The sequence below is a fragment of the Pleurodeles waltl genome, chromosome 3_1 (assembly GCF_031143425.1).
Source record: "Pleurodeles waltl isolate 20211129_DDA chromosome 3_1, aPleWal1.hap1.20221129, whole genome shotgun sequence".
In the NCBI taxonomy this organism is placed as follows: Eukaryota; Metazoa; Chordata; class Amphibia; order Caudata; family Salamandridae; genus Pleurodeles; species Pleurodeles waltl.
The window spans coordinates 61,864,249-62,152,606 of NC_090440.1; positions in this window are offsets into that span (position 1 = coordinate 61,864,249).

A 288,358-nucleotide genomic window follows, 5' to 3' on the forward strand; every position below is an offset into this window, starting at 1 on the left:
CTTAAAATAACCTCTAACTGCACCTGATGCATGACAACATGGCCAACCCAGGAAAACAAACATAAATAAGCATTGGTATTTTAAATGCCATTGTAAATGGACCACAGATGCAGCTCTTTCTCTGGAAGAATTCCTCTAAGTGATGAACTATTATTTTGACAGTTTCATAATTTACAATCTCACACAGCCCTTAACTTTGAGGATATTTGAAGGTTCTGCCAACACACATCAGAGTCTGGACAGGGGATGTGGCAAGAAATATGTCATCGGCTGAATATTCCTACAATAGCTACACATGTTCCCTCTTGCCAAACATAAATGTCAATTTGAGATGGTGAGTTACTAGATGTATTTAAATTGACATGAGTTTTTTATTAAACTGTGCTGGCCGCTGCTTGCTCTATGATTTCGCCCCAGTGTATAAGGGTTTTTATTTAAGAAGAAGGAGAACACTGGAATTAAAAGGCTGCGTACGTCACAACGTTCAAAAACATATTTAATATAAAAAATGCACTATTCGATTCACAAAAAAATATTAAATCATTGTTTCATACGCTTACATTTGAGCTTCACACCAATTCATGTATTTTTGTTGATTTACACGAATGCAAATAAATATGCATGAAAAGATATAAATGCATGGATTTCCAGGCATATTATTAGCCTCCTATATGCCTTCCAGTGAATTGCACGCATAGAAACCTCTAGCATGTACAGTGCTGAAATGTGTAAAACCATAAACTTTTTTTTTACACCCCTCCCAAAAGGGGGTTCTCTTCCCCTAAACTCTATTGTAGCATGGGGTGAATCTTTCATAGGCATGGGAAAAATGTTACTTACCCTGAAGACATATGTTAATTTTGTGTTACGCCAAATATTGCATGGAGAGAAATTTCTTTATGTGCCTGCTGGAGACTGGATTGTGCAGATAATACCTCACGTGGGATATGTTCTCCAGAAATATGTATTTTGTCAATATTTGGATTGCCTTTGGAAACGGAAAGTCTGTTGCTGTATTCAGTTGTGAAATATCAGGAAATGAATTTTTCAAATTGTCAAATTTATGCAGTTTTTGAATAATTTCACAAAAGTTAAAGAAACAAATTTCGTAATTCCCTACAGTTTCCTTTGCCCACTATAAAAGGTAGCTGTGGGGCTTATTTACAAGCCCCTTTGTGCTGCCGGCATGTCATTTTTTATGATGGTCCGGTGGTGCACACTGCAGATCCATATTTACAAGGCCACGCAAAGCCACCCTGCGAGGCTTTTAATGGCCTTTTCAATATGAGTGAGACAACGCAGTGCAAGTCACTGCGTTGCCTCACATTGCGATAGGGAGGCATGTCATGGTTGTTACGGGTGGGTGTTCTCACTTTACACCCATGGCATTTGACACATTCCCAGATTTACAAGATTTCTTGAACCTGGGAATGCGTCAACAGCTTATGCATCCCCACGTGTGGCGTACGGAACACACATCAAGGAGAAATAACATTATTCCTTAATTTTTCCTCTTTCTATGTGTGTTGCCTTCTGCAGCACACATAGAAAGAGGAAAAATCCTCTGATGTTTTTTGTGCAGGAAAGTGTCCCTCCCTACAAAAAAACATAATCTCTACCATGCAGACACCCTTGCACCATGGTGCAAGGGTGCCTGCATTGGCGCATGGCAGCCCATTGTGCGCCAGTGTGGGGGAACAGAAAGAAATGCACCATATCTCATACCTACAATGCATTCCTGACCTTTTGCTTTGAAACAGGGAGGAGCATCATGATTCCTCGAGGCACTGCCCTGTAACAAAACTTTGGAAATTAGGTCCTTAGACCTCCTGTGCATAGTTCCATTCAGAACTATGCACAGGAGGGCTACAACGGTGAAAAAAGGTGTAAAAATGTTTGTGTAGACCTAATGAGATGTTAAATATAATTTTCATGGTCACTTCACAACCAACACCCACTTTTTCTCCCCAGTACCTAAACTTACGACTGGCAACAACAATATACAATACTGCCATAAACCTCCATAGTAGTAAATCTAGTGTGTTGGTGCAAACATCTACAGATCCTTTTTCTGTGGATCAGAATCAAGGCGCTTCTATTTGCAGACACATTGTTTTCACAGATCCCATACTATTGGACGTACATGTAAATACTGAGACCCATATTTATGGGGTTTGTGGCGCAGGGCAGTGCAGCAAGTCACCTTGCTGCACTGCCCTGTGTCCCAGGGAAAGGGTAAGGATGCGCTGTATTTAAAAGACTGATGTTCCTGTCCTTTCCCCGCGCTGGCACCATTTAGGTATCCTAGCACCAACGCAGGCACCAATGCACCATAATGCAAGGGTGCCTGTGTTTCAAAGCACGACTGCTTTTCTGCAGGATGGGGCACCTTTACGTGCACTTTATCCACTGGCTCCTGCCGAGTTTGCGCCACTCACCTTGGTCGCTATGGTGGACTCAGGGGCGTGATTAATGTCTAAACTGTATGTAACTTGTATTAAGGCTCTTCTCATTTTGGATGCTCAGCTCAGTGAATTCTGGGAAAGGGATCTGGGTTGAATGCTATCCCAAAACGTTTGGGAGGCATGCTGTGCACAGAGCTGGTTTGTTTCACTCAATCAGCGACACAAAGTATTCCACCAAGGGATAGGGCCCTCATAGAACCAAGCTGTTCCCCCGTATGCCCCAAATGTTGTGAACCCACTGCTGACTTTTCACACATGACTTGGACATGTCCCAGTGTTAGTCGCTTTTGGTGTGAGGTGTAGAATCGGTTATCATTGTTGTTAGTTGGACTATGTGTACTGCCCACTTATGGCCCTTCTCTGCCGAAGTCCATTAGATGCCTTACTGCAATTTTGCTCCTGCTTGCTAAACGGGAGATGGGGCTCCAAAAATGCACCAAACTGCACTTCCTGGCTATTATTTCCTTATCTATTGTGACACTAATAGCGAGCTTTATGCTTCACTACAGCCTGTGACATCTAGACCTAAAGCTATCTGGCAACGGCTGCAGGATTATTTGAATACACTTACCACATCTCCGCCAAGATCACAGTCTTCTAACGACACAAGTTCATGTTGAATCCACCCTGTCCATGTCATTATATCTGTTCCAGTCTAAATGTTGATTGCCCGGATGCTCCTTGTCTGACAACAATAATAACACATATGATTTTTATTGACGGTCTACTAGCTGCATGTCATAGCGTTTCTCTGATTGTATTGCATTGCCTTTTGTTTGTTCTTTGTTATGCTTGAAAATGGTAAATACAATAAAAAAAAATAGGACAACTCAATCAGTCAAAGTTTATAGTGGGGGCCTATGAAAGCGTTGTCTGTCTTGCTGCTGCTTGGTGTTGATTCCAGTGCAGTCCTTTACGTTCAGACTCAGAAACTTTTCTGGAAGTCAAGACCCTTTCAGTGGGGCAAACTAGCAAGTCTGACCGGCGGTTCGATGTCAGTGGCTGTGGCTTTTGAGGGAAGTCCCATGATAGCGTCTGGTTCTTTCGCCATAAGTTTTAGAAAAGGTTTCCAAGTTTTGAGTTTTGCAATTTTGAAGGGAGAAAGAATACACTCTAATTCCAACCATGGGTTCAGGAACTTTTGGGCACCATTTGGAGGTTTAATTGCAAACTCTCAGAAGCCACCAGCTGGGTTTTGGGCAAAAACAGTTGGCACCGCTCAGCTGGGCCCAGTAGATTTGGGCTTCTTACATCTTTTGTGTTTCTGGAGCTGAACAGGAGACTAGCCAACTATCCGTGGAGACCAGTCATGTGAGCAGGTCCAGCCCTTATGGTTTCTCTCCACAGGTTTAACAACAGGTACAGTTCTTCTTATGCCTATTATGTACCCAGAGGTGTTCTAAAGAAAGTACCCCAGGAGGTTACATCTATCCCTGTCATCAGCTTGTGGGTGGGGGCAACTCCCTGATTAAGGGGTACAAAGCTCCCAGATTCAACCGTACCCATTTTGACTTCTCTTCCTAGGTGTTTGGTCATAACAATCCCAAAGTGCACAGTTTTGCCACAATCCAACAAGGCAGAACCTTCCTTCCCCTACGCAGGGCTTTGGTTACATCCCTGAGATGTGCCTAGGGGAATGAGAAACTCCTCCTGAAACAGGTTCCCCCCTGTTGTGACTGGTACCACTCTAGCTACTGTTACAATGTAAGGGGAAGGCTTAGGAGTGAGTCACATCTGCCCATAACAGGGGATGCCCCTTTGATGCTTGTGCAGTTGGTAGGCACACCTCTTTCCACCCAAGGCCCTATTTCACTTTTCTGGAAGCCATTCACCACTTCCTCCAGGGGCCCAGCAGGCTGCCAGGTGAAAGTTGGGGATTCAGTCTGAATAGGCTACAAGAGACTTTAAGCAGGAAAATGTAAAAGTTTCAAAAGTAGCATTTTCAAAATAGTATTTTTAAAACCCAACTTGACCATTAGATGAAATAAATATAATTGTCAGTCATTGTTCTAGCTATTGCCAAACTGAAATTATGCATTACAAAGTGTCATATTGTAACCCAGGGCTTTTGCAGGGGAGAGCCAGTCTTGCCACAGTAAAAAATGATGGGGATTCTCCATTGCCAGACACTATGCACCCTGCCCTATTGGCATTTAGGGCCTGATTTAGGCGTGACTTATAAGTACTAAAAATAAAAGTATAGGACTAGCAAAATATGTATTTTGCTAAGGTGAATTTGCAGTTTTAAAACTTCATGCCCAGGCTGCATTGGCAGGCCTACAGATATTTATGCTTTGCATTTTCACTTTATTAGTGACACAATATGTGCTGCAGTTCACTAGTGAGATTGAGCTTCCAGGTCTTGGGCCCCTGGAGTATCATATACTAGGAAATTATAGGTGAGTTGAAGATGCCAATTAGGATTTTTTACAAAATCGGCATATGTTTAGGGACAGAGCACATGCACTGGTGCCAGGTTAGTAGGGTCCCATGTACAGAGTCAAAAAACTAATACCATTAGTTTAAAAAAAATGGAGGGTATTAATGCAAATAGAGACATTTCCTTATAATTCTAAAACAGACATAAACCTGTCTATGTGTGTACAGCCAATTTCATAATACTATGCTCACTGGCAGGGACAGCGTATGAGAGATTTTCAAGGACAGAGATTGGTTATAGATTTGTTTTTTAATTACTTTTACAGCAAACCAATTAACTAGATGTTTTCCCTGTGTTTTGCAAGCATTAGTCAAGCATACTAAGCCTCTGGCATTAACATAGACTGGTTATATCTTCCCCCACACGCATCTCATTTTTTAACCACATTTCCTCCACGTGCATCTCATTTTCAAACCACAATTCAAACTTGTGACATCACTAATATCATGCATTGCTCCTATTCTTAATTATGTAATATTTGAAATGTACTATTCACTCTGTCATGACTGTTTGTCAAGACAATTTGCTTAGAGAATATTTTGATGAACTAAATTACATCAAATTTACACAAATCCAATAAGGGGAACTGGAAATATGAATTTTGATTTACATTTTAGTGCCAAAAAGTGCAAAGCACCTACTGCAGATAACTGGGCCCACTAGACTGGGACAAGAGTATAGTTTGAGACCATAAGTAGTGGAGAACAGGTTGGATACGAGGCTCAGGTAGGCCCCGATGAAAGAGTTACCTTAACACTTAGACATTATTCTGGAGAAAAGGTGGTCATCAATGAGTGGAGCAAGCTGCTAGCTGATTCTAAGTCAGGGTTTAACAACAGTGGTTGCTGAAGAGTGAGATCTTGGTGCAGTCATTGATGAATGTGGGAAAGCTCTGAGCTGTACTTGTCCTTGCCCAGGAATATCTTGACACTGATCAACTTTGACTCTGCATCACACTTGGAAAATCCCTCCACATTCAGACTTATAAACTTTTGTGGAAGTCAGACTTAAGTCAGTGGGACAAACCAGAAAATTGGATGTGACTGGCAATTCAACATTGACGGCTTTGGCTCAACCGGGGTCTCAGTTTTCCACCAATTCTTCAGAAGAAAGTTTAAAAAAGTTTCAAAGTCCCAGTTTTTGCAGTTTGGGCAGTAGAAGTAATTCTCACACAAGACAATGGTAACATGACCTCAGGAACAGCACTGGAGGGCCAGGAGTCACCCCAAAGGGAGCCAACAGCCAGCAGAGTACAGGTCCAATTGAAACTGGTCAGCTGGGCACCACTCTGTAAAGTGGTCTTCTTACAGCTTTTGTGTCTCTGTAGTTTAATAGTAAGTCAGTCAACTGATCCTTGGTGGGAAAAGATCCAGCCCTTAGGGTTCTCTTCACAGATCACAAAAGCAGGTACAGTCTTTATTCTGTCTTCCACAGGTCCAGCAGTGTCCTGAGGAGGGTGCCTAGAGGTGCTACCTATATACTTGTGTTAGAAATGCGGTCTTTGATTGCCAGTCAGATTACCCCCTGTCCGAGCAAGGACCCTCACTCTAGTCGGGGTAAAGGAGATTCACCCTCAGTTAACCCCTGCTTACCCCCTTGGTAGCTTGCCACAAGCAGGCAGGCTTAACTTCAAAAGCAATGTGTAAAGTATGTGTACCAACACACACAGTAACTCAGTGAAAACAGTACAAAATGACACAACACAGGTTTAGAAAAATAGTTAATATTTTTCTAAACGAAACAAGACCAATACCATTAAAACCCGACATACACAAGTCAGGTTATGAATTTTATAAAGAATCAAAGTCTTAAAACCTTAGAAAAAAGTGAGAATGCTGCGCACAAAAGTACCTGGGTAACGTTACAATAAAGCCGCACGGGCGACTGTGCGTCAGAAAAGGCCAGCGAATGCTAGACTTCTCACTCACAAGCGAGACCGTGTGTACCTCCTAGGATCGGGTCGGCGTGTGCCGTTTCTTCTCTACTGCAAGAGAGCGATGCATTGATCCAGGCAGGCACGTCAGATCTGGGCAGACTTTTTGTTGATTTTCCGTGCCCAGCGATGTTGCGTTGAAATCCGGTAGCACGGTGTCAAGAAACTGTGCTGCCTGGGGGCTTGCATCATTACCCGCAGCCTCTGCGGGAGTTGCACATCGTATCTCCAGCCTCGTTGTGTCAATCTCCCAGCTGCGATGCAGTGGAGCATCGATTTTAGCTGTGAGGCACGTCATTTTTCAGCTGCGGGTGATGTGTCGAACATTTCCCCGCACAGCGGTCTTTGCGTGGATTCCTGTACTTTTCCACCAGCTGCACCTTTCAAGAGCCCAGAGACAGCTTAGGGCCCCACTTGGCAGGTAGGACTCTCAGCAGAAAGGCCAAGTGCTGGCAGAGCTAAATCTTTGTTGTCCCTGAGACTTCAACAAAAGGAGGCAAGCTCAGTTCAAGTCCTTAGAGATTCTTCACCAGGGGGAAGTCACACAAAAGTCAGTCTTTGTCCTCTCTCAGGTAGAAGCAGCTACTGCAGGCCAACCCAACAAAGCACAGTCACAGGCAAAGGGGCAGTACTCCTCCTCCAGCTTCCAGCTCTTCTTCTTGGCAGAGGTTCTTCTTGGTTCCAAAAGTAATCTAATTTTTAGGGGTTTTGGATACTCTTGTTATACCCCTTACTGCCTTTGAAGTAGCCCTCCTTCAAAGAGAAGTCTCTGTTGTTTTCAAAATCCTGCCTTGCCCAGCCCAGGCCCCAGACACACACCAGGGGATTGGAGACTACATTGTGTGAGGGCAGGCACAGCCCATTCAGTTGTAAGTGACCACTCCTCCTCTCAGCCCAGATGGCCCATCATGATATACAGGCTACACCTCAGCTCCCTTTGTGTCACTGTCTAGAGGAGAGGTGCAAACAGCCCAACTGTCAAACTCACCCAGACAGGAAATCCACAAACAAGCAGAGTCACAGAATGGTTTAGGCAAGAAACTGTCTACTTTCTAAAAGTGGCATTTTCAAAACACAATCTAAAAACCAGCTTCACTAAAAGATGTATTTTCAAATTGTGAGATCAGAGACCCCAAACTCCACATGTCTATCTGCTCCCAAAGGGAATCTGCGCTTTAATAGCGCTTTAATACTTTTTAAAGGCAGCCCCCATGTTAACCTATGAGAGAGATAGTCTTTGCAACAGTGAAAACCGAATTTGGCAGTATTTCACTGTCAAGACATGTAAAACACAAAAGTACATGTCCCACCTTTAACATACACTGCACCCTGCCCATGGGGCTACCTAGGGCCTACCTTAGGGTTGCCTTACATGTATAAAAAGTGAATGTTTAAGCCTGGCAAGTGGGTGTACTTGCCAAGTCAAATTGGTAGTTTAAAACTGCACTCACAGACACTGCAGTGGCAGATCCTGAGCCATGTTTACAGGGCTACTAAGGTGGGTGGCACAACCAGTGCTTCAGGCCCACTAGTTGCATTTGATTTACAGGCCCTGGGCACCTCTAGTGCACCTTACTAGGGACTTACTAGTAAATCAAATATGCCAATCAGTAAACAAAACAGCAAAAATAGAGTTCAGCACACAGAAACAACCTGGGAAGTAGAGGCACAAAGTTAGGGGAGACCATTCCAATGATGCCAAGTTGTAGGAAGTTGGCTCTGTATTTACTATTTCAAAGTAAGTGATAGCATGCACAGAGTCCAAGGGTTCCCCTTAGAGGTAAGATAGTGGCAAAAATAAATAATTCTAATGTTCTATTTTGTGGTAGTGTGGTCGAGCAGTAGGCTTATCAGAGGGTAGTGTTAAGCATTTGTTGTACACACACAGGCAATAAATGAGGAACACACACTCAAAGACAATTCCAGGCCAATAGGTTTTTATATAGAAAAATATATTTCCTTAATTTATTTTAAGAACCACAGGTTCAAGATTTACAAACAATACTTTAAATGAAAGGTATTTCACTTAGGAACTTTGAATGAGCTAAATAGCATATACAGTTTTCACACAAATGGCATATAGCTATTTTAAAACTAGACACTGTGCAATTTTCAACAGTTACTGGGGGAGGTAAGTGTTTGTTTGTTTTTGCAGGTAAGTAAACCACCTACAGGGTTCAAAATTGGGTCCAAGGTAGCCCACCGTTGGGGGTTAAGGGCAACCCCAAAGTTACCACACCAGCAGCGCAGGGCCGGTCAGGTGCAGAGGTCAAAGTGGTGCCCAAAACACATAGGCTTCAATTGAGAAGGGGGTGCCCCGGTTCCAGTCTGCCAGCAGGTAAGTACCCGCGCATTCGGAGGGCAGACCAGGGGGGTTTTGTAGGGCACCGGGGGGGACACAAGTCAGCACAAAAAGTACACCCTCAGCGGCACGGGGGCGGCCGGGTGCAGGGTGCAAACAGGCGTCGGGTTTGCAATGTAGTTCAATGGGAGACCAAGGGGTCACTTCAGCGATGCAGGCACGCAAGGGGGGGGGGCTCCTCGGGGTAGCCACCACCTGGGCAAGGGAGAGGGCCACCCGGGGGTCGCTCCTGCACTGGAGGTCGGATCCTTCAGGTCCTGGGGGCGAGCGGGTGCAGTGTCTTTACCAGGTGTCGGGTCTTTGAAGCAGGCAGTCACAGTCAGGGGGAGCCTCGGGATTCCCTCTGCAGGCGTCGCTGTGGGGGCTGAGTGGAGTCAACTCTGGCTACTCACGGTCTCGTAGTCGCCGGGGAGTCCACCCTGGGGTGTTTGTTCTTCACAAGTCGAGCCGGGGGAGTCGGGTGCAGAGTGCAAATTCTCACGCTTCCGGCGAGAAACGTGTGTTGTTACAAAGTTGCTTCTTTGTTGCAAAGTTGCAGTCTTTGTGGAACTGCAAGATGGAGGATTTCTAAAAGTCAGAGTCACCTCAGCTCAGGACACCTTAGGGGCTGTCCTGACTGGCCAGTGAGTCATCCTTGTTTTTCTCATTATCTCCTCCGGCCTTGCCACCAAAAGTGGGGCCGTGGCCGGCGGGGGCGGGCAACTCCACTAGCTGGAGTGCCCTGGGGCGCTGTAACAAAGGGGGTGAGCCTTTGAGGCTCTCCGCCAGGTGTTACAGTTCCTGCAGGGGGAGGTGAGAAGCACCTCCACCCAGTACAGGCTTTGTTACTAGCCACAGAGTGACAAAGGCACTCTCCCCATGTGGCCAGCAACATGTCTGGTGTGTGGCAGGCTGCTAAAACTAGTTAGCCCACACTGGTAGTCGGTTAAGGTTTCAGGAGGCACCTCTAAGGTGCCCTCTGGGGTGTATGTTACAATAAAATGTACACTGGCATCAGTGTGCATTTATTGTGCTGAGAAGTTTGATACCAAACTTCACAGTTTTCAGTGTAGCCATTATGGTGCTGTGGAGTTCGTGCATGACAGACTCCCAGACCATGTACTCTTATGGCTACCCTGCACTTACAATGTCTAAGGTTTTGCTTAGACACTGTAGGGGCATAGTGCTCATGCACTTATGCTCTCACCTATGGTATAGTGCACCCTGCCTTAGGGCTGTAAGGCCTGCTAGAGGGGTGACTGATCTATACCTATAGGCAGTGTGAGGTTGGCATGGCACCCTGAGAGGAGTGCCATGTTGACTTAGTCTTTTTATCCCCACTAGCACACAGAAGCTGGCAAGCAGTGTGTCTGTGCTGAGTGAGGGGTCCCCAGGGTGGCATAAGACATGCTGCAGCCCTTAGAGACCTTCCCTGGCATCAGGGCCCTTGGTACCAGAGGTATCAGTTACAAGGGACTTACCTGGATGCCAGGGTGTGCCAATTGTGGAAACAAAAGTACAGGTTAGGGAAAGAACACTGGCGATGGGGCTTGATTAGCAGGCCTCAGCACACTTTCAAATCATAACTTGGCATCAGCAAAGGCAAAAAGTCAGGGGGTAACCATGCCAAGGAGGCATTTCCTTACACAAGTCTAACAACTTGGCACCAGCTATGTGTTGGAGTGATTCATAGCCCTTCCCTGACCGCTACAGAAAAGGTTCCCAGGGTACCCCTACCCACTTTTGAAGCAGTTCCTGTGTGCCTCATTGCAAATGATCCCACAGTGCCCTCTCTACCTAAAACCAAAATCACTACACCGTCCTCTCTTGTTTGGAACTACTGTGCCCATCATACAGGTGTGGCCTGGGAAATGGGCAAACCCTCCACTGTGGTCACTCAAACCTGGTTCTGGGTGCAGCTTCTCTCCCACTGGCATTAGTGCCTGACTAGCAAGTAGGATAAAAAAGGGGGTGGGCCCAGGTGTGATTTACATTTACCTTTACAGGACAGGCTCCTTTGATGGTAATTCAGTTCCTGGACACTGCCCAATTGGTCATCCTGTCAGAGGCACATGTAACCTCATCTCCTCGGTGACAGTGGACACTGGCAGAAAGGCACATTTGAATCAGGCAGGAAAACTGGCAACTTTGTAAAAGTGTAATTTTCAAAATAGTAATAAAAAACTCTGACTTGACTATTAAGTTGGATTTTAAAATTACTGTTAACGTGATTCCTTTAATAATTTTATTAGCTACTCCCAAACTGAAGTTTGGCATTCTAAGATGTTATAATGTAACCCAGTGCTTCCCTATGTGGGGGCTAGCCTTGCCACAGCAAAAAATAAACACTTTGGAGGTTTCTCACTGCCAGAACATGAAAAAACATAAAAATATACGGTCCTATTTTTTAAATACCATGCACCTTCCCCTATTGGCATTTATGGCCTGCTACAAGGGTGGCTTAAAAGAATTAAAAAGGAAGGTTTAGGCCTGGCAAAATATTTATTTGCTGGGTTTCATTGGCAGTTTTAAAACTGCACACCTTGCCTGTAGAGTCAGGCCTGCAGACATTCTTTGCATTGCCACTTTGGCGGTGGCACCATATGTGCAGCAGTACACTAGTAACATTTCACTTACAGGCTACTGTTACACATTTGTGGTATCTACTAGGTATATTAAAGGTCAGTTAAATATGCCAATCAGGAGCATAGCGAATTTCAACAAGTATGAGGAGTCAAAGCACCTGCACTAGGGCCTAGGTAGAGGTGTCCCAGTGTACAGAGTCAAGAAACCTTCAGCATCATTTAAAAAAGAGGTATTTTCTTATAATTATATGTATATATTTTCACTATATAAATTGGGCAATTTGTATTATGTGAGGATACAACTTTCTTGAAGGATAGAAGTGCAGTCTGTTTAGTGCAAAACACAATTAACCTGTTTTGGTTTGATCATGCATGTTTTTAATCAACATTATACTTAGTTCTTCTCTAATTATCAAATGAGCTGCATGATTTAATTTGGCCTTACAAATAGTTCCTCTTCTTCTTCCTCACTTATCAAACATGTTTATTTTATTTTATAAAGAGTAAAGACCCCCATCATTCAAAAGTTTGAGTGCCAGTCATATTCTTTCAACTATTTCAAATAATCTTTCGAGAGTATGTATTTAAAACTGTTTAAACAGTTTGGCTTTATTTGCCTTTTCTACTTCTACAGACAAGTTACATAGGTAAACCTGTTTTTCAAAAAGGTCTCAATAACATATTGTTGAAAATAGTTTGCTTCTTTGGAGACTTTTCTAGAGTTTGTTCTGATGAAAACAAACAGTTGCAAATATTTATGTCCAGTTAGTTGGTCCAGTTTGGCCGAAGCACCTCTCCTCAAATTTGGTAGTGATTTTATCTTGCCTCATTATTTCAGCTAGCTATATATCCTATATAGTAAAACAAAAGTTACAATTTACAATCATACTTACTTTCTTGTACATTTGAATATCAATTTAAATTTGTGTACAACATATGGTTTTGCTGCAATTAAAAGAAACAGAGATGGGTCAAATGAATTATCATTATGAGCAGATTCAGTACGAATTACATCCTTTTCTCACATTTAGGCCTAGATTTAAGAGGGCCTTACGGCATTTCAATGCCACATTAGCATCCTTTTTTTTATGCTAATGTGGGGTTGGAAGGCCAAAACTGCTGTGACATATTTACAAAGTTGCGCAATGCTTGCATTGCGACACTCTGTAACCTCTTGCACCACATTATGGCTCTCATTACGACCTTGGCGGGGATCTCGGCCTCAACACAGGAGCCGGCTCCAAATGGAGCCAGCGGTGTTGCGCCCGTGCGACGGGTGCAGTTGCGCCCGTGCGACGGGTGCAGTTGCACCCGTCGCGCATTTCACTGTCTGCATAGCAGACAGTGAAAAGCTGCACGGGCCCTGTTCAAACCGCCAGGAAAAGGCTGGCGGTAGGGGGACTCGTAATCCCCTGGGCAGCGCTGCTAGCAGCACTGCCCTGGCGGATTACAACCGCCGGGGCCATTGTGGTCCGAGACCGCCGCGGTCGTAATGACCTGGGAAGCACCGCCAGCCTGTTGGCGGTGCTTCCGTCATAACAGCCCTGGTGGTCTTGGACCGCCAGGGTTGTAATGACCCCCTATGCCTGTGCCAGCCATAATGTATGTAAGGGGGTAATTCTGGTGCTAGGTGGGCCGAAAAACTGGCTCAAAGAAATCTCCCATTGTTATCATTGGGCCTCTGGGTGCTTTGTTGGATTAGCACCAGCATTTTTCATGCTAATCCTGCAAAGCGCCAGACTAGCATAAAAAATTATGATGCTAGTACCTCTGACTACCACAATGCTGCGCCGTATTTTAAATACAGTGCATACATGGTGGCATTAGGGGGGCGCAAGAAAAGTGGTGCTGCACTAAGTGCAGCACCACTTTTCATAAATCTGCCCCCTGGAAAACTAACTACCCCAATGATGTTTTTACTGAGAATATTCAACTTCTTAGTTTTTGTAACTAATACATTCAGAAATATTCCCAGTCATTCTAATAATTCTGCCCCTTAGTTCTTTCTTTGGGCTGATCATTGAACAGGCTGATCATTGAACAGCACATCTTCAAAAGTGAAAGCAGTAAAGCAACTGTGTTGGCACTATCTTTCTCCTTTTTATGCAATAGAAGACTGTTCTTTATATTTTCAATATATTGTGTAAGGATGGACATACATTATAGTAGGAGCTTAGCTGTGATGTTTATGTTTCACCTCTTTTGTGGGTCTGTGGACTTGAGGTATAACAACCACTTTGTGTCTGTTAGACATGTGTTCATTAGAGACAAATTCTGGGTTACTGTCTGATACAACCAGGTCCAATGGTCAGAATCAGTCTGGTTCTATAGTCCATTAGAAACAACCTTTCCCCTTAAGAAACAATGGGCCAGATTTACAAGGAACAGGCGCATCGCGGCGTTGCGCCAAAATCGGCAGTGCCGCACTAATCAGTTCTGAAATGCTGGGATGCACTGTATTTACAAAAATACGGAGCACCCTTGTGTTTTCCCTAACGCTGGCGATAAATTAGCTGCCTAGCACCAACACAGGCATCCGTGCACCAAAGTTCAAGGGTGCCTGCGTTGAAGGAAATGATTGTTTATGTGCAGGAAGGTGTCCCTTCCTTCACATAAACAATCTACAATGGCGATTTGGCACATTCTGCAGCACACATAGAAGTAGCAAATTGTCATTACTGAATGATTGTTTATGTGCACATAAACAAGCATTCATGGAGCTCTGCTCCTTCTATGCATACTGCAGAATGCAGCACACATGGAAAAGCAAATAACAAGGAGAAATAAAAGTATTTCTCCTTGTTGCACCATGCTAACGCCACCTCCGGGGTGGCGTTAGTTTTTTGCGCTGCCACAGATTTATGAATTCTTGTAAATCTGGGACAGTGTCAAAAGCAATGGGTGTGGTGGTGGTATGCCCACAGCAACACCCATCGCACGCCCCTCTGCTGCAGAAAACTACGCTAGAGGGGGCCATATTTACACAGCACCGTTAAGCCACAAAAAGTGGCTTAGCACAGCCTTGCAAATATGGTGAAGTGCACAGCGCCACTGGAGCATCACAAAAGTGACACTCTGGTGGTGCAAGGGACTTGTAAATGTCCCCCAATATCATTTTCTTCAAACTATCTCCTGAGTCCGAACTAAGAATGGTAATGATCCAGGGTACTTTTCAACCTACAGGCTCTGGTGTAGTTTTCGAACAAGTTCAGTACACTCAAGTCCACCGGTATAACCACAATACTCCACTAAACACTTGAGGGAAATACTTTCACAACTTGAATACGAGGGTGTAATAGAACCCTTTGTGTCTCCAATGCATAACTCTCTTTTTCCGGTCATTCCTATTGTATAGCTTTAGACTACAGACATTAAAACTGTCACTCATGCATCTTTGCAATTCAAAACTCACAAAGTACGGCTCTAATAAACAACATAGGTGGTCATTACCAACCCTGGCGGTCGGTGTTAAAGCGGCGGTAAAACCCGCAGCAGGCCGGTGGAAAGAAAAAAGGAATTACGACCGTGGCGGAAACCGCCAACATAGACAGCCACTTTAACACTCAGACCGCCAAGGCGGTACAAACAAACACCGCAGCGGTAACCGCCAACAGACAGGCGGAAGACAATGTACCGCCCACATTATTACAAGCCACCAATCTGCCACCTTTTCCAGGGCGGATACACCGCGAACAAAAACACAGCGGAAACAGGATTTGGAAGGGAAAAGGCTCACCTCTACACATCCCACAAGGAACCAGGACGCCATGGAACCGAACTTCAGATACTTCAAGCCCTTATCTTCCTGCTCCTCTACCAGGAGCACGAACGCTGGCCGTGGTGAGTACTGCACCTACGACACAGGGGAGGGGGGAGGGAAAAAACAGTGAAACACACACGCAACACTCCCACCCCCACTTTCACCCATGACAACACACACACTAATAGATCATGATACATCACAGTTACACCCCCCGAACTCCCATGGAAGAATGCAAGGACAAAAGGAAATGAGTCGAATGATTGTAATATATACGAAGACAGTAATTAAAACTATATACATATATTAAGATATTCACACTATAAACAAATATATACACCAAGAATACAAGTCCAAGGTATTCCACTATCATAGTCCGTGGACCACTTGTCAAAGCCCAGCTCACCTGAGTTCTTGTTCAGTTCTGATGGAGGTTGAAGACAATCCGACCCCACCCTGAAACTGCTTGTTCCAGCACACTAGTTTTTAAAACAGTGCACTAAGAACAGAAGCTCAAGGGAAGGGGGGAAGTGGATAAAATAAAAAAAAGAGACAACACCGTTCTTGCGTTTCCACTGTTGAAGTGCTGCACAAATCTGCGACCCTTTCTGACTTCTGTAGAAACTGGTGCCTAATGAAACATAAACAAAGAACAGATACGTGCAACCTATTCCTAAATGGGTTCCTGACTATCCCTTTATTTATTAAAAATTCTCTGCTAAAAGTACCTCTTGGATCCTGGTCTCTAGTTTCCAGGTTTGGAATGTGTTACTGCTCTGGGATGTGTTTTCTATTACTGTAAAGCTTCTAAAACATTAAACAAATACCGTTATCAGAATTACCAATATCAAACATTCATCATAATATAACTAAAGCCTAAATTCCCAATAGCAGACTCACTTTTCCCATATTTCCAGAATCTTTTATAAAACAAATACTGTACTTTTACATCAAAATACAGCATGTTATTTGTGCAAGTCCTTGATTTACTGTTTGCCTTGCTGTTAATGGTTTCCACTGTTCGATTCTTAAAAGTTCCATGAGAAAAAACAATGTTTGCTTCACAAAGTTCTGCAAAATATTCTTGTAACAAAGAGTTTGAATCACAATGTTAGTGGAAGGTATTTCGTTTCAAATTGTCTATACACGAATCCAGAAATTGTTGTCAAAGTTCTTTCAGGTAATAAAAGGTTTTGCACTTACTTGTTGCTGGCAAGAGATACTGATCAGTCTAACCTTGTCTTCTTTCTCTTTTGCAGGTTACTCATAGGAGAGAGGCTGAAGCAAGGAGGAACCGGAAACCAGAAGAAGGAAGAGCCAGAAGCTGCGCCCATTGAAGTCAATGAAAGTCTGTAAAGAGCAGGAGTGCCAGCACCGAGGGATCTGTTCTCAGGTAAGCGGGAGGTAGACGAGCACAAGCACTGGGTGAGGCTCGGGGATGCTGTGAGAAGGTAGCCTCTTTCTAGCCTTGTTACCCCCACTTTTGGCCTGTTTGTGAGTGTATGTCAGGGTGTTTGTCACTGTTTTCACTGTCTCACTGGGATCCTGATAGCCAGGCCTCAGTGCTCATAGTGAAAACACCATGTTTTCAGTATGGTTGTTATGTGTCACTGGGATCCTGCTAGTCAGGACCCCAGTGCTCATAGGTTTGTGGCCTATATGTATGTGTCACTGGGACCCTGTCACACAGGGCCCCAGTGCTCATAGGTGTGCATGTATATGTTCCCTGTGTGGTGCCTAACTGTCTCACTGAGGCTCTGCTAACCAGAACCTCAGTGGTTATGCTCTCTCATTACTTTCAAATTGTCACTAACAGGCTAGTGACCATTTTTACCAATTTACATTGGCTTACTGGAACACCCTTATAATTCCCTAGTATATGGTACTGAGGTACCCAGGGTATTGGGGTTCCAGGAGATCCCTATGGGCTGCAGCATTTCTTTTGCCACCCATAGGGAGCTCTGACAATTCTTACACAGGCCTGCCACTGCAGCCTGAGTGAAATAACGTCCACGTTATTTCACAGCCATTTTACACTGCACTTAAGTAACTTATAAGTCACCTATATGTCTAACCTTTACCTGGTAAAGGTTAGGTGCAAAGTTACTTAGTGTGAGGGCACCCTGGCACTAGCCAAGGTGCCCCCACATTGTTCAGAGCCAATTCACTGAACTTTGTGAGTGCGGGGACACCATTACACGCGTGCACTACATATAGGTCACTACCTATATGTAGCTTCACCATGGTAACTCCGAATATGGCCATGTAACATGTCTATGATCATGGAATTGCCCCCTCTATGCCATCCTGGCATTGTTGGTACAATTCCATGATCCCAGTGGTCTGTAGCACAGACCCTGGTACTGCCAGACTGCCCTTCCTGGGGTTTCACTGCAGCTGCTGCTGCTGCCAACCCCTCAGACAGGCAGCTGCCCTCCTGGGGTCCAGCCAGGCCTGGCCCAGGATGGCAGAACAAAGAACTTCCTCTGAGAGAGGGTGTGACACCCTCTCCCATTGGAAAATGGTGTGAAGGCAGGGGAGGAGTAGCCTCCCCCAGCCTCTGGAAATGCTTTGTTGGGCACAGATGTGCCCAATTCTGCATAAGCCAGTCTACACCGGTTCAGGGACCCCTTAGCCCCTGCTCTGGCGCGAAACTGGACAAAGGAAAGGGGAGTGACCACTCCCCTGACCTGCACCTCCCCTGGGAGGTGTCCAGAGCTCCTCCAGTGTGCTCCAGACCTCTGCCATCTTGGAAACAGAGGTGCTGCTGGCACACTGGACTGCTCTGAGTGGCCAGTGCCACCAGGTGACGTCAGAGACTCCTGCTGATAGGCTCCTTCAGGTGTTAGTAGCCTTTCCTCTCTCCTAGGTAGCCAAACCCTCTTTTCTGGCTATTTAGGGTCTCTGTCTCTGGGGAAACTTTAGATAACGAATGCATGAGCTCAGCCGAGTTCCTCTGCATCTCCCTCTTCACCTTCTGATAAGGAATCGACCGCTGACCGCGCTGGAAGCCTGCAAACCTGCAACATAGTAGCAAAGACGACTACTGCAACTCTGTAACGCTGATCCTGCCGCCTTCTCGACTGTTTTCCTGCTTGTGCATGCTGTGGGGGTAGTCTGCCTCCTCTCTGCACCAGAAGCTCCGAAGAAATCTCCCGTGGGTCGACGGAATCTTCCCCCTGCAACCGCAGGCACCAAAAAGCTGCATCTCCGGTCCCTTGGGTCTCCTCTCAGCACGACGAGCGAGGTCCCTCGAATCCAGCGACACCGTCCAAGTGACTCCCACAGTCCAGTGACTCTTCAGCCCGAGTTTGGTGGAGGTAAGTCCTTGCCTCACCTCGCTGGGCTGCATTGCTGGGAACCGCGACTTTGCAAGCTACTCCGGCCCCTGTGCACTTCCGGCGGAAATCCTTCGTGCACAGCCAAGCCTGGGTCCACGGCACTTTAACCTGCATTGCACGACTTTCTAAGTTGGTCTCCGGCGACGTGGGACTCCTTTGTGCAACTTCGGCGAGCACCGTTTCACGCATCCTCGTAGTGCCTGTTTCTGGCACTTCTCCGGGTGCTACCTGCTTCAGTGAGGGCTCTTTGTCTTGCTCGACGTCCCCTCTCTCTGCAGGTCCAATTTGCGACCTCCTGGTCCCTCCTGGGCCCCAGCAGCGTCCAAAAACGCCAAACGCACGATTTGCGTGTAGCAAGGCTTGTTGGCGTCCATCCGGCGGGAAAACACTTCTGCACGACTCTCCAAGGCGTGGGGGATCCATCCTCCAAAGGGGAAGTCTCTAGCCCTTGTCGTTCCTGCAGTATTCACAGTTCTTCAGCCTAGTAAGAGCTTCTTTGCACCAACCGCTGGCATTTCTTGGGCATCTGCCCATCTCCGAGCTGCTTGTGACTTTTGGACTTGGTCCCCTTGTTCCACAGGTACCCTCAGTCAGGAATCCATCGTTGTTGCATTGCTGATTTGTGTTTTCCTTGCATTTTCCCTCTAACACGACTATTTTGTCCTTAGGGGAACTTTGGTGCACTTTGCACTCACTTTTCAGGGTCTTGGGGAGGGTTATTTTTCTAACTCTCACTATTTTCTGATAGTCCCAGCGACCCTCTACAAGGTCACATAGGTTTGGGGTCCATTCGTGGTTCACATTCCACTTTTGGAGTATATGGTTTGTGTTGCCCCTATCCCTATGTTTCCCCATTGCATCCTATTGTAACTATACATTGTTTGCACTGTTTTCTAAGACTATACTGCATATTTTTGCTATTGTGTATATATATCTTGTGTATATTTCCTATCCTCTCACTGAGGGTACACTCTAAGATACTTTGGCATATTGTCATAAAAATAAAGTACCTTTATTTTTAGTATAACTGTGTATTGTGTTTTCTTATGATATTGTGCATATGACACTAAGTGGTACTGTAGTAGCTTCACATTGGTGAGAAAAACAGCACCATTTTAGTTAACATGGAGCATCCCTCCAACCCTCCCAGAGAAACTTTAGTGCAGAAACCCTGCACTACCTCACAACACTTAGGACAGCATCCCTGCCCTAGTGTGGAGCTCATAGGACAGCATCCCTGCCCTGCTCCAACTCAAGAGAAACAGCATCCCTGTTCTCTCTTCCAGCCAGATGGACAAAGTTTTTGCCCAGCTATGGCTTTTCTGAGACAGCATCCCTGTCTGGCATTTCCATCACTACAAATAGGTTCAGTGGACAATTCCCACTGCTCTAAACTAAAACTTACTGATAGAAACTCTGAAAATACATCTTCACATTGTTGCTTAGCTAAAAAACTTCAAACAGGGTGGTTTACATCCCCACAGGGAAGTAACCATATAGTGGATGATAAAGGGAGTAACCAGTCTATTGCAGAGCTACTCTCTACTTATCACCACTTAGACAATAAAGTCTCAACTGGCCAAGGTTAGCCTTATTGTCCTTCGTTTGGGGGGGGGTTGTGTGAGAAGGTAGCCTCTTTCTAGCCTTGTTACCCCCACTTTTGGCCTGTTTGTGAGTGTATGTCAGGGTGTTTGTCACTGTTTTCACTGTCTCACTGGGATCCTGATAGCCAGGCCTCAGTGCTCATAGTGAAAACACCATGTTTTCAGTATGGTTGTTATGTGTCACTGGGATCCTGCTAGTCAGGACCCCAGTGCTCATAGGTTTGTGGCCTATATGTATGTGTCACTGGGACCCTGTCACACAGGGCCCCAGTGCTCATAGGTGTGCATGTATATGTTCCCTGTGTGGTGCCTAACTGTCTCACTGAGGCTCTGCTAACCAGAACCTCAGTGGTTATGCTCTCTCATTACTTTCAAATTGTCACTAACAGGCTAGTGACCATTTTTACCAATTTACATTGGCTTACTGGAACACCCTTATAATTCCCTAGTATATGGTACTGAGGTACCCAGGGTATTGGGGTTCCAGGAGATCCCTATGGGCTGCAGCATTTCTTTTGCCACCCATAGGGAGCTCTGACAATTCTTACACAGGCCTGCCACTGCAGCCTGAGTGAAATAACGTCCACGTTATTTCACAGCCATTTTACACTGCACTTAAGTAACTTATAAGTCACCTATATGTCTAACCTTTACCTGGTAAAGGTTAGGTGCAAAGTTACTTAGTGTGAGGGCACCCTGGCACTAGCCAAGGTGCCCCCACATTGTTCAGAGCCAATTCACTGAACTTTGTGAGTGCGGGGACACCATTACACGCGTGCACTACATATAGGTCACTACCTATATGTAGCTTCACCATGGTAACTCCGAATATGGCCATGTAACATGTCTATGATCATGGAATTGCCCCCTCTATGCCATCCTGGCATTGTTGGTACAATTCCATGATCCCAGTGGTCTGTAGCACAGACCCTGGTACTGCCAGACTGCCCTTCCTGGGGTTTCACTGCAGCTGCTGCTGCTGCCAACCCCTCAGACAGGCAGCTGCCCTCCTGGGGTCCAGCCAGGCCTGGCCCAGGATGGCAGAACAAAGAACTTCCTCTGAGAGAGGGTGTGACACCCTCTCCCATTGGAAAATGGTGTGAAGGCAGGGGAGGAGTAGCCTCCCCCAGCCTCTGGAAATGCTTTGTTGGGCACAGATGTGCCCAATTCTGCATAAGCCAGTCTACACCGGTTCAGGGACCCCTTAGCCCCTGCTCTGGCGCGAAACTGGACAAAGGAAAGGGGAGTGACCACTCCCCTGACCTGCACCTCCCCTGGGAGGTGTCCAGAGCTCCTCCAGTGTGCTCCAGACCTCTGCCATCTTGGAAACAGAGGTGCTGCTGGCACACTGGACTGCTCTGAGTGGCCAGTGCCACCAGGTGACGTCAGAGACTCCTGCTGATAGGCTCCTTCAGGTGTTAGTAGCCTTTCCTCTCTCCTAGGTAGCCAAACCCTCTTTTCTGGCTATTTAGGGTCTCTGTCTCTGGGGAAACTTTAGATAACGAATGCATGAGCTCAGCCGAGTTCCTCTGCATCTCCCTCTTCACCTTCTGATAAGGAATCGACCGCTGACCGCGCTGGAAGCCTGCAAACCTGCAACATAGTAGCAAAGACGACTACTGCAACTCTGTAACGCTGATCCTGCCGCCTTCTCGACTGTTTTCCTGCTTGTGCATGCTGTGGGGGTAGTCTGCCTCCTCTCTGCACCAGAAGCTCCGAAGAAATCTCCCGTGGGTCGACGGAATCTTCCCCCTGCAACCGCAGGCACCAAAAAGCTGCATCTCCGGTCCCTTGGGTCTCCTCTCAGCACGACGAGCGAGGTCCCTCGAATCCAGCGACACCGTCCAAGTGACTCCCACAGTCCAGTGACTCTTCAGCCCGAGTTTGGTGGAGGTAAGTCCTTGCCTCACCTCGCTGGGCTGCATTGCTGGGAACCGCGACTTTGCAAGCTACTCCGGCCCCTGTGCACTTCCGGCGGAAATCCTTCGTGCACAGCCAAGCCTGGGTCCACGGCACTCTAACCTGCATTGCACGACTTTCTAAGTTGGTCTCCGGCGACGTGGGACTCCTTTGTGCAACTTCGGCGAGCACCGTTTCACGCATCCTCGTAGTGCCTGTTTCTGGCACTTCTCCGGGTGCTACCTGCTTCAGTGAGGGCTCTTTGTCTTGCTCGACGTCCCCTCTCTCTGCAGGTCCAATTTGCGACCTCCTGGTCCCTCCTGGGCCCCAGCAGCGTCCAAAAACGCCAAACGCACGATTTGCGTGTAGCAAGGCTTGTTGGCGTCCATCCGGCGGGAAAACACTTCTGCACGACTCTCCAAGGCGTGGGGGATCCATCCTCCAAAGGGGAAGTCTCTAGCCCTTGTCGTTCCTGCAGTATTCACAGTTCTTCAGCCTAGTAAGAGCTTCTTTGCACCAACCGCTGGCATTTCTTGGGCATCTGCCCATCTCCGAGCTGCTTGTGACTTTTGGACTTGGTCCCCTTGTTCCACAGGTACCCTCAGTCAGGAATCCATCGTTGTTGCATTGCTGATTTGTGTTTTCCTTGCATTTTCCCTCTAACACGACTATTTTGTCCTTAGGGGAACTTTGGTGCACTTTGCACTCACTTTTCAGGGTCTTGGGGAGGGTTATTTTTCTAACTCTCACTATTTTCTGATAGTCCCAGCGACCCTCTACAAGGTCACATAGGTTTGGGGTCCATTCGTGGTTCACATTCCACTTTTGGAGTATATGGTTTGTGTTGCCCCTATCCCTATGTTTCCCCATTGCATCCTATTGTAACTATACATTGTTTGCACTGTTTTCTAAGACTATACTGCATATTTTTGCTATTGTGTATATATATCTTGTGTATATTTCCTATCCTCTCACTGAGGGTACACTCTAAGATACTTTGGCATATTGTCATAAAAATAAAGTACCTTTATTTTTAGTATAACTGTGTATTGTGTTTTCTTATGATATTGTGCATATGACACTAAGTGGTACTGTAGTAGCTTCACATGTCTCCTAGTTCAGCCTGAGCTGCTTTGCTAAGCTACCATTATCTATCAGCCTAAGCTGCTAGACACCCTATACACTAATAAGGGATAACTGGGCCTGGTGCAAGGTGCAGGTACCCCTTGGTACTCACTACAAGCCAGTCCAGCCTCCTACAGATGCCTTTTATAGACAGGGCTGGGTGTGGTTTGAAGGGCTGGGTGTGGTCCTCACATGCTGCACATGTTCTTGGAAGGTGTGCAGAGCTGGGTGTGGTTTGAAGAGCTGGGTGGGGTCCTCACATGCTGCACATGTTCTTGAAAGGTGTGCAGAGTATCAGTTATTATGCAAATGAGTTGGATTAACACATGGCCTAGGGAGGAGTGTTTTAAAGAAGCCTTGGTAAAAGCAAGGCCCAATGTGTAAACAAAACAGCACATTAAAGAACATACACAGAAGCCTAGGGGGGGGAAGGTGAGATAACAAGAAAGGCTTTCAATAGTAAGTTTAAAAGGGAGCTATTACAGAACCCACTAGTGCAGTGAGAGGGGACATGCTCTTTGCTGTGTACAAACCCTAACAGTTGCTCCCCTCAAAGGCCCTCCTATAGGACGGGGTTTTCCTGGATTTTTTAAATAAAACCGTCTAATCAGCTGTGGGGCATGTACATATGATGCTGGTTCCCATGAATTCTCAGATTCATCATATCCTTTCCATTCTACTAAATAAAACAGACGTCCACTAATTCTTTTTGAGTCTTTTATGCTTTTCACTTCATATTACAGATTTCCCTTAATTGGTATGGGTGGAGGTGGTGGTTCAGGTCGGGTTTTTGAGTTGTATGGCTTAAGCATGGACACATGGAATGTAGTATGTACTGGATATTCTTTTGGTAAATCTAATTTTACTGTTACCGGGTTTACTATGGCAGTTATACTAAAGGGTCCAATGAAACGTGGTTGCAGCTTTCGGGATCCCTCTATGTTTAGGTTCTTTGTGGAGAGCCATACCTTGTCACCAATTTTATACATTGGGGCCTCAGACCTGTGTTTGTCTGCTTGTCTTTTCATGCTTTCCTTGTACTTTAATAAATGTTTCCTAGCTTTGTCTTGTATGTCACCTAACCTCGTTAGTCTATCCGTTACTGTAGGCAACAGGGAATCTTCTAGCAAAATGGGTATAGCTCTTGGATGATACCCCTGCAAGAAATAGAATGGTGAGCAAAGTAGAGCTGAATGCTCAGTATTATTATAAACAAACTCTGCTACAGGGAGAGCTTCCAACCATTCACTAGAATAATCAGCCAATAAACAACGTAGCGTTTGAAGTAAGGTTTGGTTCAGTCGTTCAGTCTGTCCATCTGTCTCTGGGTGGAAAGCAGTGGATAAGGCCACATCTATTTTCAGTTTTTCACATAATGTTTTCCAAAATCTGGAGTTGAACTGGCTCCCTCGGTCTGACACCACTTTGCTTGGCAAACCATGTAAACGCACAATTTCCCTTATAAAAATATCGGCAAATTCTGCCGCCGTGGGTAATTTCCGTAATGGTACAAAATGTGCCATTTTAGATAAAAAATCCACTATAACCAACACTGTTGTGAAGGATTTTACAGGTGGTAAACCTACAATAAAGTCTACGCTCACAGTGTGCCAAGGTTGTTTGGGTGTTGGCATTGGTATTAACAAGCCGTCAGGAGCCTTATGAGAAGATTTATGTCTTGCACAAATTGGACAAGTAGTGACAAATTGCTTAATGTCCTTTCTTATAGTGTCCCACCAAAAGTGTTTTTGCACATTTTCCAGGGTTTTTACCCAACCAGGATGACCTGCCAACGGTGAGGCGTGATGCCAAATTATCACCTGTGTTTGTAATTCAGAGGTGGGCACTAACAGCATGTTGTCGTGATACAATAAACCCCGTTGTATTGTGTTATGGGAATCCTTTAACCAATCCTGAGGTGCTATTTGCATGTGTGCATTATATAGATCTGTGATGAAATCCTTCTGTTGTACTGGTGTCAACAACTTTTGGGGAGGAATAATGGGTTCTCCTGTTTTATCTTGTTTCATGTCTGAGGTATGTCCGTATCTAGATAACACATCAGATTGAATTTGTTGTGCACCTGGTCTATAGTTTATAACAAAGTCAAATGTGCTAAAAAAAATTAACCAGCGCATCTGACGTGGTGTTAGTGCTTTAAGTGATCCAAAAAACTGTAGATTCTTATGGTCAGAAAAGATTGTAACTGGGTACTTGGCTCCCATTAAATGGTGCCTCCATTCTGAAAAGGCTACTTTGATAGCTAGTAGTTCCCTTTCAGCCACAGTGTAATTTTGTTCAGCTGGCAATAACTTTTTGGAATAGAAGGCTATAGGATGTAACTGGCCATCTACTGCATCTCGTTGAGAGAGAACTCCTCCTAAAGCTACTTGTGAAGCATCCGCTTCAACAAAAAAGGGCAAGTCAGGATCAGGATGTTTCAGAATTGGGGCTGAAGTGAACTTTTGTTTTAGGAGTTGAAAGGCGTGTGCCGCCTCATCAGTCCAAAGAAATTGTTGCCCTTTCCGCAACAAGGTAGTTATTGGGGCTGCAATGTCTGCAAAATGTGCAATAAACCTCCTATAAAAATTGGCGAAACCCAGAAATTTCTGAATATCTTTTACAGAGGATGGTTCTGGCCAATCAGCAATAGCACTGATTTTCTTTACATCCATAGTTATTCCTTGAGGTGACAGGCAGTATCCTAAAAAGTCCACCTTCTTAACATTAAAAGTACACTTTTCTAACTTAGCAAAAAGATGATTTTCTTTTAACTTTGATAATACTGCACGAACATGTTGGGTATGTTCTTCTGAGTTCTTAGAGTAAATGAGGATGTCGTCTATGTATACTATGACACAAACGTCCAGGAATTCGTGTAGGACCTCATTTATAAAGAACTGAAAGGCCGCAGGGGCATTACATAACCCAAAGGGCATTACTGTGTACTCAAATAAACCAAACTTTGTCTTGAAAGCTGTCTTCCACTCATCCCCCTCTTTTACTCGGACCAGGTGGTAAGCTCCCCGCAGATCTAGTTTAGTGTATACAGTAGAATGTCTTAATTGATCCAACAAGACAGGTATTAGAGGAAGAGGATATTTATTCTTTATTGTAGCCTTATTTAGTCCTCTATAATCGATACACGCGCGCAGGGATTTATCCGGCTTCGGGATAAAAAAGAGTGGAGATGACACCGGAGATGTGGAATGACGGATGAACCCAGACTGTAGTAGGTCATCTAGGTAGGTTCTTAAGTATTTGGTTTCTTCGTCAGTCAAAGCATATACTCTGTTATTAGGTAAAGGGGCCCCTGGGATAAGATCTATACGGCAGTCATAAGACCGATGTGGGGGCAGCACACTAGCCTTTACTGGATCAAAGACGTCTTTAAAGTCAGAATATTCAGGAGGTAGACTTGGTTCATCTTGTGTAACACTAGCACAGTGTAATACTGTGCTCTGTTCTGTACCTGCTTCTTGATAGCAATTGGTTCTACAGAAAGAGGAATCCAAAGTAACAGTTCTATTCACCCAATCAATTTTTGGGTTATGAGTTGTTAACCAGGGTACCCCGAGAATCAAACCAAAATTAGGAGTATCTATCAGATCAAAGCTAATCACCTCTGTGTGCCCGTTCTGACAGACCATAACAAGTGGACTTGTTTGTTTTGTGATTAATCCAGAGGTCAATTCTGACCCATCCACTGCACATACTGCTTCTGGACAAGGCTTTAGGCACATAGGAAGTCCTAAGATTTCAGCTAACTTATTATCCACAAAATTTCCTGTCGCGCCTGAGTCCAGTAGGACAGGGAGAGAATGCCTCACTTGGGTAGTAACAATTAAAACGACCTGAATTATGAAATGTCTAGGTATGTGCGGTACACTGAAGGCTGCAACATTAGAGGTTTGATTAAGATGTTTTCTCGAACAAGTAACCTCTCCCCTTGTCGAGCTTAATCGTTTCCCGATTCAGTTGAGGAGGTGGAGGAAACAGCACCCTTTCGTGGAGTTTTAGGCTTTACTGGACATTCTCTGGCAAAGTGACCTGCCCTGCCACAATATAAACATAATTGAAATGTTCTCCTTCTTTCTTTTTCCTCTGATGTGAGTGGACCTCTGAGTGTCCCTATTTGCATAGGCTCTGGTTCAGGGAGTTTATTATCTGTGTCTTTCTTCTCGTGTCTAATAAAAGTTAACCGTGATTCCAGTTTGTATTTATCTCCCTTTCTTTCTCCTAGTCTATGTTCTAATTTCACAACGAAATCTACAAAGTCCGAATAGTCTTTTGGCAAATCAACGATATGAGCCAGGGCGTCTTTTAACTCGTCTCTCAAACCTTTATAAAAAAGGGAGACACGCTTTTCTTCTGGCCACTGTGTCTCGGTGAGTAAACGATTAAAACTAGTGAGATAGGTCAATAAATCCTTGTTACCTTGTTTAAGATTTAAAAGCTCATTATCACTTCCCTGCATGAAAGTGTGTTTTGCAAAAAGGCTGGTCATGGTACGTTTAAATTGATTCCAATTATGGAGGATGGGATCATCTCTATCCACGAAAGGAATTGACCAATTGGCTGCTGTGCCACCCAAATAAGACAAGACGAATGCCACTTTCGTATCATCAGTACGGAACTGTTGTGGCTTACGAATGAAGTGTAATTGACATTGATTGATAAAAACATGGAATTTGTTACTATCTCCATGAAAACGTTCAGGTTCTGCTAAGGGCACAACATTAGGAACATTAACAGTAACCTCAACTGGGGAAGGCAAAGTTGTATGGTTTTATGGCGCCCCTGTCTCTGAGGAGGTTTTAAACAAAGGCGTAGAAGCTGTGTTCCACTGAGATCCCCTAAATTTATACCTGCTTAAATCCTGTTTTAAAGAGGTATTCTCCATCTTTAATCTCTCTATTTCCTCTTGCATATGTTGCAAGATGCCAGACACTGATTCATTATGAGCCAAGTCCTCATTTAGGGCCTGCGCCATATCCATGACGTCAATGCCCTCTATTTCTTCCCCGGTATTCATCGTCCACCAGAACTGAAATTTTTTAAGGCTTGTGCTTCTGTCAAAGCCCAGCTCACCTGAGTCCTTGTTCAGTTCTGATGGAGGTTGAAGACAATCTGACCCCACCCTGAAACTGCTTGTTCCAGCACACTAGTTTTTAAAAGAGTGCACTAAGAACAGAAGCTCAAGGGAAGGGGGGAAGTGGATAAAATAAAAAAAAGAGACAACACCGTTCTTGCGTTTCCACTGTTGAAGTGCTGCACAAATCTGCGACCCTTTCTGACTTCTGTAGAAACTGGTGCCTAATGAAACATAAACAAAGAACAGATAAGTGCAACCTATTCCTAAATGGGTTCCTGACTATCCCTTTATGTATTAGAAATTCTCTGCTAAAAGTACCTCTTGGATCCTGGTCTCTAGTTTCCAGGTTTGGAATGTGTTACTGCTCTGGGATGTGTTTTCTATTACTGTAAAGCTTCTAAAACATTAAACAAATACCGTTATCAGAATTACCAATATCAAACATTCATCATAATATAACTAAAGCCTAAATTCCCAATAGCAGACTCACTTTTCCCATATTTCCAGAATCTTTTATAAAACAAATACTGTACTTTTACATCAAAATACAGCATGTAATTTGTGCAAGTCCTTGATTTACTGTTTGCCTTGCTGTTAATGGTTTCCACTGTTCGATTCTTAAAAGTTCCATGAGAAAAAACAATGTTTGCTTCACAAAGTTCTGCAAAATATTCTTGTAACAAAGAGTTTGAATCACAATGTTCGTGGAAGGTATTTCGTTTCAAATTGTCTATACACGAATCCAGAAATTGTTGTCAAAGTTCTTTCAGGTAATAAAAGGTTTTGCACTTACTTGTTGCTGGCAAGAGATACTGATCAGTCTAACCTTGTCTTCTTTCTCTTTTGCAGGTTACTCATAGGAGAGAGGCTGAAGCAAGGAGGAACCGGAAACCAGAAGAAGGAAGAGCCAGAAGCTGCGCCCATTGAAGTCAATGAAAGTCTGTAAAGAGCAGGAGTGCCAGCGCCGAGGGATCTGTTCTCAGGTAAGCGGGAGGTAGACGAGCACAAGCACTGGGTGAGGCTCGGGTGATGCCTTTTATAGACAGGGCTGGGAGTGGTTTGAAGGGCTGGGTGTGGTCCTCACATGCTGCACATGTTCTTGGAAGGTGTGCAGAGCTGGGTGTGGTTTGAAGAGCTGGGTGTGGTCCTCACATGCTGCACATGTTCTTGAAAGGTGTGCAGAGTTTCAGTTATTATGCAAATGAGTTGGATTAACACATGGCCTAGGGAGGAGTGTTTTAAAGAAGCCTTGGTAAAAGCAAGGCCCAATGTGTAAACAAAACAGCACATTAAACAACATACACAGAGGCCTAGGGGGGGGAAGGTGAGATAACAAGAAAGGCTTTCAATAGTAAGTTTAAAAGGGAGCTATTACAGAACCCACTAGTGCAGTGAGAGGGGACATGCTCTTTGCTGTGTACAAACCCTAACACCACTAGGCCCAAAAGGCATGGGCGAGGCCCACACTCAATACCCGAACAAGACAGAGAGAACACTGCAGGGTCATCAGATAGAAATAAAACAGGCACCTCAGCGGGAAGGGAAGGGGGGGCACCTCAGCCAGATGAGTGCACGACGCCAGATCCAGGAGGGGGCTCCATGCCCACTGTTCAATCCTGGGGAGTGCAAAGCCACAGTCTCTCAAGTCTCTCCGGTGCGTGGTTTGCCCACTGCTGCATCCTGGGGAGTGCAAAGCCACAGTCTCTCAAGTCTCTACAGTGGGTGGTTTGCCCACTGTTCAATCCTGGGGAGGGCAAAGCCACAGTCTCTCAAGTCTCTCGAGTGGGTGGTTTGCCCACTGCTGCATCCTGGGGAGTGCAAAACCACAGTCTCTCAAGTCTCTACAGTGGGTGGTTTGCCCACTGCTTTATCCTGGGGAGTGCAAAGCCACAGTATCTCAAGTCTCTCCAGTGGGTGGTTTGCCCACTGCTGCATCCTGGGGAGTGCAAAGCCACAGTCTCTCAAGTCTCTCCAGTGGGTGATTTGCCCACTGCTTTATCCTGGGGAGTCCAACGCCACAGTCTCACAAGTCTCTCAAGTGGGTGGTTTGCCCACTGCTTTATCCTGGGGAGTGCAAAGCCACAGTCTCTCAAGTGGATAACAGTCTCCACTGGTTCTGGAGGGGGCTTTGGGCCCAGAATGCTTCATCCTGCCAAGGACTGAGGTAGTGGATGTATCTCTCCAATGGTTATGGAGGGAGCATGGTGCCCAGAGTGCTTCATCCTGCAAAGGACTGAGGTAGTGGATGTATCTCTCCACTGGTTCTGGAGGGGGCATGGTGCCAGGAGTGCTTCATCCTGCCCGTGGCGGTCTCAGTAGCGTTGGAAGCTATGGCGCTCATTGGCCTGCGGTGCTGCTGGCGGCGGTGTCCTGGGAAGCGGTGCTGCTGGCGGCGGTGTCCTGGGCAGCGGTGCTGCTGGCGGCGGTGACCTGGGCAGTGGGGATGTTGGCGGCGGTGTCCTGAGCAGCGGTGCTGCTGGCGGCGGTGTCCTGGGTAGCGGGGATGTGGCGGCGGTGTCCTGGGCAGCAGGGATGTTGGCGGCATTGTCCTGGGCAGCGGTGCTGCTGGCGGCGGTGTCCTGGGCAGCGGTGCTGCTGGCGGCGGAGTCCTGTGCAGCGGGGATGGTGGCGGCGGTGTCCTGGGCAGCAGTGCCGCTGGCAGCGGTGTCCCTGGTAGCGGTGCTGCTGGCGGTCTTGTCCGCCGGGCAGATCTTCCCAGACTTGCTGGTTTTACTGTGCCCCTTCCCCACCTTGGATGGTGGCGCAGCTGTCTCCACACCCCCAACTGTACCCCTGGGATGGGCTTTGGTGGCTGATTTCTTTCCCCTCTCCCGCCGGGCACTGGCCAACTTTTTATGCTTTACAGGTGGGGGACTGTCCGTGCTCTGGCTCCTTGCCACACTGGCTGCCCTGCTGCCTGGCGCACTCCAGAAGCTGGTTACTACTGGCACCACTGGTCCCGCAGATGTTGTGGCTGAGGTGCTGGGTTGGGACCTGGAGACTCGGGCCCTAGGAGACTGAAGGGGTGGGGGAGATGAGGGAAAGAGGGCAAGATTGGACAGGAAAAGTTTCTTAGGAACACTGGGACTGGTAGATGGAGGGGGTTTGGGAGTGGAGGAAGAGGTAGTGGTTGTAGGAGGTGTACGTTTGCTGACTTTGGGTGAAGGTGCATGGGCTGGAGGCTGTCGTGAGGTGAATGGCTGTTGGGTGGGTGTGTGGCTGCGTTTGTGTACTTTGGGAGGTGGCCTCACTGTTAGGGTTTGTGCACAGCAAAGAGCATGTCCCCTCTCACTGCACTAGTGGGTTCTGTAATAGCTCCCTTTTAAACTTACTATTGAAAGCCTTTCTTGTTATCTCACCTTCCCCCCCCCCTAGGCTTCTGTGTATGTTGTTTAATGTGCTGTTTTGTTTACACATTGGGCCTTGCTTTTACCAAGGCTTCTTTAAAACACTCCTCTCTAGGCCATGTGTTAATTTAACTCATTTGCATAATAACTGAAACTCTGCACACCTTTCAAGAACATGTGCAGCATGTGAGGACCACACCCAGCTCTTCAAACCACACCCAGCTCTGCACACCTTTCAAGAACATGTGCAGCATGTGAGGACCACACCCAGCCCTGTCTATAAAAGGCAGCCCCCGAGCCTCACCCAGTGCTTGTGCTCGTCTACCTCCCGCTTACCTGAGGAGAGATCCCTAGGCGCTGGCACTCCTGCTCTCTACAGACTTTCATTGGCTTCAATGGGCGCAGCTGCTGGCTCTTCCTTCTTCCGGTTTCCGGTTCCTCCTTGCCTCAGCCTCTCTCCTACAAGCAACCTGCAAAAGAGAAAGAAGACAAGGTTAGACTGATCAGTATCTCTTGCCAGCAACAAGTAAGTGCAAAACGTTTATTACCTGAAAGAACTTTGACAACAATTTCTGGATTCGTGTATAGACAATTTGAAACAAGATACCTTCCACGAACATTGTGATTCAAACTCTTTGTTACAAGAATACTTTGCGCAACTTTGTGAAGCAAACATTTTTTTTTTTATGGAACTTTTAAGAATCCAACCGTGGAAACCATTAACAGCAAGGCAAACAGTAAATCAAGGACTTGCACAAATTACATGCTGTATTTTGACGTAAAAGTACAGTATTTGTTTTATAACAGATTCTGGAAATATGGGAAAAGTGAGTCTGCTATTGGGAATTTAGGCTTTAGTTATATTAAGATGAATGTTTGATATTGGTAATTCTGATAACGGTATTTGTTTAATGTTTTAGAAGCTTTAGAGTATTAGAAAGCACATCCCAGAGCAGTAACACATTCCAAACCTGGAAACTAGAGACCAGGATCCAAGAGGTACTTTTAGAAGAAAATTTCTAATAAATAAAGGGATAGTCAGGAACCCAGTTAGGAATAGGTTGTACTTATCTGTTCTTTGTTTATGTTTCATTAGGCACCAGTTTCTACAGAAGTCAGAGAGGGCCGCATATTTGTGCAGCACTTCAACAGTGGAAACTCAAGAACGGTGTTGTCTCTTTATTTTATTTTATCCACTTCCCCCCTTCCCTTGAGCTTCTGTTCTTAGTGCACTGTTTTAAAAACTAGTGTGCTGGAACAAGCAGTTTCAGGGTGGGGTCGGATTGTCTTCAACCTCCATCAGAACTGAACAAGGACTCAGGTGAGCTGGGCTTTGACACTCACAGACACACTGGGAGAGGACACAGGGGATGTTTGAATGGTAGTGGGGGTGGTGAGTGCACATGAGCGGGGTGTGGTGGTGGGTGTGCTGGTGATGGACGTAGTGGCTGAGGATGTAGTGCATGCAGGTGTAAGTATAGACGAGACAGGGAGGGAGGAGGGAGACGAAGAGGAGGGGGACACAGTGGAGGCAGTGGATGTTGGTGTGTCTGCATGTGTGTGATGCTTGCGTGAGTGCCTGTGGGATGTGTGGTGCTTATGTTTGCCTGAGCTTCCCTTGTGTGTTGATGTGTGTGCATGGTGGTCTGATGGTGTGCTTGGGATAGGCTGAGGTACAGGGGTTTGGGTCTGGTTGGAGGAAGTTGGAGGGCAGAGGCTAGAGGCAGGGACAATGGCTACCATTAGTGCTGAGGCCAGAGTCTGAAAAGCTCGCTGATGGGCTGCCTGACCAGAGTGAATGCCCTCCAGGTGTACATTGGTTTGTTGCAACTGCCTCTCTACACCCTGGATGGCATTCAAAATGGTAGACTGCCCAACAGTGAGGGACCTGAGGAGGTCACTGGCCTCCTTACTGAGGGCAGCAGGGGTGACAGGGGCAGGGGCTGAGGTGCCTGGGGCGAAGGTGATGCCCACCCTCCTGGGTGAGCGGGCACGGGGGAAAGGCTGAGGGGCTGCAGGGAGGGCGGTGCTAGTAGGCGGGGTGGCGCTGTACCTGTAGATGCGGTGGGCACAGAGGGGCCCGCCACCGCAAGGGAGCTCCCATCAGAGGAGGAGTCCGTATCGCTGGTGTCAGCTCCTGTCCCCGCCGTGGAGCTCCCCTCGCCCTCCGTCCCACTGGTAAATTAAGACTCTGTTGTGTCGCCCTCCAGGGCCATGTGGGATGCAGCTCCCTCCTGCTCCGGTGCCACTGCTTCTCTGCCTGATGATGCTAATGCACACAAGAACAGGGAGACCACAAAAGGGGGGGAGACAGAAGAAAGACATGTTGAGTGCATGCAATACCGCTACCTTTGGCAGACACTACAGACACAGAAGCCCCCTGCACTACGCCGCGCACTTGGAGTTCCCTATTTAATCCCAGGGACATGGGTTACAAGGCTATGCCCGATTGCTGGAACATGGATGTCACAGGAGCCTGACTAGGTGTAGTTGGCACTGTACACAGGTGGGGTGGGGTGCCACAGGGCCTGCCTTAAGAAGGGTCCTTGCCTACTAAACTCGCCCTGGCTTAGGGGAACCCACAGCCCACCTCCCCCACCCAGACACCTACAATGCACGCTGAATCAGCAGAATGATGTTGTATTCACCCCCTTGTGTCTGCTGTGATGCCCTCAAGCACCCATCCAACTCCAGGTATGCCACCGCCAGGATCCTGATTATCAGGGGGGTCATGGTGCGACGGGAACCCCTCCCACTTTGGGAGGCCATCCCCAGTTGGGCCTCCACCATCTTCTTGCTCCAGCGGCGAATGTCCTCCCATCTTTTACGGCAGTGGGTGCTCTGTCTGTGGTATACCCCCAGGGTTCGGACTTCCTTGGCGATGGCACGCCAAATGTCTTTCTTCTGGTGGGCGTTGACCTACAGGAATAGTACAGGGGAAAAAGATAAGTTGTTACCCTCCGCACCATCACAGTCATTGGCCCGCATCCATACCCTTGCCATGATGCACATGCACTCACCGTCGTTTCATGCACGCCTCATTCTCACCCCCCCTATCTTTCATCCACACCACTACACACAGGCATTGCCCATACAGCATGCTCACAGTGTACTTACCTGTTTGTCTGGAGGACCGTAAAGTAGCGTGTACTGGGGAGGACCCCATCCACGAGTTTCCCCAACTCCTCCGTGCTGAAGGCAGGGGCCCTTTCCCCACACACGAGCCATTGTCTCTTCCAGACTGAGGTCACAGCAGTACTTGCAGTGTAGGTCCTCACCTGTCGAAGATCAGGTATCAAGTGATTGAACAGAGAGAAAATGGCGGTCACATCCGCGGCGGTGCGTACCGTCACCACCGGCGTACATGGTCATTGGCTCCTGGCACCCATAGGGTCCAATATTAACCAATGCAGGATTGCGCCACAGTCTTCGACCGCCTACTGCAATGGTGTACAACACCAGCACAGTTACCTCATATCCCCTCGTCCCACATTACAGGTCAGACAGCCGCCATTTCAGGGGGCCACATGGCATTCATTTTAAATGCGTCACACATATCTAGGCCTTGCCTAAACACTCATACAGGCATATGTCGATTTGCTAATATTTCTGAGTATGCTGTGTTTACGTACCTCAGAGTTGGTTGACTCTCTGCTCGCTGTTCTCCTCCATAGGCACCATCCGCTGGGGCATGTGAGGATATGGCGGCATCCTCCGGTGTACAGACCACCGGTGGACCTGTCGACAATGGAGGAGCGACATGTGATCATCACCTACAGACTTGATCGTGCCACAATCCAGGAACTGTGTGCCCAGTTGGAACCAGACCTGATGTCAGCTATCCGCCATTCCACAGGAATCCCCCCTCAAGTGCAGGTTCTGTCAGTACTCCATTTCCTAGCAAGTGGGTCATTTCAAACTACAGTGGCCATTGCATCAGTTTTCCAACGTGTTGTCCAGAGTGTTGTCTGCCCTGCTGAAATACATGCGGAGCTACATCGTTTTCCCTCAGGAAGAGGATTTGCCTACAGTGAAAGGTGTTTTCTATGCCCTGGGACATATCCCCAACATCATAGGTGCCATTGATGGGACACATGTGGCCTTGGTCCGCCCATGCAGGTGTGAACAGGTGTACAGAAACCAGAAGAGTTACCATTCGATGAATGTGCAGATGGTGTGTTTGGCAGACCAGTACATCTCCCATGTGAACGCCAAATTCCCAGGCTCAGTGCTTGACGCTTACATTTTGAGAAATAGCAGCATCCCTAATGGGATGGGGCAACTCCAGAGGCACCGTGTGTGGCTATTAGGTGAGGACATGGACCCAATACAGTGTGAATAGGTGTCTGGGTCTGGGATTGTCCCTAAGGGTTAGTCTGTGTCTAACAGTTGTCCCTCGACATTTGCAGGTGACTCTGGCTACCCCAACCTGTCATGGCTACTGACCCCAGTGAGGAATCCCAGGACAAGGGCAGAGGAACGCTACAATGAGGCCCATGGGCAAACTAGGAAGGTTATAGAGAGGACCTTCGGCCTCCTGAAGGCCAGGTTCTGGTGCCTCCATATGACAGGTGCCTTTTCTGCAGGAGGATGGTCCAGATGGAGGTCTTGTGGCAGCTGTGCAGCCTGTGGACAGTGAAGACGAGGAAGCTGAAGAAGAGGACACAGACAACAGGAACACGGTGATCCTGCAATACTTCCATTGAGACACAGGTAAGAAGACAACACAGCCTGCTACATCAGATTTATTTCTAATACCTCTCATCTGTCTATCATTTTCACCCAGTGTATGGTCACTGAGTTGTCACTTTCCCTTACGATTTCACAGATGTGGGTCCCACTGTGTGACATCTGCTTTGTTTCCGCATGGACTAGTGCTGTGTGACATAGGTATGTTGACATTACATTTAATATAGCATTTTGCCACTGTTATTGCAAATACACATTTTCGAAAGCACAGACTGACTCCAGATTGTTTTTTGATTTAAGGGTGTTTATTAAAGTGCTCAATAGTGGAGGGGGTTGTAAAATGGTCAGGGGTGATGGTGGAGGAATGTCCATGGCAGAGTCCAGTCTATTAGTCCCACAGGTGCATTGTCCAAAGGGGCATAGGAAGTGGAGCTGGGGCAGTTTAAGTATGGACAGGGTGACAAAGTGGGACAGAAGGATGACAATCAGGGTGGTCTCATTTCTTGGCGGGGGTCTTGGCATTGTTCTCTGTCTTTGTCCTGGATCTCAGGGACCGTTTGCGGGTGGTTCTCCATCTGCAGGGGGTGGGGTGCTGGTGTGGTGGTCCTATGGCGGTGCCTCCTGTCCACTTGCGCCGGCGGAGGTGGTGGGCAGTTCATCCTCCAGGCTAGTGTCAGGGGCCCCTTGTTGTGCCACAGTGTCCCTCCTGGTGTTGACGAGTTCCTTCAGCACCCCTACAATGGTGCCCAGGGTGGAATTGATGGATTTGAGTTCCTCCCTGATGCCCAAATACTGTTCCTCCTGCAGCCGCTGGGTCTCCTGAAACTTGTCCAGTACCATTGCCATCGGCTCCTGGGAATGGTGGTAGGCTCCCATGATGTTTGAGAGGGCCTCGTGGAGAGTGGGTTCCCTGGGCGTGTCCTCCCCCTGTCACACGGCAGCCCTCCCAGTTCCCCTGTGTTCCTGGGCCTCTGTCCCCTGAACCGTGTGCCCACTATCACTGCCCCCAGGTCCCTGGTGTTGTTGGGGTGGTGGGTTAGCCTGGGTTCCCTGTAGTGGTGGACACACTGCTGATTGACGTGTCCTGGGGACAGAGGTATGGGCCCGCTAGGTGGGTGCTTTGCTGGTGTTTCCAGAGCGGGCAAGCTCTGTAGTGGCCTGTACCTGTGTGAGGGGAACCGACTGTCCCGAGGTCCCAGAAGGGCCGGGCTGGTCATCTAGATCCAGTTGGAGAGAGCTGCTGTCATCACTGTGGGCCTCTTCTGTGGGTGGAGTGGACATATCTGGACCCTCCTGTCTGGTGACGTTGGGTAGAGGTCCTGCAGGGGTGTAAAGGCATGATTATTGCATCTGTGTGTGCCATGGTGTGCAATAGGTGGGTGACCGTGTACCCCAGTGCTTGCATTACTGTGTAGGACCTTGTGTGATAATGGTTTAGGGGGGTGTATGGGTATGTGTAGTGGCCATGCATTGGTGATGGGTGTCCATGCTTTGGTGTTACATGCAGGGCTTGTTGTTGGGATGGGTGGTTTGTGATATTGGGACATACGTGAGGAGTTGGAGTGATGGGGGTGCGGGCGAGGGTGGGGGTATGTGATAGCATGAAGGTGGGTGGGGGATATAATAGTTAAAATTTGACTTCCCAGAGTCCATTCCTCCAGCTACTCCTCCGATGCCCTCAGGATGCAGTATAGCCAAGACCTGGTCCTCCCATGTTAGTTGTGGGGGAGGAGATGGGGGTCCGCCGCCAGTCCTCTGTACCGCGATGTGGTGGCTTGAGACCACGGAACGCACCTTCCCCCATAGGTCGTTCCACCTCTTCGTGATGTCATACCTGTAAACCGAATAGCTGTGGTTCTACCTGGATGATTTCCTCCACCATGACCCTGAGCTCCTCCTCAGTGAACCTGGGGTGTCTTTGCAGTGCCATGGGGTGGTGTGGGTGATGTGTGGGGTGGTGTGTATTGTGATGTGTGGGGTGATATTTAGAGGTGTGTGGTGTTTTGTGCGTGGATGTTGTGTGAGTGATGGTGTTAAGTGCCTGTGGATGCTAGTTTGTAGATGGTGATGTCTCTCTCTGGCCCTCAGTCACAATTGTTGTTGTAAAGGTTTGAGGGTGATGTGGGTGGGTGTTTTATATTGTATTGGGTGTGTGGGAGGGGTGTGTGTATATGTATCAGGAGAGTGTATTTGGAATTGTCCAATGTGGTAGTGTTTTGTAAATGTGTGTGTATTTTGAGCGCGGCGGTGTGTACCGCCAATGGAATATCGCGGTTGAAAGACCGTCGCGTGGATTCATGGGTCGTGATAGTGTAGGCGTATTCCTGTTGGCGTGACGGAGGAGGTTTTTTTATCACCAGTTTATCACTGACCTTTGGTGTGGCGGACTTGTGTTGGTGTCTGGATTTTGGCGGATTACGAGCTGTGGGTCATAATGACTGTGGCGGAATTCCGCGGCCGTGGCGGTGTGTTGGCGGTCTTCTGCACGGCTGTAAGCGTCTTTTACCGCCAATGTTGTAATGACCCCCATAGTCTGTAAAAAATACAAGACAATCTTGCACATTTTCAATGTTTATTTCTGTCAAAACATATCACCTGAAAGCACAGATCTAACTGTGTTCTTCACCCCAGGCTCACAACATCGATTCTGCTGATTCCCTTGAGGGTATAAGAAAAGTCCTGGACTGCTTGCTGCACAAGTAACATCTATTTTACATGAAATTGACTCAGAAGTATTGTCTTATGTTGATGATATCTATCTGATGGATGATGACTTAAACAGACACACAATACATCTCATAGTGTTGGGACTTGCCCAATATGGCTAAAAGTTACATTTTCAAAAATTGTCTTTCTTAGTGTCCTACTTCTAGGGTACAAACTGTCCAATAAAGGCAAATGTCTTAGCCTGCACTTCCCAGTGAAATGTGCTCCTTTGCAGCCACCAAACAACATTCATAAACTACAGTCGGTGGTAGGTTTTGTAACTTTTATTAGAACATACATACCAGACTATGCATAATGGATTAAACTGCTGTATGACTTTATTTGCCAGATTTCTCCCACACACATTGAACATCTGAATACACATTACAGACTGGTATGCTCAAAATCCAGACATTTACACAGTTGTGTCAACCTAACAAATTTTGTCATATGCGTCATTGTAGGTTCCACTGGTTACACATATGTCACCTTCAATGAGGGTCAGACAGTGCCTATTGCATATAAATCACATCTCTATTCTACTGGTTAAATGTTTCTTGCCTCTGCAGATGAAACGTTGACTGTAGTTCAGATGGCAGTCATAAAGGAAAGACCATTGGCTCAGGGGAAATGCATCATTGTCCTAACTCCTGCCCCAGACTTAGAGGAGGTTATCAAGGCGAGTGTCCCAAACCTGAAAGCCTTACATCCAAGATGGATATAGTGAGCCACTTCCCAGATAGCTACCGATGTAGATTATGTCTTTGACCTAACTTTGTAGACTCAAGAATTTCTTCAATATGAACAAGAATACCCTATGATAAATGACATATAGCCAGTATGATTATGTGATCTATATTGATGGTTCTGCGCAACCTGTCTTTGGAACAAAACACATATAATCTGCTGCTTACATGGCGGTGTGTGGTGTTGAGGAGAATGGCAAATTCTAGCCAATAAAAACATCCACACGGTCCTTAGGGGAATCTACAGCCCAGCTGGCAGAACTAAAATCATTGATTATAGCACTAGACAATACGGATCTTGAATTCCTCACACTGATTGTGTGTGATTCATATGGCTGTGTTAAGTCTTATAATGCAAACTAGAATTATTGGCACCTGAATGGGTTCAGAGACTCCAAGGGGAATACTATCAAAAATAAGTTGCCTTGTGTTAAGAGGGCACACCTTAAAGATTGTTTGTCATAGGCTCATGTACGCGTTGCAGGGAATTCATTGGCCAATGAAGCCACAAAAGCTGCAGTTCAGACTGCTGCAGTAGCTCTGGTTACTCGTTCTCATACGAGGGTAGATGCTGACATCATGGCTGTGGTCACTGCTTCTCGCAGTGGCACTCCTTTGCCTAAAAAATATCTAGCAAAATACTCCTACCTGTTCAGTGCCCACAACATTTCCTCAATAATGGGGTGGGTGATTGAGTGATACCCAAAAGGACTTGAGGCTAGATTTCATAATTGCTGCACATTAGGGTTTGGCATTGCACATACTGGTGTTGTGGCAATAGTTTATTTATTTCAGAAGTGCTACTGGTGTTATGGTTTGTACTAACAGATGAAACAATATGTCCTTTGCTGTGACATTTGCCAACAAATTAAAAATTCCACCACTGCGCAGTCACCACAGACACCCCTCTTAATTTCCAATAAACTCCTCCAGGGGTATATTTAGATTATTGTGGGTCCTTCAATTCTGAGAGAGCTTTCAAATGTATTCTACTAGCTGTAGATTCATGTTCTAAGTTCCTATGGTTGGGGCGGACGCTTAAACTGTTAGTAAAGATTTGTGGGGACATATGCAGTAGTGGGTGTCCACTCTGACCAAGGTCCTGCATTTGCCTCCAAGGTTTACAGGGATTCAATGGGAACCCTGGGTGTTGCTGTGCATCACTCCTGTCCCTATCATTCTGAGAGAAAGTTGATAGTAGAGAGGAAAAACCATGACTTAAAACAATCCTTCAGAGTCGGAGGGTGTGGAAGCATGATGATGAGACAGCGTTGACTTGGCAGGTCATTGATAGGAGTCCAGGATGATGCCCAGATTGCGTGTGCGGTCTGTGGGGTTTGGGCGTTTCCCAGTGTGGTGGGTCACCAGGAGCCGTTCCAGGTGTAAGGTGTGGAGCGGATTATGATATCTCTGTCTTTTCCGAGTTGAGTTTGAGGCAGCTGGCTTCCATCCAGGCGGTGACTGCTCTCATCCCATTGTGGTAATTTCTCTTTGCCTCTTGGCCTTTGCAGAGTCCTCGGACAGGGAGAGTTGGGTTTTGTCAGAGTAGGAGACTATGTTTAGCCCGTGTTTGATGATCTTGGCAAGCAGGGCCTTGTAGATGTTAAAAAGTGTCGGGCTGAGTGAAGATCCTTGGGGGACTCTGCAGCATGTGTCTTTAGGTTCTGACGTGAACAGCAGTAGTCTGACACTCTGTGTTCTTCTAGTAAGGAATGACCTGATCCAATCCAAGGCTTTATCGCGGATGCTGGCGTCGTGTAGTCTGGTGCAAAGGATGGAGTGGGAGACGGTGTCAAATGCAGCGGAGAGGTCGAGGAGTATGAGTGCGGGCGTGCCTCCATGGTCTAGCATGATGCATATGTCATCGGTGGCTGCTAGGAGTGCGGTTTCAGGGCTGTGTTTGCTTCTGAATCCGGATTGGGATGTGTCTAGGACTTGGTGTGTCTTGAGGAATTCGGTGATTTGCTGGTTGACGACCTTTTCCGTTACTTTGGCTGGGAGAGGGAGCAGAGAGATGGGTCAGTAGTTTTTCAGCTCCCTTGGGTCGACGGTGGGTTTCTTGAGCAGTGGGTTGATCGCAGTGTGCTTCCAGTCTGATGGGAAGTTGGAGGTCTCAAAGGATCAGTTGATAGTTTGGCAGAGTTCCGGTGCTATGGTGGCACTGGCCAGGTTAAAGATATGATGAGGGCACGGATTCAAGGGTGCTCCTGAGTGGATGGTGTTAATGAATCTTTGGGTGTCCTCTTTGGTGATGGGGGTCTAGGAGTGTTGGATCTGGTGAGGTGCTGGGTCTGTGGTGGTGGGTGGTGGATGCAGATTTTGGTTCCTGAAGCCTTCATAAATGTCCTGGATTTTTCAGTAAAAGATGGTGGTGAGGTCATTGAAGAAGTCTTGGGAGAGGGGGATGGATGATGGCAAAGAGCTCTTTGCTGTTATGAGCACTGGTGCAGAGGCATTCTTGAATGGTGGCATTTTTGGAGGCTCTGATGTTCTGGTGGTGAGTGGTGGATTCTCCCTGCTCATCTGCATGAGCCATCTGAGAGGTCTGTGGTCAGTTTAAACCTGAAAGTGAGCACCAAACAAGTGTGGTCTCAGCTTTTTCAGGGACCAAACCACAACAAACACTTCCCCCTCAAATGGCACTCTATCATTGTACTCTGGGGAGTAGTCACTTGCTAATGAAGGCAACTGGCTGATCAAGGCTCTCTTTATTTACCTGTGCCAACACTGCCCCACATCCCATGTTCTGAAATTCCTTTGTGTAGTCAGGGGCCAGTAGCACTGGTGCTGAACACATGGCCTTTTTCAGAGTGCCAAAGGCCTTTTGACACTATGGGGTCCACATGGCTTTCTTTGGCCCCTTTTTAGAAGTGAGTTGTGTCACGGGAGCCACAACGGTCCCACAGTTCAGAACAAATCTTCTATAATAATCAGGCAGACCAAGGAAGGTCTGGGTTGTAGGAGTGCTCCAATCCAATATGGCTTGGATTTTGGCCTGGAGAGATTTAACATGGCCTCCATCTACAAGGTGGCCTAGGTACACAACTGTCGGCCTAATCCATTTCCAGTCAGCTAGCAGCGCCTCATCTCTGCCCAAGAGCAGGGACGATTTGTGGCAACGGGGCACATGACATTATGACTTCACAGGGAAATTTTGGTGGATCAGATCTCATCTTTGTCTCTCAGTTACATTAGTCTCACACATGCAAAGACAAATAGAGGCAGAAAATGGTTCAATAATATTTATTGAAACAGCGCAGCTGAGATAAAATGGCATGAAATACAATAATGAGAATGATGAATCATACTAGAAGTAAAATGGTGATGAAAAAAGTGAAACACAGGAAAAGTCCCACCATACTGTCACTATGCACAATATATGCAATTCCTACCTAAGCTATATTAGAGCACAGCAGGATAAGCCCTAATCTGCCCTTCAGGATTCCCCCCTGGGAAGACATCATCCCCGTGCCTGAGTATGACAGTAGTGAAGAGGTCTGTTATCTACAGAGACACCATCTACATGTGGGTCAGGGAACTTGGGGTCCCAGCAAGCAGCTGTAGCAAAGTCAGACAACATGCGGTCGTGGTCATCTGGCTGGAGCCTCCCTCTAATGTACATGGGACAGGGAAATGTTTTTATAATAAAACAACTGATGTTCTGAGAAAATGTCTCCACATAAAAATACGTATGTTTCCGTGAATGTTTGAGATGCAGTGTACCACTTCTGCTGACAATCCTATCTCGCTGTAGCCTTGAGGAAAGCACAGAGTGAAAGAATGTCATATTAGGAAATGTAATGCTTTCCTAGGTGAAAGGACTACTAGCTAAAGAAAATAAAACACCACCATGGATGTGGCTGATTCTAAAATAATAAAATGAAGTACAATTAAAGTTACTAGGCTAAGCAACAGGCCTAGCTGCTAAAATAACATGCCCAGAAACATCACTTACATGGCTCTACAAAAAAACCTACCCTATATCTCTCTTAGTGGCCTTAATAGTCAAGCCTACCTGCTGCAGGGCCTGAAGCACTTCCTTCAGGTGGTTTAAGTGATCCTGTCAGGTAGAACTGTACACAGCTATATCATTCAGATAGGCTGCACTGAACTGGCCCTGTTCAGCAACCTTTGGAATGTGATAGGGGCATTCTTTGAGCCTAAGGGCATTACTTCAAAGTGGTAGTGTTGCTCTGGTATGGTGGATACTGACCTCTCTTTTGCTCCTTCACTGAGGGCAATCTGCCAGTAGCCTGAGGTCAAATCAAATGTACTCAGGTACTTAGCAGCCCCTAACCTATTAATTAGCTCATCAGCTTTAGGTATAGAGTGAGCATCAGTCTTTCTGACTGCATTCAGTTCTCTGAAGTCTACACAGAACCTCAGCTCTTTCTTTCCCCCTTGGAGATTATGTTTGGGTACTAGCAGCACTAGGCTGTCCCATTGACTGTCAGAGGGCTCAATTGCCCCCAGATCTAGCATCTTAACTTATTAACTACCTCAGCTTTGATGCTGGCACTGACCTGGTCAGACAACCTGTTTGACTTGCTTTTGCTAGGTAGGCTGTCACCAGTGTCCCCATGCCAAGGTCACTGAACAGCCCAGAAAACTGCCCGAACACTTGTTTGCAGTCTTTTTGCTACTGGTCCGTCAGCTCGGGAGACAGTGCAACTCCCTCCACTGACCCATCTTGCACACTGTGGGAGAGGAGGTCTGGTAGTGGCTCAGTTTCCTCTTCTCCTCTTTCACCTGTCATCATCAGCATGGTCGTGGTGGGGTTTCAACCTATTGACAAGTAGGACCCTGTGAGGGCTCTAAGGGGTGTTAAAAGTCTACCAGATAGGTAAATTCACCGTGCCTCTCTAAGATTGGATCGGGCCCAGTCCACTTATCCTGGAGAGCCCTAGGAGCCACAGTCTCTAACACCCACATCAATTGTCCTGGTTTGTACTCAGGCATAGTAGCCTTCTGGTCATACCAGAGCTTTAAGGGCTCTTGGCTGGCCTCCATATCCCTGCTTGCTTTGTACATGTATTCCACCATGTGAGATCTCAGGCCTAGCACATAGTTCAGCACATTGTCCTTGGCTTCCTTGAGAGGCTTTTTCCAGGACTCTTTCACCAGACATAATGGGACTCTTAAAGGGTGGTGAAATATCTATTCAAAGGGGCTAAAGCCAATCCCTTTTTGTGGGACCTCCCTGTAGGCAAGCCGTAGGCATGGTTTGTCAGACAAACCATTGATCATGTCCTTTAGGGCCTTATTGAACATTTCCACCATACCATTGGTCTGGGGATAATATGGGGTGATGAACTTGTAGGTGACACCACATTCTTCCCACATCTCCTTCTGAAAGCTGGACACGAAATGTGTGCCCCTATCAGAAATAATCTTCTTTGAGAAACCCATTCTGGTGAACACACCAGGAAGGGCCCTAGCCACTGAAGGATCAGTGACTGTCCTGAGGGGATTTGCCTCCTGGTATCTTGTGGCATGGTCCACTACCACCAAGATATGTCTGTTCCCTGATGCAGTTGGTGAGTCTAGGGGAAGTCTTGCTTGTGGCTTAACAGATTACAAAGAAGCTACAGAACTCCTTTACTTTGGCAGACATGTTGGGCCAATAGAAATGGTTGACCAATTGGTTCTAAGTCTTATTCTGACCCAAATGACCGGCCAAGGGGTAGTCATGACTTAGGGTGAGGAAGACTTCTCTGTACTTTTGGGGGACCACCAGCCTCATGGTGGCTCCCTTTTTGAGGTCCGTGACTTCAGTATATAGAAGTCCATCCTCCACGTAGACTCTGGGGAATCCACTGACAGTACCCTTCTCATGCCTAGAAGTGGTCTGCCTCAGGCCCTTAAGAGTAGGGCACTCTCTCTGTCCCTAGCAAAATGTCTCTCAGGTGGGTCCACCAACTTCTATCAATTCTGCCAAGTCGGACAGATAGATCTTGCAGGGGTTGAGTTCCACTCTCAGATGTCAGATCCTCTGTCTCAGGGTTAGATCCCTCCAGCACCTCTGGAGGTCTCTGGGGTTGGCTCACCAGACCCAGTGCCCTTTCTTTCTTTTGTCATTGGAGGCTTGGCCCTTTATTCCAGAGTCCAAGTGTCCAGCCTCTCCCTGCTGAGCAATCTGTGACCTGGTCACAGCATATACCTTCTCAGGGAGCTCCAGCATCCTTGCTTGGGGCAATCACTCCACCCCTGACCAGACAGACGCTTCAAGATCATTTCACAGTAGGCAGTCCACTGGGAGTGTAAGAGACACAACTATTTAGGGTCTGTCAAACCTCCCCATTCTAAACTTACCATTGCCAGTGAATGGAGTTTGGTTTTGCTGTCTGCATAGGTTACCTGATGATACACACCAGGTATGATCTGCTCTGGAGAAACCAGCTTCTCTTTGACCATAGTCACACTTGCTCCTGTATCTCTCAGAGCCTCAACGTAGGTTCCATTGATTTGAGGCCTCTCCCTGTACCTCTCCTTGCTGGAAGGCAAGGGGGCCAGAGTTGCAATTTCCACCCCACCCAGGGACACCGAGGATGTCTCCTTTAATCCCTTCCCCATCTCTGGGACAATCTCCACCCCCACACCTACATTAGCAATCCCTTTGGACTGCCCACCAATGCGGGGCTTCTTTGAGCAGACAGCATCTCCTCTTTTGTGTTCTGTCTGATAACAGTCAAAACACTGGCCTGCCTTCATCAGGTCACATAATCTTGCTCCCTTTGTAGGATCAAAGTTCTTTCCTAGATACCCCTTCCTCTTGAAAATTGCATGGCTTGGGTCCCTCCCTCCTGTGTGCAGGTTTTTGTGGGCCTTGCAAAGACTCTTTCTGTTTTTGACCTTCTTTCCCCTGGACTTTCACCTGGGAGGGGACCTGTCCTCCTTTCTTTTGGCCACCTCCCTGGTGTTGATTAGAAACCCAGGTTCTCACCCGCTCATCAGCTGCCCCCCCTTTGGGACGAGACTACGTTGAGTCCAGTAGAAACTGGTGTAATTTCTCTTGTACACAATAAGTAAGTCTGTGCTCCTTAAGAATTAAACTATGCAGCTCCTCATAAGTATTCACTTGGTTACCCTGAATCCGGCCCACTAGTGCCTTCACAAAGATATCTACAAAGTCTACCCAAGACTGTGTGCTCACCTTCTGGGTGTCCCTGAACTTCACCCTGTGCTGTTCTGGAGTAAGACCAAATTTCTGGACTAAATATTGCTTCATGTGGGAGTAATATTTTACCTCATCCTTGTAGAGTCAAGAGTCTATCCCTCCCAGCTACTGGGATCAGTTCCCACTAGAGGAAACCCCAATACTTAGAGTGGACCTCTTCCATCTGCAGGGCCCTCTCAAATGCAGTCAGCCATTTGTCAATATCATCTCCCTCAGTGTACAAGGGCACTATTCCCTTGGGAAGCCTGGTATTAAAACCACCACCTCTGAGCATCTCAGTACTTTCTTTTTCGCTGTTGCTGCCGCCATTTCTTCTCGCTTCTTCCCTTGCCCACTTCTTCTTCTTCTTCTCCAGCTCTAGCTTCTTCTTCTCTATAGCTAGGGCTTCCAACTGAGCCTGAAGCTTTCTCTTTTCAAGGGACAGTTTTGGTTCCTCTATGGGGAAGTCTCTCCTCCCTCCATTAGCTGAAAGTGTGTATCTAGTTCTGGATGAAATAGATGAGGTGTCATCATCCACATCCAGGAGGTGGTTGGAGGGGTCACCATTCCCTTCTTTCTCCGGAGCTGTCTGTGTCCAGGCCTTAGGGTGCTAATCAACTCTGGTTTCCTGAACTTGTTGCTATTAGTTAGCCCCTTAGACCTGCACTGAACCCTAAGCTTAGCCTCTTTGAGGTTGTTCAGTTTAGCCAGATCCATCTCCAGGGTATCCATAGTTTTGGTCACACAATCTTTACAATCAGAAATAGAACACATTTGGAAAAGTCAAAAGAATGGATTAAAAATAACTTTTAGTCCAAATTCCAAAAATCTAAAATGTTGTTCTATGTGCGATTTAGTGGATTTTTAAAGATCTAACCTACTTTCCTCTATGGAGCAGCGGAATGATTCTTGTCGACGGTTTGGTCACTTTATGGAGATTTTTTGAAAAGTTGCTAAAAGTTTCTCCAAACCTCTGGAACCTCTTCCTGAAGTTGCTCTTGAGGGTTAAAAGTGTCCAAAACAGAAATCCAAGGGTATAGAAGCTCTGAGATAGTCCTTGGAAATTTAGACTACAATTCCCACAATGCACCTGGTCAATTCCTTAAAAGTCCACTGGATGTACTCCAGGTTGGGGACTGCTATTGGAACTTGGTGCAATGATGCTCTGTTAACCTGTTGCTTCAGGGGGTCCACTTCTTAGTCCTTTTAAAAGCAAGTCCTTAGATCTGTTGTTTCAGTGTGCAACAGAGGCAGTCCTTCACAGTGCAGTCCTTTGAGTTGCAGACCAGGGTTCCGGCAGGGCAGTCCTCCTTCTTCTTGTGGCTTCAGGCAGCAGATCTAAGTTGCAATGCAATATATTCATTTGTTCAGTGGTCTAGGGGGACAGGCAGGGGTGCACTCCTGTCCAATGATATGCAGGGGGGTACTGAAAAGCATGACAGCTTCCTCTAAAGTTTAGCATATTCTGGTCCCGCAAAGCACTGCACTTCAAAAATCCAAGATGGAGAACCCCCTCCAGCAGAGTAAGGCCAGGCTATACCAACCTACTGGCATGGCTCATTTCCATTAACACCCCCCCTCCAGGCCATCAACAAATATAATTCTTAAGCCTGCCATCTATCTGGTTGGTACAGAGTGAGGGGGTAAGCCTGACTGACATTCCTGTCTGTCATGTGCTATTTGAAGCCCAGTTTGATTTACCCAGCCCCCTTTCTGGCCTGTACTCTGCAGCTTTATTGCTTCCCTCACCAGATAAACGCCACTTTAAGCAGGCTACTTATCACCTCATAAAACCAGTCTGTTTAATCCTTTTAAGGCTGACCAATCTGGAAAGGTCACTAGCAGGCTGGATTCTGGCTCACAGAAAATAAAGTATTTTCTGTATTAGTTATGATAAACCCAACAGAGGCAAATTGTTAGATTTATCATTCCCAAACTCTTGAGTCCTTGAATGATACATTCAACTCCTTCCTAGCAATATTTATGCTTTATATGAAATATTCCAATGTTTTCCTATGGAGCTAAGTGTCTACAATGGGGAAGAATTAAACAGGTAGCCCCCAAGGCATATAAAACACCTTTTATAATGTCTCCGCTTATAGTTATATGGCACCACACCCCTAGGGGCACCTAGTCGAGACCTTAGGGGTGACCTATATGTAAGAATAAGGTAGATTATCACTTTGGAAGTACCCTTAATTCCAAAGTCGTATTTGCACACATTTTACTTTTTAAAGACAGTCTGCAAGGCAGGGCTGCCTTTATAAATGACAGAAGGTAAACCAACAGTCAACACACTCCAGTGCAGGATATCTGCTGGGTAGTTAAACCTCCCTGTCTTATTATATACTAGTGACTTATGGGCTATTTGAATCACCCTTGACCTATTATATTCTAAGAACTTACAGGAGTTTTTCTTTGCCAATTGTAACTGTACCACATTACAATATACCTTTTGATCTGAGCACTGGCCCTGAGCCTGGTTAGCAGAACCCAGGGCATAGTCAGTGCCAGTTACCACCAGTATCAGTCAGAAAAGTGGGGGTGAACATGCTAAAAGAATGCCTTTCTTACATATACTTTCTGTCAACCAAGTTTAAATTGTAATAATAGTCCAAGTTTGATTCCCACTCTACTTGATCTTCCAGAATATGTCTTTGAAACAAGAATGTCTCTCTGCAAAGTCTTATAATACAATATAGTTCATCCAACCACAAACCCCACAAAGTGAAGGTGCAGGCTGCAGCAGGAATAATAGCTTGATTGCATAGAAAAGATGCTGTGAAACACAAGGAAAATATTGCCTGTCAATCCAAGATGGTAACCTCCACCTCCAAGCCTCGTGAGAAATCAGAATAGTCCACTTGGCTGTTTCTTTAACCAAGTCCTTCCCTGAAGCATATTATACAATGCTTGCATTGTGACCAATCACTGCGCTCTGCCCATCTCTTCACCATGCTCTATCTGGGTGCACACTACTCTGTGCTCCACCGCAGCACATCACTATGCTATTCCATTTTGCACATAATCCAGTTGCCACATTGCACATCATTCTGTATTGAGACGCATCACCCTACACCCCATCTTGCACATCATCCTGCGCTCTCCTGAGACATAATCTCCTTGTGCACTAGCAGTGCATAGTAATGTGTTAGTGTTTGCATGGGTAACTGTTGGCCTGTTGTTTTGTGAGAGTAAGGTGCCTGTATATGTTATGGTCCCTGTGCAGACCTGTATGCCCCAGGTGCATAGGTATCCTAGCATTTTCCATTGTTTTGTTTGGAAGCACTGTGAAAAAGTCATATGTTTCTTTTTGGTCTCCCTTAACCCCATTTCCACATCTTAAATTGTTTGATAATGAAGACATGCCAAGATGGAGAGCAAGGGACATTGTGGGACCTGCACATCATCTAATTGTACAATAAGTAGATTTTTGCCTCTGTGCTTTGCTCCCTTCTATGATGCCACTCGGATACCCACGGTGAAAAACCTCTTCATGCCTCATATTTACTCGTACACAAGACCTTGTTGTCAAGAGTCTGCTTTATTATACATCAAAGCAAGGCAATGATATAAACAACAGAACTAAAGAGGCATTCACAGCAGGAGCATCACAGGCATTAGTCTCTATTGTATAATACATGAAAGGACAACCAAACACAGAGAGTCTGAATGAAACCTGTGGTATTTGAATCTGCCCCCGTTCACGTTATTTCAGGGTCTTCTCCAATTAATAATGCAATAGATCAAAGATGCTCTTGTTAAGCTTTAAACCTCTGAATGGAAGTCAAGAGATGACGCTAATGAATGACGCCGTTGAGTCCATCTGCTCCATCAAAGCAAGAACAATGTCAAAAGCATGGCGTGCTCCTTTCATCCACTTTTGTGCATGAACCACAGGTACATTTCTGTTGCAACGTTTTGAAGGGAAGTCACATGTTAAGGCTACATGTATGGATTAGCAAAATAGGCCTATGTGTGTGTGTGTGTGTGTGTGTGTGTGTGTGTGTGTGTGTATGTAGTACACATTCATTAAAGCAAACCGATGTACATAAAATAGAAATTAACAGTTTTAATAATGCACATTCATTCATTCAAGCAGATTTACACCCCCAGGGTCATATATTTATTAATTCCTTCATTCTTTTAATTGTTTTACTTGTTTTCTGCCAGGTAGTGCATATATGCTAAATCTAGATGCAGAGCCTAAATCAGAGCAGTCCAGCAATCCTCAGTACTACTCCTTGAGCGCTGGAGCATCACTCAGTGCTCGTCAGCTCAACCACCTCAAGGAGTCCTTAATAAACAAAAAAAGCGCTGAATCAGATGCATTCTGGTAAATGCAGTGTATGGTAACACTTAGGGCCAGATGTAGCAAAGCTTTAGCGAGTCGAAAACGGCGAAAATCGCCATTTGCGAGTCGCTAAAGCCACCTTGCTATGTAGAAATGCATTTTGCGAGTCAGAACCGACTCGCAAAATGCATTTCCGACTCGCAAATAGGAAGGGCTGTTCCCTTCCTATTTGCGACTCACAATGCGATGCAATTCCGCGGTCGCAAATGGACTCGCAGTTACCATCCACTTGAAGTGGATGGTAACCCAGTCGCAAACGGGAAGGGGTCCCCATGGGACCCCTCCCCCTTTGTGTCTGCTTCAAAAATAATTTTCCAGAGCAGGCAGTGGTCCAATGGACCACTACGTGCCCTGAAAAATACAGAAACTAAGGCCCATATTTATACTTTTTGACGCAAAACTGCGCTAACGCAGTTTTGCGTCAAAAAAATTAGCGCTGGCTAACGCCATTCTGAAGCGCCATGCGGGCGCCGTATTTAATCAATGACGTTAGCCGGCGTTAGCCGCCGGCGCTGCCTGGTGTGCGTGGAAAAAAACGACGTACACCAGGCAGCGCCGGCGTAGGGGGATATGGGGCTTGGGCGTCAAGAAATGGGGCAAGTCAGGTTGAGGCAAATTTTTCGCCTCAACCCGATTTGCGCCATTTTTTTTCACTCCCAACCCCCATAGAAATTACTCCTGTCTTAGCAAAGACAGGAGTCATGCCCCCTTGCCCAATGGCCATGCACAAATCAGGCCCCCCTATGCCACAAAAAAAAACAAAAAAAAACACTTACCTGTACTTACCTTAATGTCCCTGGGATGGGTCCCTCCAGCCTTGGGTGTCCTCCTGGGGTGGGCAAGGGTGACAGGGGGGGTCCCTGGGGGCATGGGAGGGCACCTCTGGGCTCCTTCAGAGCCCACAGGTCCCTTAACGCCTGCCTTTTGCAGGCGCTAAAAAACGGCTCAAAAGCGGGCGTACGTCATTTTTTTTGACCCGCCCACTCCCGGGCGTGAATTTTGCCGGGAGTATAAATCCGACGCACATGCCTCGGAGTCGATTTTTTAGACGCGAACGCCTACCTTGCATCTCATTAACGCAAAGTAGATGTCCACGCTAAAAAATTACGCAAACTCCATGGACTTTGGCGCTAGACGCGTCTAACGCCAAAGTATAAATATGGAGTTAGTTTTGCGTCGAAATTGCGTAAAAAAAAACCGACGCAATTCCGGCGCAAACGGAGTATAAATATGCCCCTAAAGGTTTCGGTTTATTTTTCAAAGTGCAGCTCGTTTTCCTTTAAGGAAAACGGGTTGCACTTTGAAAAAAAAAAACTGCTTTATTTAAAAGCAGTCACGGACATGGAGGTCTGCTGACTACAGCAGGCCACCATCTCCATGAGTGCCCTGAATCGTTATGGGGTCGCAAATTGCGACCCACCTCATTAATATTAATGAGGTGGGTCTTTGCGACCCCATAGCGACTCGCAGACGGTGTCTGAGACACCGTTCTGCATAGCAAATTGCGAATTGCAACTCGCAATTTGCCACCTACCTACATCTGGCCCTTACTTCGATTAAACAATCTTTTGTTTTCCCCATGGTTGGTGCAGCCAGTGCTGAGTATCTGTAGACATAAACTCCTATTTCAAGCTAGTTGTCCTTTACTAGTAGAGAATAAAACCTACAGTCGGAGCTAACTTTTGACATGGTCGAGCTGGGCCCAGGGAACCAATCATCAGAGGGGCAAAATGAACTGTCTGCATAAAGGTTCCTGCAAAGAGTGAAGCCCCTCCAGTGATTCTGTTTGAAGTGTTTTTAATAGTTGTTAACATGCTGCGGTCACTGTTTTTAGCCCTATCACCCCACTTCTGTGACCTCCCATTTGTCTCACCCCTGGCTGCCACACATCATCACCCCCACCCGTCCCCAACAAACAACTTAGAAACACTGTAAGGGAGCTAGTTTAGGTGAGCTGGGTGAGGTGTGGCTATGTGAATTCAGAGGCAAGTTGCTACCTTGATGTAGCCAGCCTTGGGCTGACCTGTAGAAACAGCCTGCTGCCTCATTGTATTCACCTACAGTAGCGCGGGTGGCACAGGGCGCTATTAGAGCAAGGGCCTGCTCTGCATACAGTGATGGTGATAAGTGGGAATATCTTTCACTCATTAACAAGGAAAAAGTAACTAAATGCAATACATCATTGATTTTGCACAAGCACCTGTTGAAAACTTTAGTAGATTTGGTATCTAGTGTTAAGCCTAAATTACAAGGATGGAATACTTAATGAGATCAAAATAGAGGTGGAGAAAGAAAACGTCTCTCGGCACTTAGGGCCTGATTTAGAGTTTAGCAGACTGGTTACTCCATCACAAATGTGACGGATATCTTGTCCACTGTATTGCAATTCCAATAGGATATAATGGATCGTAATAGGGTGGAAGGGATGTCCGCCACATTTGTGATGGAGTAATTCCATCAGCCAAACTCTAAATCAGGCCCTTCGGGCCAGATTTATAATAACATTGTGGTGCATCAGATGTGATGCACCATTTTTCTTGTGGCCCTCTGGGCCCCCCTAACAACACCTTGTGTGCGCCATATTTACAATATGGCACACCATAGCATACATTAGAACAATAGCATCAAAATTTATGACGCTATTTTGGTACATTTTGCAGGATTAGTGCCATAAATTGTGGTGCTAATCCTGCTAAGTAAAGGATGCCCACTGAAAGTAATGGTGTAGTGAAATGTTGTAAATTTTACCAGTGCCACTGCACCATTTTTATGGGCCTCCTTGTGGGGGATCACCCTCATTCTATTCATTATGCCTGGTGCAGGCATAATGTTGTGGAAGGGGTTACTCCTTAACGGCAGATTAGTGTGTAAAAATGAAGCTAGTGTGGTGCTAAAAGGTCTTGTAATTCTGGTCCTCAGTCTTTAAGGCTGGCCAAAAAATCAAATGTTAAATATGTAGTTGAATATTTTCACTCATGTATTTAGTTAAAGAGAAGGGTCATAATTCAACATCAAATCATCCATCCACCATTTTTTTAAACTGTGTTACCATTAAAACTCCACACAAAACTGGTGAGCTATCATTCTTTGACTTTGCCATATTCAGTCAGCAAGTGGATTGATATTCTGTCTCTTATCATGCCATAGTCTCTATACAATGGCCCCCTCAGATTGAGGAAGATCTACAAGAATTTATTGAGGAAGCCCTTTCGTATGTGTTGGAAATAGGGTTATTGTTTGAAGGTTGTTAAGTAGGGTTACTGGTTGTGGGTGTTAAATCCCACCCAACCAGCAATCAGCAACCACAATCTCTGTCAAGGTGAAAAACAAGCACACCACAAATTAACCTGTGCTCGATCCTCGGGTAGATTGGCACAAAAGCAATCAGGCTTAACTTAGTGGCAATGTGTAATTTACCAATTTACCAACACCTGTGGTTATCTGATCCCATTGCAACAGGACAAAGTCACAAGTTCAGGTCAACCACAGTGGAGTGCAGGCCAGATACAGGGATCAAGTTAGGCCCTCTAAACAAAGTACCTTAAATCAAGGTTTGCAGATGCCACCTTGAGGATGTGTTGTGCAGCAGCTGTTCTGAGGAAAGCTGTAGGGCTATGATGCAGAGTACTTCACTGTTAGAAATGGGGTTTTCGGTTGGCAGTCAGGTTACCATCTGTCCAAGCAAGAACCCTCACTCTAGTCAGGGTAAGTCACACACAATCCAAATTATCCTGTGCCTACCCTCTGGTAGCTTGGCAGTGAGCAGTCATGCTTAACTTAGAAGGCAATGTGTAAAGTATTTCTGCAGTAAATCATACAATACCACAATATAACACCACAAAAATACACCACACAGTGTTTAGAAAAATATATAATATTTATCTGGATAATGCATGTCAAAACGATTACAGATGAAACAAGCAAATGTAGGGATATCACTGAGAGTGATATCAAGTGTCTTTATAATTGAAAGATTACTGTAAAGGCAATAAAAAGTGTCTTAAGTTCTCCTAGAAACAACAAGAGCCTCTTGCAGGGCAAAGTACCTGGTTTGTATTGAAAAATACTCGCAAGGGACCGCAGAGGAGGAGATGCGTGGAAAACGGTGAGTGTGTGTCAGTTTCACCCCTTCATACACGGACTTGTGTTGTTATTTTCACGTGAAAAAGTTGTTGCATCGATTTCCGGCACGCAGACGTGGATCCTCTTCGGGTTGCGTGGTTTTCAGACACCCGGGGGACGATACGTGGAATCCTGGGCTTGCGGATTGAAGTTACGGGGGCTGCATCGATTCCAATAGGCGATGCATGGAATTTTCATCTGCTGCGTCGATTCCTCTCAGGAAGTCGGGTGTCATTGTTCTGAGTAAGCTTGTGTCGATCCAGTAGGGCTGTGCATCGAAGTTCCGGTCGCGTCGCTGGCGCTGAGTCGATCTTCTGTCGCGAAGTGGGGCTGCGTCGTTCCGGACTTGCCGTGCTGTGAATTTTTCACTGCGAGCAGGCTGTGCATCATTCTTGGTAGGCGGTGCATCGAATTTTCGCCGCACGGGGATTTCAGCTGCAGGAGAGAAGTCTTTTTGGTCCTGAGACTTCAGGGAACAGGAGGCATGCTCTATCCAAGCCCTTGGAGAGCACTTCTGCGGCAAAGCAAGTGAGCAGCAAGACAACAGGGTAACAGCAAGGCAGCAGTCCTCTTCAGAAAGCAGTCAGGTGAGTCCTTTAGGCAGCCAGGCAGTTCTTCTTGTCAGGGTGCAGGCTCTGGTTTAGGTATCTTCTCCAGGAAGTATCTGAGTTGGTAGAGCAGACGCCCTGTTTTTATACCCAAATTTGCCTTTGAAGTGGGGGAGACTTCAAAGAGTGGCTTAAAAGTGCACCAGCTCCCCTTTCAGTTCAATCCTGTCTGCCAGGGTCCCAGTAGGGGGTGTGGCAGTCCTTTGTGTGAGAGCAGGCCCTCCACCCTCCCACCCCAGGAAGACCCATTCAAAATGCAGATGTATGCAAGTGCGGCTGAGTATCCTGTATTTGGGGTGTGTCTGAGTGAATGCACAGGGACCTGTCAACTAAACCCAGCAAGATGTGGATTGTAAGGCACAGAAAGATTTAAGTGCAGAGAAATGCTCACTTTCTAAAAGTGGCAGTTCTAAAATAGTAATATTAAATCCAACTTCACCAGTCAGCAGGATTTTGTATTACCATTCTGGCCATACTAAATATGACCTTCCTACTCCTTTCAGATCAGCAGCTACCACTCAAACAATGTATGAGGGCAGCCCCAATGTGCCTATGAAGGGAGCAGGCCTCACAGTAGTGTAAAAACTAATTTAGGGGTTTTACACTACCAGGACATGTAAACTACACAGGTACCTGTCCTGCCTTTTACCTACACAGAACCCTGCCCTTAGGTTACCTAGGGCACACCTTAAGGGTTACTTATATTTAGAACAAAGGGAGTTTTAGGTTTGGCAAGTACTTTTAAATGCCAAGTCGAATTGGCAGTGAAACTTTACACACCGGCCTTCCAATGGCAGGCCTGAGACAAGGTTAAGGGGCTACTTAAGTGGATGGCACAATCATTTCTGCAGGCCCACTAGTGGCTTTTAATCTACAGGCCCTTGGCACATATAGTGCACTCTACTAGGAACTTATAAGTTAATTAAATAGGCCAATTGGGTGTGATCCAATGTTACCATGTTTAAAGGGAGAGAGCATATGCACTTTAGCACTGGTTAGCAGTGGTAAAGTTTGCAGAGTCTAAAAGCCAGCAAAAACAGTATCTCAAAAGGTGAAGGAGGCAGGCAAAAGGTTAGGGGTGACCACCCTAAGGCTGTCAAGTCTAACAAACTAGATTACCAAAATTCAATTTTTTCATGGTCTGCAGTACCCAAACTTAGCCTAACATACCCACAAAAAAGGAGTGGGCAATGCATTTCTTGCATTAAAGTCTAAAAACCCAATGTCTGCTGTCTGAAGAATTTGGAGACAATGATCTTTGGGAGAGTTGCCCCAAAGTGCACCATGTGTCCATTGTTACATGATTAGCCTTAAACTTTGATATATCAACTATTAGATACATTATTTTCTTTAGCTGTAGGAGTCCAATAGCCCCCCTCAAACAATTCTGAAGACTATAAAGAGACATAGGCCCTCATTACAACCCTGGTGGTAAATCCCACTGACCGCCGTGCTGACGGCTGCCAACATACCGTGTCCGCGGTGGAAATCCACAGCGGGTATTATGACACACACTGAGAATTCCGCTACTATACAGAGACCCACACAAGTCCGCCACCCAAAGGTCAGTGATAAACTGGCGATAGCAAAACCCACACTGTTACACCAACAGGAATTCGCCCAAAGTATCATGACCCACAAATCAACGCGGCGGTCTTTCAACCGCGGTAATCCATTGGCGGTACACACCACCGTGCTCAAAATACACCTACACTTACAAAACTACACCACATTGGACAATTCAAACTACACACACCTAACACACATACACACACCACACCCACACACCCACACCACTATAAAACACACACCCACATTACCCACAACCCCTTACACCAAAAAGTTTTGAAGAAGCAGAGAAAGAGAAAAGCAAAGACCATACCAACATCCAGAGGCACACAACACCATCACTCATACACCTTTCACACACATCACACACACCCCAACACATCACCCCACACATCAGATCAACTATCACCTCACACATCACTCACACCACATCATGGCACCTCAAAGACATCCTAGGTTTTCTGAGGAGGACTCCGGGTCATGGTGGAGGAAATCGTCCTGGTAGAGCCACAGCTATTGGTATCACAGGTGCAGCAGACATCCACTGCAAGGAAGATGGAGCTATGGCGGAGAATTGTCAACATGGTCAATGCAGTGGGACAGCATCCAAGAACACGGGATGACATCAGGAAGGGGTGGAACGACTTGCGGGGGAAGGTGCGTTCCGTGGTATCAAGACACCAGGTAGCCGCACTGAGGACTGGCGGTGGACCCCCACCTCCTCCCCCACAACTAGCAACATGGAAGGAGCAAGTCTTGACAATAATGTATCCTGACCTCATAGGAGTAGCAGGAAGACTGGACTCTGGTAAGTCATATCTTTACTATTATATCCCCCCACCCTACCTGCATGCCATCACATACTCCCACCCTCACCCTCACTCCCATGACTCCACCATCTCCCACACACCCCACCATCACACCCCAGAACTCCCACAACCAAGCCCTGCATGCCACAACAACGCATGGACAGCCATCACAGACATGCATGGACACCCATCTCCAAAGCATGTCCAATAGAGAGACTCACCCAGAGCAGACAATCACCACTCACACAAGGGCCAAGACGATAGTGCAAGCACAGTAATAGAGGAAAACACACCCATTGCACAAGATAGCACACACAGATAAAATAACAATGTATTTACATACCAATAGGACCCCTACCCAACGTCACTGGGCAGGAAGTGCCAGCCATATCCAGTTCCCCCACAGAAGAGGCCCACACTGACAACAGCATCTCTGCACCCCTGGATCCAGATGACCAGCCTGGCCCATCAGGGACCTCTGGTCAGTCGGTTCCGCTGCCACAGTCCCAAGCCACCACAGAACCTCCCCCCTCAGGAAACACCACCACAGCACCCACCCAGCGGGCCCATGCCACGGTCCCCAGGACATGTCAATCAGCAGTGTGTCCACCACTACAGGGACCCCAGGCAACCCCACTAACACAGGACTACAAGGGACCTGGAGTCAGTGGGCACACGGTTCAGGGGACAGAGGCAAAGGACAACAAGGAAACTGGGAGGACTGCTGTGCGACAGGGGGAGGACAGGCCCAGGGAACCGACCCTCCATGTGGCACTCTCAAACATCATTGGAGCATACCATCATTCCCAGGAGACCATGAGCATGGTACTGGCCCAGTTTCATGAGACCCAGTGGCTGCAGGAGGGACACTACATGGGGATCAGGCAAGACCTCACCAACATCTACACCATCCTGGTCACCATAGCAGGGGTGCTGGCTGACATAGGCAAGACAATGAGGGAGGCATTGGCACAAAAAAGGGTCCCTGAGACTAGCCAAATCGAGGGCAGCCCTCCACCTCCACCGGCGCTAGTGGACAGGAGGCCCCGCCACAGGACCAACAGGCCACCAGCACCCCACCCCCTGCAGAAGGAGAACCAGCCCGCGATCGGTCCCTGCGATCCAGGCAGAAGACAGAGAACATTGCCAAGACCCCAGCCAGGAAATAGGACCCTCTTGATAGTCATCCTACTGTCCCACTCTGTTACCCTGTCCACCTTGAACTGCCACTGCTCCACTTTCTATGCCCCCTTGGACAATGCACCTGTGATGCTATGAGACTGGACTCTACCATGGACCTTCCTCCACCATCACCCCAGCCCCTTGCACATACCCCTATACTTATTGGCACCTAAATAAATACCCTTGAAACAAATACCAATCTAGAGTCAGTCTGATGATTCACAAATGTATTATTACAACATCACCAACAAATATCAATGTAAACGTTCATTTGCTCATACCAATGTATGACAGTTGTTGGGCAGCAGTACATATAGCAGAAGGCAGAATGAGGTACCCAGATATGAAAAATTGAAAGCCAAAGTGAACTGTCAGTGTCCATAGACAGAGGTGAAGAGGCTGACTTATACAATGTCCTACAGTATTCGGAAATGTGAGGAGCAGTAACAGTCTCTTACCTCTGTGTCACTGGAAGTACTGCATGATGATGTTCGTTTGGTTGTCAATATCTTCTTCCTCTGCCTCCTTTTTCTCACTGTCCACAGGCTCCACGGTTGCCACAAGACCATCATCAGGCCCATCCTCCTGTAGAAAAGGCACCTGGTGTCGCAATGCCAGGTTGTGCAAAATGGAGCATGCCACAATTATCTGGCAAACCTTCTTCGGGGAGTAGTATAGGGAGCCACCTGTTAGATGGAGGCACCAGAATCTGGCCTTCAGGAAGCCAAACGTCCTCTCGATAATCCACCTAGTTCGCCCATGTGCCTCATTGTAGCGTTCCTCTGCCCTTGTCCTTGAATTCCTCACTGGGGTCAGTAGCCATGAGAGGTTGGGGTAATCAGAGTCACCTGCAAATGTCAAGGGGTAACTGTTAGACACACCCTAACCCTTAGGGACTACCCATACCGAGACACCTACTCATACTGCATGGGGACCTTGGGCTCACCTATTAGCCACACATGGTGCCTTTGGAGTTGGCCCATCACATAAGGGATACTGCTGTTCCTCAAAATATAGGCGTCATGCACAGAGCCAGGATACTTGGCATTCACATGAGAGATGTACTGGTCAGCCAACCACACCATCTGCACATTCACCGAATGAAAGCTTTTCCAATTTCTGTACACTTGTTCATTTCTGTGGGAGGGGACAAATGCCACATGTGTACCATCAATGACACCAATGATGTTGGGGATATCTCCCAGGGCTTAAAAGTCAGATTTCACTGTGGGCAAATCCTCCACCTGGGAAACACGATGTAGCTGCGCCTGTGTTTCAGCAGGGCAGACAACACTCTGGTCAACACGTTAGAAAACATTGTCTGAGACATCCCAGATACCATGGCCACTGTAGTTTGAAAGGAGCCACTTGCCTGGAAATGGAGCACTGACAGGACCTGACTACTGGGGGTATTCCTGTGGGATGGCGGATAGCTGGCATCAGGTTTGGCTCCAATTGGGCACACAGGTCTTGGATTGTGGCACGATCAAGTCTGTAGGTGATAATGATGTGTCTGTCGTCCATTGTTGACAGGTCCACCAGGGGTCTGTACACCGGAGGATGACGCCATCTCATCATCTGCCCCTGCGGATGTGCCCTATGGAGGAGAATGGTGAGCAGAGGGTCATGTACCACATAGGTTGCACAAGTGTGTTTGCAGTAATGTGAGTAAACCCATTTGTGGCGTAGTTTGTCCGTATATCTGCCAAATTGTGCTGTGACGCAGTTAAGTGCCATGCCATGTGCCCCTCTGAAATGGCGGCTGCTTGACTTGTGACGGGGGACAAGGGGAAATGAGGTAACTGCGCTGGTGTTGTGAAAAGTAGCGGTAGGCGGTCGAAAACAGCTGCGCAATTCAGCATTGGTTATCATTGGGCCCTATGGGGTCCAGGAGCCAATGGCGATGTACGCCGGCAGTGACACTACGCACCGCCGCGGACGTGACCACCATTTTCTATCTGTTCACTCACTTGATACCTGACCTTCAACAGGAGAGGACCTACACTGTAAGTGCTGCTGTGAGCTGACTCTGGAAGCGACAATGGCTACAGTGTCTGGGGAAAGGGCCCCTGCCTTCACTGCAGAGGAGTTGGACAAACTGGTGGATGGGGTCTTCCCCCAGTACATGCTACTTTACGGTCCTCCAGACAAACAGGTGAGTACACTGTGAGCATGATGCGTGGGCAATGCCTGTTTGGAGTGGTGTGGATGGAAGATACATGTGGGGGGGGCTGAGGCCTGCACGTGAGGATGGTGAGTGTATGTACATCAGGGCATGGGAGGGAACTGGTGGGCAATGAATCTGATGGTCCGGATGGGTGAGTAATTTCCTTTCCTCCTGTACCTTTCTTCTAGGTCAGCGCCCACCAGAAGAAGGGTATTTGGCGTGCCATCGCCAAGGAAGTGCGGACCCTGGGGGTCTATCATAGACGGAACACCCACTGCCACAAAAGATGGGAGGACTTGCGCCACTGGAGCAAGAAGACTGCGGAGGCCCAGCTGGGGCTGGCCTCCCAACGTGGAAGGGATGCCCGTCGCACCATGACCTTACTGATGTTACGGATCCTGGCGGTGGCATATCCGGAGTTGGATGGGCGCTTGAGGCCAACACAAGCAGCCACAAGGGGGTGAGTACAGTGTCATTAAGCTGACTCTGCACGCTTTACGAAGTGTCTAGGTGGGGGATGTGGGCTGTGGGTTCCCCTAGGCCAGGGCGAAATTGGTAGGGTAGGTCCCTTGTTGGGCAGGCTCTGACGCACTCCAACCCCAATATTTGTAGGCAGGCTCCTGTGGGTTCCAGGTGGGCAGCAAATGGTGTTAGGCATTGTACCCCATGGACTGGTGAATTTCATACTAACTGCTTGCATGGCCTAGTGCATAGGACTGCTCCCTGTGTGTTGTGTCCGCCAACGGTAGTGGTGTTGCTGGCATTGACCATGTGTGTTTTCTGTCTTCCCCCCGTTCTTGTTTTGTCACCCTGTCCTTGTGTGCATTAGCATCATCTGGTGAAGGAACAGAGGCATCGCCGACGGAGGGAGCTGCATCCCACATGGCCCTGGAGGGTGAATCCACAGAGGGTGAAGGCACCAGTGGGACGCACGGCGAGGGTGAGCTCCACGATGGGGACTGGAGGGGAGACCAGCGACAGCGACTTCTCCTCTGATGGAAGCTCCTTGGCGGTGGCAGACACCTCTGTGCCCACCCCAACAACAGGTATAGCCGCCACCCCCTGTACCAGCACCGCCCTCCCAGCAGCCCCTCAGCGTGTTTCCCGGGCTCACTCACCCAGGAGGGTGGGCATCTCCTTTGCCCCAGGCCCTGCCCCAGTCAGCCCTGCTGCCCTCTCTGTAGAGGCTATTGACCTCCTGAGATCCCTCACTGTTGGGCAGTCATCCATTCTGAATGCCATCCATGGTGTGGGGAGGCATTTGCAGCAAACAAATGCATATCTGTAGGGCATTCATTCTGGCGTGGCGGCCCAACAGAGAGCATTTCAGCCTCAGCACTGATGGCAGCCATTGTCCCTGTGTCCAGCCTCCCCCCTCCAACTTCCACTACCCAGACCCAATCCCCTCTACCTCCGCCTATTCCAAGCACACCATCAGACCAGCATGCACAAACATCAACACACAAAAGTGGCTCAGGCAAACATAAGCACCACACATCCCACAGGCACTCACACAAGCACCATACCCATGCACACATACCAACATACACTTCCTCCACTGAGTCCCCCTTCTCCACATCCTCCACCTCCCTCCCAGTCTCGTCTCCACTCACACCTGCATGCACCACATCATCAGCCACTACCTCCATCACCAGTACGTCCATCACCACACACCACTCACGTGCAATCACCACCCCCACTACCATTCACACGTCCCCTGTGTCCTCTCCCAGTGTGTCTGTAAGCCCTTCTCCCAAAGTACACAAACGCAGGCACACACCCACTCAACAGCCATCCACCTCACAACAGCCTCCAACCCATGCACCTTCACCCAAACTTAGCAGCCGTACACCTCCTACAACCACTACCTCTTCCTCCACTCCCACACCCCCTCCATCTTCACATCCCAGTGTGTCAAAAAATTGTTTCCTAGCTAACTTTAACCTCTTCTCTACACCTCCCCCCGTCATTTCCCTAGGACCAGGATGTCTAGATCACAGCCCAGCACCTCAGCCACCAAATCTGCATCTCCTGTTGTCCCTGCTACTCCAGTACGGTCTAAGGGGGCACCCGTCAGAGCTGCCAGTGTGCCACCAACAGGAAAGAAGGACCACCCTATTCCACCACCTGCAAAGGTCAAAAAGGGGCCAGCTTCCAGCAGGGGACAGTCACACCACCCACCTAGCAAGGCCTCGCCCAAACACCGAGTGGACAGTGCCAAGGTCCCTGCAGCGACTGTCAAGATGTGGAAGGGCCACAAGCCAAAGAGCACATCTCCTCTGGGCACGATGTCTTCTGATGAGGGGCTGGTGACCACCATATCATCAGGGATGGCAGCCACATGCACCACAGTCACCACCGCTGCTCCAACTGCCACCTGCACTGCCGCTGCCACAACGTCAGTCTGCAGCATCCTCTCCAAGGATCAGCCATCCGAGGCTGCCGGAGATGGTATGGTTTCTCCATCCACCACAATAGTCACTTGCACCACAGTCAGCACTGGCAGCATCTCCGCCGCAGATACTGCCACCTGCACCACCATCAGCCCTGCCATGTCCATAGCCGATGCCACTCTGTCGGACATCAGCCCCATCCCCAGTGTGCAGCCGTCAGAGTCTGCAGGTGACGTCCTGGACCCTGGACACGTGAATTGAGACACCACCTCCAGCACTGACATGAACCAGCAATTGGCAGCCTAAGTCACAGCAGGATGGTGTGTGGCTCTGCCTCCATGGAGTATCATGCTTCCTGTTCCAGGTACATCGCGTGGCTAAGACACCCTGGTGAGACAAAGTGAACTGCCACACCCGGGCTCAAAACTCCCTCCAGAACCAGTGGAGAAGGGCATCCACTCACCCAGTCCTTGGCAGGATGAAGCACTCTGGGCACAAAGCCCCCTCCAGAACCAGTGGAGAAAGGCATCTACTCACACAGTCCTTGGCAGGATGAAGCACTCTGGGCACAAAGCCCCCTCCAGAACCAGTGGAGAAAGGCATCCATTTGAGAGACTGTGGCTTTGCACTCCCCAGGACCAAGCAGTGGGCAGTGAACCCACTTGAGAGACTTGTGAGACTGTGGCTTTACACTCCCCAGGACCAGGCAGTGGGCATGAAGCCCCCTCGAGGAGCAGTGGCGTCGTACCATCATCCCGCTGAGGTGCCTCCCCTCCCCTTCCCCCTGAGGTGCCTGTTTTTTTTTCAACCTGATGCCCTTGCAGTGTTTTCTCCGTTTTGAGGCAGGTGTCATGTGTGGGCTTCGCCCATGCTTTTTGGGACCACTGGTCCACAGATATTTCATGGGACAGTGTACCGACTTGTGTACTTGCTGTAAATATTTGTGTATACTGATTATTTGCTGTTCTGTTGATCTATCTGATTGTTCCAATATTATACTAGTTAAACTCATTTCGTTTGGTCCTTGCGTTCTTCCAGGGGGTGACGGGGTGTATCTGTGATGTTATTGGATGTGTGTGTGTGTACGTTGTTGTGGGTGGAGGTGTTGCATGCCGCGTGTGTGTGCGTCACTCTCTTTTCCCTCCTTCCCTCCCCTGTGTGCAGTACTCACCGTCGTCGTTGCCGCCGCCGCCTTCTTTCCACTTCGTGGTCTATTACTAGATACAGCAACATTGGTAGGATCTGTAATTCGGGCTCCATGGCGCCCTGGTTCTTCGTGGAATCTCAAGAGGTGAGTGGGTCCCCTTCGTTGTTCAGTTTCTGCCGTGCTTTTGATGGCGTTGGAACCGCCCCGGAAAAGATGGCGGATTGGTGCCTTGTAATAGTGTGGGCGGTACACTGTCTTCCGCCTGTCTGTTGGCAGTTACCACCGCGGTATTTGTTGCTACTGCCGTGGCAGTCGGAGTGTTAAAGTGGCTGTCTGTGTTGGCAGTTTCCTCCAGGGTCGTGATCCCATTTTTTTTTACCGCCGGCCTGTTGGTGGTATTACCTCCACTTTAACACCGACCGCCAGGGTTGTAATGAGGGACATAATTCCTCAACTCTCAGGCCATCCTGAACAGGGAGTAAAACATCTCCCCACACCCAAGCCCTTAGTCCACTCTCTGGGAACAATAAATTCCTTGCCACAGGAGAGTCATTAACAGTCATGTGAGATTGAACACTGGCTGTGAATTCTCCTCCAGACTTGTAAGTTCCAGTTAGTTTTGTGTTTTTTATTTAAATCCACTTTTGGGGCTTCTCCTTTACTGCATTGTCAATATTTGAGTCCTGCTTTTTATTGTGGCTATGGACTACTAGCTTGACACAGCCTTGTGTGCTTCATTCAAAGCATTAGTGTTTTTTTTTTTTTTTTTAAATTTTCAAACTTCGCCCTCTACTGGCACAGATGTCTGTCCACAGACCACTTGCACAACTTCTCAGAATTAATAAATAGAGAGTAGATGTGACAGCTATACAAGCAAATTATAAATCTTAAAATGTGGTTTTAGACTGTATGTAGGTCTGCCACTGTATGCTGAAGAATGCTGCAATGTAACTTTCGAATGGCACATGGGATCATAACCACTTTGCAGTGTACAGGAAACACAGACAGAATAAGTCACGAGAGAACTAGGATTCCATTTACCAATTACTCTTCAAAAAGTTTTGGGATGTAAAATTATACTCTCATGACTTCAGCTACAGTACATTCACCTGTTATACATGTGTTTGTTTGGAGGTCCTAACACCTCACATTTTATAATTGCTCTGTTCCCCAACAGTCAGATCAGACACTCTCACATATGGCACAGGTGGAAAAGGACAGACATATGGCCCCTTGTCCTGGGCTTGGCATGTAACAATATGTGACTGACTAATGTCTGTCTTCAGCACTTGGTTCCTGGTCTGTGAGAGCTAAGGGCCAGATTGAAAGAAAAGTGGTGCAGCGTGGAGCTGTGCCAAAATTGGCAGTGCTGCGCTGCATCACTTTAGAAACACTGGGATGCGCTAAATTTAGCTGCCAGAGCCAACGCAGGCATCCTTGCACCATAGTGCAAGGATGTCTGTGTTGAGAGGTGTGATTGTTTATGTGCAGAAATGTGTCCCTTCCTGCACATAAACAATCACTAATGGCGCTTTGTCACTTTTGTGTGTGCTGCACAATGCAACACACACAGAAGTGACAAAGCATCATTTTCAAATGATTGTTTATGTGCAGGAAGGGACACCTTACCGCACATAAACAATAATTTCTGGCATTTAGCTCTTTCTATCCGTGCTGCATAATGTATTTCTCCTCGTTGTGCCCTGCTAATGCCACACCTGGGGTTAGCGTTAGATTTTGGTGCTGCCTCAGGTTTGTGAGATTTCATAAATCTGAGGCAGAGTCAAAATGCAATGAGTGTTGCTGTTTCCGCGTCTGACCTTAATAAGTAAACTTACAAGGGGACGCGAATAGGTCGATGAACCTTTTTACTCGCAATTCAGATGTTCTTACCATAGATCCAGTACATAATCAATCATTAATACAAAATAATTAATAATCATTAATAATCAATAAATCAATGGAGTCAGTAATTGTCACTAGTAAAAGTTTAGAATGTTTGCAAGAATTAAAAGTGTTGCAGAATAATGATGACAGGGAGGAAGAAAGTTCATGGAGCAATATGCAAGTGCAAAGACAAAATGAATTGTGGGTTTCCAAAGAGGGTCAGTTGGTTTTGCCAAATAGCCTGTTGTCTCAAATAGCCAGATACTATCATGGTCAAGCACATATTGGGAGGGATGCAGTGATTTGTTTGTTCAAAAATGATTGGTTCAACCCAAAGTTCAGACAAATTGCTGAAGCAGTTTGTCACCGATGCGTCATTTGCCAACAGCTAAATGCAGGGAAAGAGACAGTGGTTAATTTGAGCCACATTGGAAGAACTGGAGCTCCATTCAGCCCAATTCAAATGGATTTTATTGAGATGCCTGTGTGTGGAGGTTTGAGATATGTGTTGGTGATTGTATACATCTTTAGTCACTGGACTGAAGAGTACCCTACACGAAGAAATGATAGTCTTTCAGTAGCAAAACTACTGCTTAGGGAACTGATACTGCCTTTCGGATTTCCGATCTCTTTAGAATCAGATAGGGGAAGTCACTTCAACAATGAAATAATTAAATTACTGTGTGGAGCATTGAACATTGAGCAGAAGTTGCCTTGTAGTTATCGCCCTGAAGCATCAGGACTGGTGGAACAGATCAATGGTACATTGAAGTCAAGAGTTGCAAAGATGTGTACATCCACAAATTTGAAATGGCCTGATGCATTGCCTTTAGTATTGATGTCAGTGAGAAACACACATGGCAGGAAGACAGGATTGTCACCACATGAGATCCTCATGGGCAGAGCAATAAGGTTACCAGCGGTACCAGCAAATGCACTTGTCAACATTACAGATGATATGGTGTTGGATTGCTGCAAAGGTCTGGTTGACGTGGTCCCCTCTTTTTCTCAGCAGGTGGAAGCCACCACACAACCACCGATTACATGACCCAGGGCACAACCTGGGAGCTGGGGACTGGGTTGTCATTCAAAAGCACATGAGAAAGACGTGTTTGGAGCCTCATTGGAAGGGACCATACTAGGCAGTTTTGACAACTACCACAGCTGTGAAGTGTGTTGGAATTCCAAAGTGGATTCATGCAAGTCACACAAAGAAAGTGGCATGTCCACTGGATCATGAAGAAATGTTGTTGAGAGTTGCGACAACAGTGAGACAAGTCTCAGGGCCGGAAGGAGAACGAAGGGGAACTGAGACCGGATCTGAGCTTGTTGAGGACGGTTCAGTCACTCTTGTGAGAGACGAGGAAGGAGACCTACAGGAGGGTGATGGAGAGCCTATCTCAATTGAAGTAGCAGGGGAGCCTAGTCAGAGGAGGGTTTTCCCAGAAGCAGACGATCTTGAGAGACAAAAAGAGCAATTGCCACACCCAGAAGGGGAAGGAGTTGAGGTGGATCAAAGTCATTGTGATCTGACTCCTCCTGAACCAGTTGCAGGTCCGTCAAGAGAAAACACCACAGAACAAGCAGAAGGATCAAGCTCGACTCTGAAGAGAACATTGACAGAGGGTTCACTGAAAGGAGATAAGTGGCCGAAGTCACAAGTGAAGAAGAGAAACGAAGTGGTCGTTCAACCAGCAATCGAGGAAGAAATAGATGCCACAAGGAGAGAAGATCTAAGTGAAAGAGAGGTGAATGGTGATCGAAAATTGAAAAGAAAGAGAATAGCAAGATGAAGATACGCAGGTCCTGAATGGGCATATGCATCTACAAATGAAGGGCAGCAAGAATTGATGTCTTTTTGTTTTGCTAGAGAAGTTCCAGGTCAGCATTATGGTACCTGAAGGAAACTAATGAACTAAACTGTTGAAACAATCTGACAGACATTTTTGAGAAAGAGACTGTTGAAAGTAACCGGAAGAGACATTGATATACTGATTTGACTTTTGAAAACTGATTTTGACAAAGCTGCTAACCGACTTTAACAAGGGATCATGGAAGTGACACTGCACTGCTAAAAGAAGAGTTGTCTATTTTTGATTTTTGCTGCAAGTTTTTCTAAATTCCTTCTGCTTTCTGATTCTTTACAGATCATGAGTAACATTAGTCAACAAGGTAGAGATGCTAGGCGCTGTAAATATATGAGCATTGGTTTGGCAATTATGTGTGGGATATTGTTTGTGGTTGTGGGTATGTCTGCTCTTGATAAGGGAGAAGCCAACCATACTTCTGCTTTTGAGACAACTACTGCACTAACGGCTTTAGAGAAGTTTAGGTTTGATAAGAAATATCTGCATGAGGATACTAATGTTTATTTCCCTATATTACCAATGCTAAGGTCATGTAGATTAATCTCAAAATCAAATGAAGCACGTATGAAACAATACCGGTTGTCCAAATCGGCATAAAAATGCAATCCAATCAAAGCTTTTGATGAAAAGGTTATGGTGAAAATCAATAGTAAAGTCAACTGCTTCATTGTTATAACATCCATGTAACTCAGCAGAGAAATTCATCAAGCATTAGTCCCTGTTGTCATAAGTCATTAATGAGAATCCTTAACTAACATCAGATTTGGCTTCAGCATGTTGGGCTTTATGAAAAACAATTTAGTAACACAAATTTGGAAAACATCTAACTATGGCTCTATCAAAACAGCGCAGTTTGTACCTAGAAAGAAAAAGCAAATCTGCATAATAATCACAATCTGGATTTACCTATCCTCAGGGTGGATTAGCAAAGTAGAATCAGTCTTCGTCCTCAGTCATCAGTCGATCAGTAAGCATCAGGCTTCAGCATCAGAATTTAAAGGGGCAAAGTCTTTAAGCATTAAAGTTAAGCATGTCTCTAGTAAAGACGCATATGAAAGTAATAACGTTTCGGTCAGGAAAAATATGGGAAGAATGACTGTCTTCTCTCAGAATGAACTTCTTCCCTCTGTGCAGTGTCGTTAAGTCAAAACTGTTAAAACTATCCCCTAAATCCATGTTGGTCAGTTAATCGTATGTTCACACTCTATCCAATAAAATTAAAATCCCAAATCTATGAATTCTAATATTACTACGTTTTCATATTGTTGATTGGTTCGTCTTGCGATGTCCTCATCATCCGGCTTGTCAGGTAACAATATTGTTGCAGCTTCTACTGTAGTCAGTATCTTCATTGTTCTTGTCCTGGGAAGTCAGTCTCACACACATTACACATAAAATGTTGCATTAGCAAGAACATCATCTCCTAGCAGTCGGTTCACATGAAAAGCTTCCATTGTGAGCACATTTAAACAATAGAATAGATATTCACAGTTTAATTCACTTGGTCAGCATTTTTATCAAACGCTAAGAAATACAGCTTTTACATGAGGCCTGGCAAGCAGGCCAAGACACCCGCTAAGTTAAGGCCTACAAATTAACAAAGCTAATGCTTACTGCATAACCCTCAATATGACATAGTACTACATTAGTCTAACATATATTCAACATTTCATAATATTTAATCATTGATTAGTACATTTCGTGAACATTGGTGGCCATTTTTCGTAATCATAGTTTCAAATGTGCACATTATTTTTCTACCTTATTACTTTTTATACATAAACTTTTTATTCAAAATACATAAACTCTCATTAATCATTTTTATTAAGGCACCTGCACTAGCATTGTTGTGGCATGCCCACACCAACACCCATTGCACGCCTCTTCCACTCACATTGATGTGTGGGAAGGGGTTGTATTTACAAGCTGGGGTTAAGCCATGAAAAGTGGCTTAATGCCACCTTGTAAATACAGCACTGTGCTTAGCGCTAGGGAATACACAGAAGTGTGCCGTATTTGTGTAAATACAGCGCATCCCTGCATTTCAGAAGTGACGCAGCATGGCGCTGACACTTTTGGCGCATTTCTGGGCTGCGCCACTTCTGTGTAAATATGCCCCCTAGTATTTGACAATTGTTATCTGCCAACCTAACTTAGAAAAAGTCAGACTTGGGAAAAGGGCACATCCACCTCTCATAGGACTCACTTTTCATACCTCCTTATGAAAGCCATCATTAGTGCCATATCAATTACTCCTCAAGGCCACCAGACATGAAAGGAAAGTAATTAAACTGTTCTTCCTTCTCATTACATCCTCATTATGTGATATTCAAGCTCAAAAGTGCTTGTGCAGTGACAGATTTCTTTTGTTGTAAGTGATATGTCCTTGGGTTACTGAAAACAAGAATAAAGGGATCTTTCTTGAGAGCGGGGGTGGTTTTAAATAAATTCAGAGACTTTTTATTTCCAGCACTGACAAACTTTGACTATAATAGCTTCAAGGCTCTGAAGTTTGTCAAAAAACTTCTGCAAACTTCAGATAAAGTGCCTTCATTAGCATAGTTTGCATTAGAACAAAGACAAAAAAAGTTAAAAATCAAGAGTGTGCCATGTTTTTGGTACGCATACAAAGTTCTGCAAATTCTGGATTTCTGGCTTCCATAAATCGCTGAGCTTCCTCCTTTGCATTTCTCTAGGGCCCACAGTAGTCTTTCCCTCATTTAATGGTATGGTGTGAATTCATACGCATTTTGTATGTAAGTGCATACCTGGCATGGGTGTTACTCAGAGACAACTCAATACTTCCACTGGAACTGTACCCAGAATAACATGTGTGTACAAAATGGTTGTTAGACCTGGCACGCTGAGATAACAGTTTTGCAGACTTTTTTTTTTGTTGCTAGGAGGCTTTGCTGATTCTCTATGAGTGGCTTTTAGGTCCTGGGCAATTTCCCACTGTGAGTACCTACATCTGCTTCATTCCTCCAGAGGCAGGGGAAAACACATTTGTGCATTCCCCAGGGACAGCTATAAAACCTAGGCAACTGGAACAACAGACATCTGCCATTTAGGGGCCTGGATGGATAGATTGGAGGAAGAGGGTTTAAGACTTGGCCTCTCGGAGCCAGGTCATGGCCCCACTAAAGATTAAGGTCTGCATTCCACAGCCCCATGGCAGACAAGACTGAAATTTAGGAGAGACATCTGTGATTCAAAAGGGAAACTCTTTTAACCACCCCCCAACTTCAAAGGCACACTTCAGTATAACTAGGGGTACCCAACTTCAGCAACTTAGAGATACACTTGGAGGAATATCGAACGTCTGAGTGCTTGCCTTTATGTACTTTGGGTGGAAGAGGCACAGACACATTGGTAGATGACACAGGGGACGTGTGCATGGTCGTGGGGGTGGTGGCTGCCAGTGAGGGGCGTGTAGTGATAGGTGTGATGGTGGTAATGGATGAGGATGTAGTGCATGCAGGTGTGAGTGTAGACCCTACTGGGAGGGAGTTGGATGAGGAGGAGGGGGACACAGTGGAGGCAGTGGATGTTGGTATGTCTGGCTCCGGATGGTGTTTGTGTGAGTGCCTGTGGAATGATGTGTGGTGCTTGTGCTTGTGTTTGCCTGAACCCCTCCTGTGCATTGCCCTGTATGCATGCAGGTTTGCCGGTGTGCTTGGAATAGGTTGGGGTTGAGGGGAATGGGATTGGGTAGAGGAAGTTGGAGGGGGGAGGCTACAAACAGGGACAATGGCTGCCATCAGGGAGGAGGCCAGAGCCTGGATTGATCTCTGTTGGGCCGCCATGCCAGAGTAATTGCCCTTCAGGAATGCATTAGTCTATTCCAAATGGGCTGCCAGCCCATGGATGGCATTCATATTGGTTGAATGCCCAACAGAGATGGATCTCAGGAGGTCAATAGCCTCCTCACTCAGGAAAGCAGAGCTAACTGGGGCAGGGCCTGAGGTGCCTGGGGTGAAGGAGATGACCACCGTCCTGGGTGAGCGGACACGGGAAACACGCTGAGGGGCTGCTGGGAGGGTGGTGCTGGTACGGGGTGGTGGCTGTACCTGTAGTTGCGGTGGGCACAGAGGTGTCTGCCACCACCAGGGAACTTCCATCAGAGGAGGTATCACTGTCCAAACTGTCCCCTTCAGTCTCCGCTCCCCTAGTGCTCCCCTCGCCCTCCGTCCCACTGGTGCCATCACCATCGGTGGATTCGGCCTCTTGGGTCCTGTGGGATGCAGCTCTCCCCATTACCAGTGCCTCTGCTCCTGCGCCAGATGATGCTAATGCACATAAGGACAGGGTGACAAAACAAAATGGAGGGGGGAGAGACAAAGGATACAACACCGTTGGCGTACACAGCACACTCACACCGGGAACAGCCCTACGGACTAGGCAATGCACTTACAGTCACAATGCTAGTCACCAGCCCATGGACAGGGACACCTAATGCCAATTGCAGCATACCTGAGACCCACAGACCCCTGCCCAGTAGTGGATGCCTACTAGCTTAGTTGGAGGTATTTTACATCAGGGCCCTGCCCATCATGGGACCTACCCTGCAAAGTCCAGCCTTGCCTAGGGGCACCCACAGGCCCACATCCCCCGCCTGGATGCCACACTACCACACGTAAGAAGTAATTAGGGCACTGTACTCACCCCCTTGTCACTGCTGTGATGCCCCCAAGCGCCCACCAAGCTCTGGATAGGCCATCGCCAGTATGCGGGTCATCAAGGGGTCAGGGTTCGACGGGCATCCCTTCCACATTGGGAGGCCATCCCCAGCTGGGCCTCCCCCATCTTCCGTGCCCACCGTTTCCGACAGTGGGTGCTCTGCCTGCCATAGATCCCCAGGGTCCGCAAGTCCTTGGCGATGGCACACTATATACCCTTTTTCTGATGGGCGCTGACCTGCAGAGAAATACACATAGGAAAAAGTATCAGTCAGACTGTCCTGCCTGTTACATTCATGGTCCACCTTAGCCCTCACATCCCCTTACGCTCAGACATGGCCCACCATACATGCAGCACGCTGCCCAGTACTCTTCCACCAACCCCCTCCACACAAGGCCTTCACACACACCACTCCATGCATTCATGCCCCATGCATCGTGCTCACAGTGTACTCACCTGTTGGACTGGAGGCCCATACAGCATTCGGTACAGGGGTAGGACCCCATCCAACAGTCGCTCTAAATCTGCAGCGGTGAAGGCAGAGGCCACTTCCCCAGTGACACGAGCCATGGTAGGTTCCAGACACAGGTCACAGCAGCACATGCAGTGTAGGTCCTCTCCTGTTGAAGTTCAGGTAGCAAGTGAGTGAACAGTTAGATAATGGCGGTCACGTCCACGGCAGTGCGTACCGTCACCACCGGCGTACATCACCATTGCCCACTGTGACCCATAGGGCCCAAAGTTAACCAATGAGGAGTTGCACGATGGTTTTTGACCGCTTCCCGCAATGGCGCACAACGTCAGCGGAATTACCTAATTTCCACATGTCCCTCCTAACAGAACAGGAGGATGCCATTTCAGGGGGGGCAGGCCATGGCACCTAACTGCGTCATAGTACACATAAGCACCATTTGGGCCTATCCAACAATATACTATTAGAGTCACAACATGCAATGAAGTGTAGTGTTTGGAAATATTGGATACTGACCAGCTGCTCATAATTCTGCCCCCTAGATTGCAACCGCTGTGGATGAATAGGAGGTGGAGACATCCCCCGTGTACAGGCCACTGGTGGACTTAACAACAGTGGAGGACAGGTACATTATCATCACCTATAGACCGGAAAGGGCCACAATCACAGAGCTGTGTGCCCAATTAGAGCCTGCCCTGTTATCAGCTATCCGTCACCCCACCGGGATCCCCCCTCTTGTGTAAGTGCTATCAGTGCTCCATTTCTTGGCAAATAGTTCTTTCCAAGTGACAGTGTGCTTGGCAGCAGGAATGGCACAGCCAATGTTCTCAATAGTGCTGACAAGAGTGTTGTCTGCCCTGATTAAACACATGCGCAGCTACATCATTTTCCCCCAGATGGAGGATTTGCCACAGGGAAAGCAGATTTCTATGCAATGGGATATATCCCCAACATTATTGGGGCTATTGATGGTACACATATTGCATTTGCCCCCCCCGAGAAATGAACAGGTGTTCAGAAATCAAAAGAGCTTTCACTCTTTGAATGTGCAGATAGTTTGCCTGGCAGACCAGTACATCTCCCATGTCAATGCTAAGTATCCTGGGTCTGTGCATGATGCCTTTATCCTGAGGAATAGCAGCATCCCATATGTGATGGCTCATCTCCAGAGGCACAGGGTGTGGCTGATAGGTGAGCCCTGGTTCCCATCCAGTGGATGTTGGTGTATGGGTATGGTGTGGGCCCTAAGGGTAAGTGTGTGGCTAACAGTTGTCCCTCGATATTTGCAGGTGACTCTGGTTACCCCAACCTCTCATGGCTACTGACCCCTGTGAAGAATGGCAGGACAAGGGCAGAGGAACGTTACAATGAGGCACATGGGCGAACCAGAAGAATCATAGAGTACATTCGGCCTCCTGAAGGCTAGGTTTTGTTACCTCCATCTGACAGGTGGTTCCCTGTGCTATTCTCCTAAGAAGGTCTGCCAGATCATCGTGGCATGCTGTATGTTGCACAACCATGCCTTACATCGCCAGGTGCCTTTTCTGCAGGAGTAGGAGGCTGGAGATGGCCGTGTGGCAGCAGTGGGCCCTGTGGAGGCAGAGGATGAGGATGAGGACAACAGAAGTGCAATAATTTAACAATACTTCCAATGACACACAGGTAAGACAGTGTAACTTCAATTTTAAATGATTGTCTTTTGTTTGACATTGTCACTGGTAGGCTGATTTTCCCACTTCTATGGCCGATCACCGTACCCTTTGGCATCTCTATTTGCAGATATTTGTGCTCCACTATCGCTCCTGGTGTGTTGACTGCAACCAACTACAGGTCATTCCTGTGTATACATTACTGTACAGTTGTATTGCAGTGTTTATACCTTGTTAAATGAATACATAGTTCAGTCATTTGTCAGATGCCATACTTGTATTATATTTCAAATGTTGTTTATTTAAGTGCTAATAAGTAGAGTGGGATGTGCAATGGCCTGGGTTGATGGTGGAGGAAAGTCCAGGATAGAGTCCAGGTTATGTGGATCACAGGTGCATTGTCCAAGGGGGCATAGGAAGTGGAGCAACAGCAGTTCAAGGTGGACAGGGTGACAGGGTGGGACACAAGGGTGACAATCAGGAGAGTCTTATTTCCTGGTGGGGGTCTTAGAAATAATCACTGGCTTCTTCCTGGATTACAGGGACCGTTTGTGGGTGGTTCTCCATTTGCAAGGGGAGGGGTGCTGGTAGCCTGTTGGTCCAGTGGCAGGGCCTCCTGTCCACTAGCGGTAGCAGAGGTGGAGGGCTGTTCATCGGATTGGCTAGTGGTAGGGGCCCGGTATTATGCCACTGCCTTCCTCATGGTGTTGGACCATGTCTGCCAGCATCCCTGCAATGGAGACCAGGGAGTGTAAATGGACTTCAAGTCCTCCCTGATCCCCAAGTACTGTCCCCCCTGCAGCCGCTGGCTCTCCTGCAAGTTGTCCAGTATCTGGCCCATCATCTCCTGGGAATGGTGGTATGCTTCCAGGATCTTGGTGAGTGCCTCCTGGAGAGTCGGTTCCCTGGGCCTGTCCTCCCCCTGTCGCACAGAAGTCCTCCCAGTTTCCCTGTTGTCATGTGCCTCTGTCCCCTGAACCGTATGCCCACTGCCACTTACCTCCTGGTCCCTCATTGTCCTGTGTTTGTGGGGTGGCCTGGGGTTCCTGTAGTGGTGGACACACTGCTGATTGACGTGTACTGGGGACAAAGGTATGGATCCGCTGGGTGGGTACCATGGTGGTGTTTTCTGAGGAGTGAAGCTCTGTGGTGGTATGGGATTGTGCCTGGGTAACAGACTGTCTGGAAATTCCTGATGGGCCAGGTTGATCATCCAGATCCAGGTGTCCAGAGCTGCTGTCTTCACTGTGGGCCTCTTCTTGGGGGGGGGGGGGGGTGCTGGATGTTGCTGGCACCTCCTCTCCAGTGACGTTGCCTGGGGGACCCTGCGGGGATGTAAATGCAGTGTTATTGTTTCTACGTGTGACATCGTGTACATGGTTGTGTTGCCCTCTAAGGTTGTTATTGCCCTGCCAGCTTTGCCTTGGTGGGCTTGCTGTTTCTCTCTTGTGTGCATGCTTTAGTTATAGATGTCCATGCAGATCTGTGATGGGAGTCCATGCACTGGTGTTGCATGCAGGGGTTGGTATTGGGAGGGGTGGGCTGTGATGGCGGGGTGTGTAGGAGGTGGTGGAGTGATGGGAGTGTGGGTAAGGGTGGGGGTTTGTGATGGAATGCAGGTGGGGGGGGTGATAATAGTAAAGAGTGGACTTACCAGAGTCCGGTCCTCCTGCTACTCCTGCCAGGTCCTCAGGATGCATGATTGCCAAGACTTGCTCCTCCCATGTTGTTAGTTGTGGGGGAGGAGGTGGGGGTCCACCGCCAGTCCTCTGTACAGCTATTTGGTGTCTTGCTGCTGTGGAACGCACCTTCCCCCGTAGGTTGATCTACCTCTTCCTGATGTCATCCCTTGTTCTGAGGTGCTGTCCCACGGCATTGACCCTGTCCACAATTCTCCGCCATAGCTCCATCTTCCTAGCAATGGATATCTTCTGCACCTGTGATACGAATAGCTGTGGCTCTACCCGGATGATTTCCTCCACCATGACCCTCAGCTCCTCCTCAGAGAATCTGGGGTGTCGTTGTGGTGTCATGGGTGTAGTGTGAGTGGTGTGGGTGCGGGTGTATGGGGTGATGTGTTGGGGTGTGTGATGTAAGGTGCGTGGATGGTGTATAGGTGATGGTGGTGTGTGGCTGTGGTCTTTTCTGTGGTCTTGCTATCTCTCTTGTGGCACTTATTTGTAGTCTTTAAGGGTTGTGGGTAGTGTGGGTGTGTGTTTTATAGCGGTGTGGGTGTGGTGTGTGTATGTGTGTCAGGTGTGTGTAGTTTTAATTGTCCAATGTGGTGTAGTTTTGTATGTGTATGTCTATTTTGAGAGTGGCGGTATGTAGCGCCAATGGTTTACCGCCATCAAATGTCCGCTGTGGTGATTCGTGGGTCATAATGTTGTAGGCGTAATTCTGTTGGCGAATAGTATGGGTTTTGCTACCGCCACTTTATCACCGACCTTTGGGCTGGCAAACTTATGTGTGTGGCTGTATAGTGACGGATTACTATGTGTGTGTCATAATATGGGTAGCGAGCGGTGATCGGCCGCCGCTGCGGTATGTTGGCCGCAGACAGCATGGAGGTAAGCGGTACTTACCGCCAATGTCATAATGAGGGCCATTGTCAGCTCATGAGCTCAGCTTGAGGGAGCTGGATTAGAGGATCCAGTCCAGTAGAGATGGTGGCAGCAACAGCACAGTGCTCCCTGAGAGAATGGTACACATCTCAAAAGACCTAGTGAAGGATTACAAAAGGGAGTTTGACATATACTTGTGTTTCAAGGGGTACGAGTCTGCTCTCCATATGATTCTGGTCCCTGAAGCTTATGGGGGGGAGGGTCTGTGGAAGCACTTTGAGGTAGAGGGGTGGGATACTCTGACATCCTTAGGGGATTCTCGGGGATCACCTAATCTAACATGAAAGATGCCCTACTGACAAGATATGGTCTCAACCGCAGTATAAGGAACAGTTCAGGTCCTATAAGAGGAAGGAATCCCAAACATGGTTGGAATGTGTTGATTCTTCTTGCAGGTCACTGGATGGTTGGGTGAAGAGCAGTAAGGTAACAACGTATGAGGGGCTTTACAATTTGATTGCTTGGGAACACTTGAACAGTTTATGTTTTCCTGAGCTGCGCCAGCACCTAATTGACAACAAGCTGACTGACCCCAGGAAGCTTGCACAGGAAGCGGACCACTGGGAGAGCACCAGGGTCCAAAAGAGGTATGGGGGAGACCACACCAAGGGTGGGCAGGGTCTCTCTCAGAAGATGTAGGGGTAAGGGTAAACAGGGGGTGTTCTCTAAAGGGCCCTAATCTGATTCCCAGGGAAAGGATTCCCAGCCCCCCAGTGAGAAGAAGCCATGGTTCTCCAAAGGGAAACCAGTGCAGGGGGTCCCCCTCATTAGGGTTATGCATGTGACCAAGTGGGTCATATGAGGGGGGCCCAAATGCCCAAAGAGTACACTGGCACCCACTGTTGCTCAGTCCCAGGGTTTGGCTAGTGTAGCGCTTGGGGAGGAGTTGGTTCCAGGTGAGTGGGTGCCAGCTGAGATGACCCTTGTCTCACTAGGAGACAGTGAGATGGTCCAGAGAACCCTAGTGCCTGAGAACACTAGGAAGTACAGGCAGTGGGTGACCATCAATGGACAGAGGGTGGAAGCTTTGAGAGACACAGGAGCCAGTGTGACTACAGTGTGGAATCACCTGGTGTCTGAAGAGCAGATTGATCCCCATGTACTTCACCAAGTAGTTGCAATGGACAACTCAGAGCGCCTGTGTAGAGTGGCACAGGATCCCTTTGAATGGAGGGGTTTCAGGTTCCTTGAAGGTAACTGAGTCCAACCATGCCTGTAGATTGTTTGCTTGGCAATGACCTGGAGGATTCCCCTTCGAAGGAGGTGGAACAAGGTCACACTTGGAGACGTTGGGTCTGCCTGGGTGGGTATGTGTATCTACCAGGTAAATGGCAGCCCGTCAGGGTGGTCAAGAGCCCCTGGAGCCTGGAACAGTGGCCCAGGGGACCACCAAAAAGAGGAAGGGCAGGGGGTGCAGAAACTGGCCCCAGGAGTTACCACGGTCTGGGAGGAGGCGGAGCCTGAGGGTGGCGCCCAGAGCCTACAGGGGAACAGGAGGTTGAACTGGGGGAGGTCCCTAAGCTGTTGCAGTGGCAGCAGGAATGCGGGCCCACCAGGAAAGCATTCTGTGAGGCACAGAAGACATGCCCTACTCTGGAGGGTTTGCAGCAGCAGGCTGCAGACCAGGCAGCTGGCAAGGAGCCAGGATCTCACCTGATCTACTGGACGGCCTCCTGTATAGTGAGCCTAAGGTTTCTGGGCCTGGGTCAGCCTGTGTGCTGGTTGTACCCCAGTGCTTCAGGGCCTTCCTACTGGGGTTGCCTCATGATGTGCCTTTAGCAGGACATTTGGGGCAAGAAAAGACCTTTGAATGGCTTGTCACCCACTTCTGCTAGCCCCTAATGCGCAGGCACTCAGATGCTCATTGCAGGTCTTGCCAAACTTGTCAGGCAAGTGGCAAGAGTGGGGGGAAATATAAGGCTCCCCTCCAACTTTTTCCTGTTGTTAGTACCCCCTTTGAAAGTGTTGGTATTGACATTGTGGGCCTCTGGATCCCAAGACAGCCATGGGCAGCAGGTTCATTCTGGTCTTGGTGGACCATGCCACCCGGTACCCAGAAGCCCTTCCTCTGAGGTCAATCACTTCCCCTGTAGTGGGTCATGCATTGATGGGGGTTTTACCCGTAAGGGATTCCCCAAGGAAGTGGTATCTGATAGGGGTACCAACTTCATATCTACATATAAGAAGGTGCACGGGTTAACCTACAAGCTCAACACACCTTACCACCTCCAAAGCAATGGTCTGGTTGAGAGGTTCAACCGCTCCTTGAAAGGCATGATCATGGGCCTGTCAGAGCCCTTGAGGCGGAAGTGGGAAATCCTCTTGCCATGCCTTCTGTTTGCCTACAGGGAGGTACCTCAAAAGGGATTTGGGTTTAGTCCCTTTGAGCTGATCTATGCCCACCCTCTGAGGGGGCCTTTATGTCTGGTGAAGGAGGCTTTGGAACAAGCTCCTAGTAAACCCCCCCAGGATGTATTTAGCTACATGCTGGCTCTGAGAAACCAGACTGCCCGCTTTAGAGGTCTCGCACAAGAGAACTTGGAAGCAAGCCAGGAGGATAAGAAATGCTGGTATGACCAGAATGCCACTCTGGTCAAGTTTCAACCTGGTCAAAAAGTGTGGGTGATGGCACCAATGGAGCCTAGGGCACTCCAAGACCAGTGGACTGGGCCATTTGAGGTGGTTGAGCACAACAGTGAAGTCACCTACCTAGTGGACTTGCAGACTCTTATGTTAACCAGCTCAAGCCACACTTTGAGCAGACTGAACTGTCCATGATCCTAGCAACAGATGAAGGAGTGGAGGAGGAAGGTGAGCCTCTTCCTGACCTCCTTTCTGCAGGAGAGAAAGATGGGTCTGTGGAGGGAGTGCTCCTCTCCCCCTCCCTGACCCCAGAGTAGCAGAGGGACTGTCACCAGGTGTTGGGACAGTTCGCCACACTATTTGCCTTGATCCCAGGAGTCACACACTTGTGCACACATGATGTGGACACTGGGGACAGTACACACATTAAACAGAAGGTTTACAGGGTGACTGACAATGTCAGGGCTAGCATTAAGGATGAGGTATCCAAGATGATAACCCTAGGGGTTATTGAGCATTCCAGCTGTCCTTGGGACAGCCCTGTGGTATTGGTCCCAAAGGCCGCTGCTCCTGGTGCCACTCTAGAACTCCGGTTCTGTGTGGACTACTGGGAACTCAAAGAGGTCAGTAAGACTGACTAACACCCCATCCCCCGAGCTGATGAGCTCATAGATCGGTTGGGAGCTGCCACCTACCTCAGCACGTTTGATTTAACGACTGTATATTGGCATATTGCCTTGACTGAGGGGGCCAAGGAGAGGTCTGCATTTTCTACCCCAGATGGGCACGTCCATTTTAAGGTGATGCCTTTGGGTTGAAAAATGCCCCTACCACCTTTCAGAGGTTGGTCAACCAGGTGTTGGCTGGGCTGGATGAGTTCAGTGCCGCCTACCTGGATGACATTGCTGCCTTTACTTCCACATGGGAGGAACATCTGCAACACCTCTGCAGAGTGTTGGAGGCCCTGCAAAAGGCAGTCCTCACTATTAAGGCAAGCAAGTGCCAAATAGGGCAGGGTTCGGTGGTGTACTTGGGACACCAGGTGGGAAGTGGCCAGGTGGCACCCCTACAGCAAAAATGACACCATTCTGGCTTGGGAGCCCCCCAAAACCCAGACCTATGTGAGAGCCTTTTAAGGCCTCACTTGCTACTGCAGAAGGTTTGTCAAGGGGTATGGAACCATTGTTACCCCCTTAACTGAGTTGACTTCTAAGAAGCTACCAAAGAAGGTGATCTGGACAGAGGCTTGCCAGAACGCTTTTGATGCCCTGAAGGCTGCCATGTGCACAGCACCTGTGCTTAAGGCCCCTAACTACTCCAAGGAGTTTGTTGTTCAAACAGATGCCTCAGAGCATGGTATTGGAGCAGTATTCTCACAGCTTAATGAAGAGGGCCTAGATCAACCTGTAGCCTTCATTAGCAGGAGGTTACTTCCCAGGGAACGTAGGTGGAGTGCCATAGAACGTGAAGCTTTTGCTGTAGTATGGGCGCTGAAGAAGCTACGGCCCTACTTGTTTGGGACTCACTTCTTGGTTCAGACCGACCACAGGCCCCTCAGATGGTTAATGCAGATGAAGGGTGAGAATCCAAAACTGTTGAGGTGGTCCATTTCCATACAGGGGATGGACTGTACGGTGGAACACCGCCCTGGTACTAATGGTCTATCCAGATTCTTCCGCCTTAGTGATGAGAACTCCTATGAGGTTGGGTAGTTGCTCCCCACTTTCAGCTGGGGGGGACACGTGTTAGACTTGGCATCCTTGGTGTGGTCTCTCCTAACTTTTTGCCTCTGTTTCCCAGGTTGTTGATGTGTGCTGGACTCTATTTCTGCTGTTATTGTTACTCTGGGTACTTTACCACTGCTATCCAGTGCTAAAGTGCAAGTGCTCCTATATAAAATGTGTAAGTAATTGGATTTCCATGATTGGCATATTTGATTTACTGATAAGTCCGTAGTTCAGTGGACTAGAGGTGCCCAGGGCTTGTAAATCAAATTCTACTAGTGGGCCTGCAGCACTGGTTGTGTCACCCACAATAGTAGCTCTGTAAACAATGCTCAGACCTGCCACTGCAGTGTCTGTGCGTGCAGTTTTAACCTGCCAATTTGACTTGGCAAGTGTACCCACTTGCCAGGGTGCCCACTTGCCAGGCCTAAACCTTCCCTTTCCTTACATGTAAGACACCTCAAAGGTAGGCCCTAGGTAGCCCCATGAGCAGGGTGCAGTGTATGGTTAAGGTAGGACATATACTAATGTGTTTTAGATGTCCTAACAGTGAAATACTGCCAAATTTGGTGTTCACTGTTGCAAGGCCTATCCCTCTCATAGGTTAACATGGGGGCTGCCTTTAAATATGATTGAAGCGTAGATTCCCTTTGGGAGCGGATAGACATGTGGAGTTTGGGGTCTCTGAGCTCACAATTTAAAAATGCATCTTTTAGTAAAGTTGATTTTAAGATTGGGTGTTTGAAAATGAAACTGAGCATTTTCTTGCTTAAACCATTCTGTGACTCTGCCTGTGTGTGGATTCCCTGTCTGGGTCTGTTTGACAGCTGGGCTGTTTGCACCTCTCTCTAGACAGTGACACAAAGAGAGCTGGGGTGTAGCCTGCATATCCTGATGAGCCATCTGTGCTAGGAGGGAGAGGAGGAGTGGTCACTCACACCTGAAAGGGCTGTGCCTGCCCTCACACAATGCAGTCTCCAACCCCCTGGTGTATGTCTGTGGCCTGTCCTGGGCAAGGCAGGATTTCACAAACAAAAGAGACTTTATTTGAAATAAGCCTACTTCAAAGACCAAAAAGGGTCTAAGAAGGACACCCAAAATCACAGACTTTAGATCACTTCTGGACATCAAGCGGAACCTCTGCCTGGAGAAGAGCTGAAGAGAAGTGCTACCCTGCCTGTGACTGTGCTTTGTGGAGCTATCCTGCAGTTGCTGATTCTGCTTGGTGAAAGGGGACAAAGATTGGACTTTGTTGTGCATTCCTGCTTGTGAAGAAATCTCGAAGGGCTTGTCCTGAGCTTGCCTCCTGTTGTTGAAGTCTCAGGGCCATCAAAGACTTTCCCTGCCAGCACCTGGACTCTCTGGTGAGACTCCTGCCCTGCTAAGTGGTGCCCTATCCAGTTGCTGGGGCCTTGACAGGTGAAGCTGGTAGACCAAGATTGAAAATCCACACACAGACTACTGTGCAGGGAAATTTCCAAAGCAACCTCTGAGACGCGGCTGAAGAAACGATGCGCCGCTGGCATCACGGCTGAAATCGATGCTCTGTCTGCAGCACAGCTGGAAGATCGATGCAGAGAGCTGGAGAAACGACGTGCAATCCCCACTAACAGAGGCTGATAACATCGCAACCCACATAGCGCGGTTTTGCTGATACCGCGCGGCAGGATGTTTGACACAAACCTTGCTGGGCGCAGAAAAACAAAGCAAAGCTCTCCTGTGGAGAGGAAAAACAACACACACCGACCTGACCAGAGAAGGAGACATCACGCACGGTCCCGCTTTTGGGTGAGAAATTGAGGCAATGCTAACCTTTTTGGACACACACTTTCCCAAGCTGGTTATTTTGATGCTACCCAGGTACTTTTTACCTGTGTTTTACAGTGTTCTTACTGCTTTCAAAATTATTGAAGACTCTTTTGCTTTTAAAATTAATACCTTGACTTGTGTGTGATGCATTTGTTATGGTCTTGTTTTGTTCAGGAAAATATTTTCTATTTTTCTAAACCTGTGTTGTGTCATTTTATAGTGTTTCACTCAGTTACTGTGTGTGTTGGTACAAATACTTTACACCTAGACTAAGAAGTTAAGCCTGCCTGCTCGTGCAAAGATACCTAGGAGGTGAGTGGGGGTTAGCTAAGGGTGATTCTCCTTTGCCCTGACTAGAGTGAGGGTCCCTGCTTGGACAGGGGGTAACCTGACTGCCAACCAAAGACCCAATTACTAACATTAACTCAGCTTCAGTCTTATTAGACCTCATCTGTTCACCCAGTCCGATGACACAGTAAGCCTGGGACCAATATATGGGCATCACCCTCCCACTTAGTGAGACTCAGACAGCACAGAGTGTGATGGGTAGAATGCTTGATTTATTTTTGGCTACTAGTAAATGCTTAAAGCCAGTGTTAGAAATAACCATCTTTTGTGTGGCATTCCCCCAGATGTTTGCCTTTTTTTGTTAAACCTGTGCTTGTTGGCCACAGCACTCTTTTCTCCTGCTAAACAGTAGTAAAGTGATTGTGCTCTACCTTTTAAACATTGTAAATTTGGCATACACCTAACTGGTACATTTAATTTACTTGTAGTTCCATGGCATATGATTCTACATAAACTCAAGGGGAGTAAGTTCAATGCTACTAGTGGGCTCCAGCACTCTTTGTGCCAACCACTAAAGTAGCACTGCCATTGCAACCTGGGCATGCAGTTTTGAAGCCGTCATTTTGACCTGGAAATACAGACTTTTTACGAGGACTAAATCTTCCTATTTATTACCTATATGTCACCCCTAAGGAAGACCCTTAATGTCCATAAGGCAGGGTGCATGGTATTTTTAAAAGCAGGAAATGCATAATTTATGCATTATAGGTCCTGGCAGTGAAAAACCTACAAAGTTGTTTTTCACTATACCATGGCTGGCACTCTGTACGGTAAGACTGGTTTACACTATTGCCTTTAATAAGTGCTAAATTCAGTTTTCGAGTAACTAGAACAGGGTTGAAGGGCTCATTTTTTAAAATCCAACTTAACAGAAATTACACTTTTAGAAAGTTGACATTTCCATGTTTAAAACGAAAATGCTTTACTCCTGATATTTAGCTGTCACCTGAGCCCTGATGGCTCCCTGTGGTGAGACGTATATTGCTTTCAGTTAGTGGCAAAGGGCCCTGGAAGTAAGGAGGAGAACTCCTACCTTGACAGGATAGCTTGATGGCCTGTACCCTGCACCTTCCCGAGCTTCAAAGGATGCTTATTTTGTCACTGGCAATCAAAACCCAAACTTGTCATGCTGGAACCAAACCCAGTGGGGATAGAGAAAAAGACCAGAACTGGTTTAGGAGTAGAAAAAGGGTTGCTTTCCATCTGCAGGCCAGCATTGGCCATACAATTGGACGCCATAGACCTCTTCTCAGAACACTCCTGAACCTATAAGAGTCAGAAGGAGTATTGGCCTGCGGTCCGAAGAACCTAAAGGAGGACTTGACCTGCTTCCTTTGGAGCCAGGACCGCAAGAATTACCCCATGGGTTAGGTCGCTGACATCCTGTTTGAGCTGAAACTGCCCAGCTGACAGTTCAAAATTGTTCGCCACTGGACCCTGTTGCTGGCCTCTGTTGGAGTGTGATGTAACCTCCAAATGATGACCCCCCAGGTCCTGGCTCCTTGGCTGGTGTTAGAGTCTATTCCTCCTGTGCACACTTGCAAACCTGGGATGTAGAAACTTTCTACCTGCTTTCTGCCTGGATAATGTATGGAGACAAGGAACACAGTTAAAAGCACATCCATCAGCACCAACTTCCTGGCTTGCCCCACTGAAGGGGAACTAACTTCCAGATAATTATGGACGTAGAAGGCTTCAGTGGGACCATCACCGAGCAGCAACCCATCAATGTCATAGCCTTCCTGTGCTTAGATTTTGGACTTTGCCTGCTCATATCTTTTCAGCCTTAATCATTGACTGCAACAGGGCCTGGCTCTTCAGCAACCCACCGTCATCGAGCCCTGCTTTGGATTCACCTAGCAGCTCGCCTCACCAACAACTCATCAATGCCAATTGTTTCTCCATAAAGGTTTCTAAGCCTGAAGGTAAACTTTCCACTGGGATAAACATAGTCCCTGCATCCAGCTGGCAAACCATTGCTTTAACTTTTGATTTTGGCACAGTCTATTGTGACCTGAACTGCAATTGGCACTGTGTGCTTTCATCAAACTTTAAAAATGTATATCTCCAGTTTTACTTACTGGCTTTTTGTCATTTTGGTGCCACTTTATTTACAAAAATATTTTCTGTTCTATTTATCTGTTTATCTAAATTTGTTTGAGATTTTTCTTGTATTATTGTTGGAGTACTAAAGAAATACTTTACACATTGGGGGTCATTCTGACCTCGGCGGTAAAAGGCGCTTACCGCCGGTCAGAAGAACGCCATAACACCGCCGTGGTCGCGGGAAACCGCCACGGTCATTCTGACCCGCAACAGGAAAACCGCCAAAAAACCGACATCCACAAAAGTCCGCCACACCAACGGGCAGCGAAAAACTGGCGATGACCAAACCTCCACCGTCACGCCAACAGAAATATGCCCATTCCATTCCGACCCACGAATCCACATGGCGGTCTTTCAACCGCGGTATTCCATTGGCGGTACACACCGCCGCGGTCAAAATACACACACAGCTCCAAAACACTGCCACATTGGACATTTTGAAATACATACACCTGATACACATGCAAACACCACTCCCACACACCCAACACAATATAAAACACACACCCACATCACCCACAAACGCCTACGACCACCATTTAATGACTAAGGCCAGAGAGAGACACCACCAGCTAGTACAGAGCATTCACAGGCACATAACACCATCACTCACACATCATCCACGCACAAAACACCACACACCACCACACTCATCACCACAAACACCACCCCACACCTCATCCACACCACCCCATGGCACCCAAAAGACACCCCAGGTTTTCAGACGCTGAACTCAGGGTCATGGTGAAGGAAATAGTTCGGGTAGAGCCCCAGCTCTTCGGGACACAGGTGCAGAACACCACCATTGCCAGGAAGATGGAGCTATGGCAAAGAATAGTGGACAGGGTCAACGCTGTGGGACAGCATCCACGAAATCGGGACGACATCAGGAAGCGGTGGAACGACCTACGGGGGAAGGTGCGTTCCATGGTATCCAGACACAACATTGCGGTGCAGAAGACTGGCGGCGGACCCCCACCTCAACCCCCAGAATTTACAACATTGGAGGAACAGGTCTTGGCGATCCTGCATCCTGAGGGCCTCGCAGGAGTAGGCGGAGGAATGGACTCTGGTAAGTCTAATCTCAACTACTTCATCCACCCCCACCCACCAGCATGCCAAATCATAACCCCACCCTCCCCCCCACCCCCATCACACATCCTCCTTGCTAATGTCTCACCATCACAACCCACCCATCCCAACACCAAGCCCTGCATGCGACCACAAACCATGGACACCCATCACCTAAGCATGCCCACTGCACATACCCATCCCCCCCAAACCACCGTCACAACAGCCCCCACAAGGGAATGCCAGCACTGGGGTACACGGGCACCCACCCATTGCACGCTATGGCACACACAGAAGCAATAACCATACTCTTATACCCCTGCAGGACCCGAACGCCATGACACCTCCCAGGAGGGGCCAGAAATGTCCATTCCACCCCCAGAAGAGGCCCACAGTAGCTCTGTCTCCCTGGACCCAGATGACCAGCCCGGCCCATCGGGGACCTCGGGACAGTCGGTTCCCCTCAGACAGCCACAGGCCACAGCAGACCTACCCTCCTCTGGGAACACCAGCACCCACCCAGCGGGCCCATGCCTCTGTCTCCAGGACACGTCAAGCAGCGGTATGTCCACCACTACAGGGCACCCAGGTTAACCCACCACCCCAACATCAACAGGGACCTGGGGGCAGTGGTAGTGGGCACACGGTCCAGGGGACAGAGGCCCAGGGAAACAGGGGAACTGGGAGGGCTGCTGTGCGACAGGGGGGGGACAGGCCCAGGGAACCCACTCTCTACGAGGCCCTATCCTCCATCATGGGAGCATACCACCACTCCCAGGAGACGATGGCGACGGTCCTGGCCAGGTTCCAGGAGATCCAGGTACTGCAGGAGGAACAGTTTATGGGGTTCAGGGAAGAACTCAGAAACATCAGTTCCGCAATGGGCACCATCGTTGTGGCTCTCAATCAGATTGTCAGCACATTGCGGGACCATGTGGCACCACAAAGGGCCCCTGTCACTAGCATGGACCAAGAACAGGCTACCACCTCCGCCGGCGCTAGTGGACAGGAGGCCCCGACACAAGACCAACAGGCCACCAGAACCCCACCCCCTGCAGAAGGAGAACCACCCCGCAAGCGGGGCCTGAGATCTAGGAAGAAGACAGAGGGGGTCATTCTAACCCTGGCGGTAAAAACCGCCAGGGCGAATGACCGCGGTAGCACCGCCAACAGGCTGGCGGTGCACCGCTGGGCATTCTGACCGCGGCGGTATAGCCGTGGCCAGAAACGGAAAGTCGGCGGTGTCCCGCCGACTTTCCGCTGCCCTTGAGAATCCTCCATGGCGGCGGAGCGCGCTCCGCCGCCATGGGGATTCTGACACCCCCTACCGCCATCCTGTTCCTGGCGGGTCTCCCGCCAGGAACAGGATGGCGGTAGGGGGTGCCGCGGGGCCCCTGGGGGCCCCTGCAGTGCCCATGCCAATGGCATGGGCACTGCAGGGGCCCCCGTAAGAGGGCCCCAAAAGGAATTTCAGTGTCTGCCTAGCAGACACTGAAATTCGCGATGGGTGCTACTGCACCCGTCGCACTCCAGCAACTCCGCCGGCTCCATTCGGAGCCGGCTTCATCGTTGCTGGGTCTTTCCCGCTGTGCTGGCGGGCGGCCTTTTGGCGGTCGCCCGCCAGCACAGCGGGAAAGCCAGAATGGCCGCTGCGGTCTTGTGACCGCGGTGCTGTCATTTGGCGGTAACCGCATGGCGGGCGGCGACCGCCGTCCGCCGCGGTTAGAATCACCGCCAGAGTAAGATGCCAAGACCCCCGCCAGGAAAGGATACCCCCTGATTGTTATCCCACTGTCCCACATTGTCACCCTGTCCAACCTTAAACTGCCCCTGCTCTACCTTCCACAGGCATATGGACAATGCACCTGTGAGACTGAAAATCTGGACTCTGCCATGGACATTCCTCCACCATCACCCATCACCGAATTGCAACCATTACCCAAAATTGAGCACTTTAATAAACACACTTATTGCACAAAAATAATCTGGAGTCTGCCTGTATTTTAGAACAAATGTATTACACAGAACTGTGCCAAAATGTCCAGTTACATTGTGAGGACAACATACCACTGTCACACAGCTGTAGTCCATGGGGAAACAAAGCAGAGGTCACGGAGTGGGGCCCACATCTCTGAAATTGGAAGGGAAAGTCACAACTCAGTTAACATACACTGGGGGGAAACTCAGACAGTAGAGAGGCAGGAGACTTTAAGTAAATGTAAAATGCCGGTGTTGATTCTTACCTGTGTGTCATTGAAAATACTGCTGTATTACTGTGTCCTGTTGTCTGTGTCGTCCTCTTCGTCTTCCTCCTCTTCACTCTCCGCAGGCTCCACAGCTGCCACAACACCACCATCTGGACCATCCTCCTGCAGGAAAGGCACCTGGCGTCGCAAAGCCAGGTTGTGAAGCATACAGCAGGCCACGATGATATGGCACACCTTCTTTGGTGAGTACATTAGGGATCCACCTGTCATATGGAGGCACCTAAACCTGGCCTTCAGGAGGCCGAAGGTCCGCTCGATCACCCTCCTAGTACGCCCATGGGCCTCATTGTACCGTTCCTCTGCCCTTGTCCTGGGATTCCTCACTGGGGTGAGTAGCCATGACAGGTTGAGGTAACCAGAGTCACCAATTAGCCACACACGGTGTCTCTGAAGTAGTTCCATCACGTAAGGGATGCTGCTATTTCGCATGATGTACGCGTCATGCACTGACCCATGGAACTTGGCATTTACATGGGAGATGTACTGGTCAGCCAAACAGACCACCTGGACATTCATGGAATGATAACTTTTTCTGTTCCTGTACACCTGTTCACTCGTGCTGGGGGGGACCAAAGCAACATGTGTCCCATCAATTGCACCAATGATGTTGGGAATATGTCCAAGCGCATAGAAATCACCCTTCACTGTAGCCAAATCGCCCACCTCAGGGAAAACAATGTAGCTCCGCATGTATTTCAGCAGGGCAGACAACACTCTGGACAACACCTTGGAAAACATAGGCTGAGACATCCCTGATGAAATGGCCACTGTTGTTTGAAATGATCCACTTGCCAAAAAATGGAGTACTGACAGAACCTGCACTAGAGGGGGGATCCCTGTGGGTTGGCGGATGGGTGACATCAGGTCTGGCTCCAGCTGGGCACACAGTTCCTGTATAGTGGCTCTGTCAAGCCTGTATGTCAGTATGACATGTCTTTCTTCCATTGTCGACAGGTCCACCAGCGGTCTGTACACAGGAAGATTCCTCCATCTCCTCGCAAGTCCCAGCGGACGGTGCCTAGGAAGGACAACATGGAGCACAGAGTCAATCAACCCACAGGTACGTTCCCACAGCTTGCACAGTACACGATTCTCAATGCATTGAATGGCTTGTATGAGTGTAGATGCAAGGCCTAGGTATGTGTGATGCAGTAGAAATTAAGATATGGGGGCCCTTGAAATGGCGGCTGCCTGACCTGTGAAGTGCGACAGTGGGATGTGAGGTCAATGCGCTGGCGTGGCACACCGTGGCGGTAGGCGGTCGAAGACCGCGGCGCAAAGCCGCATTGGTTAACATTGAACCCTATGGGTTTCAGGAGCCAATGACGATGTGCGCCGGCGGTCGCGGTACGCACCGCCGCGGGCGTGACCGCCATTTTCTATCTGCTTTATCACACGATACCTGATCATCCACAGGAGAGGACCTATACTGCAAGTGCTGCTGTGACCTCGGTCTGGAAGAGACAATGGATGCTGCCATTGGGGAAAGGGCCCCTGCCTTCACTTCTGAAGAATTGGAGAAACTCGTGGATGGGGTCCTCCCCCAGTATGCGCTACTCTACGGTCCTCCAGACCAACAGGTAAGTACACTGGGATCATACTTTGTGGCCAATGCCTGGGTTGAGTGGGGTGAATGAAAGATGGTGGGGAGGGGAGCGAATGAGGCATGCATCAAACGACAGATGAGAGCATGTGCCACATGGCAATGGTGGCGATGGGGGGCCACTCACATCGAGCATGCAGAAGGTGATGAATATTTTTTTTCTCCCCCTGTACATGTCACATAGGTCAGCGCCCATCAGAAAATCGACATTTGGCGTGCCATCGGCAAGGACGTCCGGACCCTGGGGGTCCACAACAGACGGGGCACTCACTGCCGGAAGAGGTGGGAGGACATCCGCATCGGGAGCAGGAAGACCGCAGAGGCTCTGCTGGGGATGGCCTCCCAACGTAGTAGGGGTGCCAGTCGTACTTTGACCCCCCTGATGTCCCGGATCCTGGCGGTGGCTTACCCCGATTTGGATGGGCGCGTGAGGACATCACAGCAGACACAAGGGGGTGAGTACAAGCACATTCTGCTGATTTTGCGCACATTGGAGGTGTCTGGGTGGGGGAGTAGGGCTCTGGGTATCCCTAGGCGAGGGTGATTTCTGTAGGCTAGGCCCCTCCGTTAGGCATGGCCCTGTGCCCCCGCCCCCCACCTCTGTAGGATGCCTAGTACAGCTATTCATGACTCTGTGTCACCTATGTGTGGAGTTGTCGTCCATAGGCTTGTAGGCCATGTCCCACTGATTGAGTAGTGTACCCCAAGTGCGCGGCGTAGTGCAGGGGGCTTCTGTGTCTGTCCTTTCCGCCAACGGTGTCGCCAATGCATGCACTCAACATGTCTTTGTTTCTCCCCCCCCTCTTTTTGGTGGTCTTCCTGTTCATGTGTGCATTAGCATCATCAGACGGAGGAGAAGTGGCATCGGAGCACAAGGGAGCTGCATCTCACATGGCCATGGAGGGCCATGCAACTGACTCGGAATTTACCAGTGAGACGGAGGGCGAGGGGAGCTCCACAGCGGGGACACGTGGTGACACCAGCGACACAGACACGTCCTCGGAAGGGAGCTCCCTTGTGGTGGTGGCAACATCCGTGCCCACCGCAACAACAGGTACAGCCGCCACCCAGCGCACCAGCCCCGCCCTCCCAGCAGCCCCTCAGCGTTCGCCCTGTGCCTGCTCACCCAGGAAGGTGGGCATCTCCTTCGTCCCAGGCACCTCAGGCCCTGCCCCAGTTACCCCTGCTGCCCTCAGTGAGGAGGTAATTGACTCTCCTGAGGATGCTCATTGTTGGGCAGTCTACCCTTTTGAATGCCATCCAGGGTGTAGACAGGGAGGTGCACCGGAGTAATGCATACCTGGAGGACATTCATTCGGGTCAGGCTGCCCATCAGCTAACTGTTCAACGCTCTGGCCTCAGCACTGACGGAAGCCATTGTCCCTGTCTCCTGCCTCCCTCCTCCAACTTCCTCAACCCAGTCCTACTCCCCTGTACCTCTGCCTATCCCAGACACACCTACAGACCAGCCTGCACACACCTCAACACCCAAGGGAAGCTCATCCAGACATAAGCACCACACATCACACAAGCATTCACCCAAGCAACATCCACATGCAGACATGCCAACAGCCACTGCCTCCTCTGTGTCCCCCTCCTCCTCGTCTCCCTCCTCCCTCCCTGTGACGTCTCCACTCACACTTGCATGCACAACATCTTCAGCCACTACGTCCATCACCAGCACACCCACCAGAACACTCCGCACATGTGCAGTCACCACCCCCATTACCATTTACACGTCCCCTGTGTCCTCTCCCAGTGTGTCTGTCACCCCCTCTTCTAAACCACACAAACGCAGGCAGCCACCCACCCAACAGCCATCCACCTCACGACAGCCTCCAGCACAAGCACCTGCACCCAAAGACACCAGACTTCACTCTCCTACAACCACATCCTCTTCCTCCACTCCCATACCCACTACAACTACCCATCCCTGTCTTTCTAAATTGATTTTCCTTTCCAACCTTGACCTCTTTCCAACAACTACCCCACCCCTCCATCTCATAAGACTACAATCAGCACCTCAGCCACCACAAAACCTGGACCTACAAAGACAATAGTCCAAGGATTTTGGAGTCCACCACCTTCAAGGCCAGCTAGTTCGGCTAGGAGTAAAGAGACAGCCAGCCCACCCCCTGAAAAAAAAGCCAAGAAAGCCAGTGCCCGGCGCGAGAGGCCAAAGACAGCAGGCTCCAAAAGCACTTCCCTGGCACCGTCAGGAAGTGGGGTGCCACCTGGCACACCGCCAAAGGGAGGAAAGGGCCACAGACGAGCAGGGAAGGGTGGCAAGGGCAGCACGCCCGACAAGTCCGGCAGCAGGCGAGCTGCCCAGGAGGGCCCCACCAGCCCCATTCCAGGTGTGCAGGTGGACACCCACAGGCCCGGGGCGGCAGCACAGGAGAGCCCCGCAAGCAAGAAGACAGATGGGCACGAAGGGCCCGGCAGCCACATGTTAGGTGGCGAGTGAAATCCATGTCATGGCCGGATCTGGTGACCTGGACACACATGTCAAGCACCGCTGAACAGGGCACTGCCGTCTCAAGAACCGCGGGACAGGGCACCGCCGTCTCAAGAACCGCTGAACAGGGCCCTTCAAGTCAAGCACCGCTGAACAGGGCCCTTCAAGTCAAGAACCGCTGAACAGGGCACCGCCGTCTCAAGAACCGCGGGACATGGCACCGCCGTCTCAAGAACCGCTGAACAGGGCCCTTCAAGTCAAGCACTGCTGAACAGGGCCCTTCATGTCAAGAACCGCTGAACAGGGCACCGCCGTCTCAAGAACCGCTGAACAGGGCCCTTCAAGTCAAGCACCGCTGAACAGGGCCCTTCAAGTCAAGAACCGCTGAACAGGGCACTGCCGTCTCAAGAACAGCTGTACATGGCCCTTCAAGTCAAGCACCGCTGAACAGGGCCCTTCAAGTCAAGAACCGCTGAACAGGGCACCGCCGTCTCAAGAACCGCTGAACAGGGCCCTTCAAGTCAAGCACCGCTGAACAGGGCCCTTCAAGTCAAGAACCGCTGGACAGGGCACCGCCGTCTCAAGAACCGCTGTACAGGGCCCTTCAAGTCAAGCACCGCTGAACAGGGCCCTTCAAGTCAAGAACCGCTGAACAGGGCCCTTCAAGTCAAGCACCGCTGAACAGGGCCCTTCAAGTCAAGAACCGCTGAACAGGGCACCGCGGTCTCAAGAACCGCTGAACAGGGCCCTTCAAGTCAAGCACCGCTCCGCTGGGCCCTTCAACTCAAGCACCGCTCCGCTGGGCCCTTCAACTCAAGCACCGCTCCGCTGGGCACCGCCGTCTCTGCACCGCTCCACTGGGCCCTTCAACTCAAGCACCGCTCCGCTGGGCCCTTCATCTCAAGCACCGCTCCGCTGGGCCCTTCATCTCAAGCACCGCTCCGCTGGGCCCTTCAACTCAAGCACCGCTTCGCTGGGAACCTCCATCTCTGCACCGCTCCGCTGGGCCCTTCAACTCAAGCACCGCTCCGCTGGGCACCGCCGTCTCTGCACCGCTCTGCTGGGCCCTTCAACTCAAGCACCGCTCCGCTGGGCCCTTCAACTCAAGCACCGCTCCGCTGGGCACCACCGTCTCTGCACCGCTTCGCTGGGCCCTTCAACTCAAGCACCGCTCCGCTGGGCCCTTCATCTCAAGCACCGCTCCGCTGGGCACCACCGTCTCTGCACCGCTCCGCTGGGCACCGCTGTCTCAGGCACCGCTGGCCCATTGGCAGACGGGGCAGGCCCGCATCTGTGTCGGGCAGGGCTGCACGAAGCACTCTGGGCACCATGCCTCCTCCAGAACCAGTGGAGTCTGTAATCCACTTGTGAGACTGTGGCTTTGCACTCCCCAGGATAGCACAGTGGGCAATCCACCCACTGTAGAGACTTGTGAGACTGTGGCTTTGCACTCCCCAGGATGGCACAGTGGGCAACCCACCCACTGCATCTACTTGCGAGACTGTGGCTTTGCACTCCCCAGGATGGCACAGTGGGCAATCCACCCACTGTAGAGACTTGTGAGACTGTGGCTTTGCACTCCCCAGGATGGCACAGTGGGCAACCCACCCACTGCATCTACTTGCGAGACTGTGGCTTTGTACTCCCCAGGATGGCACAGTGGGCAATCCACCCACTGTAGAGACTTGTGGGACTGTGGCTTTGTACTCCCCAGGATGGCACAGTGGGCAATCCAACCACTGTAGAGACTTGTGAGACTGTGGCTTTGCACTCCCCAGGATGGCACAGTGGGCAATCCACCCACTGTAGAGACTTGTGAGACTGTGGCTTTGCACTCCCCAGGATGGCACAGTGGGCAATCCACCCACTGTAGAGACTTGTGAGACTGTGGCTTTGCACTCCCCAGGATTGAACAGTGGCCATGGAGGCCCCTCGTGGATCTGGCGTCGTGAACTCATCTGGCTGAGGTGCCCCCCCTTCCCTTCCCCCTGAGGTGCCTGTAGTTTTGCTTTCTGATGCCCCTGCAGTGTTCTCTCCATTGGAGTCGGGTATCCTGTGTGGGCTTTGCCCATGTGTTTAGGCCCATTGGCCCACGAACAGTGGCTGATACCCAATTTGGACAGGACAATTTACATATGTATCTATAGTTATAGATGTTTGATATATTTTTTTACTTAGCCGTACAATATACTTCAAATTTAATGATCATTTTATTTTGTCTTTGCATTCTTCCGGGGGGTTTGGGGGTGTCACTCTGAGTTGCTGCTCTGCATTGATGTGTATGTAGTTGTGGGTGAGGGTGAGGGTGGGTGTGTCCCCGTAATTTTTTGCCTCCCCCTCCCCTGTGTCGTAGGTGCAGTACTCACCGTTGTCTTCTGCGCCGGCGTTCGTGCTCCTGGCAGAGGAGCAGGAAGACAATAGCTGGTAGGATGTGTAGTTCGGGTTCCATGCTGTCCAGATTCCTTGTGGAGTGTGTAGAGGTGAGCGTTTTCCGTTCGTAATGGCTGTTTCTGCCGTGTTTTTATCGGCGGGGCTACTGCCCCGGAAAAGGTGGTGGATTGGTGGGTTGTGATAGGGTGGGCGGTACATTGTCTCCCGCCTGTCTGTTGGCGGTGACCGCCGCGCTGTTTGTTTGTCCCGCCGTGGCGGTCAGAGTGTTAAAGTGGCGGTCTCTGTTGGCGGTTTCCGCCAGGGTCAAAATTCAATTTTTTTTAGCGCCTGCCTGTTGGCGGGTTGGTCGCCGCTTTAACACCGACCGCCAGGGTTGGAATGACCCCCATTGTCTCTAAATTAAGTATGTATTTTTTTGTCAAATTGCCAGTCAGTTAAACACATGTTTATATTAGTTACTTTTGTGGTTCACCCTGATAAGGATTATTGTTTTTATTTGAGGTGGGTTCTCAGCCCCCCTCAATAAATACTCCAATTCCTTGCAGCTGGGAGTTAATCAACTGCCATCTATGTTAAACCAACTTTAGCACTAATAGTCAAATGCAGCTTTGGCACAGCCAGGTTTTTTGAGTCAAGAAAATAAAAGGTTCATGTTAACCACTCACAAAATAAGAGTTACATTGAATTGTGTAGTGACTTTTCTTGGTAAAGTAACTAGTTGAACAAATCGATATTTATGAAGATGTCATTTTAAAATGGGTCACACTGCCCTAAACAACAGGGCCTGGTTTACACAACCTTGCCGACTGGATGGCATTAAGAATGGTAGACTGCCCAACAGTGAGGGATCTGAGGAGGTCAATGGCCTCCTCACTGAGGGCAGCAGGGCTGACAGGGGCAGGGGCTGAGGTGCCTGGGGTAAAGAAGATGCCCACCCTCCTGGGTGAGCGGCCACGGGACACATGCTGAAGGGCTGCTGGGAGGGCGGTGGTGGTAGGGGGGGTGGCAGCTGTACCTGTAGATGCGGTGGGCATAGAGGGCCCTGTCACCACAAGGGAGCTCCCATCAGAGGAGGAGTCGGTGTCGCTGGTCTCAGATCCTGTCCCCGCCGTGGAGCTCCCTCCGCCCTCCGTCCCACTGGTGAATTCAGAGTCCGTAGTCTCGCCCTCCAGGGCCATGTGGGATGCAGCTCCCTCCTGCTCTGATGGCACTGGTCCTCCGCCTGATGATGCTAATGCACACAAGAACAGGGAGACCACAGAAAGGGAGGTGAAGAAAGTAGAAAGACATGTTCAGTGCATGCAATACCGCTACCGTTTGCGGACACTACAGACAAAGCAGCCCTCTGCACTACGCCATGCACTTAAAGTTCCCTAATTAATCACAGGGCCATGGGGTACAAGGCCTATGCCCGATTTCTGCACACATGGAAGTCACAGGAGCCTGACTAGGGGTAGATGGCTCTTACCACTGGTGGGGATGGGGTGCCACTGAGCCTGCCTCACAAAGGGTCCTTGCCTGCAAAACTCGCCCTGGCCTAGGGTAACCCACTGCCCACCTCCCCCACCCAGACACCTCCCATGCATGCTGAATCAACTGAATGAGAGTGTACTCACACCCTTGTGGCTGCTGTGATGCCCTCAAGCACCCATCCAACTCCGGATATGCCACTACCACGATCCGGAACATCAGGGGGGTTATGGTGCGACGGGCACCCCACACACGTTGGGAGGCCATCCCCAGCTGAGCCTCCGCCGACTTCTTGCTCCAGTGGCAAATGTCCTCCCATCTTTTACAGCAGTGGGTGCTCCGTCTGTGGTGGACCCCCAGGGTCCGGACTTCCTTGGCGATGGCATGGCAAATATCCTTTTTCTGGTGGACGCTGACGTAGAGGAATATTACAGGGGAAATGGAGAAAATATAACCGTCCGGACCGTCACAGTCATTGGCCCACGTTCCCACCCTTGCCCTGATGCACATACACTCACTGTCGTTTCATGAACACCTCACCAGCCCCATCTCCCATCCACACCACTTCAAACAGGCATTGCCCATACCGCATGCTCACAGTGTACTTACCTGTTTGTCTGGAGGAGCGTAGAGACCCCATCCACTAGTTTGTCCAACTCCTCTGAAGTGAAGGCAGGGGCCCTTTCCCCAGACACTGAAGCCATTGTCGCTTCCAGACTCTGGTCACAGCAGCACTTGCAGTGTAGGTCCTCTCCTGTCGAAGATCAGGTATCAAGTGAGTGAACAGAGAGAAATTGGCGGTCACGTCCGCGGCGGTGCGTAACGTCACCGCCGGCGTACATCGTCATTGGCTCCTGGGACCCATAGGGTCCAATGTTAACCAATGCAGGATTGCGCCGCGGTCTTCGACCACCTACCACGATGGTGTACAGCGCCAGCGCAGTTACCTCATATCCCATTGTCCCACCTTACAGGTAAGGCAGCCAGCATTTCAGGGGGCCACATGGCATTCATTTTAAATGTGTCACACATATCTAGGCCTTGCATACACACTAAGACAGGCATATAGCGGATTGACAAATGTGGGGAATAAAGTTGTGTTTTCGTACCTCAGTGTTGGCTCACCCTCTGCTCGCTGTTCTCATCCATAGGGCACGTCCACTGGGGTAGATGAGGAGATAGCGGCATCCTCCGGTGTACAGACCGCTGGTGGACCTGTCGACAATGGAAGAGCGACATGTAATTGTCACCTACAGACTTGACCGTGCCACAATCCATGAACTGTGTGCCCAGTTGGAGCCAGACCTGATGTCAGCTATCCGCCATCCCGGAGGGAACCCCCCTCTAGTGCAGGTCCTGTCAGTACTCCATTTCCTGGCAAGTGGGTCTTTTCAAATGACAGTGACCATAGCATCAGGGATGTCCTAGCCTATGTTCTCCAACGTGTTGTCCAGAGTGTTGTCTGCCCTGCTGAAACACATGCGCAGCTACATCATTTTCCCTCAGGTGGAGGATTTGCCTACAGTGAAAAGTGACTTCTATGCTTTGGGACATATCCCCAACCTCATAGGTGCCATTGATGGGACACATGTGGCCTTAGTCCCCCCCCCCCCCCCCCAGGAGTGAACAGGTGTACAGAAACCGGAAGAGTTACCATTCTATGAAGGTGCAGATTGTGTGTTTGGCCGACCAGTATATCTCCCATGTGAATGCCAAGTTTCCTGGCTCAGTGCGTGACGCTTCCATTTTGAGGAATAGCAGCATCCCTTATGTGATGGGGCAACTCCAGAGGCACTGTGTGAATATTTGTCTGGGTCTGGGGTTGTCCCTAATGGTTAGTGTGTGTCTGGCTACCCCAACTTGTCATGGCTACTGACCCCAGTGAGGAATCCCAGGACAAGGGCAGAGGAACGCTACAATGAGGCACACGGGTGAACTAGGATGGTTACAGAGAGGACCTTCGGCCTCCTGAAGGCCAGGTTCAGGTGCCTCCATATGACAGGTGGGTCCCTATTCTACTCACCAAAGAAGGTGTGCCAGATCATTGTGGCCTGCTGTATGCTGCACAACTTGGCTTTGCGACGACAGGTGCCTTTTCTGCAGGAGGATGGTCCTGAAGAAGGTGTTGTGGCAGCTGTGGAGCCTGTGGACAGTGAAAAAGAGGAGGCAGAAGAAGAGGACATAGACAACAGAAACACCATGATTCATCAATACTTCCAGTGAGACACAGGTAAGAAGACATCACTGCCTCCTACATCTGATACACTTGTTCTACCTCTCATCTGTCTGTCACTTTCACCCAGTGTATGGACCCTGATTTGTCACAGATGTGGGTCCCATTGTGTGACCTCTGCTATGTTTTCTCATGGACTAGAGCTGTGTGACATAGGTATGTTGACAATACAATGGACATTGTTATTTCCCTCAGTTATTGCAAATACACATTTGTGAAAGCACAGACTGACTCCAGATTGTTTTGTGATTTAAGGGTGTTTATTTAAGTGCTAAATAGTGGGGGGGGTGTAAAATGGTCTGGGGTCTTGGTGGAAGAATGTCCATGGCAGAATCCAGTCTATCAGTCTCACAGGTGCATTGTCCAAAGGGGCATAGGAAGTGGAGCTGGGGCAGTTTATGCCTGGACAGGGTGACAAAGTGGGACAGAAGGATGACAATCAGGGTGGTCTCATTTCTTGGTGGGGGTCTTGGCATTGTTCTCTGTCTTTGTCCAGCATCTCAGGGACCGCTTGCGGGGTGGTTCTCCATCTGCAGGGGGTGGGGTGCTGGTGTTGTGGTCCTGTTGCGGTTCCTCCTGTCCACTAGCGCCGGCGGAAGTAGTGGGCAGTTCATTGTCCAGGCTAGTGTCAGGGGCCCCTTGTTGTGCCACAGTGTCCCTCCTGGTGTTCACGAGTTCCTTCAGCACCCCTGCAATGGTGCCCAGGGTGGTATTGATGGATTTGAGTTCCTCCCTGAACTCCAAATACTTTTCCTCCTGCAGCCGCTGGGTCTCCTGAAACTTGGCCAGTACCATTGCCCTCGTCTCCTGGGAATGATGGTAGGCTCCCATGATGTTGGAGAGGGCCTCATGGAGAGTGGGTTCCCTGGGCCTGTCCTCCCCCTGTCGCACAGCAGCCCTCCCAGTTCCCCTGTGTTCCTGGACCTCTGTCCTCTGAACCGTGTGCCCACTACCACTGCCCCCAGGTAGCTGTTGTTATTGGGTTTGTGGGTTAGCCTGGGTTCCCTGTAGTGGTGGACACACTGCTGCTTGACGTGTCCTGGGGACAGAGGAGGGGCCCGCTGGGTGGGTGCTGTGCTGGTGTTTCCTGAGGGGGGATGCTATGTGGTGGCTTGTGCCAGTGTGAGGGGAACCGACTTTACCGAGGTCCTAGATGGGCCGGGCTGGTCATCTAGATCCAGTTGGACAGAGCTGCTGTCATCACTGTGGGCCTCTTCTGTGGGTGGAGTGGTCTTGTCTGGAACCTCCTGTGCGGTGACGTTGGGTAGGGGTCCTGCAGGGGTGTAAAGGCATGATTATTGCATCTGTGTGTGCCATGGTGTGCAATGGGTGGGTGACCCTGTACCCCAGTGCTTCCATTCCTGTGTAGGACCTTGTGTGATAATTGTTTAGGGATCTGTGTGGGTATGTGAAGTGGACATGCATTGGTGATGGGTGTCCATGCTTTGTTGTTGCATGCAGGTCTTGGTGTTGGGATGTGTGATTTGTGATAGTGGGACATATGTGAGGAGTTGGAGTGATGGGGGTGAGGGTGAGGGTGGGCGTATGTGACAGCATGCAGGTAGGGTGGGGGATGTAATAGTTAAGATTTGACTTACCAGAGTCCATTCCTCCTGCTACTCCGGCAAAGCCCTCAGGATGCAGTATAGCCAAGGCCTGCTCCTCCCATGTTGTTAGTTGTGGGGGAGTCCTCTGAACAGCAATGTGGTGTCTTGAGACTACGGAACGCATCTTGCCCGTAGGTCGTTCCACCTCTTCCTGATGTCATCCCGTGTTCTAGGGTGCTGTCCCACTGAGTTGACCCTGTCCACGATTCTGTGCCATAGCTCCATCTTCCTAGCTATGGTGATGTGCTGCACCTGTGATCCGAATAGCTGTGGCTCTACCTGGATGATTTCCTCCACCATGATCCTGAGCTCCTCCTCAGAAAACCTGGGGTGTCTTTGTGGTGCCATAGGGTGGTGTGGGTGATGTTTGTGGTGGTGTGTGTTGTGATGTGTGGGGTGTTGTTTAGGGGTGTGTGGTGTTTTGTGCGTGAATGTGTATGTGTGATGGTGTTGTGTGTCTCTGTATGCTGGTGTTGTCTTTGCTGTGCTGTCTCTCCGGCCTTCATCAACATTTTTGGTTGTAAAGGTTTGTGGGTGATGTGGGTGGGTGTTTTATATTGTATTGGGTGTGTGGGAGTGGTGTGTATGTGTATCAGGTGTGTGTATTTGGAATTTTCCAATGTGGTAGTGTTTTGTAAATGTGTGTGTATTTTGAGAGCGGCGGTGTGTACCGCCAATGGTTTACCATGGTTGAAAGACTGCCGCGTGGATTCATGAGTCGTGATAGTGTGGGCGTATTCCTGTTGGCGTGGTGGTGTCGGTTTTTGTTATCGCCAGTTTATCACTGATCTTTGTTGTGGCGGACTTGTGTGGGTGTCTAGATTTTGGCGGATTCCGAGCTGTGGGTCGTAATAGCTGTGGCGGAATTCCGCTGCCCGACGGTGTGTTGGCGGTCTTCTGCACGGCGGTAAGTGGGATTTACCGCCAATGTTGTAATGAGGGCCAAAGTCTCCCAGAATGGCAAAGGGACGGCAGGTAATGGCTTCAGGAAGAATGGCTCAGTAATGGCTGATTTTTATCTTGTGTCACGCCATTATAACAAAGTTGTCGAACAAGTCTCTAATTTCCCATTGGGCAATATTTGATGCATTGTTATCTCTGTCCAATAATCTGTCGCACACCTTACTAGAATTTTTACCTAATACAGTTCTCATGCAGTTTATTGGCTCCTTTGATTGACGTCTTCAATGGGTAGAATAACAGGTAAGAAAAGTTACACTTGTCGCTCCAGTCAGTAGTTCCATTGTCTTCTTCTAGTCTAGGCGACCCTGCACCTGTTGCGAATTATACTGTTGCATTCAGCAAGAATGTCTCTTTGAGCAAGTCGGGTCCCATGAGAAAGAATTTTACTATGGCTACACATATATCTCTAGCTTCTGGAAAAGTACAGCTTTGTGTCATTCAGGAAAGCAGCACATTGCACGTTAGAAAACACAGTTAATATGAGACCAGGCAACTAGGCCCAGACCCTTGCTAACTAAGGCCTAGTGAGTAATTTAGCAGAACCTTAATACATAACTCTATTTAAGATACGTTAATACAAATCATACATGAGTACATTATAAATTAATTATTAGTCAGTTTCATTAATCATCGTATACATCGGTGGCCACTCCCCGTGGGCACATTTCAAACGCGCGCATTAGTATTACATTAACACATTTTATGCAGTTTCATTAGACATTACATTGCAAGCTTTCCAAGTTAATATTGATTGTAAAAGTCACACTCCAACATTCCCTCCTCTGATGACTCTTCTCATCACACAAACCTTTCCTTCCCAGAATTTTCATCTTCTGAATTCCCTCATCTCAATTTATTCCTCCACTTTTGCCCCATCTAATTTTGCTCTGAACATTTTCTCCCTTTTCTTTTCTTCCCTCCTCTGATTATTTTTCACCCTTTTCAATTTAATTATTTTGCATGACAACCATAATCCAAATAAGGATTCCAAAACAATCAATATTCCCTGTATTATTTTTCCCAATATCCCATGCCAAATATTACTAAACCAGCTTCCCACTTTAGCAAGTCCCTTTCCAACCTTTTCCCAAACTCCAGGTTCTTTCAGCTCCTTCAAATCCATACTATCTCTTGTTAGGTTAGTAACCATACTTCTAATTTCATTACTATTATCAGGAATATAGGCACAACAATGCCGTTAATTAAGCATTTTACAAACTCAGCCATTTTTTGCTAAAAGAATGTCTAAAGCAAGCCTGTTTTGAAGAGTCATAGCCCTATCCGCAGCAAGTTCAGTATCCATCAGGAGTATAGCTCCTGTAAAATTTGTCAGCATGTTATCCACAATAGTAGACAACGTTTGAATCTTTATCGAATTCAAGATAACTCCCACTGAAGGAATTATCGCCCCAAATATGTCTCCTACTACTCCAGCAGCAGTCTCTCTCCTTTGTCTAGTAGATGTAATTCAGACAATTTCGGAAACTTTTTCAAATCCTCTAACTGATATATCTTTGGAAAAACTATCCCCAAATAACATGTCTCATACCATCCCTTTGGAAGACGGTAAGAAGCATTAAGTCCACAAATATAACAGATCCCAGGGATCACTGGATCCTGTCCATTTAACATGAACGTCCAGTCACTCTGAAACAAAAACACATGCTTACATTCACTTGTTCCCACAAACATATTATCATAATATGACTTTGGTCGCGTTATGCAAAGCTTGCCTACGTGTAGTGCATCTAAAGCTAATTTCCCTTGTTCCCTAATTGCATTATAGCTCTCACTATTCACAAAAGCTCGCTGTTGCAATCCTTTCTCCAATTTCCCCTTCAATGCCCTTCTTCTATCTTCTGTGTGATCTAAAAAGCTGTTCTCTACAGCTGTAGGCAAACATGTCAGATTATTGCAGTGTGCATAAGATGTACTAATTGTCAATGTCGCTTCAAAGAACCCCTTAACTAATTTTATGTTATAGTATTTTTCCACACTATTCAAATCCTCTATGATAGGCACATAAGAAAACACGAGATCATTGTTAGAATAAAAGTACTGAATCTCTTCCTGGTTATAGAATTGTGTTAGTAACAAACTACAGCTTATCCCATAAGTTAAAGGCAAACTATGATGGGTAACTCCCTCTTACATTGAGACAGGAATTTGTGTACACACATAACAATCTTTCGCATCCATAGTGTCAACATCTCACTCAGCAAGCAATAGAATACGTTAGTTGATAGTTCCCCTTTTACGTGAGTTCCCTCATGCAAATATTTTGTGTCCTGCTCAAACCTCTCCCAAGCTGTTAGTGTAGCAGCGGTCTCAGGATTTGTAGCATTGTTAGTTTCACTCTGATCCACCAATGGCATTCCCACAATGAGAACTATGATGAATATCACACATAAAACGCCCAAGGCAACACCAAAACATTTACAGCGCCTACTTCCCCTATTATCATCTCTAGTGTTAGCCATATCTGTAAAGAATCAGAAATTAAAGTGCTATAATTTCAAACAACAACCGAGGATGGTTAAAGCTTTTTCTTTTTTTCTCCTTTTTTTTCCCTCAGAAAGTTAAAGCAAGCAAAGTCTTTCTGCAGCAATTATTTACAGCTTCCACATTCACTCCCAGGATCCTTGTCAATTCCGGTTAGCAGCTTGTCAAAATCAGTTCTCAAAAGTCGATTCAGGATAACAGTGTCACATCCGGTAATTTTATCAGTCTCTTTTCTCAGTTTTCTTTACTCAATTTTTCACATTAGCATAGTCTCTTTCTCTGGCCAGACTCAGGTACCATAGTATTGACGTAGAACTTCTCGATCCAAATAGAACGCCAAGAACTCTTGCTGCCACTTAGCTGATGTTGCGTATGCCCATTCAGGACCTGGGTACCTTCTGTTTGCTACTCTCTTTCTTTTGAACTTGCGATCACCTTGAAACTCTCCTTCACTCAGATCTTCTTTCCTTGTTGTATCAACTTCTTACTCTATTGCATCATCGACAACCACCTTTCCTTTTGTCACTTGCGATTCTGGCCATCTATCTCCTTTCAGCGTCCTTCTAGTCTTTGATCTTCCTTGTGGCAGCTCATCACCCTCCTCTGACTTTATGGGGTTTTCTCTTGATGGACCTGCAATTTGCTCAGGAGGAGTCTGGACACTTTGACTCTCTTCCGCCTCAACTCCTTCGCCTTCTGGGTCTGTCAGGGGCTCTACTTCTATTCCGCATCTGTCTGCTTCTGGGAGAACCTCTCTCTGGGTCGGTCCTCTTGGCGCCTCAGTTGAGATATGCCCACCGTCACCCCTCTGGGTCTCGTCTCTCATTGGAGTGACCAAGCCGTCCTCAACAGGCTCTCCTTCTGTCTCAGTTCCTCTTTGATTACTCTCCGGCCCTGAGACTTCCTTTTCTGCAGCTGTTACTTTCGACAATTCAATTTCCTCATCAGTTGGACACGTCACCTTTTTCTTATGACTGGCATGGATCCAATCATTTTCTACATCATCAGCATCTTCAACCTCTATATTTTCATTTGGGAGCAAAGTTGCTGGGTTCAGCACTGTACATCTTTTCAAAGTTACATTTGGTGACCCCCATATTATCGTTTCATATTTCGTCAGTCTTGCATTTGTCATGTGCTGCGTTTTGGTTCGGGTTAACAAAATCTCAACTGAGTGTGGGAGCATTACGGTCAAAGGATGTCCCATCACTATGCCTTCACACTGTGTGAGGCTTGGACCAACTGCTGCTACTGCACGCAGACAACCCGGTAAGGCTGCTGCGACTGGGTCCAAAGTAGCTGAAAAATATGCTACTGGTTGGTTTGCACCTCCATGCACCTGTGCCAGGACAGACAAAGAACATGCATCACGTTCATGACAAAACACGACAAAAGGCTTTGTGTAATCAGGCATACCTAAAGCTGGAGCCCTGCACATACACTCCCTTAGCTCAATGAACACCCTTATCTCTTTCTCTGACAAAGTTATGACATCTGGCCCATCTTTAACTTCCTTAACCGTCAGTCTTACCAATGGCTTGGAGATGACTGAGAAGTTCTGGATCCACTGGCAACGTTAGCCCACCATTCCTAGAAACATTCTAACGTTTCTCCGTGTCGTTGGGGGATTCATCTGCAATATGGCGGTCACTCTTTCCTTGGATATTTTCCTAGACCCTTTCTCAATTAGATGACCTAAGTATTTCACCTCTTTCTGACAATATTACAGCTTCTTTGGGGACACCTTATGCCCATTCTTTGCCAAGTGATTTAGTAAGGCAATGGTATCGTATTTGCAATCATCTCTCGTTTTGGATGCAATCACCAAGTCATCAATGTACTGCACTGGAGTCGATTGAAAAGGTAATTCCAATGACTCCAAATCTTTCTTCAGTATCTGATTGAAGATAGAAGGTGATTCCGAAAACCCTTGGGGAATTTGACACCAACTGTAGACTTTGTCCAAAAATTTGAAACTGAAGAGAAATTGGCTGTCCTCATGAAGAGGCACAGAAAAGAATGCTTGGGATAAATCAACGACTGAGAACCATTCTGCATCACATGGAACCTGGAACCTGGAACATGATCACAGCTGGGTTTGGCACCACTGGGCAACATTTCACCACTATGGGGGTCATTACAACCCTCGCGGTCTTTGACCGCCAGGGCTGTTTTGGAGGAAGCACCGCCAACAGGCTGGCGGTGCTTCCAGGGGGGATTACAACTGCGGCGGAAGCGCTGCAGTTGCACCGCCGGGACCCGAGGTTTCCCGCCACTTTTGTCCCGGCGGGAGTAATCTGCCTCCGCCAGCCTTTTCATGGCAGTAAGAACCGCTGTGCAGACAGTGAAAAGTGCGCCGAGTGCAACTGCACCCGTCGCACAGCCGCAACACCGCCACCTCCATTTGGAGCCGGCTCCTGTGTTGCGGCCAAGATCCCCACTGGGCCGGCGGGCGGAAACCAGGTTTCCGCCCGCTGGCCCAGCGGGGATCTCATTATGGCTGCGGCAGGAGTGTGGCTGCATTGGCGGCGGCCAGGCGGTCCAAGAAGCCGCCAAGGTAGTAATGACCCCCTATGTCATAAATTTTCCTCACGTCTTGTACAATTCGAACTTTCCCCCAGGGCTTTCTCAGTCCCATTATAGGTGAATTACATGGACTGCTCATCACTTCTTTCAGGACCCCTTGCTTCACAAAGTCTGCAATCATCTGCGTTACCTGTATAAGGACATCTTGCGCCATATGGTACTGCAGTACCTGGGGAAACACAACATTGGGCTTTACACTGACCTTAACTGGTTATACTCCTTTTATCAGTCCCACTTCCTTTCCTGTCAAGTCCCACACTTTCTCCTTTACTGTCCCGTGCAAATCCGCTGGCAGATCAGTCACTGTGAACATTGGAAAGAAGCTTTTTAGGGGTATTCCTCATCTGTGGTCTCCGTCTCAGGCTCTGAGATCTGTCCGTCATCCCCTTCATCATCATTGTTTGTCTGCACCTCAATCCTTTCATTGGAACAGGTGATCGAACACCTCGTTTGCACAGTAAGTCTCTTCCCAGTACGGGCACGGGACTCGAGTCACAAACCACAAATCTGTGCAATCCCTGGAAAATACCAATCTCAACCTGAACCGGATCTGTAATTGGGTTAGTCAGGAGCTGATTTGCCACTCCTACCACCTTTATTGTACGTCCGAAAAGAGGCAATTTCGGAACCTCTGCACTTCTAACTGTAGAGAGTGTAGCTCCTGTGTCAACTAAAAATGAGACCTTGTGACCCATCACTTTCCCTTGCACATAGGGCCCTCTCTGATCTACTTCTAGTGATGCTGCAAGTCTACACTCCTCGCCATCTGAACTGTCATCAGACCATTCATCGTTTATTCCGTTCTCACCACGCAATGGGAACTGTTGTACTGCATTATTTTGACTCATTCCTTGACCTGTGACCTGCTGAGGAAGCATCACCTGTTGCTGTCCCATTGGTGCAAAGGGCAACTGCATTTGCTGTCTAGGTACTACAGGAATCTACTGTTGCTCTTGCTGCATCTGCACTGGTTGTACACGTGGCATCTGCACTTGTTGCATGGGTTGGAGACCCTGCATCTGAACCATGTTATTTTGGAAGTTCAGATTTTGACCCCTCATTCTTGGTCCTTTAACATTTTGGAATGCATTGACATCATTGCTTTGTTGGACAACACCCTCCTGCACCATCATCGGGCACTCCAGCTTCCAGTGTCCGACGCCCCCGAAAGCATGACATGATAACACCTACTTCATCCCCTGCACATCATTTTGAACCACTACGGTACTCATATCTAGACCATAGTTCACAAAACCTCCTCGACCTCTGCCTCTCACTTGCGTCTGATTGCAACCATCTGTTGCAACCCATTTACCTGCATCCCTGCTTGCGCTGCTTTAATTTGCATCACCATCACCTTCTCCTTCAACTTTCTCTGCTTCAACTCAATTTTGTCACTACGGTATTTCTCATACTGCAACACCTCGTCAATCGGCTTCGCTTGCCAACAGATCAAATGATTCTTAATCATCTGGATAATCTCTGGTCTCAATCCCTCAACAAACCTGAACACAAGGTGATTCATATCCTTTATCCTTTTGCTTGAATGCCTTTAACAACCTCTCATAGTATGCATGTATCAACTCTTTGGCCTCCTGTGCCGTTCGATCAATCTTTTGCCAATCAATATTTTGCGGCAACACCTTCTGCTTCAAAAACTCAATCACATTATAGTAGTACCTCATTACGTCAGGAAACGGTGCTCCTGTTGCCCTGTCCCTTGCCGGTTCTGCTGTCGGCCAATCAACACTTCTCTTGCATTCAATCCACAAATCAGCTGGAACTATAATCTCAAACAGGGTATTCAGGTGTTCCCAAAGACATTTCACAAGCTTCACAAACCTATCCGCCTGCTGATACCACTCTATTGGCTTTTCCTGCAGCCTGGGGAAATCATTTGTGAATGACAGAATGTCACTTCTGGACATTGGTACATGGACAAGAACCCCTCCAGCTGTCTCTCTCAAAGTCTAACCTGTAACTCCTCTTCAGATGCTTAGTATTGTCTAAGTCTATGCAGTATTTATCCGCCAGATTTGCCAACTTCTGGTGCACCTTTGTGAGAAAACAGGGCTGATTGCAGAGACCCCTAACTTTTTGCCCCCATTTTCCACTTTTGCTGGTGTTTTCCTGACTCTGATGGTGCCCTGAGTACTGCTAACCAGTCCCAGGGCCTGTGCTCTGCGTAAAATGGATATGCAAATTAGGCTAATTATAATTGGCTAAGTGAACCTACCTATAAGTCCCTAGTATATGGTAGGGCATGTCGGTTTAGGGACCACAGCATAGGTAGTGCACCCATAGGTGCCCTGCTGAGGTGGCCAGTGTCATTTTAAAGGCAGGCCTGCCTTGCTGGCTGCTTTTAAATTAAAGTTATATGCAAATTCGACATTGGAATTAAAAGTAGTTCCAAAGTGTTAAACTACCTTATCATTACATATAAGTCACCCCTAAGGTGTGCCCTATGTGCCCCTAGGGCTGGGTGCCATGTAACTATAAGCAGGGACTTTATTAAAATAGCTTTATAAGCCCTGGTGAGGTAAAAACAGCCACATTTGCGTTTCCCTCATTGTAGTAAATGGCCTTCATAGGCTAGAATGGGGAGACTTTATTTTAATTTTTAAAGTCTCCTTAAATGATGCACACCAAGAATTTGTATCAAATTAATTGTTGTAATAAATCCCACAACTTCCAGTTGTGGGATTTAATATAACTTGTTCGGGTAAAGAGTTTAAAACTTTACCTGAAAAGTTGCCAATTTCAGCCCTGCATTGTTTTTGCTGCTATGCTCTGATTGACCAGCCTCTAGCAGTCTGGCCAGGCTGCCTTGATGAGGTGTGAAGTGGCCTGGCTTCACACAACGGAATGTGCCTGTGGGAGGGAATCTCCCCTCAGCAGATGGTGAGGCAGGAAGGGGGAGGGCTGCCAAACTGGTCTTCAAAGGCAGAGAAGGACATTTGCAGCAACCAGCAACACCCCCACATCCTGCAACCCCAGACAACTAGGTGCCCCCTTGATTAGATTAGGAGAGGGCAGGAGAGGGGTGTGTTTATGATTTTTAGCCACACCAGTGGGTGGGCTCACCTCCAAAAATCAGATTCAGCCATGATGGATTTTTGGAGAATGTTGCCTCCTGGGATTGATTTTTGCCACACTTCCCAGGAAGTGATCATCACAGGGGGAAGGACCCTGCACCTGATTAGAGAACCAGGACCCCCCTGCTTTTCACCCAGGAGTAAGTATAAAACTGGCAGACCTGCACCCACACCTCAGTTCCCTACCACATCCAACAAGGAAGAACAACAGAAGAAGAAGGACTGCCCTGCTGGACCCCTGGCCTGCACCTGGAACCTGCACTCAGAAGGACTGCACCAGCTGCACACTTGGGCTTCACCACAAGAAGGAACTTGCCTGGCTTCAACTGGTTCAAGGAGGGACTCCCTGTTTGCTACAGGTGAAAAATTGCTAACCAGAGTCCCCTGCACCAACTCCTGAAGAAAGCGACCAGTTGACCACTGCCCAGTGGCCAAAAAGGAGTTTGCGCCAGGTGCGTTCTAGGCGTTGTATTCAGCACCCCTCAAGGACCATCTCAGAACTTCTGGACCCTTGGGATGAGCTGTGGACCTCAAAAGAACCATAAATGGACATCTGGGTGAAGCCCCAGAAGTTTGGAGAAGTTTGGAGAACTTCTGTAAAAAAGCTCCATAGAGGGACCGACCCGCCACAGCAACTCTAGCCGGCTTGCCTCAACCGCGACCCGGCCTGATTTGCTGGTTGGTCCCGGTAAAGAAAATCTCCGAAAAAGAGACTAAGTCCGAAGGTAAAAAGTTGACCGGGACCTTCCAGCCAGCGTATCCGAGGAGGGCTCCAGGGACGTTGGATCAAGATCCAGGTTTACCCCGGTCGAAGGATTTTCACCTCGAAAAAGAGACTAAGAGGGTCACCAACCACGGGAGCACCGCCAACAGGCTGGCGGTGCTCCAACGAGCATTCTGACCGCGGCGGTTCAGCCGCGGTCAGAAGCGGAAAGTCAGCGGTCTCCCGCTGACTTTCCGCTGCTCGTGTGAATCCTCCATGGCTGTCTGACCCCCCTACCGCCATCCTGTTCATGGCGGGAAAGCCGCCATGAACAGGATGGCGGTAGGGGGGGTCGCGGGGCCCCTGGCAATGGCATGGGCACGGCAGGGGCCCCCGTAAGAGGGCCCCACAAAGTATTTCAGTGTCTGCCTTGCAGACACTGAAATACGCGACGGGTGCCACTGCACCCGTCGCACCTTCCCACTCCGCCGGCTCGATTACGAGCCGGCATCCTCGTGGGAAGGTCGTTTTCCCCTGGGCTGGCGGGTGGTTTTTCAGCAACCGCCCGCCAGCCCAGGGGAAAACTTGTAATACCCGCCGCGGTCTTTTGACCGCGGCGCGGTATTTTGGAGGGCGGCATCCTGGCGGGCGGCCTCTGCCGCCCGCCAGGGTCATAATGAGGCCCTAAGTCCCAAGGTAAAAATCTCCACCAAGGATTCCCACATCGCGGGAGCCCGGAGAAGGGCTCCAGGAGGTCAGATTGGACTAACAGGTTCGTCCCGCTGAAGAAAATCTTCGAAAAAAAGACTAAGGGGATCATTACAATATTGGCGGTAAAAGCCGCTTACCGCCGTGCAGAAGACCGCCAACACACCGCTGTGGGCGCGGAAATCCGCCACAGCTATTATGACCCACATCCCAAAATCCGACAAAATGCAGACACCCACACAAGTCCGCCACACCAAAGGTCAGTGATAAACTGGCGAAAACAAAACCTCCACCATCATGCCAACAGAAATACGCCCATGCTATCACGACCCATGAATCCACGCTGCGGTCTTTCAGCCGCGGTATTCCATTGGCGGTACACCCTGCCGCGCTCAAAATACACACACATCTCCAAAACACCATCACATTGGACAATTCGAAAGACACATACCTGAGACACATACACACACCACTCCTACACACTCAATACTATATAAAACACACACTCACATCACCCACAAACCCCTACGACAACAATTGAGAACGAAGCACAGAGAGAGACACCACCATCCACAAATTAGCAGCCACAGACACTCAACCCCATCACCCACACAACTTCCACGCACAAAACACCACACACCACTACATATCACCACACTTATCACCACATACACCACCCCACACATCACCTACACCACCCCATGGCACGGCAAAGACACCCCAAGTTCTCTGTGGAGGAGCTCAGGGTCATGGTGGAGGAAATCGTACGGGTAGCGCCACAGCTATTTGGCTCACAGGTGCAGCACACCTCCATAGCTAGGAAGATGGAGCTATGGCGAAGAATAGTCGACAGGGTCAACGCAGTGGGACAGCACCCAAGAAATCGGGACGACATCAGGAAGAGGTGGAACGACCTACGGGGGAAGGTGCATTCCGTGGTCTCCAGACACAACATTGCGGTACAGCGGACTGGCGGCGGACCCCCACCTCCTCCCCCACAACTAACAACATGGGAGGAGCAGGTCTTGACTATTCTGCATCCTGAGGACCTTGCAGGAGTCGGTGGAGGAATGGACTCTTTTTAAGTCAAATCTTAACTATCATATCCCCCACCCTACCTGCATGCTATCACATACCCCCACCCTTGCCCCCAGCCCTATCACTTCAACTCCTCTCAAATGTACCATTATCACAAACCACCCATCCCAACACCAAGCCCTGCATGCAAAAACAAAGCACGGACACCCATCACTAAAGCATGCCCACTGCACATACCCATAACACCCCCCTCAACCTTCATCACACAAGCCCACACACAGGAATGCTAGCACTGGGGTACACGGTCACCCACCATTGCACACCATGAAACACACAGATGCAATAATCATGCCTTTCCACACCTGCAGGACCATTACCCAACGTCACCAGACAGGAGGGTCCAGACATCTTCACCCCACCCGCAGAAGAGGCCCACAGTGATGACAGCAGCTCTGTCCACCTGGATCTAGATGACCAGCCCGGACCATCGTGGGCCTCGGGACAGTCATTTCCCCTCACACAGGCACAGCCCACCACAGACCTTCCACCCTCTGGTAACATCAGCACAGCACCCACCCAGCGGGCCCATACCTCCGTCCCCAGCACACGTCAATCAGCTGTGTGTCCACCACTACAGGGAACCCAGGATAACCCACCACCCCAACAACAACAGGGACCTGGGGGCAGTGGTAGTGGGCACACGGTCCAGGGGAGGCACAGGAACACAGGGGAACTGGGAGGGCTGCTGTGCAACAGGGGACAGACAGACCAAGGGAACCCACTCTCCACGAGGCCCTCTCCTCCATCATGGGAGCATACCACCACTTCCAGGAGACGATGGCAACGGTACTGGCCAAGTTTCAGGAGACCCAGCGTCTGTAGGAGGAACAGTTTTTGGGCTTCGGGAGGAACTCAGAACCATCAGCACTGCCCTGGGCACCATCGTAGGGGTGCTGAAGGAGATACTGAACACCAGGAAGGACACTGTGGCACTCCAAGGGGCCCCTGACACTAGCATGGACGATGAACTGCCCACCACCTCCGCCGGCGCTAGTCGACAGGACCACCACACCTGCACCCCACCCCCTGCAGACGGAGAACCACCACGCAATCGGTCCCTGAGAACCAGGAACAAGAAAGAGCACAATGCCAAGACCCCCGCCAAGAAATAAGACCACCCTGATTGTCATCCTACTGTCCCACTTTGTAACCCTGTCCATATTGGAACTGCCCCAGCTCCACTTCCTATGACCATATGGGCAATGCACCTGTGAGACTAATAGACTGGACTCTGCCATGGACATTCTTCCACCATCACCTTCACCATTTTACAACCCCCCTCCAATATTTAGCACTGCAATAAACACCATTGAAGCACAAAACAACCTGGAGTCAGTCTGTGATTTTGAAAATGTGTATTAGCAATGACAGTGACAAAATGCGTTCTCAAATGTAATGTCAACATACCTATGTCACACATCTCAAGTTCATGAGGAATCTAAGCAGATGACACACGTTGGAAACCACACCTGTGAAACCGTAATGGAAATGTACAACTCAGTTACCATATACTCGTTGAAATCGACAGACAGGATAGAGGTAGAAGTGTGAAAGTACTTGTATTAGGCAGGAATGTATTCTCACCTGTGTGTCACTGGAAATATTGCTGGATAGCTGAGTCCCTGTTGTCAATGTCTTCTTCCTCTGCTTCCTCCTCATCACTGTCCACAGGCTCCACAGCTGTCATCTGGACCATACTCCTGCAGAAAAGGCACCTGTCGTCGCAACGCCAAATTGGAAAGCATACAGCAGGCCACAATGATCTGGCACACCTTCCTTGGTGAGTAGAATAGGGAACCACCTGTCATATGGAGGCACCTGAACCTGGCCTTCAGGAGGCCGAAGGTGCGTTCGATCACCCTCCTAGTCCACCCATGGGCCTCATTGTAGCATTCCTCTGCCCTGGTCCTGGGATTCCTCACTGGGGTCAGTAGCCATGACAGGTTGGGGTAACCAGAGTCCCCTAATAGCCACACCCGGTGCCTCTGGAGTTGACCCATCACATAAGGGATGCTGCTATTCCGCAGGATGTAGGCGTCATGCACAGAGCCAGGGAACATGGCATTCACATGGGAGATGTACTGGTCTGCCAAACATACCATCTGTACATTCATGGAATGATAACTCTTCCGGTTCCTGTACACCTGTTCACTCCTGTGGGGGTCGGGGACCAGAGCTACATGGGTCCCATCAATGGCACCTATGATGTTGGGGATATGTCCAAGGGCATAGAAGTCACCTTTCACTGTAGGCAAATCCTCCACCTGAGGGAAAACGATGTAGCTCTGCATGTGTTTCAGCAGGACAGACAACACTCTGGACAACACGTTGGAAAACATAGGCTGGGACATCCCTGATGCCATGGCCACTGTTGTTTGAAATGACCCACTCGCAAGGAAATGGAGCACTGATAGCACCTGCACTTGAGGGGGATTCCTGTGGGATGGCGGATTGCTGACATCAGGTCAGGCTCCAACTGGGCACACAGTTCCTGGATTGTGGCACGGTCAAACCTGTAGGTGATTAAATGTCGCTCCTCCATTGTCAACAGGTCCACCAGTGGTCGGTATACCGGAGGATTCCGCCATCTCCTCACATGTCCCAGCGGACGGTGCCTAGGAACAGCAACCACAGAGTCAAACAACTCAGAGGTATGTACCCACAGTCTACACAGAACATGAAACATAATCCAAAAAGTTGCCTGTATGTGTGTTGAGTCTAGGCCTAGGTATGTGTGACGCACTTAAAAATGAACCCATGTGGGCCCCTGAAATGGCGGCTGCCTGACCTCTAAACTGGGACAATGGGATGTGAGGTAACTGCGCTGGCGTTGTACACCGTCGCGGTAGGCGGTCGAAGACCGGGGCGCCATACTGCATTGGTTAACATTGGACCCTATGGGTCCCAGGAGCCAATGACGAAGTGCGGCGGAGGTGATGGTACGCACCGCCGCGGACGTCACCGCAGCGGACGTCACCGCCATTTTCTATCTGTTCAATCACTCGATACCTGATCTTCGACAGGAGAGGACCTACACTGCAAGTGCTGCTGTGACCTCGGTCTGGAAGAGACACGGCTCTGGGGAAAGGGCCCCGCCTTCACTGGAGAGGAGTTGGAGAAGCTCGTGGACGGAGTCCTCCCCCAGTACACGCTACTCTACGGTCCTCCAGACCAACAGGTAAGTACACAGGGAGCACGTTGTATGGGCTATGCCTGTGTGGAGAGGGCTGGTTGTAAGAAGGAAGGGGGCACAGTTCTGCGTGCATGAAGGACTGTGAATGCATGTGCCACATGGCAAAGGTAGGGATGTGGGCCACTCACTTCGACGGTGCAGTTGCTAATGACTTCTCTTCTTCCCCTGTACATTTCATTTAGGTCAGCGCCCACCAGAAGAAGGATATTTGGCGTGCCATCGCCAAGGACTTCCGGACCCTGATCACCCACTGCCGGAAAAGATGGGAGGACATTCGCCGCTGGAGCAAGAAGACGGCGGATGCTCAGCTGGGGATGGCTTCCCAACGTGGGAGGGGTGCCCGTCGCATCATGACCCCCCTGATGTTCCGGATCCTGGCGGTGGCCTACCCTGAGTAGGATGGGCACTTGAGGGCATCACAGCAGACACAAGGGTGTGAGTACAACATCATTCAGCGGACTTTGCACGCAGTGAAGGTGTCTGGGTGGGGGAGGAGCGCTGTGGGTTTCCCTAGGCCAGGGCGAGTTCCGTAGGCTAGGCCCCTCCATAATGCAGGCCATGTGGCATTCCACCCTACCTCTGTAGAGTGCCAAGTACAGGTATACATGCCCCTTTGTCATCTATGTGTGCAGATGTCGACCATAGCCATGTAGGCCATATCCCAGGAACTGCATCTGTAGAGCCCAACAGCGCGGCGTAGTGCAGGGGGCTGCTGTGTCTGTATTGTCCGCCAACGGTAGCGGTAAGCCATGCACTCAACCTGTCTTTCTTCTGTCACCCCCCCTCCTTTTTGTGGTCTCCCTGTTCTTGTGTGCATCAGCATCATCAGGTGGAGGTACAGTGGCACTGGAGCACGAGGGAGCTGCATCCCACATGGCTATGGAGGGCCACACCACGGACTCTGACTACACCAGTGGGACGGAGGGTGAGGGGAGCTTCACGGCGGTCACAGGATCTGCAACCAGCGACACGGACTCGTCCTCCAATGGGAGCTCCCTTGTGGTGGTGGCAAAATCTGTGCCCCCCACTTCTACAGGTACAGCTGCCACCCCCCCTACCAGCACCGCCCTCCCAGCAGCCACTCAGCCTTCGCCCCGTGCCCGCTCACCCAGGAGGGCGGCCATCACCTTCGCCCCAGGCACCTCAGCCCCCGCCCCTGTCACCTCTGCTGCCCTCAGTGAGGAGGCCATTGACCTCCTCAGGTCCCTCACTGTTGGGCAGTCTACCATTTTGAATGCCATCCAGGGTGTAGAAAGGGAATTGTAACACACAAATGCATTCCTGGAGGGCATTCATTCTGGTCAGGCTGCCCTTCATCAAACACTGCAAACTCTGGCCTCAGCACTGATGGCAGCCATTGTCCCTGTGTCTAGCCTCCCCCCTCCAACTTCCTTCACCCAGACCCAATCCCCTGTACCCCAGCCTATCCCAAGCACACCATCAGACCAGCATGCACACACCTCACCACACAAGGGAAGCTCAGGCAAATATAAGCACCACAAATCCCACAGGCACTCACGCAAGCATCACACACATTCAGACACACCAACATCCACTGCCTCCACTGTGTCCCCCTCCTCGTCGTCTCCCTCCTCCCCCCCAGTCTCGTCTACACTCTCACCTGCATACACTACCACTACAGCCACTAGGTCCCTCACCAGCACACCCACCACCACACCCCGCTCACGGGCAGTCACCACCCCCACTACCATTTACACGTCCCCTGTGTCCTCTCCCAGTGTGTCTGTGATGCCCCCTCCCAAAGTACACAAACGCAGGCATACACCCACCCAACATACATCCACCGCACGACAGCCTCCAGCGCATGCACCTGCACCCAAAGCCACAACAGTTACACCTCCTACAACCAACTCCTCTTCCGCCACTCCCAGATCCCCTCCAGCTACCCGTCCCAGTGTTCCTAAGAAACTTTTCCTGACCAAGGTTGACCTCTTTCTCACCCCCCCCTCCAATTCATAGGTCCTGTACTAGCACCTCAACCAAAAAATATCCGGGACCAGTGGTGCCTGTTGTTACAGGTATGGGGAGTGCACCGGGCACCAGGGCAGCCAGTGTGACACGGAGCCACAGCACAGCCAGTCCTCCCCCTGTGAAGCACCAGAAGTTGGACAGTGCCCGGCGGGAGAGGGGGAAGACTCCAGCCAGCAAAGCCGCTCACAAGGGTCCCGGGGGGAGTGTCGACTCAGCTGTGACTCCTCCCAAGGTGGGGAAGGGGCAGAAGAAATCACCAAAGTCTGGGAGGAACAGCACAGCGGAGAAGACCGCCATCATCCCCGCTGCCCAGGAGGCCACCGCCAGCCCAATCGTCAGTGGCCAGGAGGGCAGCCCGATCGTCAGTGGCCAGGAGGCCAGCCAGAGTCAGTGCCCAGGAGGGCAGCCCGATCGTCAGTGGCCAGGAGGCCACCGGCAGAGTCAGTGCCCAGGAGGCCACCGCCAGCCACAGCCCAGCTGCCTAGGAGGGCCCCGGCAGCCACAGCCCAGCTGCCCAATAAAGGACCGCCAGCCCCAGCCCAGCTGGGCAATGAAGGACCGCCATGGCAAGCACCGCTGAACAGGGCAAGCACCGATGAACAGGTCAGAAACTGCAAACTCAAGCACCGCTGAACAGGGCAAAGACCGCCATGGCAAGCACCGCTGAACAGGGCAAGCACCGCTGAACAGGTCAGAAACTGCAAACTCAAGCACCGCTGAACAGGGCAAAGACCGCCATGGCAAGCTCCGCTGAACAGGGCAAGCACCGCTGAACAGGTCAGAAACTGCAAACTCAAGCACTGCTGAACAGGGCAAAGACCGCCATGGCAAGCTCTGCTGAACAGGGCAAGCACCGCTGAACAGGGCAAGCACCGCCAAGTCAAGCACCGCTGAACAGGGCAAGCACCGCTGAACAGGGTAAGCACCGCTGAACAGGGCAAGGACCGCCAACTCAAGCACCGCTAGCCCATGAGTGGCAGGGGCAGTGACGCAACTGGGACCGTCAGGGGGTGAGTGATGCACTCTGGGCACCAGTCCCCCTCCAGAACCAGTGGAGACATGCATCCACTCCGTCTGTCCTGCACAGGATGAAGCACTCTGGGCACCAGTCCCCCTCCAGAACCAGTGGAGACATGCATCCACTCCGTCTGTCCTGCACAGGATGAAGCACTCTGGGCACCAGTCCCCCTCCAGAACCAGCGGAGACATGCATCCACTACCTCTGTCCTTCACAGGATGAAGCACTCTGGGCACCAGTCCCCCTCCAGAACCAGTGGAGACTGTTATCCACTTGAGAGACTGTGGCTTTGCACTCCGCAGGATGGTACAGTGGGCAACCCACCCACTGTAGAGACTTGAGAGACTGTGGCTTTGCACTCCCCAGGATGGTACAGTGGATAAACCACCCACTGTAGAGACTTGAGAGACTGTGGCTTTGCACTCCCCAGGATGGTACAGTGGGCAACCCACCCACTGTAGAGACTTGAGAGACTGTGGCTTTGCACTCCCCAGGATGGTACCGTTGGCAACCCACCCACTGTAGAGACTTGAGAGACTGTGGCTTTGCACTCCCCAGGATGGTACAGTGGACAAACCACCCACTGTAGAGACTTTAGAAACTGTGGATTTGCACTCCCGAGGATGGTACAGTGGGCAAACCACCCACTGTAGATACTTGAGAGACTGTGGCTTTGCACTCCCCAGGATGGTACAGTGGGCAAACCACCCACTGTAGAGACTTGAGAGACTGTGGCTTTGCACTCCCCAGGATGATACAGTGGGCAACCCACCCACTTGTGAGACTTGAGAGACTGTGACTTTGCACTCCCCAGGATACATCAATGGGCATGGAGCCCCATTGTGGATCTGGCGTGGTGCACTCATCCGGCTGAGGTGCCCCCCCTTCCCTTCCCCCTGAGGTGCCTGTTGTATTTGTATCTGATGCCCCAGCAGTGTTCTCTCCGTTTTGATGAGGTATCTAGTGTGGGCGTTGCCTATGCATTTTGGGCCCAGTGGTCCACGGACAATGACTTGTGCATTACCTGCACTACTAATTGTGGTGTATATTTTGTTTAATGTGTATATATATATATATATATATATATATATATATATAGATATTTGGTTACTGTATTTTGATATATTACAATGGTTCCACTCATTTCCTTTGGTCTTTGCACTCTTCCGGGGGGGTTGGGGGTTGTTACTGTAATGTTTGGATATGCATTGGTGTGTGTGTTGTAGTGGGTGAGGGTCGGGGTGGGGGTTGGGGTGTTGCGTGTGTGTGTCCCTGTCTTTTGCCTCCCCCTCCCCTATGTCGTAGGTGCAGTACTCACCGTTGTCTTCGCCGTCGGCATTGATGATCGTCGTATAGGAGCAGGAAGACTAGTGCAGGAAGAATATGGAGTTCAGGCTCCATGGTGCCCTCCTTCCTCGTGGAGTGTGTAGAGGTGAGCGTTTTCCCTTTGAAATGGCTGTTTCCGCCGTATTTTTATCCGCGGTGAATCCGCCGAGGAAAAGGCGGTGGATTGGTAGGTTGTGATACTGTGGGCGGTACTTTGTCTCCCGCCTGTCTGTTGGCGGTGACCGCAGCGCTGTTTGTCTGCACCGCCGTGGCGGTCGGAGTGTTAAAGTTGCTGTCTTTGTTGGCGGTTTCCGCCACGTCATAATTCCCATTTTTTTACCGCCGGCCTGTTGGCGGTCTTACCGTTGCTTTAACACCGTCCGCCAGGGTTGTAATGGCCCTCTAAGTGTGAAGGTAAACTTTTAACCGAGGCCTCCCGCGGCCTGTAGCCGAGCAGGGCTCCATCGCGGTCAGCCTTAAACTTTGACTTTGCCCCGGTCGATGTGCAACCAGATGACCCGATTGGCGCTTTTTGTTTCTAGGCGCTAAAAAAAAAAAAATTCTTTAAAAATTCCTATCTCCAGTTCCCCTTATCCGATTTTATTCGTTTTTGTGTCATTTTAAAGATAAACATATAGGCCCTCATTCTGACCTTGGCGGGCGGCTAAGTCCCGCCGTCAGGTTACCGTTCCGCGGTCGAAAGACCGCGGCGGTAATTCTGACTTTCCCGCTGGGCTGGCGGGCGGTCGCCTTCAGACCGCCAGCCAGCCCAGCGGGAAAGAGGCTTCCACGATGAAGCCGGCTCGGAATCGAGCCGGCAGAGTGGAAGCTGTGCGACGGGTGCAGTTGCACCCGTCGCGTATTTCACTGTCTGCGCAGCAGACAGTGAAATACATGTAGGGGCCCTCTTACGGGGGCCCCTGCAATGCCCATGCCAGTGGCATGGGCACTGCAGGGGCCCCCAGGGGCCCCGCGACCCCCCCTACCGCCATCCGGATCTCGGCGGTCCGACCGCCGGGATCTGGATGGCGGTAGGGGGGGTCGGAATCCCCGCGGCGGTGCAGCAAGCTGCGCCGCCGCGGAGGATTCAATGGGGCCGCGGTACACTGGCGGGACCCCGCCAGTGGTGCCGGTCCGACCGCGGCTTTACCGCCGCGGTCGGAATCCCCATTGGAGCACCGCCGGCCTGTCGGCGGTGCTCCCGCGGTCCTCCGCCCTGGCGGTCAAAGACCGCCAGGGTCAGAATGACCACCATAATCTATTCTCATAAATTGGATTTGGATTTTTAAACAGTTTCCTGTGTTTTTATTTAATTACTGTTTTGTGATATTTGAATGCTTTTCACCCTGTCTCCCAAGTTAAGCCTTGATGCTCGTTGCCAAGCTACCAAGGGTTGAGCTGGGTTTAATTTACTGAGACCTATCTGGACCTAAGTGGAGGTTAGTGGCCTGTTGCTAAGTGTAGGTACCTACCTGCCCTTACCAATAACCCATTTTCCAACAACCTTACTTACTTCTTTAGTTATCTGTGGGCACAGATATCTCAACTCTGCTTCAGTGTATGACTCTAATCTGTTCACTCCCATGCTCCCTTCAACTAGTTCATTTGCCTCCATTCCTAACCTCACAAAATTCAGGTACTCTTCTCTTTCTGACCGCTCTGCTGTTGCACGAGTGGTCTGTGGTGAATTTAACTTGTCTAACCACTCATTCAGTTGTTGCGCAGTTAAACCTTGCAATGAGATATTACCAGCCTGCATCATCGGTGTCTGCGATACATATGCACTTGAGATCTGCAGAGTCAGCAGTCCCAAACCTGATTGTCTCATGGTATCTGGAGGAACCCCAATCAAACTGAAGTCTAACAGTGATCTAGATCTGTCTATTGTCTGTTCCACTGGAGTCACCCCTTGAGGGCTTCCTATGAACCCTCCTCTTGTCACCTCTTGGGTCATTACTCCCTGATCGCAAACACTAGACTTCGCCTGTGCATACAACGGTACTGGTGGACCAACTGTGATAGGTAAGGACATGGCGGCTGACGACTGCCTGCTTCCCAAACCCTGTGGAGCATTAGCTCCCATGTTCTGATTCATTATCGGTGCTGTAGCTTAGTGCGATCTCGTGACTGAGGTGTAATTCGGAACCATCTGTTGCTGTGCCTGAGGCAGTAAAAGTGGAGTTGGCTCAATCTGCACTAACTTTGGTCTTGTATATGCCGGATCTGACGGATCTCAAGCTCGTAGTTGTCTCTAATGTTGGGACATCAGGGTAGAGCTTCTGAATCAGTGGTGGCTGTAACTGTGTCTGCATCTCTGGAACAGTAGACACACTGACACTATTCTGTACCGGAGCTGGTGTTGTAACTGTATTAACCTGCTCTGTGTGTGTTGTCCCCTGGTTCTGTGTCGAATTTACAGGATCTGCACTAGTACTCATCATCTGAGACATCTGCCTCTGCCCAGGACTTTTTAGTCTCCTTTTCTTTGCTAGACTCCTTATCCGTTTTACAAGTGGCTTTTCTTCCTTGAGTTACGGCTTCTGGAGTTATTGCCAGAAACATCCTAACTCCATCTATTATCTCCATTCTTCACATCCTGTGCTCACTATCCCACCTAGCCTCCGCTAGCGTCTTTCTGCTTTCCTCATTCTCCTCTCAAATTTCTGTTGGCGTTGTCATATGGCCATCAATTCCCAAACTGCCTCAAACTGTGCTGGCCTCAGAGGTGGCTTTTGCTCATTTAACGCCTTCCGCAAATTTTCCAAAATCATTATATTGAACGATCCGTGCTCTGGAAATGCCAAACACCCATCTTTCTTTGTCATTTTGCACCATTGCTTTAGCCAAAGACATGGCACGGCTCCCCTCTCCTCCATTACGGCATAAGCCGGAGTATCCTCTGGCGATGTAGGCTCCCCCACACTTGCGGTAATGTACACATCTCCCCTCAAAGCGCTCCTCAGAGCCTTGAAAAACTTCATTTATGCATCTTTTATTTTGTTTACAATTGAATCAGAAAGTGACTTTAATTCCCAGAACTCTCTTCGCCTACCTTCTCAACCAATTGCCTCTCATGGACGGCTGTCAATCCGTGCGCGACCCTTCTCACTAACCGACCTATCCCAGCGCAGCTCCAATGACGTCACACTCACACACACTGCGGCTGACAAAGTCTTGCAGCTTGTCTTCCTCACCCTTAATTCACACCCCAAACTATTGCAATATGTTGCGAGCACCAACAAAACTCCAATTTGTCCTAGGGCCCCAAAGGGCCGAAACCGTCCTCTGCTACCAGAGCTGATAACACGTCCAATCCTTGTTAATTTAACTTACAAGGGGACTCGTTTTAGGCCAATGAATCCTTTGACCGCGTTTGGGGACTTCCCAGAACAAGATATCTGTTTAGAATTTCAAGCAATAGATCAATAACCTAATCAATAATTGCAATAACTAATTAATCAAACTAATCAATAACATTCAACGAATGAAAACACACCATGACCTTTCAGCCATGAATAACCACACAAATCTAGTAAGAGTTAGGATATTTATTCCCTATTAGTTACACTCTAGCATCATTTTTATCAGTCGCAACATCAATAAGCACATCAATACTACTATTATTTGGCAACTCGAATAAGACTTTATCAAAGCATAGGTCATGAATATTAGAACAAAGCACAACGTTAACTTGAGTCAACTTTAGCAGAGTATCATTAGTACATTATTCAACAAAGCAAGGATTTCAGTCAGTTGTCTATTTGCACCCAATATTAGTGAAATCCTTAACTATCCTCTGATTAGCCTCAGCATGTTGGGCTTCATGCAAAACAATTTAGCAACATGAATTTGGAAAACATCTAACTTTGGTCTCTATCAAAAGAGCAGTTGGTACCTAGAAAGAAAAGGCAAACAGACAATTTTAATTTATCATCAGATAGTTACTTATCCAAATAGGGCAGCATACAGTGTCAGTCTTCGTCCTGAGGACATCAGTCGATTCACCATCAGCCAGGATAAGCAGGTAAGTCTCAGCAGGGCATAGCAATAAACTCTTCCCTCATAAGGAGGAGAAGTGCATCTCAGGCAAGGGGTAAGGCGAGGATGGTTTAGAGTATCAGACAGCTAAAGACAAAGGCCCTCATTACAACCCTGGCGGTCGGTGTTAAAGCGGCAGTAATATCGCCAATAGGCTGGCGGAAAAATAACGGAATCACGACCATGGCGGAAACCGGCAACATAGACAGCCACTTTAACACTCCGACCGCCATGGCGGTACAAACAAACAGCTAGGAGGTCACCGCAAACAGACAGGTGGAAGACAATGTACAGCCCACACTATTATGAGAGGCCAATCCGCCACCTTTTCCGTGGCAGAACCAATGCGAACATAACATGGCGGAAACAGGACTTGGAAGGGAAAACACTCACCTCGCCACACCCCACGAGGAACCAGGTCGCCATAGGGCCAGAACTCCAAATACTCCCTGCGATGGTATTCCTGCTCCTCCATCAGGAGCAACAAAGACGGCGGCGACGACCACGGTGAGTACTGCACCTACAACACAGGGGTGGGGGGAGGTAAAAGAGAGTGACACACACACGCAACACCCCCACCCCCACCCTCACCCACAACACCATACACACAAATACATGCTACAACATTACATTTACACCTCATCACCCCCCCTTCAATAAGGCAAGGACAAAAGGAAATGAGTTGAACGATTGTAATCATGAAAAAAACAGTAGTCAAAACTCGAAATACAGTATATACAATTATGTACCCCAACTACACAAGTCCGGATAGTGCACTGTGAGAAAGTAGCCTCCTTTCTAGCCTTGTTACCCCCACTCTTGGCCTATTTGTGAGTATATGTCAGGGTGTTTTCACTGTCTCACTGGGATCCTGCTAGCCAGGGCCCAGTGCTCATAGTGAAAACCCTATGTTGTCAGTATGTTTGTTATGTGTCACTGGGACCCTGCTAGCCAGGACCCCAGGGCTCATAAATTTGTGGCCTATATGTGTTCCCTGTGTGATGCTTAACTGTCTCACTGAGGCTCTGCTAACCAGAACCTCAGTGGTTATGCTCTCTCTGCTTTCCAAATTTGTCACTAACTGGCTAGTGACTAAATTTACCAATTCACATTGGCATACTGGTACACCCATATAATTCCCTAGTATATGGTACTGAGGTACCCATGGTATTGGGGTTCCTGGAGATCCCTATGGGCTGCAGCATTTCTTTTGCCACCCATAGGGAGCTCTGACAATTCTTGCACAGGCCTGCCACTGCAGCCTGATGAAATAACTTCCACGTTATTTCACAGCCATTTACCACTGCACTTAAGTAACTTATAAGTCACCTATATGTCTAACCTTCACCTGGTGAAGGTTGGGTGCAAAGTTACTTAGTGTGTGGGCACCCTAGCACTAACCAAGGTGCCCCCACATCGTTCAGGGCAAATTCCCCAGACTTTGTGAGTGCGGGAACACCATTACACCTGTGCACTGCACATAGGTCACTACCTATGTACAGCGTCACAATGGTAACTCGGAACATGGCCATGTAACATGTCTAAGATCATGGAATTGTCACCCCAATGCCATTCAGTGCTGAGGCCAGAGCCTGAAATGCTCTCTGTTGGGCTACCTGGCCAGAATGAATGCCCTCCAGGTATGCATTTGTTTGTTGCAAGTGCCTCTCAACACCCTGGATGGCATTCAGAATGGTAGATTTCCCAACAGTGAGGGATCTCAGGAGGTCAATAGCCTCCTCACTGAGGGCAGCAGGGTTGACTGGGGCAGGGCCTGAGGTGCCTGGGGCGAAGGAGATGCCCACCCTCCTGGGCGAGCGGCCATGGGACACACGCTGAGGGGCTGCTGGGAGGGCGGTGCTGGTAGGGGGGGTGGCGGCTGTACCTTTTGATGCAGGGGGCACAGAGGGGCCCGCCAGTCGCTGGAGTCACCGCCTGTCCCCGCCGTGGAGCTCCCCTCGCCCTCTGTTCCACTGGTGGCTTCAGACTCCGTTGTCTCACCCTCCAGGGCCAGTGGGATGCAGCTCCCCACTGCTCCTCCGCCTGATGATGCTATTGCACACAAGAACAGGGAGACCACAAAAAAGGGTGGGGAAAGACAGAAGAAAGACATGTCAGTGCATGCAATATCACTACCGTTGGCGGACACTACAAACACAGCAACCCTCTGCACTACGCCATGAACTTAGAGTTCCTGGAGTAATCACATGCCTATGCCCGATTGCTGCACACATGGAAGTCACAGGAGCCTGTCTAGGTGTAGATGGCTCTTACCACTGGTGGGGTTGGGGTGCCACATAGCCTGCCTCACAAAGGGTCCTTGCCTACAAAGCTCACCCTGGCCTAGGGTAACCCACTGCCCACATCCCCCACCCAGACACCTCGTAATGCATACAGAGTCAGAGGGATGTGACGGTACTCAACCCCTTGTGGCTGCTGTGATGCCCTTAAACGCCCATCCAACTCCGGATTCACCACCACCAGGATCTGGAACATCAGGGGGGTCATGTTGGGAGGCCATCCCCAGCGGGGCCTCCGCCCTCTTCTTGCTCCAGCGGTGAAGGTAGTCCCATCTTTTACGGCAGTGGGTGCTCCATCTGTGGTGGACCCCCAGGGTTCGGACGTCCTTGGCGATGGCACGCCAAATATCCTTCTTCTGGTGGGCGCTGACCTACAGGAATAGCACAGGGGAAAAGGAAAAACTTTAACTGTCCGGACCATCACAGTCATTGGCCCACATTCCCACCCTTGCCCTGACGCACATACACTCACCGTCCGCACATGCAGGCCTCAGTCCCCCCCCCATGTATCTTCCATCCACACCACTCCAAACAGGCATTGCCCATGCAGCATGCTCACTGTGTACTCACCTGTTTGTCTGGAGGACCATACAGTTGTGTGTACTGGGGAGGACACCATCCACTAACTTCTGCAACTCCTCCGAAGTGAAGTGAGGGGCCCTTTCCCCAGACACATGAGCCATCGTCGCTTCCAGACTGAGGTCACAGCAGCACTTGCAGTGTAGGTCCTCTCCTGTCGAAGGTCAGGTATCAAGTGAGTGAACAGACAGAAAATGGCGGTCACGTCCACGGCTGTAAGTACCGTCACCGCCGGCGTACATCGTCATTGGCTCCTGGGACCCATAGGGTCCAATGTTAACCAATGCAGGATTGCGCTGTGGTCTTCAACCGCCTACCGCGACGGTGTAGAACGCCATCGCAGTTACCTCATATCCCCTTGTCCCAGCCGCCATTTCAGGGGGGCCACATGGCATAATAATAACTGTATCACACCTATCTAGGCCTTGCATACACACAGTAACAGGAACATTGTGGATTTACAAATGTTTGCTCCTGACATTTAGTTATACCTCAGTGCAGGATGACTCTCTGCTCGTTGTTCTCCTCCATAGGGCACGTCCACTGGGGCAGGGAGTGAGATGGCAGCACCCTCCGGTGTACAGACCGCTGGTGGACCAGTCGGCAATGGATGAGAGACACGTAATAGTCACCTACAGACTTGATCGTGCAACAATCCAGGAACTGTGTACCCAGTTGGAACCCCAGACCTGATGTCAGCAATCCGCCATCCCAACAGGAATCCCCCCTCTAGTGCAGGTCCTGTCAGTACTCCATTTCCTGGCAAGTGGGTCTTTTCAAACAACAGTGGCCATTGCATCAGGGATGTGCCAGCCTATGTTCTCAAACATGTTGTCCAGAGCGTTGTCTGCCCTGCTGAAACACATGCACAGCTACATCGTTTTCCCTCAGTTGGATGATTTGCCTGCAGTGAAAAGTGACTTCTATGCCCTGGGACATATCCCCAACGTCATAGGTGCCATTGATGGGGCACATGCAGCCTTGGTACCCCCTGCAGGAGTGAACAGGTGTACAGAAACCGGAAGGGCTACCATTCAATGAATGTGCAGATGGTGTGTTTGTCCGACCAGTACATCTCCCATGTGAATGCCAAGTTTCCTGGCTCAGTGCATGACGCTTACATTTTGAGGAATAGCAGCATCCCTTTAAGTGATGGGGCAACTCCAGAGGCACTGTGTGTCGCTAATAGGTGAGGACAAGGACCCTATACCCTGTGAAAAGTTGTCTGGGTCTGGGGTTGTCCCTAAGGGTTAGTGTGTGTCTAACAGTTGTCCCTCAACATTTGCAGGTGACTCTGGTTACCCCAACCTGTCATGGCTACTGACCCCAGTGAGAAATCCCAGGACATGGGCAGAGGAATGCTACAATGAGGCTCATGGGCGAACTAGGAGAGTGATTGAAAGGACCTTCAGCCTCCTGAAGGGCGGGTTCCGGTGGCTCCATATGACAGGTGGTTCTCTCTACTACTCACCAAAGAAGGTGTACCATATCATCGTGGCCTGCTGTATGCTGCACAACCTGGCATTGCAATGACAGGTGCCTTTTCTGCAGGAGGATGGTCCAGAAGGAGGTCCTGTGGCAGCTGTGGAGCCTGTGGACAGTGAAGAAGAGGAGGCAGAAGAAGAGGATATCGACAACAGAAACAACGTTATCCAGCAATATTTCCATTGACACAGGTAAGATGTCACTGCCTCACACCTCTCATACAATTGTTAGACCTATCATATGTCAGTCACTTTCACCCAGTGTATGGACCTTGACTTGTCACTTTGCCTTTCCATTTCACAGATGTGGGTCCCACTGTGTGACCTCTGCTATAATACCTCATGGATTAGAGCTGTGTTACATCGGTATGTTGACAATACTATCGACATTGCTATATTCCATAGTTATTGCAAATACACATTTGTGAAAGCACAGACTGACTCCATCTTGTTTTGTGATTCAAGGGTGTTTATGTCAGTGTAAAATAGTGGAGGGGGTTGTAAAATGGGCAGGGTTGATGGTGGAGGAATGTCCATGGCAGAGTCCAGTCTATTTGTTTCACAGGTGCATTGTCCAAAGGGGCATAGGAAGTGGAGCTAGGGCAGTTGATGGATGGACAGGGAGACGAAGTGGGACAGACGGATGACATTCAGGGGAGTTTCACTTCCTGGCGGGGGTCTTGGCATTGTTCTCTGTCTTTGTTATGGATCTCAGAGACCGTTTGCTGGGTGGTTCTCCTTCTGCAGGGGGTGGGGTGCTGGTGTCGTGGTCCTGTGGTGGTGCCTCCTATCCACTAGCGCCGGCGGACGTGGTGGGCTGTTCATCATCCAGGCTAGTGTCAGGGGCCCCTTGTTGTGCCACAGTGTCCCTCCTGGTGTTCACAAGGTCCTTCAGCACCCCTACGATGGTGACCAGGGTGGCATTGATGGACCTAAATTCCTCCCTGATCCCCAAACACTGTTCCTCCTGCAGCCGCTGGGTCTCCTGAAACTTCGCCAGTACTGTTGCCATCGTCTCCTGGGAATGATGGTATGCTCCCGTGATGTTGGAGAGGGCCTCGTGGAGAGTGGGTTCCCTGGGCCTGTCCTTCCCCTGTCGCAAAGCAGTCCTCCCAGTTCCCCTGTTTTCCTGTGCCTCTGTCCCCTGAACCGTGTGCCCACTGCCACTGCCCCCAGGTACCTGATTTTCTTGAGTTGGTGGGTTTGCCTGGGTTCCCTGTAGTGGTGGACACACTGCTGCATGATGTGTCCTGGGGACAGAGGGATGGGCCCGCTGGGTGGGTGCTGTGCTGGTGTTTCCTGAGGGGGGTGGCTCTGTGGTGGCTTGTGACAGTGTCAGGGGAACCGACTGTCCCATGATCCCAGATGGGCCGGGCTGATCATCTTGATCCAGTTGGACAGAGCTGCTGTAATCACTGTGGGCCTCTTCTGTGGGGGGACTGAACATGTCTGGAACCTCCTGTGCGGTGACGTTGGGTAGGGGTCCTGCAGGGGTGTAAAGGCATGATTATTGCATCTGTGTGTGCCATCGTGTGCAATGGGTGGGTGACCCTGTACTCCAGTGCTTGCATTCTTGTGTAGGACCTTGTGTGATAATTGGTTTGGGGATCTGTGTGGGTATCTGTAGTGGACATGCTTCGGTGATGGGTGTCCATGCTTTGGTGTTGCATGCAGGGCTTGGTGTTGGGATGTGTGGGTTGTTATAGTGGGACATTTGTGAGGTGTTCGAGTGATGGGGGTGAGGGTGGGGTATGTGATAGCATGCAGGTAGGGTGGGGGATGTAATAGTTAAGATTTGACTTACCAGAGTCCATTCCTCCTGCTACTCCTGCGAGGCCCTCAGGATGCAGTATAGCCAAGACCTGCTCCTCCCATGTTGTTAGTTGTGGGGTCTGCCGCCAGTCCTCTGAACTGCAATCTGGTGTCTTGAGACAACAGAACGCACCTTCACCCGTAGGTCATTCCACCTCTGTCTGATGTAATCCCTAGTTCTTGAATGCTGTCCCACTTCATTGACCCTGTCTACGATTCTGCACCATAGCTCCATCTTTCTAGCTATGGAGGTGTGCTGCACCAGTGATCCGAATAGCTGTGGCTCTACCCAGACTATTTCCTCCACCATGACCTTGAGCTCCTCCTCAGAGAACCTGGGGTGTCTTTGCGGTGCCATGGTGTGGTGTGGGTGATGTGTGAGGTGGTGTGTGTTGTGATGTTTGAGGGGATGTGTTTGTGTGTGTTGTCTGAGGTACGTGGATGTTGTGTGAGTGATGGTGTTGTGTGCCTGTGGATGCTAGTATTGTTGATGGTAGTGTCTCTCTCTGGGCTTCTTTCTCAATTTTTGTCATAGGGGTTTGTGGGTGATGTGGGTGTGTGTTTTATATTGTATTGAGTGTGTGGGAGTGGTGTGTGTATGTGTATCGGGTGTGTGTATTTCAAATTGTCCAATGTGGTTGTATTTTGTAACTGTGTGTGTATTTTGAGCGCGGCGGTGTGTACCGCCAATGGAATACTGCGGTTGAAAGACCGCCGCGTGGATTCGTGGGTCGGGATACTGTGGGTGTATTCATGTTGCCGTGACGGTGTCGGTTTTGTTATTGCCAGTTCATCACTGACCTTAGGTGTGGCGGACTTGTGTGGGTGTCTGGATTTTGGCAGATTCCGGCCCGTGTGTCATAATAGCTGTAGCGGAATTCTGCTGCAACAGTGGTGTGTTGGCGGTCTTCTGCACGGCGGTAAGCGGGATTTACCGCCAATGTTGTAATGAGGGCCAAAGTCTCTCAGAATGGCAAAGGGACGGCAGGTAATGGCTTCAGGAAGAATGGCTCCGTAATGGCTAATTTTCTCCTTGTGTCACGCCATTATAACAAAGTTGTCGAACAAGTCTCTAATTTCCCATTGGGCAATATTTGGTGCATCGTTATCTCTGTCCAATAATCTGTCTCACACCTTACTAGAATTTTCACTTAAGACAGTTCTCATGCAGTTTATTGGCTCCTGTTATTGACGTCTTCAACGGGTAGAATATCAGGTAAGAAAAGTTACACTTGTCGCTCCAGTCAGTAGTTCCATTGTCTTCTTCTAGTCTAGGCGACCTTGCACCTGGTGCGAATTACACAGTTGCATTCGGCAAGAATGTCTCCTTGAGCAAGTCGGGTCCCATGAGAAAGAATTTTACTACGCCTATACACCTATCTCTAGCTTCTGGCAAAGTACAGCTTTGTGTCCTTCAGGAAAGCAGCACAGTGCACGTTAGAAAGCACAGCTAATATGAGACCAGGCAACTAGGCCCAGACCCTTGCTAACTAAAGCCTAGTGAGTTATTTAGCAGAACCTTAATACATAACTCTATTTAAGATACGCTAATACAAATCATACATGAGTACATTATTATTTCATTATTAGTCAGTTTCATTAATCATCGTATACTTCGGTGGCCACTCCCCGTGGGCTCATTTCAACCAGGTGCATTAGTATTACATTAACATATTTTATGCGGTTTCAGTAGACATTATATTGCAAGCTTTCCAAGTTAATATTGTTTGTAAAAGTCACACTCCAACACGTTCTACAATTATCTATTCATACATACATGCGAGGGATGTGCATGGGCCCCCTGCATGCCAAGAGCTTATGCTGCCCTTTGAAAATAGGGCATGTACAAGTGAGGAAAACGTTTTGTTAGTCAAAATTAGAGACGCATTTGCATTCAACCTGTCTACGATTCCCAGGAAAACTACAATTAGATTCACTAAGGTGTTTTTTTTTTTTGCTAGGGATATGTCCAGTGCCAATTGTATGGTTCTCCTCGCGGCCATGATTTAGGGACACGTACAAAATTGTCTCCTTCCTGTTTGCAGTAAAAGCAGCCAGTAAACATCTGCCAAGGTGATTAAATGACAGAATGCAGCAAAGGTATTTAATGGGCCGTGAACGCCATAATGTGATTATTCTCATGAGGAAAGGGATAATATTTTTGCATTATGCAGGGGATTTCATGTGGAAGTACAGCCAACGTGGGCACTGAAATGGAAAAAGAATAGAATAAGTTTGCATAGTTACACAGATGGAAAAGAAAAGGGTAATAGCTGCAGGGAAAATACATCCACACCAACGGTTATATATCCCTACCATACCACCATTAGTTGGGGCGGCAGAGTGCCACGTGACTGAATCACTACTACAGGCAAACCAGGGCTCAAGCACACCACAGCTAGTTGGTTGTAGAGAGCCATGGCCCAGATTTAAGACAAAGTGGCGCAGTGTGGTTCTGCGCCAACAATAGCACTTTTGAAACCCAGGGATGCACCATATTTACATGAATAAGGCGCACCCCTGAGTTTCCCCTGTGCCGGCACTGAATTAAGCTGCCTGAGCCAAAGTAGGCATCCTTGCACCATAGTGCAAGGGTGTCTGCATTGAGGGGATAGATTGTTTATGTTCAGGAAGGTGTCCCTTCCTGCACAAACACAATCAATAATGGCTATTTGGCACTTCTATTTGTGCTGCAAAATGCACCAAGTACCAAGGTGTCATTTTAGAATGACTGTTTATGTGGAGGAAGGGACACCTTCCTGAACATAAACAATCATTCATTACATGTTGCTTCTTCTATGTGTGCTGCAGAAAGCAGCACACATGGAAACAACAAAAAATGAGGAGGAATAAAAGCATTCCTCCTCATTTTGAATGCTGATCCCCCCCACCTCTGCCCCTCCCTTGGGGTGGCATTAGTTTTTGGCACTGCCACATTTTTGCGATTTCTCGTAAATCTGTGGCAGGTCAGAAACAATGGGTGTTGTGATGGAACGCCCACTGCAACACCCATTGCACGCCCCTCTGACGCAGAAAACTGCGTCGGAGGGGCCCACATTTACAAGGAAGCGTAACATCACAAAAAGTGGAGTTACACCTCCCTGTAAATATGGAGCAGTGGTTAGCACCACCGAAACATCACAAAACGTGACCCCCTGGTGGCACTAGGAGCTCTTAAATATGCTCTCATGTGCCCACTGAACTGGATTTTGCTTTGATGAATAACCATGTAGTGCTGAAAGTTATTAAAAGCAATCATCAGCACTGTAATAATTTCCTTCTTAAATGTGGCTCATGAGGAGTTACAGCTTCTTAGCTGATATATTACTTCTGCGAAATCGGCTTCCTATGCTATGTTTAGACTTTGTAAAGGGAACTGGGAACGTCTGTGTCCAGAGACTATTTTTCAATCAGATTTTCTACCTTATGCAGTTGATTGCTTCTGAGTCTATCAAGTGCACTTTTAACAAACATGATTATACTTTACTGTGGCCTAATAGGAGAACACTCCTGTTCGTAATAGGATAAACCTCTATTGAACATTATTCACTGCTGTAACACCATCATAAAATCCCTTAACAAATATACACGATATTGGCCAAAAACTGGGTTACAACCTATCCATCATGAAGTTTAATCCTATAACCTGCAATTAGTAAAAAACACGTGTAAAAGTCTCTATTAATTTACTGTAATATATAATACGAAGTTTTATTGAAAGTTAATTCAGATTTATTTCAGAACACATATCCATGCAACCAACATCGAAACACAATTCGTATAAAATTGTAACCCTGAAGAACCATTGCATAACAATATTTTTTCTGATCAGCATATGTTCACAGAAAATGTCTCATCTATATCAGTTTCTTCAGAGCGTGTCTATAGGGTAGTTTCAAGCCTTCTGCTCCATGTTATGGTCCCACATAACACTTTTGCTCTAGCAGAGATATCTTCCAGACTCTTTTAATGAAGAAACATATTATATATATACAATAACATAGTAACACATCAATAAGACATGTGGTGTCTTAAAGCATCACCTTTAACTACTTCTTTTGTAAAATGTATTAGAAATGTGGCTTAGCCCACAGGTTCTCCCCAATTTGTCACAAAATGCCATATTAGGTACAGATAATCCCAATGTTCTCACCCTTGGTAGGGAGACCCTGCAGGAGAAAACTTTATGGCTACAAGAATCCCTTTTGTGCAAGAAGGCATAGATAGTGAAAATGCTGGAAAAGACAAAAGACAATAAAAATAAAAGAATGAGACATATTTCGAAAAATGAAGGGCCATCCAAAAATGTGTTATTTTCTCCAGAACCCTGGACAATGGAGCAGAATATCAAAGCTGACTAATGGACTTACCCCTCTTTGCAGTATGCCAGAAAATAAGCTAAAAACAATTAAGGGGATAGAACTAGGAAGGAACTACTTTTATAATCTGGAGGGGGTTATTATATAGGGTGGGAAAAGAAGTGAAACAACCACAGTTATTGGTTCCTGTACCCTTTAGGGATCAGATACTCCTCTATGCTCATTCCCACCTGTTAGCTGGTGTTTCGGCCCTAGCGAAAATCTCTGAAGTTATCCTAGAGCAATTTTATTGGCGAGGTATTTTATCTCAAGTGAAAAAATAATGCTTACAAAACCCCAAAAGCACCCTTGTAAAAGATCCCTCTTCTTGAATCTTCGTTTGAGTGTGTTGGTCTGGTCCTACTTGGTCCATTTCTCTCTTACACTAGGAGTTACAAGTATATTCTAGTAATGGTTAATTAGGCTATACAATAACCAGAGGCTATTTCCCTCAGAGAGATTAACATAAAGGCAGTAGACAATCCATGTACTGAGATCTTCCTATGAGTAGGCTTCCCCAAAGAGTTATTGACAGACCAATGAATTCCTTTTGTTTCAAAGTTGACTTCTTGGAACTAAGCACCTTTATACAGCAGTTCTCCATCCCCAAACTGATGGTCTAGTAAAGAGGTCTAATGGTACAGCTAAAAAAAAATATTTGAAAAGGGCAAGGATTGGGATAGATTGCTACCGTTGACCCTTTTTGGTATTGGAAACTAAGTGCAGTCTAGCTTCGGATGTTCCTCCTTTGAATTGATATTTGGGTGACAATCAAGAACTCTATTACAGATAACCCATGAGGTCTGGGAAGAAAATTGTCAAGAACTGACCCTTTTGGATTATATGACACAACATAAATCCTGTTTAGGAAAAATGAGAAGATTAGCAAAGGCTAATTTAGGGAAGCAGAACAACAAATGCAGACTAACCATAAAGGAAGTGCTAAATGTAGACAGCTGAAACTCGGAGGCAGGTTCTTGGTACCACTTCCTAACAGAGAGATTAAGTTGCACTCCGAATTGCAAGGTCCTTATAAAGTTGTAAGGAAGGTAGCCCAAGTTACCTATAAGTAACATAAAAATTACAATTGTGAAAAAAACTTTCGTATACACTTCTTTAAAAATGGTATGGGCCATTACCTCAAAATGTACAGGTAATAGCCCGCCTAGATCCAGGAGAAAATGTTGACACTCCTCTCTCCTCTGGGCTGCAATTGACAGAGACCTAATGAAACTAATTATAAGATTGTTTATGGCCCTTCCCAAATCTTTTTCCAGCTCTTCCAGGAAGAACCCATCTGATTACACATTATATTCAAAGAGATCCGGGCCAGGTGGTAAAACAACATACATATTGCATACCTGAATTGTGGCGTGCAACTATTAAGGAATTGGTGATCAAATGTTAAGATTAAAAGTAATAAAATCTTCAGCCAGCAATTGGTATTTTCCCCATCCTGTTAGTGCCCTAACCCGATGTATCAATAAAGTTTTGGATACATTTCAGGGCCATAAATACTATCTCAACATTCTTGACATCTATCCCTGACCCATAGTAGATGGGTTCATCGAACAAATAGGTGAGTCTAAGAACATGACCACTATAGATCTTACTAGGGGTACAGGCAGATTTTGTTGAGGCATGAGAACAAAGACAAGGAAGCTACGACTACCTCTTATGGGTTTTTTCAGTTAACAGTCTTACCCTTCTGTTTACTTGAGCACCAGTCATGTTTAAACATCTTATGAACCAATTACTTGAACCTTTTCAGTAATATGACTCTACTTATTAAAATGTTATTGTAGTTTATAGTATAACCTGGGAAACCATTTAGGGCCACATGTAGCAAACACTTTGCGACTCGCAAACGGCGAAAATCGCCGTTTGCGAGTCGCAAATGTGTGTTTGCTATGTAGAAATGCATTTTGTGAGTCGGAACCGACTCGCAAAATGCATTTCCGAGTCGCAAATAGGAAGGGGTGTTCCCTTCCTATTTGCGAGTCGCAGTTGTATGCAATTCCATTTGCGACCGCGTATGCGGTCGCAAATGGAGTCGCAGTTACCATCACTTGAAGTGGATGGTAACCCACTCTCAAACGGGAAGGGGTCCCCATGGGACCCCTTCCCCTTTGTGACTGGACCCAAAATTATTTTTTTCAGAGCAGGCAGTGGTCCAAGGGACCACTACCTGCCCTGAAAAAATCCGAAACAAAAGGTTTCGTTTTTTTTTTCTAAGTGCAGCTCGTTTTCCTTTAAGGAAAACGGGCTACACTTGGGGAAAAAAAAACTGCTTTATTGAAAAGCAGTCACGGACATGGAGGTCTGCTCTTCCCAGCAGGCCTCCATCCCCGTGAGTGCCCTGAGTCGCACGGACTCGCAAATTGCAAGTCGCAATTTGCTACTTTCCTACATCTGGCCCTTAGTGTATTTGGTTGAGATAATGCAAGTTCTCTAAAAAGCAGGACTACATAGAAATGTGAAAAAACACTGTTGATAACAAAGTTCAATATCTTGAATATTTGTTGGGAAATTACCTAATCCATCCCCAAGAAGAAAAGGTGGCTGCCAGAACCGTTGTGCCATTTCCCCAGAATAAGAGAGCTATGCAAGGTTTCTTAGGACTAATAGGATATTATAGAAGATTTATCAAAGAATGTTCTGAAATATCAGCTCCTTCAAAATATTTAATTAAAAAAACAGCCCCTTATAGGAATTTTGGGCACGCTATCTTATTTGCTTTCTAGGCCTACAATTGCTTAAAACCTAATGTCCTCCAGTCCTATACTACAATCTCCTGATTCAAAGACAACTTTTTAAATTCTTTAAACTTGGGAATAGGACAACTAGATAGCCAACAAGAGGAAGCGCTCATACTGTTGATCAACCGAAAATTATTCGCAAGAGAGCAAACATACTTAACCATTGAGAAGGTATGCTAGGCAATAATAGAGCCAAAGAGAAATTAGATTACTATGTGGAAGGATAAAGATTCATACTACACAGTTACAATGCACCACTCATGTAAATGAGCTCTAATATACAAAACAATTCCCAGATTTTTAGATAGTTCTTGTCTTTGCAACCATACCAATTTGATGTCAAACATTGAAACAAGAAAGAACAGGTTAGTGCTATTTTTCTGTCAAGACATTTTGCAGGTTTCCAAAACAGCAGAGGGAGGGATTATGTGAGGATAGTGAGCACTCAACGGAGACACTATCTCTTTGTTTTCCTATTCTCAGGCCCAACTGTCTAGAAAGCAAAACAAAGATGTTGACAAAAAGAAAGCACTACAGATGAAAGTCAAAAAGTAAATTGTGGGAAAAGAACATAAACTTCTGTTTTATCCTCCTTCAGTACTTTGACCAGGTAGAGGGAGACTTTAAAGCCCCATCCCTCTGGATTTATGGATGTCTGGAGGTGCAGAAGATGTCCAGGAAAATGGCAAGCCATCAAGAAGATAGGTCATCATGAGGAACCCAAGGGCTAATGTAGGAGATGCAATCCAAAGAAGGAGGCTGACCAGATAGTGAAAAGAGGCACCACTGTCAGTCAGAGAGCCTCCTGTATTACAACCAGACTATACAGGCGCATGGCTCCCATCACACTGCAAGTGGAGTGTGGCTATTTCAGGTGGATGGCCTGGTCCTGCGCTGGTTGCATGGTGTAACACAACTTCATAGCAAGAATGGTGGTGGCGGTGTTTGGGAACCTTGGGGACTCAACTGTACAACCACTAACGAAACACAGATGTGCTTATATTTGTTTGTGTGCATTTACTATTTTGAGTTAAAAGAATTGCAGGAAAGGTAGTAATGGCTGTTACTGGTCAGAGAAGAAGGTGAGCCTCTTTTAGTTAGTGCAAGATAAGGGTTGGTAACAAAACTTCCTCCCATATCACCAGTCAAACCGATATACCCAGCAGAGAGTGAGACGAACCTAAAAACTAGATTTCTCCTTATTTTCAATGTTAGACCTGACAGTCTTAAGGTGGTTTTCCCTGCCTCCCTCCATTGTTCAGATCTCGTTTTTGCTGGCTTTAGAACTCTGCTTACTTTATCACCTCTGATCAGTGCTAAATGGGAAGCGCACTCTCCCCTAATCATGGTAACATTAGCTCTTACCCAATTAGCATATTAAGTTTACTTATGAATCCCTAGCAAAGTGCACAATATGTGCCCAAGGCCTGTTAATAAAATGTTATTAAAGGACTTGCAGCACTGATTCTGCAACCCACATTAGTAGCCCCTTTACCATGTCTCAAGCCTGCCATTTCAAGGCCTGTGTGTGCAGCTCACTGCCACTTACACTTGTCAGTTAAGACTATTTGCCAAACCTTAAACTCCCCTTTTATTACATATGGGTCACCCCTAAGGTAGGCCATAGGTAGCCCGTAGGGCATGGTGCTATGTAAGTTAAAGGCAGGACATGTAAGATTTACATGTCCTGGTTGCAAAAAACACCTAAATTCATGTTTCACTATTGTGAAATCTGCTCCTCTCATAGACCAACATTGGAAATGCCCTTTTATACTTTTCAGTGGTAATTTCTGATCTGAAAGGAGTGGCATTGTCATGTTTGGTATGGTTAGAATGGTAACGAGAAATCCTGCTTGCTGGTGAAATTTGATAAAACATCACTATTTTTGGAATTACACTTTTAGAAAGTAGGCATTTCTCTGCATTACTGCTCTCTGTGCCTTACAGCCTGTCTCCATTCCACCTGTGGTCTGTGCTGGTTGACAGCTCCCCTTGTGCATTCCATCCAGGCAGCCATAAACACAGGGCACTTAGCTGCATCTGCATTCATTTGCATACTGATGGGTCTTCCTGGGCAGGAAGGGTGGAGGGTATTTCACTTACACTTCAAATGCTGTTGGCCTGACCTCATACAAAGGACTGATAACCCTTCACAGAACTCCTGGCAGACAGAACTGCGTTGAAAGGGGAATGGGTCCACTTGTCTATATATATTGGGAATGTAACCCCCTAAAATCAGACACCTCTGGACCTACAACTGGACTCAATCAGAAGGACTGCAGTACTGCCCAAAGGACTCAGCTGCACTGCTTTTCTGTGAGGAATGCTTTTCTGCTTGTTGCCCTGCTGCCTGCTGCTCCCTGACTTTGCTGGACAGACTTTGCCTTCTGACCACAAATGTTCTCCAAGGACTTGTCAGCTTGCCTCCTGTTAAGAAGTCTCAGGGCCATCAACGAATTCACCTGAGAGAGAAAATCCATGCATAAATGTGCCAGTGCAGAAAAATCGATGCAGCGCCTGCCTTGCAGCTGAAAGATGTATGCAACGTCATTCTCACGGCTAGAGAATTGGGACTGCAACTGTTTCACCAACACCGTGCATCCGGATTTTCCAAGCAACGTCCCTGCCATCAATTTGTCACAGCAGTAATGAACCAAGGCTGCATGACCAGAAATCAATGCACCACCCTTGTTGTGAGGAAAAAATTAAGGCATCACCTCCACTGCATCGAACAATCAATGCATTGATTTACGTTCTGATGCCTCACCCCTTCTGCAGCCCTGCAGCATCAATATTTTTTATGCATCCCAGGTACTTTGTGCTAAAGAGATACATTCATTAATTTCTATGGATTAGGACTTACTTAAACCTTTAAAAACTGATATATTTACTTGCGTACATAGGATTTTGTCGTTTTGGTCTTGTTTCATTCAGATAAATATTATCTATTTTTCTAAACTGATGTAGAGTACTTTTTGTGGAGTTTTCACTGTGTTACTGTATGAGTTATTGCAAAAATACTTTACACATTGCCTTAAAAGTTAAGAGTGCCCGCTCTGTGCCAAGCTACTGGAGGGTGAGCACAGGATAATTTAGATTGTGTTGTGACTTACCCTGATCAGGGTTGTGCTCCCTACTTGGACAGGTCACATACCTCTGATAAATTATACCTCTGATAAATTAGAGACCCTGGGGCTCATTTACAAGCCCTGTGGGGCAGCAAGTGCTTTGCTGCACCACCCTGAACCACAGAGAAAGGGCAGAAATGTGCTGTATCTTCAAGATAGGGCTCATATCTGCCCTCTCCCCCATCGCTGGTGCACAATGGGCTGCCTAGCACCAACGCAGGCACTCTGACACCATTGTGCAAGGATGCCTGTGTTGTGGGGATGATTGTTTTTGTGCAGGAAGGTGGCTCTGCGTGGCCTTGTAAATATGGGCAGTCCCAAGGGCGATGGAGAGACATGCCACATCATTTGCTTCCTGAGAAGTAGGGAAATCACAAGAATCAACATTTGGTGATAGGAGATTTTAAGGCGAACAGTGATAAATTACATATTTTTTGCAGCTTCCTTCCCCGTAGAACCCTTCAGTCAAACCCTTTCTTCTCACACAGCCACTTTGGCTGTCTATAGAAAATTCCACAAAGCATCAGTGGTGTGGGGTGGGGGGCGCATGGCGCATTATATAATTCCTGTGCAAGATTGCAACCAGAACTTTCACCTCCAGTCACAGTGCACCTAGAGAGGTTCTCTTCATAGTTCGAAATTCTACATCAACATTATCCAGAGACTAAGGCCATGATTATAGGTTGCATGGTACTGAGATAACTAAAACTGAATGCAATTTTACCATTGTCATGCAGTAATTTTGCACCAGTACCTTCCAATCACCTGTAAAGCCTGTGAATGGGGACTCACCATGTGGGACCAAGTTTTACGGATGTAAAACCACACTGGGTTCACCATTCCATAGGGTTTTACCACCCACATTTACCATCTGTTCTGAGCAAGCGGTAAATATGTGTTCACACACCTGCAAAAGCCAGATGTGGAACAACTTGACTACTAGTAATCAGGTGGCTTAATTCTGTGGGTTAATTCCACTCCACCCAACTTATAACCAGGCTTTACATCCTTCATAGCCCCTTTCAGCAGCAGCAGAATCCAACTGAAGCTGATCCATGTAAGCTTTGAGCTGAGCTGTGGATGCCAGGCTCCAATTCTACCCATGCCTAATTTGACTACTGCTAGCGCAGGTGTTTTAATAAAAATTATTAATGAGTGTTCTTGTACTATAAGTAATGGATTAGTGTAGAAAATGTAATCACCTAGAAAAATAATGCATGCATTTGAAAATGTGAACATGATGAGTGACCGCAATGTTCAAGAAGTATACTTATTAATGGTTTATTAATATGAAATGTTGAGTATATGTTTGACTAATGTATTAATATGTCATATTAAGGATTATGCATTATGTTATTAATTGTAGGCCTTAATTTAGCAGAGGTCTTGGCCTAGTTGCTCGCCCTCATGTCAAGCTGTATTTCTTAATGTTTAATAAAATGGCTCTTTTAGAGAATTAAACTGTGATTTCCCATTGTACGGTCTAAATGTGCTAGTAGCTAAAAGTCTTTCTCATGAGAACCGCTGGCTAGAAGATGCTGTTCTTGCTAAAATGTAACATTAAGGCCCATATTTATACTTTTTCAGCGCCGCATTTGCGTCATTTTTTGACGCAAAAGCAGCACAAACTTGCAAAATACTATTGTATTTTGTAAGTTTGCACCGTTTTTGCATCAAAAAGCGGTGCAAACACGGCACTAAAAAAGTATAAATATGGGCCTAAGAATGTAATGTGTGTAAAACTCACTTTTTCAGGAGGAGAACAATGAAGACACTGACTAGAGTATAAGCTGCAACAATATTGTTACCTGACGAGCCAGATGATGAGGACATTGCAGGAGAAGCCAATTAGCGACATGTGAACGGAGTAGTGGTAGAATTCAGAGATTTTAAGTTTTAGTTTTATTGGACAAAGTATGAACATGTGATCCCTTGACCAATAGGGACTTGGGAAGTAGTTTTAGGAAATGTAACTTAACAGGACTGCACTGAGAAGAAGCGAGCATTGCGCTTTTTGTCATTGTGCATTCGCCACTCTCTCTATTCTTCTTGAGGGTTTACCTCTATACTTTCGAGTTGCTTAAAGACTTTGGCCCTCATTACAACCCTGCCGGGCTGTGTTAAAGCGGCGGTAATACCGCCAACAGGCCGGCGGAAAAAATTGGAATCAGGACCACGGCGGAAACCGCCAACATAGACAGCCACTTGAACACTCCGACCGCCACGGCGGTACAAACAAGCAGAGCAGCGGTAACCACCAACAGACAGGTGGAAGACAATGTACCACCCACCCTATCACAACCCGGCAATCCGCCACCTTTTCTGGGGCGGAACCGACGCACATAAAAACACGGCGGAAACAGTACACAGAAGGGAAAATCACTCACCTCTCCACACCCCACGAGGAACCATTACGCCATGGAGCCAGAACTGCAGATCTTTCCGGCGATGTTCTACCTGCTCCTCTATCAGGAGCTCCAACGACGGCGGTGATGACCACAGTGAGTAAGGCACCTACAACACAGGGGGAGGGGAGGGAAAAGAGAGTGACACACACACGCAACACACAACACCCCCACCCTCACCCACAACACCATACACACAAATACATGCTGCAACATTACATTTACACCCCCCCTTGAATAACGCAAGGACAAATGAAAAGGAATTGAACGATTGTAATCAATACAAATCCAGTAGTCAAAACTCCAAATCCAGTATATACAATTATGTACACCAACTACACAAGTCTGGATAGTGCACCAATCATTGTCCGTGGAACACTGGGCCCAAAATGCATGGGCAAGGCCCTCACTAGATACCTGACTGGAAATGGAGAGAACATTGCAGGGGCATCAGATCAAAATGAAACAGGCACCTCAGGGGGAGGGGAGGGGGGCACCTCAGCCTGATGAATGCACAACGCCACTGCTCCACGAGGGGGCTCCATGCCCATTGATGTATTCTGGGGAGTGCAAAGCCACAGTCTCTCAAGTCTTTTCAGTGGGTGGGTTGCCCACTGCTTCATCCTGGGGAGTGCAAAGCCACAGTCTCACATCCATGTATCAATGTGCCAATGCAGAAAAAAGGATGCAGCGCCTGCCTTGCCGGTCAAAGATGTATGCAACGTAATTCTCATGGCTAGAGAATCGGGACTGCAACTGTTTCACCAACACCATGCATCTGGATTTTCAAAGCAAGGTCCCTGCCATCAATTTGTCACAGCAGTAAGGAACCAAGGCTGCGTGACCAGAAATCAATGCACCACCCTTCCTACGAGTAAAGAATTAAGGCATCACCTCCACTGCACTGAAAAATCAGTGCATTGATTTACGTTCTGATACCTCACCCCTCTGCAGCCCTGCAGCATCATTATTTTTGATGCATCCCAGGTACTTCATGCTAAAGAGATACATTCATTGATTTCTATGGATTAGGACTTACTTAAACCTTTAAAAACTGATATATTTACTTGTGCATATAGGATTTTGTCGTTTTGTTCTTTTTTCATTCAGATAAATATTATCTATTTTTCTAAACTGATGTGGAGTACCTTTTGTGGTGTTTTCACTGTGTTACTGTATGAGTTACTGCACAAATACTTTACACATTGCCTTATAAGTTAAGAGTGCCCGCTCTGTGGCAATCTAATAGAGGGTGAGCCCAGGATAACTTAGATTGTGTTGTGACTTACCCTGATCAGGATTGTGGTCCCTACTTGGACAGGTTACATACCTCTGATAAATTATACCTCCGATAAATTAGAGACCCAGGGGCTCCTCTCCAAGCCCTGTGGGGCAGCAAGTCTTTGCTGCACCACCCTGAACACAGGGAAAGGGCAGAAATGGGCTGTATCTACGAGATAGGGCTCATATCTGCTCTCTCCCCTGGTGCTGGCTTTCAATAGGCTGCCTAGCACCAACGCAGGCACTCTTACACCATGGTGCAAGAATGCCTGTGTTGTGGGGATGATTGTTTTTGTGCAGGAAGGTGCCCCTTCATTAGAGTCACTAGAGGTGTTTTCCTCTATGTGTGCTGCAGAATTCAGCATGTATAGAAAGCTTCACTTCAATTCACTTCTACGTCACCTCTGAGATGGCGTAGGAATCAGACGAATTGCCAGACTTGTAAATCTGGGAATGCGTCAGATTCCTTCGGTTTCCATGGGTGTTGAATGAGAACACCTACAGCAACACCCATGGAATGGCTCTTTTATGCAGTTTTATACGTGACAGAGGCCCATATTTACAAGGTCATGAAAAGGCACGCTAGGTGGGTCAGCGTGGCCTTGTAAATATGGGCTGGCACACTGCACCACCCGAGTGTAAAAAAAACAATTATGCTGCAGTAGCACAGTGTGCCAATAGGGCCTCGTAAATGAAGCCCCCAATTTCTATCATTCATGTTTTTTTGGTTGTGAGGAAACTCCTCCTAATCCTGTCCAGTCAGATAGACTTACCAGAAAGGGGAGTAAAGAAGCAAGACAGTGAGATGTTTAAACTAACACCGAGCTACAGATTGCTGATGATGACATAAATGTAGATCATATCTCTTACCTGAGCATTTCCCTTCTCTCTGGGGGTGGAGTATGGGTCCCCAGCCCATTAAGATGCCAACCTAGAAGGAAGCCAGACCAAGAGAGAAGTGTTACTTTAAGGAAACGAGGACACTGTCAGCTAATGAAAGAAAAGGAGACCAGAATTTAAAGATCACTTGTAGCCTCTAGTCCTCATCCTCCCTTTTTATGGTTTGGAGAAAATAAATATTACTACCAACACTACAAAGAAGAGCAAAACTCACAGTGTTCTCAATTTCTTTGAAAGAGAATTAACCTTACAGAGTCTCACTATACATTCTTGACCTTCACCTTCACAAATTTGTCAGAATGCAGCTGCTAGACTTATTCTGTGAATTTCCCAGGTAAGCATTGATAAAGTAACAACTGAACTATTTGCAATGGCTGCCTATTCGTAAATGTATCATCTGAACCGCCCTCTGAGTTACTCACAAAGTTTTGTACAATGTAGAACCATTCTTTATTAGGAAACAACTTTCAATGTATGGTCCTGTTCACAATTTATGATCTGTCCTTGCATTCCCCCAGCAAAGGTATTTACATCCAATATGAATACTATGTACTCTTAGCTTTAAGGAAACATCACCTCTGTGGTAAGAATTTGAAGTGTTGTATTCAAGTGACCAAACTAGACTTTCTTCGAGTAATTCTGTAACCTATGAGCATGACCATGGCTGAGCAGAAAGTACAAGTGATTGTCCAACCCCTAAAATAGTGTGAGATGTTCAGTGTATTTGGGTTTTGCCAATTTCTTTTGCCAATTCATACAACGCTTTTCTCATGTCATCACTCTAATAACTCATCTCCTCACGAAAAGACACAATTTGTTTGGTCCAAGTGGGAATCAGCCTTCCAATTCATTAAAAAGTCTTTACCGAGGCACCAATTTTGATGCAACCAAACCCTGATCTGCCTTCCTTCGTGGAAATAGATGCTTCGAATGTAGCCATTGGAGCTATTCTGTTGCAGGCACATAAGAAAAGTGGTGAAATGCAACCCAGAGCCTTTCTGTGCAGAAACCATAAATCAGCAGCGGTAAATTAAATAAGAGCTGAAAAAGAGTTATTTCTTGTTATAGAAGCATTTATGCAATGGCGACGTAATTTAATGTGAGCAAAACACTGTGTCACCATTTTCTCTAGCCATTGTAGTGTCCAATGTATGTGATAATGCACATCTGCTATCATTTCAGCCATTGAGTGTGATGCAAATTCTTTTTTGGGTTAAAATTCATAGGAACTTTTAAGCCTAACACCCAAAACCGAAAGGCAGGCACACTATCCAGAAAATAGTGTTTGTGACTAAAGAAATTTGCCAAACCGATTCAGTCCTAAAATCCCAGCCAGTAATTGGAGTAAGTGCATATAATGATCTTCTAAGAGAAATTAAAAAAACAATTCAAGTACCAGAAATTACTACAAGTCAATTCTGGGTTCTCCATGAAAGCTGGGCAAATTTTTCATGAAATGAAATTATTTATATCAACAAGACAGTTATAAAAAATATTTTTTTGCTGGCATGATAAAAGTCCAACAGCAGGGAATCCAGGGACTTCAAAAACTGTATAAATTATTCAGAGATGCTTTTAGTAGCCCAACGTATGTCAAGATGTCATGGCCACAGTTGTAACTTGTTAAAATTGTATTTGAGCCAAGGCAGATGACACATACCACAATGCTTGCTTTTGCCTTCGCCCACTTTTTCAACTCCTTGGAAAGCTATCTCTTTAGAGTTCATCACTGTGTTACCAGTTGACCAAAATAACCATTTTAGTAGTAGCTGACAGTTTGACCCATGTGGCTCAATTACTTCCTTGTCAAGGACTTCCCACTGCAGTACATCATGGCAAAATGTTGCTATTTAAAGTAATCAGGTTACATGGTTTTCTCATTGTTATCGTCTCTGGTAGGAAATCAACATTTCTTTCAAGGTTGTGGCAATGATTGGTGTTCTATGTTAGAGGTCAAGATTGCGCCCTTAAAGCCGGTTACCACTCACAATCCAATGGGGAGATTGGTCCAAATCAATGTCTACAATGTTATTTGGAAAATTCTGCGGGATCATGGGTAGATCTGTTTGGCTAGTGGAAGTTGCATATTGTCAAGCTTTGTCTTTGGCTTACCATCCAGACCAGAGGGAGATGGAGTGCGGCCTCAGTTCTTGCAGGTCCGGCTCTGGCTGAGATAGGGGCGACCCCTTCCGGTAGCCACAGTGCTGTTGACAGTTATACGCCACTACAGTCCATGCCCTCCAAGGAGTCTCTAAGGAAAAACCCCGTAGGGAAAAAACATCCAGACGAGAACTCCCAGGAAGAAAGGTGGACACAAAGGGAAAAAAATCTGAATCGTGAAACCAAGAAAAAACACAGGGAGAACAGACAAAAACAGGAGCAAAAACTGGATAGCAAAAAGAGAAGACCAGCTGGAGCGTGACCACCACCAAGCAGTGTTGCAACGCAAGGAGAAAATAAATCAATGCCCTTATATACCCTTAAACAAGAAGTGATGAAAAGGAAAAGGAAAAAAGCCATCTTGAATTGGGAAGGGGTAATAGAACCAGATAGGAAAAAATGCCATAGGAAGAAGGGAAACAGGTGCATGTAGGGAACCAGAGAAGAGAACGGTATTATGGGAGAACAGAAAAAATGGCTTCCCACAAGAAAAGAAGAAATAGGAAGCCCAAGAGGGAATCCCAGGTGAGTGGAAGGCCGAGGGCCCGAGGGCCTCCACCTAATCTCCGCACGCCGTGCATAATGCGCGGTGAGAACTGAAGCCCAAGTCTGGGTTCCTATCCCCGCTGCAGTGGTGAAGACGGCGCGAGGCCAGAAAATGGACCGTGCCCCTGCGATGACCCAACCAGGTTGCGCCGCAAGTCCCGGTGGTGCAACACATATAACAATGTGAAACAATCATCCACAGGTTACTGCCCATTCCTCAGCAAGTTTGGTTACCATCCATGGTTTTTAACTTTTTCCCAACTGACAGTTTCAAGTGACAATATGTCTGTAACTGACAGAACCAAAAGAGTTCCAACCATCTTTATCAAGAGGAAGCAGCATTTAAAACAAGCGGACCAGATTATGGACCAGGCGTCTCTATGCATAGCTGCTTGCAGACCATATGAAACTCAATGGTAGAAATACATTTCACCCAAAGTTTATTGTCCCTTACCAGGAACTTAACAAAACAAACCCAGTTACCTTCAAGCTCAGATTACCCTACTACATATAAATACATCATATGTTTCACAATTTGCCATCAAAATCTGCAAAATCCAAGTCCAAAAAAAAAGATCCTCACTGGTATTACTCCATTGACAACAAAGTTCAAAAATATTGGACTCCAATATCCATTTATGTTAACTCTTAGCATGGAACGGTTATGGTCCGGAGGATAATTCTAAAAAACTGGCTACACAGATCCATGCCTCATGACTGGTTAAGCGCTTTCGTGCTCTCCACCCAAGTAAACATTCCACAGTAAAGCAGCATAAGGGGAGGAGTCTAGTCAGAATGTTGGAACTTTATACCAGTATGAATATTGTAATACATAGCAGTATCACTGTCATTACATAGCAGCATGAACATTGCAGTGTATAGATGGTTTACTGTCATTACATAACAATATGTGTCTGCCTCTGTGTGTGTGTGTGTGAGTGTGTGTGTGTGGGGGTTAACTGTTTTGACCTCCTGTTCATGCGCCCTTTGGCATTCTGAATAACAAATGAGTCTTCTTGAAATACTTTACATTGTGAATGCTTTTATATTGTTTGTGGAACTCCCGTTTAGCACTACAATGCCCAGAATTCATTCAGTGCCTGCCATCTTGGTTATACTTCAGTATGAGTACTGATCACAAATTCTCAGTCTAGAGTGCTTCCAGCATGCATGGACAACCCTTGAAGAACCATCCGAATGGCTGCTTAAAGAATTTTCACGGTTGGAAATCGAAGGCAACTGGATTGCAAGGCTTGTCAAACCATTCTTGAAAGGCAGGGTGTTCAGAGCAAGAACAGTAACACAAAACATTGATTTAATTGTGAAAGCCTCATTTAAAAATTAGGTATTTTCGGGGACCAAATTATTGGCCAAAGTATAATTTTGTACATCGAATAAAAAGCCTAATCTCGAACTCCAAGCGGAACCACAAGGCTTAACACAACACTTTTAAATAACCCTTTGCATTTGAGACAGAGGGACAGGAGTCAGTTTAAAAAACACAGCCGCGCAATTGGTATGTTGTTAAAGTTAACATGTTAAGCTCACTTTAAAAAAAGGCAACGTTCTATTGTATTTTGTGGAGAAAACTGATTCGCATGTCTAAATTTGAATTAGTGAAAAGACCCTAAGCAAACTTGAGAAACTAAGGGCCAGATGTAGGTAGCTTGCAAATTGCGACTTGCAATTTGCGAGTCCGTGCGACTTGCAAATTGCAAGTCGCAATTTGGTATGCAGAAAGGTGTCTCAGACACCTTCTGCAACTCGCAATGGGGTCGCAAAGACCCACCTCATTAATATTAATGAGGTGGGTCGCAGTTTGGGACCCCATTGCGTGTATGGGCACTCACGGGGATGGTGGCATGCTGGAGACAGCAGACCACCATGTCCGTGACTGCTTTTTAATAAACGCAGTTTTTTTGTTTTCCATCTGCAGCCCGTTTTCTTTAAAGGAAAACGAGCTGCAAGTGGAAAAAAAAAACGAAACCTTTAGTTTCGTTTTTTTTCAGGGGAGGCAGTGGTCTATTGAACCACTGCCTGCCCTGAAAAAATATTTTTTTGCCAATCACAAAGGGGAAGGGGTCCCATGGGAACCCCTTCCCGTTTGCGACTGGGTTACCATCCACTTCAAGTGGATGGTAACTGCGATTTCATTTGCGACCGCGAATTGCGAGTCGCAAATAGGAAGGGAACACCCCTTCCTATTTGCGAGTCGGAATGTATTTTGCGAGTCGGATCCGACTCGCAAAATGCATTTCTGCATACCGGTGAGGCTTTTGCGACTCGCAAACGCCTTTTTACATCTGGCCCTAAATCCTCACTGTAAATCATTCTTCCAGTCCCAAGGGCGATGGAGAGAAATGCCACAGTCATTTGCTTCCTGAGAAGTAGGGAAATCGCAAGAATCAACATTTGGTGATAGGAAATTTTAAGGCAAACAGTGATAAATTACATGTTTTTGCAGCTTCCTTCCCCGTAGAACCCTTCAGTGAAACCCTTTCTGCTCACCCAGTCACTTTGGCTGTCTGTAGAAAATTCCACAAAGCATCAGTGGTGCGGGGTGGGGGGAGCATGGCGCATTATATAATTCCTGTGCAAGATTGCAACCAGAACTTTCACCTCCAGTCACAGTGCACCTAGAGAGGTTCTCTTCATAGTTCGAAATTCTACATCAACTTTATCCAGAGACTAAGGCCCTGATTATAGGTTGCATGGTACTGAGATAACTAAAACTGAATGCAATTTTACCATTGTCATGCAGTAACTTTGCACCAGTACCTTCCAATCACCTGTAAAGCCAAATGAATGGGGAATCACCATGTGGGACCAAGTTTTACGGATGTAAAACCACACTGGGTTCACCATTCCATAGCGTTTTACCACCCACTTTTACCATCTGTTCTTAGCAGGCGGTAAATATGTGTTCACACACCTGCAAAAGCCAGATGTGGAACAACCTGACTACTAGTAATCAGGTGGCTTAATTCCGTGGGTTAATTCCACTCCACCTAACTTATAACCAGGCTTTACACCCTTCATAGCCCCCTTCAGCAGCAGCAGAATCCAATTGAAGCTGATCCATGTAAGCTTTGAGCTGAGCTGTGGATGCCATGCTCCAATTCTACCCATGCCTAAGATGACTACTGCTAGCGCAGGTGTTTTAATAAAAATTATTAATGAGTGTTCTTGTACTATAAGTAATAGATTAGTGTAGAAAATGTAATCACCTAGAAAAATAATGCACACATTTGAAAATGTGATCATGATGAGTGACCGCAATGTTCAAGAAGTATACTTATTAATGTTTTTTTAATAAGAAATCTTGAGTATATGTTTGAATAATGTAGTAATATGTCATATTAAGGGTTATGCACTATGTTATTAATTGTAGGTATTAATTTAGCGGAGGTCTTGGCCTAGTTGCACGCCCTCATGTCAAGTTGTATTTCTTAACGTTTAATAAAATGGCTGTCACAGAGAATTAAACTGTGCTTTTCCATTGTACTGTCTAAATGTGCTCGTAGCTAAAAGTCTTTCTCATGAGAACCGCTGGCAAGAAGATGCTGTTCTTGCTAAAGTGTAACATTAAGAGTGTAATGTGTGTAAGACTGACTTTTTCAGGAGGAGAACAATGAAGACACTGACTAATGTATAAGCTGCAACAATATTGTTCCCTGACGAGCCAGATGATGAGGACATTGCAGGCGAAGCCAATCAGAGACAGAGTAGTGGTAGAATTCATAGATTTGAAGTTTTAGATTTATTGGACAAAGTATGCACATGTGATCCCTTGACCAACAGGGACTTTGGAAGTAGTTTTAGGAACTTTAACTTAACAGGACTGCACTGAGAAGAAGCGAGCATTGCACATTTTGCCATTGTGCATTAGCCACTCTCTACATTCTTCTTGAGGGTTTACCTCTAGTCTTTCGAGTTGTTTAAAGACTTTGAGTTTTCTGAACTTTGATGCTGAATCCCGATGCCTTGCTGACTGAACTGATGTCCAGATGACGAAGACTAGCTTAGCTTGCCGATCCAAATGAGTCGAGGTATTCTTGTACCCATGTGTTTGTTATGCGTATTTGCTTTTTCTTTCTAGGTACCAACCGCACTGTTTTGATAGAGCCATAGTTAGATGTTTTCCAAATTTGTGTTTGCTACATTGTTTTGCATGAAGCCCAACATGCTGATGCTAATCTAGTGTTAGTTAAGGATTCTCAATAATGAAAGTCTGCGATAGGGAATAACGTTTGATGCTTTTCTTTGCTGAATCTAAATGTATGTGATATCATTTGCACAATTATTCTTATTAATAATTTGCACCGTAACCTCAGAATGTGTAGTAGTTCAAGCTTAGATTAGATTGTGTTTCTTTCTCAGGTTTGGACAGCTAGTGTTGTTTCTGTATGTGTACCATTTGATTTTGAGATTATTTTACATTACTTCAGCATTGTTAATAAAGGGAAATGAATATTCTAACTTTTACTAAAGGTGTGGTTATTCATGGCTGAGAAGTAATGGTGTGTGACAATTACTGACTCCATTGATCACTAATGTTATTGAATGTCATTGATTATTGATGTTATTGATTGAGTATTGAATATTGATCCGCATGTACCGACCTAGGGTGGGAGCATCTTAATTGTGAGTCAAAAGGTTCATCGACCTATTTGTGTCCCTTGGACACGATCAGTATACAGCCAAAGCAGCTGATGCAGCCTGACAAACGAAGTACTATTTTGGCTGGAATGCACCGTGAAGTTTGTCCCAGTTGGCACTCAGTTTCGCCAACCTTAATAAATGGTTTACATAATGTTATTCATTTCGGTGTCTGGTCAATCATTTCTTAATTTTTACCAGTTCCATTTTAATATTTTCAGTTACTATGGGGGTGATTCTAAGTCTGGCGGGCGGCGGAGGCCGCCCGCCAGACTTCCCCCTCCAAAATACCGCTCCGCGGTCGGAAGACCGCTGAGGGTATTCTGGGTTTTGCACTGGGCTGGCGGGCGACCGCCAAAAGGCCGCCCGCCAGCCCAGTGCAAAACTACCTTCCCACGAGGACGCCGGCTCCGAATGGAGCCGGCGGAGTGGGAAGGTGCGACGGGTGCAGTGGCACCCGTCGCGAATTTCACTGTCTGCAATGCAGACAGTGAAATTCTTTGTGGGGCCCTCTTACGGGGGCCCCTGCAGTGCTCATGCCATTGGCATGGGCACTGCAGGGGCCCCCAGGGGCCCCACAACAACCCATACCGCCATCCTGTTCCTGGCGGGCAAACCGCCAGGAACAGGATGGCGGTATGGGCTGTCAGAATCCCCATGGCGGCGCAGCGAGCTGCGCCGCCATGGAGGATTCAAATGGGCAGCGGAAAACCGGCGGGAGACCGCCGGTTTTCCACTTCTGACCGCGGTCAAACCGCTGCGGTCAGAATGCCCAGCGGGGCACCGCCAGCCTGTTGGCGGTGCCCCCGTCATTTTAGCCCTGGCGGTCTTGGACCGCCAGGGTTAGAATTACCCCCTATATTTGTACTTTGTAGTAATGCATTTAGGGGCATATTTATGAGAGGCTTGTGCTGTCGTTGTGTCACTTTCAGTGATGTAGCAGTGGCACAAATTTCTCAACCATATCTATGAGGCCACGCAAATCTGCTTTGCGTGGTTTTGAGTGGCATTATAGATATGGAGTAAGGCAAGGAAGTACCAATCTCTGCGTTGCCTTACTTTGTGCCATGGAGGCGTTCAATGGGCGTTACAGTGGTTTTTAAACGCAACACCCATGGATTTTGATGCATTCCCAGATTTACACAATCCTGTAAACCTGGAGATGTACCAAAACCTCAGGGGAGGGGCAACAAGGAGAAATATCTTCATTTCTTCTTGTTTTTTCTCTATGTGTGCTGCGTTGCGCAGCACACATAGAAATGGGAAAAAGCCACATGGGATTGTTGTTGTGCAGTAAGGTGCCCCTTCCTGCACAAAAGCAATCTTGCCAACAACTCAGACACCCTTGCACCGTGGCTGATTACCCTAACATTGGCCAGCCTGGAAACATAAATTTCCCTTTCTCCCCATCATTTGAATCGCCTATTCAGATTCTAAATTGGGGGTGAGAGGCCCTCCAAAGGGGCAGCATTGAGAGTGGGAGAAAGAGGATAAAGGCAAAAAGGGAAACGCAGGGAGACAAATGAAGAAAGATTTGGCCCCATATTTATGATAAAGTGGCACAGCATGGTGCTGCCCCAAAAATAGTAGCCCTGCACTGTGCCACTTTCGAAATACAGGGGTGCGCTGTATTTAGGGAAATATGGCACACCCCTGTGTTTCCCCCTGTGCTGGCGCTGAATTAAGCAGCCTAGCGCCAACGCAGGCATCCTTGCACCATAGTGCAAGAGTGTCTGCGTTGAGGGAATAGATTGTTTATGTGCAGGAAGGTGTCCCTTCCTGCATGTAAACAATCATCCATGGCATTTTGCTTCTTCTATGTGTGCTGCAGAATGCAGCACACATAGAAAAAGCAAAAAACGGGGCAGAATAAAACCATTCCTCCTTGTTTTGGCATACTAACCCCACCCCGGGGGTGGCCTTAGTTTTCGGCGGTGCCTCAGTCTTACAACAACAAAAAAGTGGTGTTACACCTCCTTGTAAATATGTAGCAGTGCTTAGCGCCACCGAAGCGTCATGAAAAGGGATGCTTCGGTGGCGCTAGGGGCTCTTAAATATGCCCCCTACAGTGAAAATGAACAGGCACTCTTAATTTAGATACCTAGGTGGGTAACCTAGGGATCCGTTCTGAACAAGTCTGTGAACGTCAGTTCACTAAAAAGCCAGGGGTAGCAGATGTTGCATCACACCTCATTCGACCTTTCACCCCCATTCACCCACCCACACATGCCTACATATAAACTCACAATCACACATACACACACTCGCACATTAAGACTTGCATCCATGCACACAACTCACATTTAAACGGATTTTTTACTTACCTCAACTGCTAGGGAGGGTCACATTCCAGCTGATTGTACTCCATTTGTATTACACTAATAGTGAATAATATATGAGCATACACTATTAGTGTGATAAAAATTTACAAAAAACAAGGATATTGCAGCCCCAACCAACGTCCATTAGGAGGAGCTGCCTCTGTGTTTCTGGCACTGACTTTGCACCTCTGAGGCCAGGGGAAGCAAAGGCAATGCAAGGGGTCGCAAGGGGCAAGCCAGGGGTCACAGCTGCGACCCCTAAATGACATCCATGAACAAGGACTTAGATTTATTCTACTTGTCTTTAAAGCCTCAGCCGTCTGCTTCCATCTTTTGACTGTCCTAAAGATCAGCTTCCCATTTCATCCTGCAGAATCGTGTTTCTCTATAATCCAGGTCATTGTCGGCTCTTGCGTGGACATTTAGGGCTCAAAATGCATCTGGGCATTCTGGGCCTGATTACAACTTTGGAGAAGGTGTTAATCCGTCCCAAAAGTGACGGTAAAGTGACGGATATACCACCAGCCGTATTACGAGTCCATTATATCCTATGGAACTCGTAATACGGCTGGTGGTATATCCGTCACATTTGGGACGGATTAACACCTCCTCCAAAGTTGTAATCAGGCCCTCTGTGTTACAATTACCCTGTCCAACTTCACTTACCGTTCGTTTAAAGAAATGTCATTGCCTTCTGTCACAAAAAGCACCATTGTGACATGTCTCATTTTTATTTGAAAGGCATTCCTCATTATTCAAGAGCCTGAATTTAGCAGAAATACATAGCTCTTTTCCTTGTAAACTTTCAAAGCTGCGAAACTCCACAGCCCACTCTTAGGAACCAGCAAACAGCTGACATTACAATCTTTAATCGCATTTCTAATACTCACCTCAGACCTTGCAAGCCTCAGGACTCCCAACCTGAATCTGTGCTCTATACCAAAAACAAATCTAAATAAATAAACCTGCTTTATAAAAGTATTGATCTTTTTTTACTGTGAAGTAAATTGCAATTTCTGGATCAGAACCAGCATCTGATTGGATAAGCTGCTGATGCAATTTAGATTAGATGAATTAAGTATCAAGTCGCTAAGGCATTTGTGCACCATGTAAACGTCTTTCTTATTTGTTAGTTTTATTCACAAGCTAGTCACATGTCTGTGCTTTGGTGAATGCACAATTACATGTAGATTCTGGTACATTTTGTAACATATTTTGTTTTAGATATTTAGAGGCAGATAAAGCTCCCACACCCTATCAAAAACAGCGCAAACTGTTACAACCAAGTTAATTGCAAATAATTAAAACAGAAATATGGTACCGTTACAGGCCATTGATAGATTACTGCCCATCTGGGAACAAAGCAGAACATTTTGGGAATTGCAGGTATTTTATTGCATCATAAAAGCCTTCAAGGGAGAAAGATATGGCGCAGGCCAACTGTTTTCATAAAACCTGCTTTAGGGCAGCCCTAAATCTTTTCAGCATGCGAATGCATTGAAAGTGCTGAAGTGTAATGAATAAAAAGTGTTTAAAAATGTCAGGTGAAGTTTTAGATGAAGGTGCCATGGACTCTGTCCTGTGTCCTAAATGAAGACTCCAAGAATGCAAGAAATATTTTCATAACATCAAAGTAATGTTTCCTTTCTTTGCACCTTTTAGGGGTTAGGAATTGTAGGTCTCCTGTATGTGATTTCAATTAACAGAAGCACATGGAAAGTTCACACAAAGGCAGGGGTGGTGCCTTTGCAATGGTGAAGGAGCGTCACCCCCGGCTAATAACCAGCAGCTGACAAATAACATGTTTTGTTATCATTTTATTTTTCAGCTGCTGGAGCAAGGAGGGGCATGGCTGGTCCATGGGAGAGGGGAGGAGGGGGAACGGATTCAGAGCACTAAGTGCGCATGTCAATTTGTCCAACCTTCTCAGGCCGGCCAAACTGACATGCACACTTAGGTTTCTCGAACCTGGCTGTGTTGCACAGCCGGGTTGGAGAAACTGCGCAGACTCACACACAGTGTCTGACAAGTAGAACAAGCCGGTCAGGCCAATCCTGGCATGGCTGTTATGCTTGGCATAGCATGAGAGCAGTGCCAGTATTGCATGGAGAGCCTGTGCTGGTGTCTGTGGGACTGCAGGGACACGAATACCATCAGAAGAGGAGCAAGGCAGCCTGTGGGAAAAGGTCAGTTAAAAAATATATATTTTTGTGTATTTTTGTGCATTATTTGTGTGTTGTAATAGCCTCAGCCCTCTGCTTCCATCTACTGACTATAGTAAGGATATTCTTCCCAGTCACTGCCCTTGGCCCTTCTGTAGGAGGCTGGCCTGGCTTGTAGTGGGTACCAGAGGTACTTACACCTTGTACCAGGTCCAGTTATCCCTTATTAGTGTAGAAGAGGTGTTTCTAGCAGCTTAGGCTGATAGAAGGTAGCTATGGCAAAGCAGCTTAGGCTGAACTAGGAGACATGTAAAGCTCCTACTATACCACTGGTGTCATATGCACAATATCATAAGAAAACACAATACACAGATATACTAAAAATAAAGGTACTTTATTTTTATGACAGTATGCAAAAAGTATCTCAGTGAGTACCCTCAGTATGAGGATAAGATATATACACAAGATATATGTACACAAACCAAAATTATGCAGATAATAGCAAAAGGAAGTAACGCAAGCAATGTAAAGTTACAGTAGATTGCAATAGGAGCACATAGGTATAGGGGCAACACAAACCATATACTCCAAAACTGGAATGCGAACCACGAATGGACCCCAAACCTATGTGAGCTTGTAGAGGGTCGCTGGGACTGTAAGAGAACAGTGAGGGTTAGACAAATAGCCCACCCCAAGACCCTGAAAGGTAGGTGTAAAGTGCACCTACTACCCCCAGAGAACACAGAAGTCGTGATAGGGGAATTCTGCAAGGAGAACAAACACCAGCAATGCAATAACAGTGGATTTCCAGACCTGAGTACCTGTAAGACAAGGGGACCAAGTCCAAGAGTCGCGACAGTGTCGAGAGTGGGCAGGAGCCCAGGAAATGCCAGCTGAGGGTGCAAGGAAGCTGCCACCGGGTGGAAGAAGCTTAGTGTTCTACAAGAACGAAGAGGACTAGAAACTTCCCCTTTGGAGGATGGATGTTCCACATCGTGAAGAAGCTTGCAGAGGTGTTCCCACACAGAAAGAATGCAAACAAGCCTTGCTAGCTGCAAGGGTCACGGTTAGGGTTTTTGGATGCTGCTGTGGCCCAAGAGGGACCAGGATATTGCCACTTGGATGAGGAGACCGAGGGGCGCCCAGCAAGTCAGGGAGCCCTCACAGAAGCAGGCAGCACCCGCAGAAGTACCTGAACAGGCACTTAGAAGGAAAGTGAACTGGAGTCCACCCGAAGTCACAAAAGGGAGTTCCATGACACCGGAGGACAACTCAGAAGGTTGTGCACTGCAAGTTAGAGTGACGGGACCCAGGCTTGGCTGTGCACGACGAAAATCCTGGAAGAGTGCACAGGAGCCGGAGCAGCTACAAATCACGCGGTACCCAGCAATGCAGTCTAGCATGGGGAAGCAAGGACTTACCTCTGCTAACGCGTCCGTCTATGTTAAACTATACACATCAGGACTCGTTTTAGGCCAATGAATCTTTGGACCCAGTGGTGAGACACCGTAGGACGAGATAACTGATCAGAACACCAATCAATATGGCAATAACATTGTCAATATTTAACACCAAAATATATCTCGCTTTAGGCATTAATAAACATGCGGCGCAATCATGACCGTTCAGTCATGAATAACCACACCTTAATGAAGTTTTATGAGTTTTATTCCCTATTGATTACAATCTAGTAGCAAAGGCATCAATCTCAAAGTCAAGAAGCATATAAGCACAATTACAAGATGACAACCACAGTAAGCTTTCAATAGTGCAGAAATCAGAAGCATAGATAATCAGATGAGTATAACCAGATCACGATACATTGGATGTTCTAAGATACAAGTTCAGCATAGCATCATGTCAGTCACGTCAGTTTGTCAGTCAAAATGAATACCTCGTCTAACCTCTAATTAGCATTAGCATGTTGGGCGTCATGCAAAACAATTTTGAACACCAATTTGGAAAACATCTAACTAAGGTCTCTAATCAAAAACATACAGCAGTTGGTACCTAGAAAGAAAAGGCAAATAAAGAATTTTCATTAGCATCATATAATTAACCTCCTCTGATTAGGTCAGCATTCAGGATTAGTCTTCGTCTTCAGGACATCAGTTAGATCGCCGTCAGTCTATCTAAGTTTAAAAGGCAAAGACACTCTTCTCATAAGGAGAAAAGTGTAGGGGCAGTCTAATGGGCAAGGATGGTTTTCTCTAAGTCTCAGGTCACCAAATAGAGTGACAGAGTTTCGAGATGCAATCGATATCATTCCCTACCTAATGCTCTCTATTTCCTGTGTCATGTGTTTTTATCCCTTTTTCGTGATTCATTCCCCCAAAATTCTATTGGTCAGTCAATACACCCTACCATTGTCAACCTATCAAATTATACATAAAGTAATGCATTTTGTCATTTTGGATACTTTATCATATTCTAATTGGTCATCATAATTGACGTTTTTCGTAGGTGGCATATCTGGGGTTACTTCATCTCCTTGGCACTCGTCAGGTCAAAAGTTCTCTTCTCCTCGCTCCATCGTCCTTGGAAGTGTCCAATAATGTTTCAAAGCGCATAATTCTATCCTAAAAACTGCTAGCATACGGATGGGAAAATGTGGTCCTGTTGCAAACTATTGAAAGGAAAAGAACAATCGCTGGGTCATGGCCTTTTGCAAGTCAGCATACTGAAGAAACTGAAAAATACAGTTTAATATGAGAGCTACACAGCTTTGCTTGACTCTTGCTAACTTTAAGATATACGAGTTCTAATGAATGCAGTGTTATGCTTTTTAAATGTACACAGTTTTAGCAATTTATGAATGATTATTTCTTATAGTTGACATTAGTTTACACACACATAAAATCCTTTATGTTAATTAATATATTTCAATGAATATTTTATTTGATGCAGTATTGTTAATCATAAGCATTTCACGTCTATAATATGTATTATAAAGCTACGCTCTCTCAGTCCCTCCTCTGATGACCCTCGTCATCACAAATTCTTTTGTCTTAATTTTTCACCTTTCACATAATACGCATTTCAACATCTTTTCCTTTATGTGAACTTTCCCATATTTCATTGAACATTTTCTCTCTTTCACTTTCTTCATTTCTCTTGGTTCTTTTAGTCCAATTTCTTTTCACTTTGTCATTAATTTAGCATATTCCCCAGAATCCCAATAAACAAATCAGAACAATTAATAATCCCATCATAATTTTTGCAAGTACCCCATTCCAAATGTTGGTAAACCAGCTTCCCACTCGGTCAATTCCTTTCCCAAACTTCTCCCAAACACCAGTTTCTTTTAGATCCTTCAAATCTGTACTATCTCTAGTCAGGTTAGTAAGCATGTTTCTAATTTTCTTACTGTTATCAGGTATGTATGAGCAGCAATGACGTTCATTAAGCATTTTGCACACACCTCCACTCTTTGCTAAAAGAATGTCTAAAGCAAGCCGGTTTTGAAGAGTCATAGCTCTTTCTGCAGCAAGTTCAGTATCCATCAGGAGTATGGCTCCTGTAAAATTTGTCAGCATGTTGTCCACAATAGTAGACAACTTTTGAATTTTCATAGAATTTAGGATAACCCCTACTGAAGGGATTATAGCTCCAAATATGTCACCAATGACAGCCGCCACTGATTCTCGTTTTTGTCTGGCATGTTGTAATTCAGACGTTTTAGGTAGTTGTTTTAAGTCATCAATCTGGTAAATCTTTGGGAATACTATTCCCAAATAACACGTCCTATACCATCCCTTAGGGAGACGGTAATATGCATTTAACCCACAGATGTAGTAGATTCCAGGAATCGCTGGGTCTTGTCCATTTAACATAAAGGTCCATTTGCTCTGAAACAGAAACACATGCCTACATTCACTCGTTCCCACAAACAAATTATCTTGATTAGATTTTGGTCTATATATACAGAGTCTACCTACATGTAATGCATCTATAGCTAACTTGCCTTGTGTTTTAATTGCAGTATAAGCGTAATCATTTGCACAAGTGTGTTTTTCTAAACCTTTTTCTAATTTTTCTTTTAATGCTTTGCGTCTATCATCTGTATGATCTAAAAAGCTTTTCTCCACAGGAGACAGTAAGCATGTTAAATTGTTGCGATGTGCATAAGCAGTTCCAAATGTTAGTGTTGGCTCAAAGAATCCTCTAACTAATTTTATATCATGCTCTTTAGCTAGCTTATTTGAGAATTCAATAACAGGCACAAAGAAAAACACAACATCTAAATTTGAATAAAAATATTGCACATGCTCTTGATCATAAAATCTTGTTAGTAGCAAGCTACAGCTGATCCCATACGTAAGAGGGAGGCTATGATAAGTAACTCCCTCCTGCACAGATGAAGGAATTTTAGTACATAAATAACAGTCTTTCGCATCCATAGTTTCCACATACTCATTTAGTAAGCGATAGAAAACATTAGTAGAAAGTTCCCCTTTTGTATTAGTTCCCTCATGCAGATGTCTTGCGTCTTGCTCAAATTTCTCCCATGGTGATAGTTTATTAGTTGTAGTAGTAGTCTCAGGTTTTAAAGTTGCATTAATGGTTTCACTCTCTCTCCATGGCATTCCCACAATCACTCCCACAATCATTATTGCACATACGACACCTATCATAAGTCCTAACCAACCACACACTTTACTTCCTTTGTTACTATAAGCCATGTTTGTATAGAATCAGAATAGCAGATCAACAATCAACTCTGAGCAGCAAACTCTTTCTGCGTAATTTACAGCGTCTTCACTCACTCCTGGACCCTTTTCGTCAATTCAGGTTAGCAGCTTGTCGTAATCAGGTTTCTATAAGTCAAATCCAGGTTTAATGTCACTTTCCGGTATTTTATTTTTCTTAAGACTCTTTATTATTATTTTTCAGCTTTCACAACCTCAATCTTTATCTCAGCTTTCTTGTTGTATATTCTTCAGGTACCGTAGTACTGGCCTGGTATTTCTCGATCAAACAGAACGCTAAGAATTCTTGTTGCCATTCAGAAGTTGTAGCATATGCCCATTCAGGACCTGTATATCTTCTGTTTGCTATTCTCTTTCTTTTTAATTTTCGTTCTCCTTGCTGTTCTCCTTCACTCAGATCGTCTGCTCGTGAGGTATCGCTTTCCTCTATTATTGTTTCATTTGCTATTTCTCTTATTCTAAAGTGTGATTTGTCTGGCCTATTGTCACTTCTGTTTGTTTTACTTCGGCGTTTCCCTTCAGTACTTTGGACAGCACCCTCCTCTGGTGATATGGTGTTTTCTCCTGATAGGCTTGGGATTTGTTCGGGAGATTCTGATTCGTTCTGATTCAAATTTACCACTTCTCCGTCTCTTTCTCCTTCTTGTTCCACACTGTATTCAGACTCTGAATTGTAATCGTCTGCTTCTGGGAGAACCTCTTCTTGTCTTTGTTCTCCTGCTGCCTCCACTGAGATTGGCACTCTGTCACCTCTCTCGAACTCACTGATAGTTTGAGGGACACGGCTGTTCTCAGCGGGCTCTCCTGCAGTCTCAGATCTTTCTTGACTGATCTCTGACTCTGAGACTTCTTCTCTTGAAGTTGCTGTACCGGAATTTTCAAGTTCCTCTTCAACAGGACACGTTACCCTTTTTGTATGGCTGGCATGTATCCAGTTGGGAACCCTGGCACACTTTACAGCAGTAGTTGTTGTTAGTATTACTTGATATGGCCCTTTCCAACGCGGCTCAAGACACGATTTCCTCACGTGTTTCTTGACAACCACCCAATCTCCAGCTTGCAGAGAATGTCCTGGTTCGCCGATTGGTGGTAACGTGTTAGCTTCCACCTGGTGAGAGAAAGAGCGAATCACGTGAGCCAAACTTTTGCAGTAATCCAACACCATATCATCTGTAATATTCACTAGTGCGTTTGCAGGTACTGCTGGTAACCTCATTGCTCTGCCCATGAGGATTTCATGTGGGGACAATCCTGTTTTCTTATCTGGCGTGTTTCTCATAGACATCAGCACTAGAGGTAATGCATCTGGCCACTTCATGTTTGTTGCTGCACACATTTTTGCTATTCTTGATTTCAGAGTACCATTCATCTGCTCGACTAGTCCTGAGGCTTCAGGGCGATAGCTACAATACAGCTTTTGTTCAATGTTGAGTGCGGCACACAGAAGTTTAATCACCTCATTGTCGAAGTTTCTTCCCCTATCTGAGTCTATAGAAACCAGAAACCTGAACCTGGGTATTAATTCTCTGAGTAGTAGTTTTGCAACCGTAAGACTGTCATTCCTACGTGTGGGATATGCCTCAATCCAATGACTAAAAACACACACAATCACCAACACGTACCTCAAACCTCCGCAAACAGGCATTTAAATGAAATCCATTTGTATCTTTTTAAATGGACCACCAGCTCTCCCAATGTGGCTCAAAGTTACCACGGTTCCTTTTCCAGCGTTCATCTGTTGACAAATGACGCACCTGTGACAAGTAATTTCTGCGGCATGTCTGAATTTTGGATTGAACCAATCGATCTTAAAGGATCTGATCATGGCATCTCTTCCTAAATGTGCCTGCCCATGGTACAGTCGGGCAAATTCCGACAGAAGACTGTTTGGTAAAACCAGTTTTCCCTCTCCCGATACCCAAATATCGTCTGCTCTTTGTACACACTGCATTTTCTGCCAGGAACGTTTTTCTTCTCTACCAACGTGGCTTTGTAATGTTTTTAATTCGTCTAAGGTATCAACCACTTGTAATGCTAGGCTTAAGGTTGTGTCATTCTCAGGTTGTGGCAACAGTTCCCACTGCTCCTTAAAAGATATACAGTTTAATGCACAAAATCTGGCAACTTGGTCTGCATAACCATTCCCCATGGACACAAAGGGGGTCATTCTAAGTCTGGCGGGCGGCGGAGGCCGCCCGCCAGACTTCCCCCTCCGAAATACCGCTCCGCGGTCGAAAGACCGCGGAGGGTATTCTAAGTTTTTCCCTGGGCTGGCGGGCGGTCGCCAAAAGACCGCCCGCCAGCCCAGGGAAAAACTCCCTTCCCACAAGGATGCCGGCTCGTAATCGAGCCGGCGGAGTGGGAAGGTGCGACGGGTGCTGTTGCACCTGTCGCGTATTTCACTGTCTGCCAAGCAGACAGTGAAATACTTGTAGGGGCCCTCTTACGGGGGCCCCTGCAGTGCCCATGCCAGTTTCATGGGCACTGCAGGGGCCCCCAGGGGCCCGGCGACCCCCCCTACCGCCATCCGGTTCCCGGCGGGCGGACCGCCGGGAACTGGATGGCGGTAGGGGGGGTCGGAATCCCCTCGGCGGCGCAGCTAGCTGCGCCGCCTTGGAGGATTCAATAGGGCGGCGGTACACTGGCGGGAGACCGCCAGTGTTGCCGGTCTGACCGCGGCTTTACCGCCGCGGTCAGAATGCCCTGCGGGGCACCGCCGGCCTGTCGGCGGTGCTCCCGCCGACCCTGGCCCCGGCGGTCTAAGACCGCCGGGGTCAGAATCACCCCCAAAGTCTTGTGATCGGGTGTGAGCGCTGCACTTCACCACGGCAATTTCAAGAGGCAACTGAATCGCATGTAACAAATCTCTTATTTGTTCTCCATTTTTCACTGGTGAACCGGAGGATGTCATAAACCCTCTCTGTAACCAGAGTTGACCAAAATCGTGTACAATTCCAAATCCGTATCTGCTGTCTGTATAGATTGTGACTTTCAGATTTACAGCAGCATGGCAGGCTTTTGTGAGAGCTATTAATTCTGCCACCTGTGCAGAAAACACTTTCTCGAGCCAGGAGGCTTCGACTATGCCAGATATGGTACATACTGCATAACCAGCTCTCAAGGTTCCTGTCGAATCTCTTAAGCAGGACCCATCAACGAACATAATGCAATTGTTTTCCTTTAACTGGGTATCCTGTATATCTGAGCGAGGTTTGGTACTAAGCTCAGTCACCTCCAGACAATCATGCTCAAACTCTTCCCCATCTTTTATGTCTGTATTCTCATTGGGAAGTAGAGTTGCCGGGTCCAGCACAGTGCACCTTTTCAACGTAACATTGGGTGACCCCAGAATAATCGTCTCATTTTTGGTAAGTCGTGCATTTGTCATATGTTGTGTCTTAGTTCGTGTCAGCAGAATTTCAACAGAATGTGGAACCAAAACTGTCAAAGGGTATCCCATGACTATGCCCTCACATTGTGAAAGGCTTTGACCAACTGCTGCGACTGCTCGCAAACAACCTGGTAAGGCTGCTGCGACAGGGTCCAAAGTAGCTGAAAAATATGCTACAGGGCGATTTGCATCTCCATGGACCTGTGTTAAAACAGACAAAGAACAAGCATCACGTTCATGACAGAACAACAGAAATGGTTTCTCATAATCAGGCATTCCTAATGCTGGAGCCCTGCACATGCACTCTTTCAGCTCTAAAAATTACTCAAGCTCTTCTTTTGTTAATGTGATTGTGTATGGTTCATCCTTAACTTCTTTTCCTGTCAGTTTTATTAATGGTTTTGAAATAATCGAGAAGTTGGGTATCCACTGGCAACAGTAGCCCACCATTCCCAAGAACATCCTGACATCTCTCTTTGTTGTTGGAGGATTCATTTGTAAAACAGCTGTTATTCTCTCTTTTGATATTCTTCGGGACCCTTTTTCAATCAGATGCCCCAAATACTTCAGTTCTTTTTGACAGTACTGCAGCTTTTTAGGTGACACCTTATGTCCGTTTTTCCCTAAATGATTCAATAATGCAATGGTATCATATTTGCAGCTGTCTCTGGTTTTGGATGCAATCAACAAATCATCAATGTACTGTATAAGAGTCGAATTGTAAGGCAACACGAGAGGTTCCAGATCCTTCTTCAATATCTGATTGAAGATGGATGGTGACTCAGAAAACCCCTGAGGAATTCTGCACCAACTGTATACCTTATCCAGGAATTTGAAACTGAACAAAAACTGGCTGTCTTCATGAAGTGGTATCGAGAAAAGCGCTTGTGATAGGTCTACTACGGTAAACCATTCAGCATCACAAGGAACCTGGAACATTATTACCGCTGGGTAGGGAACCACAGGGCAGCATTTTATCACAATTTCATTTATTTTTCTCAAATCCTGCACAATTCGAACTTTCCCACAGGGTTTTCTCAAACCCATAATAGGAGAGTTACATGGACTGCTCAGGACCTCTTTCAGAACTCCCTGTCTGAGAAAATCCGCAATTATCTGTGTCACTTCAATAAGGACATCCTGAGTCATGTGATATTGTGGTACTTGTGGGAACACTGCATCCTGCTTTACCTGCACTTTGACTGGACCTACTCCCTTGATTAATCCAACTTCCTTTCCAGTCAAATCCCATACTTTCTCTGTTACCGATCCTTGCAGGTCAGCAGGTAGATCGATCAGGGTAAACACTGGGAATAAAGTAATTAGAGGGTAATCTTCATTCATCTCTCCTCCTTCGTCTATGAGTTGACCCTCATCTGCCTCATCATCACTGTTTGTCTGAACCTCTATTCCACCATTGGAACAGGTAATTGAACATTTAGTTTTGCACAATAAGGGTGTCATTCTGACCCTGGCGGCTCAGCCGCGGTCAGAAACGGAAAGTCGGCGGTCTCCCGCCGACTTTCCGCTGCTCGGGAGAATCCTCCATGGCTGCGGAGCGCGCTCCGCAGCCATGTGGATTCTGACACCCCCTACCGCCATCCTGTTCCTGGCGGGTCTCCCGCCAGGAACAGGATGGCGGTAGGGGGTGCCGAGGGGCCCCCGTAAGAGGGCCCCACAAAGTATTTCAGTGTCTGCAAAGCAGACACTGAAATACGCGACGGGTGCAACAGCACCCGTCGCACCTTCCCACTACGCCGGCTCCATTCGGAGCCGGCGTCCTCGTGGGAAGGTAGATTTGCCCTGGGCTGGCGGGCGGCCTTTTGGCGGCCGCCCGCCAGCCCAGGGCAAATCTCAAAATACCCTCCGCGGTCTTGCGACCGCGGAGCGGTATTTTGTCGGGGGTAGACTGGCGGGCGGCCTCCGCCGCCCGCCAGTCTCGGAATCACCCCCTAAGTCTCTCCCTAATAAGGATACTGGGCTTGAATCACATACAAAAAATCTATGCAGGCCCTGGAAATTTCCGATTTCAACCTGCACTGGGTCAGTGATTGGATTAGTCAGGTACTGGTTAGCCACACCAACTACTCGTATGGTGCGCCCCGAGAGAGGTAATCTTGGTACCTCTGCACTGCGAACCGTAGAGCGTGTAGCTCCCGTATCAACTAAAAATTAGACCTTATAGCCCATTACTTTTCCCTCCACATATGGGCCTCTCTGATCTACCTCTAGGGATGCTGCGAATCTGCACTCTTCACTGTCTGAGCTATCATCTGACCAATCCTCATTCATATCATTTTCACCTCGTAATGGGAATTGTTGTACAGTGTTGTTTTGATTTGTTACCTGACCTGTGACCTGCTGAGGATGCGTCACCTGTTGCTGTCCCATCGGAGTTAGGGGTAACTGCATTTGCTGTCTAGGCACCATAGGGATCTGCTGTTGTATTGGTTGTACTGGCACTGTTTGGAAACGCAGCATCTGCATTTGCTGCATGGGTTGCACCCCTGACATTTGCACCAAATTATTTTGATAGTTCTGATTCTGGTGTCTCATTCTTGGACCTCGTGAATTTTGTAGTGTACCGGCATTAATACTCTGCTGAACCGTACCATCCTGCATTATATTCGGACAATCCCGTTTCCAATGTCCCACGCCCCCGCACGCATGACATGGTGACATCTTTTTCACTCCTTGACCATCATTTTGAATAACAACATTATTCATGTCCGAACCACGGTTCACAAACCCTCGACCTCTACCTCTCGGCTGTGCCTGAAACACACCATTCAATTGTGGTTGTTGCTGGATCATTTGCTGAACACCATTTCCCTGTATTCCAGCCTGTGCAGACCTTATCTGCATCACCATCACTTTCTCCTTCAACTTTTTCTGCTTCAACTCAATTTCGTCACTACAGTATTTCGCATACTGTAATACTTCATCAATCGGTTTAGCTTGCTAACAAATCAAATGATTTTTAATCATTTGGCTGACCTCCGGTCTCAGCCCTTCGACGAATCTGAACACAAGATGGTTCATGTACTTCGGTTCAATTGTTTCAGTACCACTGTAATGTTTAAATGCTTTCAACAACCTTTCATAATATGCATGTATTGACTCTTTGACGTCTTGAGAGGTCCAGTCGATTTTCTGCCAATCAGTCACCTTCGGCGACACCTTTTGTTTCAAAAACTCAATTACTTTATGATAATATTTCATCACCTCTTCAGAAGGTGCTCCAGTCACTTTATCCCTTGCCGGTTCCTTTGTGGGCCAATCTACCCCTCTCTTGCACTCAAGCCACAAGTCTGGCGGAACAATAATCTCAAACAATGTATTTAGGTCTTCCCAGAGACATTTCGCAAGCTTCACAAATCTATCTGTCTGTTGATACCACTCAATCGGTTTTTCCCTTAACCTAGGATAGTCATTCGTAAAAGACAAAATGTCTCCCCTGGACCAAGGCACATGCACCAAAACACCACCATCTGTTTCTCTTATAGGTAGGATTTTTACCGTATCTAAATTAGGTGTGACTGTTGTTTCATTAGATCTCAAACTATCTCTTTTCCCCTTATCTCTTTTCTTCATCCATCGGCCTTCCCATTTCTCTAGTGCTCCCCAAATGTGTGCGCTTTGCAGCAACTCTTTCAAATGTGTCTTCATGCCTGCGGATCTCATGTGTTCGAAATCTTTTGTGTCAAAATCTAACCTATAACTTCGTTTCTAATGTTTCGTGTTTCCAATGTCGATATTGTATTTGTCTGCCAAATTCATTAATTTCTGGTGTACTTTGCCTACCTCTTTGGTAATTTTAGGGCATAAGTACCTTAATTCTGCCTCAGTGTAAGACTCCAACCTATTTACTCCCGTTGTTCCATCCACCAATTCAGCAGCTTCTGCTCCTAGTTGTACTAGATTTAAGTATTCATCTTGTTTTTCTTTTTCAGGTTCGATTGTAATCGCTGTAGTCTTTTGTGATGTGCAAGTTTTCTCTAACCACTCATTTAACTGTTGTACTGTAAAACCCTGCAGTGAAATGTTCCCTGCATGTATCATCGGAGTGTATGAGGTATTTGTACTCATAGTTTGGGGAGTCAGGACTCCCAACCCTGCTTGTCGCATTGCCTCAAGAGGTGCCCCTATTGGACTGAGGTCCATTAAGGGTCTTGATTGTTCGCAAACCTGTTCTCCCTGGGCCATTATTTGTGGAGTTCTAATAGGCCCTCCTCTTATCATTTCATGAGTCATAACTCCCTGTTCACACGTCCTTGTTTTCTCCTGTGCATATAACGGCACCGGGGGACCAACCGTAATGGGTAGTGATATAGCGGCAGGTGTCTGGCCTGCTCCCAAGCTTCTTGGAGCTTCAACACCATACGTCTGCTCTAATAATCCTGGTGCAGGTTCTTTCAAAGGGCCCGCTACTGGGTAGTACCCAGGTATCAGTTGTGGCGGTTGTGACACTAACTGTGGAGTTGACTCAATCTGTATTAACCTAGGCTTTGTATATATCGGGTCTGGCGGCACCACCAAGTTTGTAGTAGTCTTGAGTACTGGAACATCGGGATAAATTCTTTTTATCTGTGGTGGAGGCTGTAACTGTATCGGCGAGTCTCGTGCAGTGGGTACACTGACACCATTCTGTATCAAAGCTGTATCGTTAGTCTGCGCTGTATCAGTAACACCCTTCTCCTTCGTTTGGTTCCCAGGATCCAAGCTAGTACTTGGAGCACTGTCGTTCACCGCGTATGGTGGCGGACGATCATGTAACAATCTATCCATAAACGCCTCATCATCTGAATCATCCTCCTCTTCCCAGGATCTTTTATTCTCTTTGTGTTTGCCTGATTCTTTGTCAGTTTTGCAGGAAGCTTTCTTTCCCTGTGTCTCCTCTCCCTGGGTTATTGCCGGAAACAGCTTCAACCCATCCACTATTCCTCGTCTCCACATTTTGTTCTCATTATCCCACCTAGCCTCTGCATAGGATTTTTCTGCCCTTTTCAATCTTCTGTGAAATCTTTCTTGTCTATGTTTAAGAGCCATCAGGTCCCAAATTGCCAAAGCCTCATATTGTGCTGGTATAGGAGGTGGTTTCTGCGTACTTAACATCCACCTCAGATTTTCTAACACCTTTTGATTGAACGTTCCATGTTCCGGAAACGCTAGACACCCCTCTTTCTTGGTTAATTTGCGCCATTGTTTTATCCATAAACATGGTGCAACACCCTTTTCCTCCATAACCGTGTAAGCTGGTGTACCCTCAGGTGGTGTAGGTTCCCCATCAGTTGCAACAATATACACATCTCCTTTCAAAGCGCTTTTAAATGCCTTAACAAAATTCATTTTTATTTGATATTTAATCAGAAAACGGCTTTGTTCCCAGGACACTCTTCACCTACCCTTTTACTCAACCTATTGCCTCTCACGAACGGCAGCCAATCCGTGCGCGACCCCTCTCGGCATCTGACCTATCTCAGCGCGGCAGCACTGACGTCACACTCACACACACTGCAGCTGACAAAGTCTTGCGGCTTGTCCACACCTCGCTAACTCCTTACAACTCATACAAACTAATGCAAATTATTGCTAGCACTTAAATGACAACACAAATCTGCGGGTTTACTACAGGAAAGGTAACACATTTGCTTCAGAACTTCACAGAGATTTCACTTGAAGCCTCAGCCGCTACTCTCTCCTTCTCAGTTACCTCATACGCAAGCAGAATTCGACCTGCAAATCCTACTCTCGACTTGTCAATGACTCCTTCTAGTGCACTTTAGAACTTGTCAAATCTCCATCGAAGGTTACACACATGCATCATAACTCGAAACTCGACTTGTCAACCACGCCCGATTGACCTACTAAACCGTACAGATTACGACATAAACCATTTTATCATCATACTCCGGAGTCTTAGACCTCAATAGGTCGGTATACAACAACCAACCACGTGGATAATTTTGAGCAACAAGCGCTGCATTCACATGAAGTACGCCGACTTCCCTACTCTCATACTGTGGAGTACGCCTACTCCTTCTAAACAACACTTAATTCGGCCTAATCACACTCAAATATTCACAATCACCTGCAAAGTGCATAAGATTTAATAAGCGCAAAAGACCCTAACCACACATACTATGGCGCCGAGAACATTCCCAACTCATTTAGGCAGGCTCCGAGATCCCGGGAAAGCCCATGGCGAATCTAGCAACTCATCATCTTTCCAGATTGCATTATCACAAGAAAACAAATTAAGCAATGAAACTCCGTCCTAGGGCCCCCAAGGGCCAAACCGTACTCTGCTACCAGAACTGCTAACGCGTCCATCTATGTTAATCTATACACATCAGGACTCGTTTTAGGCCAATGAATCTTTGGACCCAGTGGTGAGACACCGTAGGACGAGATAACTGATCAGAACACCAATCAATATGGCAATAACATTGTCAATATTTAACACCAAAATATATCTCGCTTTAGGCATTAATAAACATGCGGCGCAATCATGACCTTTCAGTCATGAATAACCACACCTTAATGAAGTTTTATGAGTTTTATTCCCTATTGATTACAATCTAGTAGCAAAGGCATCAATCTCAAAGTCAAGAAGCATATAAGCACAATTACAAGATGACAACCACAGTAAGCTTTCAATAGTGCAGAAATCAGAAGCATAGATAATCAGATGAGTATAACCAAATCACGATACATTGGATGTTCTAAGATACAACTTCAGCATAGCATCATGTCAGTCACGTCAGTTTGTCAGTCAAAATGAATACCTCGTCTAACCTCTAATTAGCATTAGCATGTTGGGCGTCATGCAAAACTATTTTGAACACCAATTTGGAAAACATCTAACTAAGGTCTCTAATCAAAAACATACAGCAGTTGGTACCTAGAAAGAAAAGGCAAATAAAGAATTTTCATTAGCATCATATAATTACCCTCCTCTGATTAGGTCAGCATTCAGGATTAGTCTTCGTCTTCAGGACATCAGTTAGATCGCCGTCAGTCTATCTAAGTTTAAAATGCAAAGACACTCTTCTCATAAGGAGAAAAGTGTAGGGGCAGTCTAATGGGCAAGGATGGTTTTCTCTAAGTCTCAGGTCACCAAATAGAGTGACAGAGTTTCGAGATGCAATCGATATCATTCCCTACCTAATTCTCTCTATTTCCTGTGTCATGGGTTTTTATCCCTTTTTCGTGATTCATTCCCCCAAAATTCTATTGGTCAGTCAATACACCCTACCATTGTCAACCTATCAAATTATACATTAAGTAATGCATTTTGTCATTTTGGATACTTTATCATATTCTAATTGGTCATCATAATTGACGTTTTTCGTAGGTGGCATATCCGGGGTTACTTCATCTCCTTGGCACTCGTCAGGTCAAAAGTTCTCTTCTCCTCGCTCCATCGTCCTTGGAAGTGTCCAATAATGTTTCAAAGCGCATAATTCTATCCTAAAAACTGCTAGCATACGGATGGGAAAATGTGGTCCTGTTGCAAACTATTGAAAGGAAAAGAACAATCGCTGGGTCATGGCCTTTTGCAAGTCAGCATACTGAAGAAACAGAAAAATACAGTTTAATATGAGAGCTACACAGCTTTGCTTGACTCTTGCTAACTTTAAGATATACGAGTTCTAATGAATGCAGTGTTCTGCGTTTTAAATGTACACAGTTTTAGCAATTTATGAATGATTATTTCTTATAGTTGACATTAGTTTACACACACATAAAATCCTTTATGTTAATTAATATATTTCAATGAATATTTTATTTGATGCAGTATTGTTAATCATAAGCATTTCACTTCTATAATATGTATTATAAAGCTACGCTCTCTCACCTCCACCAAACTTGGACTGAAGAGTCACTGGACTGTGGGAGTCACTTGGACAGAGTTGCTGAGTTCCAGGGACCATGCTCGTTGTGCTGAGAGGGGACCCAGAGGACCGGTGATGCAGTCTTTTGTTGCCTGCTGTTGCAGGGGGAAGATTCCGTCGACCCACGGGAGATTTCTTCAGAGCTCCTGGTGCAGAAAGGAGGCAGGCTACCCCCAGAGCATGCATCACCTGGAAACAGTCGAGAAAGCCGGCAGGATGAAGCGATACAAGGTTGCTAGTAGTCGTCTTGCTACTTTGTTGTGGTTTTGCAGGCATCCTGAGCAGTCAGCGGTCGATCCTTTGGCAGAAGGTGAAGAGGGAGATGCAGAGGAACTCTGGTGAGCTCTTGCATTCATTATCTGGTGAGATCCCCAAAGCAGAGACCCTAAATAGCCAGAAAAGGAGGTTTGGCTACCTAGGAAGGAGGATTGGCTACCAAGAGAGGAAAGAGCCTATCCGAAGGAGCCTCTGACGTCACCTGCTGGCACTGGCCACTCAGAGCAGTCCAATGTGCCACAAACACCTCTGTTTCCAAGATGGCAGAGGTCTGGGACACACTGGAGGAGCTCTGGGCACCTCCCCTGCGAGGTGCAGGTCAGGGGAGTGATCACTCCCCTTTCCTTTGTCCAGTTTCGTCCCAGAGCAGGGCTGGGGGATCCCTGAACCGGTGTAGACTGGCTTATGCAGAGATGGGCACCATCTGTGCCCATCAAAGCATTTCCAGAGGCTGGGGGAGGCTACTCCTCCCCAGCCTTCACACCTGTTTCCAAAGGGAGAGGGTGTTACACCCTCTCTCAGAGGAAGTTCTTTGTTCTGCCTTCCTGGGCCAGGGCTGCCTGGACCCCAGGAGGGCAGAAACCTGTCTGAGGGGTTGGCAGCAGCAGCAGCTGCAGTGGAGACCCCGGAAAGGCAGTTTGGCAGTATCCGGGTTCTGTGCTAGAGACCTGGGGATCATGGAATTGTCCCCCCCAGTGCCAGAATGGCATTGGGGTGACAATTCCATGATCTTAGACATGTTACATGGCCATGTTCGGAGTTACCATTGTGATGCTGTACATAGGTAGCGACCTATGTACAGTGCACGCTTGTAATGGTGTCCCCGCACTCACAAAGTCTGGGGAATTTGCCCTGAACGATGTGGGGGCACCTTGGCTAGTGCCAGGGTGCCCACACACTAAGTAACTTTGCACCCAACCTTCACCAGGTGAAGGTTAGACATATAGGTGACTTATAAGTTACTTAAGTGCAGTGGTAAATGGCTGTGAAATAATATGGACGTTATTTCACTCAGGCTGCACTGGCAGGCCTGTGTAAGAATTGTCAGAGCTCCCTATGGGTGGCAAAAGAAATGCTGCAGCCCATAGGGATCTCCTGAAACCCCAATACCCTGGGTACCTCAGTACCATATACTAGGGAATTATATGGGTGTACCAGTATGCCTATGTGAATTGGTAAATTTAGTCACTAGCCTATTAGTGACAAATTTGGAAAGCAGAGAGAGCATAACCACTGAGGTTCTGGTTAGCAGAGCCTCAGTGAGACAGTTAGGCATCACACAGGGAACACATACAGGGCACATACTTATGAGCACTGGGGCCCTGCCTGGCAGGGTCCCAGTGACACATAGAATAAAACAACATATATACAGTGAAATATGGGGGTAACATGCCAGGCAAGATGGTACTTTCCTACACCTTCCCCTTGATATTTGCGGCAGCCGCTGCTGCACAAAGGATAGTTTTTCAAGTTTTTGAGAAGCATTGAATTTACCTTTTTCTAGAAAGAAATAGCAGGGCATCATGACAGAAGCATTTCTGAAAATGTGGACACACAGCTCCCTTCAATCTGGGTCATGAAGACACCAGTGTAACTGATTCATACAAGGGGGTACATTTTCAAAGCTTCCAAACCCTGGGAAAAAGTGCTGCATTAACTATTGAAGTGGCAGGAATATTGGTCAATGTGTGCAGAAAGCACAAATCACCAGAAAAGTGCGAGCGGGAAGAGAAATGTGGTATAATGCTTTATTTCAGTGGTTCCCAACCTTTTCACATCTTTGGACCCCCACTTTATCATTACTGGAACCCGGGGACGCCCACTGAATCATTATAGGAGTCTGGGGACCCCCTACTAAGCCATTGCTGAAAGCTGGGGACCTAATCTGTTAATTTTAGTTTATTTTCTGAGCAGTCGTGGAACCCCTGAGGAGGCTTTGCGGACCCCCAGGGGTCCCCGGACCACAGGTTGGGAACCACTGCTTTATTTGATGAATTCCAGTTGAGTGATAATACAGCTTTAGAGCAGCATTAGACAGCTATAAAGGGGATATGCTTGGCCCATTCGATAAACTACAGGGTTTCTTTTAACATTTTTTTCTCAAACTAATTTTCCCTTTATATATTACAGACTTGAAATATAGTATTAATCATGTTTTTTAAATACAACATTAGTTTGTCTAGCTGGAAAAGACACCATGCACACTCACTACTATATTCTCTACCTCTCTTATCTTTGACCTTCATTCTTGCTCCCTGCTGATCTTTAGAGCACCAGCACCTGCCCTCTTTCTGTTTCAGCCGAGTGCCTCCCACTTGATCATGGCTCCCTTTTGTTCCTTTTGTCTGTATCTATAAAGCCACATGCCAGGCCTTTAGCTCAGGTGTGGAAGTAGCATTGACACAGCTGGGGCTACTGGACTGTAGCCCTTTAGGTTGTTTGCATTAAGGCGTTAAAGCCCAACTACTTTAACTCAGCTGCTAAAAATTGAATGGATGAAAAAACAGCATAACAGAGACCTCGGTTCTTTAACACAATCAGGACTTACCTAAAAAAATTAGGCATTGCGTGGTACGATCCTGCCAGGGTTCCCCCTCTCTGCACAGGGCCATAATCTCATGTGGCTTCTGTAGGTCTGGTGGCCTCAGCCCAGGTTGAATCAGCTTTTTGATGTGACAAGGATACAGGGCCACTATACTTTATCTACCTTTCCAGGCATCAAAAATTGTGATTTTCTTACCAATCCTGTTCTGTTCAACATGCACTGTTTATATATTTTCAAATAGTTCTTAGAGAATTCAGAAGTTTTATACAGTTATTGTTAAATCTGGCATCTTTGACATGTTTTTACCCTAGCATTGTGCCTTCAGACCTCCTGTTTTTGCAAGAGGACAGCAGGTCAGCACAGCAGGGCAGCAGTTCCTTTAGAGCAACAGTCCAGCAGTGTAGCAGTCCTTGAACCAGCACAGCAGGCCTTCTTCCTTGCAGAGCATCCACAAGTCCAGAAGTGTACTCAAGTGATGGTGTCTGAGGTCCAGTATTTATCTATAGTTATCAGTTTGTACTGGAGATACGCTTTGAGGGGCAGCCCTTTGGAGTGCACAGATGCCCTGTTATACTGGCCCTGTCCAGACTAAGACTAAATACAGGGGGTATGCAGCTCTTTGTGTGGAGACAGGTCACAGCATATTCACATGTAAGTCGGACTATGCCCTGCTCCTCCCTCGCATCTTGCCTGTAATGGCCCATCCATTCACACCTAAGCTTCCCATTGTGTGTGGCTATCTAAGAGGAATACACAAAGCCCAACTGTCACCTACACCCTGTCATGTGACCCAGAGACAGGATACAGACACCAAATGGCTAAGGCAAGAAAATACCAATAATCTAAAAGTGCCATTTTCAGAACTGCAATCTACAATCCCACTTCACCCTATATGTTAAGATTTTAAATTATGATTCCCGATACATCAACCATGAAGGGGTTACCTGTTCCTATTTGTAAAGTACACCTATGTAATAAGGTAATTCCATGTCATCCTATGGGGGGAGGTAGGCCTTGCAGTAGTGAATGATGAATTTGAGAATTTTTCACCACCAGGGCATGTAAAAGTTAAAAGTGCACGTCTTACTTTTCAAATACATTGTACTCAGCCCTATGGGTGGACCAGGGCCTACCCTAAGGGTGAATTATATGTATTAAAAAGGATAGGTTTTGCCTGGCAAAATGTTTATTTTATCATGTCTAAATGACAGTTTAAAACTGTACATACAGGCTGCAATGGCAAGTCTGAGACATGTTTTAAAGGGCTACTTAAGTGGGTTCAACAAACAGTGCTGCAGTCCCGCTAGTTGCATTTAATTTACAGGCAGCCAGCACATGTAGTGCTACTTTACTATAGATTTATAAGTAAATTAAATATGCCAATTGGGGATGAACTAATATTACCATGTTTGGGGGCGAGAGCGCATGCACTTTATCATTGGGTAGCGGGGATAAAGTGTGCAGAGTACTAAGTCTAGCAGAAGCAAGATCTGCAAAAATAAGAGGAGGAAGACAACAAGTTTGGTGGAAGACGACCCTAAGGCTGACAGGTCTAACAACACGCAACTTCTAATCTTCTTCAGTTGTAGGCCTAACCCTATAGGTTGTCAACTCAGATGCTTTTCTTCAGGATTGGGGGGGGGGATCTCTATTATGCTTTTCCCCTCAGTCGTAATGATTTCCAGAGTGATGTCTCAAGTGAGGCGACAGAAAGCCAAAATGAACTTGCTGATGCCAAGTTGGAACGCTCAACCATGTTTGCTAGCATTGCTAGAGTTTTCATGCAACTGCCGTCTGCAGAGTCCGTCATTCCAAGAACTTTTGATGGATCCACTTTGGCTGTCTCAACCATTGATAATGCCACAGCAACTAGTGTTGAAGGCTTGGAGGGTTTCCTGAGACGATGGTTCATGCAGGGCCTTTCACAACAGTCTTAGGGCCAGATGTATCAAGCAATTTTGTATTCACAAATGGTGCGAATCGCAAAATTTGTCCGTTTGCGAGTGCAAAAATGCTTTCCAAGATGTATGAAAGACATTCGCTGTGCAATGTTAAGGAATCGCTAAAATAGCGATTCCTTAAAATTGCGACCCCATTTAGAGATAAATAGTAAATAGCAAATAGGGAATTCCTATTTGCGATTCCCAAAGAACATGCATCAAGCATTTCCTAAATGCAAATTTGGCATTTAGGAAATGCAATTACCACCAAATCCAATTTGGTGGTAAGCATGTGCAATTTTTAAAAATGCATTATAAATGCATTTTTTAAAAATGACATGTAGCGCACAAATGCCCCTACAGCATGTGTGTGCTTCACATGTCCGCAAATATTTTTTTGGGGTGCATCAGAGGGTGCCTTAGGCCCCCAGCACTCTGGGGTTTGCATTACCTAATTTGCAAATTCCTAACTGGAATTCGCAAATTGGGAAATTCAAAACCATGCGCACCTATGGGCCGACAGGCCCATAGGGATGAATGGAGTCCCATTCTCTATTTGTGATTCGGCAACAGAGATTGCGAATTTTAAGACATCGCTATTACCAATTAGCAAATTTCATACATCCCATTTTGCATTTCTTAAATAGTGATTTCTTAAAATTCTCTATTTAAGAAATGCAAAACGGATCTTTGATACATTGGCCCTTAGTTCTACCTCCAACAACCTGGTCGTACAATACTTACAAGAGATATTCTTCAACCTGGCAATATTGGGTTAGTTATTGGAGTGAATGGAATGTAAATACCTTGTCAGCAGTGCTGCACTTGTTGGTGATCTTCATTTCACAACCGTCTGACAGCAGATTGGCTTACAGGTCAGTGAACAACTTTAGGTCGGCCATTTCTGCAGGTCAGTTCCTGCTGGAAAGTAAGCATGTTGAGGAACACCACTTGATCTCTAAGCTATTGAGCCTATTAGATTGGTTAACCTTCAAAACTGAAATACTCTGCTTTGTGAGATGTGAAATTAGTCCTACGATTTCTAACAAAATAGCTGACAAATGAAGATTTTTCAAGAAAAAAAACGTTCTATAAAGTTGACTGCCCATTTGTTTTTCATCTCATGTAGAAGGATTTCACGCATCAAAGCCCTTGTCTTATCAGGTAGAGTATTTTCACCTGTAAAAGTATCATCTACTATCTCTCAAAGGACAAAGACAAATTCACAATGTGTTTCCTAGCCCGCCTTCCCAAAGAGCCCAAAGTTGTGTGTGGTGAGATGTTTCAAGGCATATGAGGATTGTGCAAGAGCACTGAGACAGAAATATGCTGGACAGTTTTGATTGCATTACAAAAGCCTTTTAGCCCCATGATCTCGGTGACCTTGTCCATATGGTTACAATGTCTCCTTGTGGAAGCTGGGATGGATGTATCTATGTTTGATGCACATTAAATCAGCGGAGCTATGGCTTCCATGTACTATTTGTTAGGTTCCAAAACAGACCAAAAGACATTGGTCTGCAGAGTCCATGATTAAGTAGTTCTATTACAATCTGATTGTTGATGAGGCTTTGGTAGTGGAGGGACAGCTTTAAACTAGCATAATCTGAGGCTATTAAGGAAACGGAATACAGAAGTGAGGATTATCCCACTCTTAATGACCATATCTTGTGATACATGTTGACATGCTATATTGATCATTATGTATTATTTTCAATGCTATTGCTTGGTCATTCTTCATTACAAAGACCCACCCCAGAATGTTATGGTTAGGATGTGGTTGACTTGTGCTGTTTTCAGGCTGGTGCTTATGGCTTTGTATTTTCTCTATCGCAGACACTGATATGAACAAAATTGAGCTGCAAATGTTGTCAATTCAAATTTGGTTTGTGTTAGACTGGCATCCTTGGTGTGGTTCCCCTGTCTTTTTGCCTCTGCTTCCAGTATTTTTGTAATGTGTGCTAGATTTAGTTTTTGCAGTTTTCTTTACTCTGGGCATTTTACCACTGCTGTCCATGCTAAAGTGCAAGTGATCCCTGTGCAAATTGTGATTATGATTGGTTATCCATGGTTGGCATATTTGATTTACTAGTAGGTCCCTAGGATAGTGCACCTTATGTGCCCAGGGCCTCTAAATCAAATGCTACCAGTGGTCCTGCAGCACTGATTGTGCCACCCACATGAGTAGCCCTGTAAGCATGTCACAGGTCTGCCATTGCAGTGTATGTGTGTGCAGTCTTAAACTGCCATGTTGACCTGGCAAGTGCATCCAATTGCCAGGCCTTAACCTTCCCCTTTAGTACATGTCAGGCACCCCTAAAGTAGGCCCATGGTAACCCCATGAACAGGGTGAAGTGCATTTAAATAGTGAAATACTGCCAAATGTGTTTTTCACTACTGCAAGGCCTATGTCTCGCATAGGTTAACATGGGGATTGCCGTGAAATATCTTTTAAGTGTAATTTCCCATTGGTTTGGAACCGCCATGAAATCCATGGCGGTAAGCACTATCAGTGCCAGGGAATTCCTTCCCTGGCACTGACAGGGGTCTCCCCCACCCCCGACTCCCTCCCCTACACCCCCCACCATCCCTGCCACCCCCCAAAGGTGGCAGGACCCCTCTCCCCACCCTGACCCCCAACATCACATCACCCATACCCACACGACAGGCACGCAAGCACCACCAACACACATACACGCACACACACCAACATACATGCCTACATCCACACACACAGACACGCACACCCACATTCAAACATACACGCACACAGCCATGCCGACATACCTACAGACATACACGCACTCATTCCCAAACTCACAACACCCCCACAAGCATACACGCACTCACACACCCCCACTACATACACACACCCCCCCCATGCACGCACACAACACACAACACCCCTCCACCCCCTCCCCTAACGGACGATCGACTTACCTTGTCGGTCGATCCTCCTGGGAGGGGACGGGATCCATGGGGCTGCTCCGCCGACACCACACCGTCAACAGAACACCGCCACACCGAATCACAGGACGTGATTCGGTGGGCGGTGTTCTGTTGACGTGGTGGTGGAGGTTGAGCAACCTCCACTTCCCCGCCGACCGCCAGTCCGAAAAAGGGACGGAGAGCTGCCAACAGTCATAATACGCCGAGCGGAAAACCGCCACCACTGGCGGTCTTCAGCACAGCGGTCCCTCGGCGGTCTTTACAAAAGACCGCCGAGGTCAAAATTACCCCCTATGAGTGCACAGAACCAATGTGGATGGAGGAGACGGACAGAGGGAAATCAGTAGTCAACAGGTACAAAAAGGCAAAACATTAACAAAGTAATTAAAAAAACAAATAGGAAAATGAAACATTGGAAGATCCTCATCAAAGTGGCAACTGGAATTGCATAAAACAATACTAATAGCTTATTGTTCATGAATAACGAAAAGAAAGGAAATACCTTATAAGAATCAACATTTCAGAATCAACCTCTGTCTTTAAACAGCCTCAAAAAACATATCATGTTAAATAAACAGCTACGCTGTCTAGTAAGAGGAGACAAGGGTGGCCACATTTGAAGTAATATTAATTACCAAACCACAATGTGTGTAGGGTGAACAGGGCATCATTGTCATTTAAGAGACAGAAAGCAGTATAATCATCAATGAAATGGAAGATAACTATATGAAAAAACAACATATTTATTTTGGAACCAAAATATGGTCTAAAACAGGCTCGGAGCCAATTCACAGTATTGAGAAATTAGTTACTAATGACTAGTGAAAGGAGAAAATGGCAGCCATGTTAGAAGTCATATTCATTACAAAATCACAGTATGTGTAGAACATCAAGGCACCATAAACATATAAGGGGCACAAACCACAGAAAGAATAAATGAATTAGAAGAAGGATAATGAGAAAATCTCATACCCTATTATAAATCATCTGTAAAATTCATCTGAAAACTCATTTGAAAAGGTGGAGCCCCCAAGTGTAAAAAATTGAAAACATCCAATAGTTATAACGACAGTTAAACTTAGAATATCACACAAGATCAGTCCCATGATCCATTCTGTTCAGGCTGGTATGCAAGCCATTGGTAGGTAATAACATTTGAGTTCCTCATTATTAAGTATAGAAATAATAGCCTCACTTCTTAGGGTCAGCTTGACAACGGTAATCACCTGCCACTGAAGATCATTCTCAGTGTGTCATTCCTCCATGAAGTTGTCAACCAAAGATGAATTGGCAACTCTGCAACGTTGTCGGCTCTTGTGTTGGCAGATATGAATGCAGACCTTCTGTGACGTTTGACCAATGCAAATATTTTTGCATAGACAAGTCATTGCATACTGTATTACAGTTTGAAAATTAGTTCAAACTTTTTAGACTCAATCGTAAACTGGTATACACCATAGATACCACATTTAACATGTCCCATTGAAGAAGGCAGCCCTCAAAGATCAGTGAGTATCCATTTCATTTTCTTGGGTGGTAAGCTTGCTATGACCAAATGGTCTACAATGTTTTTGCACTTGTGGAATGCACCCTCCTCTCTCTATCTCTGTTTCTTTTTCCCTTTTATGTTTATGTTTTTTGTTCTTCCCCCTTACATTTGTGGTAACCCCTATTTATGTCAGGCATTAGTCTTATGTCTTGATGATGATCCCGTCATTTGGTTAAGGAATCAAAACGTCATTGGCTACTGTACCTTGACTCAACTGGTTGTAATCATTTATATGTTGACATGAGCATGGGTACTTAAAGTTTGTGCATTCATCACTATGTTTCATTCATGCCACAGAAGAAATGCCTGTGTGCCTAAACTTTGATGATCTTTATGGTGCTTGTTCTTTAGTCTGACATGATCAATGTATAATATTGTCAATTTGGATACCAAAAATAGACTTCATTGTATCTTTATGGTTTATTTGTTTTTGAATTTTTCACGTAAGGGACCCTTGTTTCTTTAGAAGTACATTTGAGCACTAAAATTAGAGGAGCATAACCCTCTCCACAATGCCCTTAATGGAATTACACATTTTTGATGAATCAGTTAGAAACATTTTTGGTGTCCATCGGTGGCAAATACGGGCTGATGATGTAGGATCTATTACACATGACCTTTCCTAGCCACTATCCATGATAAAGGTAGGTACAGAAAAGAGTCTGCAAGTCTTGTTTTTTAACACGTTTTTTACTACGTAAATGGTAAATCGACTAAAAAAAATGAAACTACACAAATATTGAGCATGAAATATTAACTGCCCTTTAATACTAAGTTAAATATATGGAGGGAAGAGGGTGGGCAATAATTGAAGGTGAATTTCGAAACAAGTGAAAGTTGCCCATTCTTCTACCTGCGGAGTGGAATTGGGTTTGATCTGATGCTCCTTAGACATAAAAAAAAGTTAAAGGCTCAGTGCCTTAAGAAGTAATATGAGGGGCCGGACAATGCATTTAATGAATGCTAAATGCTTTAAGGTAAATCATTTCCAGAGTAAGTCAGTGTGCCTCTCCTGCCTGCTCTCACCACATGCAGGTTGGCTTTGAAGAACACGTTCTGGGGCCACTGGCAAATGCAATAAACTTAATGTAATTACCACTAAAGTACATTATCCAGTCCCTGAGAGCGATGGGCTGCACTAGAACTCCTCGTTCTGTGCATTCCTCTCTGAACAAAACAAAGAATTCTCATCCTATTTTGTCTGTATTGTGCATTTTTTTCCAATCCACATAGGTTGATGCAAAAACAGTGGAAATGGCAGATTTTTACTGAAGTTTAAAGAAATGATTTTGCCCACATGCAGTAGGGAAGTCCAGATATGGTATTCTAACCCCACATTTATGCACCTTAATGATACAGGGCAAGTCGATATTGTGAAGTCAATACTGTTGCAGGTAGGGATTGAAGCATTGATGCTGGGTCTCCACATCGTTTCCTCTCCTTGTTTGGTCCTCAGCAGCAAATAGAAGGTTGTAGATGGTCGACGGCTAGGATAAAGGATAATGTTTATGATGTCACACATGTGTGAAAAGGTTCTTCAGCATCCGATGGGACAGCCCTTCTCATGCTTTGCACATGACTCTAAGCAGTTGGGAACTAAGGCTGAGGGAGCGCAGATATGGAAGACACTCTCAAATCTCAGTCTACTTTTCCAATCGTAGACCCCGTTCACATATTAGACACGAAGGTAGAAGGAACTGTTTATGATTTTCCAGTCCAGGTGATGATCTCACACCTGGGTGACACCTAAAGTCAAAATTGACTGTAGATATTTCAGCTTTGAAATGTGGAGTTCAAATTTCAAATTTAACAGAACTATTGTTGGCCATGATAGAGCGAACCATAGTAATAATTTACCTGTGTTTGGACGCTCTTTAGGCCGATGAATCTTTTGACTAAGTGGGAACTCTCCGTACTCTTATATCGATCAGTCGCATCAAATCAATAATCAATAACGAACATAAGCAATACCTTGATCAACATAACACTTAACAATTAATCCAGAATACATTTCGGCGAACCCTGACCTTTCAGTCAGGAATAACCACACCAGTTTATTGCAAAGTTAGTGAATTTATTTCCCTATATTAACAAAGCTAGCACAATATAAATGTGTCTCAACACCAAATGATAAACATAAATGAACATTAATAGCTGTCCATAACGGCGAAACAAGTGTAATCTATGTAGCATTTGAATCACAAGGCATTCGATAATGGCAATGCAAATCACTAATACGATAATCTGTAATGAGCTAATTGCATACATTTAGTCAGCATAACAAGATCTCAAATTGCATCGTGCGACATATGGAATCCTCATCTAACCTCAAATTAGCATCGGCATGTGGGACTTCATGCAAAAACAATTTAGCAACATAAATTTAGAAAACTCCTAGCTAGGGCTCCTATCAAAAATCAGCAGTTGGTTACCTAAAAGAAACACAATGCAATTTTACAATTTTCCTTTCATATTTACCAATTACGATCAGCATACAAGGAAGTCTTCGTCTCACAGGTACCGTTTCTCAACAGTATTGGTACCGTTTCGATCGGCATGGGACGGGGCAAAGGGGCAGGGTGGACGGGGCAATTGCCTCACGACGGCAAGGTAAAACTACTACTTCATGTAAGGGATCAAAGTTAAAGTCTCTAGGGCAAGAATCATTTAAAGTCTCTTTCTCTCGATTAGAGAAAGCATCAAAGTATCTTTCAAAATGGCGTCGCAGCAAGATGGGCCATAATAGCTACGAAATGACGCAATGTCGGGCAATAGCTGGTAATGGCTAATTTCTTCTCGTGCACCTGGTTTTTATAGACAATAGTTCGAATCCAGTAGGGTCTTCCATTGGAGGGTTCATAGGTTAGCTTCAAATTGTCCAATCAAAAACGACAGTTCTCAAGCTTTTACTTAAGCATACATTATCCTTGGAGATGGGTACGCACGTTGCAACATTGTATACCAATTAGCTCACTTTCAGAGCCTCCATTGTCCGCACCTGCAAATCGACCTTGGAGTAAAGAGAAAATATGCCAGGCTGGCACGAAACTTTAAGATAAGCATGTGAACGGTTTCAGTGGAAAAGTACAGCTTCAAGCAAAATACACGTTTAATAGCACATTGGAAAAATACGAGCATCTAAACCATGAGACCAGGCAACTAGGCCAAAGCCTCCACTAAAGTTATGCTAAGCTAAAGCATTTCAAACAAGCAAATCGTAGCACACGTTTATGATTATGTCGGATTAGTGCAGTTCTAATACACCACGTTATATAAAGCACGCTTATAAATGTTGGCAAACTACTCTGAGGGCACATTTTGTCCCCGTACAATCTTTATTAGTTCGGTTAAAGTCACACATGATTATTTCACACTACGTTTATGCATTAATAAATCAAAACCTTAATTTTCTGCTTCATCAATCCCTCCTCTGATGACTACTGGTCATCACACAAATCAAGCCCACAAATTTTATTCCATTAAAATTCTGTCAGTTCTCTTTTCCTTTTAGTTCCCCTAGTTTGCGCTTTGTATTCTTCTGCCATTCTTTTCATAATTTTCTCCTCCTTTCTTCTTTTAATTCTTTCCATAATCATTATTATTCCCCTTTTTATTCCCCAAATTCCAAATACGCAAATTATCACTATTAAAATTCCCTCTATTATTTTTAACAATATTCCATTCCAAATTCCCCCAATCCAATGTCCCACTGAAGCAAGTCCTTTTCCAACCTTCTCCCACACTCCTGGTTCTTTCAATTCCTTCAAATCTGCACTCTCTTTTGTTAGATTAGCAAGCATAGTTTTAATTTTCACACTATTGTCTGGAATATAAGTACAACAGTGTCGTGCACCAAGCATTTTGCAAACACCACCATCCTTTGCTAAAAGAATGTCTAAAGCAAGCCTATTTTGAAGAGTCATAGCTCTTTCCGCTGCAAGTTCAGCATCTATCAGGATTATAGCACCTGAAAACTTTGTCAACATGTTATCCACTATAGTAGACAACTTTCTTATTTTGATGGAATTCAACACAACTCCCAATGAAGGAATCATGGCTCCAAATATATCTCCTACCACAGCAGCTGCGGTCTCTCTTTTCTGGATACGATGGGATCCAGATGTCTTTTGAATCATCGATAGGTCATCCAGCTGATAAACCTTTGGGAACACTATACCTAAATAACATCTCCCCCACCATCCCTTTGGAAGACGATAATAGGCATTATACCCACAAATGTAATATACACCTGGAATGACAGGGTCAAGTCCGTCCATCATGAATGTCCATTTGGCCTTAAAGATAAACGTATGTTTACACTCACTCGCTCCTACAAAAATGTTATCATAATAAGATTCACCTCGATATATACAAAATTTCCCTACATGCCAAGCATCTAAAGCAATTTTCCCTTGTGTCTTTATTGCAGCAAAATCATAATTATCTACTGAAGTCCTCTTATGTAACTCCTTTTCTAATTTCGCCTTCATTTGTGCCCTTCTATCATCTGTGCGATCTAAAAAGCTTATCTCTACTGCAGAGAGCGAGCAGGTAAGATTTTCCCTATGAGCGTGAGCCGTTTCAAAAGGTAGCATTGGCTCGAAAAATTCCCTCATTATCTTAGCATCCCAATCTTTAGCAATCTGGCTTAGCTGCGCTATTATAGGAACATAAGCAAAGGTAACATCATAATTTGAGTAAAAATACTGTATGTTAGTTTGACCATAAAATCTAGACATTACTATACTACATGTAATCCCGTATGTAAGAGGCATGTGGTGATATGTCACCCCTTCCTTTACTGATGTCGGTATTTGTGTACACACATAACAATCTTTCGCATCCATAGTCTCAACATATTCTGTTAGCAAGCGATAGAAAACATTATATGAAAGCTCTTTCTTATCATGCAAAAGTCTCTCATCTATTTCTAATCTTTTCAATGCGGTTAGTTCAGTGACAGTAACAGGAGCAAAAGTAGAAGCGTCAATTTTCTCATTCTCACCCTTTCCATGCATTCCAAGCACAATTGCCATTATTATTAGTACACATGCAATTATCAAGCCTATACGCACATATTTACAATATTTCTTTCTACTGTTTTGCGTCATGATCTGTATAGAATCAGAGAGCTAGAAGCACCTATAAAGAAACTATTTAGCAATTCAGTTACAAAGCTGAACGAGCGCAATGTTCACACAATCCTCTTCAAGAGGCCAAGTCACTTATCGGTTAGCAGCATTTGTCTCAATTCGGCAATAGCTCAGTCTTTATCGGTTTAGCAAATGTCTCATCCGGTTTAGCAATGTCTCAGCTGGTTGTTTGTTTCACTTTAGATTGTAGCAGGCAATGTCATTTATCACCCTTTCAATCAACACTGTCCATAAAACTTTTCTTTTCTATTGGTATCTCTTCTTCTTCGTTCTCGATGCTTAGAGATACAAACTCGTCAGTCCAATCGTCATTGACTGCATATGCCCATTCAGGACCGGAATATCTTCTGTTCGGTATCCTTTTCCTTTTCAATTTTGCTTCTATTTTCGATTCTGCCTCGCTGGTACTTTCCACTTTTGTCAAGTCTTTTTCTTCACTCGAGGTTGGTACCACGACAGACACTTCTTTTCTTTTCTCTTTCACTTTTGGCCTTTCTCCGTCGTTCAAACCTTCTCCAGTCCTTTGTTTTACTGGTGATATGCTTAGTCTCCTCTTTGCACCGTGTCCATTTGATGGACCTGCGACCTTTTCTGTAGAAGTTTGAACCTTTTCGCTCTGTTCTGCCTTGTCCCCTCCCTCTGGGGAATCGATCACGTTCTCTTTTTCTTTTTCTGTATCGTCTGTTTCTGGGAAAGCCCTCCTCTGATCAGGCTCTCCTGCTTTTTCACCTTTTTAGAGCCCTTGTTCACCGTTACTTTCGTCAGGCTCTGTATCACTTTCAGCTGCTTCAGGTTCTTTGTCACCTTCAGCTGCTTCAGGCTTTTTGCTACCCTCAGCTGCTTCAGGCTCTTTGTCACCTTCAGCTTCTTCGTCGCTGTCTGAACTTTCTCCTTGGTCTTCCCCAAGTGAGTCGGACTCTTCGTTCTCCAATAATATCTCTCTCTCTCCTGCTTCTGCCTGTCCACTTTCAGTTCGGTTTTGTTCTGTCTCAAAACTCAGCACTGTTTTATCAGGCACTGGCAGTTTCAGCGCTTCAACTTCCTCATCTGTGGGACACAACACCTTCTTTGTGTGACTGGCGTGAATCCAGTTGGGAACCCCCGCACACTTCACAGCGGTAGTTGTCGTCAGGATCACTTGGAAAGGGCCTTTCCAACGGGGTTCCAGACACGACTTTCTCACATGCTTCTTTACCATGACCCAGTCACCTGCTTTCAGTGCGTGTCCTGGACCTTGGATCGGTGGCAAGGTGGTTGCTTCCACCTGGTGAGAGAAAGAGCGAACCACGTCAGCCAGTCCTTTGCAGTAGTCTAACACCATATCATCTGTAATATTCAAAAGCGCGTTTGCGGGAACTTTAGTCTCATAGCCCTGCCCATGAGAATTTCGTGCGGAGACAATCCAGTCTTTCTATCAGGGGTGTTTCTCATTGACATTAGCACTAAGGGCAATGCGTCAGGCCATTTCAAATTTGTCGATGCACATATTTTCGCCATTCTTGATTTCAGTGTACCATTCATCTGCTCCACCAGTCCTGATGCTTCAGGGCGATAGCTACAATGCAGTTTCTGCTCAATGTTCAGCGCTTCGCAAAGTAACTTTATCACCTCGTTATTGAAGTGACTTCCCCTATCTGATTCTAAAGAGATCGGGAATCCAAACGTGGTATTAACTCTCTCAACAATAGCTTTGCAACTGTAAGGCTGTCATTTCTACGTGTGGGGTTTGCCTCAATCCAGTGACAAAAAATGCACACAATCACCAACACATACTTTAGACCTTCATGCACGGGCATCTCAATGAAGTCCATCTGCATACGACTAAAAGGCCCGCTTGCCCTACCAATGTGGCTCGCGTTCACAACTGTTCCCTTTCCTGGGTTCATCTGCTGGCAAGTGACACATCGATGGCAAACTGCTTCTGCAGCTTGACGAAATCTGGGGTTAAACCAATCAGTTTTGAACAGTCTTATCATGGCATCTCTCCCTAGGTGAGCTTGCCCATGATAGAACCGCGCAAGCTGTGATAAGAGACTGTTTGGAAAAACAAATTTTCCCTCATTTGAAACCCATAACCCGTCTGGTCTCTTTATACATTGTGATTTAATCCAGGAATCTCTTTCATCCTCCCTGACGTTATTCTGCAATGCTTTTAATTCATCTATCGTATCTACGACCTTCAAGGCAAATGCTTCAGCTGGTTCTAGTTCTGGCTCACTTATTGAATTCCATTCATCCCTGAGTAATATACAGTTCAAGGTACAAAATCTTGCGACTTGATCCGCATATGCATTTCCCAGAGAAACATAGTCCTGTCCTTTTGTATGAGCACTGCACTTTACCACTGCAACTTCAGCTGGCACTTGAATGGCGTGTAACAATTCCCTTATCCTTTCCCCGTTCTTCACTGGGGATCCTGAAGAAGTCAGGAAACCTCTCTGTGACCATAGTTGTCCAAAGTCATGCACAATCCCAAACCCGTACTGACTATCAGTGTAAATGGTGACTTTCATCAATGCAGACAGTTGACATGCTCTGGTAAGGGCTACAAGTTCTGCTACTTGTGCAGAATAGACTCCTTGAAGCCATCCCGCTTCCAAGACCCCTGTTACAGTACATACAGCGTATCCTGCTTTCAAAATCCCCATCCCGTCTCTCAGACATGAACCATCAAGAAAAAGAATTTGGTCATTTCCATCAAGCTTAGTATCCTTAATGTCCGGTCGGGGTTTTGTGCAAAATTCAGTCACCTGAAGGCAGTCATGCTCGACGTCTTCAGCGTTCTCAATTTCAGCATTTTCTCCAGGAAGCAAGGTTGCTGGATTCAACGTAGTGCACCTTTTCAGCTGCACGTTCGGTGAGCCCAGAATTATCGTTTCATACCTTGTGAGTCTTGCTCCGGTCATGTGCTGCGTTCGGGAGCGGGTCAAAAGTATCTCAACTGAGTGAGGGACCATGACTGTTACTGGGTGTCCCATCACTATTCCTTCACTCTGAGTGAGGCTGATACCAACTGCTGCTACGGAGCGCAAACACCCTGGGAGTGCTGCTGCGACCGGATCCAAAGTAGCTGAAAAATACGCTACTGGTCTGTTTACGCCACCATGGGCTTGGGTCAAGACAGACAAAGAACATGCATCACGTTCATGGCAAAACAATGTGAAAGGCTTTGTGTAATCAGGCATACCTAAAGCTGGAGCCCTGCACATGCACTCTTTCAATTCAACAAAAGCATCCATCTCATCTCCTTTCAGTTCAATTTGATCCAAGGCATCCTTCTGGGTCAGTTTCAGTAAAGGCTTTGCTAGAGTTGAGAAGTTGGGAATCCACTGGCGACAGTAGCCCACCATTCCCAAAAACTTCCTCACCTCCTTTCTCGTCTTGGGCGGACTCATTTGAAGTACACTTGTTATTCTTTCCTTCATTATTCTCCGTGACCCCTTCTCTATCTGGTGACCCAAGTATTTCACTTTTTCCTGACAGAACTGCAATTTGGAAGGAGACACCTTGTGTCCATTCCTTCCCAAATGGTTCAACAGAGCAATGGTATCGGCTGTGCAGCCACTTTCTGTCTTTGATGCAACCAGTAAGTCGTCAATGTATTGTACTAGGGTTGACTCGAATGGCAATTCTAACTCTTCCAAGTCTTTCTTTAGAATCTGATTGAAGATTGACGGCGACTCAGAAAACCCTTGAGGAATTCGACACCAACTGTACACTCTGTCTAGGAATTTGAAACAAAAGAGGAATTGGCTGTCCTCATGAAGGGGCACAGAAAAGAATGCTTGTGACAAGTCGATGACTGAGAACCATTCGGCATCGCAAGGGATTTGAAACATTATCACGGCTGGATTCGGTACTACTGGGCAACATTTGACTATGATGTCATTTATTTTCCTCAAGTCCTGCACAAGTCGGACCTTTCCACTCGGCTTTATTAGTCCCATTATTGGTGAATTACATGGACTGCTTAACACTTCTTTTAGTACTCCCTGCTTTACAAATTCGTCAATAAGTTGGGCAACTTTCATGAGGGTGTCTTGTGCCATGTGGTATTGTGGGGTCTGGGGAAAGATTGCATTGGGCTTTACGGTCACTTTCACTGGTTCCACTCCTTTCATCAATCCCACCTCTTTCCCTGTCATGTCCCACACTTCCTTCCCGACTGTCTCCCGTAATTCAGCTGGAATATCTTCTTCAGTTATCATCGGGAAAAGACAAATCAGAGGATACTCTTCATCTACCGTTTCCATCTCATCCCCCTCTACACTGTCTTCTTCTTCCCCATCACTGCTCGTCTGAATTGTTATTCCTTCGTTCGAACACATGATCGAACATCCCAATTTGCACAATAGGTCTGTCCCTCACAGTGCTATTGGGCTTGAGTCACATATCACAAACTGATGCACCCCTTGATAGTTACCGATGCTGACTGGTACCGGATCTGTTATTGGGTTCGTCAGGTGCCTGTTTGCTACTCCCACCACTTGAACTGTCCTCCCTGAGAGTGGCAAATTTGGTACTTCACTGCTCTTAACAGTCGAACGTGTGGCTCCCGTGTCAACCAAGAACGAGACACGATGACCCATTACTCTTCCCTCTACGTACGGACCCTTTTGATCAACTTCCAAGGATGCAGCAAGCACACAATCTCCTTCTTCTTCTGAGCTTTCACTCTCCCATACATTGTTTATTCCACTCTCACTGTGTAGTGGGAACTGTTGTACGGTGCCATTTGTACTCATTACCTGACCCGAGACCTGTGGAGGAACCATCACTTGCTGCTGACTCATTGGTGCCAAAGGTATTTGCATTCGCTGATTAGGTACCATGGGTAACTGCTGTTGCATCGGCTGCATTTGCGTCATCTGCATACGGGGCATCTGCATCTGCTGCGGCTGCATAGGTTGTAATCCCTGCAACTGATTTACGGTCTGAAAATTTGGGTTTGGACCTCTCATTTTCGGTCCCCTCATTGTCTGAAATGCATTGACATCATTGTTTTGCTGACCAACACCTGCACCTGCACCTTCCTGCACCACCATCGGGCACTCGCGTTTCCAATGACCGACAATTCTGCACGCGTGACACGGCATCACCTTCTTCATTGCCTGCACACCAGTCACAACAGTGTTCAAATCCGGACCATTATTCACAAAACCTCCTCTGCCTCTGCCTCTGGCCTGTGGCTGAAACGCCATATTTCCCTGCACCTGCGGCTGCGGTTGCGGTACCTGCTGTTGGAACCCTTGCATCCCTTGCAAACCTTGCAGACCAGTCTGAGCTGCCTTAAGTTGCATCATCATCACCTTCTCTTTCAACTTTTTCTGTTTCACTTCAATTTCGTCGCTACAGTATTTCGCATAATTCAACACCTCAACAATCGGTTTCGACTGCCAACAAATCAAATGCGACTTTATCATCTGACTTATCTCTGGTCTCAGCCCTTCCACAAATCTGAACACAAAATGAAGCATGCCCTTCGCCTCTATTGTTTCTGTGCCACTGTAGTTCTTGAACGCCTTCAACAACCTCTCATAGTAACTATGAATCGACTCTTTAGCCTCTTGGGCCGTTCGATCGATCTTCTGCCAATCCACATTTTTCGCGGCAACCTTCGTCTTCAAATGCTCAACCACCTTGTAGTACAAGCTCATCACCATAGGTGATGGTGCACCCGTCTCCCTGTCTCTTTCTGGTTCACTCGTCGGCCAACCTACAGCTCTTTTGCAATCCTCCCACAAATCTGCTGGAACTACAATCTCGAAGAGAGTGTTCAGGTCTTCCCAGAGACATTTTGCAAGCTTCACAAACCTATCAGTCTGTTGATACCATTCAATCGGTTTCTCTCTTAGTTTTGGAAAATCATCCGTAAAAGACTGAATATCGCTTCTGTGCCATGGTACATGTATTAATTTTCCCCCTGCTGTCTCCCTCATTGGTAACATGGTTACTGTCTCGCTGCTTTGTGGTCTTTTCTCATTATGCTCTGTAGCACTGTCCCTCCTCTTTTCCTTCCTCTTTACCCACCTGCTTTCCCACTTGTCTAAGCACCTCCACACTTGTGCACTCTGCAGCAATTCTCTAAGGTGCGCCTTCATGCCTGCTGACCTCATATGTTCAAAATCTGTGGCCCCAAAATCCAACCTGTAGCTTCTGCTCAAGTGTTTCATCTTGTCTATGTCAATCCCGTTTCTGTCAGCTACTTCCTGCAAACTTTTATGTACCTTGTTCACTTCTTTCGTAATCTTTGGACATAGGTATCTCAGCTCTTCTTCCGTGTAGGACTCTAACCTATTCACACCCATAGTCCCTTCCACCAATTCTTGTGCTTCCATGTTCAGCCTCATCCTATTCAGATAATCTTCTCCTTTCCCACTGTCTGAACTTTGTGTGGAATTCAAACTGTTGAACCACTGTGTCAGCTGTTGCGCATTTACCCCCATCAGTGTAGCATTCACATCGACTGCCATTGATGGTTGCGGCAACTTTTCAGTGTTCGATGTTAGAGGTATTATCAGTGGGGGGCTCGACCTCACCAGTATCGACTGAGCACACATGGGACTAAACTCCATCAAGGTCCAAGATCCAGTTGGCTGAGCCGCTATCGGAGTTATCCCTGGAGTGTTTTCTATGCACCTCCTTTCGGTCCCACTCTGCAGCATTGATCCCTGACCGCTCATACCTAAATTAGGCTGACTGTACAGAGGTACCGGTGGACCTACAGTAATGGGCAGTGATATTGCATCTGGGTTTTGTCCATTTCCCATGTTCTGTGGCATGTTCATTCCCACACCATGGGTCATCATTGCCGGCATGCCCATCTGACTCCCCGTCATCTGAGCATGTGCATTTCCCCCCTGCATCTGCTTTTGAGGCATCAGAAACTGAGTTGATTCAGCTTGTGCCATTGCTGGATTGTGACCATTCTGTACTCCCCTTACGGTTGGATCTAGAATCATTCCTGCACCGTTGTCACTGCTGTAGTACCCTGGGATCTGCGGCTGGTAATTTTCTGCTGGTTTCAGCATGGGCACATCTGGATATATTCTCCTAACCTGCGGTATCTGCGGGGTGAACAGTAGACTCGGGTCCTTAGATCCCGATGAAGCCCCTGAACTCTGTGTTTCATTATTCTGTACCGATGCCGGAGGGGCAGAACTGGTACTTGGACCTTGTCCACTCTCTGCATAAGGTGGTGGACGGTCGTTCAGCAATTGCATGATTAACTCCTCATCCTCTAACTCCTCTTCTCTTCTCAACTTTTCCTCGTCCTCTCTATCCTTGGAACACCTTCTGTTTGTCTCACAGGTAGCTTTCTTACCTGTCTCCTCTTCTTCCTTAGTAATTGCGGGAAACAATTTTATTCCCTGCAATACATCTGACCTCCACACCTTCTGTGCATTATCCCACCTAGCATCCGCTAGCGTCTTTTCTACCTTTCTTATCCTGTTCTCGAACTTATTTTGCTGTTGCTGTCTGGCCATCAGTTCCCAAATCGCTAGAGCCTCAAACTGTGCTGGCCTTGGAGGTACCTTCATGTCGTACATCGTGAATCTCAGGTTTTCTAGAATCCTTATATTGAATGTCCCATGAATCGGGAACGCTACGCTCCCATGTTTCTCTGTCAACTTGTGCCATTGCTTTAGCCAAAGGCACGGAGCTACCCCTTTTTCCTCCATTACAATGTAAGCTGGTGTACCCTCGGGCGGCGTCTCCTCTCCTACACTCGCTTTAATGTAAGACTCCCCCTTCATCGCACTCCTGAATGCTTTAAAGAATTTCATTTTCTCGTCTTTTATTTCACAAAGTTTGTAATCAATAGGTGACTTTAATTCCCGGAATACTCTTCGCTTGCCTTTCCCCTTCCAATCGAGCCCCACGGACTGCGTCCAATCCGTGCGCGACCCTTCTCTACAACCAACCTATCCCAGCGCGGCTCCTAGTGACGTCACACTCACACACACTGCGGCTGACAAAGCCTCGCGGCTAGTCTTCCTTCATTCAGCTCTTTTCGTAACAACTTCTTGCATGTATCGCGAGCTACCAAAAAATAAAACAGATCTGTCGGTTTACTACAGGAAGGGTAACACAGTCGCTTCAGGACCTTAGGGACTTTTCACTAGCCTCGGCCGCTATTCCGTCTTTCTCGGTCCCCACGTTCGCAAGCAAATCTGACCCGCAAACCTACTCTCAACTTGTCAATGATCTATTCTAGTGCACTTAGAATTTTTGTCAAAGCCCGAAGTCGAAGTTCCTTTCACTCCCTTAACACACGTACCAACTCGTTGACCACGCCCGATCAACCTACTAAACCGCCCAGACCACAACATGGATCAACATACTCCGGAGTCTCTTGACCTCGCAGGGCCCGTCTCAACAACAACAACCACGTGGACCTTTTTATGCACAAAGCGCCACACGCACATGAAGTTCGACGACTTCCCTACTCTCACACTCGGAGTCGCACCTCCGCTATTTCTATGAAGTTCGACGACTTCTCTACCTCTACACTCGGAGTCGCACCTCCGCTATCCTCTAAAAAAGGAAAAAAAATTCCTCGCAACCTTTTCACACAATCTGCGGCAATAAGCTGTGCAAGCGCAAAACCCTAACTTCACTCATACCATCACTAGTACCGCCAACGCTGTTTCCACACCTCCGTTCTCTCCATTCGCAAGCTCCGAGATCCCGGGAAAGTCGCGGTGGACCTAGCCCATCATCATTCTGTCAATCAGTTTTATCCAAGAAAAATCTAATTCAACTTCTCGAATGGGGTCTCAAAATGCGTAACCGTTAATTCAACACCATGTACTTTAAGAGTACAGGGTCCCAAAAGACGCAACCGTCCTCTGCTACCATCTACTGATAGAGCGAACCATAGTAATAATTTACATGTGTTTGGACGCTCTTTAGGCCGATGAATCTTTTGACTAAGTGGGAACTCTCCGTACTCTTATATCGATCAGTTGCATCAAATCAATAATCAATAACGAACATAAGCAATACCTTGATCAACATAACACTTAACAATGAATCCAGAATACATTTCGGCGAACCCTGACCTTTCAGTCAGGAATAACCACACCAGTTTATTGCAAAGTTAGTGAATTTATTTCCCTATATTAACAAAGCTAGCACAATATAAATGTGTCTCAACACCAAATGATAAACATAAATGAACATTAATAGCTGTCCATAACGGCGAAACAAGTGTAATCTATGTAGCATTTGAATCACAAGGCATTCGATAATGGCAATGCAAATCACTAATACGATAATCTGTAATGAGCTAATTGCATACATTTAGTCAGCATAACAAGATCTCAAATTGCATCGTGCGACATATGGAATCCTCATCTAACCTCAAATTAGCATCGGCATGTGGGACTTCATGCAAAAACAATTTAGCAACATAAATTTAGAAAACTCCTAGCTAGGGCTCTTATCAAAAATCAGCAGTTGGTTACCTAAAAGAAACACAATGCAATTTATAATTTTCCTTTCATATTTACCAATTACGATCAGCATACAAGGAAGTCTTCGTCTCACAGGTACCGTTTCTCGATCAGTATTGGTACCGTTTCGATCGGCATGGGACGGGGCAAAGGGGCAGGGTGGACGGGGCAATTGCCTCACGACGGCAAGGTAAAACTACTACTTCATGTAAGGGATCAAAGTTAAAGTCTCTAGGGCAAGAATCATTTAAAGTCTCTTTCTCTCGATTAGAGAAAGCATCAAAGTATCTTTCAAAATGGCGTTGCAGCAAGATGGGCCATAATAGCTACGAAATGACGCAATGTCGGGCAATAGCTGGTAATGGCTAATTTCTTCTCGTGCACCTGGTTTTTATAGACAATAGTTCGAATCCAGTAGGGTCTTCCATTGGAGGGTTCATAGGTTAGCTTCAAATTGTCCAATCAAAAACGACAGTTCTCAAGCTTTTACTTAAGCATACATTATCCTTGGAGATGGGTACGCACGTTGCAACATTGTATACCAATTAGCTCACTTTCAGAGCCTCCATTGTCCGCACCTGCAAATCGACCTTGGAGTAAAGAGAAAATATGCCAGGCTGGCACGAAACTTTAAGATAAGCATGTGAACGGTTTCAGTGGAAAAGTACAGCTTCAAGCAAAATACACGTTTAATAGCACATTGGAAAAATACGAGCATCTAAACCGTGAGACCAGGCAACTAGGCCAAAGCCTCCACTAAAGTTATGCTAAGCTAAAGCATTTCAAACAAGCAAATCGTAGCACACGTTTATGATTATGTCGGATTAGTGCAGTTCTAATACACCACGTTATATAAAGCACGCTTATAAATGTTGGCAAACTACTCTGAGGGCACATTTTGTCCCCGTACAATCTTTATTAGTTCGGTTAAAGTCACACATGATTATTTCACACTACGTTTATGCATTAATAAATCAAAACCTTCATTTTCTGCTTCATCAGCCATAAACAGTTGCCTTTCTACAAAAGTATTTTAGTGTGTCAAAAACCAGTGCTCGGCTCCTAAATGACTCACTGACCCATGTAGTTTTTAATTTTATAACGTCTCAAAACTAGGAATAGCAGCTTCAGTCTTCTGACACGTTTCCAATGTATCAGCAGCACAGTGGGACGCCATAGAGGTGAAAGTATAGAAAACTTTTTCTATACTTTGAAGATAGGTGTTACATATCGTGATGCATTGCCATGACCCAAAGCAGCAGCTGTCTGAAAAGTATAGAAAACATTGGGCCAGATTTGCAAGGCCCTAGTGCCACTGGAGTGGCACTTTTTGTGAAATCTCTCCCTGGCGCTAACCACTTCTCCATATTTCAGGGAGGTGTAACGCCACTTTTTGTGGCTTTACTCCTCCTTGTGTATATGAGTCTTTTTGACTCAGTTTCCTATGTCAGAGGGGTGTGCAGTGAATGTTCCTGTGGGCGTTCGACCACAACACCCATTGCCTTGGCACTGCCGCAGGATTACAAGAAGGCGTTTATCAGTGGCAGCGCATGGCACAGCAAGGAGGAATTCTTTTATTTGTCCTCGTTTTTTGCTTTTTCTACATGTGCTGCATTGTGCAGCACACATAGAAGAAGCAAAATGGCATAGATGATTGTTTATGTGCAGGAAGGAACACCTTCCTGCACACAAACAATCACACCCCTCAAAGCAGACACCCTTGCACTATGGTGCAATGATGCCTGCATTGGCACAGGCTGCTTAATTCAGCGCCAGCGCAGGGGGAAACATAGGGGTTTGCCATATTCTTGTAAATATGGCACATCCCTGCATTTTAAAACTACCACGCTGTGCCCGTTTCTTGTAAATCTGGCCCATTGTTTTCTTCAATGTCAAGATGGCCACCATGTTTCAATGTGATGACACAATACAGCTGCCATCTAACAAATATAGAAACTTTGGTTACTATGCTTTCAAGAGGTTCCGCAATGTAGCTATGTCACACAACACCACATTGCAGCCTTACCAAGTAACATGCAACAGGGGTTATACATTTTAGTGCTGGTGTCTGCTTCACCATACTAAGGTGCATTAGTTTTGCATACTGAGCACCTAAAACACTGTGGTGATCATAAGGCACTTCAAAAGCTTCAGCCACCATGGAACGCTTAATCCATGCACTGCCGCTGTCAGCGCTCATCTCTGCCTAGAAACAACAATTTAGCACTCTTTGCTATGGTGACGCAAATTTCAGTTTAGGATACATTGTATCAGTAGACATGCTACTGGATCATCAGCAGGTAGGCTGAGTAAATTAGCAAATTAACAGCAAGGACCGGCTCCAACGTCTGTTGAACAGATCCACAGAGCAAAGTGGTCACTATACTGTGCTGATCAGGGTGATGCATGCATGACACAAGGTCAGGTGCCGATCAACACCTTAACTCACAGTTGCATGGACCAGCCAGTGCACTGTTAGCTATTAGCACTGAGTGAGCGGGTAGGGATTGATGACAAGAGCAGTGACATAATGAAATTTAAGGGGTCCCCCTTGCAAAGTACCTGTAGGCAACTTCTCCCCCTGGACACAGACAGGGGCTTGCCGCCCGTGCAGAGTGTACTGTGCTGAGGTGGCCCTCTGGAGCTCAACGACTGAGGAGGCCTTTGTTATGCCACTGGACATGTGGGTAGTTCCAGTCTGCTGCTGCATAAAATAGCTCAGAAGTCCCTGGGTGTGCACGCCACTTCACTGTACAGAAATGAGGCCTGCTGTGTCCCTGCCTCTTTCCTTGAGGGCAGTAATAAAAATCTCCTCAGATGTCAGGGCACACCAAGAGCTCTCCTGGTGAGCCGAGCTCCAATTATGCCTGTGGAAAATGTTTTCAGTATTAGTAGCCAAGGGGAGATTGCACTCATTGGAACAGTCTTCCTCTGTTCCCTGCAGGTCCTCCACCGCGTCACTGGCAAGAAGTTTCTTTGTAAAGCCAGCAGCTTCCTCCTGCCTGTTTCTTTAGGATGGTGGTCGAAATGCAGCACAACAAGGTAAGAGAAACAAGTAGTGCTTGTATGCCTTTAAATGCAATATCACTTGCGGCTCGTGGGGATTCGTGGGGCAGGGTGGCGTGTGAGGGGGTTGGGGGAGGGCATGAATACATTTAAGTTTGCCTCATCGTCGCTCCAGGCACAGGCTCCCTGCAACTATGTTGCCAGGCTTGAGAGAGCCTACTGCGCCTGTGTGTTTGGTCGGCCAAACATACATGCGCAGTGAGGGGCAGTGCACGTCAACCCGGTGGCCCGCCCCTTTCAAAGAAAAGGATAATAAACATAGGCCCTCATTATGACGTTGGCGGTAAATGCCGCTTACCGACACACTGACGGCCGCCAACCTACAGCGGCAGCGGCAGATATCCGTTCACCATATTATGACACATACACACCAATCCGACAAAATTCAGCCATATACACAAATCACCAGCCCAAAGGTCAGTGATAAACTGGCCATATCAAAACCAACACCGTTACGCCAACAGAACAACGTCCACCACATTTTGACCCACAAATCACCACGGCGGACATTCAACAGCGGTAAACCATTGGTGGTACATACCTCCGCGCTCACACTTGACACCCACATATAAAACAACACCACATTGGCCAGTACCAAAAACACACACCTGACATCCATACACACATCACACCCACACCACTATAAAACACACACCCACCTTACCCACAACCCTTTACAATTACAATTAATTGGCACAAGACTGACACCAAACCCACCTAGCCAACTAGAGCCACACACCACTCACACCCATACACCTCTCATGCACTCCACATCACACACCCCACCACATCACCCAACACACCCTCACCAACACACCTCACATAACACCCATGGCACCACAAAGACACCCCCATTTCAAAGAGCAGAAGTTACGAGTCATGGCGGAGGAAATTGTCAGGGTAGAGCCACAGCTATTCGGAGCACAGGTGCAGCAAATATCTATAGCTAGGAAGATGGAGCTATGGCAGAGAATAGTGGACAGGGTCAACGCCATGGGACAGCACCACAGAAAAAGGTACAACATCCGGAAGAGGTGGAATGACCTACGGGGGAAGGTACGTTCCATTGCACCAAGACACCAGCTCGCCATACAGAGGTCTGGCGGTGGACCCCCACCTCCTCCCCCGCAACTCACAGCATGGGAGGAGCAAGTACTGGCTATACTGCATCCTGAGGGCCTGGCCGGATTTGGAGGAGGAATGGACTCTGGTAAGTCAACTCTCTACTATTATCACCCCCCTACCTGCATGCCATCACATACCCTCACCCTCACTCCCATCACTCCACTACATCCCACACACTCCATCATCCCATCACATCGCACTAATCCAAATGCCAAGCTCTGCATGCTGTACCAATGTATGGACACCTCTCACAGCCCTGCATAGACACTCTTCACTAAAGCGCGCACAGCATAGAGAACTAACAATCCCACCATACACCAATATACAAACGTAAAAGCTGGCAGGGCAACACCAACCATAGAGGGGAAGCCATGGATGTACAATATGTTATACACATTACCCATAACACATCATTTACATCCCCACAGGTACCCCAGCCAATGTCACTGGAGAGGAGGTGCCAGCACTATCCAGTCCCCCAACAGAAGAGGCCAACAGTGATGACAGTAACTCTGGTCTTCATGATCTGGACAATCTACCTGGCCCATCATGGACCACTGGACAGCCGGTTACCCAAGCCCAGTCACAGACCACCACAGAGCCTCCCCCATCAGGAAACACCACCACAGCACCCACCCAGCGTACCCACACCTCTGTCCCTAGGACATATCAATCAGCAGTGTGTCCACCTGTACAGTGCCCCCAGGCCACACCTCATACCCAAGACAATCAGGGACCTGGGGTCAGTGGCAGTGGGCACACGGCTCAGGGGACAGAGGCACAGGCCACCAGGAACATGAGGAGGACTGCTGTGCACCAGGGGAAGGACAGGCCCAGGGAACCGACTCTCCAGGAGGCACTCTCCGAGATCCTGGAAACCTATCAACATTCCCAGGAAACGATGGATCAGACTGTAGACAACATACAGGAGAACAGGCGGCTGCAGGAGGGACAGTGCCAGGGGATAAGGGAGTACTTGCAGGCCATAAACAACACCCTGATCTCCATAACAGGGGTGCTGGCAGACATGGCCAACATTATGAGGGTGGCAGTCTCACATCAGCAGCCCCTGCCACTAGCCAGTCATCTGAACAACCTTCCACTCCCGCTGCCGCTAGTGGCCAGGAGGCCCTGCCGCAGGACTCACAGGCCACCAGCACCCCTCCCCCTGCAGAAGGTAAACCTCCCCGCAAACGTTCCCTGCGATCCAGATGGAAGCCAGTAACACTTGCCAAGACCCCTGCCAGGAAATGAGACTCTCCTGATTGTCCCACTCAGTCACCCTGTCCACCTTGAACTGCCATTGCTCCCCTTCCTATTTCCCCTTGGACAATGCACCTGTGCTCAAGCAGACTGGAACAATACCCTGGACTTTCCTCCATCATCATCCCATTACATTGCACTTTTCTCCTATATGTTAGCACTTCCATAAACACCCTTTGAAAATAATCAATTTTGAGTATGTCATGTCTATCAAATATGTTTTGTTTGAAACAAGTACACCCATTGCAAATGAACTGTACATAGAATGAGCATAGATTAATGACCTGTAGCTGGCTGTAGTGATCACACCAGGAGTATTTGTCAAATCACCAACATCTGCAAAATGAATAGCCAGAGGGAACAGTAAGTGGGCATAGAAGTGGGAACAACCAGAATGACAATGCCAAACAGATTACAACCAAAGTCATTGAAATGTAAAGTTACACTGTCTTACTTGTGTGTCATTGGAAGAACTGACAGATCACAGAGGTTTTGTTGTCCTCATCCTCTGCCTCCTCCTCCTCACTGTCCACAGGACCGAATGCTGCCACAGGAGCATCTCCAGTCTCCTCCTCCTACAGAAAAGAAACATGGCGTCTGAGGGCCAGGTTGTGCAACATGCAGCATGCCGCCGCTATCTGGCAGACTTTCTTGGGTGAGTAGCACAGGGGTCCACCAGTTAGATGGAGGCACTGAAACGTGTCCTTCAGGAGGCCAAAGGTTCTCTCAATTATCCTTCTGGTTTGCCCATGTGCCTCATTATAACGTTCTTCTGCCCTTGTCCTGGCATTCCTCACAGGGGTGAGCAGCCATGATAGGTTTGGGTAACCAGAGTCACCTGCAAATACTGAGGGACAACATTTAGCCACACACTATCCTATATGGCCAACACCATACCCATACACCAACACATACTGGGTGGGAATCAGGGCTCACCTACCAGCCACACCTTGTGCCTCTGTAGTTGGGCCATCACATTTGGGATGCTGCTATTCGTGAGGACAAAGGCATCATGCACCGACCCAGGATACTTAGCATTGACGTGGGAGATGTACTGGTCCGCCAAGCACACCATCTGCACGATCATAGAGTGGACACTCTTACGATTCCTGAACACCTGTTCATTCTGGTGGGGGGGGACAAATGCAATATGTGTTCCATCAATTGCCCCAATATATTAGAGATATGTCCCATTACATAAAGCTCAGCCTTCACAGTGGCCAAATCCTCAACCTGGGGGAAAGCAATGTAGCTGCATAGGTGTTGTATCATGGTAGACAATACCCTTGTCAGCACTATTGAGAACATTGGCTGTGACACTCCTGCTGCCAAGCCCACTGTCACTTGGAAAGAACCACTTGCCAGGAAATGGAGTACAGATCACACTTGCACAAGAGGGGGGATCCCAGTGGGGTGACGGATATCAGATATCAGATCAAGTTCCAATTGGGCACACAGCTCTGTGATTGCGGCCCTGTCAAGTCTATAGGTAAGGATAATGTGCTTGACCTCCGGTGTAGTCAAGTCCACCAGGGGTCTGTACACAGGGGTATGTCTCCATCTCCTATTTATCCGCAGCGGTGGTAATCTATGGGACAAAAGAGTGTGGAGCCTGTCACAAACTGAACAATGGAGCCACAACAGTAGTTTGCATTCTGTAAACATGTAATGGGTCAGTGTGATTTGTCCAGTATGTGCCTATTTCTCCTGTGATGCAGTATTATTCCATAGGGCTGCTCCCCTGAAATGGCGTCCGCCTATCCTGTGTGGAGGGACAGGTGGAAGTGAGTTAATTCCGCTGACGTTTTGTGCCGTGGCGGGAGGCGGTCGGAAACCGCCGTGCAATTCCTCATTGGGTAATATTGGGCCATATGGGGTACAGTGGCCAATGGTGATGTACGCTGGCGGTGATGGTATGCACCGCCATGGAGGTGACTGCCATTTTCTATCAGATTCCCCACTTGTTACCTGATCTTCCATAGGAGAGGACCTACACTGCATGTGCTGCTGTGACCTGTGTCTGGAACCTACCATGGCCCATGTGACCGGGGAAAGGGCCCCAGCCTTCACTTCAGAGGAGTTGGGGAGAGTGGTGGATGGGGTCCTACCCCAATACGGACTACTGTATGGGCCTCCAGACCAACAGGTGAGTACAAAGTGGGCACGATGCATGCAGCATGCATGTATGGAGGTGTGTGTGATGGCTCAGTGTAAGGGGTGAGGGATGTCCTCCTGGCTGGGTACACATTGAGTGCTGGGCTATGTGTGTTCCAATTGTGCTGTAAACGGGTGGGCCATATGTGTAACTGGCTGAACTGTTTGTCTAATGGTGTTTTCTTGTGTATTGCCTCTGCATCGAAAGAAGGGTATATGCCATGCTATGGCCAGAGAGATGCAGACCCTGGGGGTCTACGGCAGGCGGAGCACTCACTATCGCAAACAGTGGGAGGACCTGGGTTGCTGGGCACGGAAGACACCGGATGCCCAGCTGGGGATGGCCCCCAATGAGGAAGGGGTGCCCATCGAACCCTGATCCCCCTGATGGCCCGCATACTGGCAGTGGCCTATCCAGAGCTGGATGGGCTCTTGAGGGCAACACAGCAGCCACAGGGGGTGAGTACAGTGGCTATCACTACAACTTACGTCTGGTGGGGTGGTATCCGGGTGGTGGTTGTGTGTCCTTGGGTGCCCCTAGGCCAGGCCAGACATAGCAGCGTAGGTCCTCTAGTGGCTAGGGGTCTAAAGGGATAATACTGCCTACCTAGCTTGTTAGCATCCACTACGGCTAGGGCTGCGTGGGTCCCAGGTGTGCTGCAGTTGGCGGTGTGTGGCCCTCCTCATGCCTTGGTGGCTAGCAATATCACTGTTAGTGCAATGCATAGTGCATAGGGCTGTTGCCTGTGGTGAGGGTGCTGTGTACGCCAACAGTGGTGTTGGTGCAGTCATTGACCCAGTGTATCCTTTGTCTCTCCCCCCTTTCTTGTTTTCCCATCCTGCCCTTATGTGCATTAGCATCATCTGGCAGAAGAGCTGAGGCACATCCATGCACACGTCCCCTATGTCCTCTCCCACTGTGTCTGTCCCCCCCTAAAGTACACAAACACAAGCACTCAGACACCCAACAGCTGTTCACCTCACAACAGCATACAGCCCATGCACCTGCACCCAAATCCAGGAGACAGACACCTCCAACAACCACTCCCTCATCCTTCACTCCCATTACTTCTCCCTCTTCCCTACCCCTCCCCCCCATCCTGCACGTATGGCCAGGGTATCAAGAACCCAGCCAAGCACCTCAGCCACACAGTTCATGGGCCCAGTTCCATCCACACCTACTCGTGGTGGAAAGGATTCCAGGCCACAAATACAGAAGGGGAAGGAGCCTGTGGTAGCCAGTAGAAAGGGAAAGGATCTTGCACCAGCCAGCAGAAAGGGGAAGGAGCCGGCACTAGCCATGGAGAAAGGGAAGGAGCCTGCACCAGCCAGCCAAAAGGGGAAGAAGCCTGCAGTAGCAAGCAAGAAGCGAAAGGAGTCTGCACCAGACAGCTGAAAGGGGAAGGAGCGTGCACCAGCAAGCAAGAAGAGGAAGGAGCCTGCACCAGCAAGCAAGAAGAAGAAGGAGCCTGCACCAGCAGCTGTCACAGAGCTCCCACCACCAACCATGGTTGTGCAGCCATCAGTGAGTGCAGGGGCTGAGCAGGAGCCTCCCACTACCACCACCTCCACCACAGTGCAGCCATCGCAGGGTGCAGGGGCTGAGCAGGAGCCTCCCACTACCAAAACACCACCACAGTGCAGCCATCGCAGGGTGCAGGGGCTGAGCAGGACCCTCCCACTACAACCACCACCACCACAGTGCAGCCATCGCAGGGTGCAGGGGCTGAGCAGTAGCCTCCCACTACACCACTACAGTGCAGCCGTCACCGCCGGCAGTCGCAAAGTGATCCTGCCTCCATAGGCTGCTGTGTGGCCTGTCCCCTCCAGAACAAGTGGAGAAGACACCCACTCCAGAGACTGTGGCCTATCACTCCCCAGGACCAAGCACAGGGCATGTTGCCCCCTCCAGAACCAGTGGAGAAGAAACCCACTCCAGAGACTGTGGCCTATTACTCCCCGGGACCAAGCAAATGGAATGTTGCCCCATCCAGAACCAGTGGGAAGTCAACCACTCCAGAGACTGCAGCCTTGCACTCCCCAGAATGGGCATGTTGCCCCCTCCAGAACCAGTGGTCTTGTTTCCGCATCCGGCTGAGGTGCCTCCCCTCCCCCTGAGGTGCCTGCCTATTTGCCAACTGATTCCCCTGCAGTGTTCTCTCCGTATTGATGCAGGTAAGAAGTGTGGCCTTGGACTTTGCCCTGTGACCATGTGGCCCCTGTGAATTGAGGACTGGGTAGTGCCCCTTTTTTGTACATTTGTACATAACTGTAGCATTAGCAAATATATTATTAGTATTGTGTTGATCTTATTACAATTACTTTCACCAATTCCTGTTGTCCTTGCATTATTCAGACAATTTACAGGGAACTGTTTTCTTGTGCAGCTGGTTGTGTGTATGTTGTGTGTGTATGGGGTGTGTATGGTGCTTGTGTATCTCACTCTAGTTTACCCCCCCCCCTAGTGAGCTAGGTGGCTGTTCTCATGTCGTCATTTTTGCCGGCATTGGTGGTTGTAGTAGAGCATAACGTAGAATATCATTGGAAATACTTGCAGTTCTGGTTCCATGGCGGCGTGGTGACTCCTTTCCCTTCTGTAATATGTTTCTGCCAGGTTTTTGATGCAGTTGGTACCGCCCCAGAAAAGGTGGCAGATTGAAGGGTCAAAATATGGTGGGCAGTACTTTGACTTTCACCTGGCTGTAGGCGGCTACCGCCGTGGTGACTGTTGTTTCCACCCTGGCGGTCAGTGGTGTACATTGGCTGTCTTTCCGAGATCTTTCCGCTATGGTCATAATTTGGTGGTAGTTACCGCCAGCCTGTTGGCGGTATTACTGCCACTTTATCACCGACCACCAGGGTCGTAATGAGGGCCATAGTTTAGTATCCTTTCCTTTAGAAAGTTTTGCAGCTGCCGCTGCTGGCGGGGAGGCAACACTCCTCCGAAGTTATGGAGGAGACACCCCTGTGAAATAACCAGATGAAAGCACCACACGGCAAGGCATGTTCTGTGACGAAAAATCCAAAGTTGACCAGATTGAAAACGCTTCTACTTGATCCAGCTGCACACTCTCTAGTTTTGGATATCATTTTGAAAAACAAGATAAATTGTACTGGGCAAACAAAAATACCAGCCATTTGAAACCAGTCAGTGTCATAATTTCTACAGAAATCAACTGTAGACAACTCCAAAGGAGTTTGGCACATGTCCCAAAAAAGTAATGTCAGAACCTGAATTCAGTAGAAGCCATTATATAACTGGTGACCTGGTTTTCCACCAGGGTTGTTGCCTCAGTGCCTTGCGGAATATGAGGCCAGAGGGTTCTGACATTTTATGTGCTTGGTAATTCTCCACTCATATGACTAATTTTACCTGTGACTAATTTTAAGCACATTTAGTGCAGGTGGATTTTTTAGCTGTTTGTAACCCTGTTGGGTTTGGAGCTCCAGGTTTTATTGCTGATTTCCCCGTTATTATACCAAACATCTCCTTCTCTGCAGCAAGCACAAACTCACATCGTGACTGGAAATACTTATACAGTGTACAAAGTGGCAGATTGCAGCTTTCTTTTACCTCCCCTGGCCCACCTGCGATGCACCCCAATGGTAGGTGCGGCAGGTGAGAATGTGGGCTGATTTTTTGACAGTTTCTGGCCTGTTTGGTCTGGTATACCAAATTTTACTAACAAGTTTCCTGATATTATTCCAAACCTTGTGTTGCTGCAAACATAAATGCTCACAGTCTCCCAAACCTTGACAAATGCCTATGTAGCCCAACTTTACAAGTTAAAAACTGCACTGATTTGAGAATGTGGGCCACTTTTTTATCTGTCTGATTTGCTAATGGAGGCACTTTATTTGTGGTGCCTGGGATTATTTCCTGTTCAAATTTCCTCTCTGATCTGGCTGACAGAAACAGATGAGCCAATTTGATATTTTAGAGCTTCCCTTTGCTGAAAATGTTGTAGTTTACTATATGTAGCGCTTTCAATGCACTCAAGCCCTGATTTATACTTTTTGACGCAAACCTGCGTTAGCGCAGGTTTGCGTCAAAAAGTATACCACTGGCTAGCACCATTCCTCGACGTCAGACGGGCGTCATGTTTAAACTAAGGCCCAATTAGCACCAAAATTATTGACGCTAACCGGGTAGGGGAGTGTGAGAAAACAGAGCTGATTGCAGAAGCCCCCTGACTTTTTGCCCCCATTTTTCACTTTTGGCTGGTGTTTTTCTGACTCTGATGGTGCCCTGGGTACCGCTAACCAGTCCCAGGGCCTGTGCTCTGTGTAAAATCAGTATGCAAATTAGGCTAATTATAATTGGCTAAGTCAACCTACCTATAAGTCCCTGGTATATGGTAGGGCATGTAGGTTTAGGGACCCATAGCTGCACTGCTGAGGTGCCCAGTGTCATTTTAAAAGCAGGCCTGTCTTGCTGGCTGCTTTTAAATTACATGCAAATTCGACTTTGGAATTAAAAGTAGTTCCAAAGCCTCAAACTACCTTATTTTTACATATAAGTCGCCCCTAAGGTGTGTCCTATGTGCCCCTAGGGCTGGGCAACTATAAGCAGAGACCTTATAAAAGTAGTTTTATAAGCCCTGGTGAGGTAAAACAGCTAAATTAGTTTTTCCCTCATTGTAGGCTAGAATGGGGAGACTTTATTTTAATTTGAAAAGTCCCCTTAAGTAACAGATAGCACAAGTTTGGTATCAAATTAGTTGTTAAAATAAATCCCACAACTTCCAGTTGTGGGATTTAATATAATTTGTTCAGGTAAGGAGTTTTAAACTTTACCTAAAAAGTTGCCAGCTTCAGTCCTGCAGTGTTTTTGCTGCTTTGTTCTGATTGGCCAGCCTCTGGCAGCCTGGCCAGGCTACATTGATGAGGTGTGAAGTGGCCTGGCCCAACACAAAGAGATGTGCCTGGGGGAGGAGATCTTCCCTCAGCAGATGGAGAAGCAGGAAGGGTGAGGGCTGCCAAACTGGTCTTCAAAGGCAGGGAAGGACATTTGCAGCAACCCAGTAACACCCTCACATCCTGCAAACCCAGTCAATTAGGTGCCCCCTTGATTAGATTAGGAGAGGGCAGGAGAGGGGTGTGTTTAGGATGTTTAGCCACACCAGTGGGTGGGCTCAGCCAGATGTAACCTCCAAAAATCACTTTCAACCATGATGGATTTTTGAGGAATGTTGCTCCCTGGGATTGATTTTTGCCACACTTCCCAGGAAGTGGTCATCACAGGGGGAAGGACCCTGCCCCTTATTGGAGAACCAGGACCCCCATGTCTTTCACCCAGGATAAAACTGACAGACCTACACCCACACCTCAGATCCCTATCAGATTCCAACAAGGAAGAACTACATCCCTGCAGGACCCGTGGCCTGCACCTGGACACTGCACTCTAGAGGACTGCACCAGCTGCACACTTGGGCTTCACCACAAGAAGGAATTTGTCTGGCTTCAACTGGTTCAAGGAGGGACTCCCTGTTTGCTACAGGCGAAACATTGCTAACCAGAGTCCCCTGCACCAACTCCTGAAGAAACCAACCAGCTGAGCACTCTCCAGTGGCCAAAGAGGAGTTTGAGCCAGGTGCATTCTGGGAGTTGTAGTCTGCACCCTCAAGGAGCATCTCAGAGCTCCTGGAACCTTGTGGTGAACTGTGGATTTCGAAAGAACCTTAAAAGAACATCTGGAAGAAGATCCTGAAGTTTGTAGAACTTTGGAGAACTTTTGAACTTTTGGAAAAAAGCTCCATAGAGGGACTGGCCCACCTACTCTAGCCTGCTTGCCTCAACCGCGACCCGGCCTGACTTGCAGGTTCGTCCCGGTGAAGAAGATCTCCAAAAAAGTGACTACTTCCAAACGTAGGAAGTTGACCGGGACCTCCAAGGCAGTGTATCCGAAGAAGGCTCCGAGGACATCGGATCAAGATTCAGGTTTGCCCCGGTCAAAGGATTTTGACCTCGAAAAAATGACCAAAGGTAAAAATCTCCACCGAGGGCTCACGCGGCGCATATCCAAGGAAGAGTTCTGGGAGGTCGGATTGGACCGGCTGGTTCGTCCCGCTGAAGAAAATCTCCAGAAAAACTACTAAGTCGTAAGGTAAACCTTTGACCGAGGCCTCCCGCGGGCTGTAGCTGAGCCGGGCTCCATCGCGGTCGGCCTTAAACTTTGACTTTGCCCCAGTCGAGGTGCGACCAGATGACCAGATTGGTGCTTTTTGTTTCTATGCTCTAAAAAGCATTCATTCTTTAAAAATTCATATCTCCGGTGCCCCTTATCCGATTTTATTCATTTTGGTGTCATTTTAAAGTTAAAAATATTTCCCATTTTTATAAATTGATTTTGGATTTTTAAACTGTTTCCTGTGTTTTATATAATTACTGTTTTGTGATATTTGAATGCTTTACGCTTTTTCTCCTAAGTTAAGCCTTGTCGCTCGTTGCCAAGCTACCAAGGGTTGAGCTAGGGTTAATTTACTGAGACCTAACTGGACCTAAGTGGAGGTTAGTGTCCTATTGCTAAGTATAGGTACTTACCTGCCCTTACCAATAACCCATTTTCCAACAGGGAGGCGTAGGGTAAACTGGAGATTGTGTGTGAAAAAATGGCGCTATTCAGGTTAGAGTAAAAAAATGACTCTAACCTGATTAGCGTAATTATTTCCACACACAATCCCCATGGACATGACTCCTGTCTAAGTAAAGGCAGAAGTCATGTCCTCCAGCCCAATGGACAGGGGGGGGCAAGTTAGGCTCCCTTATGAAAATTTGCAAAAAAAATAAAAATACTTACCTGGACTTACCTGGGATGGGTCCCCCCGTCCTTAGCTGTCCTCCAGGTGTGGGTGCGGGTGAGTTGGGGTGTCCCTGGGGGCAGGGAAGGGCACCTGTGGGCTGTTTCTATGGTCTCTGACCACGGAAATGAGCCCACACGCCCCCTAATGGCTGCCCTGACCCAGATGTTAAATAATGGTGCTAAGCAGGTTTAGCACCATTATTTAAGTAAGGCGCTAGGGCCTTTGGGCCATTTTTTGCCCGGGAATGTCTACCTTGCATCTGATTGACGCAACATAGTTTTCCGCAGGCAAAAAAATACTTTAACTCCAATATTTTGTCGTTAGACATGTCTAGCGCCAAAATATAAATATGCCCCTTAATCTCTTGGTTCTATTGGTGAGAAAGTGTCACTGTAAGTGTCACACATATGGCAGTTCAGTGTCACTCATGACTGCATTGAAACCATACAAATGCCACACATAAGCAACCTGAAAGCTTTGCAGCTATGACATTTGATTTCACAATATGGCAGTAATATTCAAAGTATAGAAAGCATTGCTGTCTATAATTTATACCGGTGGCAACAAGCATCACCAAAGTCAATAGCTCAGTCTGCTGAAGCCAACACTCCTTGGCTCTGCCATTGCTTCTTTTAGTTTGCAATTATTTTTTCCATTTTCCCAGGTAGCCTTTTAGACTTTCTGACAACTTGCTTCATAGTTCTGTTTGAACCTCATCTTCCATGATTAGGATGTTACGTTGTAATAAATGAGCCCAGGCCATGATCAAAAAAGGATGATGGTTAATTAATACACATTCCCTCTCCCTATCAGCACAGAATTGTCTCCTGGAGATAGAGTTGCCAATCATATTTAAAGTAATGTTTAAGGTATACCGCTCATCCCATGAAGCCATTTCCCACACAAACGAGCACCACTTTGTGTCCAAGCAAAGTGACAAGGTGGCAGAGAGAAAGCCCACGTGTGAGCTGAACTTTTCAAGTTGCTTGCCTCGGGTGTTCTCCTGCCATTTAAAAGTGATGACTCGATGCTTAGCTGGCAGAGGATGACCACTGTGCCCAATTCCCCTCACATCTGGAGCAGGTTCATTGCCAGAGGAAAGGAACCTTGAGACCGAGGAGTCAGCAAGTCTTGGTTTATGAGACGCGAAGAGAGCACTTGAGGGTTCCCACTGACAGAACGCCTTGCTGCCTCCTTTCAAAGAGCCCGCTCCCTGGAGATGGCCTGCTGGCTGCCATGTGACTGCGAAAAACTCTTAAAGATTTTGGTAGTGAGTTGAAGCTATGAAAGCCCAGATGTGCAGATACTGTTTACATTATTTTTGACTGGGCAATACGTATATTTTTTTTATCAAGTAAGACATTCAAACTGACGTTATGCTGTGAAAGGGGCTATTTCACACAATGGAATCAAGAACAGTATTTGTGAATGAATGTTTTTTTCCAAAGAGAAACTGAAGCATGGTAGACCTGTATATCTTGCATCACAATAAAATATCATGTACATAATTTAGGTAAGCTGTGCTCAGTGAAGCAGGTAAGAGGGTGTTTATGTGCAAATGTGACTTTATACTGACTTGTATAATTCTGCAGAGGAAAATGCACAACTACAAAGCAAGAAAATATATCTGCAACTAAGGTACTCAAAATAATTACTTCTACGGTTGGGGGTGTTGATCGAAAAGGTGTATCACATCAAAGGCTGTCAAAATCAGCACAAAGTCACCCCTAGAAAAGAAACTAACCACCCCAGGAAGTCTTTGCCACCCCAGGTCCTGACATCACCAGTTTGGAGACAGAAATGCAGAAGACAATAACGAAAGCAGGCCTCTTCCCTATATATTTTCAGGATCTGGAACAACATGCCCATTTACATGATAATTTTAACTACCTTCTTGCAGTTCAGAAAGAAGCTGAAAATACATATCTTGGTAGAGCCCTGCACACTGCAAGAGAAACGTTAGCTGCCTCACTGCATACAATCTTGAACACACACCTCCACTCTCACCCTATATAGTCAGCGCTTCATTGCTCCACAGGTATGTTTTCTGTGCATGCACACCTGCATACAAGCACAGTGAATCAGAGCATGTCTTTTTCAGACAGTCGGACGAAGGAGAAAGTTGGCCCTGAGTGCATGGGTGCCAGTGACCCCAGTTTCCATTGCAAAGGTGCTCCAGTGAATAGCTGCTAAAATGCAAAGACCTGAAACCTGAGGACAGAGTATCCCCAAATACCTTAGTGCTTTCAGAGACTGACAGGGCTGGGCTGGGTCGAATTTAAGACACAAAGGCCATAGATGGTGCTGCAGGCTCTCCCCCTTCACATCAATCAGAGTTATGTGAGCCTGAGCAATAGTTCTGGTGCCTTCATTATCACTGTACAATGTGTGTCTTGACAGAAAAAAGTGATAACCAAGCAACTGCGAGAAACTCCTCCTGTCAGTATTGAAAAGAATGAAACGTGGAGTTTGATTTGCTAGAAAAAAAATCTGTGCAGCTGGTAAATGCACTCAGACTTCGTTAGAAATCATGAGAAATACAACAAAAGTTTATTTTCGGGACAAAATTGTTTTTTTTACAAACAAACTCCTCCCAACTACAAATGTCCTGATACATACACACACACAATTTAAAATACCCGATTCGTGCTCTGCATGCCGAAGCCATGGTGTGAAATAATGTAGATTCACCCTCAAAAAAGAACTCTCGCTAAAGGAACACACCATCAGGAAACACACACAAGACATCTTTGTAACAGTGCTACCAAAAATTAGTGAAATGTTTCCTAACCAAAACACAGTTCAGATCAACAGTGCAAGCACGACTTGTCTTCTCGCACCTGTTTGCATAGAGGCAGCGCTCGGCCTACAGTCTCTTCAAGTCCACATTTGGTACCCCGGAAAGGCATACTTCACACCGCAGCTTGCCTCATCAAGGGCCCGAGGAAATTCAGCCACAAAACTCACACATTGAAGTAACTTACATGGCCACATCTTTAACACTAGGCGCTTAACCTCCAAAGCATTCAGAAGAAGACCCTGACATAGTTGCCCAATAAACTAGTGATCTCGGGTGGATAGAGCCATACAAGGAGACATGATATTGCCAGATGGAAAAGACGCAACTGCAGGAACGAAAACACCAGTAGGTCTCAGTGTCCAATGACCCTCCATCAACATGAGACCTACTCCCAACCTGAAATCCAGGAAGAATCTATAGACACTCCTCTTCGCAAAACAATATTGTCACCCTGCTATGAACCCACACTTTCTCTGCCTTTCTTTTAAAATTCTTAATAATGCACCTTGGACTCGCACCCTTCTGTTGAGCCGTGTATTGCTTCTGAGATAGGTTCACACTATATATAAGTAACTGAACATTGCATAACATTTGCTGCCCTGCAGATAACAGGCGTGTCTATTGCTAATTCAGAATGTATGTATGTTGTGTTGTATAGTTCAAACCTAGCCAAAATACAGATGAGCGCTAAGGATGGCCAAAGGCAATCATACATCCAATGAAGGATAGAAGTAGTAGTTGAGTTCTCTGGTCAGAGGTATACTTTTACTCAGGGGCGGCTCCTCCGCTATGGCGGAGGAGCATCATCCCCTCCCCCCACAATCTGCAAACCTTTAAAAAGAAAATGCTAATAAACAATGTTTATGATTGTTTTATTTTTGAAGGGGTGGAGTCATGGGGTGACAAGCACTGAAGAGAGTGGACAGAGCACTCCCCTCAGTGCGCATGTATGTTTGACCGGCCGTCTCGGGCCCGCCAAACATACATACGCACAGGGCTTTCTCCAACCCGGCAATGGAGAGAACAAGCCTAGGCTCCCAGTTGCTTTGGAGCACCCAGCCAGGGCTCTCCAGCCAGTCATAACGCTGCTCTGAGCAGCCTCATAATCGGCTGCAGGGCAAGTTGGGAGCCCGTGCCTACGATTAAGGTAAGTTTTTTTTTTTTTTTTTTTAAATATATATATTTTAGTTTTATTCCCACTGCTCCCACCCGCCACTTTACCCAGTCACCAGACGTGACTGCTTTTACTGCATTATGATAATCTATTCTTCAAAGAGGTGCATGCTCAACTCTTCATAAATTGGAGTAGCATTGGAGCATCACTGCTGGATATGAGAATTTTGATTCAGATCCTTCTGCCTTGATTTTTATTTTTAACACTATTTAGTTTCCAGTCACATGGTGTGATGATTATGGGAGTGCAGAGGTGTACAAGGGATGGTGAGCTTGTCTATAATATAAGTGGGGCGTTGATTGTGATGTAGGGACCAGAAGGAAGCCTGTGGAGTGTCATCAGGATAGGCATAGTGTGATTATATGTCTTTAGGTCTTGAATAGGCCAATGTGGAGTTTGGGACGCCATATAGAAGGATATGCTCCAGATGCAAGAGTACAAGTGCTTGAACAGCAATTAAGTTTCTTTCAGGAACAATTTAATTTTCATTAGTAGCAACACCTGGTACTATGGCCCAATAATTGGATACACAATTGATGCTAACACCCATTTGAGCAATCTGCTAAAACACCACCACAATTGGATGGCAGAAAGACAGTCAGCTCTGGCATAGCTGTGTGGTAAGGAAGGACTACAATGGTATGGCTTTGTGGCCTGCCATAACAAAAACACGCTCATGACAGCACAAAGAAGTTGAATATGCATTTTGAGAAAAATTGCCAGTAAGCAATCAAAATAAGTAGTCAATTACCTATTCAAAGGACTAAAGCATCACTTTCGATCACTTGGAGCATGTAATGCTAAAATCCATACATTGTAGCGCTACACTTTCATCTTTTTGTCTATGTAAGTGAATGGAAGCGAGAACAGACTATACAATTGTAACCTATGGATAGGCATTAATTAGCGTTTACCAGGCTCCTCTTTTGGGAAGAATGTGAGAGGTCCTTGTTAGAAATGGGGTCTTTGGTTGACAGTCAGGTTACCCCCTGTTCAAGTAAGGACCCTCACTCTAGTCAGGGTAAAAGAGAATCACCCTCAGCTAACCCCTGCTTACCCCCTTGGCAGCTTGGCAGAGCAGTAGGCTTAACTTCAGAGTGCTAGGTGTTAAGTATTTGTACCAACACACACAGTAACTTAATGAAAACACTACAAAATGACACAACACCAGTTTAGAAAAATTGTAAATATTTATCTAAACAAAACAAGACCAAAACGACAAAAATCCAGCATACACAAGTCAAGTTATGAATTTTTAAAGATTAAACTCCAAAAAATAGCGCTTAGAAACAAAAATGCTTCGATGAGATGTTAACACGGCGTCGTGACGGAGTCGTTCCCAACAAGCTGACACCAGCGGCGCCGGACACGGAGTCGTGTGGACCCCCAAGTACAGTACCTTTGGTGAAGAGTGAAAACAAGCCGATGCGCGAAGTCGGGGATCGCGGAGTCTGTGCGAAACGTTGAATCCGCGCACTTCGAGCGGCATCGGTCATGACGTGGTGCGGCGACTTCCACGGAGTCGCGGACTTCAGCGGGGCTGCAGGGGCGTCGGGCCTGCGAAGAGCGTCGCGTTCCAGCGAAGGTTACGATGTCGGGTGCAGGCGGCGTCACCGGATTCAGCAGCGGCGTCGGTCCGGAGTCGTCCGAAGTCGATTTCCTTGGATTTCCACCAGCTTTCGTTTCAAGGGCCCAGGGACTGGATAGGGCACCACTTGTCAGAGCAGGAGTCTCTCCAGAGACTCCAAGTGCTGTCAGAGAGAAGTCTTTGCTGTCCCTCAGACTTCAAACAACAGGAGGCAAGCTCTAACTCAAGCCCTTGGAGATTTCTTCACAAGATGGAAGGCACGCAAAGTCCAGTCTTTGCCCTCTTACTCTGGCAGAAGCAGCACTGCAGGAAAGCTCCACAAAGCACAGTCACAGGCAGGGCAGCGCTTCTTCCTCAGCTATCAGCTCTTCTCCAGGCAGAGGTTCCTCTTGGTTCCAGAAGTGTTTCTCAAGTCTGTAGATTTGGGTGCCCTTCTTATACCCATTTTAGTCTTTGAAGTCTCCTTTCTTCAAAGGGGACTCACACCTACTTGTGAAATCCTGCCTTGCCCAGGCAAGTCCTCAGACACATACCAGGGGGTTGGAGCCTGCATTGTCAGAGGCAGGCACAGTCCTTTCAGATGAGAGTGACCACTCCACCCCCCCGTCCTAGCAGAGATGGCTAATCAGGAAATGCAGGTTACACCCCAGCTCCCTTTGTGTCACTGTCTAGTGCGAGGTGAAAAACAACCCAACTGTCAAACTGACCCAGACAGGGAATCCACAAACAAGGCAGAGTCACAGAATGGTTTAAGCAAGAAAATGCTCACTTTCTAAAAGTGGCATTTTCAAACGCACAATCTTAAAATCAACTTTACTAAAAGATGTATTTTTAAATTGTGAGTTCAGGGACCCCTAAACTCCACATGTCCATCTACTCTCTACTCTCAGGCCTTGCAACAGTGAAAAACGAAGTTGGCAGTATTTCACTGTCAGGACATATAAACCACATTACTATATGTCCTACCTTATCCATACACTGCACCCTGCCCTTGGGGCTAGCTAGGGCCTACCTTAGGGGTGCCTTACATGTAAGAAAAGGGAAGGTTTAGGCCTGGCAAATGGGTACACTTGCCAAGTCGAATTTACAGTGTAAAAATACACACACAGACACTGCAGTGGCAGGTTTGAGACATGATTACAGGGTTACTTGTGTGGGTGGCACAACCAGTGCTGCAGGCCCACTAGTAACATTTGATTTACAGGCCCTGGCACCTCTAGTGCACTTTACTAGGGACTTAACAATAAAACAAAGATGCCAATCATGGAGAACCAATTACGTACATATTTTAAACAGGAGCACTTGCACTTTTGCACTGGTTAGCAGTGGTAAAGTGCCCAGAGTAACAAAAACAGTAAAATCAGAGTCCAGCACACATCGACAACCTGGGGAACAGAGGCAAAAAGTTAAGGGAGACCACGCCAAGGATGAAAAGTCTAACAGTCCTCAACAGAAAAGTTACATGTATCAATAGCAAGAGCTAACTCTACAGCTTTCTAAAATCTTTGCTTTCAAATGTCAACTTCAGAATGAGACTATGCTTTACTTACAGGTAGGAAGCCTGGATCACGAAGTTCATGGTTCCTTGCCATACTCGATGTCCCCCTAGAGGCCTAGGGGCTTATTTACAAGCCCCGTGCACTGCCAGTGCATCACTTTTTCCCCATATGAAAAGTGACGCACCAGCGGCGCAAGGGGCTTGTAAATTAGCCCCCTAGTATGTTGTTATGCCCCCACCTGTGAAAAATGTGCTCTGCCTACTTAGACCAGTTCTGCTTATACCTCTGCCAAATGCATGCATCTAGGGCAGTGTTGGTATGCATCCAGGGCAGTGTTAGCTGGCACTATTTTTAAATGTATTTCGTCCCTCTCAGCTATTATTTACCTGTTTCTTGTTTATAGGCCTAACTATGAGGCTTGTCGTTCTCTTGCAAGATCTCTGCAACTCTCAGTGGCCATTTGACGAGATCTTGGTCAAACTCACGCATCTTGGTCGTGGGTAGTATTTAAATCTCACCCAGCCACAAGCACATGCATTGCCTCAAGTTTCCAGTCAAGGGAGGATCTCCACTCCGCTCTGCTTACCTAGTCAGCTCCACGTAGAAGCCATCAGAAACGTTCACTCCATACTTCAAGGGAGTAGCTGAGGACAACGATCTATAAACCAACCAGTGAGACAAGATGAAAGAACCAAAGCAAAATGATTGACTTGCACAAGGTAACCACATTTATTACTTTAAAGCATGAAAAGAAATCATTCACAGAAATAAGAATATCGACAATCTTAGTGACACTGTACTGTTGGCATTACATGCATTTAAATTGCTCTTTTGAACTATTGGCCACAGCATCAGTACTGAATTATTCGCACATCAGTGAAAAAGCCTTTGGTGTCAGTAAGCACCATCTAGGAAAAACTGAAATGTAAAATAGAATTACAGAAAACGTAGTACGTGTAAGTAGAAATGAAGGTTATGTGTATAAAGTGTTTAATGGTGTTGGCACTGTGTGTAACCAGTCTGTTCCATCAAGTAACTACCAGGTCTCATGTCCTAATCAGAAGGTTCCTTAGCTCAAGTAACAGAAGGCAGCAGTAACACTAAAGACAAGATCCCAGCTGATCGCAGGAAGCTGAGAAAGATAGCTGAAAATAAATCCTTTACAAGAAAGCCCAGAGAGTGTTAAAGTTCAAACAACTAATTAGATAAAGACTCTCATCCCTCCACCTAATCAACATTCATGGGTGTGGGTTATTCACGCGTTGGAGAGATCAGGAGTACGGAGATGGTCCAGTTTGTCTCAATAGAGCAACATCATGGACAATTACGGTAAGAAGTTCACAACGTTTGATCTGACAACCTGCCTCGAACCGGATGCCCAACTCTGGCTCAGGGTCTTCATGGACCTTCAATCCCAATACAACCTGAGTCTGGCCCCTACTTCCTACTAAGGCTGTGTAAACTAACATTATGAAACAGAAACACAAATGCATTGCCTTTTGGCATGTCTGACGAATAAATAATGTGCCTGTGTTGATGTTTCTGTGAGTTTTTACAGAATGTTGCTTTTCAGAGGCTTTAAAAACCATTGTGTTAAATTGTAAAAACACTGATATGGAGGGGGAATGTGGTTTTATGTCCTGAGCTGCTGACTTTGTATCTGGGGATTCAGGTACAAGTCTTAGGTTCAGATCAACATTTTGTGACTCTGGGCAAATCACTTATGCCCTTATTATAACATTGGTGGCAAATGCCACCTACCGACACAGCAACGGCTGCCAACATACCGTCGCCGTGGTTACCAACCATCCACCAAAATATGACTGTATCCGGAATTCCGCCAGAAGGCTGGCGGAATTCCGGCTACGGTCATGGCGGCAAATGGCAGTAAGGTGGCGCTGCTGCCAGCAGCAGCGCCACGCCAGCAAAACACCACTGATTGTATCATGAGCCATGATACGGCCTGGTGGTGTTCTGCTGGCAGTCGCTGCTGCTGGAAGCAGCGCTGCATCCTGTCTCCTGCCGAAGGACCCCCTGCAAGCAGGTAAGTCGGGTTCTCCAACAGAGGAGGAGGGTGGGAGGTGTTGTGTGTGTGTGGGGGGGCGGGTGTGTCTGTGTTTGTGTGCGTGCATGCGGATGTGAGGTATGTGTAATGCATGTGTGCATGAATGAGTGTGAGTGTACGTGTATGTTGTGTGGTGTGATTGAGTGTGTGCTGGTATGTATGTTTGTGAGTGTTGCTGTGTGTGTATGAATGTATGCATGTAGGCATGCGTGGGTGAATGTGGGTATGCATGTGTGTATGCATGTGTACTGCCATGTGTATATGTGTGTTTATGTTGGGGGGAACGGGAGGGGGAGGATACGGAGAACTCTGGGAGAGGGAGGGGCCGGGGAGACCCCTATTAGTGCCAGGAAAGGAATTCCCTGGCACCGATAGTGGCTAGCGCCATGGTTTTCGTGGTGGTACTGAAGCCACAGAAACCATGGCGGTGGGTGGGGTCATAATGCCATGGGCGGCCTAGTGACTGCCTCCGGGCTGGAGACTGTAGTCTCCAGCCCGGGTGTCGTTACCGCCATGACGGTCGGTGTGTTAAATTGTCGGTTTGGGTTTAGCCAAACCGCCAATGTCATAATAGTGGCGGTATGTACCGCCAGCCTGTTGGCGGTACTACTGCCCCTATTACACCGACCGTCTGGATCATAATGACCCCCTTAATCTCCCCATGACTAATAAAAAAAATCATGTGATACTGAATAAGGTAGCAGGTGCCAACCTAAAGCACCTTTGTGTTGAGTTTACCCTACATAAACCTGCAAAAAAACCAGAGGAAGATTAAAGGAACAGGTGGGGCAGCAAAGAGTATATTTCTATTTTATCAGTCCAGACTTTAATTAGAAAATATAAGAAGAGAGCACTTTAAAACATGCTCTAGATCTGGCATATTAATCCATGACTGATGGGTAAAGTATACAAAAACAGAAAAGTCATGGAATAAATGAATACAGATGACTTTGTATGCAGTTCTCTCTAAGTACACTGTCCCAGCCTTGCAGACTCTTAAAACATGAAAAAATGGACAGTATTTTTCCTTTGGAGAAGGTGGAATTCTGTGGAAGCCAGTATTAATACAGGGGCCCTTTGAATTTAATTACCCCCTAGAAGTGACATCATTGGATTTCCTATCATCCATTTGCACAAGAAGTGATATCACTGGATTTCCCATCACCCATTTGCACAGGAAGAGTCATCACTCCTCTCTGCTCCCAGTGCCTACTTAAGGGTGACCACAGCACATACACGTTCTGATGCGGAAACCGGCATGCCACTGGTGCACCAAAGGCAAGTCCATCTGTGTCTAGACCACTATCAGTGTCAGGAACCCTGTTCCACCCCCTTCCACCGTTATCCCGTTGTGACCCTTCGTGCCCTCATCTCCAGCTGCCAGTCCACACTGCTGCCTCATTGCACCACACTACACAGAAGAACAATTCTCCTGTGCCTTCTGCAAGTGTTCATGCTCTTACCCACATCTAACACTCACCTTACACAGTCCTGCAACCACCCACACAATACTCCATAATCACACACATGCTCCTCAACACCCGATCACTCACCAAACATGCCACAGGGATCTGCTGCATGTTGATGCTACTGTTCTTCACAGAAACCTGACTGAACCCTACATTGACACCTGACATCACCAAAGACGTCCTCCCCAGCTACAGGATCATCAGGCAAGACAGATTTCACAAGCCTGGAGGTAGAATCAGCATGCACAACAACAGCCGCAGCTGCACCACCCCCACAGGCATGTCATCCTTCAAAATTGAACACCTGTTGTTTAAGCTCACTGTCAAAATAACCCTAAGCAGTACTGTTATTTACAGACCACTGAGACTGCACGCATACTTCACTGACATCATTGTATTAGTCGCACCACTTACCCTCGATGCGAGCAATTACATCCTACACAGAGAGCTGTACCTAGACCTGGAAGACCAGGCTAACCCCACTTTAAAAGCACTCACTGAAGACCTTGGAGTTCTGGGCATCGTCCAATGAGTATAGGGACTGTTCCCATGTCGCTGGACACATACTAGACCCTATTTTCACCACCTTTGATTACATCAGAGTACAAGCCTATGCCAGACTCCCAGGAACACCTCAGCCCAAATATAAGAAAAGTGGCGCTGCGTCCAATGCAGCACCACTTTTCTTGCACCCCCTACCACCACCATATGTGCGCTGCATTTAATATACAGCGCACCATGGTGCAGGGTAGGGACAATAGGGTCAACATTTTTGATGCTATTGATAAACTGTGCAGGAGGGTGTCATTAAAAATAATGGTATGCTCGCTTTTAATGCTTGCTCTGTGCAGGCAAGTGGTGCAAGGGGTTACAAAAAGGCGCAGTGCATGCATTGCACCACTTCGTAAATATGGCGTGCCGAATTTGGCCTTGTTGCGTCCAGTTCGTATGATGGAGATTATAACGGACTTCATTCAGGCCTGCAAAAGTGTGAGGGGCCTCGAGGGCCCCGCTTAAAAAGCAGACTTTACCTCAGTCTTGGCTCGTTTTCCTCTATAAGTAACAACTGGTTTCTTGTTACATCATCTACTGTAGAAAAAAAGAATATTTCATTCAAATGAAGCTTTTGCTGCTCATTAGAGGGATATTTGTTCACAGTTGCAGTTTAGTGAATTACAAGGATGTTTTACAAATTGCAACGAAGAACGAGAGCAAGCGGGGTTCATTTACATCAGACGGGCGAGAAACACGACAAGGGAGATGCGAGGTGATTAGCGAAGACATGCTTCAATGTGAGCGGAAAACAAAACAAGTTCACCGAACCTGACAGAACGTAATCATTGATCGCTCCGAGGATTGAAGCGTGAACGTGTCATCTGAGGTTAGGGAGATGAGTGGTAGAGACTTGAGAAAGCACAAATGTTGTCCTATCAGCTAAACCGGAGTTGCCAAACTGCGCACTTCTCACAGTTTAAAAGTTTCAATAGTTAACTACATTGAATTGTAGGATCGTTTTCAACATTCAAAAAAAATTGGGACACGTTTTATGCATTCAAAAAATGCAAGAGAGTGGTCTACAATTTTTTTTTTTTTGAGAAAATTATTCTATTGATTGTTTATATCGCATAATTTCTCTCCCGCTGGTCTGCTTTTTTGGGGGAACCTACCTCGCCGTTTTTTTTCAGAAACTTTGTAAAAATCATGACATACGCTTTGATGACGTACTATTCATGGAGTTGAAAAGAAAACACCTGTGCAACTTTTCACACCTCTAAGCAAGGCACACCGTTCATTTGTTTTGGGGTGTCTCTATTTTGTTTTCATTACAGAAGACAAAAGTTACTGGCATTTGTCAATATTAATGAATGTAAAAATGTTCCCTTTAACACACGTTTCCCTTTTTCTATGAAAACAGGAGCGACGACGTGCGTAGCTGTGATAGGAAACAATTCAGTTGTTTGAACAGACTCAAACTAACTTTCCTGTTATTGTAGGTAAATTACAAATGTGGCCCGAATCCTGACATATTTTTGGGTAAGTATTTAAATTAGAAGAGTTTCCCGTATTATTCCTGCACAAGTCACAAAGAGGATGCTCTGAAAGTTCAGCAAAACTTTGTCTTTGTTACAATTGTCCAAAAATGTTCAGGTATGATCCTGATGTTCTATGGCAGCCACCGACATCGAGGAATATTGAAATAAGTAATTACTGCTGCAAGTGAAACTGCAACAGTTGTACAGCTTTTCAAACGTAAATGTAATGGCAAGATGATTTTGTACCCCCATTTTAGGTCATCAGCCAATTTTACTATGTATAAATATATGTGTAAAGCAGGGACTTTCAGCCAGCTGTCTTTACCCATTGGTCTCTTTGGCTGTCATTCAAATGTTCCTTCTGTCCACCACAGCATGGAGGAATCGGTCTGCTCACTTCACCCCACTGCTTAATTTGTAAAGGAATGAGTGCCCACAACTCTGCTCCGGTGGTGCTGGTTGACGAATTCCAAGGCTGCGTAGTGCTGAATTCACTTCACACCAGTGCTTAATTTGTAAATAAATAGGTGCCGGTGTTCAAAGCCCTTCCCTTAAGCACGAGACTGCTGTAATTAAATCTGCCAGCACTGAATACTGAGGTAGCTTAATCCTGAAGCCATCTCGCGCCTCTTCAATCCATTTACGGCCACCCCTCCCCCTTCAGCTCATCCTGCAACTTTCTACTTTCTCCCTTTATGACGCTTTTTAGTTTTTCCTTCTTCCGTCTTTCTCATATGTGTCTTTTGCTCGCAGCAATTGCTTGAGGCATAATAATAAGCCCCGGCCCTCACAAATAAGTGCTGGTGCTCAGCACCGGAAACAACAAAGCACAAATTAAGCACTGCTTCACACCTATTTCATCTACTACCAGACAATGCTGCCCTTTTATTTCACTGTTGCCAGCCCTTCCACCTTATTTACCGTTTGTGTGTTTTTACCTCTCATGCTTGACAGTCAACACCATTCCTCATCTACAAAGAAAGTAGTCCCTTTCAGTGTGAACAGCTAGTGGGCCATATGTGCTTTATATGTAAAATATTTATTCTTAATTTGTATTTAGCCTTGTAAAGTTGTCAAGATTCAGTCAAGTTATCCAGGCAGAGCTACCAAATCTTCCCTTGTGCACTGCTAGTGGCTGCTAGTGTGCCCCCTGAAAATTGAATCAACAGTATCGATAGCAGACAATATTGAGGAACAGGATATTGAAAATAAGATAGCAACAGGTTAATAAGTCTGGGTTTTCTATACTGAACTCCAAATAAATGTACCTACGTGGTACATATATCTTCAAGGGATGCAGATGCAGAGTTACAAATAGTACATTTATTCTTTTCTATATGCACTTACCTTTCCAGATTTTGTCGTTTGATAGTATGTCCTCAATAATAGTACACTACAATATTGTTGTGCCAATATTCAGTAGTATAACTGTGACCACCATGTCTGTAAATGAGAATTCAACCCTTTCAAGAGGGACACATGTGAGTGGTCATGTACATGCAAGAAATGATAACGGTAGTAATGGTAATCATTAATGCACCTCCACACAGGTGTCCAAGTTAAGTGAATAATCATATCAAGCAATGGTGCAAGTGGTGTAGTGCCCTACTACCTATAGGCACAAATAGTGTGTATAATGGTATACACAGTGGATAAATATATACATGTGACCACAGCACACAGGCACATGTAGAGTTAGTGAGGTACAAAGAAGTAGAATTAGGTGATACACATATGATAATGAGTAGTGTAGTCCTCTTCTTAGTGTTTCCAGAGATGTTTTATTTGGATCAAACGTTGTGTACCAATAGGTACAGAAAGTAAGCACAGCCAACACGTGTTTTGTCACACAGTGACTTTTTCAAGGCTGTAAAGAATATAACATATACACATATTAGCTTTATATTAAAAAAGAAGGAACAGCATATTTAAGAGCCAGAGTTTGTTTAGGTGAGAAATACAGACATGACACTGCGAGTGGTCAGTAATTGGACGAGAGAAGAGTATGGTGCTATTTGATCAAAACATAAGTTAAGCATATAGACACAAACCTTAGTGCGCAAGAGGGTGGAGTGGTGGGTGACACATGTCAAATGAAAACACAGTATAATTAAAGTTAAAAAAGGAACCCGACCTACAAGTTAATTCCCTTCTCCCGTTTTTTGCCACAATTGCAGAAAAATGTGTCAATTGGCAATTAGTAGATTTTATTGAGGATAACAATCTATTACATAAATCTCAGTCCGGTTTCCACTCAAAGCATAGCACAGAATCTGCGTTTCTGCTGGCCTCTCAGATGAATCACTGATGCTGGGAACACCACAGGTTTGATCATGCTTGATTTGAGTGCAGCATTTGATACGATCTCACATGGACCGCTGCTGGAGAGGTTATGGGCTAGTGAGATAGATGGTCCAGCTTTGAGGTGGTTAGCCTCCATCTTAACAAATTGTACTTTTCAAGAGATTCAAAAACCCTTCACGTCTAATATTTGCTCACTGAATTAAGGGGTACCACAGGTTTCTGCTCTGAGCCCAACTCTCTTTCATCTTTACATGCAAACAACGGCGGGGGTGATTGAGCACCATAGCTTCGAGATTGTGTCTTATGAGGATGAAATGAAGCTGATTGTTTCCTTCATGCAATATCAGGGTTTCTGTGCTGTCCAGCTACAAACATGCCTTTCAGATCTGGCAGGTTGGATGAACAGGGGTTGTCTCAAACTGAATGCTGAGAAAACAGAGTTCCTTGTGGTGGGGAGACTACAGTCCATATGTTTGCCTGCCTGGTAACCAGACACCCTAGGAGCGGTTCCTGTTACCAGGTCAGCTGTGAAAAATCTGGGCTTATAGTTTGATTCAGACCTCACTTTCCATAAACAAATGTCAGCCTTGGCTAGCTCCTTCTTTAACATCTTAAAAATCCTAAGGAAGATCATAGGTTTTCTCCCTGTAGAGGTAAGCAAAACTGTTTTCCAAGCCCTTGTCCAATCTAGGTTAGACTACTGTAAAAGTCTGTACTTAGGTTCCACCAGTGGAGGGCTGCAAAAACTTCAGAGGATACAGAATGCGGCCGCCCGCCTGCTGCCCAATATCCCGAAGTTTGCCTCTGTGGGCCAGACCCTTGTGATGCTCCATAGGCTTCAACTGAAGAAAAGGGTGACATTTAAAGTCCTGTGTTTTTGTTTTAAAATCCTGCTGTGGTAATGTCTGCAATATCTTCTCCTGATGCTCCACGATTATCACCCGGAAAGGAATCTCAGAGCCACAGATGCTGCCTTGATAGGAGTGCCTAGAATTAAGAGGGCAAGGTGAGATGGTTGTTCATTCACATTTCTGTCCCCTGAGCTTGGAATTCCATGCCATGGGCCCTTACCATATAGAACAGTAAATCGCTTTTTGGAAGATGCTAAAAACTTGGCTCTTGTGCTCTAATGAGATATAATATGCAAGAAGCAAAAGGTAAGGTATTGCTCTCCATGAGCTGGGTGGGGAGTTGTGGGCTAGGTTGAGGAACCCTGCAAGGCGGGGGCACTCCATCTTGGGAGTAACCAGGTGCTTTACAAAAAATATTAACATAATATAACAATTAATATTTACATGTGAACACACCAAGGACTGCCCAGAAATCTTCACTGTCTGGGACATTGGCATAAAAGCATCTCCATAGTCCAATTGTGACCAGTGCTCCTGACACCATAAGATGGATTTCATTAAGAAAATTGGGACTTTTTACTTCAGCTCTAATTTGTAATTTGTGGCTAAATAGGTAGCTGATAATGCTGCTGGCTTGTTAACTTTATCAAGCAGTTAATTTCGCATTCCAGTATTCCATTTATGAGTTACATTAACCAAGTGGGCACTTTTGGCCAGTACCATCAATGATCTAGTGCTTATCTTACAAATGTTATTATTTGGGGTGGGTACTGCCTAACTCAAAGAACAATAACACTCTTTGTCAGTGTGAACTCTCAAAGTCAATAAACTAACCTGAGCTGAACCAACTGGCAACTATGGCATGGAGCAAACACACTTATCTTAGGGCAATGTATAAAGTATTTATGCAGTACCAAAACTAGTGATAAAGTCAAAACACCAAGGAATAAAAATCCAAAACTAAATTAGCAAAGTAAAGTAGAATTTAACAAAACAAAATAATAAAAACATTACAAAAATCCAGTAAGAGAAACCAGAGATGTGAAGGTTTAAGTAAAAATAGCACCAAAAGTGAGAAAGCTCCAATAGTAGTCAATTGTCTTTGTAGACTGGAACCTAGACACAATTCTGCACTAGTGAGAAATACATGGTGGATTGAAGTCTGTGAAAGGCTGGACATCAAGAAGTGTAAAACAGATTCCAAGTCCCTTTTCAGAAAGGGACTTTTGCACTTTTTTGTGTGGAGAAAAGCATTGAAATGTTTTCTAAATCCCAATGCAAAATTAGTCTGTGCCACTTTTTCAGAAGAAAAATCCTCTCTGCCTGGTATGTCACAGGAATTGTAGTTACCACTGTAGAACGAAGGCTGGATACCTGAAAAAGGTCGGTCCTGGAGGGCTTTGGTGATTTCTCATAGGCCAGGGAGCAGTAAACTCTGCTTCGCCAGCAGAGTTCTCAGAGGTTTGCTCGCTCTGATCTCCGCTTGAAGCTGGGAGTTCAGCAAAAGCTCTTCCGGGTGGCGGAGTTTGCCGTCCATCCACCTTTCCCCTCTGGTTTGCATCTTTCCCCTCTGTTTGATGGTATTCATTCCCTTTCACCCCTGCTGATGTCTTCCACCTCCACGATTTTACTTCTGCAAGCTCAAAAGATAGCTCTCACTTGTAGCTGGGGGCATTTAGATGCTGCCTGAAACTTCTTCTGTGATGTTTCTGGAGGGCACTAGTGTGCATAACATTCACAGTATATGAAGAGGCGAGTGTCCAGCCTCCTATCTCTTCAAGATGTGATTCATCCCTTGGCCTTTCACTGGCACCGCTTGCTGAAAGCTAAGTGGTTCTCAAGCTTACATGATTCAGTTTTTTCATATTGGACCACATGCACTAGCATTGGACTTAATTAAGGCTGCAGCTCAGCACATCAAAAAGCACATCCAAAAAGCGACATGAGCAACCATAACTCCCTCACCCACCCGATTTATACTGAGAAGCTTGAGAGCCTGCCCACTCCCAGCCGAGGAACTCAACCAAAAGGAACATGCATTGGCACTAAAACAACATTTGTGAATACTGTATTTGTGTGTGTTAGATCTGTTTTTGCAGTACTGTATTGAATTTGTTGGACTGGCTATGTACCAGCATGTCTCGTAATTAACTACTTCTTCTGTATGTAATTTTGGGACTAATACTAACCAATAGGCCAATCACTATATCTGCTCTGATCAGATGCCAATACTGCTTCATGATTTTACCCACCTGATTAGAATCTGCATTATAGGTGGTGATAAATCTCACTCTATTCTCCTCCCTCTTCTTTTCTTCGGGGATAAGGAGACTATCTCGCTGCATCTTAGATACCTTTTCGCAGACATCCTTATCCCTTTCAGTCAGTACCCCCAGACCTGAATCTCCCCCCATACCCAATTGTTAATTTCGAAAAGTGTGGGCCTTACCGCTGTTCTTCTTGGCCCTGAGTAATTCCCCATATGGGATACTCCATTTCAGTTTTGGAGTGACTCTTTGCATGTAAGATACTATTGCCCACAGTACTCTTCCTGAAGAGACTAGTATGAAGCATCTCCCTTACCACGGTGACCAAAATGTCCAAACATTCCATGGATAATCTGTCACCTTTGTAAGTAAATGTCAGATTCAAATCATATCTAAAAGCCATCCCAAGAAATCATAGAATATCTTCTCTGGACCATCCCAAATGACAAACAGATCGTCAATGTATCTTGTCCAGAAAATCACATATTTCGTCCATCTTTCATTCTTCTCAGACAACACATGTTGGGTTTCCTACCACTCTATGAACAGAGAGGCATAACTTGGAGCAAAGCAGCTTCACATCTCCATCCCTGTGAAATTGTCACTTGTTCACTTGTTCATGGGTAGTGATCGTGGTTGTTTGCTCTGGTGAATATTAAACAAGTAGTAAGTCCCTGGGAGTGCTGCGGTTTCATTTTGACGATGAACATATATATATATATATATATATATATATATATATATCCATATAGTTAAGAAATAGAATAATAGAATTAAAAAAACATAGAAATTCACTTTAAAAAACAAAGATTACTGGGGTGTTATAGTTAGGCTCACATGTCAAACATACAAAACCATAGAAATTCACCTGTTAGAGAGTTATTTCAAGTAACTATAACTCGTGCCCTAGGCTAACTATAGCTCATGCTCCCGCCATACAGTTTTTTGTCAAAACTTTTATTGCAAACAGTACATTGAAATTATCAATGATGTTAGCAAAGATGTCATGAGTGCCTTAATTTGTGGGGTAATTAGCAGTGCATGGCGAGAGATTACTCTAACTATAACAAATGAATTTCTATGATTTTGTACGTTTAAAATTTTAGCCTAACTATAACATCCCTGTAACCTTTGTTTTTTCAGTGAATTTCTATGTTTGTTTTAATTCCATATCCTAACTATAATGTCCCTCTAACCATTTTCATGGTTTTTAACACAAAGTAATTTTCATTACTATACATTAATCCAACCATCGCTGTGCACAGCTTTTAGCAGTGCACAGTGGTGATTGGGTGCAGGCCCTATAACCACCCAACTTTGAACCACCCGCAGCAGTTGGCTGTAGGTCCATGTGGACCACGTTCCCTGGGGCTTGGCCTTCTAATTTTTTGTTGTTTGCGTGTGGGAGGCCCTGTAGCTCCCTACCACAGCTGATTTCAATCTGGAGACCCACAGAAATGACCACAGACACACTTACAATTGAACCCTTAACTTTCCGTGTACGGGTTTGAGACCTTAATCACTAGGCCAAAAGTGAATCCTTAGCATGTGGTTTCCAGACTTAGCTATGACTTTGAACCCAAAGATTTTGAGTGGAAAAAGACTTCAATGTTACATCACTAGGAATGTGTAACAGTCAAAACACTGGTAAATAAACAGGCATACTACCATTAGATACAATGATTTGAACCTTCAGCCTACTGAGTGACAGTCCAAGAGCTTTAACATTAGGCCAGAAGTGACCATGGTCTGCTGTCTATCAAAACATAACTATAACATTCAAACCAAACATTTGCTAGTGTGATACTTTGTATTCATTGTATGGATAGACCATTGCAATGACAATCTTTTTCTCTCTCTCTCTTCCATCCCATTATGGGATGGAAGAGAGAGAGAGAGGGAGAGTGGCAGGACCACAGGGGATCCTCAAAGTCCCCATGGTCCTAGCTGGTCTCCAGTGTCCTTTACAAAGCAGCTCTCTGCTTGGGGGAGCAATGTTTTCATCTGTTTCCCTGAACGCATATTTGTGTGCAGGGAAACAGATGAATACTCTGCTTTGTGCAAGCAGGAGCTGTTTGACAGCTCCCACTTGCAGAAAGTGGAGTGTTTACTCTGACTTGGTGGGAGCTGTCCACCTGCATTTAATTCTATCTTAGCCCGGGGAAGGTAGCTGTCCCCGGGCCCTATTCAAAATTCCAATACCCCGGGATCTGGCCCAACCGAGGACTTCATTTAAACAAGCACAGAAGCCCACGCTTGTTATTTTTCTAAACCTTTTGGCAGCGCCACAGATCTGCCATAACTCTCACCAAAAATACAAAAAAAATGTTTTTTTTCTCTGGGACCCCAGCACAAGAGCTAAGGGTCAGGGTGTACCTACCCTGGTCCCTTTTCTTTTTTTAAATCTTTTTTTCTGGGACTTGGCTGAAGTTGAGTCCTAAGATGGCTGCCATCACTTCCTTCTTGAAGTACTGGCAGCCAATCAGATCTCAGCACAAGATCAGAAGTTATCATGTCTCTCAATAACTACTGAACGGACTTACACCAAATAACAAAAAGGGCACTGGATTTACACCGAAGAGCAAAAAGGGCACTTTCTGAACCAAGAGCTACCTTTCTGTCAAATTAGGTGTAATTCCGTCCAGTGGTTCGGGCGATATTCCTTTTCAAAATCCCTATGGAAAAATGCATGGAGAAAGAGCATTTAGGACCTCCCCCTTTTTTCTCAGTCCCCACTTGACAGATCATCCCCAAACTTTCAAGACAGCACTTGAAGTGAGCATTACATTTAAAAAAAAACTTTTGTGAAGATTCATAAAGTGGCATCAAACTTATTAGCAAAACAAAAAACTCTTATACTATAGGAGTTAAGGGGCAGATTTAGGAGCTCCTAGAGCCACAAAAGCCTCATTTTATTTTTACGCTAATGTAGCCTCACGAGGCCAACTTTGCTGAGCAAAATTTACAATGCATGCAATGCACCACTTTGTAACGCTTTGCACAACATTCTGCCTGTGCCAGGCATAATGTATGCAAAGGGGGCACTCCCCTGTTAGGGGGGGCCAACAAAAATGGCACAAAGAAATCGGAGATTTCTTTGCACCATTTTTTTCAGCACTGTTAATGCCTGCTCACAGCAGGTGTTAAAAAGAGGTGCACCATATTTTTCAATGGGCCTCAATTGGCTCTGCAGGATTAGCGTCAACATTTCTGACACTAATCCTGCAAAGCTCCGACCCAGCATCAAAATTTTTAATGCTGGTTCCCTAACTACTGCCATGGTGCGCCGTATCTTAGATATGGCGTACACATGGTGGTGTTAGGGAAGTGCTGAGGGGCACAAGGAAAGTGGCACTCCACTCGGTGCAGCACTATTTTCCTTAAATCAGGCCCTAAGTCCTAACTACAACTATATAATGGCAACCACCACTAGGTAATACATATATATATATGCCTTAATTAATTATTTTTATCCCTCTCTCCATTATTGGCCATGTGTGCTGCTGGACTTACTAGTGCTCCTTTTTTGCTGTAGAAACGTACACTCATAGGGCCCGATTCACGAAGGTAAACTTAGATGTTTGGTCTGAACTTAGACCATGCTTCTAAGTTTACAACTTTGGGAATTCACACAGGGCATTTATGAATAGTACCTTTAGGTCCGCACTCAGGACAGAAATCTGCCGCAAGTGCGGACCTAAAGATACTATACTGGACCAGGTAAAGGTATTAGGACAATATTCTTAGCACATCATCACAAGCTTAAATAGATCCCAATCTGAAATGGTATACTCTGAACCAACTGGAATGCACCAGACTGCTGGTAGCGCTGTGAGGCCATACCAGTGACAGAACTTGTGTTATACCCATTTGCAAAGCATGACATAAGAGTGTAAAACACAAAACAGTAAACACTCTGCTTCAAACGGTTGCCTCATAACCCTGTTCATTAGTACCCTATTAAGTATGTGTGTGGTGATACTTGTGTAGAGTGAACCTAGTTGAAGATCAATGGAAGACCAAAGGCCTGTAATTACCTTTAGCATGGCCAGTTTTGGCCCGAGGACCTCATCTTCGGATAGCACCTTTCAGGTTACTCTAGACCATCGTTTTTCAAACTTGTTAATGCTGCGCCCCCCCAGTGGGAAAAAGTAAATCATTGGGCCCCCCTTCAGATTTTTTCATAAATATTCTGTTAAATTGGCAATGTTTAGATAAGTCTAGACTTATTTAAACATTGCAGTTAAGATCTGTTATCTTTTAACAAATGTAACAAACATTTTTCAGTTTATTCAAAGCACTATTATCTGCATACTCTTTCTTTTAGCCAGAGCCTGGAGCCCCTCTTGGAATCACTTGAGGCCCCCATAGGGGGGCCCACCCCCCAGTTTGAAGACCCCTGCTCTAGACCACTTTTTGCGATGCTTCAGTGGTGCATACCTCTCAGCCATATCTTCGAGGCCATGCGCAGCCACTTTACATGGTTTTGAATGGCTTCGTAGACATACGGTCCATCCACCCATGCACTGTACTCAAACCTATATTTACTAAAATCAGTCAGCATGGGTTTGTACCAAAATGATGAGCCTACCCGCGGCTGGCATAATGAGGAGAAATATCTTTATTTCTCCTCCTTACTCCCTCTATGCATGTTTGCGGCACACATGCAATGAGCAATAAGCTTCAAAGGATGTTCTTCATGAGGGAAGAAATCCCTTCCCAAACAATAACTATACTGAACACAACGCAGACACAGGTGTTGTGGCACAAGCGAGCCTTTGTTGGCACTAGGCAACAAAAAGTGCACCAGCACTACAAGAGAGCAGAACCGCATCATATCTTAGTACATATGGCACATTTCATCTCTCTCTCTTTGATCCACTGCAGCGCAGCAAATTCCCTTACTGTGTTGTGTTGCACTAAACTACTTAAGGAATCTGCCCCACTGATTCCATCTGCCCCTCAACAACCATAATCCAAGCCTTGCAGAAAATCAGCATCTAACCTGTGCACCAGCTCTGTCTGCAAGAAGTAATCATATGCCACTAATTGACAGAGACCTGCTCAAAATCCTGTACTGTAATTTGAAATTCAGTATTTTGGGGACAAAGTTCTAGTTGCTTTATTGATTTAGTTGTCATTCCCAGGTGTCTTCGGTACAGAATTAATTGGTGATTTGCTGCTCTGACAGGCATCTAGAAATGTGTTAGTTCACGTGGGCAAGTTTTACTTAAGAGGCTGCTTAGGATGGCACTGCGATTCAGGTCACATCCTATTTCCAAAAATGTTCCTTCTCCTCTGTCTTTTTTTTAAAGATGCTAATGCTCTTCGATTAATGTAAATTCACTTTTGGGTTATTGCACTTTATGGAGTAAATACTTCAAAGGCATCCGCTGTCAAAACATTGACACAAACTTCAATAAAATATGCATTTCAATAACAAGCAAAATGTCTCCTAAACTAAGTTATGCATAAATTATTTCTTGATACTTTTGTGGATGTTAGTTTACCGTGCGACCCGGTGGATAGTTTTTGAAGGGCACTGGCTGCCACAGGAAAAATAAGACACAAATTGAAATAAAGAAATCGGGAAAACGAAAATGACTTCCCAAATAGTTCCTTAACTTTGCTCTAAAAATACCCCCACAGTGCTACTGGTTCTAACCCGGATATATCATTGATATAGATACCAGTGTTGCCACTGCACGTCTGAGGTTATTTTTTATTTCAATCTTCAGTCCTCTGGAATCTACTCTTTCTGCATTTTTTCCAACATTACCACCTCATATTCAACTTCTGGTGCATACAATATCTGCTTCCACAGATAAATGTCAGACACTGGAATGTGTTTTATAAATCTGTATGTAGTTTTGCTATCACCACCTCTCTCTCCTCACTTCTTTCACCTTCACTCTGTGCAACACACGCATGTCTTTCTTTTTTATCCAATTAATGGATATCTAAAGCCCAGTTCATGAACAATAAACACAAACGTACAGGATTAGCCTCCTGCAGAATGTACGTTCTCGTTTTTTCAAACATTCCCAAAGTACGCCTGGATAGCTGTGCCAGGTGCAGGTTTCTAGGTGTACCTGGTAGGGTATGTCACGTGACATCTCTTACAAGATCCTATTCACCCTGTATGGAAATAGTCACAGCATAGATTTCAGCAGAGTAGGACTGTTGTAATTTGTTTTTCTTTCTCACGAAAATATTTGTTGTCATGCCTAAAAACCTTGGGTAATATTTACAAGCCTGTGCGCCGCCGGAGTGCCATTTTTTATGACACTTCACCAGTGCAGAGTGCAGACCAATATCTCCCAGTACGCACGGCCAGTTTGTGTGGCTTTTTATGGCCTTGTAGAAATGGTGTAAGACAACGCAGCGCAAGTCGCTACAATGCCTTACTCAGCATCACAGGGGCGTTCCATTGGCGTTGCAGTGGGTTTTCCCATGCAACACCCATGGGTTTTGACACATTCCCAGATTTACAAGGCTATGTAAACCTGGGAATGCATCCAAACCGTACCCCTCCCCAGAAATGGTTTGCAGCACACATAGAAAGAGAAACACTACTCCATCAATAGTTTTTCTGCTGGGAGATGTCCATTCCTGCACAAAAACAATCCTGCCAACAATGCAGATACCTTTTAACGAAGTGCAAGGGTGCCTGCATAAGCTCTAGGCCCCAAATTGTGCACGAGGGCTGGCTGAAAGGACAGGAATGCACTGTATCTCGTAAATACAGTGCATTCCTGGCCTTTCAAATTGGTGTATGGCAGCACAGCAAAATAACTTGCTGCGCTGCCCTATATCAAATTTTTGTAAATAGGCCCCATTGTTTCACCCTTCAAACAATGTGTGAGGTGTCAGGGGTCAGAGCTACACCGTGAGCGAATATGGTATCTCCTGTGTGTTGCTCCTGATCCTCTTGCCCCATGCGGCAACCTATCTTTGGCCATGAGTGGTCTCCTTGCCTGTAATGACGCCTCAGTGTGTCTGGCCACTCTCCTGACCTCCGCTGACCCAGCTGAGATGCCTCATGACTACCCCATACAGCGGAGAGCTCCACATGGCCTGCAGCATCTTGGCTGCATCAGGCTCCCCCATTGCAGCAGGCCATGCCTTCCCACCTATGCTTCTCATTGTCTGCGGCCTGGGTGGTGTTGGTGCTGCCGATGGACTCCTGCCCTTGGCCACGTGGTGCTGGTGCACCCGGCTGCCCCACTTGGTACGCTGCTGCTCCTGGAGGACTTTACCTGAAAGACCCAGATTATGAGTGTGGTAGGTTGGCCTCTGCCAAACTGCCACATCCCCGCTCAGACCGCCAGGGTGGTTGGACGCGCCAGGCCGGAGATGAGCATCTCTGACTCGGCAGTCCCATGAAGACCATCGGTGGTATTTTGAGCCAGCTTTCCTCCAGGGATTCCCTGGGGGTAGCACCGCCACGAAAACCCTGGCAGGAAGGCTACCGGTGACAGGGAATTTCTTCCCTATCACCAGCAGATGACTCCCCCCCAGCAAGCACAATACCCTCCACCCCATCCATACCAGAACCCACACTCCCCATCAGGTACATCGCCCCCTCCTGCACCTCCACTTTAGGTACAGCACCCACCTCCTCCCTCCCCCACACCCCTTCAGGTACAGCGCCCACCTCACCCTTCCCACATACATGCACATGCACACAGACACCCACACGCACCCTGCATACACTCATTCACAACACTAACATACATGCATTCACTCACATGCATCCATACAAGCGTACACTTCAACATTCATACTCGCATTCACTTCAACACACATACACACTTTCACTTCAACATTCATACTTGCATTCACTTCAACACGCATACATGCATTTACTTCAACATTCATACTCGCATTCAACCACGCATGCACACACCCATTCAAAACACCCATTCACACATGCATAAACACACGCAGACAAACACCCACACACACAACACCCCCCACCCTTCCACCCCACCTCCCCTGTCAGATGGCAGACTTACCTTATCCGGCGAGGAGGTCATCCGGCAGGGAACGGGAACAGGCACTTCCTCCGCCAGCAGCACCCGCCACCAGGACACCGCCAGGCCGTATTACAGGTCATAATACGGCTGGTGAAGTCCTTCTGGGTGGGCAGGGCCGGTGGTGGAACCGTCCTTGCGCCTCCGCCCGCCAGCACGACTACTGCAGGATTTCCACCCAAAATGTGGCGGAAATCCTGCAGTACTCGTAATATGGTGGGCGGTCTTCTGGCGCCCCTGGCTTTGGCGGTCTTTCAAAAAGACTGCCAAAGTCATAATGAGGGCCTATGTCTTGGAGCACTGAACTCTGGAACACGCAGAAGAAGCTGATGGACATGGAGGATTGCAGTTGCAGAAAGAAAGTCCATAGTTTCGAGTTCCCCAAGTTAGCTGACTCAAAAGTTGTCCCCTAGTTTTTCATTCCTTTCTCCCGCAGGTGATTAGCTTGACCTTCATCTTCCTGCTAGAGTTTGAGCGAGCACATCGTACTGCTACTCATTTGAACCCTTATTGCCAGGTGCCGCTCCTGATCATAGCCTGCTTTCTCTGCCATCAACAGGTATGATGATGCTTTCAGAAGTCAGAAAACATGGCCCATACAATGGAAACTGGATCACTTTTTTTAGTGGACTATTTTTACGAGACCCACATCTTGCTGAAGAAGCTTTTGGCTCTACAGCTGACACTCTGAACCTGTGATTTGGTCTGCTGTGCTCTACCATCATGTTAGGGCTGGGTAATGGTACAGTTAAGGAGTTTCAGGATCCCACTGAGCTGGAGCTTTGGCTGGTGGATAAGGAAACCTAAAGGCCCTCCTCAATGGATACCTCTACTTCCTTCTCTCCCATCACCGTTGTTGCAGAAGGAGGTGACTATCAGGGCCAAAGACTCAAACATAGATCCCAGTTTGGATCTTTGCCCTGACAGGGATACATCCAGGTCTCCCCACAAGCCATGACAATTTCCTATGACTGAAGGGACACTGCCTGTTGTGTATTCAATTCCCCCTGACAATTTCCTATGACTGAAGGGACACTGCCTGTTGTGTATCCTATTCCCCCTGCCCGACCAGCTCTTCTCCCTTCCTTTTCATGGAGTGGTGGTCACTCGTGGTGATCTATTACCTCCACTGAAAGTTAGATTGACCTTATTTTGCTCCTTATTCTTTACCTCTCCCTGTGTATTTAACTATGTCTAATCATCATGGGGGAACATATCTATTTGGTTGCTCAGTGTGAACAGAATGAGCCATTTTACTGAGTCTCACCTCAGTTTCTAACTATCCGGATATTGTAATTCTCAGGAAATGCACCTTTCAGCAAAGGAATTAAATGTGAGTGGGTGAGCAAGGTCTTCTGCTCAACAGCATCTAATGAGGACCTGCCTGCAACTTGCACCAACAAGTCTCCCCTCAGGAAAAAAGTGGCACTTCTGTTCCACAAGAGGCTCACGGTTCAAGTTCTGAATCCTGGTTGGATGACCACTGTCGCTACATTTTTGCATGAGTCAAAATTGTGGACCGAATCCTGATTGTAGGCTCCATATATGCACCTGGCTCTCCAACCACCACAGGTTGCTCGTGAAATCTGGCTACCATAAACACATCATTGGTGGTGACTGGAACTTGATTCCGTGCTGTGCTCAATGACCTCATAGACTTGTTACATGATGTGTGGAGCCTCCTCCACCCCGCGGACAGAGATTATACTTACCTCTCTCCAGCCCACAGTTCGGAATTGCATCTAGAATTTTTCTTGATGACAGCTGCAGCCCTACCACTAATCCACATGTACCACATTGATGTCTGAGACGTTTTGGTTCATGCTCCCAGTGTTTTCACTCTAGGCCTCCAGTTGATGCAGCCAGCATCACACATCTGGTGCCTTAATTACCCTGGGGCTCAAACTGGGAGAAATCACAGTTACAGACTTTACTCCTGGACTACCTCAAGCTTAATGAACCAATGGCAGCCTCAAAATATCTCCTTTGGGCAGTAGGAAAGGCATACCTTCACAGCCTATTAATGAGAGAGCTTTAATTGCACACTACTAAGCTATTGCTAAGAAGGCTGCATTGGAAAAGGGCATTCAAACTAATCTGGAGAAGTAGCGTGCCTGCCCCACTCGCTTGGGTCCGCAAACACTTCTGCCAAAAAAGCTTGAACTCAATAGCATGTACACACTGGCAGTGTAAAGGGTGCTGTCCCACATACTGCAGACCACGTATGAACACAGTGAGAATGCAAGGCACCTATTGGCAACCGAGGCAACAGGAACTGCAGATGGTAATTTACGCCCTTGGACAGATGCCAACGCTCTCCCGACTCCACCACTGGACATCATGCAGGAATTCTCTACCATTTACACAACACATTATACAATGCAATGTCCAGCTGGTATCACGTGGGAACCGACTTTCATGTCAGCTCTCTGACTTTCCACCATCCCTAAGAGGGTTCAGGAGGCCCATATTGGAAGAGGAGGTTGCCAAGGCCATCAAATCTTTGAACACCGACAAAGCACCAGGGGAGGAGGGTTTTCTCCTTGAATTCTACAAGGTGACTAGAGACCTGACCTTCCCCTTGTTACTGCCATGTTCCAAGAAACTACGTCTGTGGGTTCACTTCATCCTGAATTCAGTATAGCCAGTATCTCCCACATTCCAAAACCGGGAAAACACCACCTCATTTCACTGTTAAATTGCAATGTGAAAATGCTGGTCAAGGTCCTGACCAGCAGACTGTGTGGAGTGATCAGGTCGCTAATATAAGACAATCAAGTGGGCTTCGTGACATACCGATCACCCCAAATTCATCTGTGTACACTGGAGAAAGTCATATGGTCTACCAAGGCAGCCCTGTATGAGATTCTGCTGCTCTCCCTTGATACGGAGAAGGCCTTTGACCAGGTCAAATGGTTCTACCTCTACCACGCCATGACTAGATTCAGAAATGGTCCCAAGTTTATCTAAATGGTTTGCTGTCTGTATCAATCTCCTGTGACTCTGATCAAATGTAACAGCATCTTTTCCTACACAGTATTCATCACCCAGGGCCTAGGCATGGATGCCCCCTGTCACACCTCCTCTTCCTCCTGGCATTGGAGCCTCTGGCAGTGGGCATTAGATCTTATTACATCTTCAGTGTGCATTTCGAGAATCCAAGTGAGAGCAAGGAAATTAAAATTCCTACAGAATGCAGACGATATCCTCTTGACATTGGCCAACCTGTGAGTTTCGATTCCAGATTTTGTAGACTCTTTTGCCCACTTTTCGGCTATAATACTAAGTGGGCCTAGAGGGAGATAATGTGACCCCTCTCCCCACAGACCCATAAATGTCTCTCGGGCTCAATTGCCAGTGACATGGCTTCCAAATAGACTCCAATAATTAGGGATTTCCCTTCACACAGACTTTCACACTGTGGTGCAGGATAACTTCCCCCCACTCCTTGGCACGGTGAAACAGGACTTTGCCAAGTGGTTGATCTTTCCCCCAGCCCTCTGTGGGATAGTCCAGAGAGTCAAAATAGGGATGGCCCTGATATTCAGTTATCTGTTTTGGCGTGCTCTCATTCCATGTACTAGCTGGACTTCACCTGCAGATTGACTCTCTGGTCCACAAATATGTCTGTGGCTCTGTGATCCCAAGACTTTCTTCTGCCAAAGTCTATGCTGCCATGTCCTGTGAAAGACTCTGAGTTCCCAAATTTAATTCCTTTTATAGGGCTCAACATCTGTCTCAGATGGCAAATCACCTTCTTCCACATGATGAACTTCCTTTGTGGGTCAGGATTGAACAAAGTCTTCACAATGCCACCCCTGGCTTGATGATCCTTAATGTGGGAATCACAGGCATCACAAGACCCGCACAATCTGATGTTGTAAGGAGGAGGGGACTAATACTATGTGGAAATCAACTTATAATTTCCTGAAGGAAGATGGCTTCTAACACCCAAAAGCACTGCTGTGGCATAACGGATTCATCATGATCAATTCTTTACAATAGAGAAGCAACACAAAGATATGCAAAAAAAATGAAAATTTCAATCAAATGAGATATTGAGTTGAATGAGCTTCTTTATTTGTCCATATTCATGAACAAATTCAAGGCAGGCATAATAGTAATAATTCTGTAAATTAAATAAGAAAATGAAGGTGGCTAAGGACCAAGATACTGCACCACCTGTGTGTCCAGGTAGGAGCTCTAATCTGCTGCCTACCTCTATGGGTTATCCACCCAAAACCCCCAAATTAGGGCAATTCTTTAAATTAGAGAGGCAACATAAAGATATGCAAATAAACAATTTCACAAATTCCAATCAAATGAGATATTTAGTTGCATGAGTTTCTTTATTCTTTCACATTCATCAAGAAATAAAAGGCAGGCGTGCTGGTAATATCTCTGTCAAATATATGAGGAAATGCAGGTGGCTAAGTACTGAGATACTGCACCACCTGTGTACAAGTTATCTATAAGTAATCTAATCTGCTGTCCACCTCTATGGGTTAGCTACCCCAAAAAACCCAAATTAGAACAATTAGAACAACCTGAGATACTGCAACCCCTGTGTGTCCCTATAAGTATTATATTCCGCTGCACACCTCTATGGGTTAGCCACCCAAAATCCCCAAATTAGAACAATTCTTTATAACAGAGACGCAGCACAAAGAGAAGCAAATAGGATTCTCAAATTCCACTGAAATTAGATATTTATTTGCATGAGTTTCTTTAGTCTTCGTATTCATCTACAAATTGAAGGCAGGTGTGCTGGTAATACCTCTGAAAAGGTGGCTAACGACTGAGATACCACACCACCTGTGTCTCCCTATAAGTATTCTACCATGCTGCTCACCAAAAGCAGCAAATTAAAACAATTCTTTACAATGGAGAGGTAACGCAAACATATGCAAAAAATGTAAATCCCAATCAAATGAGATATTTAGTTGCAAGAGTTTATTTTTTCTTCCATATTAATCAGCAAATTCAAGGCAAGCTTGCTGGTAATGACTCTGTAAATTATATAAGAAAATGGAGGTGGCTAAGGACTGAGATACCACACCAACTGTGTGTCCCTATAAGTATGTTAATCTGATGCCCACCTCTATGGGATAACCACCTAAAACATCCAAATTAGAACAATCCTTTACAATAGAGAGGCAACACACAGATATGCAAATTAGTTATTTATTTTCATTCTAGTTGCATTGCATTGTATATGCATTGTCCATTAAGATTTGTATAGTGTGCATTATACCATTAGTACACTTTTCTTCCATAGTGAATATATGACTTGAAGTCAGAAGTTAGACCACTAACATGTTACTTGTTAGACTGGGCATCCTTGGCGTGGTATCACCTGACTTTGTAGCTTCAGACCTCCTGCTTTGCTGACCTTGGTTTTGCTGCCTTTAGGGATCTGGGCACTTTACCATTGCTGACCAGTGCTCTCTACTTAAAACATTGTTCTATTGTCTTATCCACAACTGGCATATTTCCTTTACTTATAAGTCTCTAGAAAAGTGCACTAGCTGTGCCCAGGGCCTGTAAATTAAATGCTACTAATGGGCCTGCAGCACAAATTGTGCCACCCAAATCAGTAGCACTTAAATCATATCTCAGGCCTGCCATTGCAGAGCCTGTGTGCAGCTTTAAACTGACATGTTGACCTGGCAAGTTGACCCTCTTGCCGGACCAAACCTTCTTTTTAATACATATAAGCCACCCCTAAGGTAAGCCCTAAGGGCATGGTGCAGTGTATTTAAAAAGTAGGATATTTACCTTTACGTTTTACACATCCCAGTAATGAAACACTCTTAAATGTGTTTTTTACTACTGCAATGTCATAGAATTGGGAATACCTTATTGCATTTTATAAGTGTAATTTCCATACCGGAAGTATGGTGTCTCTGGAATCACAATTTAAAATCATAACGTAAGGTGAAGCCGGGTTTTAAATTGTAATTCTGAAAATGCCACTTTTGGAAAAGTTGGCATTTTCTTACTTTACCATTTGATGCCTTCTGCCTGTCTCGGAATAGATGTCTGGGGAGGGTGACAGCTGGGCTTGTGCATTCCCTCTAGACTGCCACATGCAAAAGGAGCTTAGTTGTGACTGATGAGCCATCCACAGCCTGATGGGCCATCTTGGCTGGATGGCAGGTAGGTGCTGACTTTAACACCTAGATAGGCTGTGTCCTTTCCCTCCAGGAAGAGTTGCATACCCTCCTGTAGTGAGTCTGGAGCTGTGGTGGGAAGGAAAGGGACTCTGAGCACTTCAAAGGCCTATCTTTGAAGTCTCCCCCACTTCAATGGCCCAACTAAGCACAAGTACTGGACCTCTGCACACCACAACTTCAGTTTACCTCTGAGCATGTGGATACTCCTAAAGGAAGAAGGACTGCTGTACTGCTGAAAGGGCTGTCAGCCTGTTGGACTCTGCAAGACTCTTGCTCTGCTGTGCTGACCTGGTGCTTGCTGCCCTCTTTGCCTGGTAGTGAAAAGGAATGGACCTACATCTCTCCAACCCAGAACCAAGGTGACTCCAAGGGCTATCTGTCTTACCTCTTGTAGTCTGAAGTGCCTGGGACACAAACAACGTCCATCTCACATGCTACAGTACCTGGACTCTGCCAACTGTTAGTCTTTCCCTACCAAGTGGTGCCAATCCATTACTGGGTGCTTGAAAGTGGGTATAAAGTGCAGCTCCAACAAGAATTGATGCATCAACGGTTTTGCTAGGGCTAGAACGGGTGCATCAGCCCTGTTGTATGGATCGGAATTAGTGCATCGCTACTACTGCAGGGATCAACTCTGACGCATTGTGTCTGCTGCAAGGGGATAACCAGTACATCCCCTTTGGAACCACCGCACCCTGGTATTGCCGCAAAACACTGCTGCATGGGGAAAATTGAAGCACCTCCTCAACTGCACATGGAAAATCGACACATCTCCTCTACTGCTGGACCATCGCATCACCCCTTCCACTCCCTGCATCTCTATGGCCACAACCAAGATTAAGTTACTTTCATTCAGTGGCCTCACTGGGTCCTTTTGGCCAACCCACTCCCCATTGGGGTTGGTCTGAACTCTTGGCTTTATCCCAGTCCAGCATGACCAGATATCCCAAGAGCTCTAAGAACTATTTTACAGTTTATTCTCTAACAATACATAAGTCAAGCTCTACTTTTTGTATTTTAGTCATTATGGCCTTATATTATTTATTAAAGTCAGTTCTATTTTTATAACCAGGTGTCATATCTTTTTCTGTGGTGTTTTCACTGTTTTATTGTTTGAAGTGTTGCACAAATACCTAACACATTTCCTCTTAAGTTAAGCCTGACTGCTCTGTAAGCTACCAGGTGGTGAGCACAGGCTTTTTTAGGGTGTGTTTGTGGTTCACCCTGACTAAGATTGTGGTTCATGCTTGGACAGAGTATATACCTTTGCCAACCAGAAATCCAGTTTCTCACATTATTCTTGATACTGGCCGGAGCGACAAGGAATTTCTCTAAAGTGCAGCTCATTAAGAACATCCCCTAAAAATTCTACCTTGGTGCCATTGTTGTCAAACAAGAGGTAGGGAGTAGAGATGAGAAAGAGAATCACTTTGACTGTTTAGGGTTTGGACTCACCTTTCTTGTCTTGCTCATGTGGCTCTCCATGAATATTGTCTTTTTCTGAAAGCTGACATCAAAATTACTCAAAGTTACGTGCTGCAAAAGTGACACATTGAGTAAAGAGCTTCCTTTGTTTCGGGCCTCCTATAGTCAGAACGCTCCTCTTGCATACATTATCCCTGGCTCAGGCATAATGTGACACAAGGGGTTACAAAGTGGCGCAATGCATGCATTGTGCTACTTTGTAAATATGGCGCTGGGGAAATGCCACCTTAATGCCACACTTCCATTAAAAAAATTATGCAAATGTGGCGCAAGGGGCTTCCTAAATCTGGCCTTTAGATTTTAAGACAAAACGAGACAGAAAAAAGAATAAGGCAGAACAATTAATCGGAAAGATTGAAAAGGTAGCTCTTTGAAAATATAGAAAATGGAAGCATGGCTGAGGAGGAGCAAAGCTCTCTAGGGGGTCTGTTGTACTCCCTGGCTGCAACCACGCAAAATGCTTTATCCCTAAAGGATTTACTCAGAATTGTGAGGATGTCCAATATGAAGGCTGGAAAGACTGAAGGGGCCTTGGTGGCAGGTAGGTGCTGAGCTGGATGAATAAGACCTGAGGGGCAGAGTCATGGATTACCTGTTGTAGTGTGACTTTCACCTGTAATACAATTCTTTTCTTGACAGGTAATTGCATTTATTTGAGAAATGGAGAGATAATATGGGAGTGCGGATTATCAAACAAGCAGTCATATTGTGAACTAGCTGCAGGCACTTCCTGAATGTATCTGGGGGCCCAAGATAGCAGGCATTGTCATAGTCCTGATCAGATCGAACTAGCACCAGGAACACTTGAATGTGCTGGCAGTTATCAATGTAGGGCAAGGTTTTTCTCAGTAGCTTGAGTTGCCAGAAGCACTGGCCACCCGGGAGAACTGTTATTCTAAAGCAGGGTTCTCCAAAGTCGGTCCTGGAGAGCTGGATTCATGCCTGGGTTTTAGCATAGACACATTTAGATAAATGAAGTTATATTAAAAATCTGGCAAGGATCTGGCCTTCCAGGATCGTCATTGGAGAGCCCTGTTCTAAAGTAAAGTTTGTTCTAAATTAATGCCCTGATTTTGCACCATCTATCAGCGCTCAGGACAGGGTTCAGAACTACAAACCAAATGTAGGGGCTCAGTTTTTGAACATAATTTCTAATTATCATTAATTTTCTTTTATGGATTACGTTTCAAAACATTTGTGGCCTTCCAATGGCAGACTGTTGTGAAGGTAGATGCCCGAGTGAAGAAGGCAGATGTTGAAGTCAATTTATGTTGACTTGAATGCTGAAGTTTATAAAGTAGTTGGGTATAGTTAGCATACATGTAACATAGCATACCTACTATGCAGCAGCTGGGCTACAGGGGACCAGATAGATGTTGACTATTATGGTAGATAATATTAATGATTACTCAACCTGTGTTAAAGGAGATCTTGAATCATTCCTTTTCCAGTAGTGCGGTACCTAATGCTAGGAAACATGCAGTGGTTAAACCACTGTTAAAAAAAACATTCCTTGGATCATTCACACCGGGAAAAGTGTAAAGCAACGGCCCACTCTCTTTCTTAGGGAAGGTTTTAGAGAAACAGGTTGACACACAATTGTCAGCACGTCTGAAGAAGAGTGATCTTTTTCATTCCTCTTAAACTGGGTTTCATCCCAGTCACAATACTGAGACGGTCCTCCTGGCAGTGGTCGAGAACCTTAAAAATGACTTTGGATCAAGATCTCAGCTTTGATCTTGTTAGATCTCAGTGCCAGTTTTGATATGCTATCTCACACAGTCTTGCTTGAGAAGCTACATAATATATAGGTGACTCAGCTGGCCTGAAAATGATGTACATCCTTTATGGAGAATCAGTTTTCAGGTCTGCAATAAGCCTTTCGATTCAGACTCCCTGCTTCTTAATTGTGAACTACCTCAAGGGTCCTCTTTGTGTCCCACACTATTCAATGTTTATGTTCATACAGTAGCAGATACTGTCTAATCTTTTGGTCTGACCTTGGTCGGATTTCACACAGCTGGTAATCTCCATGGCCCCAGAACAGCATTTGAAAGTAGTCCAATTAAAGACCTGTCTTACAGCAGCAGCCAAGTGGATGGAAATGCTGTTTAAAACTCAAAGGTGAAAAAACGGAAGTCAAGGTAGTAGGAATAACTTAAAACATTGGTGTCCAGAAATCTGGCCAGAAACCTGTGGGCCTTAGCCCCAACTCAATACTGTTGTTAAATATTTAGGAGTCTATTTGGATAAGAAGTTATCATTTTGGACACAAGAGAGGAAATGGCCACAGGCTGATTTGGCACCATGAGATCTATTAGAAAGGTTCTAGAAATGTTATCAAAATGTACCCAAAGGACTCTAGTCCAGGCCTTAGTAACATCTCATCTTTATTATGAAAATGCACTATGTTTGGGCATCTCTCAATTTGTGCTGGACTTACTGCAGATTGTCCAAAAGGCTGTAGCACGCCTCTTGCTGAGATTGCCTAAACTTCAGTCTGTTTTAGCTTCTCTGATCAAACTTCACTGGCACCCCAATAAAGAAGGATCCAATTTAAAGCTATATGTATTACCTTTAGAAGCTTTAACTCTAAGGGTCTGAGTCTGTTGTGTCATCCGATACAACCTTATGTCCCAGTAAAACCTCTGAGATCCTCAACCTCTCTCTCGGAATTGATTCCCAGGGTATTTAAAAGTAAAAGAGCCAGAGGGTCCTTTTCTTTTTTGGTTATAAATTATTAAAGTCTCTTCCACTTATGCTTTGGAGCCCTGCTGATGAGCTTACTTTTACAAAGTTTCTTAAGGCCTATCTGTTCGAGAGTTCATGTTAAGACCTTCTCTGGCTGATGCCCATCTGTGATTCCTGAGACTTGTGGTGCACAACCAAATGCTCACTTAGAACCTGGTGCTTTCCTGTGTATATTTCACTCATTTTGAGTGGCAATGTCAGCTGTATTTAAAAAAAAACTCTGATGTAGCATCATCCACGTTCATTTATATGATGTACTTTGCACCATTACAGTCTTGAAAATGCTTGCATCAGAAGAAAACGTGTCACCTGTTCATGATATGAAAACTTTCTGAACACTGGAAGTTCAATGACTGCTCATTGTGTATACTTACAAGGAATTGGAAGCCTGAAGAATAAACATCTGTAAGAAGTCTAACTTATTCTGGGACTGGTTATTCTTGGACTAGGTATTTAAATAAAGGAATGTCAGGTTTGTTAAGACTTTTGTAGAGTGTTCCAGTACTATTAGCCACCTTTTATTGTTGTAATTTTTTACTAACCCAGAAAAGATTTCTCTAAGGGATGTGCAATTATTGTAAACCACAGCTACCTTTTCTTTCTGCATTCTTATAGTAGATTGGGACTTGGCCGCTCCGTAGTGAATAGTATTTCCTTCCTCTCCTACTACCCTCTCTTGTTTCCGTTCTCCAGTTTTATGTCTCATCATGTGCAGTTTTCCCCTCTTATTGTCTTCCTCCTAGTCCCTTTTCTCTCTTTTTCCCATACCCTTCATCTCTCCATCCTTACCCCCCTTGGTGTTCACTGCTTCCTCGCATAAGAATAGTGCAGACAAACACACTTTATCAGTAAGTAATATCTATTAGTTTTGCCCAAAATTGCCCAGGACCCCTAAACTGTTTCAAAGAAGTATATTATAATGCTCAGTGTTCCCTATCCACTCAGATCCACTACCACCACCCAATCCCCTTTCTCTATTTCATCCCTGCAAAAAAAAAAAAGAATGTTTAGCACAGACTGAGGGCCTCATTATGAGTCTGGCAGACAACAGACCGCCAGACTTGTGGTGGCAGCCATGATCACTGACGGTTTGGTGTTCCAACCACCAAATTAAGAGTTTGGCGGTTGGACCACCAAATAACCGCCGTCCCAATGGACTGACAGCAGTGCAGGTTGGAATCAGCCATGGGGGCACTGAGCTCAGCGCCGCCCTGCTGATTCCAACCTGGTTCTCCATGAAAAGCAAGAAATCATCAAAAGGCTGGCAGAAAACAGGTGCAGGGGGCCACAGGAGGGCCCCTGCACTGCCCATGCCTGTGGCATGGGCAGTTCAGGGGTCCCCTAACCAGCACCCTCATAATGCGCACTGTCTGCAGCAGACAGTGTGCATTGCATGGGTGCTGGTGCCCCCTGCGGGAGTCAGCATTGACGCCGGCTCAATTACGAGCAGGGGACAATGATGCCGCCACTTTCCCGCTGGGCTGATAGCAGTAAAGTCATAATTGGACAGGCGGAGAGGTTGCCAGTAAGGTGGCAATCTCCCCGTTGGAGGTTCGGCAGGCGGGTCTTCCCATCCTCCAATCTCGTAATTGGACCCTGAGTCTCTGTTTCATTCAGTGTCTGCTACCAATTAGCAAAATGGCCACCACATGCAGGGAGAACTCCTGGTGGCCTGCCACACTGGGAACCGCACCGTGAGCCACCGACCACACATGAAACCTGGGATTCATCCTGGACTCATCACTATCAATGACCCAGCAGGTCAACGCCGTCTCCTTGTCCTGCTTAAACACCCGCCACATGCTTCAGAAGATCTACAAATGGATCCAACTGAACCCAGAAGGACGGTCACCCAAGCCCTCGAAAGTAGCAGACTGGACTACCCTTCATAGGAAGTGAGAAACAGGAAGATGAAAAATGGCCATCTTGGTTTGGGAAAGGGTTATAGAACTAGATAAGAAAAGCATCATAGTAAGGAGGGAATCAGATGCATGCAGGGAACAAGAAAAGAGAAAGGCATGCTGGGAGAGATAGAAAAAATGCCTACCATAAGAAGAGGGAAAAGAAAAGGCCATGTAATGGGCACCAGGTGAGTGGAAGTCCGAGGGGGGTCCGCTGGCGCCCCATATTAACATCCGTGCCACGCACAATGCGCAGCGAGGACCGAAGCCCGATCCTGGGTCCTCTACCCTGCCGCAGCAGAGAGGACAGCGCAAGGTCAGAAAAAAGGGACGTGGCGGGCCCCGCGGCACTTAAAATGTACCACGGCCCCTGCCGCAGCTCGAGCAACCAGCGCTGCGGACCCCCGCGACATGACACTTAGACATTCATTGATAGCCTCCTTGCACTCTTGCCCCCATTTGTGCCCCTTCTGATTGCTGTACTCCGATTGTATTTTGTGCCATTACTGTATTTTGTGACTGTTTTTAAATTGTGCCCGACTTTTCTGTGCCTTTTTTCCTGGTTTTCGCCCCTTGTGCACTCCCCCTTGCAGTTCTCTCCCTGCCGCTGCCTCCCTGCGGCCCCACCCCCCTCGCGCCCCCATTCGCCGCTCCCTCTCGCCTCCCGCCTCCCAGCTGCTCCTCCCTCCCCCCTCCCTTCTTAATGGCTGGCGCTGCACGTCCGCGCCGCTGGCGCGCCGGAGGCGCGCCAGAGGGAAGCCCGTCTGCGCCCGTCTGCGCCCGTCTGCGCCCGTCCGCACCTGGACCGCACCCAGCTCCCCCCCCCTGGACCGCACGCCCCCCCACACAACCAGCCTTCGCTACTCTGCCAGCGAACTACTCGCCTTAACCCTGGCTCCTCCACAACCTGCTTCCAGGCCACCCCGAAGCACACCAAAGGACCCTTCTCCTGCTGCACCTGCAATTTCACCTGCAACAGAACAACAAAGCCTACAACAACCGACACCAACCACCTGCACTGCATCCTCCTCAACACACGCTCCGCACGAAAGCACGCAATCGAGCTCTGGGACCTGCTCGACACCACCGCCCCAGATGTAGCCTTCCTTACCGAAACCTGGTGGAACGACTCCTCGGCCCCAGACATCGCCATCGCCATCCCTGGCGGCTACAAGATCACCAGAAGAGATCGCACCAACGGAACCGGTGGAGGTACAGCCATCGTCCATAAATCCACCTTCAAGATCCACACCCACACAGACGACACCCTCAAGACAGCTGAACACCTTCACTTCCAGATCCACACGGACCCCAACACTACCCTCAGAGGAACTCTCATATACCGACCACCAGGACCAAGACCCCCCTTCAGTGACACCATTTCCGACCTCGCCAGCACCCACGCCCTCGCCTCAACAGACTTCATCCTCCTTGGAGACCTCAACTTCCACCTGGAGAACAACAACGACGCCAACACCGCATCACTGACCACCAACCTCTCCAACCTCGGACTCAGACAACTGGTCAACACACCCACCCACATCGCCGGTCACACCCTAGACCCACTCTTCACTGCAAGCAACCACATCTCTTTCAACCACACCACCGAACTCCACTGGACCGACCACCACTGCGTCCATTTCACATTCAAGAAAAACTCCGAACATCACCGCACCCCACTACCACCACACCGCCGCTGGGGAAAAGTCACCGCAGACCAACTAACCAGCACCCTCGCCAAGAACCCGCCGGCCGACCCCACCAACCCGGACTCCGCCGCCATCAACCTCCAACAGTGGCTCCTCAACTGCGCCAACACCCTCGCACCACTCAAGAGGCCCACCGTCAACCAAGAAAAGAAAAAAGCAGCATGGTTCACAGACGAACTCATCACCTCCAAACACTCCTGCCAGAAACTCAAGAAAAAATGGCTGCTCGAACGCACACCCGACAGCCTAGCAGCCCAAAAGGAAGCCACCCGCAAGCACCACCAACTTATCCGACTCGCCAAACGCTCCCACTTCACAGAACGCCTTAACAACAACGCACACGACAGCAAGGAACTCTTCTGCATCGTGAAGGAGCTCTCCAACCCCAGCGCCAACGTCAACGACATCCCACCATCCCAGAAACTCTGCGACGCAATCTCTACTTTTTTCTACCAGAAAATCGCCGCCATCCATGACAGCCTCAACTCCACACCTCCGCCAGACCCCACCCCCGACAACTCCTCCTGCGCCAACCGCCTCACCACCTGGACCCACGTAGATGACACCGAAACCCGAAAGACCATGAACTCCATCCACTCAGGATCCCCATCAGACCCCTGCCCACACCACGTCTACAACAAAGCCGATTCCACCATCGCCCCCCAACTTCGTCAAATCATCAACCTTTCCTTCGACACCGCCACCGTCCCGGACAGCTGGAAGCACGCCGACATCCAAGCCCTGCTCAAGAAACCAAAGGCTGACCTCAACTACCTCAAAAACTTCAGCCCGATCTTACTCCTCCCCTTCCCAGCGAAGGTCATCGAGAAGATTGTCAACGCCCAGCTCACCCACTACCTCGAAGACAACTCCATCCTAGACCCCTCCCAATCCGGATTCAGACGCAACCACAGCACCGAGACTGCACTCCTCGCCGCCACAGACGACATCAGACAGCAAATGGACAACGGCGAAACTTCAGCCCTCATCCTCCTAGACCTATCCGCCGCCTTCGATACGGTCTGCCACCGCACCCTACTAACTCGTCTCCACGGAATACAAGACAAAGCCCTCAACTGGATCTCCTCTTTTCTCTCCGGCAGAACCCAAAGAGTCCGACTCTCATCCTTCCGCTCCGAAGCCACCAACCTCATCTGCGGAGTCCCCCAAGGCTCCTCGCTAAGCCCAACGCTATTCAACGTCTACATGGCACCCCTCGCTCAACTGGCCCGGCAGCACAACCTCAGTATCCTCTCCTACGCCGACGACACCCAGCTCATCCTCTCCCTTACTAAAGATCCATACACCGCCAAAGCCAACCTCCACGAGGGACTAAAATCCATTGCCGAATGGATGAGAAACAGCCGCCTGAAGCTAAACTCAGATAAGACGGAAGTCCTCATCCTCGGACGCTCACCCTCGGCCTGGGACGACTCCTGGTGGCCCACCGCACTAGGACCCCCACCTACTCCAGCCAACCACGCACGCAACCTCGGCTTCATCCTCGACTCCGCCCTCACCATGTCCAAACAGGTCAACGCAGTCTCCTCCTCCTGCTTCAAAACCTTCTGCATGCTCCGTAGAATCTACAAGTGGATCCCGACGGAAACCAGAAAAACGGTGACCCAGGCCCTCGTCAGTAGCAGACTAGACTACGGCAACACACTCTACACAGGCATCCCAGCAAAAGAATTCCAACGACTCCAACGCATCCAGAACGCATCCGCCCATCTGATCCTCGACATACCCCGCCGATGCCACATCTCCCACCACCTGAAGGACCTCCACTGGCTCCCCGTGGCCAAGACGTTCACCTTTAAACTTCTCACCCACGCGCACAAAGCACTACACAACGCCGGACCCGCCTACCTGAACAACAGACTCAACTTCTACGCCCCCTCCCGCCAACTCCGCTCTGCCAACCTCTCCCTCGCCATCGTTCCCCGAATTCAACGCAAGACTGCCGGCGGCAAATCCTTCTCCTACCTCGCCGCCAAGACCTGGAACTCACTCCCGACCTCCCTGCGCCAGACCCAGGACCTCCTCACCTTCAGGAGACTCCTCAAGACATGGCTCTTCGACCAATAGCAGCTGCCCCCTCACCCACCCCCCCCAAGCGCCTTGAAACCCTAACGGGTACATAGTGCGCTTTATAAATGTAATGATTGATTGATTGATTGATAGCTTGGAGTCCATGGTAATTCCAAGGTTTCTTACTTCCTTTGATACTTTAGGAAATGGTCCCAGATTATCAGGCCAGGCGCACAATGAGTCATTATTTTTCCAATTGCCATATCTTAGTATTTCAGTTTTGGAAGCATTCAATTTGAGGTGGCTCCATGTCATCCACTGATCAGCTGCTCAGAGGGAACTGAGGACTTGCAAGTTTTCAGTGTCTGGCACTTTCCAGTTTAAGTAGCTTCTGTGTGTCTCCTGCATAGATATATCATGTGAGCTGAAATGTATTGATCATTGTCAGTAATGACTTCTAGTAGATGTTGAAAAGCATGGGTGAGATGAGAGAGCCTTGAGGGACCCCTGCTTTTGTGAAGTACGGTGTGAATGAGAAAGGGGGAATATAGATGATATTTGTTCTGTTTTGAAGGTGGATGTGATCCAGTCGAGAGCGGCCCCTTCAATGTAGGCTTCGTAGAGTTTTTGTATTAGACTATCATGGTCAGCTGTGCCAATGGCAGCTGAGAGGTCCAAGAGAAGTAGTGCAGCAACCCTATTGTGGTCTACTGTGTTTTTAAGGTCATCCCAAATGGAGATGACAGCATATTCTGTGGCTCTTTCGTTGCAGAATCCTGTTTGGTAGTCTGAAAGGATGGAGTTATCTTCAATGAAATGTGACAGCTGGGCAAATACTGCTCTTTTTATCAGATTGCCCAGGAAAGACCCATTTGTAATCAGTTTGTAGTTGTTGGGGTCATGCAGGTCCAGGTTTGTTTTCTTTAATAAAGGGAATATGTATGCCTTCTTTAGGTTTTTAGGAAAGGTTCCCGTAGGTAACAAATTACTGATGATTCTTCTTTTGAAGACTTGTGGTGGACAAGCGTCAGAAGGGTAGCAGGCTGGCCTTCATGCTTTAACCAGATCCATAAATTCACTTTGCTACGTTTGAAGGAATACAGAGGCTGGGTTACTCTTGGAGTAAAGCTTTGGATAAGGGTTGGGGTGCTGGTGGTTTTCCTTTATTTTAAATAGGAGTCTGATGTGTCTGCTTTGGTTGTTTCATGATTTGCCAGGTTGTACTTGAATTCTTGGGTAATGTGATAACTTCTTTCTGTGCATTTAGGTTTACGAAATTTGATGAGAATTTTATAAACTCATTTATTTGCACAGTTACCATTTTGAATTATTTCTGAATATTACCTTTTTCATCTTTTGTGATCATTGACTTGTATATTCTGTTAAGTTTCTGTAGGTGAAGTTTGTCTTCATTGCTTTTTGTTTTGAGCCAGGTGTGTTGCAGCCTTCTAGTTTGTTGTTTTATCACTTTTAGGGGCATATTTAAGAAAAGTGACACTACATACAGTGCAGCACCTCTTTTCTTGCGCCACTTGTTGCCCCCCTAACACCACCATGTGTGCGCCATATTTAAAGTATGTTGCACCATGGTGGCAGTTAGGGGACTTGCATAAGAATTTTTATGCTAGTCCTGAGCTTTGAAGGATTGTCATAAAAAATGTTGACACTAATCCTGCAAAGCTCGTTGAAGCACATTGTAATCAATGGTGTGCCTCCTGTTAATGCCTGCTCTGAACAGGCATTAAAAGTGCCAAACAAATGATGCAAAGAAATTGGTTAGCTTTCTTTACGCCATTTTTTCAGCCACCCCTAATGGGGTAACGCCCCTTTTGCATGCATTATGCCTGGCGCAGGCATAATGTAACTCAAAGGGTTACAAAGTGGCACGATGGATGCATTGCGCTACTTTGTAAATATTGTATGGGGATTTTGGCCTAGTTGGGCCACATTAGTGTTAAAAAAAAATACTCTAATGCGGCACAAGGTGGTGCTAGGGTTTCTTAAATAAGCCCCTTAATTCCGTATTTCTCCAAGGCGCCTGTTTTCTTTTGTCCTGTCTTATTGTTCTTAGTAGTTTTAGGATAGCAAGATCTTCCTATAGCCATTCATAAAGCTTTTGAACAGAATTGATTGAGTGTAGATCTGTGTTGGATGTTAGTTGTGTTTCTAAGTATTCAAAACTGAGTTTGTTCCACAGTCAATAGATGGTTACATGTAAGGTGGTCTTAGGTGTGTTGATTCATGGTGTTTTATGTTGTACAGCTAGCAAAATGTGGTCTGACCATGTGACTGGAGTAATCCTTTGAAATGTAACTAGTTCTGGATTTGAAAAACTGACAGGCTGTGCATCTGATGTAGGTTCAGTGTGAATAGGTCAATGATGATAGTTGTTGGATGGGGCATAATAGGATTGTCAAACCAAATGTTTAAGTCACCAAGGATGAAGGGTTGGAGTGTAGTGTTATATCGTTCGGAACTGTGTCTAGAAATGTGTCTATTAATGTTGCATTACTAGGTGGTGGTCTGTAAAGGAGAAGGAAGTTACAGGAAGAAGTTGGTGTTGGGTTGCATCTGGTGATCAGGGCACTTGTATCGGAACATTGTCAGCTTTGGTTAGATTTATTGTTTGCTTGAAAATAAAAGCTAGTCCACCTCCTATTTGCCAATACACATTTGTGTGATAGTTTGATAGCCTGGAGGAACAGCATCATGCAATATTGAGACCATGTCAAGTCCTAACCATGATTCAGTTATGAAGAGTAAGTTAGCTTGTGTGTCAGTTAGTAGGTCATAGATGTATTTTTTGTTTTTAGACAGTCATCAAGAATTTATTAGTAGGATATTTAGAGACTATGGGGCGGATTTATTAAAAGTGGCGCTGCACGGAGTGCAGTATCACTTTCCCCGCGCCCCTTAGCAATCCCCTACCACCACCATGTGTGCGCCATATTTAAAATATGGTGCATATTGGCACAGGGTAGGGGGCAATAGTGTCATTTCTCATGTCGCTATTGATGTACCCTGCACCTTCACCAGCCTCCACGCCAGCGACCCACCCACCAAGGCAGGATGCAACCATCTCAGATGCATCGTACTCAACGCCCACTCCGTCCACAAAAACGCCATCGAACTCTGAAACCTACTCGACTCAACTTCCCCAGACGTCACTTTCCTGACCGAAAACTGGATGAACCACTCCTCAGCACCCGACATCACCACAGCCATCCCAGGCGGCTACAAGATCACCCGTAGAGACCACACCAACAGACCAGGAGGAGGCATTGCTATCGTCCACAGGAATACCCTCAGTATCACGACCAGTACCAAAGACACACTCAGCACCGCCGAACACCTGCTCTTCCAGATCCACACCGATCCAAACACCACTCTCAGAGGGACCCTCATTTACAGACCCCCCCGGACCCTGACGGCACTTCAGTGACTCCATTTCCGACGTCGTCAGCACGCATGTCCTTGCATCCACAGACTACATGCTACTTGGGGACCTGAACTTCCACATCAAGAACACCAATGACAACAACTCCACCATCCTGCTAGGCAACCCCGCCAACCTCGTCCTGAAGCAGCTCGTCATTACACCCACCCACTCCGCTGGTCACACGCTCGATCCCATTTTCTCTGCCAGAAAACATGTCTCCTTCAGCCACACCACCGAACTCCACTGGACCGACCACTGCTGCATTTACTTCTCCTTCGAGAAACCCACAACGCTCCATCTCCCTCAGCGGATTCCCCACCACAGATGGAACGAGGTCAATGAAGACCAGCTGATCACCACCCTCTCCTGGAACCCTCCAATCGACACCACTGACACAGCAGCCTGCAACCTCAGGCAATGGATCGATGACTGTGTCAACACTCTCGCCCCAATCAAGAAACCTTCTAACAGACACACCAACAGAAAGGCCTTCTGGTTCACCGCCGTCCTCCAAGAATCCAAACAAACGTGCTGAAGACTCCAGAAAAAAGTCTCGCCAAGAACATACCCTGGACAACCACACAGCCTTCAAGAACACCATCCATGGACACCAGCAACTCATCCGAACCGCCAAAAGAACTGCCTTCAAACTGCCATTGACAACAAGGCACACAGCCACAAGGAGCTCTTTAACATCGTGAAGGGACTCTCCAACCCTGGTGCCAACATCAACAACATCCCGCCATCACAAGACCTCTGTGACTCCCTAGCCACATTCTTCTACAACAAGATCGCAGACATCCATGATATCTTCAATACCCAGACCCTCCCTGTCAACCACCAACACCACATACTCACCGTCCCCAGCCACACCAGCCTCCTGCTCTTCTGGACCCACGTCAGAGATGATGACACCATCAAAATCATGAACACCATCCACTCCGGCTCACCATCCGATCCTTCCCTCACCACGTCTTCAACAAAGCGAGCTCCATCATCACACCCCACCTCCGGAAGATCATCAACAGTTCCTTCAAGACCACCACCTTCCTGGAGAGCTGGAAAAATGCCGACATCAACGCCCTCCTCAATAAACCTAAGGTGGACCCAAAGGACCTCAAGAACTTCCGGCCCATCTCCCTGCTCCCCTTCTCAGCAAAAATCATTGAGAAAATTGTCAACAAACAACTGACCTGCTTCCTCGAGGAGAACAACACCATGGACCCGTCCCAAACAGGATTCTGCAGCAACCACAGCACCGAAACCGCTCTCATCGCTGCCACTGATGAAATCAGGACCATACTTGACAACGGCGAAACCTCGGCCCTCATCCTCCAGGACCTCTCGGCCGCTTTCGACACCCTCTGCCTCCATACCCTACGCACACACCTTAATGATGCAGAGATCCATGACAGAGCCCTGGACTGGATCACCTCCATCCTCACCGGCAGGATCCAGAGAGTCCGCCTCCCTCCTTTCCGCACTGAAGCCACCAAAATCATCTGCGGCGTACCCCAGGGATCGTCCCTCAGCCCGACCCTCTTTAATGTCTGCATGGCTCCGCTCGCAAACACCGTCCAATCTCTCAACATCAACATCATCTCATATGCAGATGATACCCAACTGATCCTCTCCCTCACCAAGAAACTGGCAAAAACCAACCTCAACAAAGGAATGAAGGCCATCGCTGAATGGATGAAGAACAGCTGCCTGAAACTTAATTCTGACAAAACTGAGTTCCTCATCCGTGGCTCCACCCCTTCCGCTTGGGACAACTTCTGGTGGCCTGCCACACTGGGAACCGCACCGTGACCCACCGACCACACACGAAACCTGGAATTCATCCTGGACTCATCGCTATCAATGACCCAGTAGTCAATGCCGTCTCCTTGTGCTGCTTCCACGCCTTCCACATGCTTCAGAAGATCTACAAATGGATCCAACTGAACCCAGAAGGAGGGTCACCCAAGCCCTCGTAAGTAGCAGACTGGACTACCCTTCATAGGAAGTGACAAACAGGAAGATGAAAAACGGCCATCTTGGATTGGGAAAGAGTTATAGAACTAGATAAGAAAAGCACCATAGTAAGAAGGGAATCAGATGCATGCAGGGAACAAGAAAAGAGAAAGGCATGCTGGGAGAGATAGAAAAAATTTCTACCATAAGAAGAGGGAAAAGAAAAGGCAATGTAATGGGCACCAGGTGAGTGGAAGTCTGAGGGGGGTCCGCTGGCGCCCCATATTAACTTCTGTGCCACACACAACGCGCGGCGAGGACCGAAGCCCAATCCTGGGTCCTCTACCCCGCCGCAGCAGAGAGGACAGCACGAGGTCAGAAAAAAGGGACGTGGTGGGCCCGCAGCCAGTAAAATGGACAACAGCCCCTGCTGTGGCTCGAGCAACCAGCACTGCGGGCCCCCGCGACATGACACTTGGACATTCATTGATAGCTTGGAGTCCATGGTAATTCCAAGGTTTCTTACTTCCTTTGATACTTTAGGAAATGGTCCCAGATTATCAGGCCAGGTGCACAGTGAGTCATTATTTTTCCAATTGCCATATCTTAGTATTTCAGTTTTGGAAGCATTCAATTTGAGGTGGCTCCATGTCATCCACTGATCAACTGCTCAAAGGGAACTGTGTCAATGGCAACTGAGAGGTCCAAGAGAAGTAGTGCAGCAACCCTGTTGTGGTCTACTGTGTTTTTAAGGTCATCCCAAATGGAGATGACAGCATATTCTGTGGCTCTTTCTGTGCAGAATACTGTTTGGTAGCCTGAAAGGGTGGAGTTATCTTCAATGAAATGTGACAGCTGGGCAAATACTGCTTTTGTTATCAGATTGCCCAGGAAAGACCCATTTGTAATCAGTTTGTAGTTGTTGGGGTCATGCAGGTCCAGGTTTGTTTTCTTTAATAAAGGGAATATGTATGCCTTCTTTATGTTTTTAGGAAAGGTAACGTAGGTAACAAATTATTGATGATTCTTCTTTTGAAGATTTGTGGTGGACAAGCGTCAGAAGGGTAGCCGGCTGGCCTTCATGCTTGAACCAGATCCATAAATTCACTTTGCTACGTTTGAAGGAATACAGAGGCTGGGTTACTCTTGGAGTCAAGCTTTGGATAAGAGTTGGGGTGCTGGTGGTTTTCCTTTATTTTAAATAGGAGTCCGATGTGTCTGCTTTGGTTGTGTAATGATTTGCCAGGTTGTGCTTGAATTCTTGGGTAATGTGATAACTTCTTTCTGTGCATTTAGGTTTACGAAATTTGATGAGAATTTTATAAACTTATTTATTTGCACAGTTAACTTTTTGAATTCTTTCTGAATATTACCTTTTTTATCTTTTGTGATCGCTGACTTGTATATTCTGTTAAGTTTCTGTAGGTGAAGTTTGTCTTGATTGCTTTTTGTTTTGAGCCAGGTGTGTTGCAGCTTTCTAGTTTGTTGTTTTATCACTTTTAGGGGCATATTTAAGAAAAGTGACACTGCATAGTGCAGCACCACTTTTCTTGCGCCACTTGTTGCCCCCCTACGACCACCATGTGTGCGCCATATTTAAAGTATGTTGCACCATGGTGGCAGTTAGGGGACTTGCATAAGAATTTTTTATGCTAGTCTGGAGCTTTGCAGGATTGTCATAAATTTTTTTGACACTAATCCTGCAAAGCTTGTTGAAGCTCATTGTAATCAATGGTGTGCCTCCTGTTAATGCCTGCTCTGAGCAGGCATTAAAAGTGCCAAACAAATGATGCAAAGAAATTGGTTAGATTTCTTTACGCCATTTTTTCAGCCACCCCTAACGCGGAAATGCCCCTTTTGCATGCATTATGCCTGGCGCAGGCATAATGTAGCTCAAAGGGTTACAAAGTGGCACGATGGATGCATTGCGCTACTTTGTAAATATTGTATGGGGATTTTGGCCTAGTTGGGCAACATTAGTGCTAAAAAGAATACTCTAATGTGGCACAAGGAGGTGCTGGGGTTTCTTAAATAAGCCCCCTAGTTCCGTATTTCTCCAAGGTGCCTGTTATCTTTTGTCCTGTCTTATTGTTCTTAGTAGTGGTCTGTAAAGGAGAAGGAAGTTACAGGAGGAAGTTGGTTTTGGGTTGCATCTGGTGATCAGGGCCCTTGTATGGGAACATTGTCAGCTTTGGTTAGATTTATTGTTTGCTTGAATATAAAAGCTAGTCCACCTCCTATTTTGCCAATACAAATTTATGTGATAGTTTGATAGCCTGGAGGAACAGCATCATGCAATATTGAGACCATGTCAATTCCTAACCATGATTCAGTTATGAAGAGTAAGTTAGCTTGTGTGTCAGTGAGTAGGTCACAGATGTATTTTTTGTTTTTAGAAAGTCATCAAAAATTTATTAGTAGGCTGTTTAGAGACTATGGGGCAGATTTATGAAAAGTGGCGCTGCACGGAGTGCAGCATCACTTTCCCTGCGCCCCTTAGCAATCCCCTACCGCCACCATGTGTGCGCCGTATTTAAAATACGGTGCATCATGGCACAGGGTAGGGGGCAATAGTGTCATTTCTCATGTCGCTATTGATGTACCCTTCAGGAATAGCGCTAAAATATTGGTGCTATTCCTGCAGAGTACATCGGGCCCCATTATAAAGAATGGAACCCCCCTTTTAACGCCTGCTCTTAAGCAGGCATAAAAAGTGCAGTAAAAAATGGTGCACGGAAACCTCATAGATTTCCTTATGCAATTTTTCTGGCTCTGCTAACAGGGGAATGCTCCCTTTTCATACATTATGCCTGGTGCAGGCATAATGTGGCGCAAAGGGTTATATAATGGCGCAATACATGCATTGCGTCGCCCTGTAAATACGGCGCAGGGATTTCATACTTGTTGGGCCACATTAACATAAAAAATAATGACGTCAATGTGGTGCAGGGTGGAGCTAGGGCATTCTAAATATGCTCCTATGTTTTAGTGGTGATGTGACTTTGCTCTGTAGAAGAGTGAGCAGTACTTGTTAAACTTGTAGCAGGTGTGTCATTAGTGCTGGTATTAGCTGTTTGAGGATAGCAATATTTTGTTTTTTTATATCGTCCTTCCCGTCCAGCAGGCTTAGAAGGCAATTTGAAGGGTCTGCATATGTAGGTGGTGGAGATGGTGGTTGAGAGTGAGTTGGTGAGCTGTGTTATTTTTGTAGAGTAGCTTTGTTGTGTAATAGACATGGGGATTTGAAGTTGTAAAGAGTGGCATGTTGTTTATTTTGTTCATGTCTGTTTAAGGTCTAAGGTGTACGGATTAGGGATGGTGTTGGGTCATGCTTAAAGTCTCTAAATTGTGCGTTGGATGAGAGCCGGGTGAATGTGAGTTGTTGTGCTGGTGTATTTGTTTTAGGCGGTTGTGAAGAGAGAGAATGTGGGAGTAAAGATGGTTAGGATGTGTATTATGTGTGTAGTTAGGAGGGTGGGAGTGAGTGTATGTTTGTATTTTGTGATGTTATGTATTATGAAATTGTTTGTGTAGGAGATGTTGAAGTGCTGCTATGTTTGGTTTTTGCGGAGATATTGATGTAGTGGTTTTCTGAGAAGGATTTCTATGTAAAGTACTGTTGGTGAGTGGAAGTTGAATGGTGAAGGGGTGGTGATGTGTTTTGTAGAGAAGTGTATGTGGTTTGTGAGAGGGGATGGATAACAGTTATGTGGGTTTATGTTTGATTTGATAGCTGGAAGAGGCAGTATGTGTGGTGGATTAGAGTACAAGGATTGTTTGTGTGTTTTCGGTTAAAAGAGGAGGAGGGTGTTGGAGGATGTATGATGGAAGGCTGAGTATAGGTTCTGTGGTGGCAGAAAGGGATTTGTTAGGAGAAAGTAGAGGGTAGAGCTGGTGGTTTGTATGAACAGGGAGTGTGTGTCTGGATGCATTAAACTTATGTATAATGTGGCTTTGTGTTGTGTTGGTGATGTGTGGATTTGTTAGGGGTATAGGACAAAGTGGTGTTTTGTGTGAGAGTGAGGGTGCCATAGTGGTTGTTGAAACATTGACATACAGATAGAGTTGTTTTGTAGTAAATGAGTATCTTGAATTCGTTGAGAGCATGTTTTTATGTTTGAGGGTCTTGATGAGTTAAAGGGGTGCTTGATGAATAGCAAAAAACACAGGGCCATATTTATACTTTTTGACGCAAAACTGCGTTAGCGCAGTTTTGCGTCAAAAAAATTTGCGCCGGCTAACGCCATTTTGAAGCGCTGTGTGGGCGTCAAATTTATACTTTGACGTACGCCGGCGCAACCAACAGGTGGGAGTCATTATTTCGTGACGCACACAGCGGCGTTCCGTCGTAAAGGAAACCAACGTTAACGCGACGCACATCACTGTGGGTCGATTTACGACAGCGCAATCCAGAAAGCGCTGTTTTTTTTCACGCTATTGCGTCAAATATTAGCGCGAAAACTGCCCTTTCAGCAGAGGAGAGCCAAAATGAATCCCAGATGCCACTACAGACCCCAGGAGGATGACAGCAGACCAGGAACCAGCCAGGAGGATCCATACAGGAACCAGGACATGTTTAGAAAAAAAAGAAAGTGTCGCTTCAGTGAAGAGGAGCAGGAAATCCTGGTGAAAGAGGTGACGGAACACCAGCACCAACTGTTCATCTCCTCTAAATTGCCACTCAGTAGGAGAGAGGCCATATGGAAACAAATAGAGGACAAAATCAACAGTGTGGCTGAAGAACGCCGCACAGTCACTGAGTGTAAGAAACGCTGGCATGACTGCAAACGTAGGACAAAAGAGAAAATGGCCAGGAACAGGAAGGCAGCAATGCAGACTGGAGGGGGGAGTCCAGCACAACAGGAGGCCCTGGACCACATGGAGGAGATGGTTGCAGCCGTCATCCCGGAGGAGATCGTCACAGGGATTCAAGGACAGGACAGCGCAGACTATCACGACACAACGCACATGCAGGGTAAGTCACATGGGGAATTATAATGCAATAATGTTGACTGTAACAGGGGGGGAAATACCTACTACACAATGCATGTAAGTCTGCACATATATGAAGTGGCATGGGTAAAGGGGCACGGCAGGGGGGCATGGCCAGCACTGACTGAAGCTGGGGCACGACAAAATATAGCACCAACAACAGTCCCATGGGGACATCCTGTAAGTACAACAATAGAGCCAAGGGAAAGCAGCCACAGGTGGGAAGGCCACTACGTCAAACTCACATCCAGGCACTTGTCTTGCAAAATATATCCTACATCAACTAGGTCCCTATCAGTAATCCAGTAGCCAAAACAACAACTGCAATGTAACTGCCACAACAGTTGACAATAACACCTCTCATCTCTGTGCAGCTATAGTACCAAATGGCAGGAACCTCCCCATGGAAAATACATACCTAAATTAGGGGGTGAGGATGACATCCGCAACTATTCATAGAAATAAGACAAAGGCACCAGTACACTCAAATGCTGAATGTCCATACCTGACACATACATAAGCCAAAGTAAACAGCAATAGGAGCCACACAGCACTAAGGACACACACATGCTGCATACGTCAGGGTCCCTCACGTGCCTGGCTAACAAGGCTACATCACTAATGTCATACTGCACAGACAACAACATTGAGGAGGGGACACAGGCAACTGGTCACTGAAACACACCTGCAAAGTCTGACAACCAAATAGAACCTTCATACGATAAACAGGCCAATCCAATTAAACACACATGACCCAACATCATCTTCAAACATCAACAATATTTACATCCATACCACATCCTAACATTGACATGCATAGGATATGCCACGTCACATGTACATTTCGGGCAATGTGAATAAAAAGTGTATGGGGCAGGTCCTGAGAGGCAAGTGTGCTGCCAGGGCATTCACAACACCCACAGTCAGTCAAAGTGTAGTGTTGTAAGTGTAACGTATACTTTGCGCATTAGCTTCAGGCTGTAGGCCTTTGTGCACCTTACCCTGAATGTACTTTTACTCATTTGCTCACATCTAAGAGCCTCAGAGCACTTTGCACTAAATGCTTCTTATTGGCCTTCCTATCAGTTAATTTACCAAATAGCCAGTCCTACGGTGTTGTTAATTAGTCTAATCACACTGTTTTGCCTACTTCTGCACTTGAGTTTGCCTGAACATATTCACTCTGTGCCCCAGTCAAGGATACAGTCTGGGACTTTGCCGATGGATGTGGTAGGGGTTAAGACTTGGCATTCCTGCGTAGGGACACTTTGTCATCACGATGACATATGACTTTAACATCACTTCCTTGTCCCAAGACACGCAAGAGGGAGATTCCAAACAGAGAACCACAATTAGATGCTGCCTGCCTTGCTGCTGATGCACAACCAGATCACAGGTCATTCCTCTGATATGAGGGATGATGTCTCACCAGTGATTCAGACAGGCAAGCTCCAAGCTTAACATGCTGTGCTAAAAATAGAACAAGCAGAGGGAGAGTAGAAACTGTTAGGCACCATGATAGCTGTGTACTAATGTATTACTCTCCTGCTGACTATTTCAATTCTAACAGTTTGTATTGTTTGGGTTATTGTGGCTCACACCTAAATATCTACAAGTCAGTTGTATAATGAAACATCATATTAAACAAATACTGTCTTTGTCATTTGTGTATGAGAACATACCGGAAAAGAGAGAATTGTGTAGGATCTGAGTGACCACCACTTCCCTGAGAAGTTCCAAAGATGTCATGCGCTCGGATGTCTAAACATTCCTTTGCTGTGGGAGACCAGAGGCACTGCTAGTTAGCCAGAACAAAAAGAATGAATCAGGGTGACAGAGTTATTTACAAGTGTGTCAGACTTAGTCCCCCACACCATTAGCTTTCCTGCTGCCTAGAAAGCCAGTAATCACATGTAGGATAATGAGAGCCCACCCAACAAAATGTCCCTCCATAAGAATAGTTCAACACGGAGGGAGGAGTAGGACAAAAACATGCCTATTCCTAAATAATTACAAAGCAACACCTAGAGGCGATCAGGCAGACAAGTCTGATAGCTCCATATCATACATGTGACACACAGGTGGGCCATAGGCCTACAACAATGCCCTATGACGGACATCAGATACCAAGACAAACATAGAGCACAAACTTAAGGCATCCAAAGGCTTCTATCTTAGTGCAAAATTGTCACAACACAGACACACTAATTGTACCCTGTTTCATTGCAGAGGAACATGGATCTCCTGCCGATATGCCTGTCCCTGAGTTCCCTGATGACATAGATGACGAGCCCATAAACATCCCACAGGAGACCATCCAAATGGTCCTTGAAAGCCTCCAAACCCCACCTTCAGTCACAAGGAGGAGCACAGAAGAAGCAGCCACCACAGGAGAACCACCCGCCACCCCAATTGTAAGACCTGCCAGCTCCAACACAGCTGAGGACTCTGACGACACTGGCACCAGCTTCGAAAGAACCGTCGTTGGGGTACAGCGGGAGCTGGCCAAGGAGGTGCGGGTGGGGATGCAAACTATGGCAGCCAGCCTTGAGGGGGTGCGTTCGTGCATGATGTCTTCTGCTGATCAGGCAGCTGCTATGCAAACCCGAACATCTCTCTTGCAGGAACTTGTCAAAACACAGAAGGAAATCTGCACAGCTGTCATCCAGTTGACACAACAACTACAACTGCAATCCAGTCAACGTGTGCACGAATGCAACATAGAACCCCTCAGGGCCGACCTGGCTGCCTACCATCGTGATGTGGCTGCCATTCTGAAAAACCAGCAGGCCCTCCTTGCTGCAGTACTGCCCTTCATAACTCTACAGGGAGCAGCCCCCGGGATGTCTGCCTCCATGTCTTCTAACACTGAGGTGTGTGTTGCCCCTTCACAACCAACAACAACAAGGACACACCAGGCAACACACACATCAGAAGAGGAAGACATGGAACAGATAACATTCACACGTAAGAGTACCCGGAAGCACTAGTCCCTGCACCATGGCCTACTTTGACCAAGGTCCTACGTTTTGTCAAATGCCAGTCTCACTACAACTACACTCAATGACTGTTCGGCAATCCACTGTATGACTTGTCCCCATTGCCAGTGAATGTCTCTCTCCTACTATTTGCCAATTCCTGTCCCTCTGCACTGTCTGTGACATCACCCCAGCATGTCAGGAGCATCATCCACACCCCTTCTGTAGGATCACCATGTAAGAATGCACCAGAACGGACTCAGCAAACATGGTGAATGGACATTTGGCACTACACCACCTATGAATAAATAGCACTTGCACACCTATTGTGTCTCTGTGTCATTTCACACTTCAACTGTGCAGTACCTAACTCCAAAGTGGCTGTGTGGCAACCATTTAGATTATCGATACTACTGTCCTGATTTCATGTATACTGAAACATCTGTGCAGTGGGCATGATTGCATCATAGCCTTACCATACTAAGGAAAATAACTGATGAAGGGAGTAACCACACACAATCATGCTGTGTTGGACAGAATGACGCACCATCTATAGCTATCCTAGACAACCAATGGTGGCTGAGAAATGTAGGCACCATGCAATACTTAAATAAGAAATAATGCCGCAAAATGTAAGGAATCATGAACAAATTAAACTGCATCAATCACCCTTACGGAGTATACTTCCATGAAGGAAAGTCATGCAGAATCAGTACACACATGATGTAGGTCAGCAATGAAAGCAACAAGACAAGAGTGTGAACAACTCCTCATCTACAAAGATCTCCCTGAACTTCACACTGCTGTCCGACCTATCAATTTACCCACAATAACAAGTCTGGAAGCACTCTTTGTGAAGTAGGATACATACCAACACAAAACCTTGGTGAACAATGCACACTACCAATGGTGGGTCTCCCAAATGGTGGATACTTAACAAGTTAGCACACGGGTAGCTGGCATGTTAAACCTCAATTTCCTGGGGATGGCGAGCATAGGACACAAATGTCATACTAAAACATTCTGCTACACTGATGTCAAGGCCATGATAAAGTAGCACCTAACGCATCATGTAAAGGGTTAACTATATATTTATTTATATTGAATAATACAAGAGGCAACTAAGAGAAAGGTAAACCTACACTAATCTAACCTGACTACTACTAACCCACAACTGTCCCTAACTAACCTAAGCTAAACTTACTCTACACATGTAACGAAACGATCTAAACATCAACCCCCCACCCACCATTATGAGACAGGACACATGCAGGACAACACTTACTAACCTACACACATACTATACTATCCTAAACAAACATATATTTTTTTGAATTTTGTTTATATTTTAAGTTTTTTTTATTTATTTTTTTACAGGAATCCCAACTTTGCCAACACACACCCACCCACACAAAAAAAAATAGATAGAAAGAATAAGGACCCCCCACCCTCTTCCCTAACACTAACTAAGCTAATTACCTATACTTATCCTAATACTAATCCCCAAAACCCAACTAACAGTAGAAAATAGGAAAGAGGAGAGAGGGGAGGGGTAAAAGTCATAGAGGGCAAAAGTGCTACAGGTTTGCCCTCCGTAGTGTGCGCCTGATGGAGCGGACCCTCTTTTTAATGTAGCTCATGTCCTCCCTCAGGTCGTCCACCTTCTTTACCAACTTGTCCATCTTTAGTGTCAATGACAGGAAGGCAGCTGGGTCCACTAGAGGGTCTGAGCTGGTTTGCGTGCCGGCGGAGGTTGAGGTTGTGGCAGGAGTTGGTTGGGTACGGGACTGTCCTGCTATCACAACACGGCTGGGTCCAGGTCTGGAGGAAGAGGCAGGGTCCATTGTTGCAGACGTTGCTGGGGCCACTTGGGGAGACCTGGTGGATGTGGTGTTGGTGGTTGTTGGTGGCAATGTAGGGGGAGCCTGTGGTGTGGCCCACCATGCCCCGGAGGCCCGATCGGAATGTTACTTGCGGGCCATCCTCCGGTACCCACACTGCACCTGCAGGATGTGCCTGTATCTCATGGCACGCCGTTCAAAATGGTGGTGATCTGCGGCACTCATGTTTGCAGCTGTGAAGAGAAAAGGCAAATATTTACCTTTGGAATTGCATTGGGTGGAATAGCACAATGGGTTATTTGTACATTACTAGAAATGTATTGGTTGCAGCAATTGTCACAACATAGTTCACGGAAAGACTTAGAGGAAGTACATGTGAAGCATGCATACATAAGGGCATATCACACCTAGCATATCCATGTCTCGAAATGATGGATGACATCACCCTAAACTACTCATACAAATCATACCTAAGCCATCTGACATTATGGCTGCACCTCTTCCGCATACTGACTTCACTACATATGTCACTCTATGTGATAACTATCACACTCCTCACTCAGTGCCATTTGTAATTAGTTGTGTGCTAAGAATGAACCCATGGGCCATAACCAAATGTCTACACTAGGGGCCAGATGTAGGAAGATGGAAAATTGCCACTAGCAATTTGCAATGCAGAACGGTGTCTCTGACACCGTCTGCGAGTCGCTATGGGGTCGCTAAGACCCACCTCATTAACATCAATGAGGTGGGTTCCAAGTTGCGCCCCCTTGGCGACTATGGCCACTCACGGAGATGGAGGCCTGCTGGGAACAGCAGACCTCCATGGCCGTGACTGCTATTAAATTACGCAGGTAATTTTTTCCCAAGTGTAGGCCGTTTACCTGAACGGAAAATGAGCTGCACTTAGAATAAAATACAAAAACTTCAATCTTGGATTATTTCAGGACAGTTAGTGGTCCCTTGGACCACTGGCTGTTTTGTACTTGATTATTTAGGTCCACTCACAAAGGTGAAGGGTTCCTATGGGGACCCCTTCCAGTTAGCAAGTGGGTTACCATCCACTGCAAGTGGATGATAACTGCTACTCACTTTGCGACCACGTACTCGGTTGCAAATGGAATTGCATACCACTGCGAGTTGCAAATAGGACGGGAAAACCCCTTCCTATTTGGGATTTGGAAAAGCATTTTGCAAATATGTTCCAAATCACTAAATACATTTCGGAATAGGAAACAGACGTTTGCAACTCACAAACAGCAATTTATGACATTTGCAACTTGTAAACAGTTTGCTACATCTGGCCCTAGGTTCTAACTCAAGTCACAAAAGGTGGCAAGTACGTGTAACATACTGGTTGCTTCTGTCCTAGGTACCCTGTTTCACATTAACATGCCAGTCTTTGAGGGTAGTGTGGGAAGAACAACCAACAATCCCATGTTCAATGCACACCTAGGAGTGTATAGAAGTTCAACAAGTATGTGCCTTCACACACAACACCTATGAATGGCTAGCAACACGTTGGAGTCAGCCAAACATTGTCACATCCAAGGTCCACACATGTCAAAATGATAGGACTTAGGCCAATATGACACTATCAGTGAGGCATGTTTTACAACACACACAGAGGAGCTAGAACACCCATTATCATGAGTCGACAGAACACCTAGGCCATTGCACTCAAGTCACACACACTTCTAGTTCACCTTGTGGAAGTACCTGCCCCCGGAAGATCCAACCTACAGTGTACACAGTCCATCCTCAACTAGGAAGAAGCACTTGTCATCAAAGCCATTTGCCTAAGCTATATGGGAGACTGTCAGTCTGATATGCAGACTCAGGTCATGCCAAGTCCCCGACCAAGTCTTACATTGACCAGTGTATTCCAAATGAGTCATCCCATTCCCCATTGCGGCCCAACTGGAATGACCTACAGCCCCTAAATCTGAGAGATGGCTAGGTATTGCTTTACAGAAACAGAAGTCCTATTTGATATCACACTAAAGCAACAATGCCAATGAACGGCCAGCGCATCAAATCATGAATTCTCTTGAACACACAGTAGTCCATCATGCATCATTACCAAACAATGAAAATAGCACTCAGGCCACACTCACTGTAGGTATCGGGGTCCTCAAAATGTGCCACCTCTCCCACGGTGTACGGGGCTGGTCCACCTGTAAAGCATGAAAGGAAGAATATACTCAGACTGGGTGAACTGACAAATAATTTCAGTTAGTATGACACTGTGTGAATATGACATGGTAATGATACAGTTTTCCACATGCTCATACTGCATGGATGACTTTGTATTCAACATTAACATTGGATGAGTCTCCTGCTACAGTTACACACCCTACTACACACATGCAGTGGCCAGGACAGTCAGGTGTCGTCCAAGTTACCCCTCCATTAGTATGCCCCAACAATAATGTTATCCATACATCTCAGCATGTGCATCCCAGAGAGACATCCAAAAACTGGTTCCATGAGGACTGCATGACCACTCACAATCAAACAGGCTAGGTGGACATGTTCAACACACAGCAACCACACACACATGTGACATATGTGTGGACAACATATCTAACTTCATGTGACGTGAAGGCAACACACATGTATAGCTTCATCATGGGTTTCTAATTTTCTGTCTAGCTATGGCGTCTACATATGTAGGTATGTTGTTTCTACATGACTTACTCACTGGCCAATATGACCTGTAGAGTACAAATAGAGCCGTTAACGTGTTGCTTGTCTGACACAAATGCAACACTACATTACATACAGCTACAGGCATCTGGTATGTGTTGATAAAATGAGCCATCTGACTGCTAGCATTGGTCTTCATACACATTGTGCAACAAATACACATTAGGGCACATATGTATACCTTGGTAGCGCAGCATTTGCATCATTTTGTCACGCAGAGACGGGGCAAACTAGCAAAAGACAGATATATGTTGTAAGTTGCTGCTGTTTTTGCGTGAAAATGTGGTGCAAAAATGGGGATATAAATGTATAAACATGGGCCTAGGTTTCCCTAGCATTACACACAGTCAGCTACTTATCTAGCAGATTGGGTAACAATCATCACATGTCCCCACACAGATTTCTATTATTCCCATGTAATTGATTTGTACTCACCAACATGGCCACCAATCCGGATTCCCAGGTGGTCCAGCAGGTCCTGTTCCTTGGTTATCAGATCTGCCCAGCGGTGCTTCAATTGATGGACATTGCGCATGCTACCATACACCCGGACCAAGTGATGCGCACCTTCCCCCACCGGATTTTCCTTGCCTCCGTGTGATACCCCTGTATCACACGGCCCCCAACCTCCAGCATCAGTGGGAGGAAATGGCAAACTAGCCATATGAATCCCCCCAATTCATCCTCACCCATCCTGGAGAGGCGAGGCCTACCTGACATATTGACTGAAAGAAAAATAGACAAATGAAATAATAAAGTAAAAGTGGGAAATGGGGAAAGGTAGAGGTGTGAAGGAAAAAGAAAAAGGAGAAAAATAGCCCAACTAACCCCAAAAACTATGCTACCCACAACAGACTCCCACAGACAATACAAACAAAAACAGGAATAGACAAAACTAGACTAAACAGACTGAGACAATATTATGCAACAAGAATATAATCACAAAAAGACAAAATACAAGGTACACAGGACACAAAAGCAGTTAAACACAGGACACAACCACACAGTCTAGATAAATCTAAGACTGCAAAGTGAAAGTGAAAGTTAACTCACAGTACAGATTTTGTAAACAGGATATCCTATTACATCACTTCCTGCAGAAAATGGCAGCCGTTTTTATTTTCCCGTTATGCGTCATTTTTCACGCATACACAATTGTGCGTAATTTTTTTTTTACGCATAACATTGCACATGATGCTGAGTCAAAAAATATGATATGAATATTAATAATTAATTAATGTACATGAGATGTCCAACATATTGTCCATGTTGCGTCAAATTTACCATGCATACATCATGGGCGTCATATTTTTTTCACGTACAGGAGTGCACATGATGCTGAGTCAAAAAATATGATATGAATATTAATAATTTATTAATGTACATGAGATGTCCAACATATTGTCCATGTTGCGTCAAATTTACCACGCATACATCATGGGCGTCATATTTTTTTCACGTACAGGAGTGCACATGATGCTGAGCCAAAAAATATGATATGAATTTTAATAATTTATTAATGTACATGAGATGTCCAACATATTGTCCATGTTGCGTCAAATTTACCACGCATACATCATGGGCGTCATATTTTTTTCACGTACAGGAGTGCACATGATGCTGAGTCAAAAAATATGATATGAATTTTAATAATTTATAAATGTACATGAGATGTCCAACATATTGTCCATGTTGCGTCAAATTTACCACGCATACATCATGGGCGTCATATTTTTTCCACGTACAGGACTGCACATGATGCTGAGTCAAATAAATATATGAAGTAAATTATAATTTGATGGCTAAATATGAGAAACTTTTGGATAAATTTATATTTGACTCTGCATTCTGTGCACTCATGTACGTGAACAAATTATGACGCCCATCCTGTATGCGTAGAATTTTTAGCATTTTTTTATTTTTTATGTCTTCATGTTTTTAACTTGGGGAAGGTGATTTGTCATGGGCAAACGGTGCTATGTGATACACATTTGTGGTTAGATATGACACATGTCCGTTGTTGTATGTATAGAAGGCATTCACACTGTAATATTTAGGATACGTTGGGGTAATTGCTGATGGCTGTTTTGAAATGATGGATGGGATACCATGATGTATTCCTTCTCCAAAATGTGTCCACAATTAGGATGGTGATGCTTTTATCTATAGTCCGAACAGGGAGTGCAATAGTCACTTACATTGTTTATGGGGCTAACCATGTCCCATTATGAATTTGTGTTTCTGATTTGTGTTTGACTTTTGACATGTAGCCCACACATGTGCCTTATGCATGTGTTTAGTTCACAAGTACAAGATCCTTGTATATTTGGGGGGCAGTAGAGCTGGACTTAGGCCCCCAGCACCCTAGGATTTGCCCATCCAGATTAGCTACTGTATCCATGGCTTTTATTTATTATATTATGGCAAACCTGCAGCAGCAGGCTAATGTAAGGCCATATGGTATGAATGACTGTTAACCATTCATTTATCTCATTAGCCCATTTGACGTTTGCAGTATAGATGATTTGGAGCAATCTTGCATTCCATTTTCCAATGACTATGTTTGCAAAACTCTCAGCGTTCCTCATGTGCTGATGACAAATAGGTTGTTGATGTATGTGGCCCTTTATGCATTACCTGGTTTAGTGGCATGTTACATTCTTCCTGCTAGGTTCAAACTGGGACACAACTGTGATGGTCTGCTTTCAAATATTAGGTTGATTGTATGACATATGTGTACATGTGTGTGGGAATGTGGATCCACTATCACCTGTCTGGGTGTATGTTGTCACTGTAACTTCAAGGTCTCCTCATGAGTTAGTGGCAGCTAATCTTGTTCCAATTGGGCATTGTTTGTAGCAAAAATTGAGAGAAGCTATTGAGGACATGCTCACGTACACATTGATGGTCCCACCCTGTCTCTGAACACGTGTCATGAGACTTTCAAATGATCTACATTTTTGGGCTGGGTGAGAGACTGTCTCAGGTGTCTGGATCAGGCATGTGTCATTGTCACATTTGTACTCCTGTTGGCCTCTGTGGATGGTAATGTATCATGTAACATCCTACCCTCTGTGCATACATTTGTGATGTTTTTTTTTTGGTGTGATGATTGTTATAGCATTCTTGCTCAATGAGACGACATTCTTCTTCAGCAATTTTAAACTAAAGGTGGGCAGAAATGCATAGGCCAAAGCATGATGTGGTGTTTGTTATCTGTGTTTATTTACAATTGTGCAAAACAAGTTATTATGATACGTTAAGAAAAAAATTTATTGACAAGCTGTTGGCGCCTACGCACTCCTGCTGCCGTGTTAGGTTGTTCCCCCTCCTGTTGCAGGCCAGCATCCTCCTCTTCGTCATCCTCAGGCATGTCTGGGTCCGGTTCAAGGAGGGGAATGTTCCTTTTTTCACAAATATTGTGCAATATGGCACAAGTGAGTATGATCTTACAGACCATCTCTGGGGAATAGAGTAGGCTACCGCCAGTTATGTCAAGGCAGCGGAACCTTGACTTTAGGATCCCAAAGGTCCGCTCCACAATGCTGCGTGTCATCTTGTGGGCGTCATTGAATGCCCGCTCTGCAGCGGTATTTGGGTTCCCAAATGGTGTCATTATCCAAGGCTGGATGCCATACCCCTGATCAGCTGAAAGAGAAACACAGAATGGGATCAATTAGATGTAGGAGGCACTGTTGTACAGATCTTTGATGGCAGTAGTTGTCTTGTGTTGTCTGTGACTCTTTTGTATACTAATGTGACAACCTATGGTTGTTTTTGGAAACTTTTGCATTGAGTTTTTTTCCTTGGCTGAGCAAGTGTTTGTTGGCTAACCGTTTGTCAGCAGGATGTATTAGTTTTTCAAGTACAGTGTGCCCTCCCTAGCATTGTGACTTGTGATACAGGTGTCCGTGTGTCCTCACTGGGGGTGAGATGATAGTTCCATGCAGAGTTGAAACATGAAAGTGTAGTTGAGACGTTCATATGAAAGTACCCAGGCCATCCCATACCTTTAAACTTATGCAATGTATTAGAGTACAGGTTATTGTGAGACTTCCAATTTGCAAGGTGACATTTAGACAACCACAGTCATTAATGTCTTCACACTAAGCTGTTCAGTAAATTCCAATGCAATGTGTGACAGGTTCAATGGTGACTTCTGAAACATGGCTAGTGATGTGAGTACCTCAGTGTGTTCCTGGCTAGGTGTTGCTATTGTGGTGTATGTGTTGTTTGTCCTAGAGGGTTTCTGTGCAGTGTGTATATCAGTTTGGTTTTTGTCCTTACCAACAAGTAGTCCATTGCCATACCGTCCATCCACTCCCAGGATATTTAGCCACAATGTTGCTGATCAGTCCTTGGTGATCGACTCTGGCCTGCACGTTGATTGAATGTGTGTGCTTCCTGTTGCGGTAGAGGTGTTCAGTCGCAGCAGGTGGCACAAGGCGTACGTGTGTGCAGTCGATTGCACCAAGGACGTGCGGGAAGCCACTGATGGCGTAGAACCCCTGTTTAGTTTCCTGCTGCTTCTGCAGTGTGTTAGGGAAGCAGATGTGGAGGGGTGTCAGTTGAATGATGGCATCCAGTACTTTAGGCAGGAATGCGGAGAATGATGGTTGTGATATTCCACCAACCAGGGCACCAGTTGTCTGAAACGAGCCACTTGCCAGCAGGTGAAGTACGGCAAGCAGCTTTGTTTCTGTTGGGATAGTGCGGGGTGTCAGCAAAGTGGGTGCCAACTGCTGTTCAATATTTCTCAGCAGCTGCTGAATGGCCTGCCAGTTCAACCGGTACCTCTGTATGATGTCCCGTTCCCTAAGGCCATGCAGGGTTGTTCTTGGGCGGAATATCCTCTCCTGCCTTCTGCGCTGTCTTTGGGGTCCCTGCTGTTGTTGTTGTAGCTGCTGTTGTTGCTGCAGGGCTCTGCGTCTACGTGCACGCTGAAGAAAAATCACCTCCATGTCTCCCTGTTGCTGCTCTGCTGCTCTGCTGCTCTGCTGCTCTGTTGTTTGTTCTGTGTGTTCGGATTAAATACAGGTGTGTTTGCCCCATTTTAACGCCTGCCCTGACCCAGGCGTTAAAATTTGACGCTATTCGTGCTTTGCGTCATTTTTTAGCTCCGCCTACCGCCCGGGAGTCATTTTTGCCCGGAAGCATAAATACGACGCACCGCTGTGTGCGTCGTTTTTTGGACGGGAACGCCTAACCTGCATGTCATTAACGCAGGGCGGGGTGCCGCTTCCAGAAACTGACGCACATAGCGCCATTTTCCTTTTGCGCCGGCTCGGGCGTCAGGGTTTAAATATGGGGCAACGTTTGCGCTGAATGTGCGTCAACATTTTTTACGCACATTCGGCGCAAACGGAGTATAAATATGCCCCACAGCATTTCTGGCACTAGGCCTGACTTGGCCAGAACAGGCCCAAACAGGAAACATCCCTTGTCCTCTCTACCCTTAGCCTCAACATTCGGGCTAAGTCGCCCTGAACCCTATGCTTAAATTGCCCTCTTGGCCAATGAGAACCCTAGCCCTAACCCTAAGCAGTCAAATCCCTAGCCCTAAGCCCTAGGACCAATGGGAGAACTGGCCCTTTCAAGTAATCACAGCCCCAGGAGCTAATCCAAAGCGAAACCCTAAGCCCTATGTCCAATACAACCTCTAGCTTTAGAAACCAATCAAAACCCCAGATCAATCGACCAATCGGAACTCTACTCTAACCCTATTCTCTAGGTCCAATAGAAACCAGAGCCCTAGGAACCAATCAGAGCACAGATGCAACAACCAGTAAGAAACTTATATAAAGGGCATGTGACCTTAAGCATAGGCTAGTGGGCAGGGAGCTGCGCTGCAGAGGGCAGCTCTGCAAGTCAAAATCTCCTTGGATATAGACAGGCTCAATCCACACTTTGAAGGTCCTGGTCAACCTTAAAGGTAAGGCCTAAATCCACAACAGATACTGTTATTCAAACTAAACACTTTTTCTTGCCAAAACGAGTTCTACATGCATTTCAGTTTAAAACCATTAAGCAGATTAAGCAGTCTCTCAAGCACACTCTGTTTAGCATCTGAGACTTACTTTGCATTTTTGGCTTTAAGAAAAACACAAGCCTTGTCTCAGTACATGGTAGAGGGATTTAGGGCCAGATGTATGAAAACGTTTTGCACTCGCAGATGGTGCGAATCGGTAAATTCGGCCGTTTGCGAGTGCAAAACAGTGGTCTGCTATGCATGAAATGCATTCGCAGACCAAAAATAAGAAATTGCTAAAATTACGATTTGTTGGGTTGCGACCTGGAAATTGCGAGTCGCACTTGCAAAATACCATGAAATGCAACCAGGTGGTAACCTGGTGCAAAATTTAAAAATGTAGTTAAACTGCATTTTTAAATTGAACATGTAAAGCACACATGCCCTTTTGGCAAGTGTGTACCTTACATGTTGAGAAACAAAAATGTTGGGGTGCAGGAGAGGGGGCCTTAGGCCCCCAGCACCCTGGCCTTTTGCATTTCCAAAATTGCGATTTGTGGTTCAGAAATCTAATTTTTGGAAATGCAAAAAATTAGCAGCTATGGGCCAACAGGCCCATAGCTGCCAATGGGGCCAGTATCACAATTTGCGATTCGGTAATAGCATTTGCGATTTTTAAGAAATCGCTATTACCGATTCGCAAATGTGATACATGGCCCTATGCGAGTCGGTAATAGCGATTTCTTAAAAATCGATATTACCGAATCGCCATGGGCCGTGATGATGCATCTGGCCGTTAAAGAGTTACAGGTAGATAAAACAGCAGTTTTAAAAGTGAGAATTTCACAGAAATCAAGAATGCAATTTAAATAGTCACGGGTGGAGACAAAATCAGTTTTAAAAATTCAAGAATACCCACATACAAGTCTGTGTTCCTACCACCTTCTTTATTCTTCTGCTTACTGGGCTGTTTAGGGCACAGAGAAGCTGGGGCTAAAAATGGAAGGTGGATGTCTTGGGGTTCCCTCCTCAAACTTAAAACACCTAAAATGCCTTTCCCATCTGCATAAATATGCATAAATATGTGGGAATACAGCTCCCATTGCCTTGTTTAAGATATTCGTTTAGAAGTAAAATATATAATCATAGTTAAGCATTGCACTATGGAACATGGGTTAGCCACACACATTGCTAATTTGTATTAATAGTGTGAAATGTCAACACTGTGAAAAGGTTCATGAAGATTTTGTAATTACAGTATTGGGACCACAGGAGTGTTTGTGAAAAAGCCCCGAAATGTGTGACTCCCTGTTAGTAAAAGTGCAAAGTGGACACAATCCTTTCTGTTTGTACTATTTGTACTTGAACAGTCATGATATTTCTATTTGGTTCCCATTTTAGATGGTTCACAGTTTGCAAAGGCAAGAAAAGGTAAAAGAGTACTACTGAAGTACTACTCTTTGTGCGTAGGCCGCACTAAGCACAGCCCGGGAGGTTTGTGATGGATTAGTTTCCTATTAAATTGATATTTATGTCGATCACACTTAACTTAGTGCACTACAGTCCATCTTTTACTGTCACCATATTCTCTAAACTCTTAAATCACTTAAAAGAGAGTTGTTTCTCTAACTTTATTTTCTTCCCATTATATATCTAAAATGTTCTTAAGTTGTAAGTTTTTAGATGACAGTATGATAAATTCTCAGTATTCTCATGTTTGAAATGTTGCATACATTGTACGCAATGTCAGTAAAACCAAATATGCAAATTGTGTAAAATGGTAAAAACACATTTCTTGCATAGTTGTAAATAATTTAAATGTATTAAAACACCTAAAATGTTTAAAATCGTCCTCCAATTTTTTTTTACTTGTTCCAGTTTAAGAAATTATTCTCTGTTTATTTTTATGTATCAAATGTATAACAAATATACAAAATTTGTTAAAATAATGCCTCATCATTTAAATACATATGGATTTATATTATAATGTATGCTTCACAATTGCAGAATTCAAGGCAGATTGATGTTACAGGCACACTTGGGATTAAAGTGCTTCAGGAGTGTGCAACCAATTGAAGGCAGATGTCCAGGATCAGTCATTATATCCCATGGCACTTGTACTACGGTGGATGGGATATCATATTTTGTGAGGGAGTATCCTATCTGCAGAACTCTAAGTCATGCCCATAGTTCGAAGATGAATGAATATTTTTTGATTCATTACAAGGAGCCATATACAACGATTGCATTTACCGGCATTAAGTTACGTGAACATTATAATATTATATATTATTCTTACTTAATAAGAATAATTATTATTATTAGATATTTACATGTGTTCAGATTTGCAACACAGGTACAACAATCAGTATTAAACAACATACATATGTTTAATTATTGACACAAATCACATGTGTAGGTGCAGGCCAATGCAAGATGAAAGCTCGTATCAGGTTCTAGCCTGCAAAGCCTAAATGATCTATTTTAGCTTTAGCCAAGTCCTAGTGGTGTACATCCGTGAATAAACAGCAGACATAGTGACCACACATACACTAACATCTAAAACTACTTACCATGTAGGTCCTGAATCCATGATCTATACCATCCATCACCATGCCAACTGTGCGGTACCTCTCCACAAGTCTAGAACTATTGGGCTCACCTGCTCAGCCGTCTCCCCCTGCCTGGTTGCTGAGGCTCATGTAGTATTTGTTAGGCTGTCCAGACCCGACTATCATTTTCTGTAAAGCCCTCTCTCTTTACTACCACAGAAATGCTGCTTGCTAAATAACCACTGTTAGAAATAAGACCTTTGGTCGGCAGTCAAGTTACCCCCTGATACCCCCTGTCCAAGCAAGGACCCTCAGTCTAGTCAGGGTAAAGGAGATTCACACTCAGTTAACCCCCATTCACCCCCTTGGTAGCTTAGCATGAGCAGACAAGCTTAACTCTGAGACATTGTGTCAAGTATTTGTACAAACACACTCAGTAATACAGGGAACCACTACAAATAGTAAATATTTTATCTAAATAAACAAGACCAAATATGATAAAGCAATATATTGTTTAAAATATGAATTTAGCCCTCAAAAGCATGAAAACAGTGCCTGTATGCACAAATACCGAAAGTTGGTATTATGCAGCATCGTGACGGAGTCGTTTCCTACAATGGCACAGTTTACGGAGTTGTTCGACCCCCAGGAACAGTACCTTAAGAAACAAGTAGAAAACAGGCTGGTGCGCGGAGTCGGAGAGAACAGCGTTGCTGGGTCCGATGCGCCGTTGGTTACGGTGCCACGGGACAGAGGCGTCAAGTCCTTGCTGCAGGGCTGTGAGGCTGAAGCTGCGTCAGATGCAAAGTTGGTCCCTTGCTTCCGGCAGATGCGCAGTCCAGTGGAGTCACGATGCTGCGGGGCAACCTCACGGGGTCGCAATGATGTCACATGGGCGCAGGCACTGTGATGTCATCCGATCGTCATGGCGGTTGGACTTACGACACTCCGGTGTCAGTGGCTGCAACGAGGCCTACCGGGTCATTGGACTTCTACGTGGTCCACGGCATCAGTGGCGTCACGATTCTGGGGTAGCAGCGTCAGCTCCCAGGGTTGACGGATTTGTCGCACACAGCGAGGTCCACACCCTCGGCAAGCAGCATCACGGTTCCAGGCAGCGGCATCCTTTGCGAAATCGCACGGCGGCGTCCGGTGGTGTCCGGCGTCGTTAGACTGTTTTTTCTCCAGGTGTGGTTGGTGAAGCATTTGCTGTCCCTGTGGCTTCAAAACAGGAGGCAAGCTCTACACCAAGTCATTGGAGTCACTTCTCAAGCAGGAATGCAGCAAAGTCCAGTCTCTGCCCACTTCCACATGCAAAAGCAGCAACTGCAGGATAGCCCAACACAGCACAGGCCAGGGCAGCACTTCTCCTCAGCACTTCAGCTCTTCTCCAGGCAGAGGCTCCTCTTGAATCCTAGAGGTAATCTCAAGTCTGGGGTTTTGGGTACAATACATAAACCCCTTTCTGCTTTTGTAGTTGGCAAACTTCAAAGCAAAGTCTCAAGTGTCTGTAAGATCCTTTCTTGTCCAGGCTAGGCCCCAGCCACACACCAGGAGGTTGGAGACTGTATTGTGTGAGGGTAGGCACAACCCTTTTAGGTGTGAGTGACCACTCCTCCCCTCCCTTTCAGCACAGATGGCTCATCCAGATATGCGGGCTACACCCCAGCCCCCTTTGGTCACTGTCTAGACAGAGGTGCAAACAGCCCAACTGACAAACCTACCCAGTGAATCCACAAACAGGCATAGTCACAGAATGGTTTACGAAAGAAAATGCCTACTTTCTAAAAGGGCATTTTTAAACATGCAATCTGAGAAACCAACTTCACTTAAAGATTATTCTTAAATTGTGAGCTCAAAGAATCCAAACTCCACATGTCTATCTGCTCCCAAAGGTAATCTGCGCTTTAATGACATTTAAAGGCAGCCCCATGTTAACCGTATGAGAGAGATAGGCCTTGCGACAGTAAAATATTAATTTGGCAGTATTTCACTGTCAGGACATGTAAAACACATAAGTACATGTCCCACCTTTAACATACACTGCACCCTGCCCATGTGGCTACCTAGGGCCTACCTTAGGTGTGCCTTACATGTATAAAAAGGGATGGTTTAGGCCTGGCAAGTGGGTCCACTTGCCAAGTCAGATTGGCAGTGCAAGACTGCACACACACGCACTGCAGGGGCAGGCCTGAGACATGTTTACAGGGCTACTCATGTGGGTGGCACAATCAGTGCTGCAGGCCCACTAGTAGCATTTGATTTTCAGGCCCTGGGCACCTTTAGTGCACTGTACTAGGTGCTTACCAGTAAATCAAATATGCCAATCATGGAAAGCTAATTACATATACATTTTACATAGGAGCACTTGCACTTCAGCACTGGGTAGCAGTTGTAAAGTGCCCAGAGTAACAAAAACATCAAAAACAGAGTCTAGCACACATCACCAACCTGGGAAACAAAGGCAAAGTGTTAGGGGAGACCACGCCAAGGATACCAAGTCTAACAACCACCCTTTTGTTTCAAGCGGCATTCTCTACATGCACCAAGCAACTTAATAAATGTGAAACGTATCTCAGAAAGCATTATTGAATTTGCTGGTTTCTGCTGTACTTTCGATGGTTTCTTTGGTTCCCTCTGCTCAGAAGAAGGTATCCCCTTATGCTAAGGTGTTTCCCTGTGATTCCATTCATCATTATAAGTGATTCAGAACCCAAACAGATGTATTTTCCCATTGGCATCATTAGAAGTATGAATGGGTAACAGCTGCTACTCCTGCTGTTCTCTTCGGTAATCCTGGCACACCCCTTGCTACCCCTGAACTTGTTGTCATGAACGTACCAGAAAAATATAGAGATTAATCAAATTTGTATGAGCCCTGTGATGTGTTTTTGTTTGCACTCCTTGCCCTTCACCCTAGCTGTCGAGCAGCAAATAAGGGGCCTTTAGTGGCTAAGCAAGAAACCATGTGACGATGCAGTTGCATGACCTCATTTCCGCTAGAGCTAGAATTTTGATGAACCCACATCAGTTCATTAATCTTTGAGATAGTACCTTATTTCATCTCTAGAATGCTACTTAAAGCAGCGTTTCAAGTATACGTCCGAAACACAGGAGTCAAGAGACCTTCAGAACCTGGCATTATGTACGAGACTCATTTCTAAGTTCAGATCTGCTGTGAAGTTCACGAGCTTATATTCACAGCTTCTGCAGCAGTGGCTTGGTACAAAGCGGCTTCCCTGTTTCTACAACACACTTATGTCGTAATTGCAGCTTTCTGAAATTGAGGCAATCTGACTTTGTTAAAGTGCAGTGTGGTGCGGTGAGCTGCGTCCTTTACTGTAAGTGTCAATTTGGCACATAGTCAGCAGTCACAGGTGTGTGTGGCTTCTTCTTAATTGAGAACGTTCAAATGGAGTGGAACATTGCTTGTTTTTGCGCTTTCTTGTGTTCCTCCGAGGCTGTCTCCTTCTGTTCGGCAAATGGCTCTTTAATTTTCTGTCCTGGAGGGATTGAATGCAGTGTTCAGCCCTGTGTGGAAAGGAGAAAAACTGCAGGGATTAGAAGTAGAACTTGATCCCAAAGTAGGGTACTGCGACTTTGTGAAAGATAATGATGCTCAGTCCATCTTGTAGAATGACAGAGACCGTCTTCACTTAGTGCAATATCATCATTTGGTTCCAGGAGCGTGTCCTAAATACAGCCATGCAACTTCAAAATCAATATATGCTGTGGACATTGCGGTTCAGACTTTGGATGGAGTTTGACCTTTTATGGGATGATCTTTGGTGGGTCAGTCACTTGTAATGTGCAGACATAATGTGTTGTCTTACATAATGGCGTCAGGTACCAGTACTATCATTCGTAACCATAGGGGACGTAAAAGCCACACCTGCAAATGAGAATAAACTATACCACTGGCATAGCAATAAACAGGAAACAGGCCACTACTCACAAACAGCATTTTGTATTATTTGTATTGGTTCTACAGTATTACTACTGAAGTACTACAAAATGCTATTCATAGAGCTATTGGTGTAAATTTCAACCTCCACCTCTACTTTTTGTTTTTCTGTGGATATTCTCGCACATGTATGTTTACTACTTTGTGGCAAATGTGGAAGGTGCAAGGAGGGAGCGTTTGAATCATGAGGCATACTTACTACAAAATAGGAGGGCTTCAACAAGGGGCAAGGAGGGCTTAAGGGAAGGCTAAGGCGGGGTTTAGGTAGGGACAGACATTCACCCACAAATAGGTAAGCCCATTGCTATTCGCAAACTGTACCTCTAAATCTAGTTCACCTAAAAATATCTCAAAACCGTGGTAAATATACTTCTGCTCAGACCCAGAGAAAGTCCACACATAGCCTATCACAGGTATGGCAACATCCTTCCATTGAAATCAATGGAGATAGGAACTCAAAATAAAACCCCGTAGGAAATAATGATAAAATGCATGAAATGATTTAAACAGCTTAAAACTAGGGTGGATATGTGAGTAGATGGGGTCTAGCCAAAGGGCACTGGAGCACTGTACATGGTCAAAGGCAAGCGTAATATTGGCTAGCAATAGGAGAAGAAGCTGAGTTGTGGATGGTTAATGCATTGTGATGTAGTCTTCTTTAAGGAGTATAGGGAAACTTAAAAACGTTTATTATACTTTAAAAAAACCTGACTAAAAATATTTCTATGGAATATATTAGTGTAAATTAATTCTATACACTGTTTATGAGCACAGAACATAATGTGATTTTGAATTAAATCATTAATTAATTCAAATATTTTAAATTAAAAAAGCAATGTTCTTTAAAGATTCATTAACAGAAAGCTCCGTCCTAAAGTAAAATGCTTATATGGATCTATTATGTATTGAAAACTACGAAAAGTGAGGTACAGAATTATTATTTTTTACACATGAAATCTACATTGATTTATAAATAATAAAAATATGATTATAATATATTAGAATAAGATATACTTTAGTTATAATTATGTTTCACATTCAATTCATTTGATTTAAAAACTAAACATAATTTAATCTCATTTAACATTATTTGCTATGGTGTTCTATTTTCAGTCCCTGCCTTCAATATTTTCAACTGGAGGGTGCAGTAGTATCAGTGATTAGCCAAGAGTGGTGCTGGATTTACTATTGCTTTTTTTTGGCAGCAGCAATTTTACACTCATAAATTTGGCTCCATTTGAACTTTCAAAGGGTGGAGACATATAAGTCTACACTTTAGTTGTCAAAGGTGCAGTGGCACAGCTCAATTTCTCAGTGGGCCACTCCTGCCCCCTCTATTTGACCTTTTTCTCCTTGTGTCTCACAAGCCTTCCGTCCCCCAAGAGGCAGATTAGGAGTAACTCCCCCAAACCCCCACATGGGGTCAGAAATTCTGTGTAGCATTTCAGGGGTGTGGGTCTGCCAACATGCTTGGTCATATGGTTTCTCCCCCTCCCCTTTCTTGTGTCTGTTATATAACAGGTTTCTTTGCCTCCAAATGAACAGATTGAGGTAAACTCCCCTAAACCAGTGATACATCTATTCTGATGTGGGGGCACATTCCAATGCCTGAGTGGACTACCCTCAAACCTTCCTTTTCAATAAAAAGAAATCCAGGGATTTCAAGGGATCCAGGGATCACTGGTGTCTAGTAGGCTTTCCACCTCATGACCCATGTGGGAGAGATGGGAGGCAAATCTTACTCCTGGGGTGGGGGATCGGGAGCAGAAAGACTTCATACTCCCATTTTGGTTTGGGTAAAGGGCCCTATACCAGCATGGACCCTCAACCATTTTTTGTCTTTCATTTTAATTCCTTGGTCACTACTGGGCTTTCTGCCCAGGTTAAACACCACCACCCACTTCCAGGAGGGCAAAAAAGACAGATTCTGCCCAGGGGGTGCAAAGGCCTGTGGCCTCCTAAAAATCGAATTCCTGGTTCCTACTGGTGTGGTGTGGATCACTGCTTGGGTGTCACACTCTGATAGCAATTCCTAAATGGAGTTCCACAAAGGAGAGGCACCTTTGGACATTCTCCCCTTTCCAGTGATATCTCTCTCATCAAAACTGGTACTCTGTGCCCCAGATATGCTCATGAACAATAATACATTTGAAGTAAAATAAGCAGGACCAACATATTCCGCCACCTGCCAAGGTGAAGAAGGGGCCAGCATGCAGCACGGCCAAGGAGCACGACCCACCCAGCAAGGCCTCCTCCAAAACTCAAGCTGGTAGTGCGAAGGTCCCAGCAGCATCTTCCAAGGTTAGGAAGGGGCAGAAAAGCCAAGGCAAGGCACTTCAGGCCTCGGAGGCTCTAGGTGAGGGCTGGTGCCCAGCATCAGAACCGACAGCCCCGCCACCTGTACCGTGGCAAGCACTGCCGCAAGCACTGCCACCTGCACCGCCACCTGCCCCACCGCTGCCACAACTGTCAGCAGCAGCATCCCCAGTGGGCAGCTGTCCAAGGCTGCAGGAGATGGGCTGGTGCCTCCCTCCACCACTACCAGCACCTGCACCACAGACAGCACCGCCAATATCCCTGCTGCAGGCACCGCCACTTGCACCACCACCTGCACCACCACCAGCCCCGCTTCTGCCACAACAACTGTCAGCAGCAGCATCCACAGTGGGCAGCCATCTGAGGCTGCAGGAGATGGCCTGGAGCCTCCACCACCACTGGAAGCACCCCCACCAGCACCGACACTACCACCAGTATGCAGCCTTAGTCGCCGCAGGATGGAGTTTGGCCCTGCCTCCATGGAGTATCATCCTACCTGTTCCCTGAAAATCTCGTGCCTCAGACACCCAAATGAGGGAATGTGAAAGCATCACTGGGCACAAATCCCCCTCCAGAACCAGTGGAGAAATGTATCCACAACCCCTATCCTTGGCAGGATGAAGCACACTGGGCACAAAGCCCCCTCCAGAACCAGTGGTGAAATGCATCCACTCCTTTTATCCTTGGCAGGATGAAGCACACTGGGCACCAAGCCC